A 288,358-nucleotide genomic window follows, 5' to 3' on the forward strand; every position below is an offset into this window, starting at 1 on the left:
GCATTGCCAGCGTAATTGTTTTCCAATTGATTAAAACTAACTGTTCAGAAGATTCCATTCATTTCCCTGCCCCATTTTTTACTGCGTAATCCTCGGCTATAGATGTTAAGTTTCATCGGCCAGATGGTGCATTCAAAAAACAGAACAAAACACACTACACCACACTACAAGTTATGGTTTATATACCACTGCAGAAAGGTATGTAGATAAATAAAGGCCACTGTTGTTTTATCTTCTTTTTCACAATGAAGGTTCTTATAGAATTACAAGACATTTGGCAGGCAGTGAAAAGGACCGTTTTTTTCCTGTCACATCAGCAGTTCTAGGACTTTGGTTTCAACTCAATATGCTTCTTAAGGAGGCGCATGTAGGGACCATTCTGAACATCTAAAAACCAGATTAGCAATTAGAGCTACTGTAAGGCAAATCACAGCTGTGTTCATTTAAAAGCTGGCGCTTTCCGAGAACATTTTTGAAGCGGTTAAAAATAAATCCTAGTATGGATTGCAATGCACTGTACAGTGGTACCTCTGGTTACGTACTTATTTCGTTTCGGAGGTCCGTTCTTAACCTGAAACTGTTCTTAACTGAGGTACCACTTTAGCTAATGGGGCCTCCTGTAGCCGCCGCACCACCAGAGCATGATTTCCGTTCTCATCCTGAAGCAAAGTTCTTAACCCGAGGTACTATTTCTGGGTTAGCAGAGTATGTAACCTGAAGCGTCTGTAACCCGAGGTACCACTGTACTCTGGCCTGGATATCAATTTCCCACAGACACACCATGTAAATACAGAAAACGGCACTGGGTACAAAAATCTACATCCTGACTATTTGGGGGGGGGCATTTAGTCTCTAAGGTTACACACAGAGAAAGGTTTGAAAGGTGTCTGGTCACTGCCTTGTAAAATCTCAGATGTTTGGAAGGTGGCCATTTGGTCTTTCTGTTCAGTAACTGGAACTAAGGTGTACGCCGCTGACTTTGTAAAATGGAGGAAGTAAGGTGTTTAGCAGGAAGAACCACAATGGCTTGGTTTTCAGACAAAATGAAATTTTTTTTTTTGTATATATTGGAATGTATGTGATTTTTTTTTTTTTGAAAATTTAATAAAATGTAATTGAAAAAAAAGAAAGAAAGAAAAGAAAAGCCTCAACTGTGAACTCAGCAATACAGCTGCAAACAAACATTTTAAGTGTGTTTTAAGTGCCTTAACCACAGGTCTAAACCACAGAGCCCAGGGCTTGCCGATCAGAAAGTCAGCGGTTTGAATCCACACGACGGAGTGAGCTCTTGTTGCTTGGTCCCAGCTCCTGCCAACCTAGCAGTGCGAAAGCACATCAAAGTGCAAGTAGATAAATAGGTACCGCTCTGGCTGGAAGGTAAACGGCGTTTTCATGCGCTGCTCTGGTTCGCCAGAAGCGGCTTAGTCATGCTGGCCACATGACCCGGAAGCTGTACACCGCTCCGTCAGCCAGTAACACAGATGAGCACCGCAACCCCAGAGTCATCAGCAACTGGACCTAATGGTCAGGGGTCCCTTTACCTTTACCTTTAAGTGCCGTATACAAATGTGACACTAGATGGCAATGGTAAGCTAATGGGAAATTTCATATATTTTTTTCAAAAATAAATAAATAAACAAAGCATTTTCACAGCGTTTTGTGTGTGTGTGTGTGTGTGTGTGTGTGTGTGTCTAGCTTCAGCCTGTTATTGCAGAAAACCATCAAGGGAACTTAACTTCCAATACTGCTTGTCAGTTCCTGTGGTAAACGACACCATGTTTGGGAGCACTGCTTCCCCTTTCATTTCACACAATTCTTCCCTCTTCAGAAATACACAATCCCTTAAAAAAAAAAAAAAAAGCTGCTTTGGATGGCTGCAGCCTTGCCGAATCCCTCACCGCTTCCCAGAACAGAGCTGCCATCCTAGAAGCAGCAAAAGCATTAGCTGACAGGAACCTGACACTGATTAGCACCAGCATGCCACCGGGGGGCGGGGGACATGACACATACAGCAGCTTTCAGAAAGAGAAATATATTTCAGAAAATAATAAATATTGAGAACTCTGCTCAAGCTATCCGTCCACAGTGATGCATAGCTACAGTCTTCTCACGACGTTGGTTGGCACAGAAAGCCTCTCGAGGGGCACACATCTGGGAACATGCTGATGCCTGAGCGTTGACAACTGCCGATCTCTATTTCTCCTGTGTTTGATCACTGACTGGGACCCGCCATTGCGCAGGCCCCACACTCCCGGCTGCGCTCGCTTGCATTTCTCATGCCGCACACCCTCAGCGGCCTAGATAAAAGTGTAAATAGTACGCCAGAGCTGGAGGCAAGCGGGAAGACACTAGTCACTTCTGAAACATCTAATTTCTCTGGCAGTCGTAGCTGTTTCATGCGGGGGAACATGCAGTGACAATTCTGAGGGTGAGCGTTGCTCAGTAGAAACCTGTCCACACATCATCCATCTCTCTCACACAAACACACACACTTACCTTTCTTATAATCCCATAACTTTTCATGTGCTTAAGCAACGTATCAAAGGGCAGGCCTTGTCCAAGGTATTGAAGAAAGCATTGCAAAACCAAGGCTTTTTCTCGCTGAAACTGAGTCCCTGCGCTTCTCGGGTGGGCACCATTGCCATTAAGAGAACAAGGGAGGTTCGTGGTGAGGCCCGGCACCTATTTTCCTATAAAAATAGTGCTGCACAAAACCCTGTGCTTCAGATGAGATCCTCCTTTCTAAAACATTTAAAAGGATCAGGTATTCAGAACTGATGAGGCGCTGGTAATGTGGTAAGTGAGTGGGAAGAGACAGACAGACAAAATGAGATCCCAATATTGCCTTCTAAGAATGTGACACGAAAGCAAGCAGGGGAGAAAATGTACTCTTGTCGTGGCTTGCAAATAAAACAAACTCAGCTCCGGAAGACAAGATAAAGTTTCATTTGTCACTCTAAAGTGCTCATGCATAATGGAAGGAGATATTATTAAATGGAGGCCAGGCCTAGCTTCTTACATACATTTAGGAATCTGGGCTTGAATAGGCAGAACTAGAAGTGAGTGAGTGAGTGAGATTTCAGACAGATACACAAACATGCAACACACACACATATGCAAGAGTGAGTGAACATGTGAAAAAAAGCTTCATTGACATTCCTCCCACTGGGAAAAAGAGCCAGCCCAACTATAGGGCTGGGTGAAGTGGTTGCCTGGGCAATTGTTTTTGATGGTCATGAAATGGTCACCAATTGTTACTTGTTTCCTAGGAAGGAAAAGAGAGAGACTCCTCAGGTGCCAAAATGACACCTCGACTGAGTTGGGTGCGCCATTTTGCTACCTAGGCAGGACAAGGAGCAAGACACTGTCTCGTTTTAAACTCCCCTCTCACCCAGGGCAGTCAGCATAGCATCTAAATCAGCTCGGGTTTAAGGGTTTGGTGGGACTTGGGATGAACTGTGGAATGTGTGGGGAGCAGCGGGGGTGGGAAACCTGTGGCCTCCTGATATTGTCGGATTTCCAACTCCCAGCTACTCCAGCCATCATGGTCAATTATCAGCGGTGATGGAAGCTGTAGCCCACAAGTTCCCCATCCTTGCCATAGAGGACTGGCCTTCAACTGGGAGGTCAGAACCCAGTACCAAGTCTTAGCCAGATCCAAGATGGATCTGCTACCATTCAAATTTATTTATTTTTAGAAATGGGTCTCCAAATATATGTTTGGGCTCAGTTTGTGACTGCACAGCAAACATTGCAACTTGCTTCCATGAGGAGTAAGAGAAACTGATTTGACTGCCCTGCACATTCCCTGTACTCCTCCCCAATGTCAGGAGCCAGGGAGACCATCCATTTTGAACCAAGCGTTGGGAGGCCTAGTGGGCTCTATCCATGGAAGTTTTATTTAAAGGGGTCTTTGTTGTTGTTGTTCCTCCAGCAGCATTTGCAACTGCCGAGAGATTTTAAAACTCCCAACCCACCTGAAAAGTTGCCTTTCCCCGCTAATTGCATTTTTACCGCCAGCTAGTGATCTGTTAATCGGAACTGAGAACAAAACAGATGGGGGCTGCAAACTCTTGTTGCCATGGAAACCAATTGCAGGTGTGTGGCCCAAGGAATAATAAAGCCTGGTTTGTGGCGCATATACATGTTTAAAGAGGACGGTGTGAAACAAATCTTATTGAGGGCGGAAAGCACTCCTGGCACAGAATGGTTGTTCTAAATGTGCTGTTCCGGGATGTATCAAACGGGCACAGGAAAGGAGATAAAAAAGTCTACGGCAAATCGGTGGTGGTGGTGGTGGGGAGTCTTGAGGGAACTGGAAATAGGTGGGGAACCTCACAAGAAGGAACCGAAAGAACATCTTAATGCAACCATTCTGCACCCTTAATGTTAATAATGATTAGGAGTATGGATATGGTTCAGATTTGGATTAAGATTCAGAGAGATATGGGCCTCTTCTCAAGCAAAGTTCGAGAAGCCTGTACCCAGTTGGGACACCTTTGGAGATCCCATAGACCTCAGATTTGTTCTCTCTTTAAAATGGGTACATTTCCCCAAGCCCCAAATACTCCATATATAGTGCAGGAGGAAGCAGAGGTGGGAGGAAAGGCGGTATAGTTATTTGACAGCCTTCTCTGGCTTCCAACCAGGGATAGCTGTTCTAATGTGTTTTGTATGTATTTTTGAGCAAAGCTTTTTTTTTTGCAGGGTCAGAAGAATTAATGATTTCTCCAGCTCTAGCCGTCGGTGTTGCCTATAGCAGAAAGGCCATTCATAATAGTTGTGAGCGAATGTCTACAGGCGACCAATAGCTAGGAATGCAAGCTCCTTTCACAAATTCCCTCCACCCCATAGGGAAAAATGCATAGAAGGGGAAGCAGCACTGTTCCTGGTGTCTTCAGCCCACTCCTTCGTCACCCACGCAGGATTTGCCCCCAGATCTCCTACAGAGAGATCTGAAGTCTGAAAAGGGACACCCACATTGTTATGTTCATCGGTGCGCCACAGAATTGGGAGCTGTGTGTTATTGGAGAGATCATCTATCTATGCACACAGAGAGGGCCCTCCTCAGACCTTTAGTTTTCTGCATGGTGAAAAAGGTCCAAGAAGGCCTTCAATGGAGACTTCGTGTGACTCATTCAGCTTGCGTAATCTGCAGGTTGGGCCACTGTGTTGTTGAAAAATATAGAGCAAAATAGTAATTTTCTCTGAATCCATTCACCCATTATTTCAATAGAATGCATTACCAAATGCGTATACTAAAGACTGAAGCTGTTGGTATGCTATTAATATTCTGGTCATTGATAACACATTGGAGATTCAGTGAATTCAGATAACATATTGTAGATGAAATAAATGCAGTAAAATCAGTAAAGTCAATTAGTTTTTGTTGTTTTTTTACTGACCAGCAAGGGGGTTGAAGATGTCACATTCTTTGTGACGTTAACTGTGGTTGGTCATGTTGCCAATTCCAAATTCTTTCTTTACGGTTTGGACTCAACCAGCCGCACAACAGTTTCTGCATGAAAAAGGACTTGGTTTTTTTTTTTTAAAGGGTGCTAAAACAAGACAATAAAAAACCCTTATTGTTGTGCCTGTTTTTCTCTAAAGATGTTCACCCTGCAAGGCTGTCTATCAGATACAGTTTTGCTGGGTGTGAAGTCTTTTGGCTCATTCACAGCAAGCAGATTTTAACCAGGGAGCTTGTTAAGTCTGCCCAGCAGGACTGCATTCTTGCACAGTCTTACGCAGTCAGTCGCTTCGTGAATTTTCTTTATTTTTAAAAATTGATTTTCATCATCTTTACAAAATCGCAACTGCATAGAAACAGCAATATTGGGCAATGCATACTGTCTATATAAAATAGTGTGTCACATACTTGTTATTTGCTACGGTTCTGTGTTAAATAAGGGGGGGAGCGTTATTTTGGAAGTTAATTTTGGGAAATTCTTCACCTCAGATATGACTAAAAGGATGCAGTTGACTATATTGGAATAATTTAATTGTCCACATTTAATTTTCATTATCTGCTTCTTCAAGCACAGTCTCCAACCTGCATAGTGTGCTCCGGACCTAAGAGGTTGATTTGCAGAGTCTTGCAAGGAAGTCTTGCAGAGAACACATGCCTCACAGTACATCTGCAGCCTAGAAAGAGGGTAAGATCAGATCCGAAGAGACAGATTTCCCAAAATAACACCTGCGTCTCCAACAGCTTTGACGGCTTACACATTCTTCATGGTTAATCTGAAGGGTGACCTGGCTATGAGCAGCATATCACAACAATTTCTGTGATAACACTGAAGAACTGATAACATATTTATTTATTTTGCCTGCAGAGTTGGAAGCAGCCACAGTGGGAAGTGTTGAGACATTTGCAAATTCAGTGTCCAACCCCCCCCCCAGGAGATTCCAGGTTCAAGCACCTGCTTATCTTCCATGTCATATAATCACTCCACAGTCTCTCTTATTGTGCTTTGCTTACAACAGAACCCCCATGAACCCCCCACTTTCCCCCTCCCTTGGTCCTACAGACCTGATCCTCATTTTCAGCAGGGTGGGGACAATGCAAAGTTTTGAATCAGGCAGGAAGGAGGAGAGTTTTTGGAGGACAAGTTGGTACAGGGACCAGTGCTGTTTTTTCAAACACTACAATTACATGTTTGGGTGCTTGAATGTGCCTCTAAGCTCAGTGTGTTCCTTTGTAAATTTAAAATGGAAGAAAGAAGAAGAAGAAGAAGAAGAAGAAGAAGAGAAGAAGAAGAAGAAGAAGAGGAACCTTATTTGCCCCTACGGGTTCCCATGGTTGCGCCCGGTGAGAAAAATTGGAAGCAGAAAAGACACTGAGGCTGCTGCCTTCAGAGAGAGAGAAAGATTTATTTTCTGTATGCAGAGGTACCTGCGGTGTTTTGTACAGCCAAGCAAGTACAAAACTAGTCAATTTTCAGACAGTTCTTATAGACAGTTCTCTGGCTCTCTTCCCACCCCAGAAATCTTCCTCTTGTCCATATAAGGAACATTTCCTGTTGTACATTTCCTGTTGTACATATAAGGCAAAATGACATTTAGCCCTGAGTTGGTTCATGCGCACTCCAGCAAGGCCATCCTATCTCTGACCTAGACAACAGTTCCTCTCTGTGCAAGGACAATTACTCTCTGTGCAAGGTTATCTGTTATCTCCAGACTCTTAGTCATAGCTTGCCAGAAAGAAGTGCAATGCAGATCAAAGTTCACAGCTTTACAGAAAGGTTTCATAAAGAAAAGCTTAACAGAGGCACTTTTATACTTCTGGACTAACAATACATTCAGGTAAATATACAGGTTAGCTAATTAACCCCTTTCAGAAGAAGAATGGCTAATATGTGGCCAAAATTCTCAAGCCCCAGCAAAATTTCAGTCCTCACTGAGTTCCTGATGCTTGGAGTTCTGCTTCTCTGTGATCTGTCCTTGGTCCTGAAATCTTAACTCTATCTCTAATGCTCTCAATCGCTAACCTCTGGCTGATCTGCTCAGTGCATCCGGATTTCCGTATTACATAACTAAACAATGTTAATGGCATTGGCAGATATTTGCAAATTGCCTTTAAGATGCTTTAATTTACATTTTAAAACTGCAGGTTTTTTATGGTTTAGCTCTGTTTTAACTATTTTGCTGGCATTTCTGTTTATCGTAAGACTGCCTAGAGACTAGTTGCAAGGGCAGGACAGAAACACCAAAAGTATATAAATATGGCAGTCTTTCTATTATTTTGAATTTGACTGGTATTAATTTCATGCTTCCTATGTTTCATTGGGTAGCAGCTACTCGTGGGCTTCAGTTTCAAACAGGAGACTTGCTGAGTAAAACTGGGGATGCATTTAAAATTTACTCTCCCACTTCCACCACAGTCCATCAACATTTCAGGGCATTTGCATCTAAACAGGTTTAATTCTATTACAGTAAAAAGAGCTATCATGTGCTAATGATAATTTACCTAAGAGCAATGCATTTGCACAGCATAGATTCACTGACTTGGCAACATGAGAACCAGCCAATGATTGCATGTCCAGATAGCAGTTCCTCATGCTCTTGAATTGGCATTTGCACACCAAAACAGTTTTATGGGCTTCCACTCACATTACAACAACAAAAAGCATGTAACAGAGAACCAGGTCCACAGCACACTACTGGATTCAAACAGCATTCAGTGAAGACCTTCACTTTCAAAAACAGGAACACTGTTGCAGGATGTCTGTAAATAACAATATAAATTTATTGGCAGAACTGTTTAGCCGAGGGTGCAGCAAGCAAACAAACAGGCAGCTACTTCCTACAGAGATTATAGGGGACTCCATGTCTGGTGGTGGTTGTGGAATCCTTGTCCTCTTGAGCTGCAGGCTGAAAGATAGCCGCTACTACTATGCCGTAAGATCTACTGTCTTGTTACATCACATATGAACTTGTACAACTGATGAAGCCCAGGACAGCGAAACAAGGTCAATATTCCAGAAATCCTTGTCTTAGACTCTGTGAAAGGATTCTGTGGAACTGTAACAACCCTTCATGTGGATTGTTTGGACTTTATGAACAGACACAGGTGGAATAGACACTAGTACATGTATGGACCTTATGCATGAACTGATTGGAGAATGAACTGATCTACTGGGTCTTCTGCTTTTTCCGTTGAACTTTATGAGTTATTTCCGTTGAAATCTATAATATGATACAGTGAATAGTATACTTTATTTATTCAAGAGTACAGCCAGTTACGTCTCGTGTGTTTATTGAGGCTGAAAGATGGGGACAGAACAGCAACAACATTTGCAAAAGGGCCGTTGAACTGCAAACTTGGATTCACATAACTGCAATCTGAAGTGGGGAGGGGGGGAAATTATGCATTTGAAGAAGCAGTACATATTACAGCTGCTCCAACACCAACACCATGCCTCTGGGATTGCCTTAAGCATTTTAAAATGGGGGGAAATCAATCATGTTTAAATTACATTTCTGCACATAATTTGAGTCAAGCTGTAACAATGGAAAAGGAGTTTGAAGAAATGTACACACATTGCCAATAATAATAATACAAAATAATGTTTATATGTATGATTGGAGCAATGCAGAACAGTTTCTCCTATGGACTCAGATACAAAGAAGAAGAAGAAGAAGAAGAGTTTGGATTTGGATATCCCGCTTTTCACTACCCGAAGGAGTCTCAAAGCGGCTAACATTCTCCTTTCCCTTCCTCCCCCACAACAAACACTCTGTGAGGTGAGTGGGGCTGAGAGACTTCAGAGAAGTGTGACTAGTCCAAGGTCACCCAGCAGCTGCATGTGGAGGAGTGGAGACGCGAATCCGGTTCCCCAGATAACGAGTCTACCGCTCTTAACCACTACACCACACTGTGTTCTAAAAACGCCCCCGGTGCTTGCAATAAAAGCACAATGGAAGAGCTCATTTGGACTGAAAATTAAATGCATCATGCAGATTAATAGAAATAAGTTACATAACATGTAGCAATAATTATATTGCAGAAATAATAATAAAAAACCCTCCAAACAGTAAATAAGATGTCCTATGAGTCTACAAAGGATCCTTTCCTCGTACAGAAACATGCATTAAGATGAATGCAATTTCTAATTACCAGATTTGCATTTAGATAAATTGCTCATATATCACAGGGAGGGAAAAACATATTCAAGCCAGTTCCGTAATGATTAGTACTTAAAGAGCACCAAATAATATTGTAAAACATCCAAGGTTAAGGATGAGCAGAAGGCAAAACATCACATTTACAGCATATTACCAGAGGGAGTTGCTCCCCAGGAGTTCGTGCTCAAATAGCCTCTTGACCTTTTGAGAGGTTCTCAAAAGGAGGTTCCTTCTCATTCCTGCTGTGTTTGACTCTACGGATATTACGCACCCTGTATTCTTTGATGACAAGGTCAAATCCACTCCTGCAGAGACTCAGGTGATTACATTTAATAGAATAGTCCTTAGAATTTGTTCGGCTTGATTTTGATACAGAGGATTGACACAAACCACAAGACCATGTTGAACAATGACTGGAGAAACTAGAAATTTCACTGAATGCTTCAGTGAAGCACAGAGACAGGGAGCCTGACTGTATTGATCTTTCTCTCCCACCTTGTATCTTGTCTCTTATTGAGAGACGAATTTTTGTCACATTAGGAGATAACTGATGACCGAGACTACTGGCCTTTCCAGTTCCCCAAAGAACTCTTAGTTCTTGCCCCCATCATTGCTGCTGAGTCCCAGTCCTGGGTTCTTCATGTCCCAAGTTATTGTCAGCAATAAAAAAATATTGTTTTGATATCCTCAACTTCTATGCGATTTATTTTGCTTCCAAAGAACCCCATCATTTATTCAGTCCACAATTTTACGGTAACTTGCTTGCAATAACCCAATGATCAGAAAAGCCCCATTAATAGAAGTGTTTCAGTTCCAAGAACCACCTTTTATTCTGAAGAATATATTGGCTTTTAAAGCAACCTTTTTTTTGCAGAAGGGCCTCTTGACTTTTAAAGCCGGCAGTTCAGAATCGACACGAATCACAGTCTTACCTTTTCTTTCCTCTTGCCAAGTACTCTGCAGATGGCACAATTGTATTCATTACAATCACTCTCAGGTTTCATTCTCTGGTTCGTAGTCTCTCATTTGTTCAACATTCTTGCATTTATTTCTTTGCAGTGCTGCACCTGTGCTTTTAAACAGTATACATCTGTTCCACCCATAGCAACAAATAACGTAGGTGGGCAAGAGAGACATAAAAAGGCCCACAAAATGTGGTTTGAAGACCTTCATACACTTGCCCCCTCATTGTGGTTTGTGAACAGCTCCAAGGCTATTCAAAGTATCAAAGCTGCATATGGAACTGGTCTGTTGCCTTGGGAAGAGGGGCACATCTATGCCATTAGAAAAGCGCCAGAACCATACAGAATGTAGTTTGACCATTTTAGCTGCTAGCTAGCTAGTGAGATGGAATCCTTGAGATTCCAAGTGTCTTCTGTGTTAATGAACCGTGCATAGTAATAATGCATGTTGGCACGACCTCTTGACATTTGAATGATAACGTCTTGAGCCCTTTGGATTCTGAATGCTATTGTTAGGAGTATTTTGTGGTGATTGAAATGCCATTAGGGTGGCATCTGGTTGATGATTGTGGATCACGTTGAGAATCTTGCATGAGGAATGGCGATTAATAAATTTTATAAATCTGTAAGAACGACCTGTAGGTGAACTTGTCCAAGCCTTATGAAGAATGGTTGAGGGAGTTGGGCATTTTTGGCCTGGATTAGAGGAGATATGATAGCCATGTGGAGGGTGGAGCAAGGTTGTTCTTCTGCTGCTCCAGAGGGTAGGACTCGAACCAATGGCTTCCAAGTGACAAGAAAGGAGATTCTGACTAAACATCAGGAAGACCTTTCTGACATTAAAAGCGGTTTGGCACTGGACCAGACTCCTTCAAAAAGTGGTGGGTTCTCCATCATTGGAGGTTTTTAAGCAGAGGTTGGGTGGCCATCTGTCAGGTTGCTTCAGCTGTGTGGGATATAGCTATTCATGATAAATTGACATGTGCCATTAAAGCAAGATGGAGAATATGCAGGAGAAATGATTTTGAGGAGATATGGAGGGTTGTTTGTGGAATCTGTGCTGTTAAAACGGAAACGGGTCAAACCATCGCAAGAGGTGTTGAAGTTTTGGGAGGTTGGATGGTTACAATGGAATGGTCTTGGGGGTCGGGGTGCACATTTTTATTCTTACTTATTTATTATTATTACTTTGTTTTTAAAAAAAGAAAGAAAAGAAAAAAGAAAAAGAAAATTAGGAGAATTGTTTTCAAATATAAGTAAATGGAAGTATAGAAAAATAAACATTATTTTCTATCTTACAAAAAAATGATGCTTCAGCTGAGATTCCTGCATAGCAGGTGCTTGGACTAGATGACCCTGGGCAGCCCCTTCCAATTCTACAATACTATTATCATGTTTCCCCTCCTCCTGAATTTGTGATATGCAACAGATTGTTGAAATGCTGTATTTGTGGTCAATAGTACTGACCATTCTCATCACAGCTTTTTGGGGTTGTTTATAATATAACACACATTCCAGCATAAAGCTGGTAGTATGGTCACTATTATTCCATGGCATACATTTAATTAATGATGGAGTGAGTCATAGGCACTCCACAGGGCAGGTGTTCCTATTATGTGTGCTGGCGCATTCAATAAAGGGGCTGCATATTCCTTTCTGGTGCTTACATTGGTGTGTGGATGTTACAAGCTTTTTACAGTAAAAAAGCTTTTTAAACAGTATGCATGCCACACAGACCACATATGTGGGGGGATGCTGTTGGCAGCCTCATTATGCAGTCAAATGTTTAAAGTGGCCCTCAACTTTAGAGCATTCCAATCTCCATTTATTTTTAGATCGCCTTTTTCCAAAAACGCTCAGAACACCGCAAGCGCGATGCCCACATGCACTCTGCTGCTCAGTGTGCATGAAAAACAAATGTGCAGAAAGCTGATAATCTGAAATGGCTTCCCACACAATTCCAACGATTTCCCCCAATCCATTGCAATTCCCTCCTTTTTCTCCGGGTTGTGATTGCATGCTGGAAAAAAAGATGATTTTAAAAAGGCCACTGACAGAAATGGCTTGCTAGGTGGGAGCAACCCCCAGGTTAGTTTTGGTTCCCAATTGCTTACTGCCCCGCAGAGCACTTGTGTGAATGGGCATCCCACGTCACTTTCAGTTTAAAGGTCGGTAGGTTGGGCCTGTGTATGGAGATAAAATGGATGGAGTTCCCCCTTCCGACTGTCTACAAAAGTAGGTCTATTATTGCTCTCACAACAAATGAAGAAATGCACTTCCCTCTTAAGAAAACAGAAATGCTTCAGTTACGTGCTCAATGATCACAACAGATTTGATAATACAGAGCAAGCCTTCTGAGAATGTACACAATCTAGCAGTAGAATCAATTTATCAGCAAGATGTTATATTTTCGGGAAAAGGAAGAAGCCACATAACAAAAGCAGCTCGAGTTGGTTGAAAAGAAAGCCTTTAATTAACACAATGCATTGCAATTAAATGTAGAAATTAACTTCCAAACAGCTTAAAGTGCAAACTCTTAAGATGCCCTGAACATTCTGCTCCCTTTGAAACGAGGGGATTAGTCCTATTCAACTCCTTTAATTTATATCTATATGTTTATACTGGAGGTGAAGGTGCGGAGCATCGTTGCTGTCCATTGTGGCACAAATTGGAAAACGTTTCTTTACCCAAATATAATTCTTGGGATGCACTGAATACACTCCAGCCTGCTGATGTAAGCTATAACTTAGGAAAAGCGCTACGGATAGGATGGGTAACAGTGCAAGGAAGTATGCACATTTTTAGGATTTTATGCAATGCAAAGGAGCAATGATTATTTTGAAGGATAGCCTTTCAAGCGATGTCTCTTTGGAAACACCTTTCCACCTGAAAAGTAGCATGTAGTTCAGGCACCAAATATAACTTTAAAGGCTTAGTCATTTAAATCCAGTGCTGAACAGCTGCGAGGGCTGCTCCAAAGGTCCGGAGTGCAGGATGTGTTCCTTTATAAGCCATCAGGAGGGAACCCGCCTCTGCAACAAAACCTGCTCCTTGCAGCTGCTTCGCTATTTCTTCTATATCCCAGCGTCCTTCCTCTTGCTTGGCCAGCAAGTGGTTAACCAGGTGAGGATAAAGGACAGTGGAGATGCAGTCTGCAACCAAGTTCTCATCCAGGAGCAACGAAAGAAGTTCGGAGTCACAGTTGGAATCATCAGCCTATAAGGGAGGGCAAAAGAACACAACACAAAGATAATCTTATCAAAAAGGACCAGTACAATTCTCCAGAGCTTCACCATGCAAATATGCAGTTGGCATTCATGCGTATTTACCAGTCAGCCCACCCCAAAATACAATTTTCTGCCCTTGCACAAGGGTTGTGACCCTTAAGCTCTATCCCACAAACTGTTGTGTTTGCAAGAGTGGCTCATGAGGTTGTGACCCTCAAACTACTGCTGACTTCCAGATTAGTTGGTGGCAAAACTGGCTTCCAGCAGACTAAGCTAGTTTGACTGCCAGTAGAGCAAGCTTAAGTGATTTGTGAACAGCATGCCCTGTCCCTGCAATTTATCCAAAAACCTATTAGGTAAGGTGAATTGACACTAAAGCTGGTCTCATGCTGATATGTGCATATCTGTATATCTTATTTAAAGGTTAGCTGATTTAGCAGGGTGCTGTCATAGAATGCCACACTTGTTTTAAACAGAACAAAGCACACTTTCAACCTCCAGGTAAAAACGAATGAAGAAGCCATTAGAAGATGCACATAAAAAGGCAATCCGCACTCTAAAACCTCACTCGTCCACAAGTGCAACTCCAGCAGATTAAACACTAATTATCCAACTATGTTTAGTAAGAGCAAATGCCTCTTTGTCTGCCATATGTTTTAAAAAGATATATAAACATAAATTGTTGCTACTCAGTATGTGGCCACTTTCTGTATTCTGATGACTGCCACAGCAGGAAGAAATATTCAGGTGGCAGCAGCCGAAATGTCCTGTGGTCCCCCACAGTTGCCATAAATGCTTCAATGGTCTGTGATGAATCCACAGTGAAAATTATTGAGAATTACAGCTTCTCTTATCTCAATGGTTCAGTGTATAACACAGAGTAGTCTCTAGCCCAGCAGCCAGATACCTGGGCAACACTCGCTTCGCAGGGAGGGCAGCCCCTGAATGGGAGGGAGGCAGTGCCAGTCTCCCCCTTGAGTTACTGCAAAATGGCCTGAATCCCAGCCTCTAAACCACAGTCATCACCAAATCAGTTGGACCTCAAGGGCTGTCCTATGGAAGAGGGAACAAGCTTGTTTTCTCCTGCTCTGGAGGATAGGACTCTAACCAATGGCTTCAAGTTACAAGAAATGAGTTTCCGACTAAATATCAGGAAGAACTTTCTGACAGCAAGAGCTGTTGGACAGTGGGACAGTCTCTCTCTGGAGGTTGTGGGCTCTCCTTCCTGGGAGGTGGATGGTCATCTCTCATGGATGCTTCAGCTGAGATTCTTGCAGTTCAGGGGTTGGACCAGATGACCCTGAGGATCACTTCCAACTCTACAATTCTATGATTCTACAAGTAAGTAAGGTTGGGTACTTCATTATGAATACTTTGTACAAAAGAAACAGGCTAATTCTACTTTAAGTACAGCATAGTAGCTGCATAGTTGCGCAGGTGGCGCTGTGGTCTACAACACTGAGCACCCCGGGCTTGCTGATCAGAAGATTAGTGGTTTGAATCCCCAATATGGAGTGAGCTCCCGTTGCTCTTTCCCAGCTCCTGTCAACCTAGCAGTTCAAAAGCATACCAGTGCAAGTAGATAAATAGGTACCACTGTGGCCAGAAGGCAAATGGTGTTTCTGTGTGCTCTGGCACTCGTCACGGTCCTCCATGCACCAGAAGTGGTTTAGTCATGCTGGCCACATGACCTGGAAAGCTGTCTGTGGACAAACGATGGCTCCTTTGGCCTGAAGTGAGATGAGCACTGTACCCCATAGTGGCCTTTGACTGGACTTAGCCGTCCAGGGGTCATTTACCTTTTATTTAGCTTTTTAGTAGCTGTATAATGCCTACTGGTGCCATGGTGCCTGCAAAGTTCTTCATTGGCGCCCCCAGGCAGGGTCTCACACTCTGCGATATCATTTTTTTTAAAGTCACATCAAATCAAATCTCATTTTGTCCCCACTTATTTGTTTCATTCAGACTGAATGCCAAGGTTATTCCTTTGCTTCACTGACTTTCCGTCCGTTGACAATCTGAAAGTTATGTGCTAGTGGAGGGGACGGCATTTCCCAAGTTTGCAAACTGTGCCCACAAATGCACAATCCTAACCATGTCTACTCAGAAGGAAGCCCTGTTGAATGCAGTGATGCTTACTCCCGAGTAAGTGGAGTTAGGAGTACATTCTGATCCCTGCATACTGAATTTAAAAATGAATAAATACAGACACTCTGAGAGAAGAGGTGCCAATGTATTTGCTTATTTGAAGGAATGATCCCAACAAAACCCTGCTATCACATGGAATTATAGTTTCGTTTCAGGAAGGCAAAAAAAAGCAGATGAATGCCAATGAAGTGGAATCCTGGATTCATGTGCTGTCTCGCTGCTCCCCTTTCTCTCTCTGTGACTGCAGTCCTCTCCAGCTTTCTCTGCTTTTTGTCAGCAGGGGAGCCTAAAAAATTCTCAGCAGGCAAGAGGCGGGCTGCTCTTGTCTGGCAAATGTAATGTGTAGCCTGCCTCTTAGTTGATGCAGCTACCAAAAGAAAACAAGCAAATAGCCCTTTAAGGCAAGGGAAGGGAAGCAGATCTGGCTGGAGGGCTGCAGCTGGAAAAGAGGGAACTAAGGACCCTCGGAATCTTGCTTGGCACCTGTTGAATTGGGCACCTTTTTCTGTCATTACAGAGCAACAAAAAAAGGTGTCCAATTAGAAACAAACATTGGATTCTACCAGTGGCTGGGAATGACGAATTGGGAGCAGACATGTAGTGTGCTCATAATGCTTCCTTTACCATTTGGCCCTGCAGGTTTACCAGTCCCACGCCTGATGTCGTATGACACCAGCTGATCAGCAGGTGGGTGTGGCTTGAGTCAAACCATGCTGCAGGTGAACCAGGGAGAAATGTCCAATTAAGCCCAAGAGCTAGAGGTTCCCTATTGCTGCTTTAAGGGGAAACAGGAATGCAGAGGTAGGGGAGGCATGCTGAACAGAAATGCAAAATAAGGGCCAAATATGCAAAGGTATTTTGCCTAGCAGTTTGAAAGCACGTCAAAGTGCATGTAGATAAGTAAGTACAGCTCCAGCGGGAAGGTAAATGGTGTTTCCGTGCGCTGCTCTGGTTTTTTCTGGAAAAACTGTCTGCGGACAAACGCCGGCTCCCTCGGCCAGTAAAGCGAGATGAGCGCCGCAACCCCAGAGTCGTTCGCGACTGGACTTAACTGTCAGGGGTCCTTTACCTTTACCTTTTTATGCAAAGGTCTTAAAACATTAAGAGTCACATGGTATTTCCCCCACTTCTTTTCAACAGGCGTCTTGAGGGGCAATCTTTTAATATTTAACTTTTTAGATTACTAATAGGAGAGCCGCCACTCACCTTAAGTTTGATTTTATAGACTTACACAATGCAAATGGTAAGGGCTATAACAAGCTAAACAACAACAAAACCCCATTAAGTGCTGAAAGCACACGATTGTGCCGGGGATCTGCAGTTTCGGGTGGCCTTGACCCAAGAGCACTGCACATATGGGATGCCCACTGCAACACCACGCGAGGTATGTTTCTGCACAGCAGGCAGGAAATGTTTTGGGCTATAATTGATGCTCATTTATTTAGCCAGGTGAATGTGAAAAACTCACACAGAGCTAAATCTGTTTCCGAAGCAGCGAAAAGGCGAGGCTTAAGGACAAAGGCGTTATTGAAAAATTGAAAAACTTCCCAAAGAAAGAACTGGGATAAAGCTGTTTGCTCCGAAACCACTGCCCATGCAGGAGAAAAAGAATTAAGCTGGAGAACTATGTAATTGTTATTTAGCTTATTAACATAGGATCAGTATAAAAAATCCGCAGCTAAAGCTCATTTTCATTTTCCAAATGTTCTCCTTTAGTGTTTTATATTTATAAATTTGATTGGAAAACAAGCCAACTGTGTCAGACGTAACCTTCAATACTCTGGCAATGAATATAAAATACTATGAGAAGTGGCCCATTGCCAGCAATGTTTTTTTTTTTGTTAGCTTGAGATGAAAAAGGGTGTTTAAAAGTTTTGTTTTTCTTTCAGATCTTTTGTGTAGAAATAGCACTCTGCAGAAGCTACAAAAGATGGGTGGAAGTAAGAGATAATGCTTAATAAAGATACAGGGCATGATCCAGCCTCCATTCACATCATCCCTCACATGGGCTCTGTGCACGGGGGTCTTCTGTTGCCAACCCTTCTGTGAGCTGAAAGCTCACCCCCATCTCCACCCCCATCGTTCAGCTTGGACACTGAGGTCCAGCTCCGAGGGTCTTCTGGCAGTTCCCTCACTGCAAGAAGTGAAGCTACAGGGAACGAGGCAGAGGGCCTTCTCGGTGGTGGCGCCCGCCCTGTGGAACGCCCTCCCATCAGATGTCAAGGAAATGAACAACTAGCTAACTTTTAGAAGAGGTCTGAAGGCAGTTCTGTTTAGGGAAGTTTGTAATGTTTGATCGTATTTTTAATATTCTATTGGAAGCCACCCAGAGTGGCTGGGGAAACCCAGCCAGATGGGCGGGGAATGAATGAATGAATAAAATAATAATAATTATATCTCATGAGGTAAAGTTCAAGGTTCTCATTTTATTTGGGTCCAGGATACCTTATATCCTTATATGCCTGCCCAATCCATGAGATCACTGGGGGAGTCTCTGTTAGGGGTCCCCCCATAACGCAGGAGCATTGCTGGTAACTACCAGAAGCTGAGCATTTAGTATTGTGGGCCTGATTCTGTGAAACTCGCTCCCATTTGAGATTGGATAGGCCTCCTCCCTATTAAACTGCAGGTGCTTGACGAGGTTTCTATTACAGCAGGTATTTTGGTTAAGTTGTATCATGATGTCTATTGACTGAACTTAGCACTTCTATCTGTGGTTCTTGTTTGCTTTAAACATCATATTATTTTGATTGATGGATTGCTCTATTAATCGTACTGTAAACTGCCTAGTGATCATCTATGGTGAAAATGATCTCATTTCTTATGACTATTAGAAATCAATAAATATTATTATTAGTAGCAGCAGCAGCAGTATTGGGACAAAATGAGAAAAGTAATACTTGTCTTTAAAAGGTTAAATATGTAATTAGGAAGCCACACAGCATTACTCAAAGAAATATTATCAGTCTTAAAACTTTTCCCGCTCACACATCAAAGTTCAAAAAACGAAACAAAAATGCAAAACCAGTGTGCCTTTTCCTAGAGACAAACAATTCTTAAAAGCAAACATTAGATCCTACAACCACAAACCACTTAAACAGGCAACACTAGAGTTATTTCAATTATTCATTTGCAATATTCATTGTTGGAGAAGGCCTACTTATTTCTGATGAGGGGGGAAAGATGGAATTGGCAGTTTGCAGAAGTTTAGGCAACAACGCAAGGGTTTTGCAATTTCAGAGAAGCTTGGGAAAGGAGCTGGTCCTTTTATTGCAAGCAAAAGCTGTTGAATCCCTAGCATCAGCACTTTCCAGCATCATCCTTTTAAATGTAAACATCCATAAAGCTGTCAGCATCATGCAACGAATGGCTAAATAATACATTGGATCAGCAAGCGAGCACTGCATTTCCTCTCCCATAGCCGTGTTTGTAAGATGTGCTAGCTCTGTGTCGGGGAAATCAATAGGCTCTGATTTGCCTTTCCAGATGCTACTTACGATTCTCCTGTTTGGTGTAAACAGAGGTGGAGTTTGTGAAAGAAAACCACAATCCTTTGAAACACAAAAACGAACCCAGCTCAAACAAACACGTAAATTGGCACAAGGAACGCTCCTACTTTCTTGCTCCGTGGGAAGCAGGGAGGGTTCAGCTCACCTTTCCTAACAGCTGAGCTACCATCAATTCTCTTCCTTCACTGCAGTGTTTAGAAAGCCCAGCCTGAGTGAAACAGAAAGCAATGTTCACGGGCCCTTCCCCAGCTCCCACCTTCTGGATAGGAGAAAACAATATCTTCAGGAGCACATAAAAACAAAAGCCCATCATGGGCAGAAGACCTATGGCCAACATAAAATTACTTATAGGACCCAGCACCAAAAAAGCCCTGTTAGTTTGACACATGGCACAGACCGAGAAATGTGTGATAATTTACTTCCCAGATGTCTTCAGGAATGACTTGTGTCGACGTTAAGATGCAGCGATGGACAGCAATCTGTCCAAGAGACAAACCAAGACCCTTAGTTTTATCAGGCCTCAGTGTAAGCCTGCAGCCAACCTGCTACAACAAATTAAGAGTCTCCATAGGAAGAATGTCTGATCACTGCAGTAAAATGATTTAATGTAAGCTTACTTGGTTATAGCAGTAGAACCATTTGTGTGATGAAGAAAACAGGAGACACTAATGTTTTTTTTGGGGGGGGCAGGGGGAAGGACTGAAATAAAAGTCAGGGGCATAGTGTGTTTTAATGTCTGACATTTTATTATTATTATTATTTATTTTTAAATATATATTATTATTTATTTTTTAAAAGTATAAACATTAACACAGTGTTAATAAAGATCTGATTATTTAAATCTTCAAGGGGTAACAATGCAGCAAACGGAAACTTTTTTTTTTTTTTTTAAAAAAAGCGCTGTGATATTTTGCTATCATTTCAGACAGCAGTAGTATTAACATTTGCATTAGCTGAATACTTCTGCCACATCCATAGGAAACAACTACAGACAAAATCGCTATACAGTGGCCGCTTGGGTTGCGAACGTGATCTGTGCGGGAGGCACGTTCGCAACCCACAGCGTTCGCAACACGCAGCACTGCGTCTGCACACGCACAGGTCTCCATTTTGGCACTTCTGCGCATGCGCCGAAACCTGGAAGTAACCTGTTCCGGTCATAGCTGTCAACCTTCCCTTTTTTTGCAGGAAATTCCCCTGTCAGTACTATAGTCTATAGCAGGCATGTCCAACAGGTAGATCGTGATCTACTGGTAGATCACTGGACGTCTGTGGTAGATCACTGGCTCCCCCCAAAGAAGCTCAGCAGCTTTGGTTCCCCTAAAAAAAGCTCTACATCTTTGCCCTGAAGCCCCCCAAACAGGACTTTCCCTCCTGAAAAAAAGCTCAACCTTGACCCGAACCCCCCAAAACATGGATGGCTTTCCTTCCTAAAGAAGCTCAACAACCTCGACCTGAACCCCCCAAAAGGGGGGAGATCACTGCCAGTTTTTAATTCTGTGAGTAGATCGCAGTCTCTTGGAAGTTGGCCACCCCTGGTCTATAGTATAGTACTGATAGGGGAATTTCCCGCAAAAAAGGGAAGGTTGACAGCTATGGTTCTGGTACTTCCGGGTTCGGTGCGGTGTGCAACCCGAAATTGCACAACCTGAAGCGGCTGTAACCCAAGGTGTGACTGTACTGTATATACTTCAAGATATTCATGTTTATAGAGCGTTAATGGCTTTTGCATAAAACAACCAAGCAACTGAAGCATGAAGCAGCCACAAAGGTCTTTTGTTGTTTTGCTATATAACTGGTTGGGGCAGATAACATAAAATAATAATGATGATGATGATGGTGATGATGATAAAAGATTGCTAGTTTTAATCACCTTGAGCACATAAAGAGAGCAGCCTAACCCTATGGTTCTGCAGATTGCAGACACAAAAGCTTTCGAAAGCCATAATAACGGTAACAGACTCAAGGGGCCTGGTTTCCTGCATGAAGATAAAAGAGCTAATTTATTACCTGAAACGAGGAAGGATGCTTAATTCAGCTGTTCATACCTTAGCAATAGCCATTATCTGCTCCAGTGCCACAGAGTGAAGATCTTGATCTCTGCTTTCCAGAAGCAGCTTCAGGGATGGCAGCAGAAGGGACTGGTCGAGGAGCAGCAAACAGAGAACTTTTATGCACTGAAAAAAAGCAAAGGAAATCTTGCGTAGTCAGGCATCAGGAGGGACGGGAACAAAGGGACACAATTCGAACTCGAGTTCAAGACAACCTTGCGTCAAGCGTAAAATGAAAGTCAAACATTTTAAAACAAACTTGGGGGTAGGGGAGTGGAGAGAGAAAGGAGGAACAGCCTCCAGTGGAAATTAAGCCTGAGACGTTTAAAGAATAAATTGAGTAAAAGAGATTGCTTGTTGCATTGTAGATAAAAAGCGACCTGGGGATTCCTATTATGCGATCTGCACAGAGAAGAATCAAATCACTTACGCCGCCTGTGCACATCAAGAGAGAAGGCAGCCAGACATTAAAGAGTTTCACAGTTTTACAGAAGAACTTCTTATTGACTTGAGAGCACGTTGTATATGCTACAGTCCAGGGTTGGGGAACTTTTGGCCTTCCAGATGTTGCTGAACTACAGCTCGTTTGCCCTAACAAGCATGGCCAGTGGCTAAGGATGATGGGAGTTGTAGTTCAGAAACATCCGGAGAGCCAAAATTCCCCCAAACCGTCCGCAGCAAGTGGCTGGCCATTCTTTTGCCGCCACATCCTCCTCCTGTTGGGAAGTACCCAGCAGCCTAAGATGTGAGGAGATTGTGCTGTTTCTATGCCAGGCTGCGGCATCCTCGCTTCCTCCCCTGCCCTTTCCCTCCCACTGAACGCCTCCCCTCTTTCCGCTGGGAAAGGAAAGACCCTGTGGCTTTGAGCCTCAGCAGCTCCTCCTCTGGCCATCTTGCTCTGCTTTGTCCCCCAACAGGCCAAGGGATGGGCTGTAACATATGCCAAAGTTCAATTCTTCGTTATGCCATTTGTTGTCTCACTAAGATTATCTGCAACCGCATTCACTGTACATGAATTATAGACACTTACAAGGGCAAGGGTGCTGAGTCACTGGTGGCTTCAGGCTTCAGGCCTAGATTCAAACCATGGCTTCCCAGGACTGCACAAACATGTGTGCTTCTGGAAAGCATCTCACAACCACTTTGCTCCTGGCTCTTTTCAGTCCTGTGCTGCTGGATCTCATGGTTAATCTCTCTCTCCTTGTTAAGTACAAGTCCAGGTCTTGACAACACACTAACTTAAACCTTGGCTTAGCATAACATGGTGTGTGGGGGAATAGGGAAAAAATAATAGGAAGAAGCAAAGTGGTTGTGACTCCTTCATATGGATCCCATAGATTTGTGTGGTCCTGGTAAGCCATAGTTAGTATTACTGCTTTGTATGAAAAAGGCTGTTGTTTATTGTTTGCAGAAAACTTTGTTTTTATTTCAGCAAGTTTACCTACTTACACATACTTGCTTTTAAAGTTCTGCTGCTTTTATCTGTGCTTTTACTGATAAGTATCCGATCTATATCTATCTATCTATCTATCTATCTATCTATCTATCTATCTGTCTATCTATAGACACGTTTTATGATGAAGTGGTTTCTACACTTTTCTGGATAAAATAATAAAAAAGAAGTATTCATAATGCCCACTGTGTGCTTGGCTGGCTCCCGAAATGGGCAGTGGCTCAATCATGCAAATTTAGGATAATCACATTTCTTGGGTTAGTCTGTATCACAGTTCAACAGCAGCCCAAACAATCTCAGCAGCTCAACCATGAGTAAGCAGGAGGGGACTTTGCTCTGGGAAGGATGCTCCCATGTTTGGCTCCCTGTCCGTTAGCAACTGCTAAATGGGACAGAGTATTATGCCTGCACTAGTCTGTAAGTCACCACTGTTTTAGATGCATCGGCGAAACTGTTTTGAGTGTATTTCTCATAGCTCCTTGCTAGTGTGCTTTAGTTACATATTCTCTCTCTCTCTCTCTCTCTCTCTCCCCCCCCCCAGGCTCTACGAACAAGAATGTTCTTCGGGGTTCTTTTGAAAGAAATTTTATTCAAGTCTCTTATGGTGATGCTTCTTCACTTAAGGTTTTGATGGGTTTGCAGACATAAAACGTTACTGACGCAATAAAACTGCTGCTTCACCCAGGCTTTGCATTCTAACAGCCATCAGCATTTATTTTTGCAAACATTGTGCCCATGGCAATAAATTGCACTTCCAAGACACGCAGAAACTGCACTTCCGAGACATGCATTGTGTGGAAATACACATAATGCTCAGTGTTAGAGAAATACAATATTCACTGTTTTGTCCTGTGCTCTGCAATGCTTTCGTTGTTGCTTTTCACCAGAAATAAAGTGGAAAAGAGGCAAGTTTGAAAAGACTAGAAAATTAAATTAAAATACTTTAAATTTGACTCGTGTTTTCAGTCACCCTATTCACTTATTGTTCCAGTACAGTGCTGTCCCGAGAGTACAGCTGGGGACTGAAAGATTTAGACCATGCATTTGATAAAGAAGTAACAAAACACTCATGGGACATGAACAGCCAGATCCCAGAACATTGCACCTCTGTTTTGCCTTCGCCACCTATGTTTGGCATAGGCTTGCTTAACTTGAAAATGGGTTGCTAAATACCTTCAGCATCACGGTAGGAAGTGCCATGAACAGCCCTTCCTTCTAACTGTAAACTCAAAATCCTTGTGCTGGGGAAAATAAGAGTCAAAACAGGGCCACCGAGGAACAAGGGGGAGGTATTAGCAAGCAGAAGCGGTACAAAAAGCAAATCTTAGAAAACCCAAATGACAAAAAAAAAAACTCATCAAAGGAGTGACTCCACTCTCTCAAAAAGCCCACTGAGGCTTGAGTAGGCTCAGTAGCCACCAGGAACTATGTGATACTGATTGTCAGTTGGGGTGGGGGAAACAATGGGAAGAAAATTCAGCTTATACTTTCCCAAAAGGATGTATGGCTGGCTGGCATGCACCCTCAAGGAGCACCATCTGTTAGTGAGTGGGTTGTGTAATAAGGCTTGCACGAGGAGCAAAGCCCAGTGAAAACAAAAGGGTATTAGAAAGCAAAAAATGCCTGATGAACAGAGGAAATAGTGCTTTGCCTGCACGGAAGGAGTTTGCAATTAAGGCAAACGTATTTCAGTACTTGCTTACAAATATATTCCTATGTCGAAGAAGGAAAAGAGCCCTGCTGGATCTGGTGCGCTCCCCACATTGGCCAAACAGATGCCTCTGTGACATTCGCAAGCAGAACGTTGACAGCAAATACAGCCACCAATGATTTACTACGCATGCAAACAGGCTCATCTCTTGCTAGGACTCTTTAAGAAAACAAACTCACCTCTGCGGAGAGCACGTGCTTTGTCTCATATAAAGAGCGGCAGATTTTCAAAATTTCATTCCCTGCATTCTCCTTCTGGTCCTGCGGGCACGTTGTAAGCATCATGGTTCCCAGTTTTACCCAAGGGTTATTACTAGGGCATGCTCTAAAATGCAGGGGGAAAAGACGTTTCTTGAAAGCAAACTGATCAAGCAAACATGTACTGTACATACCACAGCCATCTGCTTAGCAATATAAACCGAAGAGCACAATTTGACAACATATAACTGAGATATAGAAGAAAAAGAATCAAGATCTTTGCAAAGTGGAAAGAATCCTTGCTTTGCAGTCATCAGTAATACAGAGGTGGGGCCAGTTGCCATGAGGGGAAGTCTCTCCTTCCAATCTAGGAAGGTAGACACCCAAATGGAAGAGAAATATATCTGTTTGACCCCATAGGGTACCACCATATTTCTTTCTCTCTCTCTCTCTCTCTCTCTCTCTCTCTCTCTCTCTCTCTCTCTCTCTCTCTCTCTTTCTCACACACACACACACACACACACACACACAAACCTGCTTTACATGCAGAATGTCCCAGGTTCGACCCCTGGCATCTCCAGCAAGGGCTGGAAATGATCTCTCTCTGAAACCCTGGAGAGCTGCTGTCAGGCAGTGTAGCTTAATCACAGAATCGGAGAGTTGGATGGTACCCTGAGGATCATCTAGTCCAACCCCTTGCAATGCAGGAATATGCAGCTGTCCCTTACGGGGATCGAACCTGCAACCTTGGTGTTATCAGCACCATGCTCTCACCAACTGAGCTATGCACTTGTTCAGCAGAATGCAGCTTCCGGTGTTCCTCTTAAGGCTTAATCAAAAGCTCTGCGAGATCAGAATGAATAGCAATTACTGCTTTATTTTTCCAGCTAAAAGCAAAGTTTATAAACCGAGAACAAAGACTATGAATGAATGCGCGCACGCACAGGAAGAGGAAGATCTTTATATGCCACATAAAAAGCGGTGGCATTCATAGAGGCAGATCGCTGCATTGTGAAGACTGAATCACACACATCTGCTTTCCTTACAATGGTAAGATGTGCTGGCTTTATGTCTGCCGAGCCGCATACAGGTGAAATGGGCCCATGTGGGATCACAATTTGAAAAGTGAACAACATAGAATTTTGCCTGGAATGGAAGGAACGACTAAGGAGGTACAGAGTTCTCCATCTCCAGCATCGAATCCATCGGCATCAATAAGCAATTTTTCCACAGGCAAATTACTGGTGAGTGTACTCAACATAAAATGATTACTGAAAAGGAACACTTAAGTCCTTACAGAGATAAAACAACAGCTTTCCAGATCAGTTAGCTCTGAGTAAGGCACTTAGCACAGTGGTGTTGTACTATCTAAGATGCCAACTGCTGCAGGAATTAGTTTATTGGGCCATTTTAGTACTGTAATACATTGTATATATATCTATATTTTAAAGAGGACTAATATTTAACTCATGGAAATGTGTGTGTGCCTGAATAGCTCAGTTGGTTACAGCGGGGGTGCTGATAATGCCAAGGTTGCAGGTTTGATCCCCATATGGGACAACTGCATATTCCTGCATTGCTGGGGGCTGGAATAGAATCAGTGGTGGCAAACCTATGGCACGCGTGACAAAGTGGGCACGCAGAGACCTCTCTCTAGGCACTCGTGATCGCCCCATCAGTGCCGTTTCTGGATGACCCACAGGACCCCTTCCAATTCTGCGACTCCGTATGACTCGTGGCCTGCCGACCCGGAGACCAGCATTCTCCTACTCACGAGTAAAGCCCGGCAGCTGCGTGTCCAAGAAGGAGGGCCTGTCGGCTACCCTCCCACCCCTGCAAGAGGGCGGGAGGCTCGTTCTCACCGCGGCCCAGCCTACAAGGCGAGCAACGTCCATAACTCCTCCTCCTCCTGCCCAGCTCATGCTTCTGACCTTCCCCTCTGAGGTGAGTTTCGTAAGAAGGGAACCCAGGACTCTGTTGGGTTGGGCGGCGGGGAAAGTTGGGGGACAAAGCTGCAGCACGTTCTTTCTGCAGGGGCCTACAGCTGCCACCACCGCCACTGAGTATATCTGCTGTGCCGGGACGGGCCTAGTCAGGGATCTGCTCCAGTTTGCGCCTTCCCAGTCGCAGGTCACCCTTGTCCAACCTCAGAGGGTTGGCGGTGGGGCCTGCAAGCCGGAACCTGGGGTGGGATAAACCGAAAGTGAAGGGCTGAACACCTGGGAAGACCTGTGTTCAGGTCATGAAGCTTGCCTGGGTGACCTTGGGGTCAGCCACTGCCTCTCAGTCTCACCTACCTCGCAGGGTTGTTGTGGGGATGAAAGAAGGGAACTATTGTTATAACAAACAACTGCTCCTTTTCCCTTATGGGGTACCCAAGAGCACGTATCATTATTATCCTGTATTTAACTGACTTGTTGGCACTTTGCGATACATTAGTGGGTTTTGGGTTGCAGTTTGGGCACTTGGTCTCTAAAAGGTTCACCACCACTGGACTGGATGATCCTCAGGGTCCCTTTCCAAATCTACAATTCTAAGATTCTGTTAGCAAATACTTACACATTTGCACTTTTCATAGGTGGCCAGGCTTGCAAGAGCATGACTAAGTGCTGGAATTCTCCATGATCCTTACTAGATCCCAAAAGTTTGAGGAAAAGGCTGTACCTCTTTTCTTCATTTTCAATATCAGTTATTTCCACCTAAGGAATTGAGAGAATGGAGCATGTTAAGTGTAGGGTTTGTTGGGGTTCAGATTAATGAGCCGACTATGGTGTAATTTTTCATCCATAAATATGATAATATTCCTATATGGCACTGAAGTCACATTTGAAACAATACAGAAGCAGTCAACGGGATTTTCCTAGGAAACCTTTTATTCAGTCTCATCTGCAATTATGTATGCTGAACACACAGAAACACAGAGATAATATGAAATTACTAGGAGTTATGGTCTCCAAACAACATTAAACCCGTGCAAGCAGATTAATGGAATAGTACAAATGATTCCCCCACCTCCTTGAATTCCCTAGACAAACAAAATTTATTATACTTTACCAATGGAGATTACTGTATATGAAATGGAACATTTGTACTGTAACATTACATCTTAAAAGATCTTATGCTTTGATACTGAAGTACCTATAGTCCATCTATCAGAACCAGAAGAATCTTTACTTGCATCAGCCACTAGCCATAGCAATAAAATAAAATAACATGTACTGAAGAGAGAGGTGAAAACTTAACTATAGAAAATACATTTTGGGGGTTTAGGTCAATAATCAATTGGACAACAAAACGTTGGCGAAAAAATTGACAATCAAGCCATTTTCCCACAAGCTGTTTCTCCAAAATGTGTAGTTAAAAAGAGGAACTTTTAAGTGATTAAGATGAAATTAACAGGCATGCTAAACCTTCTAGTGGAGATAAAATCTGCCAAATTTTAGCCAAATAGATCCAGGAGATAAGATAAGATAATACTTTATTCGGCTATAAGCCCACAAGATCCAGGAGATCTTGTCATGGATAGCTCTAGAATGCAACATTTTCAAAAACTATTTCCTGCGGGAGGGTGGGACAGAATTAAATGGCATTTGTAGACAAGCTTGCTCCTTCTGAGGGCATGAACTAGTTTCATGAGGGTGGCTGCACTGTTTTCTCCACAAGGACAGCTGTCATTGTTTTGAGTGGATAGAAAAGGAGCAATTTATCCTTTCCCAGTGTTTGTGGAGAATTAGTCTGAAAACTGTGTCCCCAGGTAAGAAACCTGCCAAACTGCAGACAAATGACTCTGTCTGTGCTAAGCACTGTTAAAAGTTGATTATTTGGGTGTGTTTGGAAATATCTAAATGGGATTCAATGTCTGGGTAAAATCATGAGAATTTAAGGGCAGTATATACATATTTTAAATGAAATAAAAATCAATTAAGTCACGTAATCAATAGATTCCTACCCATTATTAAAATTCTAATGGGATGAGCTAGCAGAATCTCTTGGAAAGGGCCGGGGCATCAAAGTAAGTGGAGGGGATAATATCATTACAATGTAAATTAAATTTAAATCATAACCCAAGAGGACAAACAAATATCAAAACTAGTGAAATACAAGAAACAAGTTTGGTAATTAATTCAAATCAAGAGAAGACAGTGGGTTTTTAAAACAAATAAATAAACCATAAATCTAAATCATTCCTGTGCCAAGGCAAAACGCAACTGAAATGGTTCAACATGTCAGGTATTTTATGACTACTGCATACCAATGAATATATACAAAATACAAGCATAGTGATTATATTCTGCACCAGGCACAACGGAATAAATGCAATACAAAAATTAACATTGCAAAATATTAAATAAACAAGTGAGCTGGCAATTAACCTTCATTTGCATGCTTTCCTTCATATGAAAATACAGTGTATATTCAGCACTACAGATTTCTGAACCCAACACCGGTGGTTCAAGGTTAAAAATAAGTCAGTTTCCTTAAAATGCAGGCTTACTAGGTAATTCATATGATGTGACTAACTTCCCTGGTGATCTGAAGCTATCCTCCATGTAAGCAACTCAGTAGAAAGGAGATGATTCAGTAAAGGTTCAAGATTCCTACCCACCAAATGTAGCCTTGTTCACTAGCTCACAACAATCCATATATAAGTGGCGAAACTTTCTAAAAGGAATATTTTAATTAGAAGCCCTGGCATTCTCAGGAACAGACTGAAATGGGAGCTAAGAAATAATACTGATGTAGTCTAGGAATGGTAGGAACTGAGCATTTTCCTTTCATAGAATTACTGGATGTTTAGAGAAACTATGTTCCTTGGGTCGAATGCTCGCAAAACTACCTGCCATTACTCACCCACAAAGTCTCAAAGCAGAAGATTTACTAATGCCCTAGCAAAATCCACGTTAATACATGTGGCACTGTGTACAAGTATCTCACAAATATTCTGAGGCCCTTGACTGCAAACGTGAATGTGAATTAATATATCATTAAATGCAGAATTGCAAAGAAGGCGCCTGAGAGTAGTCCTTTATTGCGACAATACATTCTCAGTCGCGGTGAAAAGCTGCTAAAAAGCAACGCCACATTCAGATTTATTTGCAGCGGAAGGGCTTTCAAAATAAATAAAATTTGAAATGGGATATGCGCTTTACCTTAAGATGCTGTGCTGCAGTGACATGAAATAGGGACGTGAACTTGAATGCAATCTCCCACTGATTCAATTACACCTCAGTCTCCACTCGTGGCTTTATTGAGCCATGTAGGCAATTATGATGTGCATGGCAACATGAAGCTGTGTTGGAGGTTCCTTCCTCCAGGAGGTTAACTTCAAATGGAAGATGCTGATTGATAAATTATTATTCCAACTTCACTGAGAGGAAATGCGGTGTAGGTAAATTATTGGCTCGGCTCAGGTTCCTCTTTAGTATTATAGATAAGTGCTAGATTTATGGAGAGGAATTAATTATTCTGAGTACCTCAGCTAGACCACGATCACTGCCTACTCAGAGACTTCGGCTTCTGCAGCGCACACAAAGTGACAATTTTTGTTCAGTGCCCGTGGAATTACTTATACAACATTTGGTATCTATCAGTTTCAGAGCTTGCAATACATACTAATGCGATTTTTGGATAGCAGAATTTTTTAGCTGGATGTTCTGATACTATCATGGCGCTGTGTAAGTTATTCAGTTGTGGTGTCCGTCCTATCAAGTCTGCAGATGCACCCCTTCATTCTAAAAAGCATCCACTACTGGAAATTCAATCTGGAAATTAGCATGGTAAGTATTTTGATTATTTTTTTTAAGCTGGCTATTTAGTTTAGGAAACTGGTGGAGCTCCTGGGTTCATTCCAATTTCCCTAAGGCAGTCAATATTTTTATTTTTTTTATTTTTTGCAGAAACCTATAATCTGCAAACCTGAGGACAGAAGAGTTGAGGTCAAAGAATAAGAAAGTGTTCCAAAGTCACTAGGAAGTTGAACTGCCGGCTGAATTAGATGCTATATTGTTATTTCACGGTTCATCTTTGCAGCACATCTGAAAAAAACAGCAATATATATTCTCCAACACTTTACAGATGAAAATAGAGAAGTTATTCTTGTTAAGTGAAAAATCATAGCCACCTTTTCCTCTTGCTACTACAACTTCTTAAGGGTTCTATTAGAATGTGTGTTTGTTGGCAAGTTTACCATAACAAGTCTGTCTGTAGGTCCCACACATTCATAGGCATAAAAGTAAAGGTGTAATAAAATACTCTGCAGAATGCTTTACAGTCATACCTCATGTTATGGCCACTGCGGGTTATGTCTTTTCAGGTGGCAAGGTTTCTAAACTCTGTCATATCTCAAAAAAGGCGCTGTGGCCAACTACACGACCACTAATACTTTTGTTTTCTGCTCCCTGGTTGCAATTTTAAAACTTGTATTTGTGCTGTGGTTTGTTTCCCTATGACTCCAGGGTCTATGGTTTGCTGTAACTTTATGTCATATATTCCATATTTTATGTTTTTATGGGCTTATAGCCGCAATAAATTTGAATTTGAATTTTCAGGTTGCATTCTGTGCCAAACCCGGAAGTACCAGAACGGGTTACTTCCGGGTTTTGGCACTTTGTGCATAAGCGCCAAATTACGTCACACGCGTGCGCAGACGTGGCACTGCATGATACGAACGCTACGGGTTGCGGACGTGCCTCCATCACGGATTACGTCCGCAACCCGAGCATCCACTGTATCTCAGAATGGATCTGGTCCTACTTACTACAGAATGGCTACCAAGCCAGCCAATTCCAAGATTTAACCTCCAGATCAGGGCGAGGAACATGTGGCCCTCCAGATGTTGCCGAATACCATCTCCTATCAGTCCTGGCCAGCCTGGTCAATGATCAGAGGCGGTAGGTGCTGCAGACATTCAAGCGAGGAGCTGAAGCAGAACACGTGTGCACTATGTGTGTTCCCACCTTTCCCCCATTTGTATTCACTGCTATTGGTTTCCCCCCTTTCCATTGCTACCTTTCTCAGAATTGTAGAGTTGGAAGGGACCACGAGGGTCATCTAGTCCAAGCGCCTGCTATGTGGGGCTCGAACCCATGACCCTGAGATGACGAGTCTCATGCTCTACCGACTGAGCTATCCCAGCCTAGGCGGCATCACTTCTACTTAGTTCAATGCCTTCTTCGTGGATCAGTTTGTGTTTATGGATAACCCCAACTAGTCCAGTGCCACAGTGCACCATCACAGATCAATTAGATTTGGTTGCAAAACGACATTACTGGGGGTAAGTAAATCAGAGTGAAAACAATGCTTGCTGATTAGTTATGTTGCCTGGTTTTGAAAGCGTTCTCTTAAAACCTCCAGAGGAGTGGGAGGGGGTGGTTTTGCTGCTGCTGCTGCAAATGCTTGTGAGAAATGCCCCATTTTCGGATGACTCACAACCTCCTGACCTTCCTAGAATGCAAACTTTGAGCCCGAGAGTGTGCTTTAAATCATCAAGAAGTTGGCAAAGAGCAGCAGAGAAGTACCCATTGCACCCAGATATACTAAAGTAACGAAACAGCTTGGCTACATAGGTTTGTTCTGGAAAGAAAAGAGTGGAACAGGCTATTTTTCCCCCCTTTTAAGGAAAATGTCACCATTCTGAGGCACATTTTTAATGCTCCGTTTAACTAGAAAATTATAGAACCTGAAGACCTTAGATAAAATGCATCATGGGGATTACAAAGCAATGCAACTCACCCTTGGACTCCCTACTTACCCCTGTCCCCAAACACCATTTCCCCAGTGGGATGCCATTGGAATGGGCATTAAGGTCTCTCAAGCCTTTGAAAAATAGGGACATCTGGATTTTTAAAATTTTGTTAACTAATCATTAGAGAACTGGAAATAGCTGTGCTCCCAACTGTGAGATAGGTGGCTTCCTTCATAAAGCACATTTTTAATTCTGCACAAGCTGGCCTGCTTCCCAGCAGTGCACTGATTTGTGGGACCACTAACTTATAGCACCTAAAGCATAATTAAATATTAAGTCCCACTTTGATGTATGCAAAGTCTGGCTAAGAGGATTACTTAGACACACCGAGGGTGGCTTTCACACACTTTCTGGTAATTGAACATTGCAATATCATTAAAATTATCTTTACACAATAAGAATCCACATCCATCACTGGCATTATGTAGAATCCCTTTAGGTGTTGGGCAGGAAACTGGGGGGGGGGGGGAGGAGGAGGGAGTGTACTGTTAAAAAAGAATGCCAAAAGGAGGCAAAGAGAAGGATGGAATAATTATTTAGAAAAGTGTAACAGACAATGGGAATGTGTAATTATGTCACAGGCATTTCGCAAACCCAAAATACAAAGTGCTGATTATTACAACATACAAAGTTTTGTGTTCACCCTCAAACTCCAAAGAGAGGTGAAATGTTTTAATTTACATGGCAAAGGCTTCAGTATATGGATAAGTATTTCCCCCGACTCTGATATTTTATTTTATTTTATTTACCGTATATACGCGAGTATAAGCCGACGCAGATATAAGCCGAGGCACCTAATTTGACCACAAAAAACTGGGAAAACTTATTGACTTGCGCATAAGCCGAGGGTGGGAAATGCAGCAACTACTGGTAAATTTCAAAAATAAAAATAAATAAAATTACATTAATTGAGACATCAGTAGATTAAATGTTTTTGAATATTTATTTCAAAGAAAAACAGGGGCAAGGAGTTCCATAGGCTTGACTCTGCACCACAGGAATAAGCGCTTTCTTTTATTTGCCCCCTCCCCTCTTCCAACAGTTAGGCTTTCCTTTTTATTTCTTTGGTGTATTTTATGTCCAATATTTCCATCCCCCTACAACCTCTATCAATAAATGGGACTGATTCCTGAGTGTGAGGGGGTTTATTTTCAGGCCCTTTTCTTCCCTCCCCAAAGAACCCTCCCTTCCCAAACAGCCAAGCTGTGAATGGATCCAAAGGAAGATAAGAGTTGCAGAGCTCCTGTAACCTTGCCTCCTCCTGGGCTTTGCAGAGAGGAGGGGGGCAAGAGCCTCTGTTCCTTGACTTGGGGGTCCTCCCTGCACCCTCCCCTTCATCCCAGGGACCCCCCTCTTCTCCCCAATGGACCCTTTGCAAGATGAGCAGAGACTCACTGGATTCAGGAGGCGCCAGGGATGAAGCACATGCAGAAGAGAGAGACAAAGGCCCCCTCCTCCTTTTGTAGGTGGGCTTGGTATTTCCTGACCTCTCTAGGAATCCCACTCAATCCTTTTTAACCCTTGGCAAGCCAGTGCCCCCTGCTTCTCTGATCCTGTCCTGTGCCTTTTGCAGGAAAGAGCTTCTCTCCACTTCTCTCCCCCCCCCCAACTGACAGAGGGGGAAGCATTGTGCAGTGCTTCTCCGATCCTCCATTCTGTGCCTTTCTGCTGGTGAGTGGAGGCAGAGGCGTCTTTACCCTTCCAGCTTGTGTCTGGAGGCGCTAGGACCTCGCAGACAGCTGCAAACGCACGGGATGGGATCGAGAGATCGGAGAAGAGCGTCTCAGATCTCCATCCTGCGCATTTCCTGGTGGGGTGGGGGGGGGAGGGAAGCGGAGAGAAACTCTTTCTCTCCGCTTTTCCTACCCAACCACCTCGCAGACAGCTGCAAACGCACAGGACAGGATCGGAGAAGACGCGTCTCAGATCTCCATCCTGCGCATTTCCTGGTGGGGTGGGGGGGAGGGAAGCGGAGAGAAACTCTTTCTCTCCGCTTTTCCTTCCCAACCACCTCGCAGACAGCTGCAAACGCACAGGACGGGATCGGAGAAGATGCCCCCGTCCTGCACATTTCCCGGTGGGGTGGGGGGAGGAAGAGGAAAGCGGAGAGAAGCTCTTTCTCTCTGCTTTTCCTTCCCCACCGCCCACCTCACTTGCGCATAAGCCGAGGGCGACTTTTTCAGCCCAAAAAATGGGCTGAAAAAGTCGGCTTATGCGCAAGTATATACGGTATATATATACCACCCTATACACAGAGGTCTCAGGGCGGTTCACAGAATAAAATCAAAATATAAAACCACAAAATACATAATCAAAATAAAAACAACCCAATAGCCCCCCTCCCAATGTACCGTATTTTTCTGTGTATAAGACACCCCATGTATATTTTGAGGGTTCCAAATTAAGGGGGAAAAAACCAGCACTACCCATGTATAAGATGAGCCCCAATTTTAAAGCTAATTTTTTGGTAAAAGAACAACCTAGTCTTATAAACGGAAAAGTACAGTATATAGTTCTGATATCACCAGTAATAAGTTTGCCTTTCTACTGGTCATCTTTGGGGTTAAACAGATATGACATTCCAGTATTTCTGAAAGAAATGTCCTCTATAATGTATATCTTCAAAACCTCGTAATAATTCATTATTACCACAAGACAAAGCTATCTGCAGAATATCTAACTGTTGGATCTCTCAGTAGAGCAATCCTTGTGTCTATTGTCTATGCTGACAATCAGCATAGAACAATGATTATCTGGGGAGTTAAGCCATCAAATGTAAAATGAGGACATGCAAATCTCTTGGCCCATGAGGCAGACTGAGAAAACCTGCAACAGATTTTGTTAGTTTATTATTACTGCCTTTTTACTGACAGGGAGAGGGGTTTGTGAGATTTTTCTGTCTCGGGTATCAGAATAAGTTGGCTGGTGTTGACTTGAAGATTATTTGCTCCTCTGCCTCAGGTAGCAAAATGCTTTGGACTGCTCCTGAAATGACCACTCCCATAATCTTCGTAGTAGGATCAAAACAGACCCTGAAGGCAGGAGCGATACATACTTGAATATAAAGTACAAAGAAAAAGAAGCCATGAGCTACAGAACCCTATTAGATTTGAATGCTTCCAGCCCATACACCCCCAACTCCCACCAGTAATAATATGGGAGCTGCAAATGGTTTTGAATATTACATAAAGCACGGGAAGGGGATGTTCTAGTTTGGTTATTCTGAGACTTTTTGGATCTTGGGCTCTTCATCTAGACTTATTATGCACAATGCAATAGCAACGATCCACACTGTATTCACAACTTTTCATGATATATGACCCAGCTGCAGTTGTTCTTTCTAGTTTAATCCCCCCACCTCCATTTATAATGATTATGTTTCATTAAAATGCTGCTCGGGAACCCATTATCAAATGAAAAAATCGCAACATACATTGATATGAGGGATGGGGACTACACGGACAAGCCAATGTTGTGAACAGATACAATTATTATTATTTTTTAATATAATAATTTTTGATGACAAGAAAAGTATACTCATCCCCAGCATTCTGAAACTGATTCACTGACAGCCAAAGTTAGTGCTAATTTCTATACATTAAATTGTTTGTCCTCTCTTTAAAGGCAACCCAGAGTCGTTTTAAAGCATCACCATTCAAGATGGCCTACCTGTGTCTGGGGCCAACAGGCCTTGAGAACAGCTTGAGTTCTGAAGAGAATGAGCAGCTTGCTGTCTTCGTCACTAAGGTGAAAAGCTTGCTCCAAAATCTGCAGGACTTTAATGCGGGGCTTCACAGGCAAAGAATCATCTCCACAGAATGGTCTAAGCCAAGCCAAGAGATCATCTGAAGACACTAGGTTCTCACTGCAATCAGATCAATAGTCACATGTGTTAAAAATTATTTTTATCCAATTTTATAACACACACATAAGTGTTCTACAAGCAGTGCTTTTTCCCTTAAAAAATGTTTAGGGATACTCTCATTTTTCTACTCATATCGAAATACTGCCCCTCAATGAGGCCAAACTTAGATTCACAAAATGTTTAGGGGTATGCGTACCCCACCCGCAGAAAAAAGCACTGTGTACAGTAAGGACCTGATTCTTTTTATACTCCTAAGAATTAAATTTTGTTACATTGATGATGAATGTAACAGGAATATTTGTTATTAAAAATGAAGACTAGTAAAAATTAAGACATGCAAAAAAATTACATGTAAAAGGGCAGAGCTGACAATCACTGACTGCTACATTATTTTGTTCAAAGTTAATCTTCTTAGAAATAGGTCTGGATAGCAGACAATGTTTCTGACACTCAGAACATCTACAAAGATAATCCACAGTGGTTTGAAAGGACTAAACCAGAAAATTCCCAGGTATATCAAGAAATTAATCCGTAAGCTCCATCATATGTCTCCACAAAATGAGTAACCCCTCAAGGTGTGGAAGCAGATCTGTACACTCATCTGTGATAAAGGGAAGGGTTGGGTTTTTTTAAGGTTGATATGATGGTTGCACTTAGATTTCTAAGTGTAAAAAAAACCCTCAGCTTTTCCATGCAGTAAATGTACAAGTTATTGAGACTGGGTTCCAAATTAAATGTATAGGAACCTTTCTGGGCACTTCATTACAACATTGCAAAAATGATTTGAAAACGAGGAACTCTCCAAAAGCAGTATGCAATATGATATGGGGTGTGGGGTAACCAAAGTCGTGTCTCTGTACAGGTGACTCTCAACTTATGTGGGAGTTATGTTCCAGGGATGATGATGATGATGATGATACCACCTTGCAAGTATTTAAGTGTCCAAAATAATGGGATTTATGGGGGTTATGTTTAAGGGTCCTTGAAACCCACCTCTGACCCAGAATCTCCACAAAGATCTCTTTGGAGATAATCTCGCTGAGCATGTGCATCCTCCCTTAATATCTTAATTTATCTGCCCCTCGAGTGAATCTCAAAAGCTACATTTGTAGAAGTAGCATGCAGACAAGTGAAATCAATGTGCTTCACAGCACTTCAGGGTTTTTTTGTGCACAGATACACGAGGCATGTCGACAGCCACTTCTACAAAGAGACTGCAACTCAAGCTTCCACCAGCTCTCTAAAAACCAAAAAAAGCCCTTTTAAGAAAGTCGCTTGTGACCAACGAACATGCAGAGATCAAACACTCAAATATTTGATCCAAACACTCTAATCAGCAAGCAAAGATACTGATGTCTAATTTTAAATTCTTCTTATTTCATACGTTAGAAGTCACAAGATCAATAGACAAAGAAAAACACACCAAAACTTCAATGACATAATATTTCCTTGTCTAGAAACCAACTATAATGCCCAGGAGCAAAATAGTGGGGGGGGGGGAGATGATTTTTTTTAAAATAAAAACATTTCCAACATTTCCCTTTTCCCTTTACTACTAAAGGCATCTGCATAAAAGCTTCCTTGCTTCTGTGTTAGCTTTGGAAGCTCTTGCACAAATTCCTCTGTGGCAGCAAGTAATTTTGACTTTTTTTCCTTATTTGCATGAGAATGAACTACTGATGCAAAAGGTTCTCTTTGATGCGTATCTCTACTTCCCTAGAATAGGTGCACTAGGAAAAGTGTCCCACAGCAACTAATTAGCACGTAACTTATTTTTTCTTTATAGGAAATGTTATGGCAACTTATCCGTCTTAGCACAAGTCTTTGCTCAACAACGGTCAGCAAAATTAAACCCTGCTTGGCAAAGGAAGTGGATAGATTATAGGTTTTGAGTTCATGTCACAATACTTCTGCACTAAAATCAGCTACAGGTCATCTAGCAGCAAACCTATGATGATCATGAAAGGCACACTCATGGGGCATCAGAATCCTAGCTTAAGCACTCAGCTTTCTTTCTGGGTCCTACCAAAGCCTAATAAGCTGAGCATTCCACTTCCAGATGGTCAGTGACAGATCTCTGGGACATAATCAAGGCTTTAAGATCCTTCTAAGAATTCACTGATTCTTGGGTAGATACAGAGGTTCTGTTTCACAGAACCATAGAATCTTAGAGTTGGAAGGGACCCCAAGGGTCATCTGGGCCAACTCCCTGCAATGCAGGAATCTCAGCTAAAGCATCCATGACAGGTGGCCATCCGACCTCTGCTTAAAAACCTCCAAGGAAGGAGAGTCCAAAACCTCCCAGGGATACTGTTCCACTGTCAAACAGCTCTTTAACCATCATGAATTCGTTAATCCTTCTCGGTGAATATGCCCACAACTAAATAAAATAATTATCTCTTCTTCTCTGCCCTCAACAACATTATCTTTGGTTCTGTGACAGGAGAAGCTGCCTCTTCTAAACATCTTTTAATTACCCTCAGAGGTGTGTGTGTACACACACACACACACACATACATATACACCATATACATACATACATACATACATACATAGAATCATAGAGTTGGAAGAGACCACAAGGGCCATCCAGTCCAACCCCCTGCCAAGCAGGAAACACCATCTACTTAATCAGAAAATATCTCTAAGCAGTTTACACTCCAGTGTAAAATAACTTTAAAAAATAAAAAGGAATAAAAAGATTTTAAAAAGCAGACAGTAACATTTTCGATACCAGCAACTCCCCATTTACACGGGGGTTACGTCCTGAGGTACCACACATCTAAGTGAAATCGCGTATATTTACTGTTTCAAACCCACATTTACTGTTTCAAGCCTGATGTGCTCTATCACAAACTTGGTTCAAATGGACACATCCCAGAGGCTGATACAAAGCAAAGCATTGGTAGAACCACATACAGGGAAGAGAATTAGGAAGGAGGCAATTCGCCAGTTACCCAGAAGGAATCACTGGTCGTCGGACATCTTTATGTCTAATACTGTACAAAGTTTTCAACAAGCAGCAAACAGCTTCAGGTGCAACAGGAATCGTAGAGCTGGAAGGGACCATGAGGATCATCTAGTCCAATGCAGGAATCTTTCGCCTATCATGGAGCCTGAACCCACAGCCCTGAGATGAACAATCTCTTGCTCTACTGACTGAGCTAGGAGCAGTAAAGAAGAATCTCATCTTAGACACTCCCCCCTCCAACTCCCTATCCCTTTGTCCTTTTACGAGTTCCAAACGGCTATAAATAAATGCGTAAATAATGTTGTAGTATTCATTGGCGATATTTCAAACTGACACCGAGCTTTTCAAAGGAAAGAGGCTGCAGGTAGAATGTGATTTATATTGTAACTAACGGTTGCTATATTCATCCTAACAAGACAGATGGGAAAGTAATATCAGTCAGAAAACACCAATTCAACCTGTCTGGAAGTATTGAAATAATATGAGCTGACAGTTTAAGTTATCATTTTGCGAAAACTTCAAAAAAAAATATTGGCGCCTGCTATTCTCTTTATGCCCCATCTCTCGGAGAATTGGTTCTAAATTAGAAATGAGGCTTCAGAGTGAGCGGCATTCAAAACGTAAATTAAAAAGTTGAAAAATTAAAAAGGAAACTGTAGAGACCCTGGTTTCAAAAGTTACCCAGACTCATTTTTCAAATGACAGCAACATCCTGAAGGACGCAATTTATATTTGGTTCTCTACAGCGAACGAAAGGAGGCGGAGGTAAATAACGTTTCATAAAATATTGATTTTGAGCATTGTCTGTTGCTATGCTGATATATCAAGGTAGAGCTAAAAGCTGCAATAATAACAGGAAACAAAAAAACAAAAATAGGAACCTCTGAACAGGGTTACCACAGAAACAGTGGTCAATGGTAGGAGACCTTAATGCTCATTTAACCAGACTTCTGAATGAGTGAAATAAATAAATAAATAAATAAATAAATAAATAAATAAATAATAATAATAATAATACAGTGGTACCTCGGGTTACATGCGCTTCAGGTTACATACGCTTCAGGTTACATACTCCGCTAACCAAGAAATAACGCTTCAGGTTAAGAACTTTGCTTCAGGATAAGAAGAGAAATTGTGCTCTGGCGGCGCAGCGGCGGCGGGAGGTCCCATTAGCTAAAGCGGTGCTTCAGGTTAAGAACAGTTTCAGGTTAAGAACGGACCTCCAGAACAAATTAAGTACTTAACCCGAGGTACCACTGTAATAATAATAATAATAATAATAATAATAATAATAATAATAATATATTATTCACACACCCCAATCTGGCTGGGTCTCCCCAGCCACTCTACGCGGCTGCCAACAGAATATTAAAAACACAATAAAACATCAAACGTTAAAATCTTCCTGATATAGGGCTGCCTTCAGATTTCTTCTAAAAGCCAGCTAGTTGTTTATTGCCTTGACATCTGATGGGAGGGTGTTCCACAGGGCGGGCGCCACTACCTCTGCCTGGTTCCCTGTAACTTCACTTCTCGCAGTGAGGGAACTGCCAGAAAGCGCTTGGCGCTGGATCTCAGTGGGAGGGTGCCACTACTGAAAAGGCCCACTGCCTTTTAGTGGAACTCACATGCTTGGCATGACTTTGCAATTGGAGGAGTCAAGTGAAAGGTGTCAAATGCATTCGTGCATTTCAGTTTGAATATGAGTAGACCTGCAGGACTGATGGATGGGTATGGGTCTCTCTCTCTCTTTCTCTCTCTCCCTCCCTCCCTCTGTGTGTGTGTGTGTGTGAGAGAGAGAGAGAGAGAGAGAGAGAGAGAGAGAGAGAGAGAGGTGGGGTTTTCACTCATGTCCCTATCACCATCTGCATTTTGAGCATAGTGGGGAGTATACAAATTCTAGGGGGGGGGGATCAGCACCACAATGCTTCCACTCTAACATCCCGGACAAATATAGTTCACAAAGGATTAACAAGTGTACTTCTGTTTGTGATGCACCTACAAAGCTCTTACCCGTTTTCAGCACTCGTGTGGACCGCAGACACAATACTTTCTAATATCTGGAAAGGATCTTTTTTGAAAGGAGATTGGCCACCGCTTTCACTATCGAGGGAAAGAAACAAAAGCAAGGTTGTAGAAATACACGCTTCAGAAAGAAACTTTTCAGAATCCTTAATGCTTAAGAGTGTATAATTCCATGCTATTTATCTAGCAGCAAATCATGGCAAATGGCACGTTTTCCTACGTGGATGTTGCCTTTTATCACTGTCACAACAAATAAAAAAGGAAATATGAAGCCATAATGCCAGACCCCCAATTATGCCAAAGGGAGGAAGACTGGAATAATTTGTTGCCAGAGTTTTATTGTATTTGCTTGCCGTAAGTCACCATAAAACTCACCGGTGAAGTCAGACTCCCGAACCACTTTTGCTGAATGGATTGTGTGTTGAGAAACAGAATCTAGTGCTTGAACCGAGGGCTTGCAAAAGGCTCATGAATGCTTGAGCCCCCACCAGAAATTTCACTACCTTCTATTCCTTTGCCATGTTGCAAAAAACTTATCTTCAGGCAAGGACAGGATTGCCATACATCTAGGAAATCCCAGACATGTCCTCTTTTGGGGGGCCAACATGCCCATCTGGGGGGATTCTCACAATTTATAGCAATTGTCCGTGTTTTCAGGAAAAAATTGTATGTGGCTCTGGTTCAGGTTTGGTCTCAGTCTTCCTGGGCTCTGGCTTGGTCTTGGGATCAGCAGTGGCTCGGGCTCAAGAACTTTGTGTGAGGATTTTTACCTCATGAAATATGGCAACCCTAGGCTAGGGAGAAGATGGCAGCAGTGGAAATGGCAGGGGGTCCTCAAGCGTGTTTCCACGCCTGGGACAAAACTACCAGTCTCATTATCCCTGGTGGAAAAATTGTCAGCCTGCGCATTTCTCCCACATGTGGGTTTCCTTCATCAGGCTATGAAACTAGGTACTTGGATCAGGGGACGGGGTAAGCAGCGAGTGGGCATGCACTTCCAGAATCAAGGTGAGCAGCACCTTGTTCACCCTTTCCACAGCAGGCCCAGGAAACGCCTTGATACTTGAAGTAATGTTGGTTGTGGTTTAGGGGAGGTCAAGTTGGATAGCCTTCTCTGTCTTTGACCCCACAGTGTCAAACCTAGAAATGACTGCCATTCTCTGGCCAATACATGACAATTTAGGCAGGTGTTTCCTGATTAGTTTATAGGTGGGGTTTGCTTTCGTTTGTTGGACTGAATCCAGGAAATATATTTCAGAGCTTTTCATTAATGGAATGTGGGTTAGGTGGGCCTCATGTAAAAAGAAAACCTAAGCATTCAATTAAATTTAAGAATACGCTTTCAAAGGTCTGTGTATGTGCAAATTTAACTTACCTTAAAGCACCCACCACTTTATTTACCGCTGTCCTTACTATATCGCTAGGTGAGAGTCCCAGATCTCCAACAGCAACATCCAATAGTTTCTGTATCATATCCAGAGGTTGACCATCTATACACATAGTTACAGCTTGCTCATTGATTTTCTCTTTTTCTGACCGGGATAAATCATACTGGTGCCCATATTCTCTTAGTATATCCTGGAGAGAGAGGTATTTTAAATGCACATGGGGCAGTCAACTTTTCCTTCACAGGATTTATGTTCAATAGGTCAACCTTAATTAAAACTTCAGATTCCATTGCTCACTGAAGAAGACACAAGGAAAGACCTTACCAAAACACTCGAAACAGAAAGCTCTAGACTGCACACCAATAAATTACAACAGGAGTTATTACTTCCATCACTGCACAAAGCAATTTCAGGAACTAATCAGATAGGACTAGAAACTCATAATGCTGTTTTAAGAATTTCCATGCTTACATATTTCTGTGCAAGTTTCTACTGCTTTTAGTATAAGTGGGCTTTACAGCACCCTGAAACTGGATTTGATGTGATAAGCTGTGTCCAAAGGATGTTACTGCATAGTTGGCTACCATAATGTAATACAAGTATTAAGTGGCCTTGGGTTAGACTCAGAATTGTAGAGTTAAAAGGGACCCCGAGGAGCATATAGCCCAACCTCCTGTAATGCTGGAATTCTGCCCACAGCCATCCCAGCGTGGTCTCAAACCTCCAACCATCTGGTTAACAGTCAGATGTACTGACCCACAGCACCACTGGAGGGATTGTATCCAATGCTCCCAGTCCGCTAGAGCAAGGGCCTTTAAGGTAGTGGGGGTTCATTTCTCAAAGTTGCATAGCAGAGACACTACTTTTTTTACTTTCCTATCATCTACAAATTGAGCATAGAAATGCAAACTTTCCACCCGTGGAACCTCTTGCCCAAGCGGATCTCCTTGTGCAAGATGCTAGCAGTATAGCCTCGTCATCAATTCTTTATAACAGTGCTATGCTGGATACAACCCCATAAAATATTAACTCAACACTGCCAACATTATTTAATTGGAGGTCAGGTGGGTCAAAACAGAGTCAAGTAACTCCAACTGCGGCTAAGTTCTCATGAAGTTTCAGGAGGTTCTCAGCTAACTTCTTCCAGAAACATTCATGGAGAAAGGATTCCAGTTGTCCAGTTGTCTCCAATGGTGGCTTTGCCTTAGCAGAAAGTGCTTTCCCTCACATAAGTCAAGGCACCTGATTTTCACAGAACCCCACCCTCAATTCAGCCCTCTACACCATCTCCCGTTCTGTTTCAGAAGACCCCATAGCCATCAGGAACAGTGTAGGTGGTGTGCTGTTACGTGGGTAAAAGGTAAAGGGACCCCTGACCATTAGGCCCAGTCGTGTCCGACTCTGGGGTTGCGGCGCTCATCTCGTGTTACTGGACGAGGGAGCTGGCGTACAGCTTCCAGGTCATGTGGCCAGCATGACAAAACTGCTTCTGGCGAACCAGAGCAGCGCACGGAAACACCGTTTACCTTCCCGCCGGAGCGGTACCTATTTATCTACTTGCACCTTTGACATACTTTCGAACTGCTAGGTGGGCAGGAGCTGGGACCGAGCAACGGGAGCTCACCCCATCGTGGGGATTCAAACCGCTGACCTTCTGATCAGCAAGCCCTAAGCTCTGTGGTTTAACCGGAGATAGTAAATCAAATCCAGTCACCAATAGATACAACCCTGTTAACTGAAAGAGCCATGTCAAAAAATATCCATTTCAAAAATGTACAAAAATGTACCTACCATAGGTATCTCATGTATTCAAAGAATGAAACTTTAAAGGTACATTGAAAGCTAAGGTTCTCATACCTGCCCCCCCCCCCCCCGTGCTGTATTTCTGAGGAACTGTTTACAGGGGTAAGGGAATGGGGAATCAGTTTTTTGATGAAACCCACAAGTCCAGTAAAACAACATGAATGAGACAGAACAGTTGGAGGTGGGAACGAAACAGCCACTAAGTGTTAAATAAAATAAAATAATAAAAATGGGAAACGGGTAACAAGTACATATAGGCAGATGACTTATCAACCATGCAGATATGTTACCAATTTATTTGGGCCGGGGAGTAGACTGCTAAACATTAAGTAGTATCATTAAATGTTGCAAGGTGGCTCACAACAATAAACATACAATATATAAGATATCTAAAAACAGTTCTCCAAAATGATACTGCCAGTGAGCCAACCCATTCTTCTGAAATGTGCATGTGTGTTTGTGTTCAGCATCGCAAATAATTATTATGTGTAACACTGATTTGGTCAGGTTTTTTTTCCGTAACAAAATAATTTACCTGGTCACTGTTTTTTAGGGAAGAAATAAAGCTATGGCTAAGTGTTTCCAGATGTGCGAGAGATTGCTGCAGGTGACTCAAAGCATCTTCATAAGTGACGTGCCTGCCAGGCACGTCTTCTGCATGGTCTCCCTCAGAGGACCTTTTCCCAGCTTTTTCGGCGATGTGTTTCACTGACTTAATAGCCTTCCTCGTCATCTCTACCCGGGAATCAACCGACAGCTGAAAAAAGATGATGCACGTTTCATCATAAATTGTCACATGCAATGCAAGGTGTATCTGGATACAAATGAGCAGCTGAGCAATACATAAACACTGATTCAGGTAATTGTCTTTGCTTCTAAAGGACAAGAAGGTGTTAAATATAACAGAAAATGTGAAAGAGAGCGGATCTGTTACTTAAAAAAAGAGCCATTCCCTTCAAGTTCCTAATCCAATGTTAGCTCGTTCTTTTGTCACGCCTACATCTTCTTGAGCGATTCCATTATCTAACTTTAAAAGTCTTCATTTTTTTTTTAAAAAAAAGAACCAACACAAATAACTTCCTCTCCTAAAGCATTATAGTCTGTAACAATCTTGAGGCATAACTTTGTATATGCTTTAAACAGTTTCAAAAATTCATTTGAAGCTACCAGCTGGAATTTTTCCACTCTTATTGGAAGATGATTAAAAAAAAATCATGTTAAATATTCATGTCAAAAAGGGTGACTAAGCAGAGAGGCAGCAGAAGGCCTGTACAATTCAATTTTTTCTTCTTCTAATGAATCTATCTCAAAGGCGCACAGTGGTTTCCAGCCAATTACACAATGCGGCTTTCATTATACTCCTAGGATTGGATGCGCCACCTCACAAAACCACATTGTTTCAGGTGAGGTGATGGGCTGCAGTGCGCCACAGGTATGTGTCCGTCGTCTGCGAGCGATAAATTGTTGCCCCAGAAAGCCACCAACATATTAAAAAACATTTCTCAGCTATAACCTCACTCCTGAACCATAAACTATCCTCAATAGCAAAGCAAGCTACTCTTGAGTATACCTCCTACAAGGTGAGTTATTTTTAATTCATTTGCAGTGTGTCCACTGGCCTGGAGAAAGAGAAATTGAGTTTTTATCCCGCTGGCCCATTTATCCTCAGGCTTTATAGTTCTTGAATGCCCGATATGCATGCTAAATTCCAGTTCATGTACTTCATTGGGCTGTCTTCATCTTTTATGTGGCATTTTTAGCATGCAGAGTGCTGTAATGTGCTTTCCGTAAGCTAATGCATAACTATTTATTTAGCTTGCAAATAACCCTGACGCATTCCAAAGGCCAAGGCCAAGGAACAATGCTCATATAACAAAAGGTCTGCAAAACACATGGAATGTGTTTATGTTTCATTCGTTCATCGCCTCGTACCAAAACATTATCACAGTAACTTAATTCGCAGAGCAGAGAATACAGTACAAATTGAGCAGTTACATAAAAAATTAAAGCACAACTGTTACTGTATTCCTTCCGGCGTCTGCTAAAAGAATTCTTGTTTAGACAAGCTTACCCAGATGCTCCTGAAGTTGCCTTGAATTTTAATCTGTTTTAGTATTTTAAGTTTTTCTATGTTTTAATGTTCATCGTTTTATCTTTTCGTAGACAGCTTTGAGGGCTTCCCCCTTCTTATAATCAAGCGGTGTATAATTGTTATAAAGTAAACAAACAAATAAAAACGATCGTACATTAAATCTCCCAAATCAAGATCTTTCCCCTGCTCTGCAGTGTGATCTCATAAAAACCCACCAAGCAGAAGAAAGTTAAGGGAGAGGTGGGAAAATGTTACTGTCGGTTCCAGGCAAGACTCCTAAGTCGGGTTGGGGGTTGGGGCAGTACATAAAGGGGCCTCACTCTTAATTCTACTGTCTACACTTCTGCTGGAAAAGGCATGCTTACTTGGGAGCAAGTCCCCTTTAAGCTCAGTGGGGCGCGTACGTTTTGAGTAGACACGTATACAATTGTGCTGCCCATGTACAAACGCTTACAGACAAGCTCTCAAAAGTGCAGAAGCCATGGGAACGCTTCTTCAGCATGGGTAGGCAAACTAAGGCCCATGGGCTGGATCAGGCCCAATTGCCTTCTGGATCTGGCCTGCAGACTGTCAGGGAATCACCGCGTGGATTGCCAGTGTGTGCATTCTTTCCCTCTCCCTCCCACGGTGGCGGAGGCGCTTCCTCCCTCCCTCCTCCTGGCTTCTCCCCGCCCTGCCTAGAGGAGGAAGGGAGCTGGGCTTTGTTGGTGCCAGCAGCAGCAGCAGCGGTCGAGTGGCCGCCATTTTAAGCAGCCCCTCTCCGGAGCCCTTTCCTCATCGTCCCTCCGCTGCCAGTCCCTGCCACTTGCAAGACACAGGTAAGCAGCCACCGGGGCTTGTGGTGCTCTTGCATCATTTTCTTTCCTTTCAAAATATAGTCCGCCCCACCCCCAAGGTCTGAGGGACAGTGGACTGGCCCCCTGCTGAAAAAGTTTGCTGACCCCTGATCTTCAGGATAAGGCGCACAGATGTAGTCGAGAGGGCATTCTTGTTCCCTGGGTTCACACATACATATTCAACCACTTGATAAATGCATTAAGCGTCACCGCTGAAAATCAAGTTTGGGCTTAATACCACTCTACGGAAATGTACATAGGAACCAACCCCTCATCAATGCCCCAATTTGGATAGCAGGTGCTAGGTCATGTGTTGCCCTTTACAAAACCACACCAGCTGCTATTTTGTACTGAACACTGTATGTGTGGAGGGGAAAACAGTTTTCCTGGAGTTCACATGACCTGCATCAGATCATGGAGGTAATGGATAAGAGGAGCTGATTTCGAGGGGGAGTTCCCACTGGGAATGGGACAGGGCTCTTTCTTTCTTTCTTTCTTTCTTTCTTTCTTTCTTTTTTTTGCCAGTCTCCCTTTTTACCTGCAGCCCCAAAAGCAGCTCCCATGCTGTTCCAGTGGGTCAACCCATCCTCTGGAAGAGCTTTCAAGAGACACAAGGGGTAGGTGAAACTGTGGGGAGACCATATCCCCTTTCCTTTAGTGGGAGCTCTTCGGGAGCAGAGTTCTAATTATGGGAACTCTGGTTTCCAGCCCTAAAAATCCTTATTATACTTCAAGCATAAGAAAGCAGATATGGTGCTTACGTATTATGCAAATTATCTTTTTTATTAACATATCCATTATTTTTTAAGGAGAACAGTTCCCAACCCTTCCCTTGTCTTCTCTGTGCATTAAAATGCTCAGAATCTGGGTAAAGTGATACAGGCAGTCACATTATGCACACAGTTGGATTGTTTTGTTGGATGCTAAAGAATAGCGAAAGTGTTTGCCATGCTCTGAAGCCACAATGATCTTGAAAGCAGAGATTAGTCCATTTAAAAGAAGAATTCTAGGGCTTTAATTGTACATTCATTTCTGCCTGGTGATAATACATTTTGATAGTGCTACAGTTCATCATTGCCTGCATTTTGCAAAATATGTGAAAAGCAATTTCCTTTTTTGAAAAGGTTTTGATTTTTTTTTGGGGGGGAGGGGTAAAGGATATCTGCTCCCACTATGCAAAATGTATAAAAAGGATCAAATGTAGCCTTCTTTTACATGAGCAGGAGGCAACTGATTAGAAACATAAATGAAATTTCACCCCTAAGCTTTATTATCAGGGACAAGCTACCAGCTTGCACGTTCTTATCAACTGCATTCAATCGGGTTCTATACTGTAGCTGAAAATGGTGCTCTCGCACAAAGGCTATGTTTTAGATATCATACTAAACCATAGTTTAGAATGATGAGAACAAGCCACAGTGAGACTTAGGCTCATATTCTCCCCTCCCCTCCTTCAGTGTGGCCTTCTGGCAGTTCCCTCACTGCGAGAAGTTAAGTTACTGGGAACCAGGTAGAGGGCCTTCTCGGTAGTGGGGCCATGCCCTCCCATCAGATGTCAAGGAAATAAACATCTACCTGACTTTCAGAAGACATCTGAAGGTAGCCCTGTTTAGGGAAGTTTTTAATGTTTGGTGTTTTATCGTGTTTTTAATATTCTGTTGGGAGCTGCCCAGAGTGGCCGGGGAGATCTGGCCAGATGGGCAGGGTAAAAGTTATTATTATTATTATTATTATTATTATTATTATTATTATTATTATTATTATTAGTGGTAGTAGTAGTAATAATAATAATGAGAAACTCAGAAGCTTTTGCTTCCAGTTACCACCGAAACCCTAAACTGCAGCTTATCTTAACTGTGCTTTTTTCTATTATTAGCAAACCAGCTTCATAAACCATGGTTTCAAAGACACAATAGGTAGATTAATCACCATTAGTCAGTTAAAATAATTTAACAAGATGCTGTTAATCTAATCTGGAATCTTCTAAACTGCTTCTTGCTGCTGTTCTCTAGAGGAGCCACAGGAAGCACACAAGTGAGAAGTTTATTCGAATTCTTGCTTGAAAAGCAGGACAAAGCCAGCCCCCTTGGCTATTTGCATAATCAACTAACATAATGGGCTGTTAGGAATCCTCTGTGACTAATCCAAGATAGATGTTTCTATGTTATTTTGAAAGTTCAACTGAAAAATCATCTTTGCGGGGTCATGGCCACATAATGAATTGAATTCAATTATTTAGGTTTTTGGAAGGGCTCCTGATTCCTCTGCTAACATAAGGGGGATAGATTTTATCCAATCCCTCCTTCTTCCTGCATCCAATGAAACTCTGCCGCCGAGCATGAAAGTTGGTGTGGGGGATTCTTACATTCATGGATGGGTGCAACTGCATACAACCCAATATTCCAGGCATCCAGACTACATAGCATATGATAAAAAATATTTAGAACCAGCAGAAATCTGCATGAACCTGGAGTTTGGGGTGTGCCAATACATTACCTCTGTTTACCTTTTAATTATATATTACAGGGCTATATATATATATATATATATATATAGCCCTGTAATTTCTTTAAGTCATTAGCAAATATTCCAATTAAAAAGCTGAACTTCATACATATCCCAGTGCAAAGCAAAGATGTTGAACACATCAGATGAAATATCTGAATTTACACAATGCAGCTGTAAACGTGTACTTACCTTGGTGGCAGCCTTTGAGGAAAAAGTAATTTCATCTATGAAATTGATAATATCTCCAGGGTGGAGTCTATCGAAGTACTTGGCACAGATATCATATGAATGCAACCATTCAGCCATGGTTTCTGGAGCTCTTTTAATAAGATGGGGGTCCCCATCCCAGAAGAGTTTTTTGATCCAGATGGCATAGACAGAGCTTGCGGAAAGCATCCTTCCATCTTTTTCTGGGATTTTAGGAGCAAGCTTGGAAATGGATAAAATGTTTTGACTTGTGAGGACAGGATCCAAAGCTTCCAGGGGACTCTCATTGTGTTCTGTAAGCTTTTTGTAATTGAGACCTAACAGCGGAAAGAGATGAGCAGAAGTCCTTAAGTTAGATCGTTAAATAAAAGTATTGCAACTAGCAAACTCTAATAACATAAGAACCGCTATCTATGGGTGACAGAGACCTACTAGCACTGCAGGAAGATCCCTCCTTGCTAGCACTAATTCCCAGCATCTGGCAATGAAAACCTGTGTTGTGCAAGGGCCACTTAAAGAACAAAACATGCATTAAAAAGGAGGAGGCAGGAATGCCCAAAGACTCACGAGAAACAGCTTGATGCTCCCGTGATCGCATGCCATTTAGTCTGTTTTAGGGGGATCACAGCAGAAACCTACATACGTTTACACGGAAATAAGCCCCATCATGTTCAAGGGGTAAGCATGCACAGGATTGCAGCCTCAAGGTTTTGCTTTTTTTGCATATGGTTTGGTTGGAGTTTATGGGGCGGGGAGTGTAAGAGAAGGTGGGGGGAATGCTAGCAAAACCATCAATTTGATTCTAGGGCTAGTGAAGGGCAAGTAAGAAATTTAACAACTGAATGTTACTCACATCTAGGTCCCTCCCTACCCCTCCACACTTGAATATATGTAACATGTCCTCCTTTTTTTAAGGCTGAACTTTCACAAATTCAGAAAATCCCAGCAGTGGAGGAAGCTGCTCAGGTGCCTGGGGCGGCGCGCCCAAGGGCAGGGTGAGGCGTGCCACCCATGGGGCGGGGGCGCATTGCAGGGCCTCCAGAGTCTGCCTGCCTCCTCCTACTCAGTTGCCCTACAGCTGGGGGGGAGCAGTGGGCGGAATGTTTGGGCAGTGCGGAGCCTGCGCGTGCCCAAGCCACTGCGTCTCTCCCAGGAGAGTGCCGCCTGGCACTTTGTCACCCCCCTCAGTGGTGACACATGGGGCGGCCCACACCCACCACACCCCCTTCCTCCGCCCCTGGAAAATCCCCCAGGTTGTATCCATTCATGGCTTTGCCTTAGCAGAAAGTGATTTGCTTGTGCAAAGGATAGCACACAGTTTTCTCAAATGCCCCTGCACTCCTTCATGTCATGTTTCATTTTGCTCCAGAAAGTCCACAACATTCAGGAACAGATATCTGGAGGGGACACAGTAAGAGTGATTGGCAAAAACTGGGTGTCCTGATTTGAATGAGCAGAAACTCTCTCCTTTAAGGCAAAGCTGATACAGATTTAGTTTTTGTTGGTGTTATCAATTCACAGTTTCCATCCAGGCTACCAATTCACAGCTATTTTATGCGCTTCCACAAAGCATTGTTTTAGATAGGTTCAGTTTTTGTTTTGTACTAATAGTTAAGAGGAGAATCTTTGAATCCGTTTTCATATTAATTTTTTACACATATGTTGTCTAATAGCACATATATGTCACAATATAATGCCTAGTCTGACACAAACAATAGCAGCTCTTAAACATTTCTTGTTACAAAATTTAGTATTTAAAAAGGAGTCCATTCTCCAATTCCAAAATCTCACCAGATCTATTTCAAAACGGCCAACATGCAGTTAAAACATGATGTTTGCTTTCATGAGAACGTATTGATAAAGTTTCTTAGAATTTTATCAATCCACTGCACCATAAATTTGATGCACATTATAAAATATACAAAGGAGGCTGACACCTACTTACTAAGTATTAACCATAAACATCCTACACAAAAGCAAAGGAAAGCATTTTTTTTTCTGGGTAAGTTTGAAATTTATTCCTTTGTTTTATGTCGATGAAGAAAAGCAAGTCTTAATTCAAGTTTTAAGCATAATACAGATATAGCAAGTTTCAAGTGTTTGCACATTCCCGACAAATAAATGTTACAACTGCTATAAAATATCATATTCAACGTATACTAGATGCGTGAACACCCATTTTAACATCACATTTTGCTGTTGCAACAGAGCGCCCCTCCCTCTTGCAATGAGGTGAGGACCAACATCACATTTGGCGAATGAGAAAAAAGAAATGAGCCTAGCAGATACAAATGTAAAAGGCAAAATGCCAACTTTGTGTACCTGGTGCAACTGCCTTGAATTTTTTCAGCAGGCGTATGTGTGTTTCGGGCTTGATAGCTGATTTCACATGTTCAGGGCAGACACAATTCTCAAGGAGTGTGAAATAATACAGCAAACGTTGATGATCTCTGCCTTCAATAGTCGGGTATACATATTTGGCCATATGTTCATGAAAGGCTTCAGGAATTGTTTTCAAAGTCTCAAACAGGCCAAGACTTTGGGCTCGTTCTTCTATAGCAGTTGTGGATAAACTGTGTACGAAAATGGGGAAAAAATTCGTCATTGCAAAGAACAGGGCACAAGTTCTTGTGTCTCCCGACTTAAGTCAATAGCTATCATGCAAATTCCACATTCTAACTTTGTAGTAGAGGCTGAGACATCAAGATTACGCATGGAAGGATTTTCATGAAGGGTGTTACTTTGCACTGCCAGTAAAATTGCAGACTGTTGTCTACAAAGCAAGTGGTACTAAATTATGAACAGGTTTTCCAACTGACAGTTATAACAAGTATTAGTCTTAAGAGTATGTTTTTTAGTGACAAAAACTCAAGTTTAAGTTGCTTGCTCATAATTACATTGTAACAAATGTCTCATCGAGGTGGGTATTCAAGTTCTTTCCCTCTCACGATTTTTTTAGGGGGGGAAAAATCAAGCTTTCAAGCTAACTCATAATTTGCTGGTGTTTTGCAGACTTCTGAAATTATATATCACGCAAACTCATCTTTCCGCACACACCCTTTTAATAGTTACTCTGGCAAGTAAACCAATTTGGAACGAAAGCACCGGGAGAATAAGCACAAAACAGAAAGAGAAATCCAAAATGGAGCAGGAAAACATTCTTTAGAAATATGCATTACACAAAAACAGAAACAAACAACACGTTTTCTTAGGTGAATAGTTTCTTGCATCAAAGAGCTATAATTTCTCAAAATTAGCAGGGAGTTGATTCCCGCCCCCCTTAACAAATATGGGCTCAATCATTTGGATGCTTTCACGGTTCCCACTCGGTTGTACCTCCTTATTCCGCTTTCAGCTATCCTTCCTTAAGCCCTCCTCCTCCCTCTAGGCTTCATCTGCTGGCTGGCTGCTATCTGCCTCCATCCCCCAGGCCCTTGCCACCTCCATCACCATTCTGCGTGTCCCCTGCTTCCTTCTCCTCTTGTGGGGGTGACCACCTGGTACTGCTCCAGCTTCCCTTCCCTTCCTCACCAGCTGCTCCCATCTTTTGTTCCTTAGGTCGCCTGCTTTGCCCAATAGGGATTTTGTTTGTGCTACGGGCATAACAGGCTTCTGCTCCAAGGTTAAGCATTTAAATATCCATCCTGTTGTCAATACTTCTGGACAAAGTTTCTTTACTGCTGCAGAATTCACTCTAATACCTAGTAAACACGTTGGGTGGGTGGTTTGTTTGTTTGTTTGTTTGGTGTGTGTGTGTTTAATTAAGCCATGTGGTCACTGGGCATTTTGTTGACTCCGCTAACTTGCCCACGTACTGCTGAAATCTTATTTAATAGGGATAGAATTGGCTGGTGGTGTCAAAAAGGCAATGAAGCCTACATAGCCCGGTCAGTTTGTCTGTAGCTTTCTACTCTATGGTTCAAGTGGGACAAGAAGACATTTGAGGAGATTTCAGTGAGGTGTGGACCGAGGAAGGACCAATGGAACCTGTTCACTCCCCACTCCTATTAACTTTTTGATGACACCTCTTCTGCCTAGGCTAGCAAATAGGTTCCAGTGGGAAAAGGCAGACAGAGGTGCTGAAAAACTCACACATCTTGAACATTACATGGACAGGTGCTGGATGATGGTGATGAATATTTTTGCCAAAAGGCAAAGTAAAAATTAAGGTGGCTTGCAACAGAAAAATAAACTAATACAACCCCATCATCACAACCCAACACAAACTATAACACAACGTCTAACAACACATTAAAATAGATTAGAACAACAAACTAAAACAAAGGTGATATCAGAAGTTAATCCTCATTCAGGATATCGTAATTATGGACTGCCAGTTACGCTTTAGCGAAGAGGGACACAAAACACCATCAGTTACTGCTTAATACAATCAAGCCTAGCTAAACCCATGTTGATTACCACCAAACCAATATTCTAGTTCAGGGTTTCCAAAATTTGGGTCTCCAGTTGTTTTTGGACTACCATTTCCATAATCCCTGACCACTGGTCCTGCTAGCTAGGGATGATGGGAGTTGTAGTACAAAAACAGCTGGAGACCCAAGTTTGGGAAACCTTATCCTAGACTTTTAGCCAAATGCTAAATAGCATTTTAGAATTCAACACGGAGAATGCCAGCATCCACTTTTGATGCAAATACACTGTTTTTACCAGCCACTAAATAGTACCTTCTATTCAATCAATGGCTACAGGTGTTTATAATATTCATTGTCAACAACCAAATTCAATACTCCGCTGGCTCAAGAGTGTGACTTTGTATTGGCTCGAGGTAGAGAAAATTCTTTTAAAACCATGCATAGGTGGTATTTGATGCTACAAAGATGCAATAAGATTAATGCGCAGGCCTCACTGCTAGGCTGGAGGGATTGCAGATATATTGGGATTATGTGCCAGATGTGGTGGATCTCTGGTGCTGGTTGCACATTTTGGACTGCAGTACTTCAAGAAATAAGTTTGATCACGAAGCGGATTGCACAATGCACTCCACAATTAGCTTTATTAACGATCTTCAAGGATGAAATAAAGAACCTTCAACACAAATAAATGATCACATTTCTGCTGGTTGCAGCTTGACAACTGATTGCTCAAAACTGGAAAGGTTTGGATAATTTACACTTAACTGTTTGGAAACAGAAGGTTTGCACAATTATTCTTAGGGAAAAGCTCACCAAACAAAAGCACTAAGTGAACAGCGACAGAAAATGACTTTGTTGAATTCTGCCTCAGCTAAATCTCGCTTGGGCTCTCAGCAATAATGGTAAGCAAAATAGAATGAGTTGCTGCACTTACCCGCTGTCACTGAAAAGGAATTCCAGATGTGTCATGTAAACTTCCCAGAGTGGGACATTGTACCGTTGTGCCAAGGAGAGAGCTATCCTATACACATTTTCTTCAAGGGTTCTGTTAAGGAGAAACAATAAAATACATTGTGGGGAGAAAACCCTGTTTGATTAGGCTTCTAGGATATAATCAATAGGAGAACTGTTTAAGGAAGAAAACTGGTCACTTTTCGGCACGTCTTATTTCCCTAAGCAGGCCCAACAGCAATAATTTCACCACCTTTCATTTCTCCCCAAAGTATAATATATTAGAAAGTGATGAACTCACAGAGAGAGAGAGAGGTTTCAAAAACAATAAAAGGGAGAAAGCAACACTCACTTTTCATCAATTTCTTTATTAAGAGTAAAGGTGGCTGCTGCTGTTTTGAACCATAGGGCATTATTTATGTAGCTGAGCATGAAAACTTCATCAGTTTAATACAGAAGAATCATGAAATTGTAACATGAACTACTAACTGTTAGCAAAGTCCCTCCAGGGCATAAACACTCCCATTCCTTTCCCCATCTCACAATTCCTCTTATTGAGCATGTGATGTCAAGGAATACCAGGCAACATGGAAGGTATAAGGTTTGACCAAGCCCCTAGACAGCGAAGTCTTTTTCAGCAGGTTTGGTGGCCTTACCAATAAGTTTGGTGGCCTTGAGTAACTAAAGCTATAGTTCAGAACATTCCCCTGCTCAAAGCTGAAAACAACATCAGAATGGGCCTTTTCTGTAGTGGCTCCCCATTTGCGGGGTGCTCTCCCCAGGGAGGTTTGGCTGGTGTCTTCATTATACAGTGGTACCTCGGGTTAAGAACTTAATTCGTTCTGGAGGTCCGTTCTTAACCTGAAACCGTTCTTAACCTGAGGTACCACTTTCGCTAATGGGGCCTCCCGCTGCCGCCACGCCACCACTGCACGATTTCTGTTCTCATCCTGAAGCAAAATTCTTAACCCGAGGTACTATTTCTGTGTTAGTGGAGTCTGTAACCTGAAGCATCTGTAGCCTGAGGTACCACTGTACACCTTTAGGCACCAGGCAAGACTATTCCTCTTTAACCAGGCCTATGGCTGATTAATATTCTACAGTCTTTTAAATGTATCTGTGGGAAGGGGGAGTTGTTGTGTTGTTGTTTTGGTTTAATTATTTACTATGTTTCATCTTCTATTTTATTCTGTCAATTGCCCTGAGATCTTTTGATGAAGGGTGGTATACATGTTTAATAAATAATAATAACAACTATTATAATAATAAACAAGGACAACTATCTTTGGACTCTGCATTTTCCTCAGAGTCCCCTACTATCTGCAGTGGAACCTCGGTTTTCGAATGTAATCCATTCCAGAAGACCGTTTGACTTCTGAAACGTTCAAAAACCGAGGATCAATGGGCGGTTGGCAAAATCCATTGGAAAAAATAAAAAACACGAAGCGGAAGCTGTTTGACTTCTGAGGTGCATTCGAAAACGGAAGCAATTACTTCTGGGTTTTCAACGTTCGGGTTACGAATCGTTTGTCAATGGAGACGTTCGAGAACTGGGGTTCCACTGTATCAGAGTTGTGACCAGAGAAGAAGAAGAAGAAGAAGAAGAAGAAGAAGAAGAAGAAGAAGAAGAAGAAGAAGAAGAAGAGTTTGGATTTGATATCCCGCTTTTCACTACCCGAAGGAGTCTCAAAGCGGCTAACATTCTCCTTTCCCTTCCTCCCCCACAACAAACACTCTGTGAGGTGAGTGGGGCTGAGAGACTTCAGAGAAGTGTGACTAGCCCAAGGTCACCCGCAGCTTCATGTGGAGGAGTGGAGACGCGAACCCGGTTCCCCAGATAACGAGTCTACCGCTCTTAACCACTACACCAAACTAGCTACCTATCTCTGAAGGGAAAACAAAAGCTTCCTGGACATGAGACTGCAACACAAGAAAAATAGGTGAGAATAGGGGTAGCTGCCCAGATGTTGTGGACCTACAACTCCCATCATCCCTGATCATTTGCCCTAGTTGAGGGTAGTGGGAACTGCAGTCCTAAGCATCTAGAGGGCACCACTTTGACTAACACTGGATTAAAGAAACACATAAGGATTCACAAGCACTGTAGCTTCTGAAACCAGAGCTTAAGGGAGGTCAGGAGCTGATTCATCCTGAGCACCTCCACCCCCCAACTCACTCTCTGTAAAAACATGTTTTTGCACACAAAGCTCCTGGATACACATGGCAATCCATGCTAAGAAGAAGTCCCCTACAGAAGTAGTTTGTATAGCCTCTATAAAATATATTCAGCAGATGAAGACAACACTACGCAAGGCAAGGAAGCAGGAAGCCATGGAATGTGACATCTGTTTTCTCAATATTATGTGTCTTTGGGTGGTCACCAAGGTTGGGCGATATCCTGTTTTACAACACTGTAATATATCACTAGCTGAACATCGCGATATACCGATATATCATGATGTCTGAAATAAGGATGGAGCTATGTAGAGGCATTGGCTGGCTTCATGGGTTTTCTCGCATCATGACTTTTTGCTGCTGCCTGCTCTCGTGATTCTCTGCCCCTGTAGGAGGCAAGGGAGATCTGAGCCAGCAGAATTAACAGGAGCTGCAGGAATCGAGAGAAGCATTGGCTGGCTTCATGGGTTTTCCCACATTGTGATTTTTGCACAGCACGTGATTCGTGGCATATTTCCAGGTCAAAAATTATGAAACCAGTATCACTACATGGTCTTCAAACCAGTTTTGGATGATATATTGATATATCGCCCAGCCCCAGTGGCCACCCTGCAATGAGATCTGCATGGGATTCCAATTTTGACGACACAATGAGCGTGCATTTGGCTATCCAGTTACCATGAGTTAAGGAAGCCCAGTTTTCGCATACTACACATGAAACAATCTCAAGGCAACCTGATGCAAGATGGAGCCATTCACAAGCAGACCCTCAACTTAAAGTTACTGGACATTCTTAAAACCCTGGCTTAATTTGAAATGCACAGACATTTCAATTATCTATGCCTTTCAAGCTACTTGGCTTCTAGTTTAATAAAGAAGCTAAAACCCATGTAGGGAAAGGCACAGGGGGACTGAAACAAACAGGTGTAACAGAATAACCAATATATTCCTACGATATTTCTCTTGTGCCTTAAGATTTTAAGCCTCTTGGGAGTCTCTCAATCTTCGTGCTACGTGCATAAATAACAATATGTAAATAATTTAAATGATAAGAGACACTCAAGGGAATCTACATTATTAAGACACATGATACACACACATTTGAAGTGCGGGGAGGGACCATTGTGTAGTTCAAAACATGTTATTGGCCAAGGGGTCTCAAGCAATGGAAGACTGGCTACTAGAACTCATGAAAGAGGGTAAGGAGGAACAATACTCTGTATTTATTGATCCTCCCAGCTGGACAAAACATTTCCTCTGACTATTGGGGTGTGTGTGTTGAGGAATCCCATTAACAACAATCTTTCAAACCAAGCGATGGCTAATAAGGCTTTCTAAAGGTCGGAGCCGCTGAAAGTTTACTTTCCCCATTTGCAATTTAAATATGTTGTGTTAAATAAATAAATAAATGGACGAGCAGATTGTACTTACTCAGCCAGACCTAAAATGGTTTCCCTCTTGTACTGACCATCTGCTGTAAACCTCTGCACATCCACCCCTTTGCCGAGGCCTTGAAGAACCTGAGCCTGAGTGAAGTCCAAGAGCCGTTCGTTGTAATACTGCAGGTGTTTAATCAGAGTCGCTATTTCCTCGGGCCAGTCTGCATGGCTGCGCTGGGTAACGTGTTCTGTGACCATCCGAATTAACTCTCTGGGGTCAGCCTGCGGAATCGGTTGAAACAAAACACATGTTGATATTTGGAATCGTCAAACCAAGCTCATCAAATATGCTTCATCCTGTGACATTTTCCAGCGGCCTGGCGTAACAATCTGGGAAATATCACCAAGCTTTAGTTCAAGACTTAGGAATTCATACACACACCATTTCTACTCGCTAGCAAGAGGGTTTTCCATTTTTTGTTGTTGCTCCACTTTCCACTCCAGCAGGTAGAGATGAAAACCTCCCTCTCTCTATCAGGAATGGGGGAATTTCTGACTCTCCAGATGTTGCTGGGCTACAACTGCTATAGCCGCTACCCACTTGTTTGGTGGTATTTTAGGAGGTCCAAGGTCCAACATTCACATTACTCCACCGTAATGCAGGCAGAGGCGCTGAGTTTCACACACCAATGGGGGGCTCAATGAATTGCATGCTCATTGAGAGAAGAAGAAGAAGAAGAAGAAGAAGAAGAAGAAGAAGAAGGAGAAGAGTTTGGATTTGATACCCCGCTTTTCACTAGCCGAAGGAGTCTCAAAGCGGCTAACATTCTCCTTTCCCTTCCTCCCCCACAACAAACACTCTGTGAGGTGAGTGGGGCTGAGAGACTTCAGAGAAGTGTGACTAGCCCAAGGTCACTCAGCAGTTGCATGTGGAGGAGCGGAGACGCAAACCCGGTTCACCAGATTAAAAGTCTACCGCTCTTAACCACTACAACACCACCGGGAGGTCTGGTGAGGTCTAGACCCTCAAGACTGGGGGTCCACATACTTGGGGGGAATGGCGTATATGTGCTAAGGCCACATGTTCAAAGAAATGCCCCCTCTTTTTAAAGCAGTAGAACAGTAATTCCTAAACTGCATTACAGGGTACAGTACAGTGCTTAGAAAAGGGGGAAGCAACCAAAGGCTCCTGTGAAGCAAATCTCCATGGAGAGATGATGAACTACTCCTCTGCACAATTTACTGCCCTGCCCTGCCTCTTCTCCCTCCGCCAGAAGTGGCTAATCTTGGTGCATCTCTGCACTGAGCATGATTGGATTTTTCATTCATTCCCAGTGCAGGTCTGCCCAGGCAGCTCCTCTAAGGGAGAATATAGCTCTGACTTTTACTCATGCTAAAAACTGGCAAAAGGTTCTCTCCTGCTAGGGAGCTCAGTTGTAGTTGGCTGAATGGTGTGGGGCTGGTAGGTGGGTGAGATGCTTGCATACCCTCCAACATTTCTCCGATAAAAATAGGGATGTCCTACCTAATAATAATAATAATAATAATAATAATAATATAATTTTACTATTTATACCCCAACCATCTGATTGGGTTGCCCCAGCCACTCTGGGTAGCGTCCAACATGGTTAAAAACATAGTAAAACATTTTATTTTATTTTAAAAAAAACCTTCCCTATACAAAGCTGCCTTCAGATAGCTCAGGGGCTGGCTAACTCCACACTCTCCAAAATAGGGATACCCTAAGTGGGACATTTCCACGGACGCGGGTGAAGCTGTGGGTTAAACCACAGAGTCTAGGGCTTGCTGATCAGAAGGTCAGCAGTTCGAATCCCCGTGATGGGGTGAGCTCCCATTGTTCGGTCCCAGCTCCTGCCAACCTAGAAGTTTGAAAGCACGTCAAAGTGCAAGTAGATAAATAGGTACCACTCCGGCGGGAAGGTAAATGGTGTTTCTGTGCGCTGCTTTGGTTCGCCAGAAGCGGCTTAGCCATGCTGGCCATATGACCTGGCCAGTAATGTGAGATGAATGCCGCAACCCCAGAGTTGTCCACGACTGGACCTAATGGTCAGGAGTCCCTTTACCTTTACCTTTAAGTGGGACATTCCGGGATCAAATTAGAAACCAGGATGGCTTCTGTAAATCCAGGACTGTTCCTGGAACATAGGAACACATGGGGAGTCTGCACTTGTGGGCTACAACCAAGCAACAGTCTGCCTTGGGGGCTCAGTGTAGGCATGGCAGAGCCCAGGCTTCACTGTGGAAGCCAACCTACAGGCTGCTTGGTGGCCTGGGGGCTTGGCTTGGGAGTGAGAACACCTCTTCCCTTTGTTTTGCTCTTAGGCTATAAAAGAGTGTCTTAGACTGGGCTCTAGGATTCCTTTTACATGTGTTAAAAGAAGGCCCTTTTGTGTGTGTAAAAATGTTGTGTTTCCAATTTTTAAAAAGTGTGCATCAGCTAGCAGAAAGCATGGCAAGCCCTGCAGGAGGGTAAACATTTAATCACAACCGGCGTTGCAAAATAACAAGTTTATACAACAGAGGCTAATCAAATCAGGCCACCAATGCAATATCTACTTGCGCTGAAAGATATTTGTCAACATTAACAAAAGGAAACATATTTCTTCGTTATTAGCAAAAGTAGTTTAAGTGAACATTTGCCTTGCATTGCACATTTTGATAGAAAGTAAAGAGATTAACAGATCCCCAAGGTAACTGTTAAAAATGGAGAAATTGCTAATTTGTGATCAGGTATTCCCTACTTTATATTCTAAATAGATAGGTAAGGAAGAACTCAAATATTAGCACGCTTCCTCCCACTCCCTCTAAATAACGTCTGGAGGTGTCTTGTTTTTTCTCAGGGGCAACTTGTAACTTAATTGCTTTGACTTTTGAAAAAATCCATTTTAGGCAATTGAAGAAAGATAAATAGCAAGGACAAATAAGATATACATATTGCAACAAGATGGAGAAAGGAAAGTAATTACCTAGCCATGTACTAAATTAGTTCCTTTGGAAATAAGTGCTTTAAAAATTTACTTACTCTGCAACCATATACCTGTCTACTCAGAAGTAAGTTTCATTAGAACAAAATTGCTGTCCTACCCATGGTCTAAACATCCTACAGGAATAGACTGTGCAATTTTCATTTAAAAAAATTTAAGTGACTTTAAAAAAAAATAAACTTCTTTTTGGTCTTCCTAACACTTGCTTCTATTTCTAAATAAGTCTTTCCCAAAGCATTTATAGTAGTGCACCATAGTTCAACACTATGCGTCCAACTTTCCTTTCAAGGGAGACAGGGAAATGGAACACACAAACCAACACAATGACTGCATTCAGATGATCATATCTAAGCTTAATAAAGCAAGATAGGATGAAAAATGAAGCCAACTTAGACCATGGCTCGTTATCCTGGCTTCTTCCAAAAGTGGCAACCGTAGTTCCCAGGTTCAGATGAAACTGGAAACAATATCTAATGGGAGACACCTTGGTTTGTTTACTAGCTCATGCTCAGCATATGCAAGCCTACAAGGCCAAAAGGCTCATTCACATCATGATTTATTATGCCAAGACGTTATAATCTGAACTCTCCCAATCAATTTATTAAGTAATCTTGTCTTAACAACTGGGAGTGAAAATGCAATGATGATGATGATTATTATTTTTTGCAGTTGAAAGCAATCATCATCAGTACACATAGTGATGTGCAGTGATCATCTATTCCTCCTCCCATGCTATAGTCCTCCTAAAATGCAGGGGGCGTGTGTGTGATGAATCACTTGAAAGATGCTTCCCTCCCCTGTCTAGGAACAGGTGCCATCCACTAGCTGATCAACACACACTGGAGTCTATCCTGAGAGAGTCACGAACCATGGTGTGTATATTTATGGCAAATTACTGTGTTCAGTCTTCTAAAAATCTGCTGCTCCCATACATTCTAAATGGACAAGGAAAACTTTGAAAGATGCAGGATCAGTTACAAACACATTTGCAAAGCTGTGGCAACTTCATACAAAGAAGCAGGAACAGAAGGGCATCCCTGCATGCTGAAGTCTTCTAGGTTGATGCTGTTTTGCACATTACCATTACCATTGCACCCCACTATATTGAGTTTGGCATATGGGAAACTTGAGTGCTATGAAGTATTGGGAGATTTATAGGCAAATCAATGGACAATGTTCATCCCCAAGTAGCTTAGCTGAAGAGTCATGTTTAACTATAGTCAATATAGTAATGCATTAGATCACTACTCTTAATTTCCTAGCTAGAAACACATTCATATACCACAATACAGAGCAGCCGGTCCTGCTGCTGCAGAATGTTAAGAACTTCTCATCCCAGCAGTCTACCATAAGCTTTATCCTTATGACTAACAACCTCATCCCCTCATCAACCAATTGAAAAGATACGGCTGGACTCCAGGAAGCTACTGACATAAAGTCACCTATGGCAGCAGGTGAAAGTATCGCAGGCCAGTCGGGAATTATTGTCTCCACGTGCATCACTGTCTTGTTTATCAAACAAAGGTTGTAACTGGGGTTGTTTAACATTTTCGGGCCAAGGGGCGTCTCCATCCCCATTGTTCCACCCGGACACTGAGGTTCGGCTCTGAAGGCCTTCTGGCGGTTCCCTCACTGCAAGAGGTGAAGTTACAGGGAACCAGGCAGAAGGCCTTCTTGGCGGTGGCGCCCTCCCTGTGGAATGCCCTCCCATCAGATGTCGAGGAGATAAAGTACTACACAACTTTTAGAAGACATCTGAATGCAGCCCTGTATCAGGAAGTTCCATGTTCAATGTTTTATTATGTTCTTATATGAGCTGGAAGCTACTCAGAGTGGCTGGGGAAACCCAGCCAGATGGGTGAGGTATAAAGTCAAGACAAGTCACACTTACTGTTGGCCAACCCTCCAAGAGTCACATGCGAGCAGTGGGAGTGCCTAGATATTGTGCAAGCATGCACACACAGAAGTAGGCAGGCAGACAGGCAGGTATATGCACTAATTCCCCTACTTTTTTTTTTTTTTGTTGCCTTTCCTCCACATCACAGCGTTGGGCTGGGAGATGAAGCTCTCCTTCCAGCACAGTGTTGAGATGGAGAAGTATAGCACTCTCTCTGCTCTTCTCCTCTGAAGAGCAGACATGTTCCCACAGCTCTTCATGGAGTATCTTTCTCAATTGCAGCGCTGCATTAGGAAGAGAGGAACTTATCTTCCTAGGGCAGTGTGTGATGGGAAGGAACATCCACTGTTTACTTTGCAAAAGCACCTCTCTTCCTTCTTGCATCCTGCCACTGCTGGGAAGTTGGAGCAAGAATGAGGTGCTCTTTCCTCTTTCCTGAGCATTAGCACCACAACGGCAGTGTGCACGAGGGAGGAGAGGTGCCTTTGTAAGAGCAAGAGGAACTTTTGATTTTGCCAGGGACTAGAGGGCAGTTTCAGAAGGCCTGAGAGCTCGCCAGCCTTAAAGGTGATGTCAGCAGACCCACGTTTTAGAACGCAGGTCACTAGTCACTGATCAGGTATATAAAGCAGGGGCGTATTGCAAAGTCCTTCTCCTGGTCATGCTTTCTTCTCCAAACACCCACTGTAAATGTAAATGCTATATGGGCTGTACAACATATTTCTAGAGTACAACATATTTCTAGAGTAATATTTTGTTAATGTATAAGAGGGCTTGTGCATACAGAGAAAAAGGACACGAAAGGATTAATTTCGGCATGCTGTTTAATTTGGGTGTATTTTGTCCTGCACCTGCAGATAGTTAAGCATGTGAGAATGATTCAGCGAGCATGTGAGAATGACTCAGCACCATCTACAGTATAAATGCTGTTGTGTTTAAGGGAAGTTTGTTCTTGGGCCCTGCCCTTGGCCGGAGCATATTCTTAAATGCTATAAGAAGACTGCATGCCACTGCAAAGACTATATCTACAACTGAACGTAACTGAAACTGCATTATATAGTCAAGTGCAGCAACTGACTCTTCCTAGCACTGTTTTGTGTTTCTCTGTTCTTTGGGCACACTCCGCTGGGCATGAGGATGGGCACTCTGCACATGCCCCAAAGTATTTCATTCATGGGCGTATGCTTATGTTCTGCTTATACTGCAGTTCACAAAATTCCTAAGAGCTCCGTGAGCTCAGTATAGAATCAAGTGTTGAGCAAAACGCTTTTAGCCTTTCATTGGAAAGAATTTGCGCCATCCCCTTAATCCATTTTAGCTGTTCTCTTCTGTATTCTCTTGTTTTAGGGTACCATTCTGTTTTGAAATGGGGCTTTCAGAATTGCACAGAGTGGCTGCATATAAGAAACAAATGTGCTGATCCTTCGCCATCAAGGCTTCTGCTTCTATGCATGTAACAATTCCAGCTTTACTCATTCTCTTATCAATTTTCAGGAGACTGAAACTTACTATTATTTATTAGATTTCTATTCTTCCCAAAGGAGCCCAGCAGGTTGACAAGACCCCGATTTCCTGGATTGCCCCTGGTAATTTTTGAGAATAGATGCTCCGACTACATTCCAACCCACAGGTTAAGAAGCTGATTTTAAACACTGCATAGTAAAGTAATGCATCACTCATGATCATCCTTTTTTTTAAAAAAAAAAAAAATCTAACTGCTAGGTAATATTAGTTAAGAAGCACTTAACCTGTTCTGGCAAACATTGTATTAAGCAGTTCTGCCCTTATAGAACACCAGCTAAAATGGCGATAGGCAACTTGGCTGGAATAAAATAGGTCTGATCTGGGCTTGGCTTATACAACAGATTTATAGTACATCTTAAAAATATTGTATGCTAATGGGCAAAACAAATTCCTGAAAACTGACCCTGTAGAGGGGATGGCACTTGTCCATGAAACATGGTGCCAAATGAGCGTAGATCTGCAGGCTATAGTAATAACTTGCCAGCTGGAGAGATAAAGCAGAAGGAGATTGCTTTTCAAAGCACTTGTTGGCATCCACCACCTAGGAGGAGGGAAAAATGAGAGAGTTAACTTTGCTAAAACAATATCACAATGGCAAGCTCATCAAACTCTTCAGTAGTTGCTCTTCAATGCTTGGGGGTTGTGGGTTCAAGCCCCACGTTGGGCAAAAGATTCCTGCACTGCAGAGGGTTAGACTGGAGGACTCTTGTGGTCCCTTTCCAACTCTACAATTCTATGTTTTTATGAATGAAGAGATAGAGACACCAGTGTCAAAGAATGTACTCTGTGAAGAAGAGAAGGGGATGTGGAATGTCAAGTTGTTATTTTTTTAAGCATCTATTTAGAAGAATTTTCTTTCCCTTTGAAGAGCCCCAGGGGTTTCTCCTCATCTCCACCCCAACTTCTCCATGTTTGGGTAGGCTTTCCTGAACAAAGGCGTTTTTAGCGGGCGTGCAAAAGAATATAGTGAATTGAGAGCTCCCAAGCAGAACCAACCCCAGACGGCATTGCATTTGGCACCAAGGAATAACTGGGAGCACATTTTATGGCTCCTAATCATTCCTTTGCAGCTGTGTCTTCACCTGGAAAATGTTGAATGTGCAGTGGGTGGGTAGGGCTTTGGGAAAGCTGCCTCACAGGTCAAATTGGGAAACCTGCCAAATCTAACTGGGGTGGGAGTGGGGGACCAAAGGTACTTCACCACTTTCAAAGCTGTAAGAAAAAAATATTTTGCTAGACTTCCATGGCTTTGGAGAACAGCTCACAAGATAGGACCAACTGGATTTTCATGTGTGCATGCTAACTGAAATGCAAATATTGGTGTAGGGGAAATGCCGAGGAAATTATTCTCAACATAAAGTGGTGTAACATTAATGTCTCAACAAATGAAACTGATCTGTAGAAAATGTAACTTGAAAAAGGAGTCATTACACATACTTTTGTAAACCAAGAAATCTTTAATAAAAAATACGTGTGTTTTTTTTTAAAGTGGTGTTTCTTTCCTTAGCAAGCCTGCTCTAGAATGTTTGCACAAATTTGTCCAAAATGTAGCAGTACAGAAAACCAACTTCCAGACCCTCTAAGTGTACCTATTTTCCAGGGACAGTCCTGGGTTTACAGAAGCAATCCCTTTTTCTGATTTGATCCCAGAATGTCCCTTTTTTCCTTAGGACGTCCCTATTTTCATCAGAGAAACGTTGGAGGGCATGGAGTTATATGACCCCCCCCCCCCCGAGCCAAGGAGATAAGTAACTATACAAACTTTAGAAGACATCTGAAGGCAGCCCTGTATAGGGTGTTTTATAGGTTATAAATTTTATAAGGTATAAATAAAGGAATAAATAATAATAATAATAATAATAATAATAATAATAATAATAATAATAATAGAATAGGATGCCCCTAGTTTCATTGGAGAAATGTTGGAGGGTATGAACTTCTGGATTCAGACTGAAGCCAAGCAAATATGTGAAATATTAGAGCAGTCAAGTTTGACTGTAAGACTGAAGACATCTCAGCTGTGAACATACCTGAGGTAATGCAAGTAAGTATGCAAGGGATAGGGTCATGTCATTTGGCAAAGCTTCACTGGCCAGCTGCAACAGCACTGCAACAGAGGAAGATAAAAAAACAAACAAAAGCTTTCAACTACTGATCCCACTCTGCCCTTCCCACATACCAAGGTTGGAAATTTCCTCACTTGCTATATTTCTGAAGATTCTAGATTCATGCGTCCTGCATGCATTCAATTAAGTACTGATCAGTGGGGCCAAAAACAGATAATGTGTAATTAAAACTGCAAGCCCGCTTTAGCTTAACTCCCAGCCAAAGTGTTTACGCGTTATCAGAACAAGATGAAATAGCGCCGTGGCAGATGTTAAAACAGAATGGCTGGAACATCTCTCATGCTGATTTACAGCACCAAAATCGGCTGGCTGTAAAACCACAGCCACAACGTAAGTTATGAACGTTTAGGAAAACAGGCAGCAGAATAGCGTGAAATATGTTGTTTCCTACAGCCTGAACATCTGTATTTCTTATCACCTGCTTTTTATGTGCCACGAGACTCAATTATTAATCAACTTTTTATCACGAGGAAGAAAGCAGCAAGCATTTCGCCATTTTACAAATCATTACAATGGAAGAGTTATGGGTGTACCTGGAAATATATGGTTATACACAGCAGCAGGCTGGGATGCTAAATATTCCTAAACTAATGAAAGGAATTAAGTAGCATCGACAAGTATTCCTAAGCCACGCTGATCACAGGAAGCTGACTTATACTAAGCCAGATCACTGGTCCATCTAGTTCAGGGGTGGCAACGTAATGCCTTCGAGATGCTGTTGGACTACACCAATGACCTCAATTCAAATATAATATTGTATCTATTCATAACCAAGAGTGCAATCTTGCGGATCTCAATCTTAAGTCCTACTGCCTGGTAAGTGTGTTTATGATTGCAGGCTAAATTTCTCTGGTACTCAAACTAGATCCTATATTCCTGACGGTATCTGAAGGTAACAAACATCTTAAAAGCAACAAACATCTCAATTTTCTAACACCCTAAACATCTTCGGAAAGCGGTACAGAGCATTGCAAAGTGATATTCAAGACTTCCATGACAGAATTATTCTGTCATGTTTCTGTGGTTATCCAAAGGCCTCCATGGATAACATAATGGTAGGGAAATAGAGTTTCTCTCTCTTAAGGCTTTTGCAACACTTTTTCTGCAGAACTTTTCTTAAGAATAGCCATCACATTATTTCTCTTCTGTACAGTACAGAATTGATTTCTGGATTGGGCCCTTTTCTGGTGAATTATTGCACTCAATGGATCATACAATGGCATCTTATACACATAAATACACCAGTTTGCTCGCGTGCTTTGTCAATGGTGATTGATTTTCCTGGAGACCCAATGCTCTCAGAACTGCAAGTAGCATTTATCTGCACGACATCAAGTCAGTTATAAATGAGTGGCTTGTATAAACGTCTATACGGGTACAATTGTGTTTAGCAGAATTAATTGGTGTGATTTTTCTCTTTTAGTAACCATGGCTGAATAAATACCCTTTTGAAAATTGCTCGCCAGTACAATTGGAGTGAGTGTTTTTGTTTGTTTCAATTATGTCATCATATTTCCAAGTTTTATTAGGATGTTCTGGATCTTCTGAATCCTGAAGACTTTCTCCTCATACTCCTCCTAAGATCCATGGACATCTCAATCAACTTAGACAGGACCATTAAGCTGTGTTTTAAAAAGGTAGTTTTTGTGGGGTAGCGTTAATTTCTCATAATCACTTTTCACGGCAAAACTTCCCACGGCAAGTGGCATTGGAATATTTCAAATTTGGATGCACATATCTCAGCTTCTAAAGATGAAGGATGCATACCACAACTGAAGACTTCCTCGGTTAGTTGACCATAGTTTCCTTTTACAGTCAAACCAGGAAACTATGATTACCACATTGGGAATAAGCTAGGATCTAAAACCAACCTAGGACTATGATTCCCTACCCCAATTTGTTCAGCTAACAGTATTCACTGTTTCCCAGTTTGGATGTAGTGAGAAATATGGAAAATGAATCCAAGAAGAGAGGAGGAGACAGGCAATATGAAGACAAACCGGCAAACGTAATTCTTGTGCATCTTTCACCTTCTTGAAACAGTACGAGCAACCAAACTGAGGCATCCTTCTTCAACGAATACTTACAAAACGCAAATACTTTTAACAGTTTAATTTTCAACTGGGAAAGAAGGTCTCTAAGAGCCCCTCTCCACTCCCTCTCTCCCACTCAATGAAGCACAAAGGAGAACAGTGTTTGTTTTGTGAATCACCAAGTGCAATCTTTATATAAAATACTTACTCGATTGTAATGAAAAGATCTATGCATTTATTTATTTTTTTAAAAAAGTGTGAATGCGAGGAGTGAATCTGAAGTCAAGTCAATTATAATTTTGGCAAGAAAAAGAAAGGAATAGTCAATATGGGTTGTGATTGCAAAAGTGGAATGTTCTCTGCTGAGAGAGAGCAACAGCAAAATTACACATCACTGCTCATCAAGCTGAGGCTGTGTATCACATCACTTAAAAGAAAGCACCAAGAATATTCCAAGCATGACTGCATTATTAGGAATGCATCTCACTCGCTCAACTCCCTCTCACTCACACATACAAAGCTGCCAAGGCACATGTCAAGCTATCAAATTAATAACTGGAAGTAGAATTATTTGCCCATACTACCTGTATACTGAATAAGGAGGATGGTTGGATGAGCAACCTGTATCACATAGCCACAGTTCTCCGACAAGTCAGTAAAATTAATAAACATGTGTCTTCTAACAATCAGAGCAATCATCAAACATTGGGGATTCTCCCTGGGTTGCAGAACATTCTCTCCAAAAGTCCCTGATTTCTGATCTCCATTGTTAATTATTCAAAGACCACAAAGACCCATTAAAACAGACATTGCGACAAACCAGGTATTGCAATGCAAGTCACGTCGGATGAAGAAGCAAGGGGGTGGAGAGAGATGTTCAATCCGCACTGACAAGGCAAGCAATAATCTAGAAGAATTCCTCCCCCCCAAAAACGGTGCTCTGAAGAATGCTGGGGTACCATAGAAGCTTACAAGGGATTCCTCAAATGAAAAAAAAAATTCAATAATGGTGATAACCTTTGGAAGGGTCGTTTCTGTGTTCATCTACAATTCAAACAGCATGGGAGTGAAACTCAATGTGACTGCCCAATGCCCGTCATCCTATGTGACCCCCACACTGGATTTCCTTGGCAGGTATGCAAGGCTCCCTCACTGGACCAGCTCTTGCAGTTTCGAGGTAGAAATTTCAAAGACGTAAGTTAGAACAGCACACCCTGTGGCAAATATATACCATCCATCCCTCCATGAAAAAAGCAAATAAGCACACACTGTACCTTCCGTGGCAGGAAAGAGATCATGACCTTCACTTTTAGTCTCCGCGAGCTTCCCAGTTCTCAGCAACACTTCTGCAAAACTTTCCAAAGGATTGTGCTGATACGTGGTATAAGTAACTTCGTTCTACAGAACACAAATGTTAAGCACAAATTATAACCAGCGCTTGCTGCGTGTTTGATTTCTCTACTCTTGCCCATTATTGCAATTAGGTGCCGTTAACACCAACCACTCTCTCGCCCTTGATGCTAATCAGATCTGATTAACTGACTAGCCAGTAATTTTTATTTTTTATTTTTTTTTAACCACAGGGCTCAAGTCTAAACATTGAGACTCAAGTGTTCCATTGCCATTTGGTGAGGGGGCTTCGCATGCCCTCCCTCTCGAAACGCTGAAAGAAGGAGTGAAAGGGGTTGTGCATAATTTCTGCCCTCTGCCTGCCCTCTTCTGACATTTGTGCATTCAGACTCTTATCAGAAGGAGGACTTTCGTGCCAATGTATCCAAGTAGGGCTCCTCCACGCAAGGTGGGAAGCTTGCTGTAAGAGTCCTCTCTGCACCTCGTTTTAATACATGGAGGGTGGGTCGTGTGGGCAGGCATTTATTTATTTATTTGCCAACTATTTAACGGGTCGCAAACTTACACCTGCAAGGTATGGATCATCTATCAGAGATTCATAAAATGGATGGCAGCCTTGCTTTTCTACTGCTTTATTTGCTCCAGTGGCGCCTTTTAATGCATCTCCAAACTCTTGACCCTGTTTAGGGGAGGAAAAGACGGAGAAGCCCAAATATTAAGACATCGTAAACTCTTATCTGGAAAAGTCCTCACATTTCAACAAATGTTAAAAGACAAGATATCTTAACAGATGAGTGCAGATGTTTAAATAAGTGATGATAAAAGCCTATTACAGTCGTGCCTTGGATCCCGAATGCCTTTCGACTCGAACGTTTTGGCTCCCGAACGCCGCAAACCCGGAAGTGAGTGTTCCGGTTTGCGAAAGTTCTTTGGAACCCAAATGTTTAACGCGCCTTCCACGGCTTCTGATTGGCTGATTCCTGCAGCCAATCAGAAGCTGTGCCTTGGTTTCCGAATGTTTTGGAAGTCGAACGGACTTCTGGAATGGATTCCGTTTGACTTCCTAGGTACCACTGTATTTGCAACACTCAAATTAAAATGCATGTCTAGGACCAGGGCTTTTTGCAACCGGAACTCACTGGAATTCAGTTCCGGCACCTCTCAGATGGGCGCCATTGCCATTCTAAGAGAGAATGAGGGAGTTGTTCATGGTGAGTTGTGGCACCTCTTTTTCTAAAAAAAGCACAGCACTGTCTGGGGCCCACAGGAATAACATTTCTCTGTACTTCTCATTCCTCTACCCAGGACCCTTTAAGTAAATCAGTGTTAAGGGTGGCAGTAGAAAGCTCACGTGAAGAATGAAGCAACAGTAAATTGCCACGGTCAAACAGCTGAAAGAAAAGGGTTATGGTTACTTCTTACATGTAATGGCCGAAGATAGGTCAGTGACTTCTTCCACCACTGTCGATCACTGACGGCATGCAGCATAGCTTTTGTGGTCAGAGTTGTATTAGAAAGGACCTTCATGGTTTTAGCTGTGGTCCACTGCAGTAGGTCAGCAGACTGACCAGAGGAAAAGCTGGTGCCAACCTATGAGTTTATGCAACACACAATCCTTAATATAAAGCTGCCAAACAGGTTACTTTTTTATTATAACAGGTGCAAAAACATGCATCAAAAGTCTTTCAAAGGTTGTAGCTGGGGCAATTTCAACCACCACACTCCTTGTTAAGTGGCAGGATTTGATACAGGGTAACACAAGCGCAGTAAACACACAGACACTGAATTTAGTATTGGAAATACCGTATTTTTCTGTGTATAAGGCTATATTTCCCCTCATTTTTTTTTAAAAAATTTAAAATTGGGGGTCGTCTTATACACAGAATGTTGCAATTAATTATTTCTTAATCTGGGGCTCAAAAAATAGTGGTCGTCTTATACATGGGGGCGTCTTATACACAGAAAAATATGGTATTTTTAACACTGCATTTTCTACTCTTGAATAATAATAATAATAATAATAATAGCCTTGCAGTTAATAGCCATTTATGTTTCACACTGTTATGAAAGTTTGTTCAGATTGTGTACTAGCGCTAGAAGATAGCAAACCACTGATTACCACAGACGAATGAATCCAGCAACAGATGAAATTATGGGCGCTTTGCCCAATTACCAGTGATTGGGGGAAAGAGTGAGGACATAAAACAGCAGATTGCTCAAAGCAGAAATGTTTCGTTCTCAACTCCTTGAGTTTATTGCAGCTATAGCATCCAAAGCAGTAAATCAGGTGGATTGAAGTTTCACTCAAAGGTTTATAGAAAATGGCATACTTGTCCACACAAAAGGCAATACTTTCCAGCCACTTTCAAAAAGGATATTAGGGTCCGTCATGAAAGGCTGGATGCTACTCTGAAATAAGGACATTTTCCCCAACGGCAGGCTGAGTAGTACACTGAATATGTTTCTGGCTACTTAAGAATAATATATTTAGAGGAAGTAAATTAATAATAAAGAATACTACTTGTAAGTGTACATAAAGTATGCCACTTCTTTGAGAACCCTTTGTCATTCTCCTCTCAAAACACACACTTGCCAAAGTGTGCCACTACTTTTGGCAGAGAAACGCCTCAACAGCACCTCCAAAAGTATATCGGCCATATCAGTACACCCTCAGCAAATAAAGATCAAGGAAAAGGCTGTTGGCGTATTTAAACTGAGTAACTGCGCAACAAAAGGCATTCTGAGGAAACTGCAAAGTATAATTAGGAGTTGTTTTAATTAAAGAAAAATAACAGAAGTTACATTAACTACAAGAATGTTACAGAAACATGACCCACCACCACCACCCAGGGTAACTGCGCAACAAAGGCCAGTGGGGGGCTTGGCCCCTCGCCCCCCAATGGCACCCCTGACAGAGCCCATGCACCCATATTCCTCCTGCACATACTGGCCAGATTGGGATGCATATCAAGATTATGTTGAATGGAAGATCATGTGAAAAGGAGGAAGAGGAGGAGGAGGAAGGAAAGTATCTGGAAAGCACATAAATACACCTATTGGTACCAACTAAGTATGTATTAAATGACAGCTCCTGAGAAGTAAATGCATGAACATCATATCACATTTCAGCTAGCATTCTTTTTTAATTCCACTAATTTGGATGGAAAAGTTATGTGTTAAATGCTAAAATGTGTTAAATGTTTTTTTTTAAAAAAAACACACCATAATTGTGGTGATGATTTGAAAAGCTGAAAGTATAGGGTAAAAAAATATATATCGAAAGAAGTATTGTGGTGAGGTTTTTAAAGGGGGTGGGGAGAGAATAACATTTCTATATGCAACAGAATGCCTGAGTGTGAAGCTTTCCATTATTAATAGTAGTAAAAAGATATAAAGAGGAGGCCTCCTGCCAGCCACTGAATAATCAGTTCTTGCTTCTCTAACTGAAGGGACCCCATGCTGAGCAAAATATGGCCAAAAAAAATTCCACTCTGCTTAGAAAATAAATGGCAAAAGATGCAGTGAGCTGTATTTAAAGAAAAAACAAAGAAGCTACCTCTTGGAGCTAATTTTATGCACTTTTTTTTAAAAAAAGGGGGGGGGTGAGAAAAAGAACAGTTGCTAAAAAGGAAATCTATGATCTACTTGCTGGACTTTAGACTGCTTGACCACCAGTGCAAGCCAAGGCGGGGGGAGGGGGGAGGGGGGCGCAATGCAAATGTTAATATTTGCTGGGCCAAAAAAGTCCTCTTTAATTCGTCATTTGGCTTTCTATAGCCACCTTTTTTCAAATCTAGACCAAAGAACTTTCAACTTAGTCCTGAAAAGAGGAGGTAGAAAACAATTCTTACTGCGGGGGGATGCGGGGCGGGGGGCTTAAGAAGTGGTCCCTTAGGAAGAGAGCTGGGCTACAAACCACGCTTGCAACTGGTGTAATATTCAGCAGGCTGCCCTTATGAATGACCATGCTGTGTAAGTTAAGTCTCTCTGTTTTTCTAGATCAGAGCTTTTCAATCTGTGTGTCGCGTATGGGTGTGTCGTGCGAACGCTCATCACGCTCCTCCCAGGGCTGGAAAGGGGTTAGTTTAACGTCCGATTTGATAGTAAAACTGCATCACGAAATGATGCATGTCTAAAAAGTGTGCTGCCAACACGAGAAGTTTGGAAAGCTCTGTTCTAGAGTGACGCTTTCCTGATTGATAAGGAGGAGTATCCAAATTTGAGAGGAATCAAATGACTCAACTTATATATGCATGTATCCATAAACACTTCTGATGCCTGTAACACTACGGTTTGGATCCAAGACTAAGTTAGGTACACTCTGTTGTGTGTTGAGACCCCGCAAGCACCCCCCGAAGATGAATAAAGACACCAGGACACAGAATATATGGTTAATGTTATTGGGAAAATTTTGGCCACAACCTTATTGGTTACAGAATGTGAGCGGTAATTGGCTTAGGCATTGGATAGACCAAACTATATCTGACTCCTGCCCAATGCGCAGGAAGTCTGGTAAGGGTAAACCACTGGTAAGGGGAGCCCCGTTGATGCAAACCAACTCGAACTTCCCCTGGGTTCCCGAAGGGGTCGTGGCATGACCCTAGCCCTGCCTCGGGCTTCAGACGAGATCCACCCCCCCCCCGGATTCCTTTAACAGAATACCCTTAAGCTTGGAGGGACAGGCGATGGCTGGGCCTCCCCCTCCCCAACATGAGGTCACCCAATGCCTAACCGCAAACCTTACAAAGTTGTGACGATTGCTATGAAGTAGGTGAAAACCAAATGGCTAAGCCAGTCTGCCAAGCGGAAAAAATTCGTACTAGGCCCCTGACACAAGACAGGCGACCAACCGAAGTCCAAAGCAAGACAGGTGACCAACCGAAGTCCAAAGCAAGGCCAGTGAAGAAACATGAAAGTTGGGAGGGAGGGTGGGAGATTGAGGAAGCGAGCCAAGAGGAAGTCTCCTGGTTCACGCCCTCATTTAAAAGGGTCCCAGCCATGCGTCCCCCCCCCCCCCGTACAAGACCATACAAGAGAGGGGAGAGTGGTGCACAAACCGTCTACCTGCTACTTCTATGCAGGAGATGGAAGAGACGACCCCTTGAAAGACCAAGCTTGATTCAAATAGTTCTAGCTAACACAAGTAATAGACTCTTACCTAGTGATCACTGCCATGCAATGCAGTTCATGTAATGCAGTGCAGCTGGGCAAGACCACCAGAACATCCCTCTATCGACGCACTTCCAACTTCTCATCTTTCCCTCCTCCACAGCACCCATCAACACCACAGCTTCTTTCTTTTCCAACCCCTCCCTCAAATGAAAATGGCAAATTTTGGTGTTTGCATACAAAGGGGATTCTGATCTTCCCTGCAGTTGTCAGGGTCAGGGTCAACCTGTATTAATCCAATGCCAGGGAACAGTGCCATTCATTAACGAAACAGTATTTTGCATCCTGTCTCTATAAAGATGCACATGAGCCACAATAAACCCACGAGAGTACGGACCAAAACAAAACAAAAAAATCTCATGCATACTACTTCTCTATCACCAAGCCCACCCAATTATTTATCCACATATGTGAATAATCTCATTTGTAGCTCTATCATTACAGATGAATTCCTAAAGAAAGCAAGTTGCAATTTTTACAAGTATTCACAGTAAAGAATTTATAAAAAGGAAATAAAACAACATTTAAGGTCTGGAGCAATACACGGCCACTTGTAAGCACCTTCTCGTATTAATGAGACCGTGCTCAGTAATTACACTTTCATATTACCATGACATATAAATAAAATCCTTGTCTCTACAAAAAGATACATTAGTATTAAGAGGATTAAACTTAAAGTTACCCCCCATTTACTTGTCATGATTTACTGTAATTGTTACTTTAACCATTAATGACTAACACACACCATTTTACGGCTAAACACCATCTTTTAAATAATCCTGTAATGGTGGCTATAATATTCTAAAATACTTTTGACTAATCAAGGCCTTAAACTGCTTATAATGAGGGTTATTTTTGGTTTTGTCTGAGTACTTCTAAAGTAGATGAAGAAATTATTTCCATGTGTAACTGCAGCTGAAGGTAAAAGGAAGAAAAGAGGCCATTACAGAGGCGTTCTCTGTATCTCGTTGAAAGATCTCTTCAAAAAGGAGTCTTAAATACATGACAAACCACACAGCAAAGGCAGCACACCCATTTTCCCATTTTGCCAGTTGTGCATGGTCACACAGAAGGCTTATTTCTCTTAATTTTGTAACCCGAGTGTAATGAAATGGGTGATTTAGCCATCTCAGTCTAACTTCAGCAAATATTTGGGTGTATCTGAAGAAGTGTGCATGCACACGAAAGCTCATACCAAGAACAAACTCAGTTAGTCTCTAAGGTGCTACTGGAAAGAATTTTCTATTTTGTTTCGACTATGGCAGACCAACACGGCTACCCACCTGTAACTGTTTAGGGAAGTTTTTTATGTCTGGTGTTTTATTATGTTTTTCATCTGTTGGGAGCCGCCCAGCGTGGCTGGGGAAACCCAGCTGGATGGGCGGGCTATAAATAAATTATTATTATTATTATTATTATTATTATTATTATTATTATACACCCCAATTGCAGCCGTGTGACCCCAAAGACCCAAGTAGTGCTGAGGACAACATAGGTTGTGAGCCAAGGTGGGGAGACTCTACATAATCGTGATGCCCATTGGCTATAAACAATAAAATTGATTGACTGATTGACTCTGCATAAAAGGGTTTTGAAGATGGAAAAGCTAAAGGGACAGGGACTACAGAAGGTCAATGAAATGCAGATATAAAGCTGGTAATGTGCTGAGAAACAAAAAGCTGAAAAACAAGGGAAAGAGGTAAAGGCCTGATGAAAGGGGAGCAGAGGAAAGAAACCAGGAGCTTCTAAGCTCACCTTGTTTCCAACGCTAGACCAATGATCAGGCTAAAAGATCCAAATGAATTTTAAAAACCCTCAGTGCTTTAAAAAACAAACATACAAACAAACAAACAAACAATTTACCTCTACAGAAGACTCTGTTTTAATTCCACTTGCAGGTCTGGAGGTATTTATGTTTTCCCATTTTTCTGAAGGCCTGATCTGGTAGTTGACTCTGTGATAAAGAATCTAAGGCAAAACGAATAACATATCTGTTAAATTGCTTATTATAATTTGTAAGTTATAAAGTGTGGTGAGCCACTTCCCTTCTGAAGATTGCTTATTTAAAGTCCAGCCAGCTCTGTCTTATGTGCAGAGGGTGGCGTACCCAGGGGTTTTGAGTGTGTGTGTGTGTGTGTGTGTGAATGTGTGTGCATTCCAAACAAAATTTAAAAAAGAGCCAGAGTTCTGATCCCGAAGGAACCACAAACCTCATCTACCTGTTCATCTAAATCTAAGCATTGGCTGTCCTTAAACAGATGACATGTCAGATATCAAACAGCACTTACAATGATGAATAAATAAATGGAAGAACCTGGCTGGGATGGGTGAAGGTACACTGTTAAACGCATTTTATGTATTTCATGAGAATAGTGGCAAAGTATGACATCTTCATAGAAGATTGTAATCAAACTAGTAATAATATACCATGAAGGATTATGATGGATGTGATTCTTGATAGCAAGAAACTGGGGGCCCCACCTGGAGGAAACATTTAAATCGGTATCATAACCACTTTATGCAGTCATGGCTTCTCGCAAAGGATCCTGGGAACTGTAGTTTGTGAACCGTGGCGGGAGTTGTTAGCAGGCCCCTATTCCCCTCACAGAATGGCAGTTCCCATTCCTCTGGGAGAAGAGCGATGGGCTGTTAAACCACTCTGGGAATTGTCTAACCCTGTCAGGATGGCTCCAAGGGTCTAATGATATTTAAGCTGTTCCCCTGGCGCTAACCCTTTGGGTCCCGATAGGGAGATTTCTTGTAACAAATCCTGTTGTCCCAGAGAGAAAGAAATGCCTGTGAGGGCATACCTTTCACTGACACCTGACACACAGAGAGCCTAGTTACAAGGCTTGTTTAATAACAGCTATGGTATAAATTAAAAGGAGCTCGAAACTCCTGTTTTACCAGTACATTTTTCAATGGGCGCAGGCTCACTCTGACCAGCATTGTAACTCAAGGACTTGGGACTCTAGGACTAACACAAATTTTGAAAAAGAACTGTGGAAGCCACATGTTGAAAATGGAACTTCATTCAGAAACAAAACCATGTACTTAAATAACAAGGTTTCAACCCAGGTATTTGTTAAAAGCAGTACTTCAGTCCAGTAGCAACAAAGCATAGGAGATATGACTTCAGAACAGATTTATTTTTGTTTTGTTTGCATTTTAAACAAGGCTTTTAGAGAATCTAGACAGACCTCAGTTTGCAGAGCACTGCTCGCTGCCAGAAGCGGTTCAATGGCACTTGGGGGACAATGTGTCAAAGCATAGGCTATGAGCTCCTGTCGGACAGCCATGTCTTGGTAACCTTCGGCTTGTCCTAACTGGCTGCAAACCTCCCAGCTGTTAGTGTACCCTGATATGGATGAAACAAAACAAAACAATTACAAAACTGAAATTAAGATCAAAGATTGAGAAAACTCAAATTAAGGACTGAGATTACAAAAAAATATATATTTTAAAAATTGAAACTGAAATTACACCAGCATTTCAAATTTGAAGAGTACCACAATTCACTTTTCAATGGAATGGTTATGAAAGCCTGACCTCATTCCATATCAGATACACTGATTCTGTACCCTGCATATGAATTTTAACAGCTCAGAAACATGATCATGTCTGTACATTAGCTCTCAGAGACACCATCCTGCCTTCAATTTATTCTTTCTGTATAGAACCCAACTACATTTCATTACTACACAACTTCCACCACCCTACAGCAGACATCACCATGAAATGCTTCAAAAAATAAAACAAAAAGAGGGACCTCATGTATCCAACTTTGAGGCTGATGCATTCACAAAACAGTAATTTGCCAGCTTGCATAAGGATAAAGAGTTTTATTCATCCAATTTATATTTTAGAGTAAATGCGCTGAAATAGACTGTTTAAATTAATCGTTTCTCAAGTCCCTTGGATTCAGTGGTTCTACTCTGATAATGACTTCATCAGGCTCCTCTTAAAATACTTACCATTTTATACAATGTCAGAAAATCCACGAGATAATTTTTTGGGGTTGGGGGGAGGAGGGGGGAGAAGAGGAAATTCATTCCCACCTGAAGCCATAAGCTCCTGGCAATGCATATTTGCTGCTTTGTAATCCTGAAATTGAAGAGCTTGTTCAACTAACAGAATCAAAACTTGTCCTTTTCTCTCCATCTGGTCATCACCTTAAAAATTTAGAAGAATTATTGTTAAACAATTAGAAAATTAACATCGGATTAGTAATAATAGATAATAATAATAATAATAATAATAATAATAATAATAATAATAATAATAATAATAATTTATTTGTACCCCTCCCAACTGGTTGAGTTTCCCCAGCCACTCATAAGTAATGAACAATGTGACGGGCAGCCCACGCAACAGCAGGAAGAGGAAGAGGTGCCACAAAGCAAATTGACCAAAACAGTTCATCTTAAAGCTCCAAACCAGAGTCTATTCAGACCCTGAATCTCCCACTATTGTGTCTTCACAAAACCAAAGAGGTAGGTGTAAGCCTTAGGCCACACTCCAAGACTGCTATATACAAGTATAGTACAGTCTAGAGCAGAGTTTCCCAAACTTGGGTCTCCAGCTGCTTTTGGACTACAACTCCCATCATCCCTAGCTAGCAGGGCCAGTGCTCAGGGATGATGGGAACTGTAGTCCCAAAACAGTGGGAAGCTGTTCTAGAAGGTGAGGAACCTGTGGCCTTCCATGTGTTGTTGACTTGAATGCCACCATCCCTGACCATTGGCCATGCAGGCTGGAGACAGCAGTCCTAGGCTGCATTTAAAGCACATTCATCCTACAAATAATCCTGGGAACAGTAGTTTGCACCTTGCAGTGCAATTCACAGCATCCTGAACAAATCACAGCCCCCGGGATTCTTCGGGGTAGGGGGTGTGTGCTTTAAATGTATGTTGTGTACGCAGCCAAAAACACCTGGTGCACTGCGGGTTCCCTGTTCTAAAATAACGGATAACTTCAAAATTAGGAATATCTAGCAACCGTGACCTTTAAAATCAACGCAGCTGAGGTGAAATGCATGCGGCTTCCATGGGGTCCTACACTTTTCCTAATAGATTTAAAACACAACTGGGACAAGAGCCTCTCAACCGCCATGAGGGAATGGAAGGAGCCATAGCCCAATGTGAGTGCTTAATGTTAAGTTTCTTAAATTGTTCCTCAGGTATCCACTAAGAAAACAAATAAAGAATGATTTGTTTCTGTTTGAAAGGAATGTGGACGTACTTAGATGTGGGGGAGAAATTACTTTTCCTTAATTGAGCCTGAGCGGTTTGACGAAGATAAGTTAGCAGCAACAACAACAACTGTAGTCTCTTTCTTGTTCCACGTATTTTTACAAGAGTTATCAAAAACGCAGGAATTATCCTGCGACAGTCTCCTTTTCCCTGACAGTTTCTGCTCCTTGCCAGTATACTAAAAGCATCATGACTGGAGCTCCTGAAACACGCAGTTTGAATTGTTTAATTTAATTTAATGAGCTTTTCCTGCAGGCTTCACAATGGCGTCGCTTGAAGCCCATATCCTGCTGAAGATTTTTCAAGTATCTCCCTTTCATTCTTCCCATCAAACCAGCCCTGTGACAACCTCATGGAATCCTGCATTGGAAAGTGTGTGTATGTACATATTGTTAAGAACTATAAAAGCAAAATTGTTTCCTAATGACAGTTTTATGCTCGAATGCCTGACAGGTACAATTTAAAAAGTCAAACTGCCACTTCAAAAGGACGCAATGAGGCCTTAACAATCTTCTGCCTCCTGAATCGCCTTTGCTGTTTAAACACTGATCAAGTGCCATGTCTTAAGACATGTAACATCTAGAACCGGGCAGGTGGTCCTGTCTGCTGTTCTGAAGAAGACTGCATGCATCTGCTGGAAGAGTTTAAATAATTTGCAAAGGACACACAAAGACTCTGCTCATCCCCCCTGGTTTCTCAAAATGCAAACATAGGAAACACACTAAAACAGGAACAGGAGTCTAAAGGCAGAATTCCCCTCTGGACCATATATCAATGGTAGGTGGGGTGAAAGTGGATGGAGCAATGCATGAAAAATTTACCTTTTCACAGTAGGGTAGTTTGCGCGCGCGCACACACACACACACACACTATCTTCCATCCAGGAAAGAAAGAGGCATTATCAGAGCATTAGGACACATGACAGCCAGGCAAAAAAACACACACTTAAGGATAGCAAGAGGCAGGGCCAGCATGGTCAATGAAGAGGTGTGGCTGAACACACTTCCAAGGGCCGGATCGGTAAGTTTGGAGGGCCACATTCCCCTCCCCTGGGCCCGTCCATCTCTCCTTTATTAGAACTTGAACATTGCAAGACTATGCACTGGGCATCCAGAAAGACATTTTAAGCATCGTTTCCCCTCAAAAAACAACAACATTCCACATGAAGGGAAATCTGGTACAGCCAACAAATATTAAGAACATCTCCCTTCAAACAAACCGTGTGGGTTTTTGTCATTTGCATGAGTAAAAAACAATAGTGAATATTTCCTTTGTTGTTGACGTGGTGCGCCCATATGTTATAGAAAGCACATGCTAAATCATCTTAGAATACGCATGTCGCGGGCCCTTCGCCCTGTACAGCCCACCCCCGGACGTTTTACGGTCTATGAGTGCTGCACCAACGACAAACAGTCCCCAGCTGCAGCCCTTCAGACTACTAGCTGGATCCTGCTTACTTCATTCACCACAGACGAGGATATTGTGAACTAAAAAGATGTTTATTGCGTACAAAGCTTGTGGTTGCTGATGAAATAAAGGTTGTTCAATAAACTTATAACAGTTGTCCTATACCGGCCTAATACCTCTAAATGTTACCGGCCTAATACCTCTAATAGTTAACTAAATATCAATAACAACGCGTTTCACAATCTCTTTATCCTCTCTGCTGACATCCACCTAAGACTCTAAACTCCCAGCTCTATCTCTTGACTCACACTTCAACTTCAACTCTAACTCCCCGCACTTAACTCCTCCTGCCCACACTTCAACTCCAACTCTAACTCTAACTCTCTGCCCACTGGGAGGGGTGTTTTATACCCAGGCTAAGCCCGCCCCTGAGGGTTCTAACTGTCAGAACACTTAACCCCTACCTGGCATGAGGCTAGTTCTCCACATACCTCCCTCCTTTTTAGGTTTGTATCAGAGGAGTTACTAGCCAAAGTATCCCTCTGATACAAACAACATTTTTAAACATTAACATAAACAATACATTTTATAACTCTTACCTATATTACCTAACTATGGCATAATATTACATCTTCAGTAAAAGTACATATAGTTGTGAACATTATATACATTAGTTCATGCAGCATTAAGTCTTTATTGCAAGAAAAACCGTAACTGTCCATTAACCTTGGTCTTTGGGTCTTCATTATAAGGCGTCTGCGATGATGTTTAGGATCCTTTCACGCTCCTTATCGTCCTTACCCGTCGCAAGAAGTATCTTTCTCTGGGCACCAGTCTTTTCTCTGCCAAACGTGATGGGCTGTAAGCTGTCTTCCCCGGCCAGATGACACAGTCCCATTCCGATCTCTGCACTCGAGGCGTCTGTAACGATTGTGGATCCCAAGCTGGGTAGAGTCCTTGTTTCTCAGGGTCAAAAGCTCTCTTAGTTCAACCTCTCCCTCCTTCAGGTTCTCTGTTAAATGTTTAAGCTCACAGACTTGTACACACATCTCCAGGTCATCATAAGCTGCATAAACACTGGTTGTCTGGCTTTTAAATGCACTGGGAACTATTTGCAGAAGTTTGTGGATATCTTCTGTTTTAGTTAGCTTGCTGAAGCTTTCTAGGCAAGCGTGATCTCTTAATGAAAGTAGGCTAACAAGCTCTGATTGCTTATTGCTCATAGCAATCTCCCTTGTTGTCAGTTCATCTTTGGTCTGTAGTGATTTATTAGTTCCCACTTCGAGCAATTTTAAGATTACTTTTGTATGCCTTTGACGTGGTAGCCCTGTTAATGCTGTGTAACTACATTCATTTTGGACATTTATTTGTGTTGCATGAGCAGCAGGGTACCCATCTTCCCACCACACAATCTCTAGTGTAGGAAACACTTTCACTTTCATAGAAAGTCGATAGGCCCCCATGCCAGCTATAACTTCCAGTACGTCTTTCTTTCTATCTTTCCAACTGATGAATGGTTTATCGTAACTATGACTAGTTGTTTTAACTGATCTCACAGATAGGTCACGGGTCATATTGCAGGTAGACACTCCTTTACCAATATCACAGGCTTTTTCAACAACGTGACTACTGTAGTCTAGATTGGGTTCATGGTTTAGTGACTGGGTTGGGTTTATCATATTCTTATGCATGACCCGCCTCCCTTCACCATGCTGAATTATATTGTTTATATCATTCATTTTTGAAATGATCTTACAAGGACCTTCCCATGTCAGTTGTAACTTGTCACTGTTTACTGATCTGATTAATAAAATATCTTGTCCTGGCTCAAAAGATCTCTCATGTGCTTTTTTGTCATACCAAACTTTCTGTTTGTGTTGAGCAACCTTGCACTGTTCTCCTGCCAGTTCTAGTGATCGTTTAAGAGTGTTCTGCAATTTGAATAGGTAGTCAACTACATTAAATCGCGCTACAAGGCCATTGGTCTGTGGGTGGTCAAGGGTACTGGTGATTCCCAAGTGACCTCCAAAGATACTGCCATGTGCATGTTGTATTATCTTGGTTCTAAATTCAGTAGGTACTATCAGTTGCCTGTGGATTTCATTACCCCCTCTATTAGGCTTTAAAAGAATCTCTCTGTATAGCAACCCATTGTTGACTATAAACCGCTCCGGGCTTTCCGGGGTTAATACTGTATTCAAGGCTGTGGCTTGAAAATATTTCTGTAAATCTGTATCTAGTTTCTGCTTGGCTGCAAAACTAGCTGCTTGACTATTTGTAACTGGCACTAAACTTGTATCTTGTGTCAGTTCAACAATTGTATCAGGCCTTTCCTCCTGAGGTAACTGTCGCAGTTTTTGTGCCCTAGTAATCACAAATGCACTCTGTACATGGTCAAGTAGGTCCCACCCAATTAACATTGGAGCTGGGATTTCTGGTGAAACTGCTACTTGCCATTTTCCAGACCATTGTTTATATGTCAGATTAACTAATGCGACTGGCAAGATTTCTGGCTGTTTTGATATTCCTTTTAAACTGATTGTTTTGCCTTTAATAAAGTCTTCTGGCTTTAACAAATCAGGATGTACAATACTAATCTGAGACCCTGTGTCTTTTAAGCCTTTATATTGTTTACCATTCACCCAAATTTCTTCTCCTGTTTTGTGTAATAGCATGTCATCTTGTTGAATTATATAGCACCTCACAACTTGGGCCACTGGTAACTCATCAGCCTGTTCTCTAGACTGGGCCTCGGTTGCCGTGGCAACCATGTTGGCAGTTGGCTCTGTCTCCACAGTTTGGACACAATATGTCTGCTTCTGAGGGATAGTATTTGCACTCCTAGTTCTGAGTTCAGTTCTACAGTCCACCTGTCGATGGCCTTTTCTCCCACATTGCCAACAGATTAATTCAGGCCTTTTACCCTCACTATATTTATTTACTTTTCCCTCAGTCTCCCCCGTTGTCATAGTCGTGTTATGGGGAACATTTGCATTGGCGGGAAAAATTTTCTTGGCAGTTTCTGTGGTAAACTTTGTGGGTGGTTGCATTCTCTTAAACTTATTTGTTTCCCACTGTTTGTCCTTATATTTTGGGGCATCATAAGCGTGTTCACGGATTTCATTTATTTCATCTGCCAGATTAGCAGCTTCCCGGATGGTTTTAGGTCGTCTTTCTTTAATTAAATACTTCAGATGGGTATTAATCGTGTCATAAAATTGTTCTAATGCGAACACCTCTTTTATTTTCGCCACAGAATCAGCACCCTCCTGTTCTAGCCACTTGTTTAAATAATTTGTAGTTTTAGCTCCTAGTTGAGCAAATGTTTCCTCACGCACTTTTGTTATTGTTCTAAATTTTTGTCTCAGTTGTTCTGCAGTAATTCCGAATCTGACATAAACCAACCGTTTAAATGCTTCAAAATCTTTAGATTGATCAGATGGCATTTGAGAATAAATCTCTGTTAATGTTCCACTAATACGAGCTCTCAGTATTTGCATTTTCTCCTCATCTTTTACTTCAAAATCTTCGCAAGCCCTCTCAAAAGAAATGATAAACGCTTCAGGATCGTCTTTATCTCTGAAGTCAGGGAATCTTTTTAAATCCACCCTGCTAGGATTTTGTGTGGAACTATTGTTGTTGTTTCTATTTTCTACAGCTGATAATTCAAGTCTTTTCATTTCTAATAAATATTCTCTTTCCTCCCTTTCTCTTTCTCTCTCAATAGTTAAGGTCATTTCTTTCTCTTTCAGTTCTCTTGCCTCTCTCTCTCTCTCTCTCTCTCTCAATATTTAATTCTCTCTCTTTTGCTTCAGCTTGTAATTTTAATTCTCTCTCTTTTGCTTCAGCTTGTAATTTTAATTCTCTCTCTTTTGCTTCAGCTTGTAATTTTAATTCTCTCCCTTTTGCTTCAGCTTGTAATTTCGCTAGCTCGAATTTTAAATTATATTCCTTCTCAAGTTTCCATTTTTCAAATTCCTCTGAGGCTTTAAAACTAGTCCCCTCAGCAGGATTTTTGTTAACTGTTTCAGTACTGGTTTCCTCAATCTGGGAAACCCCATTTTCTTCTTCAGAGCTTTCTACTTGTGAGTCCCTAAGAGCTGTTTTAGTCTTTCTAGGTGGCATTTTCTATTTATTTGGTGGTATTATTTCTGTACTTAAATCAAGGATGTTTCAGTTAAACTATTTCTTCAGGCTCAGTTTCCACAGTTTAGGTCCAAAGTCACGCCTAAAGTTACCTCAGTGCACTTTGTCCAGCGTACTTTTCCGACCTCTCACTATAAACCTTTCTGCCTGAAATAGTTTCAAACGCAAAGTATCTTTGTAACTCTCTCACAATCTCACAGTCTTAGGCGCTATCACACCACACCCTAGGGCCAGGTAATTCCTCTCTGAATTCCCCTTCTCCCTTTCCAGGTGTATGCGATCCCCTTCCTGACTAGATTGTAGAGTCTCACTGAAGTTTGCTTAAATCCTCTTTAAGCCTCACACTTCACACAATGCGTCACCCTTAAATCCTTCTTGTACCTTGGCACTTCTTGCCAACACTTTAGATCTTTGATCTCAATGTGACCACCACTTTATGTCTATCTTTCGTCCCGACGCTGCCACCACTTTAATGTCGCGGGCCCTTCGCCCTGTACAGCCCACCCCCGGACGTTTTACGGTCTATGAGTGCTGCACCAACGACAAACAGTCCCCAGCTGCAGCCCTTCAGACTACTAGCTGGATCCTGCTTACTTCATTCACCACAGACGAGGATATTGTGAACTAAAAAGATGTTTATTGCGTACAAAGCTTGTGGTTGCTGATGAAATAAAGGTTGTTCAATAAGCTTATAACAGTTGTCCTATACCGGCCTAATACCTCTAAATGTTACCGGCCTAATACCTCTAATAGTTAACTAAATATCAATAACAACGCGTTTCACAATCTCTTTATCCTCTCTGCTGACATCCACCTAAGACTCTAAACTCCCAGCTCTATCTCTTGACTCACACTTCAACTTCAACTCTAACTCCCCGCACTTAACTCCTCCTGCCCACACTTCAACTCCAACTCTAACTCTAACTCTCTGCCCACTGGGAGGGGTGTTTTATACCCAGGCTAAGCCCGCCCCTGAGGGTTCTAACTGTCAGAACACTTAACCCCTACCTGGCATGAGGCTAGTTCTCCACAACGCATTCCTCCTTGTGTGTGAAAGAGGGATGCTTCTTAAGATGGTGATTGCCATCAGCAGGTTTTTAGTATGTAATTCTATATTTTAAAAAGACACTTTGAAAAATTGGACGCCCTGTGAGTTTACTGCCTTAAACACACACACACTTTTGATCAGCTAATTAATTAATCAATAAATCTAACTAACTGATTAAATGCTGCAGTCTGCTTGGAGTGGTTATGGGATGGGGAACTCTTGTATGGCAGGATTGCTTGCTGACCAAGAGGAGAGGCTAAGTCACACTGCAGATGATACCAAAAGGAAGGACTCCATCTCCTGCTGAGCCCAGAACTTGGAACAGCCATAAACTATGAATGCAAAAAAGAAAAAGAAAAAGAAAAGCCCATACCGCTCCATAAAGGAGACTCCAATTGGTAAAAATTACAACAGTGACCTGTTAAAGAAAAACTAGCACCATGGATGATAAGAAAATGTCGTTCGACCACACCCGGCACGTGTGGGTTCATGAGTAATATATAATCCCAATTACTGTCTGAATAGACCACCCCACCCCACCCAAACAGCTGAGAATGGAAATTTATAACAGTCCTGTTTCCCACTGGTTCTTGTGAAGGGCATTCTTAACTGATGGTATCCGGGAAAGAGGAAAAAACATCCGTAGGGCAGGATTTCTGCTAAGCTACTACCACCTGCAGAGTTCATATACCATATACCGAATCTGCAAACCAGTGCAATGGGGCCTTAGGTCCAAACAATTTTCTGTGTAGCAGCATGATTGATTTGCTCGGCTGAGGGACAGCTCTTGCTGCCTTGCATTACACATGGGCTGCAATGCCCCTCGGTGGGAACAACCTTTGCACATCTGAAATTGCTTCAGGTGGAAACACTCGCTCTGAGCTAAGCCATTCTAAAGGAGTTCGAGATTGACCTGTCTAGAATATTTTATTGCAGAAATGTAGACCTGATGCCTTTGGTGATTTTTAAAATATGAGTCTACCTGCTGCCCAACACCAGAACCACTGGAGAACAACGGGAGGTTCCTGCAGTCATATTCCCCATACTAACCACCGAAATTGTTGCAAGAAAAATAACTTTCCACACAACAACAGAAGTGCTTGGAAGGGGGGGACGGGACCTGGATGTACAATCCTTGTACCAAAACCAGAAGCCAATCATCATCTATAAAGACTTTGGAGGGAACAGATATCTGCCGGTAATAAAGGCTGCATCTTTACTTATTGCTCAGAATGTAACAATTTCTCTTCAGATTCGGGGGCAGAAAACCTCTTTTAATCACCAGTGCCAGAGCTGGCATTAGCTTGCTAAACTAATTTCATTCCCATGAATGTCACTGTCATTTTGAAGCAAAAATTAATTAGAAAAGATTTCTGAAATTAATGACTCAAATAGCAATTCCTGCAGCTTGTGGCAGCCCTGAATAACATTTGTGCCAGGTCTTTTTAACGTTATGAGGCAATAAACAAACAGTAATTAAGAATCACTGCTGAAGATTGCTTTGTCAAAAGATAAGCGGTCCTAGATTCCTTGCACCTTTGAAATTGCCCTCCAAATGTGTATATGTTACAGAATTTATCCGTTAAAAGTAGATGTTTGAGGAAAATATAGGCCCCTAGAGCAGAAGGCCTCTTTTCATTCCTGGGGGAGAATGGCATCCAGCAGAAGCTCTCAATGGAGTATGGGCAAGTGGACTTTTGCATGCTCCTCATGCTACTCCAGAGGGTTCTCCAAACCTCTGGAACAGATTTCCAAGGAGCAAAGAAACTGGGGCTAAATGCTGCCTCTGGAATGCCTTTAGCCGAACTCTGCCTATGGGATGCTCCCACCAGATAACCTTTAATCAAGATCTAAGCAAGGGTTTCCCAAACTTGGTTCTCCAGCTGTTTTGGGACTCCATTTTCCCCAAATCCCTGATCACTGGTCCAGCTACCTAGGGATGGTGGGAGCTGCAGTCCGAAAACAGCTGGAGACAGAGTGGCATGGAAGCTTTCTGTCTTTTGCAATACTCAAACATAACGATGAACAATAGTGCTCAACCAGCTCCAAAAAAAGATCTTGGGGTGGCTTTAGAAGGCCTCAATTGACGGACAGAGATAGGAAGGTACTCACAAAGATCTCAGATATGATGTCTGATATTCCTGGAGGGCAAGGAATGCTAAAGGGGCTCTTGCCAGAAGATCAACAGGATTCCTGATGTTTATGCTTAATGTTATGGGAGATAGCAATGGCGCAAGGGACTGGCAGGACACTGGTGTGTGTGAACTAGGGGAAGGGGGACTGATCTGGGAGAGGGGGGCAGTGGTCTGTGGGGACCTGTACCCACCAGGAGGCAAACATCAGGGGCAGGGGAAACTTCAGAGATGGAGGAAGAGGAGGAAGAGGCAGGGTAGGTAAGTGATGGGCTGGGTGCTTCCCCACACTAAAAGCACCACTTTCTCCTGGAACCAGAAGAGAACTAAAATGGGAAAAGCAAAATGCAGGCATAGTCTCCGGCTACGTGAGTACAGCCTGTTTGGAGAAGATACATAAACTGGTGGAGGGGTAGGGGTCCTCAGTTGCGGCAACTGCTCTATAGATGGCAGACCTGGGAATAGCTGCCTAGACGCTAGATTGGTGTGTGTACGTCTCCAGAGCTGTAGAAGCAACTGCATTATCTTTGACAACGAAACTGTTAATTCTGCTGTGTGCTTTCCTTTGGGATGGGAAGCACCCCTGGCAGATGGGCAGGGGAAGTCAAGTCATCCTGCCATCTGATTTAGTGCCCCAGCCAGATTTCCAATGGAGCAATTTCCATCAGGACTACAGGCGAAGAAACTCCTTCCTTCCCACTTTCTAAAATTCCAATAATTATCTTCTTTATAAAAATAATAATTGAATGTTAAGTGAAGAGACACACTTAACATTATGCTCTGTTTGGATATCCAGTAATGCTTGGAATCGGGGAGGGCTGCATGGGATAACTTGCCAGTGTGGTGTAGTGGTTAAGAGCGGTAGACTCGTAATCTGGGGAACCGGGTTCGCGTCCCCGCTCCTCCACATGCAGCTGCTGGGTGACCTTGGGCTAATCACACTTCTTTGAAGTCTCTCAGCCCCACTCACCTCACAGAGTGTTTGTTGTGGGGGAGGAAGGGAAAGGAGAATGTTAGCTGCTTTGAGACTCCTTAAGGGGAGTGACAAAGCGGGATATCAAATCCAAACTCTTCTTCTATCAAATGTGGGATTCCTCCCCACCTATGTTCAGTGTTACAGGTGAGATAGCAGACCTATAAACACATAAGTGTATATATGGTATATGGGACTTGCTGTCTACCATATATATGTATATATATGGTATATTGGACTTGCTGTAGTTATCATGGCCCCTTTATGTTAGTTGTTTCACTTTATATAGATGTTTCAGAGGGTATATTGCCTAACTGTTATCTGTGCCGCTCTAAAAACTGTATTTTGTACTGTATTTTTTTTTCATTTTACTTTTATTTGTGATATTTTTTAGGATGTTGCAAACCATATAGAGGTACAGTCGTACCTTGGATCCCGAATGCCTTCGTACTCAAGACATTTTGGTTCCGGTTTGGAAACTTTTTTTTGGAACCCGAACGTCTGACGGGGCTTCCGCGACTTCCAACTGGTTGCAGGAGCTTAGGTTTACTTTAACCAGAGTTTGCTTCAAAAAAACCCAAAGCAGTGTCCCAACTCCTTGAACATCCAACTTACTAGAAACAATCACACACAATGCCAGAAATGAGGTAGGGTCAGGAAACCTTGGTTTCAAGTAAGCCCAAACCGTGCTGTGATAGCTCCCTTTTGCTACTCTTATTCTTATAGCAGAGAACACTACAGGTTATATGGAACGCTCTTGGTTATATGGAACAACCCTCATATAATAAAGAACAAATAAGTGTAATCTTGATTTTTACATTTTAATTTATGGTTATGGTTTATAGGTGCCATTAAGTTTTACTGGAGGCAACATTCACATAATATAGTAAAAGCTTTGTCAGCGTTTCCATTAGAGGCCATGCACTGAAAGAGTTTATTAACCAATTTAGGGAGTTGCACTCTTGAAAGCTGAATATGGATGCTTTATATCCAGCACAAGAGGAAGAACAGTGCTAGTTGTATTGGTATGAAAAAGGAGGGAGAAAACCCTCCAGCATCAGCTTTAGTTTTTCAGGCTATTTCTTGGGAATTTTAAAATTACCCCAGTAATCTGCTTTTAAAAAAAATTAAGCTAAACCATTGTAAATCTCAAATGTTCTGTGCTGTTAGAAACAAAGTTCACATCTCATATATATAAGGATATATCCCAAGGATGTGTGTGTGTGTGTGTGTTTGTGTGTACACACACACGCTTATCCTTAGGAGTGCTTCGGATGCAATACTGCTTTACTGGACGAAATTCTTTGAAAATAAAATTCTTCAAGTTTGTCTGATAAACCAGTTTCCGACAGCAATTGTCTGAAATCGCACTGTGACAATCGCTGCTGCCACTCTTGCGATTTGTTAACACATTCTGCAGCAATTTGGCATTTTTCTTTAACCCAAAGTACGGGAGACAAAAAGATGAGGCTCACATTTCAGCTGTAAGCCTTTACAAGTTGTTTAATTCTAAAGACCCAAGACCATCGTTCATGCTTGGCTACCACAATCTGGCTGAACTGGCAATCCTGTCTTCCCTAAATCTTCTGCTGATTTAAAGCTAGGATGCTCCTTTTCCTGCCTGGGGAAGGGAAGAAGTGGTTAAAGTGAATTTGCTAGGTTACCCTTTTTGGGGTGGGGGGAGCACAATTGGAAGGGCTGTTTTTGATCTATAAAACCCTTACAGTGCAATTTTATATATGTCTACTGAGAAGCAAGCCTCATCAAGCTCAATGGGACTTTTTCATAGATGTGTGTATAGGACTGCAGCCTTAAAGGCTTGAGATGGTTGTTGTACCTAGCTATCAAGTGCCCCATCCGAGCATGTGTAAGCCACTGGGAGGGCATACAGAAAGGCATTCCTCGCAGTGAATTAGGAGAGCCAAGGTTCAAACACCTGGAGAAGGCAGATCTGGACACAGTTACACCTGCCGTGTGGTCACATCCATATTCCGTTTCTACAACGTGGTTTATGTGGGATTGCTCGTGGAAAACACCCAGAAGCTTTAGCTGGTGCAAAATGCTGGGGCTAGCTTTCGGAAGCATATTGCTCCAGCGTTACGCAGGCTGCAGAGCTTCCAGACAGAAGCAATTTGCATGTATTTGCACGTATTAACCCATGTGTGCATGCTGGTTTGCATGAATTAACCCATGAATGGCTTGCTACCTGCCATTCTGACTTTGTAGGTGTAATTTCACTCTTCCAGTTCATTGTGACCAGAATCCGACCTGCAGATGTTGTGTACATAAAGAGTAAGATAAAAAGAGCAGGTGAAAATGGCAGAATACAGTGGTACCTCTGGTTGCGTACTTAATTCGTTCCGGAGGTCCGTTCTTAACCTGAAGCACCACTTTAGCTAATGGGGCCTCCCACCGCCGCCCCGCCGCCAGAGCACAATTTCTGTTCTTATCCTGAAGCAAAATTGTTAACCTGAAGCACTATTTCTGGGTTAGCAGCATATGTAACCTGAAGCATATGTAACCTGAAGCATATGTAACTACTGTACATCCAATTGGCAATAATGAAGTGGGGAGTCAGAGGGTACTCAATGCAGAGGTGAATAAATAATGGATAGTATTTAAAGAGTATTTGGGAAACTACTATGATAGCAAAAATCTCCTGGCAGACCTTGAATGGTTCTTGTAATGTACTTTGTTTATTTAATTTTCTGAAGGAAATTAAGGAAACAAAGTACAATAACATGATACTGTGTAAAAAAACAAATGAGATTCAGTGTTTTTTTTTAAAACTGGAAGTTTATTTTATTTTATCTTTATTCTTTTTTTCTTTTCTTTTTTTCTTCTTTACTTTTCGTTGTATTTTTCTTTTTTCCATATAGTGTATGTGCATAAATTGTAACACGGTAAATTGTTGTGTAAAGATGTGTCGAATGTTTAATAAAGTTTTAAAAAATAATAATAAATGAATGGCTTGGTACCAGGACTAACTATCCCCCCCTTAGAGTCTGGTTGGCCATTAATCATTGGAGGCTTTGAACATCGTCTCTTTGCCTTCAGAGGAACCAAGACCTCCAAAGGTGCCAACATTTGAGAAGCCTGGGCTAGTTCACCTAGCCGGCTCCCTCTTTGACAGTGTTCGAAATTCCCCTTGCTCTAGGCACATTTTTGGGACAGGGAATTTCCTTAGCACGAGCAGTTTCTGAACTCTGGGCACAATACTGTGCCTAAAATCTCAGATTGAAACTGTAGAGTGGAAGGAAAGGAGGACCTTTTTCTGCCTCCCCACTTCCAGCTACTCTCCAAAGACTGGAGAAGAGACCCTCTTAAGAATCTTAGGGGGGCGGGCAGGGGAAGGACTAGACCAGGCATAGGCAAACTACGGCCCTCCAGATGTTTTGGACTACAATTTCCATCATCCCTCACCCTGGTCCTGTTAGCTAGGGGTGATGGGAATTGTAGTCCCAAACATCTGGAGGGCCGGAGTTTGCCTATACCTGGACTAGACCATGTGGAAAAATCAACATTAAGATTTTAGCTGCAATTTGTTCACTTTCGGCTTTGTATTCTTGTTGTAAAAAAAAAAAAGTGTGTCTAGACATTCTGTTGTTGCACCCGCAACCTAGGTTTAAGGCGCCATTTAGTTCCTAGCTTTCATATCTCAGTTTCTAACGCTGCTCTTTGAGGAGCTAGTTGTTTCAATCGTTCTCCTGCTGCTGCGGTTTGCTTTGCTGTTTCTCCCATTTCTTTTACCTATCTGTAATTAATTACATTTCACTTTCCCAATTTTATTGTGCACTGCCTGGGGGGAGGGAATGTTGTAAGCTGCCTTGCTGTTAAACTGCAGGGCATAATATTTCCAAAAAAGGAGAAAGAAGTCATAAATGTGTTTTGGAAATATTGTTAAGACTATTCTCTCTCTGTCTCTCTGTCTCTCTGTCTCTCTGAAGGACTGGGGGGGGGGTGGCTGAGACCCTTGGCCAAGTAGCCATCTTGTGTGTTCTCTCCCTGTCTGTCTGTCTGTCTCTCTCTCTCACACACACACAACATTGCAAACCCAGAGGGGAGAGAGAAAAGGTGCAAGGAGCGGTTGCTGTAGCTTTGTGACTAACTAGCTGGGCAGGGCTGCACGTTCCTTCCTCAAAGTAGACCTCCAGCAGCTATAAGAGAGGGTTCAAGATGTTTTCGTCTTTGATGGTTTAAGAGGATATATTTTTGCTGCTTTTATATAAAAACGCTATTATTACTTCAGGAGGAAGGCAGTCTATAATTAAAATAAATGTTCTAACAAGCCACCAAGAACAGAATGCAAGGAACACCTAGGTTTTCCTGAGTATTTGCAAGCTGCTGTGTAGACTTTAATGTGAAGGGCAAGAACATATCCAGCATAGTTTAATTTGAAGAGCAGAAGCCTAATTAAAGTCTTTGATAGTTATCTAAAGTTTGCAGCGTGTTTCAAACTAACGATCTATTACACTCTCAAGTATCCTGTGTGGGAGGTAGGAAGGTATACAAAATTACACAGAGTTATAGCTGCCCCTCAGGGAGATGCAGTCTTCTAAATGAATTTGTGTAACAAAGAAATACAGGGATTCAAAGAAACTGAGAACTGAGGCCCATTGTGGTACATTTTCTACTCATGTCAAAAGTGAACAGATTCAGACGCAGCTGTGATAAACATTAATGACAAAAATTGGGATTATTCCTACTTATATTATGAAACCAGCAAACTGATGAACAATGACTCCATGAGGATATGTTTAAAGGCAAAAACACTACCTACTATAACCCAAATAAGGTCACTAAGTGATTTTTTTTTTTAGATACAAAATTCAACCAGGATTATTATTATTTAACTCATTCAAGTGAACCCATGGCTTAAGCTTACTCCAAATGATATATTTTTTTAATTAAAAAAACTACCCCCCCCCCCGCATCCTTAAATCCAGCTCACAGATACCTGTGGTAAAAGTCACATTTTCACTGAGATTTTCGAAAAGGAAATAAACAGCAGGCGTGTCTCCTGAGCACTAGGGCTGGGCAATATCTGGTTTTCAACACTACAATATATCACCAGCTAAACATTGTGCTATACTGTACTGCAATATCACGATGTCTGAAATATGGGTGGAGCTATGTAGAGGCACTGGTGGGCTTCACGGTTTTTCCTGCATCATGATTTTTGCACACACACACGCGCACACACAGACAGACAGACATCATGATTTGCAATATATCCCAGGCTCAAAATTATGAAACTGATATTGCAATATGGACTTCAAACCAGTTTTGGGCGATGTATGGATATGCCACCCAGCCCCACTGAGCACTGAGACATACTCCCAATCAACACCCTATGTTGATTTTACTCACATGCGCAAGGCAGCACAGGCGCACACTGACAACCACTGGATTTAGAGACCTGATTTTCCAGGGCTGCGAAAGCAGAGGATGCTCCCCACTTCAGTAAACTGCCCTTTGACTCATGGAGGGTTGTAAAGATTGGCAAAGGTGATGTGCGGAAGTTTGATGGCAATCACACGGGCCAGCTTTCCCCGACTTGGTGCCCTCCAGATGTTTTGGACTACAACTCCCATACAACTTTACAGTGGTACCTCTGGTTACATGCTTAATTCGTTCTGGAGGTCCATCCTTAACCTGAAACTGTTCTTAACCTGAGGTATCACTTTAGCTAATGGGGCCTCCCGCTGCCTCTGCACCGCCACGCGATTCCTGTTCTCATCCTGAAGCAAAGTTCTTAACCTGAGGTACTACTTCCAGGTTAGCGGAGTCTGTAACCCAAAGTGTTTGTAACCCGAGGTGTTTGTAACCCGAGGTACCACTGTAATCACTGCAGAGATTTGTGCCATTTACTAGTCCAAGACAACAAACACAGTGTGAGCTCCACTGTACAGGAACTTGTGTTTTGCTTAAATTACTTGGCAAGGCTCTGTGTACGGTGATAGCAGAGTAACTACAACATTATTACATAATAAAATAACGGCTTGGCTCTGGAGTTAAGCTGGCCCAAGCTGATTTCCCTGCTCTTTATCTTCACAGCAGCCACACCCCTTTTCTCCTGAGCTTCACAAGCTGCAGTCTACCCACTTCAAAACACGGCCCTCAGCGGAACATTTTCAGGGGACCAGAAAGCTGCCATGGGAAGAAGAAGAAGAAGAAGAAGAAGAAGAAGAAGAAGAAGAGGAGGAGGAGGAGGAGGAGGAGGAGTTTGGGTTTGATATCCCGCTTTATCACTACCCGAAGGAGTCTCAAAGCGGCTAACATTCTCCTTTCCCTTCCTCCCCCACAACAAACACCCTGTGAGGTGAGTGGGGCTGAGAGACTTCAGAGAAGTGTGACTAGCCCAAGGTCACCCAGCAGCTGCATATGGAGGAGCGGAGACGCGAACCCGGTTCACCAGATTACAAGTCCACCGCTCTTAACCACTACACCACACTGGCTCTCAATTGAATGTATGGGACCGCTGCTTCCACCAGCCCTAATGCACACACTTAACTCTGGATCTGACCCATGTAATTTTTCAATTCATATTTGATATGATGATGCAAAAGAACAGGGAAGCGGAAGATATAGTCAAATCACCTACATCCGATTTCTCCAAGCGAAAGTTTGATCATATATTTACCTTTGCTAGCCAGCAAAACAAAACGAAACAAAAAAAGTAATTGTGGATTTTATCCAGCCTCAGAACCTTTGCACAGTGAAGTTGTGGGCAGGATTTGAAATATAAGCAGTGGATTGCTGAAATAACTAATGAGAGTGAAGTTTACATAATAAAAACAGATGTATTGTAAAACAGCTAAAAAACAAACATTAAGAAAGGAGGGGTGGGAAGTCAAGAAGAAATAATAAATTATTATTATTATTACGTGGGGGAAAACTGTATATGATGATAAATGTTTTGGATTTAACAACAATGATATTTTGTTGGAAGCTGCCCAGAGTGGCTGGGGAAACCCAGCCAGATGGGTGGGGTATAAATAATAATATGTTGTTGTTGTTGTTGTTGTTATATTTAAAAAGAAGCTTTACACAGTGTAGCATCAATTCACTAATACAATGCAACAGTATCAAAGAAGGACTGCAAGTAAAACCTATGGTTTTTATAGGATATAGAATACAATTTGTTTGCACAGAAAGGATATCTGTTTTTCATATTTGACAGGGGACACGGGTTAAAGTGGGATTTAATACTAACATCTGACTAGGTGGTAACTGTACTCTTGCTGGTATGTATTCTACTTGTGATGGAAGGGCTGTGTGTGAAATCCCAAATTATATCTAAATTGAAATCAATCTGTATTTAGCTATAAAGGAAGGTTGCAATTATGCAAAATATGAAGCTTCACTGAAGACAGGATCTTTGAGTAAGTCCTTGAAGAAATCCCCCATAAAGCTGGACACCTTCAACATAAAAACATGGGTAAATTTCATTACAGCTTTTATTTTACCTGCAACCTTCAGCAAATTTGCAAGTCCCAAGAGCTTGGCAGATTGCTTGTAGTTTGTTGGCAGCTGCAGTAGACATTCCTTGATAAGGCTGAGTCGATCAGAGCACAGGCGCACTAGTAAAGAAAATACATTATATTATGTAGCAATGTCACAAAAGACAGTGCATTTTTTTATGAAGGCAGGAAGTAGTTAAGTGCACACGCAAGCTACATACACAAACATTACGAACTTCATCTTTAATTTTTTTTAAAAAAACATTATTTTTTTAAAAATCAATGTATTAGGATAATAACATCGTATATATTTATATAATAATGTATGGGAGTATATTACACTGCTTTTTTGTATACTGTTTCTTTCTGCACACTTTTGTTCTTTTTCTTTTCTTTTTTTCTTTGTTACACTTTATTTTATAATTGAAATTCTTTCAATAAAATATTAGTACATTTTTAAAGTACTTTGTTTCTTATGCTGCAGATATGCCCCAAGAAATATTTTAGCAGGAAAATCTCCATTTAATCAGTTTTTATTAAGGTGTGTGTGTGTGTGTGTGTGTGTGTGTGTGTGTTACAAAGCAAAAAGAGAATCTCCATTTAGAGAGAGGAAATCATCGTTGTTGTGCAAAGGTTGATCATTTAACAAGATGGAGAACATTAAAACCTGTGAATGCCTCCACTCTGGGGTGGTACAGCCCAGACACAGGTCTACCATCCCACTGCGAAAGAGGCCCCTGCTTCTGGGAAGGAAAAGCTGGTTCCTTTACCTCCCCTTAGTTCAGATGACTAGAAATTCAAGATTGCAAGAAGCAGCACAAATTATTTTGTGCACTCTACGAAGAACAACTTGTGCTTAAAAGTGGCTTTCCAAGTTAAGAAAGAATTAGCTTAAAGCATTAGGAACCTGCAAGCAGCTTTTTCCACCCATTTTAACTTCTGCGTGGTAGTCTTTAAAGTGTCCGAAACATAATGGATGCAATTATTTGAGAATTAGACCCTGTCCCCTTTTGGGGACCCACTACAGCCGCCGTTATATAGCCATGTGCTTGTGTGCACATTCATGACATAAAAGGTACTTTTTCTGAAATAAATTGCAGCATTAGTCATTTTCAGGTGACAGAAGGATCACGAAGTAACTTGACAGTGCACTTTAATCTCTCAAGGGGGAAAAAAAACAATAGACCGCAGAAAGCAGTGCCAGCACTAAAGCATTCACAGTTGACTGGCATGGTGTGGCAAAGGCAAAATGGCAGGTTGCAGGGAATGAACTATGAAGCAGGAAAATCTTAGCTTGAAAATGGCAAAGAGGAACCAAACCTGATACATCCGCAAGCAAGCATTTAGGATAGCAGTTGTCTGTAATCCACGGACAACATCCAAAATATAATTTGGCTAATGGAAGAGTCTTGTGTTAGTTTGAAAGGGGAGGAAATTCACAGTTTTTGGATCTTATTTTATATATAGGTCACAGAATTACCACATGCCCATTAATTGAAGATTTGCTGGTACCGTATTTTTTGCTCCATAAGACGCACTTTTTTCCTCCTGAAAAGTAAGGGGAAATACCTGTGCGTCTTATGGAGCGAATGGTGGTCCCTGGAGCTGAATTGCCCAGGAGCCCAAAGCAGATTGTGCTTTTTATTTTACAAAGAGAAAAGGGAGTGTTGAAAGGACCCCGCTCAGCAGCTGATCAGAAATAGATAGGGAGAGAGATAAGAGTCCCGGCTCCCTTTCAGCCCCGCCCTCCTTTGTTGAATGTGCTGCAGAGGGAGGTTGTTTATTTCCCCAGGACATGTGACTGGCTGATTAGATTATCTGTCTGGAAACAGTAGAAATGGCTCCTTTTCCTTAAGATTTTTCAGAAATGTGAGTTAAACCCCATAAAAATGGGGCTTTTCCTCTTTGTTTTTCCCCCTTTGCAAAAGGAGCTTTGCTTTTCCCCCTTTGCAAAAAAAGCTGCAAAACCTTTAGCTGATCCTCAAAAAAACAAACAAACAAACAAACAAACAAACAAACAAACCAGGGCTTTTCCCTTTGCAAAAAAGCTGCAAAGCCTTTAGCTGATCCTTAAAAAAAGGCCTATTGCCTTTGCAAAAACAGCTGCAAAACTTTCAGCTGATCCTCAAAAAAGCCAGGGCTTTTCCCTTTGCAAAAAAGCTGCAAAACTTTTAGCTGATCCTCAAAAAAACACAACAAACAAACAGGGCTTTTAGAGGAGGAAAACCAGAAAAATGTTTTTTTCCTGGGTTTCCTCCTCTAAAAATGAGGTGCGCCCTATGGTCCAGTGCGTCCTATGGAGCGAAAAATACGGTATTCTCTTCACTCTTTCATAGAAAGAATTTCTCAGACCTGCTTAGGACCTTTGGCCTTGCTAACCTCGTGATTTAACTGTACCTCATGCTACCAAATGGAAAACACACAGAAATACTGAAGCTTTTCGGCCGAGGTAAAACCCCAGCAATGAGAGCCAAACAAGAAATGAATAAGCCATCATTTGTATGCCACTTTCCCACAAAATTGTGCCCAAAGTGGCTCACAACATCTCATGTGATCAGTTAAGTACAACGGTTCAAAAAAAAATATGCATATTAGAAACAATTAGAAAGAATAATATAAATCCATTAAAAGATTTAAACAATAATCCATGCATGTTTTATTTGAATGCGTAATTCAATTCCACACTGTCCCTGGCTGCCCTCAGTGTTCAAGAAGCTGTATATGAAACAGGGTTGCTGTGTTCTGGTGAAATATCCCAGTACCAATGGTTTGGAAATAGCACAAACTTGCAGCACGCCATCTTCTATATATTTGATTAGGGTTAAGGCTTTTTGGTAAAGGATTAATAATCATGCCTCAGGGAGAATCCAGGTTTCAAATGATCCAGGAACGCTTTTACTAAAGTGTCTTGCTGAAGGGCATCAGACCAGGGGAGAAGCTATTACATACAGATAATAGCTGTCAAATTGAGCATATTAACTCACTGGGTGGTTTTACTTACTTATTTAACTAAGTTTCACTTAGAGTAGCCCCACCGAAATTAATGCACATAACTTAGTCATGTTCATTAACTTCAATGGGTCTACTCTGTGGAAAACTAAGATGGAGACCAACCATTGTGTACTATTGCTTATTCAAGCCCGTTTACCATGTTTGCTTCCAGCGGGCAGAATTAAATATCTAAAAACAGGTTAATTTGATTGAAACAAACAGGTGCACGTTCAAAACCCAATAAGAGAAAACTCCAGACACAAAATTCAGCACCTGATTCTAGTCCTTTACTTGCATATTCTGAACATGGCTTGAACTTTTAAAGCAGGCATAGGCAAACTCAGCCCTCCAGTTGTTTTGGGACTACAGCTCCCATCTTCCCTAGCTAACAGGACCAGTGGTCAGGGATGATGGGAACTGTAGTCTCAAAACATCTGGAGGGCCGTGTTTGCCTATGCCTGTTTTAAAGGGTAGACCTAAAATACCACAAAAGCTTTATGTAATACATAACTGTGGTGTTTGGTTTTTTTGTTTTTAATGTGTGATCTATTCATCCAGTTTCTAGCAGTACAAATCCATTAACACAACAGTGAAGACAGGAAGGTCACAGGAGTTGAATGCAGGATAGCACCTGTAAAATATGTCAGTTGTCATAAGGCTGTTATGATTTATAAAATAAAAATAGAGTTTTATTGGGCACTAAAGCATGGGAATAAAAGGAATCAATAAAAGTCCAAGTTCTTGAGGCACCTTCAAACAGCAGTAAAAGCCTCCTTTCAAACATAACTAAATTGTTACTGCAAAGCCATGATGTGCAATGGACGTCTTATGGGTTATGATAACTATTTTGAGTTAATCTTCTTGGCACATGTGCTTTGACAAAATAATAAAACAGAAAGGCCCATTTGTCCACTCCCTAAACTCAAGATGGAGATCAATAAACCTCCCAACCAGGCTATTGCCAGAATGACCAAATATTTCAAAGCACTGTTGCAAATATTACTAGTAAAGAGATTATGTTAATCATAATAGCACAACAGCAGCACAAGCAGGGGATGAGTGAAGAAACTACCGTATTTTCCGGTGTATAAGACGACTGGGCATATAAGACGACCCCCAACTTTTCCAGTTAAAATATAGAGTTTGAGATATACTCTACCACAGATTCTCCACCCGGCGTATAAGACGGCCCCCGACTTTTGAGAAGATTTTCCTGGATTAAAAAGTAGTCTTATACGCCAGAATATACAGTATGTGCATGTGTGTATTTAAAAGGGAAGTAATTGTGCGTGCAAGCCAACCCAAATGATTTAAACAGGAAAATTTGGTGCATAACTCTTTAATAAAATCCAATGAGACTTTAAAATCCTTCTCTTTAACTGGATTATACCCGATGCAAGCAATTTCTTTTAAAATGCTGTAAGGAAAATTGATGATACAAGATGATGTATATGTAGAGCTTTTTATAAGCCAGAACTTTCCGGAACTCAGTTCCGGCACCTCTCAGGTGGGCACCATTGTCATTGTAAGAGAACGAAGGAGGTGTTCATGGTGAGTTCCGACACTTCTTTTTCTAGAAAAATAGCACTGTGTATATGGTGCATATAAATGTGAAGATTTGAAACTTTATAACTAGCATTCAAGACATTTCAACAAACCCTATCACACCCTACCTTGTAATGGCAAGATCTTCACACCAAATTCTTCAAGATAGCTAAGAGCACGGATGAGATCCAACTCCTCTTGAACAACAGGCGGGCAGTCTGTAATAAGCTGTAAGCAGGATCTTAGAAGAAAAATAAATAAATGTTTAAGGATTTCAAGCAGCTTTCCTAATTAGTCAAAAAGAAGCATCTTCATTATATAAGGCCAGTGTGATAAACATGCAACACTAAACTATGGTTTGTTGCTACCGTGTTTCTCCTAAAATAAGACGCCGTCTTATATTTTTTTTTGCTCAAAAAAACACAGTATGGCTTATTTTCAGGGGATGTCTTATTTTAACCGTGTCGCATCGGTACGCTGCATAGCCATGCCTCCCCAGGCTGTTTTAATGGGAGGTACCACGTCACTGTGGCTTATTTTCGGGGTATGGCTTATTTTTGGGGAACGGCTTATATTTCGCAAATGCATAGAAATCCTGCTATGGCTTATTTTATGGCTATGTCTTATTTTAGGAGAAACAGGGTATGCACAGAAACTTCAAGAGCATGCACTAGTGTGCCGTTACAAGTGGTGGTTCTCTTATAAAGGCTTAAAAATTTACCACTTTATATAATGTGATCCTTTTATAACCAACCCCGTATTTCTTTGCGGATGCATTTTTTTATTGTAAATAATGTCCATTTATCAATTGCCAAAGCTAAGCACTTTACTAAGAGTTTACATGCCAAAAGAAAGAAGCTTTGTACTTAGCAAGCAATCATTTTGCACACGAATGAAGTAGGAGGAAAAATAAATTTCATTTGGCGTAGGTTCATAATTTTTTCCCCTCCAAGTGAAACTCTAGTAGAATTGCATGACTGCACAGTTCAGCAAATGTAACTCTTCTGTTATAAAGGCAAGAAACATACTAATATTAAGAAAGTGACGGCTGCTATTAACAGTTGAACTGTAACACCTAAATTATTCAATTAAAATTGTTTAGGTGCTTTAGATATATTTCTGGGGCTGGTGTGGGGATGTGCTAACTTTTAAATTCTTAAAAATTATTCCTTTAATTTTGTACTCCCAGCTTAGATTTGATTTGATTTTTAAATACGCATTGCAATTGTGTGCCGATCTTATCAATGAGAAGAAGCCATTCTGAAATGATTTCCACTTAAATGAAATTATCACTAGAAAATTGTTAATGCTAGATAATGAAACAGAGAGATTTCATCTGAGCTAAGGTGGTGTCCATCCCCCTAACAAGAAAAAACACCAACAGTGAATAACAATTATTTCAATTAAAGCAGCTTTCTCATAGAATCTATGATGGACAGTGAAGGCACATCTTGCTCCAGGAGGTACAATTGAAACCTCTGCTAAAACAAAGGGGGGAAAACTTCATTTTAGCCAAGAAAGGTTCGCACTGACACTCCAAACAGGATTCAATACCCTGCCCATCAGCTGTTCAATCGTGCTTTCACGCATCCATGTCTCAGCCAACTGCACACCTAAAAGGTGGGTATGATTTTGAGGGGAAAGTCTGTTGAGTAAAACAAGGAGGCCGGGCAGACAAAATTTGCTGCACAAGCCAAAGGTCCCCGCTGCCTCCTTCAACAAAATAAATACAGCCGTATCTTCTTCGAAGTAGAATGGAATCCGTTCTGGAAATCCGTTTGACTTCCAAAACGTTTGGAAACCAAAGCGTGGCTTCCAATTGGCTGCAGGGAGCTCTTGCAGCCAATTGGAAGCTGCGGAAGCCCCGTCAGACGTTCGGCTTCCAAAAATAGTTCGCAAACCGGAACAGTCACTTCCGGGTTTGCGGCGTTCGGGAGCCGAAACGTTTGAGCACTAAGCTGTTCAAAAACCAATGTACGGCTTGTGTTCATTTTCGTCCCTTGAACTTATACGGGCCTTACAGCAAACATCTTGCTTTTTCATAGCTGTAATGGTTACATACGTAGAATAATAATTTCCACTTCCAAAACCATTAGCTAGTATTTGCAGATTGGTACTGGTGCCTGTATTTCATGATGAGCCAAGCATAATCTAGGCAAAAGACATATTACCTCATTCTAATTGCATCAGGGACTAATTAGTAGAACAAGTTGCCTTAGAAATGCTTGAGCATCGAAGGAAAGCACTCAAGTATGCAAAAGAGTACAAAATCATAAAAGAACTGCCTTTCTAAGCAAATACCAAAGCCTAAAAGATGGGGGGGTAAAATATACCTGGCCAGATCCATGCATGTATCAGTTAGACTGGTTGAAGAATTGAAGTATTCTCTGCTAGCAGCCAAAACCAATTCAATGCTTTTCTCATAGCAAACTCTGTACTGTGGTTTTCCTTTAGAAGCAACACTGACAGGGGGATCTATTGACCAAACGCTGCAGTGCATCATTTGCCCAGCTAAATGGATGTTCTCCAGTCGACTTGAACACAGAAGACTTTCTGTAAAGATCTTAAGAATGACAAGAGCAAATGTCATACAAGCATTTTTTTTAATTTGATTAAATACATGAGCATGGCTATCTACTTGGGGGGGGGGGAGAATATTTGGAACCGCATTCATCTAAATCTAGACCGTTATCAATTAGATTTTGACAAATCATGTGCTGAAATGGAAACGCAATCTAATTTGCTGCCCTTAAGAAACCCTTTCCATTAATTTGACTACCAAGGCAGCACTACAGAGTTGACAGTGGAATCTCTGCAGGAAACTCTAAGACATATCCGAGGAGCCACTCTTTATGCCGGGGATTATTGCGGATGATGGGGCAAATGGGATTGTGCAGTGAACGTACACACAGTTTAAAAGACCACACAAACTTCAGAACAGAAGTATCCTTCGTGAAAATTATCTGTCAGTTTTGCACAAGCCAAAAAGCAACGCCACCCAATAATGTATGTAAGTCAAAATCTTCATCCTTTAGAAGCGACACAAATGCGAGAAAGGGGGACCCATCACCGCCCCCAGATGTTGATGGCCTCCAACTTCCATCAGCCCTAGCCAACATGGTCAATTTTAGGGATGACAGATGCTGTAGTTCAGCAACATCTGGAAGGCATCAAATTCCCTACCCCTATACTAATGCATTGCCAAGGTACTCTGATAAGTTGCTAATATTAAAGTCTATTCAGCGCTCCAGTCAAATCTAGTATCTTGAAGTAAGAGCTATAATTATATCACATTTTCCCTGACATGATGTATGTACGTATTGCTATTCATTTATTTTTTTTAAAAAAATAGCACATTATTATTTTATTATTATTGCCTCGAATGCAGATTATTTTCTGCAGAAACCGAACTTTGCATTTCACTTTAAATGCAAACAGGAAAACATCTATCAAAGTTCCATATGTACCGTGAGTGACGTTATTAAAAATGAACTTTCAGCTCAGTGAACCATTTAATAAACATAACAGTGAAGCGGCGAGCCATTTGTCTTCCCAATGTTTAGTTAGCAATTTTGTGTCAAGAGTTTCTGTATATTAAGAAAGTCAAGCTTCCCATCTATACATCTCATGTCTTCTGTAATTCTGCCATAGTTCATAACAGCTCTGTTTGAATGCACAGAATTCTGAGTGTTAAAAAAAAGCATAACAGAACCAACTCTAGGAATTTGCTTCCCCCCGCTCCTTATCTTCAGTGAGCAATAGGACATGCAGAAGCTTTTCCATTGTTTCCAGCCCCACTGGCAATCCTATATCTTGGAGTTGGCGAGGGAGAGGGCCAGAGTAGGTCATCTTTGTCTTCCCTGACCAATCTTGGCTGGGAACGTTTGATTAATGTGACATATTCCCTCCCTCCCGGCAACAGCATCCCTGAGTGCGGTTGGAGGATCTATGACTCTTCCCTTCTTGACAATAGCACCCCAGTTGCAGAACACCCTTCTTCCTGGCACCTACTCTTGTTATATTTTTACATTAGTTGAATATTTTCCCTGTCCTGCCTCTCCAGGCCTTCCTAATCACATGGGACAGCTGAATAGGTTGTGTTGGTTTGCATTGGGTTAATTTTAGCGGTATATTTTCAGTCTTTGCTTTTTTCCTGAATAAGGCCAACATATAAATCTTATAAATAATGCCATTTAATGTCATTAATAATGTCATTTTAAAAAACACACAACACACCACCAAAGCAATTTACAGCAGTTATATACTTTGGGTCATATTCAACTAATCTCACAAGATGCCCTCGCAGGGATTCCCACTAGTGCTAGAGGTTTGTTTTTTTTCCCTCAGCCACCTGCGCACACCCTAAGTCATCTCGGAATCTGGCCTGGAGGGTTGAGAGGATCCCTAGAAAAGATTTAGTGTGCACGTGGGGGTAGGAGAGGGGAGAAGTTTCTTTTGTGCAAGGAAAATCCCTGAGATGATGGTACCTTAGAGTTATGCTGAATATAAGCCATAATTCTGTTTGTTTTTGAAATCACCAGTTAATAATTACAGAAATATTTCTACTTAATTGCCTGCATAGCCCTGGCACCGTAAATAAGTTTTTGGCAAACATTTTAAAATTACAACAGAAGGTACCTGTTTTCTCCTCCCCCTTCTGATATGGCCTCTACTCTCTACACTAGGAGTAACAGGAACTGGTCGTTGGTTTGGCTGCAATTTATCAGGAGGTAAGGTGGTACCCCAAAATTCCTCTTCTTTAAAGGAGTAAAGTTGGTAACCTAAGTTTGATTCTTATCTAGATGTGAGCACCAGTCCCCAAAGTATGAAGGACTAGAGAGAATTATTTCTAGGAAAACTTAGCTATGGAAATCCTTAGAATTTAGCTGTCTTGAAACAAAACCGGGCCACTCACCATCCATGGGATTTCTGGATCTCGTAGAAACTACCACTATTGTCAAGAAAGCTTGATAGCAGCATGATTTGCATGTTCACAGAAAGGAGAACTCAGCATATATTTAAACACTTAAACTAGGATTGTACATCTGCTGACACAGATTCTGAATAAAGCAAAATGCATGTATGTCTTACAGCTGGTATGAAACTGAACTACCTAGAATTCCACTCAGTGTAACTGTATTCAAAAACATAGTGAAAAGCAGCAAGATTCACCTCATAGCATGTGTCCGGTTGTATGCATGTGTAGACATTCTGCTGCATATCCAGGATATCTTGCAACAATCCCATCCAGTGTGTCTCATTAACAGGGGGCTGCCTGCAAGACGCAAAGAAGTGAACGTTTACAAGCAGGTTCCGAGAAGTGTGATTACCAGAATTAAATGTTTCCATCTTAAAACTCTTAAAATATCACCCCCAAAGGTTAAGAGTACGTTCAGGTGTGGAAAAACAACATTGGTGCTTACAACATCTAGACACACGGCAGCTCAGCAGTCCTTAAAATATTCTGGCAAGATAGAGAAGAATAATTATCCCCATTTCAAAGATGGAGAACTGAGCTTGAGAGAGTAGGTTGCTTAGTGAGTCCATGACCAAAGGGAGATTTCATCCAGGAAACAGGCTCACTGTTATGTCTCTTATCCAACAGTTTTGCACACCTTCCCCCCAGCCCCAAAGCTTTAAGACCAAACCCTCCAGTCACACATACTGGGAGGGATTCAGCTAACTTGTTGCATGCATGGAACAAGGTCCACTAACACAACAAGACTTCCCCCTCAAAAAAAAAAATCTGCCCTGCAGAGTTAGAGGAACCCCCAGAATCAGGGGCGCTGACTTGTTCCCACATTGAGGGGGCATGGTCATGTGATATGTCACGTGATGCCGCTGGCATGCGCTGGACTGGGACAAACAAGCACAGAGATTGCCCTCTGTGCTTGTCTCAGGCGCCGCCTGGCTGGGGTGCCCCCTGCCAAAAAATATTGGGGGATCTGAAGCCCTCTCCGGCCCATATACCTGTCACCATTGCCCAGAACAGGTTGAGTGGCATGAGGAAGGAAATAAAGGTCATGTTTTACAAGCAGACATTTACCCGTGCACATACTCCACTTAGCGCTACCTGGAATTCTACCAAGGCCTACATTCTGAAAGGTTTAAATGGCTTTGCTATGCCTCCATCAAGAGAGTGGTACCATTCTGCTCTGCACACTGTGGGCAATGGATCCTTGACAATGGGGAAATATTTGTGCTTTGATGAACCATGGAGCCAAAGCAGAAGACATGTGCTGGAATCTGCCACTGTCATGAGCAATTATTTTATGTTCGACGAAGGGCATCAAAGGGAATTTTACCACCACTAAACAATCTTCCTTGTGAAGCAAACAACTGAGTTGCCTCCTGAGGAGCTAATGGCATGTTTACAAAGAAATCTGTCCTAAGAATTGTTTGTCTTTCCTGCTTGAGACCACAACTTCAGCTGTTCATGTTCTGACCTGGAAAAGCCACGCAGAACCAAACAACCATGAAAGCTCATAATTCTATGTGCCACCATCCGTTACTCACTTGCGGCCTGTGTGCCTGGTCAATCGAATCATCAGCTTCCGCGCTTCTTCTGGGCTGTCCTGTGTGTCTTTTACAAAGGATACAGGCTTTTGGAGTCCATGCTTCTCCAAGATTTCTGATACGCTGAAATAATAGTAGTCATAAAAGCATCATCAGCCATTCAGCCAAATCTTAAATCCTGCCTGTGGCCATTCTTGCAAATTATTGTATATGTGTAAAATTCGAATAAATATATATGTAAGACCGAAACCAAAACCAAGAGGGAGGGTGATGTTTATCCACTGATCAATGATGACTTGAAGTTATACAAAAAATACACACACAACCACGCATACCATTTGAGAAGCCATTTTGTTCTAAATATTTAGCACCATATCATTACATTCCATAAAATAATAGGAAATTTGATCCACCCCCCTAGAACCTTATAAGGAGATACTCCGGGAGGTGGGGGTGGGTTTTTTCTTTCTTTTTTACAATGAAACAGTCTATATAGCTGAGCCTTTTAAAGAAATTAGATGGAGGGCCTTTTATTTTTCATTCTCCATGTTAACTATATTGTCACAATGCTACATTACCCTTCACAATGTTACAGGTTGCAAGAAGGGAACCCCTTTGGATATAAACATGTGTTTATGGAAAGGTCAAGGTCCAAAAAGTAATTTCCACTAAGCCTGCAGTAATATTTGACCTACAAGCCCTTCTTTTGTAATAATCCTGGCATTCTGAACTGTAAAACCTAGCGCTAGGTTAATGAAGAAAATGTACTGGAAGAGATGAATGAAGAAAGGCACGTTTCTTACCTAAGAATTTGTTCCAATTCATCAACTTTGTCGTGAAGGTTATTAGTAATGTCTGTTTCAGGTCTGAAAGGATGTAAAAAAAACACCCCACAAAAAACAAATTAGTATGTTCTGCATACTGTGAAAAAAAATGTAATACAAACCAACACTAAGTAACACTAAGCAATATCCCAAATACCGTGTTTTTTCATGTATAACACGCCCCTCGGGCGTGTCCGAAGCCTAGGGAGGTGAGGGCCTAAGGCACACCCCTAATGGTGATCACAGGGCGAGTTCCAGTCGATGTACATCACTGGGGTATGACTTATGTGGAGATCACCCATTATACCCTTCCAATCTACCCTCAGTGAAGGTGGGAGTGATCCTCAGATCGCATGCTTCCTCCTCACCCAATTCCATTAGTCCCGTTCTATGACCAGTGGATGGGGCTACAGAGACAGGCTGTGTAGCCAAGATTTCTTCTTCCCACAAGCGAAAAGTAGCCCATACCACAGAACCTAGGGCTTGCCGATCAGAAGGTCGGGAGTTCGAATCCCCGTGACGGGGTGAGCTCCTGTTGTTCAGTCCCAGCTCGTGCCCACCTAGCAGTTTGAAAGCACATCAAAGTGCAAGTAGATAAATAGGTACCGCTCCAGTGGGAAGGTAAACAGTGTTTCCATGCACTGCTCTGGTTCACCAGAAGCAGCTTAGTCATGCTGGCCACATGACCCGGAAGCTGTCTGCAGACAAACGCTGGATCCCTCGGCCTATAGAGCGAGATGAGCGCACAACCCCAGAGTCGTCCACGACTGGACCTAACGGTCAGGGGTACCTTTACCTTTACCTTTTTACAACTTGCCTAAACTTTTATGGCACCCAAAGGGAACTTGACACAAGAGCAGTTCAGCAGGATGGAGTGACCAAAGTGCCAAACTGTTTTTAAAAAAGGATGTGGCACTGCATTCCCCGTTTTCTGAACCTGGTTGAAATTTAAGTTCTTATCCGGGCTTTCTACATGTGGGGAGCATTGCAGCACATAGTAATTACAGCTGCAGACTGAAGCATGAGGGTTTGGGGGGGGTCAGCAATTACCACTAGATTGTACAGATTGTATAAATTAGTGCACATCATTCTTTGAATACTGATTGACATTTTAATAGTTTAAAAACAGCATTTGTAAAGGATTTCTATTAGTTCAACTTTTTTAATTTTTAATTTAAAAAAACAACAATGGGACGTGTCAATACTCACCCATAACCTCTCTGGGGGAGACATTCTAAGATATCATAGCACTGAGAAAGCTGGTCATCACGTTGGCAAATGTAGATGCAGTCTAACGCAATCATCATCAACAAGTCTTGATTCGAAATTATTTTTTGCTGACACTGGGAGAAAAAGAAAACACTATATTCATTGCTGTACACTAGAGTACAGTCTGTGAGTATGTGCGTGTCCCCCACCTCGAAATTTGGAGTTGTTTTCTTCCATATCTCTGTGTGACAGACAACCGGCTCTTGAACAGCACAATTACAACCATAAAGGCAATTTAGTGTTTTCTGTTAATTGCAGAGGCCTTCCTGGTTCTTTAATAATTCTCCGTTGAATATCTTTCATAATTACAGAACTGGCAATGGAAGCCCATTTGAAACCAGTGATCACAGCAGCTGGTTGGAACAGCAAGGTATTTCTAGTTTCGTTTAAAAACACGCACCCACACACAAATCACAATATTTTTCATCAGACAATTTATTAAAATAAAAATGTAATTCTAAAGCTGCTCTCCCCCCCCCAGCTGCATTATGCTATTTCCTTCATTTGCACATAAATAACTTCAATATGCACCAGAACACTAGCTTCCCATGACTCGTTGTTTATAGCCAATCTACTTCTGTACACAGCCGGAAAAGTAAAGAATTAATGAACATCCTATCAAGATGCTATTAGGATGCTGGAATGTGAATTTAGTCTGGATCTGAGGCTATAATACAATGCCCCCGAGAAGATGAAAGTTACTACAAATTTATGTAAAGACCAAGTTAATCTCCCTCAAAAAAGCTCCTTCTCCTCTGCCTTTCAACGATGACATCAAGAGCAAGTGGCTTGTGTAAAATAGCTGAGACAATCCAACTCTATACATGTCGACTCAGAAGTAAGCCCCAGTGAGCTCAACAGGGCTTACTCTAGGGTAAATGGAACGTGACTGCAGCCTGACTTTCTCAACAGATTCCATTGTGCTCTTTAAGAGTCAACCAAGAGTTCTCATTTAGCACCAACTGCTGGACCAAGACACAGACACAGGCAAAAAACAACATTCTTGGTGGGATCCCAGAACTGTGGAATCCTGTGCCCCTGGAGATCTACAAAACCCCGATGCCTTAGAGCGACCTTGGAAGCATTTTGGCTGATTTTTGATTACTTGGACTGAAAGTCAGTTGACAGTTGTCAGGAAGTTAGTTGTCAGGAAGGTGGTAGAATGAATCGCACTACTTTATCCTGCAGATCAATTTTTTGAATGTTTCACGGCATAGCAATAAAATCAACGGAACATTCCCGCAGGTAGGAAACTAGCACAGTAGGGGACAGGCTGGTGCTGAATAACTCTCCTTTTACATGCTAGGGGTTAGTTTTAGGTAACGGATTCAAAAATAGCAACCTCACACAGTTCTGTTCTGAAATAGCCCACTCTGCCACCTGAGAATCCTACTGCCTCATTCTTCACCTTGATGTGTACTCCATTTCCCAAATATGTGAAAGGGAAACCAGGTACCTTCAGCGCTTCATTCTCATTTGCGCCTCAGTTAGTTCTTCCCCCCTATTACGGGACAGGTGTGAAGTTCAGGTTTTTTTGGGGGGGGGATTTATGAATGATTTTAAAAGGGACCACAGGACACTTAGGTTGTATCCACAGAAACAATGTGTGCTGCATCTCATTTCAGTTCTCTCTCTCATTGGGTTATTATTGTTCCCCTGCTGCTCAACACAAGAGAGAGGAACAGGGGTGCACTGAGTAGCCCCAGCCAGCAGAATCCAAAGCACCAGTGAAACTATCTGCAGTGATGGCAGCCAATCACGCAGGGTTCCAGGGTGGAACGGAAGCCTCTGCATTTATGGCTGTACGTATGGTCGCATGGGCACTGGGGAGCAGGCCCACGTGGCAGGACCCCATTCCCTGCTCCTGTGTTGCACAACATGGAAGCAATAAAAAGGTAAAGGACCCCTGGACGGTTAAGTCCAGTCAAAGAAGACTATGGGGTTGGGGCGCTCATTTCGCTTTCAGGCAGAGGGAGCAGGCGTTTATCCACAGACAGCTTTCCGGATCATGTGGCCAGCATGACTAAACCGCTACTGGTGCACGGAGGACCATGACAAGTGCCAGAGTGCACAGAAACGCCGTTCACCTTCCCGCTGCAGCGGTACCTATTTATCTACTTGCACTGGCATGCTTTTGAACTGCTAGGTTGGCAGGAGCTAGGGCAGAGCAACGGGAGCTCACTCTGTCGCGAGGATTCGAACCGCCAACCTTCCAATCAGCAAGCCCAAGAGGCTCAGTGGTTTAGACCACAGCGCCACCCGTGTCCCTATGGGAGCAATAATGCCTTAAAGGGGGCTTGTGTCGCTTACTCTTCCAGTGCCAGGTTTTGCATGTGTCCTGAACAAAGGCACTTCCTTCTACAGAACGATAGGGCCAGATTCAACTAATGAATCCTGCTAGCGGAAGCCTGCACAACACGGCTGTCACCGCCCTCTCCTCAGTGCCACTCCACTGTAGAGGCAGGATCATTCCATCTAACAAGCTGCAATGCTTGAGCTGGGGGAACAATTGCCATAACGCTACACTGAATTCCTCCCACAGGCTCCCCAATAAAATTCATGGATCTCCCCCGCCACAATGCAAGAGAGGGGAAAGCTCATAGAGATGCTTTGCAGGGACTTATTAAGGGATGCAGTGCAGGATAAAACACAGAGATGCTGCATGGTTGGGCAAAGGTATGGAAGATATATTTAGATTTCACAACAAAGAAGAACAGTGGCTTTCAGTGGAGAGTCTCCCCCTACTAAAATACCCACTCTGCTGTATAAATGCAGAAATGATTAATGATTAAAGCTACATTCTGACATCCCAATACAGATTAGCCGTGTATTAGAAATTCCACTTTAACCTTGTCTGGAGAACAAATGTTAGTATCGACAAGACAAATGTTCGGTTCTACCAAGCTGTACAGTGACAGCCATCTCCCAAACTGATCAGCGAAACAAGGTGCACTATTAAGTATACTTGCAAATGCAATTCAGGTGGGATGGAGGAGAGATAAACTTTCAGGTACATGCGAATACACAACTAATCATCTGAATTTACCGCTGGCTTTGAATGTTCAAATATTTTCAGAGGAAATGTCAGGTCTTCTTTTGCCAGTGTTACCAAATACTCTTTCAAAAGCTCATTAGCGATGCCTGGAGATTCATTTTCACAGCGGTGTAGAAATGGAACCATCCACTGATAGGCATTCTTCACATACCTTTCTCCCAAAGACTGAAATGGCAAAGGTTTTAAATTAAAGAAAAATTAAGAGAAGAGCCAAATGCAAACTAAAATTGCAAAGCAGTTAAAGGAATAGCAATATTTTTTTCCTGTTCTCCCCAATGCTTTTCAAAAGGTTGATATCATAAATAGTGAGCATAAAGTTATGAACTGTGCTAACGCAAATTTCTCTATGAAAAACAAACTAACAAACAGGCTCATCAGTGTGAACCAGTTTCATTCTACTTTAACTCACTGAAATAAATTAGGATAAAGGCACTTAATGCTTTTTAACACTGTGGCACCTTGAACCAGCATCTGGGGACTTTTTTGGAGTGCAGACAAGTGCAAATCCAAGCATGATTGAGCTATTTATTGAAGACACATTGTAAACAAATTAAAAAATTAGTGGGACTGATATAAACACGTGCAGCAAGAGAAATGGGGGAGATAAGGGGAAATTTGTAAATATATTTGCATCGGATATGCGGTAATAAAAAGATATGAAATAAATAACAGCAGAAAGGAGGGGAGGGGAGTCAAGGGGAAGGTAAATTACATCTGTAAAGATTTTGTTTTTCTTGTCAAAATATTTGTAAAAGCTGGAAATGAAAAATAAAGTTATAATTTTTTAAAAGCAAAAAAGAAGAGAAAAGGCTGAGCTGAAGGACGTTGGGCAAACAGTTTCATCCTGCTCAGGATGAGATTTTATGCAGCAGAAAAGCCCCCTTCCCAATCCATTCCATCCCACTGTGACATAAAAAAGAGCACATACATTTAACATCAAGAGTCTTAGTTTCTCAATATGCTTCATCTGCTGCAGCTCTTTCAAGTTCAGAGTGATGTCACATCCAGTCTCATATACCAACGTCTCCAGTGTAACCAGATTGTCACAAAGTGAGTGCAGACCAGGAATATTCCTCTCCATGCCCAGTCGAACCAGGGACAAAGCACAATCCACCTATTATTATTTTTTTAAGAGAGAAAAGAAAAACACATAGCTTGTAACCATTAGCAATTGGTTTTATTCTGGTTAAACTTGAAAGGAGAAGAGATATGGTTTGACCATCGGTTCAGCAACTTATAACTGTTCCAAATACATTTTATACAGAATTACTAATACAAACTCTTATAACTGCAGCATAACTCCTATAAAATGAACACATTGTATTTAATTTGACAGAAATATATATATATATATATATATATATATATATATATATATATATATATATATGAATTAAGTAATGCCCCTGTCTCCAGAACCCTGTCAGCCATATATGACAAATGAATGGACAGAATTATTTTTAGACCCCAGTTATCCTTTCTACATCAACTAGCATAGCAGGAACTTAATTTTAGCTCATATTTCCATATTTTTTGTCTCTCCTCGCAGTGAACAGCAGGAAGCATGAATGCAAATATATATATAATCTGTGATGGAACCACATTCAGAGTATGGTGTAGATTTCTGGTTACCTAATAATAATAATAATAATAATAATAATAATAATAATAATTTATTATTTGTACCCCGCCCATCTGGCTGGATCTCCCCAGCCACTCTGGGCAGCTGCCAACAAATATTAAAATACATGAAAATATCACAGATTAAAAACTTCCCTAAACAGGGCTGCCTTCAGGTATTTTCTGAATGTCAGATAGTTGTTTATCTCCTTGACCTCTGTTGGGAGGGCGTTCCACAGGGCGGGCGCCACTACCGAGAAGGCCCTCTGCCTGGTTCCCTGTAGCTTTGCTTCTTGCAGTGAGGGAACCACCAGAAGGCCCTCGGCGCTGGACCTCAGTGTCCGGGCTGAACAATGGGGGTGGAGAAGCTCCTTCAGGTCCTTCAGGAGCTTCCTGCAGCCAATCGGAAGCAGCACCTTGGTTCCCGGATGTTTTGGAAGTCGAACGGACTTCTGGAACAGATTTCATTCGACTTCCAAGGTATGACTGTAATTTGAATTAGCTAATTTTGGACTGAAAAAAGTAAGTCGCTGTGGATTATATGCAACTCAAATCCCAGACCTTTATTCCTTGAAAGAAACAGTTTTGTAGGGGGTGGGGTGTAAAATAAATGCTGGAAACCAGAATGATGCCAACACCAGGACACTTTCTCATGCTTCTCCATCCTCCACTCCATTGGTTATCTGGGAAAAATATTCTCTCTAAGATTGAAGGAGATAGAAAAGAGAGCTTCTGCTTATTGAAGCATGCATTCTTATCCATTTGTGTATTTAGAGTTTGGTTCTATTTAAAGGATTAAAAAAAACCCACAGTACATGCTTCAGTAAGCAACTTGGGGGAAAACATTGGATTTCTCTCTCCCTGTCTTCCAATCTCTTCCAAGTTCTGGTTTGACTAAGCAGATTTCTCTCAACCAGCTTTTAGGTTAAGGTTCAATTTGATTTCCTGCTCGGTACCAAATGTCCATAGCACGAACATCAATTTTAGGCAGCCAACCAACTCAGTGCCTGGGATTTTCAAACCAGTAATCCACAATTTTAATGGCAGACACAACAGACAGTAGTAGCCTGTTTCATATGTAATACTATGTCGTGGCTTAGTTAATCACAGTTAATGCCTGTGACTTAACTATGGTTTATAAACCATGGTTAAAATTCATTTGTTAACCTAGTTTTGTTTGGGGGTTTATAAACCTAAGTTAACATTAACCATAGCTTAGTGTTATCTTCAAACCCGGACCTCCTCCTTCACTGTGGTTAAGGAGCCGTGGAAGAGATCTATTATTGTTCCGTGAAAAATGAGGAGAAATAATACTGTGCCTCTTCTTTTACAAAAGAAAAGAGAACATCACGTTTGCCCCACAATAATTAACAGTCAAATTAAGGCTGTCTCCTGATTAAGGAAATCTTAGTCAATTAATCACAGTTTTATTCAATTAAATTTGCATGCATCTGCATAATAAAGCAATTTCCCTTTTCTTTTCTTTTTTGCTTTAGATGGTGTGTGTGTGTGTGTGTGTGTGTGCCCTGCAGCAGGTGTCATCTTGGAAGTGGCATTTCCTCCTGTGTGAGGGCGTAGGGGGGGAATCAATTTTTAAAAAGAGGATGCTTTTACATATACACTTGAACTGAAAACATATAGTCTTTAAAATTACTGCCTAATTAATCAGGGTACCCTCTGAGCTGCTCAATTCTTTTTGATTAAAAAAAGGTTAATATAAAGGACTGCATTTTGCAGTCTTAGTGTAAATGCCTCACAAGCAGCACATTAATTTTTATCCACATGTCAAGGTTCTAAATACATTTGTGCAAGCAAACAGATGTAGGCAAATACCAATTCTGTCCTTCTCAGCTACCTCCTGGTGACAGTGCAAAGGTAGAGTGAAACAATGTGAATGAAGCTCAAAAGTAAAACCAGCGATAGCAGAGGATGCTGAAGAAAGAACAGGAAGTGTGGGATCAGAGAGGAGTATGAATATAGAGGAAAGGCAAAAACAGCAGGCCCAGTATCCGCTCTGTAGGAAACAATCTTAATAAAGTGCACTGTTTACATTAAGTCGCAAGTTGCTCCTTTGATTACACAGCGTCACATGAAACACAGAGTACCTTTATAACCAATATTATGTAGGAGTAGGAGCCCTAGCTGTGAATGAACATATTTATACAATATCATCATTGGACTGTAAAGCAAAAACACAAAACAAATAAATAAATCCTTTATAGAGCTTCTATATGCTCCCGGCAGTCTCTACACCAGAGGTTGTGAGCTCTGCCACAACTAAGAGAAGACCTTACATTGCATACTGTTCTTTTTTGTCTAAACTAGCATTAGAAGATGAAATGTCCAGTCACTTTAGTCCACTTAAGCATGATATGGCACGATACAAGATCCCCCCCAGAACTCATTTCCGACTCTCATGTTGCAACTGCATGACTTGACATTTAATGACATTCGGCGAGGCCAGCTGACAGACACATTCTGAATTCTAATCAACTCAACTTCAGAATTTTAGTTTAGGTTAGGCCTACTCAACTTGTGACACACATAACACAACCACCCATCAAGCTCAATGCACAAAATCAGTCATGTGATGTGGTGCTGGTGCCTTCATAAAGCTTGTGGAATTCTATTCTGCATCTTGCTTCAAAGGTGGCCTGCTAAGCACTGGGATGAGTTCAGTTTAGCAAGTCACAATTTTTGCACACCTCGTTTTGATGGAGATTTAGAAGAGGGAGCATGAAAAGCTGTGAAAATCTATAGAAGAAACTGCCTGTATAGACCTCTTTCTGAGGAAACATACATGTTACCAAATGCAAGGGGAGCATGACCCAACCGGTGAACTTGACATCAATATCAACAAAGATCCCAGAACAGATAATTAAGCAGTTGGTCTGTGAGCACTTAGAAAAGGATGCTGCGATTACTAAGACCCAACGTGGGTTTCTCAGAAACAAGTCATGCCAGACAAATCTCATTTCTTTTCCCTTTTTCTTTTTTGCTTGGGGGAACACAGGAATGCTGTAGACATAGAAGAGTTAAAAGATTGGTGTACAGTATCTTGATTTCAGTAAGGCTTTTGACAAAGTCCTCCATGACATTCTTGCAGAGAAGCTGGTAAAATATGGGCTGGATGAGATAACTGTTAGGTGGTTGTTAATGGCTGGTTGACAGACCAAACCCAAAGAGTGCTCACTAACTGTCCTTCATTATCCTGGAAAAAAGTGACAAGTGGGGTGTCACAGGTTTCTGTCCTGGGCACACTATTGTTCAACATTTTTATAAACGACTTGGACAAAGGAATTGATGTGATGGTCACAAAATTTGCAGATGACACCAAACTGGGAGGGGTAGCCACTGCCACTGAAGACAGAATCGGGATTCAAGATGAACTTAACAGGTTGGAGTTACAGGTAGGTAGCCGTGTTGGTCTGCCATAGTCAAAACAAAATAAAATAAAAAATTCCTTCCAGTACCACCTTAGAGACCAACTAAGTTAGTTCTTGGTATGAGCTTTCGTGTGCATGGTATCTGAAGAAGTGTGCATGCGCACGAAAGCTCATACCAAGAACTAACTTAGTTGGTCTCTAAGGTGCTACTGGAAGGAATTTTTTATTTTATTTTGTTTTAACAGGTTGGAGAACTGCGAATACTAACAAAATGAATTTCAGTTGGGACAAATGTAAGGTTCTATGCCTAGGCAGAAAGAATCAGCTTCACAAATATTAGATACCTAGCTTGCCAGTGGTGCATGTGAAAAGGATCTAGGGGTCTTTGTAGACCACAAGTTGAACATGAGTCAACAGTGTGATGCAGCAGCAAAAAAAGAAAAGAAAAAGCTAATGCTATTCTAGGCTGCATTAACAGAAGTATAGTGTCCCAATCAAGGGAAGTAATATTTCCACTCTAGTTTGCCTTAGTCAGATCACACCTGGAGTACAGTGTCCAGTTCTGGGCACCATGATTTAAAAAGGATATTGACAAGCTGGAATGTGAGCAGAGGAGGGTGACCATGATGATCAAGGGCCTGGAAACCAAGTCTTATAAGGAACGGTTGAGGGAACTGGGTACATTTAGCCTGGTAAAGAGGAGACAGAGAGGAGATATGATAGCCATCTTCTGTTTCCGCCTGCTCCAGAGGCTAGGACCCGCAACAATGGCTTCAAGTGACAAGAAAGGAGGTTCTAACTAAACATCAGGAAGCACTTTCTAACAGTAAGAGCTGTATGACAGTGGAACAGTCCCTCGGGAGGTTGTGGACTCTCCTTCAATGGAGATTTTTAAGCAGAGGTTGGGTGGCGGCCTGTCATGTTTGATCTAGCTGAGATTCCTGCATTGCAGGACTAGATGACCCTCAGGGTCCCTTTCCAGCTCTATGATTCTATGATTATATCAGCCGGGCTGTACGAATAACTGAACTTGATCTATTGCCAGCGGAAATAGAAATAGGTTTGCTGAGGCCATGGTAACAAAAACAGCTGGAGGCAGCCAGAAAAGAGTAGCTGAAAGGTAACTTCAAGCGTGGATAATGAAAAGCCAGCTCAAGAGATGCCTCATTATAGGCTTGGATTTCCAACCCTAATTATATTAGGAAGTAATTCACATAGATTTTTTTTAAAAAAAATGTTGTTGTTGTTGTTCAGTCGTTCAGTCGTGTCCGACTCTTCGTGACCCCATGGACCAGAGCACGCCAGGCACGCCTATCCTTCACTGCCTGTCGCAGTTTAGCCAAACTCATGTTAGTAGCTTCGAAACCACTGTCCAACCATAAAAAAAATGTATGCTTAAAATGAAATACAGGTCACATGACAACTACGCAATACCTTTATCATAGACCTACCAACACAGAGCAGTTTAATTATTTCAGAGAATATCAGTAAAGTAATGTCACAAAACCTCAGCAGCATATTCTATTCCTATTCCATAAGAACAACTTATCACAGTATAATATAGGATAATTAATGGAGGAGAAACTGACTGACTGTCCAAAACCAATCAAAAATTGTGTTCGTTCTTTCATAGGACAACTATGATATCATTTAACCATTGGCAATTTTCAGCGATACTATGCAGAGTAACTTGAAATAGCCAAAGTAAAGCACAACTGAGTCCTGTCCCTACATTAATTATTTTTATATTCAAGTCTGAGAGCTTCAGAATGGCCAATTCAGCTCTAAAGAAACTCTGTTATTAGGTCTTAAAAATTAATGGAGTTTGATTTCAACCATCCATTGACTCTTTATTTCTAGTCCCTTAATTTTTTTTTCTCTTTGTGTACTTCTCTGTAAAACTCAGGACTAGAATTTTACACACACACAACAAACCTAATTATTTCTGGATTTGGATATCCTGTATGGTGCCAATTTGCCTGAATTTACATGATTACAAAGCAACAAAAATGGAATCCAATCATAATCTGACATGATGCTTACTTCCAAGTTAAATGTACCTCTAATAATTACCTAAGGAATTAAAAATAGCCTGTAAATTAAGTTTACAATGATGAAAAAGCTTCGGTAAGCAGGAGTTATTTTCATATAAGATTGATCCGCCCAATTGTTAAACATAAGAATGTTGGAAATAAGTAATTAACACACCTGGCCAAATACTAGTCAACAAATATTTCAGAAAATCTTTTAATAATTCTGTTACATTAGCTGAAAGGTCATCTGGGGGGGAAATCCAATTATATTCGAAACATTTAATGGCAAGTCTATTAATGGCAGCAGAAGTTACGACAACATGCCACTGGGAAAAGTACTACAGGAAAACCAGAAGTACACATTCCCAGTTGGCTCCTAGTTTTTACCAAGCTCGGATAAGCCTAGGCATTAGTGAACGTAATTGTTTCTGTCACTCAAAGTAGCAATCCTGCTGAATCCCTGGTTAACCTCTGGAATCGGGAAATGACTAGGCAGTTGATGCAATGGCTCCTGAACGCCAGCTCCCCACATGTGGAGCAAGGCTAAGTCACTGGTGGTCCCAAGAGTTGGCAGCGCTGAAAATGAAAAGGCTGCTGACTAGAGTGATAGAGGTGGAAGACACGTGACAATACCTTCCTCTTCCTCTTACTATACCCCCAGTAATCCCCACTCACTTTTAAGGGAGCTGCGGACGAGGGGTGAGCGTTCACCCCTGTCCCCAGCTCCCTTCAAAGCAAGCGGGATGAGAACAGGGCGTGGGGTGGTGGAGAAAGCAGCATCCCCGCTGCTTTCTCCACCACCCCGCGCCCAGCCGCCGATCCCAAAAGCCTGCTTTTGGGATCGGCACACAGGGTGAGGGGTGGAGAAAGCAGCGGGGATGCTGCTTTCTCCACCCTGCACCCTGCCGCTGATCCCAAAAGCAGCAGCATCCCCGTTGCTTTCTCCACCACCCCGTGCCCGGCACCAATCAGTGGCGGGGAGGTGGTGGAGAAAATAGCGGGGATGCTGCTTTCTCCACCACTCTGTGCCCTACCGCCGATCCCAAAAGCCTGCTTTTGGGATCGGCGGGTGGCATGGAGGATGCAGCAACATCTCTGCTGCCACCCCCCACCTCCCACCAAACATGCGGGGGTGGGGGGAGGCAGCGGGAGCTAAGCCTTCGCTCCATAAGATGCACCAACATTTTCCCTTCCTTTTTAGGAAGAAAAAGGTGCGTCTTATGGAGCGAAAAATACGGTACTCCTCCCATTTCACATCCCATAATGAAATACTGTCACCGTTCACTCTTGTTTTCTCTCTGTCTCTCTTTTGAATCATAACCGCTTTTTAAAAATCTGTTTGGTACTCCATCTTCTTCTTGTTATGGTTGTATCTGAATACATGCCTATAATCATGTGATTTATTTTGTACACTTCAACAGTAGCCTGGCAAGCAGGCACCATCCCAAAACTGGAGCCATCTAGCAGCAAGAGAACATCAACTCACAAAAGAACATTAACTCAGATATAACTTGACACAGAAATGTATTCTTCTACATACAGGTATTGCATGCAAATAAAACCCAGTGCAGAATATACAATGGTATGCATGCACCAGCCTTCTCCAACCTGGTGCCCTTCGAATATTTTGGACTACAACTCCCAGCAGCCCCAGGCAGCTGTCAGGGCTGGCTCAGATGCAGGTCAGCATTCAAACGCAGAGACGAGTGAGAAGCTTAGTTCTTGATTCAAGAAAGCTGCAAACAATGCGGAGAAGCCTCAAGGCAGGACCAGCTTCCATAGCACAGTTGCCAGGACTGACAGTTCCTGCTTCCCTCTAAGACATCTCCTTCTGGAGGCTGTCCACAAAGACAAACTACGGTGGGAGGGATCTCTTGCTTGTTGTTCAGCCACATATGCATAGCTCTTCGTGTCCTTGGAGACAAGGGGGGGGGGGCGGAACTTAACACAGCAGGACAGGCAAGCTCCTGGGAAGCTGCATGGGCTGAGTCTGAACTGCTTTCTGCTCTTGGCTCTTCTCTCTCACTCACACCTGTTGCCTCCCCACCACCTTCATCTTCTGACCTGTCCTCAGTGTCCCACCACCATTCCCTGTGCTCTGAACCTTCATTCTCTGAGGCTTCCTTAGCTGGTGCCTCCCGCCACTCCTCGTCATCCAGCCAGTCCCTGACAGCAGCACAGCCAATGATCAGTGATTATGGAACCATTATGGACCCATTATGGACCCCTTAGAACTGTAGAGTTGGAAGGGACTGTGAGGGTTGTCTAGTCCAATTCCTGCAATGCAAGAATCTTTCGCTCAACATGAGACTTGAACCCACCACCCTGAGATTAAGAATCTCATGCTCTACTGACTGAGCTATCTCATCATCCAACAAAATCTAGAAGATACCAGGTAGTGGAAGGCTGGGCATACACACACTCAAATAGGTCTGCATAATCGATTCGCTTTATAGGACATATATTTGAAGTCACGGCAGTACACATATGGTACAATATTGCATTTTACCTGCATAGAGTAGTTTTCTATCTCTTCTGCTCGTTTCCAATACCAGTCCATGACCAGTTTTATGGAAAGCTCAGTGGTTCTGTACTTCAGCAACTCAGGTTGAGACTCATATAAAAATTCGCCTTCATCTTGAAGAGCTGGTTCAACCATCAGCCTGAGCATCACAAATAAACAGTCATTAAATGTAGAAACCTAGGACTTTAAAATGATGCTAACCTGGGAACTGTAGTTTGTTAAATGTGCTGAGAACTGGAGGAGACTCCTCACAGAGCTACAATTCCTAGGATTCTTAAACTACAGGTACCAGAACTCCTTGTGGGAAGCCATGGCTGTTGAAGTGATATAAGAATTACCGGGTATTTCAATGTATGGCATGGATATTAACCTATGTCTTAGGCAGACTCATTAGGATTAATTATATTTTGAAAAATCATGTAAAATAACTAGTTCTGTTCTGAGAAACTAGCGTCTATAAACAAATATATTTTTTAAAAAAAATAAAAAAAATCTAATTTTGGAGGTCACCACTGTTATTTACATAATAGGCATTTGACCTTTATGCAAAAGCCTACGCAGAGAAAACTTATTTACCCCTACTGAATTTCCAGCTATTCCTGGTAATTAACCTTATCACTACATCAACAGGTGTTTACATAATAGAGGCAATTTACTACAGTGCTCCAAGTGAGTTGACAAGCTTACCTATTTAAGCAGAAGCAATACTTAAATGTGCAAAAGCCTTTGCAGGCATGAAAACCTGTTGCCACATACAGAAAGGGCACTGTTAAGACGCTGAGCCTGTAAGTTATTACTTGGCTGTCAGGATTTTACCCAAGCAAGAACAGGGGCTACACGGTTCAGCTGTTCGCTTCTACTCACGGTGATGGGAGCAGCAGAAAGACCCTGTGTGCCTGAGGCCCAATTCTGATCTCACTCTGATTAAAATCCTGTGGGCTCAAGTGAAGAGGCTTGCTAAGTAAAGACTCGTTCAAATCACTGCAAAGGCCATAAAGGGAAGCGTGCATAACTCCACAGCGCCATGCACGTAGCAATCCTTCTGTGTTTCACCTCATACAGCATGATCAAAGCTTGGGAATGTATCACGGGACCACAGCCCAGAGCTCTGTGCATTTTGGGACTTCCTGTTTCCTCCAGAAAAAAAGGTAGGAAGTAATCCACATGAATCTTCTCCTCCAGTAAGGAAACAGGGTAGCTCCTACACTTGATTCTTCAAAGATAGTAAGGCCAGGTGGGACAGCTGCTTAATCGCAACTGACTGGTGCAAATGTAAAGATGGACTGATATACTGCGTGCGCGCGCACACACACACACACACACACACAATTTCATACACCTACTTGCATGGTGTCCTCTCGCACCAGTCTTCCTCCCTATGCTTCTGTTCATTCCAGGGAAGAATTTTCAGTGCTCCATCTCTGCGGCTGTTAGAAAACAAAACGAAAAGATCAATGGTGTGTTGAAAACCAGTCTACAAATTTAATGCACAGTAACAGGTATGGGGGAGGGGAGAGAGATAAATACTGTGAAAGGCAGAAACGGCACTTTCTGCTCCATTAATACATCCACTAGCCAATGAGCCTTACTAATCAAAAGTCATGGATGCTGCAATCCTGATCATACTAACTGGAGAATGAGAACCATTAAACCTAATGGGATTACTTCTGAGTAAAGGTGCTGAGTAAATGGTGCTGGAGGAGACTCTTGAGAGTCCCATGGACTGCAAGAAGATCAAACCTTTCCATTCTCAAGGAAATGGCCCTGAGTGCTCACTAGAAGGACAGATCCTGAAGTTGAGGCTGCAGTACTTTGGCCACCTCATGAGAAGAGAAGACTCCCTGGAAAAGACCCTGATGTTGGGAAAGGAGATGTTGGGAAAGGAGATGTTGGGAAAGGCACAAGGAGAAGGGGACGACAGAGGATGAGATGGTTGGACAGTGTTCTCGAAACTACTAACATGAGTTTGGCCAAACTGCGGGAGGCAGTGAAGGATAGGCGTGCCTGGCGTGCTCTGGTCCATGGGGTCATGAAGAGTCGGACACGACTGAACGACTGAACAACAACAAAGGTGCTTCTGATCGTGCTGTCAGTAGCTCAGCTTGAAGTGGACTAATATCAGCTTGACTCGGTTTTTAATACCCAAACTTGTTGTCTCCTGAGTTTGTTCCATGCCAACTAGATAACTGATGTACTATCAATCAATCCATCTTTACTGGCATAAGGAGGAGACAGGAAGGTACAAAGCAAAACACAGAACTGGCATCTGTTCACAGGAGGAGATGCTCCAAAACAAAACAATACAGGCCTAAAAAGGTTTAAAAGTACCACTCGAGTCTTATGGCAACATAATTTCATGGCACTGCTACTTTCTCCACAACTGATATACAGTCCATTATCTTTGGGGCAAAGCGATAGAACAATAAAATAACAGAATATCCTATACAATAGGATAACAACAACAACAATAATGATAATGACAATAATAACAATAAAGATAGTAACAATAACAACAGTTTACAGCAGGGGTCAGCAATTTTTTTCAGCAGGGGGCCAGTCCACTGTCCCTCAGACTATATTTTGGAAAAAAATAATGAACAAATTCCTAAGCCCCACAAATAACCCAGAGATGCTTTTTAAATAAAAGCACACATTCTACTCAGTTAAAAACGCCAGGCAGGCCCCACAAATAACCCAGAGATGCATTTTAAATAAAAGGACACATTCTAGTCATGTAAAAACACGCTGATTCCTGGACCATCCGTGGGCCGGATTTAGAAGATGATTGGGCTGGAGGCACCACAGGAGCGATGCCCACCGGTGTCTGTGGGGGTGGTGCTCCCCGCCCCAGGAAGCGGGGAGCGCCTAGGCAGCTGCACTCTGAAGCAGTTCTGAGCTCTGCTGGGGAGGCCGTTTGTTAGCTACACGGTGCGAGCCATGGAAAGGTAAATAGCCGCTGCCTCATCTTCCCTCATGCAGGGAAAAGAATGTTTTTGCTTGTGTGGCTCCAGCCTGACTTAGTGTGGCCAATAGCTTTTCCCTTCACCCACACATGCGCACACGCTCTCCAGGAATGGCACGCTTACCTCAGCCCTCCACCCCACCCCTTACCCTGCCTTACGATAGAAATAATAACTAACTGTCAACACATAAAACACAAATGAAGCAGCGTGGGTGTATGAGGGAACCCCCCCACCCCCCAAAAAAATCACATTTGGGCAACGTTGGGGTTGGTCCCAATAAGGATTTTTGCCAAAAATGCGGGTCATAATCATGGCAACATACAGTCCGGCCCCGCACAAGGTCTGAGGGACAGTGGATCGGCCCCCTGATGAAAAAATTGCTGACTCCTGCTGTAAACTGTTGTTATTGTTATTATCTTTATTGTTATTATTGTCATTATCATTGTTGTTGTTGTTGTTATCCTATTGCATAGGATATTCTGTTATTTTAATGTTTGATGCTTTGTTGTGTTTTTAAATATGCTGTAAGCTGCCCAGAGTGGCTGGGGAAACCCAGCCAGATTGGCGGGATATTATTATTATTATTATTATTATTATTAGCATTAAAATACAGCACACACAAAGATGGCACTGTATATGGTTTTCTCAGCTTGAAGCTCAAGCACAGGCAATTTACGCAGCCAAACCTATCTTTAAAAAGGCCAGCAGGGGCACTAAGAAATAGTTCCAATTGAACGAATGGAAAGGCAGCAGGGTTTGTGAGGACACAGAGACCGCTGTCAGTTGCCTGTCCTTGGTCTTTGCCGCAAGAGAACAGCAAATTGCATGGCTGTACCAGAGCTATTTTGACATGTGTTGCATCACATGTTTCTTACATGTATACAACCTCTTCAATTAGAAATAGATGGCTTTCTCTTGCTTCCACAGCAGGGTCTCAACCTCACTACTGCAAATCTTTTAAATTAATAGCGAGAGAGAAAATGACATCTGTGGATTCTTTGAAGTAATAGGATTTTGTACCAACTTCTGAGCAAATTATTCTCCTGAGCCAAGATATCCCTGCTGTATTGATTTTCTCAATTAAGTCAGATGTGGCTCTCTTGCTATAGGCATCTAGGGTGAAATATTTCCTGTGGTAATAAAAAGCATGTACAAACAGAATGGGTACTTGCCAGCCAAGATAAAGATTAACAACAAAAAGAGTTATTACCAGACTGATCCGTTATGGTTTTAAAAGCAACATTGCCATGGCATTTCCAGGATTCTCAAAAGCCATAAAAACAACTTGTTAACAGACAAAATGCAATGAAAAAGACAAAACATAATGAAAGGGAAACAGAAAACAAAGCTCCACCATTTTAGCAAGTCTTCGTTTGAGCAATGGCCATTCTGTTTCTCATTAGCCCAATAATTCACTATTGATTCTGCCACCTATTCCAGAAAGAAAAAAATGTGCCACACAGAAGCCATGATATATCCTACAACTTAAGCAGAGCTGGTCAGACATCAGGGCGGACTCTAAAACTTGTTCGCAATCCAGGACTTGTTTCTGGAGCAGTGGCATTGCTACCTGCAAACTATGGTGCCTACATAAGGGAAGTTGCAATGGGGTGGGGGGGGTAATGTAATCAGGGGAGGTGTGCAAAAGGATTTAACCCATTACTCCCCTTATTGCAGTCCTGAGGAAAAATCCTCAATATTTTATTTGGTTTGGAAGGAAATCCTCTATTGGAAATTCCCCCATCCACTTTGCTCTCATGCCATCAATTACCACCACAATCCAGCTAATGCAATTTGCATTTAAAAAAAAACAACAACAACTGCATGCTAAATACAAAGACACATGTAGTTTGGCTCTGACAAGAGGAACTTTTTAAAATAACTTTTTTCATTGGTTTTACAATATTTTATAAATTTTAATCATTAACATTAAAATAAAAGGTTCTATTGAACCTTCAGACCTCCATCCCTTCCTCCACGGTTTCCATATTCAAGATAAAATTTTCTGCATATTTTTCCTTTATCCATCTGTTAAATATCTATCGTTACCATGCTTAATTGACAAGAGGAACTTCCAAGTCAGCAAGTTCAGCTTCCAGGGAGATCATATCTTTACCGCTATCCCAAAAGCAGTCCAGAATGCTTGCTCCACATTTTAATCCAACAAATATAACTTGCATTTAAAATGTGTCTCATCTCCCTCTGCAGCACGGTGCACAGTTAGCTGCGACTAGACCCATTCAAATCAAAAGGGATCTAAATCTGCTCAGCTTTTTATACCCTTGATTTATACTGTTTATTCTCGGGGCTTTGGAATCCTTCTGTGCTTATTATGCACAAGATGCCTGCAGAGCTGTAGTCTGTTCTCAATTATTTATTGTTGGGCTTTTCAGACGCTCTTTCGCCAAAGCTGCTACACGCTGCTGACAGTACTTGAAAACAGAACAATTAAAAAGCACAGATATTCTCCCATTTGGAGAAGTCCGAGACAAATCTCTAGGTTGCGTATGATCTAATGATGCCTCAATGAATGTTCGTTGAATGACACAGCTATTTTAGAGCAGTGCATAAACTTCATGTTGCCAACTGAACTCGTTTCTGCAATTGATGGATTCCAACATAAATATGTAATACCATCCGCCCAGTTAATCCTAGCCATGCAGTCGTAGGAACAGTTTTAATCCCTTCTGCAAATTTGTTGTTTTGCACTTATTTTTGGACAGCTCTGCCTGACTACAAGAGATAGCAGCAGGCAGTACTTTTAATATCAGCCGGCTAAAAGAATAGTGTTAAGTGCTTGCCGAAGACTATTATAGAACTGCTCAAGCTGAACAAATCCACTTTGGCTTTTAGAAATTTAAGTTGGCACATCTTCTTTCACTCTTAATATACAAACAAATGAGCAGACCTAAGGCTGCTTTCTCAGTGTGAACCTTCACAGTAGGCATAAGAGAAATCAATCTAGTCCCAAGCATGTATCATTACAGTTTTAAAATGTCAATGGATACTTGCTGGCAAAGTTCCTTTCTTCTAGAATTGTGGGAAGTCTAACAAATCCATGCATGCCGACACACAGGCATGCTAATATGCAAGGATGCACGCTGTTTCAATACAGAAAAATCATTGTAGAGAACTCAATATTGTCACCTTGTGGCTGGATGCTGCACCACTCCCACCCCCCCACCCCCGGTGAAAAGGAAAAACAAACAAAACCAAAATTATTTTTCTGTTGCACATTGCTATCCTAAAAATGAAAGGTGGCTCATTGTAGGAAGTGTCAAGCAAAGCAAACCTACTAGAAACTAGACACCTAGACACATCACAGCTACTACAGCACAGACTGCAAAGGGGCATCAATGGGAGACACACTCAAGCATATGTCGCTACTGGCTACCATCCACTGTAGGTTAAGATCTACAGTGTTTTAGGAGTAACAGTTCTTCTTGATGTCTAATGACTAGATAGTGTTGCTGCTTCAACAGCAACAGTGCCACACAGCAGGCCTTTTGACAGGAAGGCCTTGGTTGCTTCTTAAGTTGAAAATTCAGACTGCTGCTACTTTTCAAGTGTTATTATAACACCACTCTTTAGAATAATTGATTGGTGCTTTATTCTTCTCATTGATTACTGCTTATCTACTGGTCTCATCAACCTTGGAAGGTAGCTCATCTAGAAGGAGGAAAACTCTGGTCCTGAACCTCCACTGCCTTGTGGGACATTTTCGGGAGAAGAAAAAAGGGGTAAAGGAGTAAACCCTACAAAAATCCAGAGTGGAATCCCTAAGGCAGTTGAATGGCGTCTTCAGGCAACTCCTGCAACCAAAGTGGTGCCAAACGAATTGCTCTGCTTTCCTGAGAAAGGGGTCTTGTCGACTGGGCAGCCCTGTACATATTGCCCAGGATTGCACCCCCGGGAGGTCACTTTGGTGTTTCTAATGCAACAGTTTGACTTCACTCCCAGAGGCGCACTCCACTGTCTTTCAAAGCAACAGGAACTGTATCTTTATGGTTTTGCCATCAAGCCAGCTTGAGTGTTTTATGATAGAAGGGGATGAGAGATCAATACCAGACTTTTAGAAGACATCTTAAGGCAGCCCTGTTTAGGGAAGCTTTTAATATCTGATGAATTATTGTATTTTAATATTGTGTTAGAAGCCGCCCAGAGTGGCTGGGGAGGCCCAGCCAGATGGGTGGGGTATAAATAATAAATTATTATTATTATTATTATGGCTAAATGAATGAAGTGGGATAGCAAAACCACAGGTATCGACTTGCATTCTAATTTTCCTTCCACAGTTCATAGAGGGGGAAAGATCAGTGTGGGGGGGGGTTCCCCATATCCTTTTTCCCCACTGCAGCTCCCTCTGCCCCAGAGAAGCCCAGCTCATAGGGGCTTGGGGAGGGACCTTTGGTAATGGCAATGGAGAGGTGTTCCATAGGTCTACATAGGTACTGTAGGCTTGGAGACAGCAGCTGCTCACCAGCAGCCAGTATCTTCCGGCTAGTGTTAGAAACTAAGATATATAAGTTAGGTGCCAAGTAGCTCCTTAAACCAGGGTTGTTGTCACCAAAACGGAGTGCCATGTTGCCATTTTGGGGCCAGACGGCCCAAAAGTCGTATTTTTCAATACAACTTTTTGGTTCCTGAAATTCATTCTCATTGTGCAGATAAAATATAATGGGTAGAATTCTGCAGGATGTATTGCTAGTGTGTGAAAACAAGTCAAGATCCAAGGATCCCCAGGCCTGCACCTCCAGGTGGTGGAAACACCAGACACCGTCCTGGCACCTGGGCATCTTCACTTGGTCGCAAGTGGCCAATAGTCACGAAGAAAATGCACCTGGCGAATTTCGAACACTGATCTTCCCTAAAGGGAAAGGATGGGGGAGGGGAGGGGCAAAGCCTCTCAAATTGGCTTTAAAAATGTTGCATTTTCCATATTGGAAAGCATGGGAGACAAAGCAGCTGCTGTAACCCAGGAAATCTCACCAAAAGCCCCTGCTGGGCTAGACAGGGTTCCCCTGCTGATGTGTAGATGGCACTTAAGGTCATAACAAAAGGTTTATTTTTACCAAAAAGAAATAACAGAGCAAAAACAAATAAAATTGTTTAATTGGTGTAGCCAAAAGAAATAGTTGGCTTGTACGTTTTCCTGACGTTGCAATGCCTAATTGAAAGCTGAGCAAGTCATTAGCCTTCGTAATTATAATCTCAACCTTCTGAATGTTTCAAGGAAACAAGAAAGTCTAACTCATTTTTTAGCCCACTTGAACAATGTACATTATCCCTTTTAAGTTCCTAGCTAGTTGCCCTTTCTGTGGTCTTTAGAATGAAGCTGTTAAAGAGTTAGCTTATCTTTTAATGAAGGCAAGGCACCACCAAGCCAAACTGCACCCACAACGTAACAGCATATCACATTTATAAGCCATCGAAGGCCTGGCTCTCGTCTCAACACATGTAACCCAAGTTCTTTAAAAATGAACCATTTATAACATTTCCCCCCTGTAAATAGATTGTTTTATCGTCTGTCCTTGAGGGGTTTGAAGCTTCAAATCGCCAAGGATTCATATCAGTGCTCTGCTACAAAAAGAGAAAATTATGCTGCCTAAAATTAAGCACAATATTCCAAAGTGCCAACTAGGGAGCATATCAAAGTGTAGATTAAATGCACCTCAGGCACTTGAAAGCCCAGAAAAAGTCTGTCAAACAGCAAAACATCCTTCATCATGACTATTTATTTATTGTTTCCATTAGGTGCTTTGCAAGTCAAAGAAAAATGACACTGCTGCGCTACTAAACTTGCAGGCATTGGGTGTCAAATGTTTATAAAGCTGGCTCCCAGGAACCGAAAATATTTTCACCCTGGTGTGCAGACTTCCAAGATGAAATGGTAGCACTGGGGTATGCGCAATCATTTTTGAGCCCTGAACACAACAGACAAAGCAGTTCTACTATGATTATCAGTTTATACAGAGATCTTTCTTTTTAAAAAAACAAAAAACAGGAACCACAATTTTCAAATTCGGTGTTCTGTACCTACGCACGAAATGGAAGTGCACACACGTTTTCCATACACCTCACAACAGATATAGAATGGACAATTCCTTCCACACACATTTTTTTCCTTTGTGTAACCTGGCAAGTGGCTTTGAAAACTACCGGTACCCAGTTGGAAATCAGAGAAACTCACCGCCAATAGATCTGTTCTTATTCAAACAGCAAATCAAAATGCACCCTGCCTTTCTGCAGATATTATAGTAAACAAACAAATAATTTAAATAAATAAATTACTGAGGATGGTAGCTTATGGCTCACAATTTTAATTCAAAACAACAATATATTGCAGAGGTAATGGCTTGGATCCAAACAACCTTGAGCGTTCGGAGAAAAACATGCCAATTCACTTTAGGTAGTGTCAAAAAGACAAAATGCTTCCACCTCTGTGTGTGACACACAGATAACAGCAATTGTCCACATACAAAAAAAGAGGTTTTCCACGAGAGGCAGTGAAGGACAGGCGTGCCTGGCGTGCTCTGGTCCATGGGGTCACGAAGAGTCGGACACGACTGAACGACTGAATAACAACAACAACAACTGATAGGAAAATTAAATTACAGTGCTCTGCAAAATAAATGCTGGGGTAAACTGAACCGTCGTGGCTGAGCACATCCATTTCTCCCTCTACTGCAGGCATGGCCAAACTTGGCCCTCCAGCTGTTTTGGGACTACAGTTCCCATCATCCCTGACCACTGTTCCTGTTAGCTAGGGATGATAGGAGTTGTAGTCCCAAAACAGCTGGAGGGCCAAGTTTGGCCATGCCTGCTCTACAGGCACCCCGCCACAAACACATATGTGCATCCCACTTGCGTGTGACCCTGTTTACGTGGGTCGGCATGAAATACATAAATAAATAGATTGGCCGTCCTTCGCACAGGGCTGCTGCCCGAGCGAGGAAAGGCGGACTTCAATCGACCAGCAGCATTGGGGGCACCTTCTCCCTGCCTCCACAACTCTGCCTTGTGATCACAACTCCATTCTGGCACTAGTTCTGCTGGGTGCCCTTCTCAGTCGTCACCCTCTGAGGCCAGTTTCTGCACACGCTGGTTCCCTTCAGGCAGGCAGGAAGGCTCAGGATAGGCCAGGCAGCAGCCCCAAGAGATTTCCAAGGTTTGTCTCTCTCTCTCTCTCTCTCTCCTCCCCACATGCCCTCCCTATCAAAGTGGGGTGCTCCTCACTTTATGCAATTTCACTTACGAGCACTTAAACGCTGCCCTCACGTAAGTGGAGGTGACGCCTATACTAAAACCTATAACGGGGCCAAATTAAGAGAAAGGAGCAAGTAAATATGGCATCATGGGATCAATGCTGAAATTCCACATAGACCAGATATTTCAAGATCCTACAATTTCTATGGTACGCTGCAGTAACTGAGTCACTTTAAACTGTGTTTGTTATGGAACCCTGAACATTGTAATTCTATGGAGGAGGAGGCTGGGGATTTCTATTAGAGAATTCCTGGCCTTCCCACCAAACTATAATTCCTGGCTCTGACAGAAGCCATGACCTCCCAACAATGGCCTGGTTTGCACATATATGGTATGCCATAATTTATTAAACAATGGTTTATTAAACCATAGTCTCTCTGATCAGGCATGGGGCTGGGACATAGGCAGAGCTTCTGTTTTGCATGTCTAATGTCCTAGGTTCAATCCCAAGAGTCTCTCGGCAGGGCTAGGAAGAATTCCCTTTCTGAAATCCCAGACAGCTGCTTCCAGTCAGTGTAGACAACACTGACTTAGATCAGGCTTCCTCAAACTCGGCCCTCCAGATGTTTTGAGACTACAATTCCCATCATCCCTGACCACTGGTCCTGCTAGCTAGGGATCATGGGAGTTGTAGGCAAAAACATCTGGAGGGCCAAGTTTGAGGAAGCCTGACTTAGATAGACCAATGGTATAAGGCAGATTCCTGTGATAAGCATCCCAAATCTGCCCAGTGATGAAGCTATGGGTTGCTGCTGGCTATTGACTGAAGAGCCTTGGTTTGTTTTAACCATGGCTTCATGTTACATGGAAAGCCAACACCTTTCTTTAAGCACTGCTTCGTTGGCCAGTCCACCCCAGATATCTAAAAGCATGAAACAAGAGCTGGAAAACAAACCCAGCTTTGGAGAGACAAGACATGGTTTGTTTCATCACCTGTGGGATGTGTGTAAGTCATAGCCTGTTAAACAAACCATAGCTTACCCCACCCCTGAACTAAACAGAGCCATGTCCAATGTTGTGAGTATTGCTGGAATCCCACGGTGGCGCAGGAGTTTCTAATTTTAAGTAACCTTTCTGAGGAAACCACAGCAATTTGTCTTGGTTTACACGAAGCTCAGCATACTCCTACCCACCTGTGACACAAATTGATAGCAAACTGGGGTGGTTGTGGGGGGAGGACAAGCCACAATCAATTGAACAGTGTAGGATTCTAGCCACAAAGCTTTAGAATTTCTGTTTCCTTGGACAAATATGTAAAACTAAGCAGAAGAATTCTATGTTGTGGTTAATTTCCAGCAAGCCCATTTCAAACTGTGGTTTCTGAAGCTGGCTTGCTGGATAAAGCATTAACCACAGTTCCTAGATCTGGGTGAGATGGTTAACAAAAAGAAAAAAGTCCGAACTCTCCCCAGCCACATAGGAGGAAGAGTGTGAGCCTAAAGCTTTCTGCAGCACTTCCACATTATGCTAAAAGCATGCTAAACAATGGTTTAGTGTGGCATGCAAATTCAGCACCTATCTTCCAAAACGCCTAGGTCATTTTCAAGAGAAATATCACGCGTGTGCAAGTACCTTGGCCATTCCATAACGTTTGGTTTCGGGCCTTTTTCCATCCTGCTCTAAAATCAATGCATTATTTAACTCAAATGAAAATAAAAAATTACCTATTTCCTTTCATTTTTTTAAAAAAAGCAAAGACTTGCAGCTGTCAACTTTGGCAGCTACTTTCCAAAAAGCCCCGCTGTGCAAAACTTTCAAGGCAGCCCCTTTCCGCTTTCGGGGAAAGATATATACAAAAGCAAATATACAGTCAAATATGACATTTAAAAAGAAAGGCATCTTTTAATTATAGGGCTGAAGCACTGAACACTTTAGAACACCGATGGGGCTGGGGATTAGCAAACACACTCAGCTGAACAGAATGGGATTCTGGCATTGGGATTTAGAATTTAATTTCATTTGCATAGGCCTGTAAATTTCTATACTGGCCACATTTACACACAACCCTAAGCTGTGCAAAAATGTTGGCTCCCAGGAATGAGGACTTAATTGGACTCTAATTGGACTTAACAGAACCAAGTCACTGTAAAGATAAAGAGATATGAAAATGTGAAAGAGTGGACTTCCGGCGAGGACGCCATCGTGCGCTACCGCAAAGCGGGGCTCCGTTGAGCCGCGGGTCGAGCGTCCCGCGGCTTGGGCTCTCCGGCGGGCCCGATATGGCTCCGAACCCTTCCCTCGTTCCCCCTGTAAAGGGGGAGTGGGGGTGAAGGGACAACGGAGCCGGGCTATAGGAGACATGCCCCAACCGGTCCGTCGAAGCGGCGGCCGCCGCTCGCGGTGAGCGACATCGTTCTACCTGCACAAGGAATAAAAGAACAAAACCCGGTGGCCGTGAGTACCTGAATAACGGGACTTATCTTTGACATTTGGCGCTCCGGGAGATATGACGGAGGGGGAGCCCGTTTTTCTCCCTTTGGTGGAAACAAAAAAGTAACTGCTTGAACAGTGACTGCTGTTACAGTGATGGATACAATGTTTGGATTTTTGACAAGTGAGACTGACTAGATCCCTTTCGGGGGAGTAAGTAGGTGGTGGATATTTCTCTTTTAAAATGGATGGACTGTAATCTTTTACCCCTGACTTCGGGGGAAATGGCTGCGAAAATGGCTGCGGAGATCTTTGTGTGAAACGGAAATGTGCTGTGATAAAGATGGATAAACATTGAAATTTGATACTCTATGCCCATTTCTACCATGTTAGGTTTCGTTTTTAAGTTGGTTTTGGACACTGGACTGACGCATGAACAAAGGATTATTTTTCTGAAGTTAGAATTGGCAAACCAGAAACTGACTTTGCTGAACCAGGATTTGGCAGAAAAGATATTTCCCACAGAAAAGACTGTTCAGAATATTTATGGAATGGAAGGAAACCTTGGTGGGGAGCTGAGGGGAATTATTGAAGAACAAAACAGGATGTATTTGCAACTCCAAGAAGATGAAAGATCCAGGATGAGAAAATTGTTTATATCCAATTTCTGGGGTGAGGGCCCAGAAATGATGGGGAAAAGACTTTTATATTCACAATCAGAAGAGGAATGGGATTTTGAACTGGAGATGCTGGAAGGAGAGGATTTGCGTACCCTGATGCTCCCTGCAAGGATAGTAGTAGATGACGTCTGGAACTGTGGACTTATAAGAAAAGAGGACTTCCTGGGAAATGGTATTGGTATGGGGCGGAAGAAAATGGATAGAAAAGGGATAGGGTGAATTGTATTAAGGATAAATTTGGGATGGTTTATTGGTACCTTGAAGTCGGTGTGTTTAAGATTTTAATTCTGAACTAGAGAAGAGATATCCAGAATTTTTCTTTTTATTAGCAGCAGTTTTAGAGTAAGAAGATGTTTGATATGATTTGAAACAAGAAGTAATATGTGGTGTTATGAAGTTGATTTATTAATTGTTATGAAGTTAAAATGGGATTGGATTCAATCTAAGGTATTGTGGGATAGATTATTATTGTTATGTATTAAAAATAAGAGTTTAAGAAGTATGTTAAGTTCGGATTGTTAAATGATTTTTTCAGAGATGACAAGTTACTAAAGTAAATATGGAATTGGAACTGAAGGAGAGATGGCGGGGGAAGTCATTTTACAATGATTCAAACAAGAAAAGTTTTTTTATGTAAACAAGAAAAAGAATTGTTGGTGTATTTGTATTTGTATTGTTATGGTTTGAATGTTGGGTGTGGGTTTGGGTTAGTGTTTGTGTTTGTGATATGTGGTTCTTTGTTTTGGAAAACCAATAAATTCTCTTTTTTAAAAAAAAGAAAAAAGAAAATGTGAAAGAGTGGCTTACGATATCCATCTCCATTGGGTGTTTCTTGATTTTTAGAATCTAGTTATGCTGTTGTGTTTTAAAGGGCTGGGACAAATAAGGGTGGCATGCAGCCCAATTACTGAAGTGGGCTTCACAAATACTATCATCACAAACAACAGGTTGACATCCACATCTTAGCAAGCGAAGAACTCAGAATTATCTAACAATATACAGAATGGCAACAGCCTTTTCCCCTCGAGAACACAAGACATCCAGTAGCGGGGGAAACTGTGTGCAGAACAGCTGTTCATATGACCAGTGTTGGGTTCACATCAAAATCCAACACAAAAGCAGCAGAGAAGAACAACGAATGCTGCAACTGCTCTGCAAGGAACTGGTTATGGCAGGGGTCGGTAACCTAAGGTCCATGGGCCATAAGCGGCCCATGGGGGTCATTTAACTGGCCCATGGACCCCCACCGCCTGCTCAGGGACCCCTGCCACCCGTTCGGTTGGCTCCAGTGCACTAAACCAGCCTGGAGCAGAGTGGGGACTGCCTTCCGTGATGCTGGCTGGCTTCCCATTGGCTGCAGGAAGCACCTGCAGCCGATGAGAAGCTGCACACGCCTCCTCCGCACCGGAAGGAGCGCCAGAAATAGCGTTTGCGCATTCATGTGTGTGCACTCCAGCCTATCGCGGCATCTGCGGGCCCGTGAACCGGCCCAAGCCACAAAAACTTTGCCGACCCCTGGGTTATGGTGACCCCCATGACTCTCTGAATCATCATCATCACCATCCTGAAGTCAACAGAGAGAAGGAAATATCAAGTTGGAATATGTGAGCTGCATTTAGAAAAGCCTTCAGGCACCTAAAAAACATACCCAACGAACAGCTATACCCATTGTAAGGAGGCTGTACTCTGCTGTAATAGGCAGTTTTCTCTCTTCGCCCCATAACTTAGGTGATTGGATTTCATGCAGATTTAACAAAGCAGTTACTATCAGGACTGAGATGAAGGCAGTGGAGGCTGGTCTATTTGGCGAACTAGGGCAATGCCCCACTAAGCTGCTTTGATTCCTCCAAGCCCAGCTGCCCTCTTACTCACAATCTTGGCGTGGCCTTGGCTATCCCTTGTAGAACCCAGCAGGAGGAGGGTGGGGACAATTCCAGAATTAGCTGGCCCCGCCTGTCATCTGTTTGATATCCTGCCTTCCACCCAATGGGCACAAGCCGCCACTGGACAAAACATGAAATGGTTCAGCCTAAGAGAAAAATCTGAGAAAGTTTCACTTAAGACAAAGGACCATGTGCATGGATTTCTGCTTTAAAGTAGTGTTCCCTCCTTTCTTTTCTTTTTTTACTACAGCCATAATATGCTCTTCAGCAAAGTTACAGCTGTTAAGGGAGTCATTTATTTGAATTTCCTGGCTTTGGTGATACTAATATGTTGACTATAGCACAGCAATATTGTAGTCTAATGCATTACAAAGAAAAACAGGAAATTGCAAGGCTTTGACTATGTGCATTTATAATGCTGGGGGAGGCCATTATTTTCCAGACGGATTACCTCTTAAATTCAAATGGGAATGATTCTCGCAATAAACCAAGACTTCCAACTGTCTAATTTTAAAGGAAAATTGAAAAAAGAATGTCTCTCCTATCTATGCAGCTAAACATTATACGACAATTTTGCCAGCAGATAGATAGATGATAGATAGATAGTATATCTGACTACCCACCTAACAAAACAAAGTTTAAATTCTCATAGCAAAATGTTTCAACTTCTGCTTTCATTAATTGTTCTGATAAAAATGAAGCTGTTTCCGTGGTGGTAGGTACAGAGCTTTGAGGATAGAGGCTCAAAGCTCTATACTGTATCTGCCACCTCAGAAACAGGATCATTTTTATCATAGCAACTGAAGGCAGAAGCTGAATCATTTTGCTATAATAATTTAAAATTTCAGTTTTGTTAGTCAAGGTAATAAAATTATGCTTTCAGCGATCAGCTGCATCCTACCAAGATTGAAAACAAACTTGTCTGAAGTTGATGCTTTCATTATTCTGTCTCCTCGTGTCTGTGTGCATTTATAGGAGGGAACGGAGAAGGGAGAAGAGGGAGGGGGAGATAAAGAGTTTTAGGGGGAAGGAAGGAATATCGCCATTTAGCTAGATAACAAATTCTGCCTTCTGGCAATGCCAAATAGCTCACAAATATGACTATTATCAGGATGAAAGCGAAGAGGGAGAGAAGGTGACAACAGTCTGACAGCCAAGAATAGAGCTGGACGAGATGTTGCTGGAAATATAGGCTGACCCTGAACTCACATTAAGAAGAAAATACATTTTCAAAATGTTAGTGCTTCATCCACTGTCGGCCCTTTTCCCCTGTCCTCCCACTCTCACCTTTGTGATTCTGCCGTGCTGCTCTGTATTATCAGGAAGAAACTTGTTCTCTGTCAAACCTCCTTGTAAAACACATTCTTTAAAGCTACTTTCGCCAAACTGGCGCCCTCCAGAAATTTTGGGCTACAACTCCCATCAGCCCCATCCAACAGTGGTTGGAGCTGATGAGTAGGGCTTGCTAACCTTTTTTAAACCCAGTGGACCCATTTCAAATTTTGAGAGTGCTGGGGCCACTAGTCACAAAATTGTTGGATATTCTCTCTCTGTGTGTGAGAATCATTTGTTCCAGAAACAGGGAAGAAGTTTCAAGAAGCAGTAGAAGGCTGAGATTGTGTTGTCTATGCAAGGATGTTTTCTGTGGGAACTGTTTTTTGCACATGCGCAGTGTGACAGGAAGTACCGACAAGGGTTCTGTGAAACTTCTTGTAACTTGTTGTGAGTCTCTTGCTTGAGTCTTGCTTTGAGAGAAGAGGAGAGAGTGTCTTGGACTCTTTTAGGACTCTAAGCATGCCTTGACCATGGCAGTGGTGAATGTCTGTATACATTTGCTACCAATTTGTTTTTATGCCTATCAAGTAAACTTCTATACTTGACTGAATCTTTATGGCGTCCAGGAGAGTCTATTGCCTACTTACAACCACGAAGACGCTTCCAAGGGAGGAGTTGCGTTGAGATGTAACTCTGCCAAGTATGGATACTGGCACACACGATCAGCAAAAGCGATGCCGGACCCAATCCTTCCAAATCATCCATCAGAGATTGATGGACTGATCCAGCAAACATGGCTGCAATGGCGCCTGCCATAATACAAAACGGCTGGCATGGAGAGCGCAGCCTAACATATAATTAGAGAGACAACCACCCCTAACAGCTTTATGCTTGCCATAGGAAGCCAGCAATGTTCAGCTGGTACTAACTGCAGAGATAACACAATATTGATTACACACACATGCTGATGCTATCTCATAGCAGCAGTACCAGGAAAAATATACAAATTGGCCACATCAAATTCACTCTCATTTCACGTAAATCATGCACGCTTTACTTTCTAGAAGGGCTGGAGTAGGGTGATATATCACCCCAAAGTCCATATTGTGATATCAGTTTCATAGTTTTTGAGCTGGCAATACACCACAAATCATGATGTGTGTGTGTGCTATGCAAAAATCACCATGTGGGGAAAAAAACATGAAGCCAGCCAATGCCTCTACATATCTCCATCTTTATCTCAGACATTGTGATATAGCAGTATATTGTGATGTTTAGCTAGTGATATATCACAATGTTGAAACCCAGATATCGCCCAGAATTACGCTGGAGACAGACTTTTCGTTTAACGAAAGCTTGGTGTATTGTCCAGTGGGACCAATGAAAGCCTTTGTGAATTTTATGGCGTCTGTGGGCACCAGGTTGGCGATCCATGATAGTGGGAGTTGAAGTTACAAAGTATCTTGTGGGCAACAGGTTGATGAAGGCTGCTGTATGAACCCCTGTGCTGCAGAATGTTAAATCGACCCACAGCTATCTGCATCCTTATTTATTTTTTATTTAATGCATATCTATACTGCCCTTCAGCCAGAAGAATTCCCAGGGCATATTGCAATGCTAAAAAATCACTCTCCAGCTCAGTCCCCACCCCCACCCCACCCCACCCCAAAATATTGGTTTTATTCAATGATTTGCAAGTAAAAGGCAGCTTTAAAACCTTCCCAGAGGAATGTGGCTGAAATGAGGAATTGTCTAAATTCAAACAGAGGGTTTTTGTGCTGCAAGGTCTGCAAATTCTCCTCTCCCACTGAAACCCCATAAGAGTAAGGTAGCCCACAAAGTTCTGTAGGTCACCCCGATCCTCCAGAGAGATTTTTAGGGTGAAATGCAACAGCTGTAGGTGTTGGGGGGAAGGAAGTGGAAACATGCAGCTGTGCAAGCTGCCTTCTGCTTGGGAATATTGAATATATAGCAGAAGCACTTCTCCACCACAGATCAAAGTTTGGGGGTGTCGTCATTAAAAGAAAATGCAGTAAAAGAGAGAACAAAACTGCCACCAAAGTACAAAGCCAAGCGTGTTTTATCTCCGGTGCTACTTTAAAAGCTTCTGAGGAGCGAACCACACATTCATGAGTTAGATTTTGATTAGGTTGTCTAATCGGCTTTTCACTTTTATAGGGAAAAAAGGAAATCACATTATGCGTTTCGCAAGAGTGACAAAGCCGGATGTAGCGCTGTAATCTTATTTCTCTATCCACTACGCAGCACACCAGTGCTCTCACATGCAACAATACTGTCTGCAAGATCTAAAAATACGCTGTTAAAAAGTCCCATAAACTTTCTTTAAAAGACTCCAACACAATAGAAGGAAGAAGCTATCATGGCCTGAATTAGGTAATATAAAATCTAATAAAAATCCTATAATTTAGACTAGCAAATGCCATTTTCCCCAGAAGGTTAATAATCCTTTAAAGTGTGTTACCTTTTAAAGACTTCACATTCTTTTGAGGAACTGAGCAAGAAAGTGAGATGGGGAATAAGGGTTTGGAAGTAAGGGTTTTATTTTGAGCTATCAAATGCAATAAAATTATAACACATTCTATCTATACCAGATATATCATTATGAATACATTCCTTTGGTTTAAGAGAGAAAGACTGCTTAAGACAGCATCAAAACTTAGAGCCAAGCTAAAAAATCATTTTTGTCTTTTTCATTCATTCTGAGTTTTGCTTTCAGTTACGAAAATGTGAACTGTCGTTTTCAAGGAACTTCCCGAACTAGCTTGTTAAGGCCTATTTAGAGACTCTATGGCCCCAAACAAAAAAAGTATCAAAATTTTCAAGGGAGCAAGGGGAGGAAACCAGTGGGAGTTCATAAAAAAAGAGAGAGGGGAGAAGTACATGGCAAAGAATACGGATTAAACTGTGAAAGCAGTTTTGGCTCAGCTCCTTTGTGAACAGTAGGGATGGTTGGATTTGTGCCAATTCTGGACGTGTTCATTCATAAGTCCACATGGAATGAACTAGCTTCATTCACATTAAAACGCAGAAGAAATGAAGTATTCCTCCATCCTTGCTCCCAGGTATTATCGCCTAGAGCTGTGCTCATTACCTTATTTCAACATTACAAGATAGCCAAGAATTCCTCCCTTTTTTTTTTTTTTACTTGAAGAAGCAGCAGCAGCCACAGGCCATTCAAAGTAGTGGACGACTCTCTTCTCCAGCCTATCCTCTTTCACTCCTGACCAATAGGATATCATTGCCATTAAGCCCAGAACTGAAACTGCCCTGAGACCTCCGGGTATAGGGAGGTATATAAACACAATTAAAAAAAAAAACTGGGATGAGATGGGATAGGGTGGTGAGGTCCCCTATTCCAAACAACAATCATATCTCTGCCAAGAACAACTCTTATCACACCATGTACCTCCTTGCCCCATGGGAAAACGTAAGAATACTCACTTTCCTAAATGCTTATAGGCTTTGCTCAAGATTTTTGCCCTCTGTTACAGCAAGTAGAGTGGGGTGGCGTTCCCACCTTGGCTTAGCTGAACTCTTGTTTACACTGCTGGTGGTTTCTGCAAAACCACTAAACAGTACAGTGGTACCTCAGGTTAAGAACTTAATTCATTCCGGAGGTCCGTTCTTAACCTGAAACTGTTCTTAACCTGAAGCACCACTTTAGCCAATGGGGCCTCCTGCTGCCGCTGCGCCGCCAGAGCACGATTTCTGTTCTCATCCTGAAGCAAAGTTCTTCAGTGGTACCTCGGGATACATACGCTTCAGGTTACATACGCTTCAGGTTACAGACTCCGCTAACCCAGAAATAACGCTTCAGGTTAAGAACTTTGCTTCAGGATAAGAACAGAAATCGTGCTCTGGCAGCGCAGCGGCAGCGGGAGGCCCCATTAGCTAAAGTGGTGCTTCAGGTTAAGAAGAGTTTCAGGTTAAGAACGGACCTCCGGAACGAATTAAGTACTTAACCAGAGGTACCACTGTAATATTTCTGGTTTAGCGGAGTCTGTAACCTGAAGCATCTGTAACCTGAAGCGTCTGTAACCCAAGCTACCACTGTAATGCTTTTTGGGGGGAGCAGTGTACAAAAAAGTACACAAATCAAGATTAGGACTGAGCAGTTATCATCATGCATTTGTGGGTCATAGGAATTCGTTCATTTTTATTTTTATTTTCAAGGTCTGAGGGACAGTGGACCGACCCACTACTGGAAAAGTTTGCTGACCCCTGGACTAAGGGCTTGACTCAGTAGCAAGCAGTTTCCTATGTTCCTATATCATAGCCAGTGGGGTGTCCTCGAAGTGTTATTGGACCACAAAGCCTATCGTCTCTGACCATTGACCATACTGGCTGGGGCTGACAGGAGTCACAGATGAACAGCAACTGCAGGGCAGCACCACACCGGCTATCTCATTTGTGTGTGTGTGTGTGTGTGTGTGTGTGCGTCTGTGTAAAACTAAAGATGTATGGGATGCATGAAGTGCTCCCAAACCTTAAAAAACACAGAGCAGCCCCTGCTTGTATAGAACCATGAACACACTAAGGAGTCCCATGGGCAGTGTCTCCTGCCTTTTAGTTTAGGTTCCAGGAAATGTTATCTACCCAACATGTCATTTGCTTTCAGTGGAAGACATTGTACTAGTAAAATAATTAGGCACCGCCAGGTGTTGAATTTGGGACTACTGAACCAGGTCACATTGAGAGGTGACCCTCCTCATTAGAGATATCTCCCATAGCTACTGTTGTGTAGTCTGATACTGCATTATGCTTTCGTGTCAGACATCGCAAGCATATTAGTTCTTCGCACTAATCTACAATTAGGAGTGGTCCGTGCAATAACAAGCCTTCTTTCAACCAAACTGTGCTAATGCAGCCGTAATCATCTTCTTTTTTTAAAAGAGAAAGGAAGTGGGAAGGGAATCACTTCGGGGAATCTACAAGTATCACATTAGTGTTGCACCTCCAGATCATGATGGATACCAAATTGTAACAGGTGGAACAATAAGGCCAATCAGTCCATTATTCCACCAAAAGAACCCCAAAAAGCAGACCAAAACTACCATCTCAGAAGTCTATTGAGGAAGGGCTGTAATCTAGCAGTTGAGCACATGCTCTGCAAGCAGCAAATCCCAGTTCAATCACTGGCATCTCCAGGAAAGTTCCAGAAAACCCTTGAGCCCCTCTGCCAGTCTAGTCAATGCCAAATGAGATGGGCCAATGGCCTGATTTGGTATGAATCAGAATGCTACAACCCATTTGTCTGGTTCAGACGCATACAGTGATACCATGGTTTAAGAACAGCTTAGTTTATGAACAACTTGGATTAAGAACGCTGCAAACCCGGAAGTAGGTGTTTTGGTTTGTGAACTTTGCCTTGGAAGCCAAACATGTTCCGCTTCCTGCTGAGTGTGTTCCATTTGTAAATTGGTTTACGAACGCTTTGGTTTAAGAACGGACTTCCGGAACGGATTAAGTTCGTAAACCAAGGTACCACTGTACTTGGACGGCAACAGGCTGTGCATGGTGAAGTAGGGGGCCATGCCTTGTTCCCTCATGGAAGAAGGAGATGAATGAACAAGTCATTTGGGTGGAGTTGCTATATCACACACTTCCGTGAGAAAGGGGAGGACACCATGCCTGCTCCTTCTGCCACTCCCCAGCAAAGTAGCTGAAGCAGGCCACTTTCATGAGAACATGTATTTCTTCACACGGTGCATAATTAATTTATGCAATTCTCTTCCACAAGATATAGCTTAGAGCAGTGATGGCGAACCCGTGGCACGCGTGCCACAGCTGGCACGCAGAGCTCTCTCTGCTGGCACGCCAGGGGCGGGGAAATGGCGCCGCCGCGCTGCTCTGCTCATGCGTCCTGCCAGCGCAGGCGCAGCAGCGGACAGCAGCAATTTCCCTCCTTGGCGCCTGTGGTGTTTGGCTGCTGCTGCTGCGGAGGATTCGACGCGAGGCAACGACGACGGCGAGGTAACAGCAGCGGCGGGCTGGGCCAGGGGCGGCGGGTGAGGGGGAAGCCCTCCTTTTGAGCGCTGCGAGCGGGGGTGGGGGGAGCCGCGCGGCCCCGCCGGCGATGCCATCCCTAAGTAAAACGGCAGTGCTATGTATGTTCGGGTGGAAGGAAGGATGGAAGGAGGCAAATGTGGAGCTCTTTACTTAAACATGTGCACACAGGGTTGGTGCATTGGAGGAGTAGGCGGCCACCTCCCCTTCCATCCGAGCGGTGTTTGGGATGGCGCGAAGAAAAGTCTCGCTAAGACCCAAGCCGCCAAGGGGCGCGCGCCCCCGCGCAGGGGTAGGCGGAGCTGTGCAGGAGCTGAGCGGCGTTTGCTTCCCGCCTCGCACTGCCGGGTGGGCTTTTCTTCCCAACCGCCTTCACAGTCCGGGAGGCGCCGTTGCTGTGGTGGCGGCTCTCACATGTCTTTAGCTACCTCCTCCGACTGCCCGAGCGCTCTCCGGTAAGGAGGAAGTCAAACCTCGAAGAAAGGGCAGGAGCTGCATTTGGGAAGGTTTGGGATGCAACCGCTATGGTTCCTCCCTTTGCCCAGTTTTTGCAAAACAAAAACAAAACCCCCACACATAATAAATAAAAAAACCCACTGGCCCTTTCCTGCGTTCCGTTTTCTGGGAACAGTCTGTCTCCTCCCTCTGCAAAGTTGTATGCAGATGCGGAGAGGAGGGCGTCGAATAACACCGGAGTTCATGCAGGGAGAACTAACTCTCAAAAGTCTTTCTCTCTCTTCTCTTCCCTTCCTCCCCCCCCCCTCTACTTCCTTAAAGGTAAATTACATGCATCAAGGCAGCTTTGCCTGTATCACATTCCGCGGATTGATTGCTTATGTATTTACACACACCAGCACAGTCGTGGGCGAAATTTTATTCAGTGTACCCAAAATAAAATAACTCTTTGAACCTGCTGCCCATAACCTTCTATCGATCTGGCTATGAATAATAGGTTGAGAAAGATTCAAAGAACAAATGAAGGGTTGTACTGGTATGTATATTATTTCCTCAGAGCAACCCCAGTGAAATAAGTGAACTTAAGGCCATTTAATTGCAGTGTTGGCACTTTGAAATAAAAAAGTTGGTTTTCCACTGCAGTTTGGGCACTCGGGCTCAAAAAGGTTCGCCATCACTGGCTTAGAGGTGTAGAAGTACATTATGGCTACTAGTAAGAATGGCTGCAGAGAAGCCCAAGGTGCAAAGTCACAATATGACTCTGCTTGTGGCCAGCAGCAAGGAATGTGGTTGTTGCTTTCATGGCCAGGCCTTCCTGGAAGCATGTGGTTCGCTATTTTGGGATGCTGGCATAGATGGACCTCTGATGCGATCCAGGAAGGCTCTTTTTTAAATAACTGAATGCATAGCTGAAGGTTCTACTTTAGCAACTCAGCATGGCTAAACAAAGAAGTCCCTTTTCAGTTTAGAAATCTGCTTTCTTGATAAGCTGCAACAGTGGTGCAGCAGAAACTTCAGAGACCTGGGCTGCTCCTTCACAAACCCCCTCCTTAAATTTCTAGACCACCTGCCCAACAGTCCGAGGCCATCTGTACGTTTTCATCCTTCACAGAACTCCCAATGAACCATCAAATAATTTTCATCTTCCATTTAAAGAAGGCAGAAACTCTTGTGGGGAAAATGATCTCAGAAAAAGGAAGATTTCTAAATTGTTGCTATAATATGGTTTGAAACATAGAAATAACTCTAAATAATCAGTTTGCATGGGGGGGGAGGATTGCTTGTTACCATAACTGTCTTGCCTCTGGTGGGATCTTTGCCAATATCAAGCCAACTTTAATTAGAGACGCACTCAAAGAGCTCTTGCCTTCTTTGGCTCCGTTTCAACCAATTCAAGCATGTTAAGTCTGCTCAACACTTCAAATCCTTCAGCGTAATGCATGAAAGGCTTTCACAGCACTGGATAACCTTTAAGGGCATAGCCGTCCCTTGACTGGCAGGTGTTTTAATCCACCCTTGGGTGGCTAACTCTTGAATCAGCTACTGTAGCTATTATGAAAACCTCTGCCTGGTGATTTCCACTTATGAAACCTATGCTAGCCTGCGTTTTTCGCCTAGTCAGTTGACAACCCTTACCCACTTTCCCTAGGATTGCCCCACTGGCCAAACAAAAATGCAAACACATGATAATTTAGGGCTTGTTTTGATGAAAGCCCTCATCTTAGAAGACAAGCTTCCTAGTCCATGCTCTGTCACTCTCGTGGGGGAAACCATCTGAGGCTGAGGAGTGGAAAAGGAAAGGGCAGCGTTTTTCTTTCGCATCCCTGAATGGCACCCACCTTCTGACAGGTGACTGCTGTTTCTCATTATGGCCTGGCCATAAATACTTCCAGGTCAGACCTTTGCCTGAGCTACAGCCAGAAACTGGCCTTTTTGTGTAGCTCCAAACAGGAGACATCAACCTCCCTGGGACCATCAGCGCATTTGCAAACTGGATCAATCACTGTGGGCACTACACATAAACACATCCTGCAACCAAGCGCACACCACAACCTATTCTATTAGCTACAAGAGAATGTTTCTTTCAAATCTAATTTCAGCAGGGGATGAACACAAAAAGGCCTTTGTAGACTCATAGGTAGCTGTGGCATAAAGCAGAAAGTACTATAATTCACCTTCAATACAAAAGCTACCGAGGTTGGAAGGGTGTTTTTTTATTTATTTAAGAGATGCAGAACTACGAGAGGACTTCATGTTTGCCTCATAACCATTTTTAAAAGGATAAGAATATCACATTTAGTGATAAGGCAGAAATCTTTGCAATCTATTCCGTTCTGATTCTCACACTTCCAGTAATGTGTGTCAAGTCTACTTCTATTAACTAATATGTCCAACAGGAAACAGCTTCAGATAAAAAGATAGGGTAATTATAGATCGTTTCATGGAAGGGATTCTGTAAATTCCTGAAGCTGCAATCCTGCATTGAGTTACCTGGGAGTAAGCCCCAATGAAATTATGAATACACAATAAACTTAACTTCGGGGGATAGTATTTTGCTATAAATATTGCAATGGAGTCTTTCAGACTGTAGTTCAAAAGGCGGATTTGCCAAGAGATTTATTATTTTATCTTACTGCTAAGTTAACAAGGTCTACCAGATAGCATTGGCAAGTGCCAAAGTCATTATAGCATTTCATAAGAATACATTGTCACCGAATAAAGAGGAAACAGAAATTCTCAGGAGACAAATGAGATCTGAACCTATGCACTTCAAAGATATACTGTACACAGAAGACAGATCTAAAATATACAACGTGTGGATAATGCGGAAAGGGGATATGACACAAACTACCATTCAAATGCTCACTGGAAGGACAGACCCTGAAGCTGAGGCTCCAATACTTTGGCCACCTCATGAGAAGAGAAGACTGATGTTAGGAAAGATGGAGGGCACAAGGAGAAGGGGATGACAGAGGATGAGATGGTTGGACAGTGTTCTCGAAGCTACCAACATGAGTTTGACCAAACTGCAGGAGGCAGTGGAAGACAGGAGTGCCTGGCGTGCTCTGGTCCATGGGGTCACGAAGAGTCGGACATGACTAAACAACAACAACAACAACAACAACCATTCAAATGCATTTCAGCCTTCACACAAGAGAATGGGTAAAATGTAGTTCATCAATGGCATCTGCAACCATTAAAGCTTCACAGGATTAACAAACTCTTTATTACTTAAGTGCTGGAGAGGTAGCAAGAAACAGGGTTGGCAGGCTACTACATGTCTGCTGGACTTCAGAGACAGCTGAATGCTATTGGCAACTAATTTTTGAAAGCGCCATCTAAAGCAGTCCTGTCTTACATACTCCAAAACTAAGTTTATATCATATTTTTAAGAGCAACCTATCCTGCATTCCCACAGAAATCTCCTAAGCGCTCACCATGCTAGCTGCAAGGAAGAGTCACAATATGGCAGACATCAATCAATGGTGTCAAAGGCAGTGGAAGTTAGTTTTAACAGACTACCTTACAGAACAAATTGACTGGGTAAATGAGGGCAGATAATTTCGCTGAAAACTGGTATCCATTCTAAGCTTATGTCACGAAGTAGCCAAGGTTACTATTTAATGAGGATTTGTACCCAACATTAAACAACAATTTCATGTCCTGGCTAATGCGCAATGTATCTATTAGTGGCTATTAAGGTATGGGGAGGGAAAAATATATGTTCTTAAGAGAAGGAGGGGTTGAGGGAAGGAGCATGAAGTCTTGAGACTGCCGCCCAATTCCGGGAGACAGCAACGAACAGAGCATGTTTGGCTGAAAAATATATTCATTGGGTTTCTCTCTCTCCCTTCTCAGCTGCATATGCAGCTGTTAGTGTAACTTTTAAAATAAGGAATGCTAATTGTTGTTGCTTCTTATTGAAAATAGTTTTCGATATTAAATAAATAAAGGCACAGCTTTGCATTGATATTCAGCACGTATGCACTTACCAAGCTTCAGGCAGCAAAAAGGAATATTCATGCGGAGAGGTGGTCTCTGGAAAATTAGAGAGAATTGCCAGCCGATGTGGAAGGAGGTCTGACCCATGGTATGTGAACAAAATCTCCAGGGCTCTTACATTGCTTTCCTGCACCAATAATTCAGTTTTAATATTCAAAGAGACAGCTTATGGGCCAGTCTGTTTAAACACACACACACACACACCTCAAATTATGGGAGATGGCATAATTCTCATATTTAAAAAAAAAAAAAAACAGGCCAGAATATTAGCTATCCATTCCCTTCTGCTCTGTTCATTCTTGTGCTGTTCAGAAACTAAACATATTTAATGAATGTTCTGAAAGGAAAAAAAAATATGTCATTGGTGGTTTTATTAGACCAAAGACACACCTGCCATATAGTGGCTGAGGACAGGAAATTTACCGATGTTGAGGAAGGAGGCATTGCTTTTTTGGGGAAGGGGGATGACAGGAGAAGACAGCAACCGAGTGGACTGAGTGGGAAATGAAGAGCAGCAAGAAAGAAAGAAAAAACAGCTGGGACAGGGGCAGCCAGACTGCCAGACTGAGGGGAAAGCAGGAGTGGGGTAAATACAAAAGGACGCTTGGTTTTTGTTTTGTTTTTACTTCCAAGGGCAAGATGGGATGACTGGATGAATAAAGATAAAGAAGGAGATGGAAGAAAACACCAATGAAGCGCTCAAAGAAGAAACAGGGAGCAGCTACACCAGAGCTATCCATCTTGGACAAGGACAGGAAATGGACTGCGGCCAACGGCAATGAAGCAACCGCTACTTCTTCAATTTAGGTGAATTCCCTTTCCTCAGCCACTTGATGGCCTTTCATCCAAGGAATATATCCATTACTCAAAGGCGGGGAGGGGGACTATAACAATCCCAATCCCTGCTCCAAAGTGTTGCGTTCCAAGTCAGTCCTACTGCATTGTTGATGTCACTGGGCCCAATAACTGGACACAATAACTATGCCAGTTCCATGCTAGTGTAACCTGAGCAGGCTTTTTCCGTCCCCCACCCACAGCAGCAGGGCTGTGGATGTAGGTCCACTTGGCGCCCAGCTGGGACTGGATTGCTTTTCCCATTACCTAAAGGGTCTCATATATTACCACTGGCAAAAGGAATGGGTGCAAATGGCCTCACTGACAACTTTCCCATATTTTTTCAGACACTACGTCTGTCGCCTGGGATAAAACCATGGGAAAAGTAACCTAAAGAGGCCCTATTATTCCTTCTCATCAGAGATAAACTACAAAATCATTACCTCTATTAATTACGGTCTGTCCTAAATGCAACCCATTTTTTTCTGGTTACAGGTAGGTAGCCGTGTTGGTCTGCCATAGTCAAAACAAAATAAAATAAAAAATTCCTTCCAGTAGCACCTTAGAGACCAACTAATACCAAGAACTAACTTAGTTGGTCTCTAAGGTGCTACTGGAAGGAATTTTTTATTTTATTTTGTTTTGACCATTTTTTTCTGCCAGACACGGATTGTACAAATAGAAATGCAAGTCACGTATCAAAATTTTGCTCAGTGAGAAATACTTTATGAGCAAGTCATGAAAGAATTTATACCCGAGCATATGTTCTTGCAGAAAGAACAATATTCTGATTCCGGAACTTCTTGAAGAATTCTGCGTCATATCTCTGTTCGGCAATGTGTGGCCCGCCAAGAATTTCCTGAAGGAAAAATCGGAAACATTTTGCAAGGCTGATTGGTTCCTCAAAATAACACGACACATTGAACTTCCTGAAACTTTGTTGGCACATGTGGTCCTCTGGAAAGTGAGAAAGATTTACTAGAAATGGGAGAGGAACACTGAGCTTGGATTGGAGGAGAGCTCCAGACTCCCATTATACACACCCCTGCCTTCTGCTGATTATCTGTGATTTTAACAACCCAAAGGTCGACTGTCTTGCTGCACTCTTAAGCAATGATGCAATGGTCTGCGCAACTGGGTGCACCACAGGCCGGTAAGTGGGTTGCATATTTTCACTACAGCTTTCACACACATGCAATTCACTAAAAACATAAGGACAGGTTTTAAATACCGGGGCCTTAAGTATAGTTTGCTAGGAGAAAGAAGATAGGATGGGGAGGAGAGAAAGAAAGAAAGAGACAGAAGACAGAATGTGCTGCAATGCAAATTATGCAACATAACATATGAAAAGAATATGCTGGAGTGCAATAATGGTGTTGCCCGCCTCATTATTTATAACCACTGAAAATCAGAGCTGAAAACATGAAAGCTAAACTATCAGAGTGAAAGGTCCTGAAGGCGCTACATAGTGAGTTGTATATAACAAATGCAATCCACAATTTTCCAAACCTCGTATGTTGCTAGCCGATCCAAATACGTTAGCAGTTTCAATCTGCTCCGGCAAAGTTCTTTCTGTTCCAATGTTAACCTGTTTTAAAAGGGGGAGGAGAGAGAGGGAGAGAAAGGCAATATATAAAGAAATACAGAATCAGCAGCACTCAGTATTTGGGGTTGGTTTTTTCTTGGTGGGGGGGGGAGGTGTACGGTTTTATACAAGCAAACACCTACTTGTTAAAAAAAAACTTGATCATTTACTGTGGCAGCACCTACAATTTGAAACTCCCTGCCTTTTGTTTTCGAGCAGGTGCCTCCACTGAGCTCTTTTTGATGCCTGGTAAAAACATAATTGTTTGGCCAAGTCTGTGAATTTTAATTTTAACTTTTCGTATCCTTTGATGCATTGCGCATTGTTCCTGATCTTAGTGTTTCATCTCTTTGTAAACTGCTTTGAGGTTTTTCACCATCATACAATGGATAAATTTTCTGATAAATGAATGAATGAATGAATGTACATACATAAAATGCATTCAGATTCAATTGGTTCAAAGGCATAAGCAGGAATGCACACAGAGTTGTGTATTCATATGTCAGTATCGTCTGTCTGCATTGCCATGACTTGCCAATGGATGTGAATTCCGACACTCATCTGAATCCAGATTGCAACCAGCTGCAATGAGGGCTGGATCAGGCCCCTTGCCTGCATGCAATTAGAGCTGCATAGTGGAATCTTTCTCCATATTTTAAATCTGAATGGGAAATTCAAAAAGCTGGGCTATTTTCAAAATACACTGCCAATTAAAAATTTATACCTTGATCCAATTAGAAGTGAAATGCATTTTAAAATATCCTCTCTTTGGGGGGATTTTTGCATATATAAACCTAGCAATATAGAAAGAGGACACCCAGCCTGACATTTACTTGGAGAACTTTACTGATTGAAGAAGTTCTTGACGCTTCATGGCTTCTCGCTCCTTCCTACTCTCTGCTTCTTCCTCAGGAGTTAAAAACTCTTCAAAAAGCAGTTCATCAATGTCCACATCACCTGGCAAGATAAACCTGGGAGGAGAACGAAAATCAATGAATGGGAAACTGGTTATTTGGTCAAGAAAAGTTTGGAGTTTTTAAAAGAGCTTTATATCTTCTAGATTACAATTGATTTTTTTATATATTAAAAAAAAAAATCCTGAAATAGCACCCAACTAAAAAAAGGACAGCTCTCACAAGTCAAAATGTACAGGTCTTTTCATCCCTTCAAAACAAGCAATCAACAGGAAACATCTACAAATAAGAAACATCCCCCTCAAAAAGTATGAAAGGAAATTAGAATTTGTGGTGTTTGTGAATGGGAACTTAGCTATGGCAGTCAGGCCTGCACCCCTAGCGATTCTGTTCCCAATCTTATCAGATCTAAGTAGATTTAAGAGATGCTGGGAGGGGCTTGTGTATGCACCGTAAAATAACCAGTATGACCTTCTCTCATCATTAGGACTTGACCCGTGACACATTGGTCAAGAGTAGCCAGATTTAATTTAAAAGCTCCATGAAGTCCCTGTGACATTTATTTAGGTTCCAAAGACAGTGTTCCTATGGAATTTTTTCACACTTAGAATGGTACTTCTTGGGGGGGGGATTGTTTTGCATTCATCCAACTCTTCCCCCAACCTATCAATTTACTAATTTGGAAGTTTACAGGTTTGTAAAGAGACAGACAAGACAGACAGGTACATGCCAACCTTGTTTTCACAGGAGATTCTGGCATGCAAAAAAGGGGGGAGTTTTGTTTAATATTGATCCATCACAGTTTATTGTTTAATAAAACAATAATTTAATAAACAATAAACTACCACTGTTACGCTCTTTGCTGAATCTGGTTAGCAACCCAAGTGAGCAGAGCAGACAATCTGCTTCCACAAACCTGCCGCCATCTTCTCCTTTCCCGATGGCTACAAGAGCCTCCAGGTCGGTTCCTTTTAATCCATATTGCAACAACTCTTTAGCAGCATCCACATTCTCAGGAACTCTTTCCAAGCACTCGTGAAGGACCCAAGAACGCTTATTGATTTTGCTCTGACGCCACCCAAAAAAAAAACAAAAACATAGGGGAGGGGGAGACACAAAATGATTAATTAGAGTAGACTAATAGCAAGGGTGTATACAATCATGAGAGCACATTGAATAAGGCAGCTTAACAGATATAAACTCTTCAGTCTATCTAGCTGAATATAATCTTCAATGATTGACAACAGGTCTCTAGGTTTTCAGAGAGGGGTCTCACCTAACCCTACATACTAGGGTTCAAACCTGGGATTTTCTACATTCCAAGTATTTGCTCTACCATTTATCCCTTCCTGCAGATGTCACACCAGTGTTTCCCAAACTTGGGTCTCCAGCTGTTTTCAGACTACAAGTCTTGCTAGCTAGGGATGATGGGAGCTACAGCCAAAAACAGTTGGAGACCCACATTTGGGAAGAGCTGTGTTACACCAACAATTACATTTTTTAACCTCCCACTCACCCCTAATTGTGATTTGGAGATCAAATCGACTGAACTACAGAGAACAAATCAGTTGGTATTTATAAATGATATTATTATTATTATTATTATTATTATTATTTCTTAAATTTGTATACTGCACTTCATCTGCAGATCTCACAGCGGCTCACAACATAAAATTACAGTATAAAACCCACAAAAAATAATAAAACCAAAACAATCCCCCTTCACACTACACCTTTAAAATGGATATAAGTCAGCCAAAAACCTGGTTGAATAGGAATGTTTTCATCTGGTGCCTAATGGTGTCTAAGAAGGTGCCAGGTGAACTTCCCTGGGGAGAACCTTTCACAAATGGGGAGCCACTGCAGAAAAGGCCCATTCTCGTGTTGCCACCCTCCAGACCTCTTGTAGAGGAGGCACATGAAGAAGGGCCTTAGAATCCAGCTAAGGCACATCAGGAGATTACCCAATGGGCATTCAATGGGTCTTTTCTGAGTATGACTAATGTTGCAAATTACAAATAATAATAATAAAATGCTTAACCCTGTTTATTCTGTATTGTACTAGTAAATAATTGTGGGGTTTTTTCAAATCCAGTTTTAGACCCCATAAGAGGCAACTGGAAATTTCACATGCTTTGTAAAAGCATGGTGCCCTGCAGATGTTTTGGACTGAAACTCACATCAGCCCTGAAGTCATCTGGTGGAATTCATTGTCAAGTTATTATGAACATTCCACCTACAGAAGCATTGACGCTTGTCAGACGGAACAACTGTCCCTCGCTCCCCATCCCCCCACTGTCCTGGGGGAATCTCACAACCCTTCAGAGTCAATTTTGGTGTTGCGGGTTGGGGGAGGGGGGAGTCCTGTTGCACAAGTGGACGTTTCCGCTGACAAAGGCATGTTAGGTGAATCCCACCCAATGAGCATTGTAGTGCCAAACATCTGCAGTGCAGGCCATTAGCTTCAGAAAGGCTAACATAAAAAAACTACCTTCCCCTAAGAGAACATACCAGATAATCCTGAATAGAAGCAATGCTAACAGCCGATTTCCTCCATTGCCTCTGATAAACAAGGTCAGAATCAAGGTCGTATGTCTGAGCAAGCGACAAAGCTTCTCCGTATTCTTCATTATCAATCTACAAACAAAGCATAATGAAATCAAAGCAATCACTGCGGGCTCCATTAAAAGAGAGTCAATTTTCTATAAGAAAAGCAGCATGGACAACAGGATTAGCATTATTCAGAGAATCAGGAAGATCATTTCCCAACCCAGAATACCCTTTTGCCAGTCAAAAACAATTGGGCAGTGTCTGATCCACTAGACTACGGGTTACATCACAATGCATATACAGCAGGTGCCCATGACCCTTCATTTTACACAGCAGTCTCAAATCAAAGGCTGCACAGTCTTAAGAGGAAGGGTTTCATTTCATCCAGGAACAATATAATATGCTTAAAATGCTCAGGGGAAGAAATGTGAGATCCCCATAGCAGAAATTGTATCTTGAGGAGAAAGCATTTGCAACAAACGAGTAACACCTGCACATTTATTGATTGGGAAGGAAAAATGCATGAGAAAGACCTTACGGAAACTATGCTGCTTCAGCTTCATGACTAGAAAGTACCTCCTGCTATTCACAGTACATTATAGCAAGGTTCTAATCCCCACTCAGTCATGAAGCTTGCTGGGTGTCCTTGGGTCAGTCACTGACTCTCAGCCTAGCCTGCCTCACATGGATGTTGTGGGCATTAAATGAAAAACAGGAGAATGGTGTGCACCACCTTAAGTTCCTTGGAGGAAAGGTGGAACACAAAATGCAATAAGCAAACAAACAAAGTACTCTTCGAAATAGGAGTACAATGGCAAACTAATTAAGACACATCAAAATAACTTAGAAGATAGTTCTGTTTAAACCAATGCTACCCAATCTTGGGTCTCCAGCTGTTTTCAGACTACAATTCCTATCTTCCCTGACCCTTGCTAGCCAGGGATGATGGGAGTTGTAGTCCAAAAACACCTGGAGACCCAAGTTTGGGAAACCCTGGTTTAAACCAATGCTACCGAAACATGTCCAACTGAACTAAGACCCAAGTGCCGTGTTGTAAAGAAAATTAACGACCGCGTGAGAAAAGGGAGGGCAGAATGTCTCACTCTCACCTTTCTTTGGTACAGCTCCTCAGGAGTCGTGGACCTCAGGTTTACGAGGCGGTAATTCTTTATGATAGTGCGCGGACGTTTCCGCGGAGGAGCAAAGCGCTCCATTTCGGTCACAAAGTACAAGCCTTGCTTAAGGTAGCCAAAATACCGGGCCTTGGCAGAAGTTTCATCATCCGAATCAGAGTCATCTTCTCCTTCGTCTTCATCACCAGGCCTGCTATCCAAGCGCGATCTCTTTGGAGCCAGCTTCACCTCGCACTACGAGGAAAGCAATTCTTACTAAACAGCACAATGTATCACACTTAAGTCTGTCAGGCTTCAGGACACAGAGAGGCAATAAGCCGCCACCACAATTCTCAAAGCTTCTGGGAGCAAAAAAGAAACCAGCACCAGAAAATGAATTTCCTTCTCAAGCATCCAGCAGCGACTACATACAGAGCCAAGTTATTAGCGTGGAAGGGCCATTAGCACAACCCCACTGCTAAATACATTCATAAGGACTAAGACATGCTTAATAAATACATTTTCTAAGAATTAGTAGGGTCTCCTTGGAATGCACTATGCCAGTGATGGCTAAACTTGGCTCTCCAGCTGTTTTGGGACTACAGTTCCCATCATCCCTGACCACTGGGTCCTGTTAGCTAGGGATGATGGGAGTTGTAGTCCAAAAGCAGCTGGAGGGCCAAGTAAGAACGGCGTTGTCATTGCATTATTTTTGGTACCAGGTTTTCATTTGCCCAGACCTTTTTTTGAAGAAAACAAAAGAAAGAAACCTGTATTGTCTTAGTTGGCTGAATAGTACAGTAGTTGTGTTTTCTAGTTTATTATTTCTTAGGTTATGGTTTTGTTTTGTTTTTTACTGGCTGTTTTAATAGTGTGTTTATATTTTTATGTAAACTGCCATAGAATTCGTGTTTTGGGTTAGGGTTTTGACATTTTGAAAAGAAAGAAGTTCCCTTTCTTGTTATAAATATATAGATACCACTATATTGTCTAATCGCAAGGTCACATAGGAAGCATATGATACTGAAATATCTGAAACTGAATACATGTTTTAAAACAAGATTATGAAGCGGAAAGATCTATCATTACACGTAATTTAGCTGCAGCAGTGTATCTGAATGAACAACAATGAAAAAGGCACATGAAGCTTTGCACATTTGCCTCAAACCTTGCTTCAAAACTACATTTCAACAATGCAGGTGGCCAGACGTTGCCCAGCAGTTTTACATTCTAATGGGGGAGGGAGGGCCAAAAATACACAAAAATAGGATAACACTAAAAACAACTGAGCATAGACTACCTCGGACAAATGAACCTTCGAGTGTTTGAGGGAGGGGGAGAGGGAGAGAGAGAATGAGAACAAGAACAAGAACATTTATATAGGCTGCTAAAGAGTTCATGAAGAAAAAAGCCCTGAAAAATAGGGAATAGAAGCAAGGACGAATGAGAATACAAGAATGAAATCAAATGAATAATAAGGAAAAGCTAGAGAAAGCAGGTGGGCAGCAGAAAACACGAAATAGGAGCAAGTGGCTTAGGCAGGAAAGGGATGGCTAAGAGAACATTCCTATACGTCAATTCAAAAGTAAGCCTCAGGGAGCTTAATGGTTCCTACTCCCAGGTAAGAGAGTACAAAATTGCAACAACAACAACGACAACAACAAAAACCCACAACAATAATCAAGACATTATTTAATAAGGGAATGGAGCATGGGCAGGAAAAAAAGGGAATTTACATTATCTGACAACTTGAAAACGAGACTTAGATCATCGTGGAAAGGGTGGCACCAAGGTCTTTAGTTTGAAGAGAAATAGTGGCACTGCTGATACACAAAGAAACATAAGTAACAGGAATAAAAGAACTAGAGGGGAAATAATTTTCCAAAAAAAAAACCCCAAACACCTCAGTATTTGAAAGGCCCAGTTTCAATGAATGTGCAGACAGCCTTGAGGAAATTACAAGATGACAAAAAGGTAAAGGATTAACAAAAGGAGACACATCAGAGGCATACAAACGTCACATGCAGACATGATGTTTAATACAAAGGGAACAAAAGTCTTGCTCAACAACGGCAACTATTCAGAAGACAGGCTTGCTAATTGAAGGCATTTTTAAAATATCCACTAAATCGCTGAGTGAAAGATGTGACACTACTGACTCTTGATTTAACCCTCCAATGCACAGCTGGTGCTAAAAAGGAGGATTAAAAATTACGGTATGTCGGACTTGCTCCTTAAACTGTGCTACTTTGCATTCCCAGTGTTCTCCTGATTTGAAGATTCTGTGTTCTATGGTGTTTCATAAATTTCCTATGATACATGCTTCATTTTTGATGTTCCTGAAGTATATAAATATAGGGGTGTTAGGATAGAACTCTACTGCAAGTCCAAAGATGGGGGGGGAGGGAGAGAGAGCTAAATTAAACAAATTAATTTAGTCTCATTGGCTGGGGGGGCAGGGCGGGAAGAGCTCCTAAAGATTGATACAGTAAATGAGATTTAATAACTATGGATTGCTTAGTGCTTGTTGAGTTCAACAAAAAGAACCCACATTATGCACCAGTAATCAGAATTAACTTTTTCATATAGTTTTGTGTCCCTGTACTATAGATTAAATTAATCTATTTTTTGCCAGTAAATTAAAGTCACCCAGCTACTTTAGATGTCACGATAAACCATGGTTTATCCTAACAGGAATAAGCCACAGTTAACCTTGATCTCACACACTCCCCGGCATGGCTGTGAGGAGATTGGAATATCTTGTGTCTGTTTTTTATTAAGGGCGGTTTGTCGTTTCATCAAAACCCAACAGAATGCAGTAAATCTTATATATGGCTTGTTGAGAACAAGCTAACCACAGTCAAGTTAAAGTGATCAAATGTCAGTTTAACAAGCTAACGAATGATCCTGGTAGTTTCATCACAGATGCTTCGTTTGTCCCTTTTCGTGAGCTGGATAACGCCAGGCTAACTACAGTTTCCTGTTGAGTCTTAATTGTGAAATTATGATTTACATCCTCAGAATAAGCCAGGGTGTTAAGCCAACTTCAAAGCATGGCTTGTTCCAAAGCCATTATTCAACTAAGTTTCACTCAGAGTGGAGCCACTGGAATTAACAGGCTTAATTTATCCATGTTCAATAATTCCAATGAGTTACTGAGTGAAACTTGGTTGAGTACCCACCTGGTTCAGATGTAGCTTGCTAGCTTGCTTGCTCACTCATGAAGTAAAATGGCTGTGTGTGGAGGCACATATGAAACAGAGATAGCATTATTTTAACATGGTTCACAGAAGCTGGCTTGTTTCAGACAGAGCATAGGTAAGATTAACAGGAGTTTGCCAGGTTTCGACATAAAGTGTCCAGGTCAGGAATATTCGGTGTTATGTTGGAGGGGATGCCAGAAAACAGGGCATTATGTTCACATGTAGTGGAGGTATAAATATGTACGAATTTTTTGGCAAAGGGTGTTTAAGGAGATAACAGAAATCACTGGGTTAAAGCTGACCAAAAGTCCAGAGGTAGCATAATTATCCATTGACGATGGGGTGGAAGGTTCACAGGCTATGAAGGACTTGCTCACAAATTTATTGACAGCTGCAAGAATTTTGATAGCTAGGAAGTGGAAGGGGCAAGCAGAATATAAAATGGCAGAATGGTATATAAGCGGTGTGGGATATAGCCATTAATGATAAGTTGACATGTGCCATTAAGGTAAGACGGGGAATACAGAGGAGAAATAATTTTGAGGAGATATGGAGAGTGTTTGTAGAATTTGTACTGTTAAAACGGAAAGGGGTCAAACAATCTCAAGAGGTGTCGAAGTTTTGGGAGGTTGGATAGTTAAAATGGAATGGTCTCGGGGGTGGGGGTGCACATATTTATTCTTATTTATTTACGATTATTACTTTGTCAAAATAAAATTTATTAAAAAAATAATAAAGCATCCAGGTCAACTTCCTGCAGCCACACCAGAGAAGGCTGGAGGCTCTGTGCAGCTACTTCACCTTGGAAAAAGCCATGGTTCACTGTGACATCCCAGTCAGAACTACCCCAGTCTGTATTTATATTGGATTTGAAATTGGTTTCAGATATGAAATTGTTTAAATTGTTTGTATACATGGAATTGTTTTTATTCTCGATGTTGCCACTGTGAAATTGCTTTGAGATAATAATATGGAAAGAAAATTCATAAACGCAATGAATTTTTTTTAATGCATCACACACACACACACACACACACACACTGTAGGAGACTTACACATGAAGGAGATGACATTCCATACATATAGAAATATGACATTTCTGCAAGTGTTCCCTACCTCCAAACTTAGAAATCCACCATCATGAGCAGAGGTGACCTGGGGGGAACTTTCAAACCATTCACAGGATTTGCCCAAGAGGTTTTTTAAGGTCTTCACTGATGACACTGTCAAAGCACCCGAACAGCGAGCCAGGATGACCGCATTCTCTGACCACCAGTTGATGTCTATCATTGGGTAAAAAGATTCCTTGTCTTGGGGGAAAGTGAAGGGGGGGAAGCTTTAAAACAGGAACTAGAACAGTTTCAATTATTTAATTAAAAAAATCATCTGAGAGAGTCTAACTTTAACGACAATATACTTTATCAGCATTGCGTAGAGCTTCGCTTCACTACGTTTTTACGGTAGTATTTTAATTAAAGTTATCTCTGGATTAACTAAAGCAAAACTGAATAATTAAAGATTCTGACAGACTTCTTCATGTAATATTTTAAAAATAATGCAGCTAAGTGTATTAGGCAGATCTGCTCACACAAAGCAGGGTGGAACTTTAAAAATTAATAGATAGATATGGACTTATGGCTCCTCAGGCCAACTGCGCAACAATCTCTCTGGCAAATGCTCAGAACATTATTCATGGAATCTCGATGAAGCTATATCAAGCAGAAACCATCTGGGAAAGGTGTCACAACCAAGTGAGGAAGGGAGGAGGGAGAATCTATATGGCTTCTCCCAAAGGCAATGAAATATCCATAAAGGGGCTGAGTTAAAGAGTTTTCTACTTTGTTATGCTGCATATTATGTATTTATGCTGTAGAATTACGCTGCTTGAAAAATATTTGCCAGTGTTAAGAATCACCATCTTCTGAGTCCTAAAGACTAGCTCTGATATAATATCTTAGGGTAGGTTGTGTTTTTCACATGAACCAATCTATTTTTATTTTGGTGTTGGCATTCAGATACACAGATAAGCCTGAAGGAGTGTCTCCACCCCCCATTGTCCACTGAGCTCTAGCCCCGAGGGCCTTCTGGTGATTCCCTCACTGTGAGATGTGAGGTTACAGGCAGGGGTCTTCTTAGTAGTGGTCCCCACCCTGTGGAATGTTCTCCCATCAGTCGTGAAGGAGATGCATAACTATATAACCTTTAGAAGACATCTGAAAGCAGCCCTGTAGAGGGAAGCTTTATAAAGTTTAATGTTTTATGATGTTTTTATATATGTTGGAGGTTACCCAGAGTGGCTGGGGCAACCCAGTCAGATGGGCTGGGTACAAATAATAAAATTGTTTTTTGTATGTTATTTTATTTTTATTGTTGTTGTTATTATTGTGTCTCACCTGAGGAGGCCCGGTTGTTAGTTACAAGTGTCAGTAGCTGCATTATCAAATACTTTGCCCTAGGATGAATGTACATAGCCTATCCATCTTTTGCTGGCTGGTAAAACACATTTTTATTGCAGCAGATTTTTCCCCTTCTAAGGATCTGCTTTTTTATTTCAAGGTTATATTTTATTTTGGTTTCTGCCTTTAATACATTTTGCAGTATTTATGATTACACAGGAGTTCTTAATTTATAAGATGCTAAATTTAAATTGCTATGAGCCACCCTACATAGGCAAAGGAAGAATGGGAGAGACACTTAATATCAGTTTGGAAGTGAAATGGGATCGTCCACAAAAAGGTAGCAACTTGTACACTCTTGAAGGCACCCTATGTAAGCAAAGCATTGTGAATTAAACCTGCATCGCAAATAGACGAGAACAACACACACAAAACTGCACTATTTCTGAGATTATGTACACTCCACTTTTCAAGATACAAAACCTTCCAACGCAGCCTAAAAGTAACAGTAAAGTTCATCTTAGAAATACACAAAACACAATTTCACATAATGAGAAGCTATCAAGATAGTGACAGAATGTGTATTGTGGGGTGGGGTGGGGTGGGGGTAAAATTGTCTTGTTGGGAGTTGTCCTCCGGGGATCCCTGTTGGGGGGCAAGGAGGGAAAATGCAGCTGGGGCCGAACGTAGCAAGAATGATGAAAGCTGTTGATCCTTGAGGGGAAAGTGTTGGGTGTAGAACACAAGCAGTACAGAAATCCTATTCCAGGCTGCCTGGCACCATGGACAGCTCCTCACATATTCCAAACTGGGTGAAGAATATCTTCACATTTTACACATGGCTCATGGAAATGGAAATGGAAAGAAATGGAAAGAGGATGTGCCCGTCACTCACACATTCTCAAGTACTGCTTCCTCAGAATGGACATGTAATCTTCTAGCATTTTGGAAGGCAGTATTGTAACATTAGCCCTTATAGTATCCTAAACACACAATGATGGATTAACACCCTCCTGCTCACTCAGGTATTGCTCTCTCTCTCTCTACCTCTCTCTCTCTCTCTCACACACACACATACACACACACACACACAAAACTACACTATGGCTCCAACCTTTGATTTTCTTCCGTTTCTCAAGAGAAAGTTGCCATTCTGGTTTGATATCATCATAGCCCGGCTAAAAGAAAAAGAAAATCTCCAATTAAGTTTTAAACATATTCATATGTACACTATAAGCAACACTACCAGCTAGCAGTGTCTTATGACTTCTGAACAAGTGGAGCCATCCTTCTGAAAACTTTCCTTATATTGGATTGAACATTCAGAAGGTGCCGCGGAAGCAAGTGGGGAGGTAAGCGAGCAAGACAGAACGGAGTATCACTCAAGCTGGCAAGGCAATCAGGTGCCATTTTTAAATTATTACTTCTGGACAATTAGAACACATGACAATTTCCAGGCACAATAAGCCCTAAACCAATCTCTAGCAATTCACAGTCAGAAAGATGACCAAAGTGTAACATATGAATTGGGATCCAATTTCATGGAAGTTAAAAGCCAGGATTTTTCTATTACTTTAAATAGTCAGTCCTGGATTCCACAAACTGCTTGTTCTTTTTCAAACAAAAATTATTTATGATTTTCAATTTTATACATTTCAGTAATTTTACAATCATTTTAACATTTTGAAACTCGACTTCCTTCCCCCTCTTTCTGCAGTTCCCTAAAAAAATTATATATATATTTTCTGCATATTTCACATTAACTTAACTTACTCATTTACTCATCTACTTTAAATATATACTCCTATAAAACTGCAGGTTATTACAATAATTCTGTCAATGTTCTTATCTGTTTACAGTTTGTTTGTGAATATTCAATAAACCATTTCCATTCTTTTATAAAAAGTTTGTTATCTTGATTTCTTATTTTTTCAGTAAGTTTCTGCATATTCCGTAAGTTTTTGTATCCATTCTTCTTGTGCTGGGACTTCTTCTTCATTCCATTTTTTGGCAAGTAACATTCTTGCTGCTGTAGTCGCATACATGAATAAATTTCTATACAGTTTGGGTAGCTCTGTCCCTATAATTCCCAAAACTGTTTGTTCTTGAACCACCATTTCAATCAAACAAAACATTGGTACAATGCAATAAATATATACAATGTAGGAGGCCTTTAAAAAAAAATGAAGCGTCTACCATTGCAAAAAAAAAAACTACTGTAGTCTGAATCATCTATTACAACAATGCTAGATATGAAATAGAACTTCATTTTTACGTCAGTTAGGATTCCTACCCACCCCAGTCACTTCACAAGAAGATGCCACCTAACTTTTTTTTTAGTTTCAATATGCATTCGGCAGTCTGTGTATTATTGGGAACCAATTCCAAAGCTATAATGACTGCAAGTGTCTATCTTGCTATGACAGAGATTTAAACAAAAAAACCTAACAGACACAAACACAGAGAGGGAAGCATGGCTGAGCTGAGCACAAAGGGGCAGGAATACTTCCTTCCAAACAGTGTATGTGCCCATGTTAATATTAAAACTACATCTCTATATGTCAGATTAAATATAGAGTATATGGGACACAACTGAGCATTGTTTTGGAAAAAAGCAATGAAACCTAAAGTATTGAGAAACAAAACAAGGAATGAAACATATGCTCTGGTACTCCAAGAAGTGTTTCTGGGGAAGAAATGATGAAACAAATACCGATTTGAACTTGGTCTACATTCCTGTGTGCATCTCTCTTTTGTCTTTCCAGGTATACAACAAACGGATTTGAATACAATCATCTTAAGATTAATGATGTTACCATCTTGTAAGATATACTGGGCTGCAAATTCAGCTCAGCTGCAAATATTTTTTGCCAATATTAATCTTTACGCATTGTAGCACACAGCTCAAATGACCCCACCAGCTTCATAATGTAGATAGATGATTATAAAAAAAATAGCAACTGTAGTGGGTATGTTGCCCAATTAAAGAAATTTTAGCTAATTGGTCAAGTGAGTTTTAAGCGAATCCTAGACATACTTAACTGTGAGTAATGGGTCTTATTCCAGAGTAGGCATGTGTAGGACTGTCTACAATTGATTCGATTTCCATATGGATAACCATTCCAATGGTTAAAAAGCACCATTTCTTGATAATGAACAAATATGTTGTGCATATAAAAAGGCATATATGTCTTTTAGCATTTTGGACATGCTAAAAAAAAAATACCACCATTTAAAAAGTAGAAGGAAGGAGGTGACAAGAAATGTCATACAAGTTTCATTTAAGCTATCTATAGCTACAAATACATTCCAGTATTTACAAACTGTTAATCATCACATACCTGGTCGCTCTGCTCCCATTCTCCTTGTTGTCTTAGAGAAGGGATTCCCCAGATGGTCAATTTTCCACTAAAGTGAATAGTTGCTAGGCGAGTCCCATCTGGAGAAAGGCTCATCTTGAAAACACCATCCTGCGCAAGATTTTGATCAGTGATTAAAAGCAAAGGCATTTCGAAGAAGCATTAAGCTCGTAGGCCTCACCCCCCCCCATTTTCAATGTATCTTCCTTTTGCACACCTCCTGATCTTATAAAACATGAATTGCTCCTTAAAATTTGTACAACAGATACATAGAAGCATCAAGTAAGAACCACAATTCCTGAAACTAGTAGGGTAGTTCTATGAATGGGTTTTACTTCCAGGCAAGTGTGTACAACAAGTGTGGCTAACTCCTAGTTTGAGGGCCTGATTTGACATCCCAAGATCTCACCATTTTTGACTGTGGGAGTCCTCAAAGGGTTGGCCATGGATGAATGCAGTCCTTGAGCCAAAAAGTGTTAGACTCCCCAGGTGTAAAGGCCTTGAAGATGTAGCCCTGCCTTTCCCAACCTGATGCTCTCCAGATATTTTGGACCACAAGCCATGGTCCCAGAAACCATGGTCAATGGTTTGGGGTGCTGGGAGTTGTAGTCCAAAACATTTAGAGGATGACAAATTTGGGGATCATAAACTGTGATGCAGTTAAGTGGACAACGAAGTGGCATTTGAATCCTAAACACAGTTTCTTGGAAGTTCCTTTCAATCACCCATCAGCTAGGACAGGGTAGACATGAAGTAGCAGAACACTCAGAGGAATGTCAGGTTGTTGGCTAAGAAAAAAAAAAGTCTGTGGACAACACGTCAAATCTGTGTCATGCAACCAATGGGCAAAATAGAAACCAATCAGAACTCACAGTGGCTTTTAATGATAAGTCATGTCTTCATATTGCTAGAAACTAATTTGATAAAATATTGAGGGGGAAAGATCCACATAATTTTAAAAACTAGACTATAAGACGTTTTTAAAATAATATGAAAGAATTGCAAATGCTGTCAAATTCTTACTTATTTATGAACAAGAAATGGAAAAGCAATGAGTGGATTATTCCTAAGCGTAATGGACTCCAGCCATTAATTTCTAGAATATAAAATACTAGGTTGACTCAAATGTAAGAAACCTGAGGGTGTTTTAGCTCAGTGCCAAATGTTTTCAGGCAAACATTTTCAGCACAAAGTGAAGCTATTCACCCACTATTCCCTGCCCCATTTGGCTGCCTTACCCAGCCACAAGGGGCAAAGTGTGGGATGGGGAGGCAATAGCCATTTCCATTCGCGATTCTTTTGAAAATGTGGGTCTTGTGCAAAACGGCAAAGGCAACAAAATCTTCTGTTATTACTGTCATTTACGTCCAATATATGTACTGTAATTACAACCTCCCAGGGAACCCCCTACAATTACTGTGTGGAGATCTGGAGAGAATGGGCCGTGCTTAATTAAATTTTAAGTCAGAGCAGACCCACTGGAATGAACAAAGTTCAGTTTGCCACGGCCATTCATTTCAACCGTTCTACTCTGAGTAGGACTCGGTTGGCTTCAATCCAGCAGCTCCACCAAACCAGGCGTGTGACAATCGGTGGAAACAGCTTTATTCCCTCTGCCACTGGGGGCTGCTGGGAACAGAATTATTAGGTTGTGCTCAGATATGGAACAAACAGAGGTAGAGATGCAGCTTTCAGAGGTCACCACCCCAGACAAACCACACACGCCAAAGTCGTGCACTGACAAGCTTCCACACCGGCTGTGACTGCAAAAGCATGTGGACAGGAGCAGCACCAGTTCCACAATAGTGTCTCCACTGGAAGCACCCTGAGATGGCCAGATTTTCAAACCTGTTTGCAGCCCCTCCCCCCCAAAACCTCCCCGCTGAAAGTTGTAGCCCTGATACCTGCAAACAGGGCTTCCAAATCAGGAAATCAATGAAATAAATAAATATTGGCCATTGGCCATGCTGGCTGGGAGTTGGTATTCCCAATAAAATCTTGAGTGCCACAGAACTGCCACCCCTGACACAAAAGTTGCCCTTGACACGTGTCTCTCAAAAGCATATATATGCATCCTCTGTTACCTGTTCTCTGCCTTGCCTGCTGTAAAAGTTGAGAGACCTAATCTTGAACAACGACCTTCTCTTGGCCTGTTGAAAAAGGTAACCATATCAAATTAACCTCAAGTATGTATATGTGTGTGTTTATCACACACACACACACACACACACGTGTGTGCAAGTGTTTTCTTTGTCAGAAGCTAAAGCAAACCATGGAAGCAACAAACAACACAGTAACGTTCCTCTAATATAGCGGCAAATGAGTTTTCAGCCAGAACTCAGTTCCACCAACCTCTCAGGCAGGCGCCATTGCCATTATAAGAGAACAAGGGAAGCGTTCGTGGTGAGGGGTCCAGCACCTCTTTTTCTAGAAAAGTAGCACTGGGTGCAAATATTTCAAAAAGATTCTGAATGATATAAGCCAGAACAGGGGTTCTGTGTATTTGTTGCCTAGAGCATTTTAACCAACCAGTTGTCAAGAATAAACCTGAGATCAGGAAGGCAGCAAAAACCGCAGCTTCATATTTGACCATCAGGTACACAAGGTGCACTTCATTTATGCCACATAAATGGGGGTGGGGTGATGTTTTTCCCAGCCACAGAAGGGGCAAGGTAGGCAACAGAAACAGAAATTCTCCCAGCAACACAATTCTATGCATGCCTCCTGAGAAGTAAATCCCCTTTGTGTTCAGTGGAGCTTACTCCCAGATGTGTGTGTACAAGGTTGTAGCCCAATATACAAAAGCAATAGGGCCATACAATGAAACTAATCTCTTGTGCAGGCTGTTGGTGGGTGTGGGATTTGAAGGCTAGCTCTTTCCCCTAAGTTATGTTTGGTAAAAAAAAAAAAAAAAATAGGTCAGGAGGAAGAATTCAGAAATTCAGTTCCCAGTGCAGTAACAACATCCTGTGAGCTTGCTGATGATACATTTCAGCTTTTCCAACATCTGGAAATGTTAGAATGGGGGGGGAGCATTGTGTGATCTGCCTTTATATTAAAATGGAAGACGACACATGTGAAACCTTTGCTCATGTAAAGAATAAAAATGAGATCCGCAGCTTTAGGGCCAGTAAGGCATCTGCTCAAAAGATCCTATGAGATGATAGCAGCGCTACTCACGGTCCCGATATCATCTTCGTAACTCGTAACCGGCTTGTAATAGGGGGATCCCGAAAGAACTCTCCATGCCGACAGACCACAGCTGCTTGCTTTGGACGCGCCGGATCCCTCGCCATCCATTTCGCAGCCACCTACGATCAAAAGCCTGTCGCAAGCAAGAGGAATCGAATCTTGAGTCTGGCATGCTCCAATTCTGTTCTGAGCAACGAGCAATTGCAGCAAGTTTCTTTTATTTATTTTTTAAGAGTGCCATGTCTATTGTATTACACAATATGGGCAGGTTGCAATATAGCTCCAAGGGGATTGTTTAGGGCTGCCATATTTCAAAAAGTAAAAACCAGGAAGACCCCAAAATTGTTGAGCATTTCTTAAGGAAACCACCAAAATTGTTGAGTTGGGTTTTTTTAACACCCTGCGATTTTTCGATTGACTTGTCTAAAGATTCAGGACGAAGTGGCGCCTTTCGCTAATTCACCCTGTACGTCAATTCCGCCTTTAAAATCCAGGTACTGTCTGGGACATATAACAGCCCTAGGATTGTTCAATCAGCGCAATGATTTCTCCTTGACCATAGGAGGGAATCTCCCCTCTCTTGGGCCCCCTTGGTGTTCTTGGGGTTTTCTCTACCCTCCAGGGTGGATTTGGGGAAGGCACAAGGGGGAGGGGAAGTTCCATTGCACTAGCGGGAGTCACAGGGTCACAGAATCATAGAGTTGGAAGGATCCTTCAGTATCCAAGCCCCTGCAATACAGGAATATGCAGCGGCCGCAAACAGGGACCAAACCCGAAACCTTGGTGTTATCAGCACCGTGCTCTAACCAACTAAGCCCACTGGAAAACAGCCTTATCTGTGGCTAAATTCCTCTTCCTGGCACTAAAGTGTCGGAAGCGTAAAATCGAATGCCTTGATGTGGGTTATCTGTATAAGGTTTACTAGTGCTGTCCTATTTTATTTGTGTATTCTTCTGGTATTTTTTTTTAGTTGTATAATTTTGTATTGAGAAATGTTTCTTCTGACTATCGGTCAAATAAAGGATATGTATGTATGTATGTATGTACGCTCTAACCCAGTGTTCCCCAACCTTGGGCCTCCAGCTGTTTTTGGACTACAGCTCCCATCATCCCTAGCTAGCAAGGCCAGTGGTCAGGGATGATGGGAGTTGTAGGCCAAAAACAGCTGGAGGCCCAAGGTTGGGGAACACTGCAAGTCTAACCAACTGAGCTATCTAGCCCTTGTGTTAACTTTCCACTAGCGGAGCAGGGAAGTTGTATTTGGCAAACCTATTTGTTGGGAAGCTGTTTGCCATTTCTGAAATAAATAAATAAAAACAGGCACGTGCCATCTGCGATGGCTTGACAACTGCTGAAATATTTATAGCAATAATTCCGCACTTGGGCATATCAGTTATAACGTTTACTATTTCAAACTGCTGCTTAGAGCAAGGGGAAGAAAACACATGTGGATTTTAAACTCTTTTTAAGCCTCCAAGGCCACAATCCTGTAAACACCTACCTGGGAGTAAGTCCTCGTGAACTAACACTATGGGACTTACACCATTCACAGGATTGCGCTGTGAATTCACCTAGTGGGATATATTCCAAAGTAATTGCCTGCTTTAATTTCCCCCCCCCCCCCCCGAAATCCTCTTCAGATAAAAACAAATGTGAAATGGGGTTGTATGAGCATTATTTTACCCAAGTAAAATCATTACAGGTGAAACTCGAAAAATTAGAATATCGTGGAAAGGTTCATTTCTTTCAGTAATTCAACTTAAAAGGTGGAACTAATATATGAGATAGACTCATGACATGCAAAGTGAGATATGTCAAGCCTTTATTTGTTATAATTATGATGATTATGGCGCACAGCTGATGAGAACCTCAAATTAACAATTTCAACTTTGGGGTTCTCATCAGCTGTAAGCCATAATCATCACAATTATAACAAACAAAGGCTTGACATATCTCGCTTTGCATGTCATGAGTCTATCTCATATATTAAACTCCAGAAGCTAATGAAAACAATTGCTTACATAAATGGACTTTTCCATGATATTCTAATTTTTCGAGTTTCACCTGTAAATAAGCCAGATTACTCATATTTGATTTCAGTTGGCAAAATATCACCATCTAGTGGTTAAATTATATACAGAAGTTTGTAAATATGGTAAATAGTTCCCTCCCCCCCCAAAAAAAATACTCATAACTATTATAGATCAACAACAACAAAAATGGATTCAGTAATTGCAAAGTGTCATGCTTTGTTTTAGAAGCTCAAGTTTCTGCGCCAGACACAACCATAAAAAGAAACTAAATTATTATGGGGAACAAATAACTGTTCAAGGAAAAAGCTAAGAGGTGTTAAATGAATCCTTTCGTTAGAGAAGAAATGGGCAACAAGCTGGTCTTGGGAGATTTCATTTGCCATGTGAAAGTAATACATGCATGTGATGCTAACCTGTATTTATAGTTAACTATAAAATATAGGTTAGTTTTAATGCTACATCCAAAACTTGTATCAAATCAGGTACAGAACTAGTCTGAGCTAGCAGCATATAGCATTCCATTTTGACAAGTCTTAAGTAAAGGTTACCATAGAATTATTTTTGGAGATTCCAAAATGCAGAAATTGAAGCTAATATTTAATTTTGGTGCATGCATTATCTACATCTTATTGGAAAGATGTGAGAGAAGCAATTTATAGCTGATTTTATTCTACTCTTAGATCCTTTAGTGGGTTTTTATGGTACTGAGTAAAAGTCATAACAGGTTCACAAAAACAGTAGTTAACTTAATGGCAATGGTTAAGAAGAGAAACAGTCCAAACCAAAATTGGTAGGGAAACTAATAAAGAGAAATGAATGGTGTAATATGAACATCATTTCCTACATTTAGTAGGGTTTAAAGTTTTACTCTTCTTGCTGATTATACTAGGAGATCCTGTGAACTCAACTCCTCTAATGGGCTGTTTGCACTGGTGGAAAGGGAGTGGATGCGATTTTCACTAATTCCTCTTTCCCTCTACAGTGCCCTGCTCCCAAATCCCACCTGCCCCAGTCAATATGGCCAATCATCAGGGGTGGCAGTAGTCCAGCAAGACCTAGAGGATCACCTATCCTCAATTTAAGCATGTCACCAATGGTCAAGGGCAAACTCTAGCAATAGGACAAAGTCCAACAGTTAAAGAGCCAGTGTAAACATACTCCCATTTGCAATAAATGGTGACAGCAGACCATTCAACCCTGCTGCAAGTTCTGCCTCCCTTGAGATAGCCACAAATCACCATCGCCACAAATCTTCTCCTAGACACTTAGGAACATTCAATGCATACGGTATATCAGTGGTTCCCAAACTGTAAGGCACTAGGGATTAGCACAAGGCTTTTGACGAGAGGGAGAGATCCTGCAGAGGTGTTGTCCTTCTAGCAGCAAAGATTTGACATCTGGAGGCTTTACATGGGCCGGAAACTGTAAGCAACACCTCCAACCAGTAGGAGCGCTATTCCATGCTTCCAGCACTTAGTTAGGTTTCAGTGCCGTGTCTTAGAGGAAATTCCCGAGAAAGGTCAAATCTACTTTAGAAGCCTGTGCTGTTGGTTTAACTTGCAAAGTTCCTTCTGCTAACTTGTGGCAGCAACTCGGAGATGGAAAAAGCCTTACTGACAGAGAAGAAATTGACCATGACAATGAGCATATGGGGCTTTTCCCCCTTCTGCCTTCCCTTCCCAACTGGCAGGCTTCAGCAGGGAGTCCAAGACGCTATCTCCTTGTTCTTTCCTAACCCCAAGTGTTGGTTTAGTTCTCCAATCCACACACAGGAGCCATATGGAAGCATCCTGTGCATTTGCCTGCTGCTGCTGGGTTGAGGAGCTCAGGTGGGAAAAGATTAGAAAAAGGCCCCAGCTGAATTCATTCGAGTCCATAACACTAGCAGACACCACAATATCATTTATAATTTAAGCGTCTCGTCTCAGGATGGGAGAGATTTAATGAAAGCTGGAGTAAAGCTGCCATATCAGGTTAGACAAAAACCCTGTTCCAGCAGAACAAAAGAAGACATATGTATCATTGCAGCACATGCTTAAAATTTTAAACAACTCTTCACAGAGCTGGCAAAGTGAAGCACATAGCAGACAGGAACTATATTAAGAGAACAAGACGCAGAGCTTTCAAATCAACCTTAGAGCTCCATTGAGGGCCACAAAAGGAGGTCTGAGCTCACTTATGAATTATTACCTTTTTAAAGGACTGGACAAGAGAATCAATAATACCAAAAAAAAGAATAACCAAAACAAGTTGACAGATAGCCTGAGGGCATCAAGTGTCCAGATACTTGGAGCTGGTTGAGCTTGGATTCCTGCACCATGAATGACCTATAATTTAGTAGTCAGTGGAACCGAGGGAATGAAGGGATCGTCGATGCAACACCTACTTGCTCTCTCCCACTGTCTTTTGTGGAGAGCAGGCAAGCAACTTTTACACTCAAACAGCTGTTCAAGCTCTACTTTTCCTTACTGGATTTCTAAGACAGGCTAGCCAAGTTTGTCCCTATGATACGTTTTAGGCTCCAAAAGCCTTCAGCTCCAGGCAGCATGCTCAATAGTAAGGGGTGATGGGATTTCTGGAGGGCACCATGTTGGCTACCCCCGTATTGAGAGATGAGAATAATATCAAGTTGGAGAAATAGTATTATAGACTCCGTTCAGGTGCAAGTTAATATTGTGCCCGTAAGACTAGTCAGGATCTTAAACCAACTTCGTACCTCGGTTTAAGATCCTGGTTTGTCCATTACACTCCTACCTTGGTTCTCAAACACCTTGCTACGCACACATTTTGGCTCCCAAACGCCGCAAACCCAGAAGTCAATGTTCTGGTTTGCAAACGTTCTTTGGAAGACGAACATCCAACACAGCTTCCGCAGCTTCCAACTGAGTGCAGGAAGCTCCTGCAGCCAATTGGAAGCCGTGCCTTGGTTTCTGAATGTTTTCAGAAGTCGAACGGACTTCCAGAATGGATTCCGTTTGAGAACCAAGGTACCACTGTACTGGTAAACATAGTTTTCCAGATTGGGTGTAAGAAAAATCTTGTTTGGCTAAATATTTCCTGAGTTAAACATGGCAGGCAAGGAAGGTAACTGACCAGAGAGAGGATGAAGGTGGAAGGTTCATGCACACCACATCTTATGAAGTCATGGTATCTTCATCCAAATGGGGCCATTTTAAGTTATTGAGATATATACAGTGATATCCCTCAATTCACAGAAGAGTCCTTGACCTAATGGTCAAAGTTATGGCTCTTGTGCCACAATAGTTTGAGAAAGAAGATGGAGGAGAAGTTTCATTACGGAGGTGAAATGACTTCTACTCTCACAAGGACTTTGCTGGACGCAAACCAGTGTCCTGGAGGAAAGCGAAGAATATTCCAATATTGAAATGTGACAAAAATGTCTCAGCGATAGACTCACACAGGAATACAGCACTGATGAATAACATTTATAAAATGTTAACAATTCTAGCAGGAAGATTTAATCTAACATTAGATTATTATAGTCAGGGAGAGTGTTCTCAGGTTTTTAAAGAGAAAACAATTGAAAGAGCATGAAAGGGAGTGATCCATATCAATTACAGAGCAAAAACCCCTGCAGTGCTGTTCTTTGCTGGGACCAGAAAGGCGTTTGGACGCATACAATGAACGCTCTTTTATGAAAATGGCATTAAAAGCAATGAGATTTTACGTAAATGTTTTAAGACAGTCAAATTTCTCATTTGGTTCATCAACTACAAAAAAACTCATCATCAATGGACATATCTCAAAATCTCTTGTACCATGGGGAGGGATGTACCATGGGGAGGGATGCCTTTCATCACTGATCTTCAATTTTGGGTACAAAAATGTTAGCAACTGCAATAAGGGAAGAAAATACCATAGCAAGTATTTTCCCACAAAATATAGTGGCGTAGGAGAGCTGAAAATAATGCCAATATATCTCACATCTGGCAACCAATGCACCCCTTTTCAGATAGTACATGGGTAGATGAATCTAAAAAGCCCAGGACACAAACTTTCACAGACCTCTAGCAGCTATGGTGGTTCATTTACCAGATGTAATGTATTTAGCATTGACTCTGGAAGTGTATACTTGATTCTGACCAAACTAAGCCTCCTAGAGCAAAATGTAACTCAGGAGGCTTTGTTTTGTCAGAATCGAGTACAGTCGTACCTTGGATCTCGAAGAACTTGCGAGTCGAACGTTTTGGGTCCCAAACGCCGCAAACCCAGAAGTGATTGTTCTGGTTTGCGAATGTTCTTTTGGAACCTGAATGTCTGCCACGACTTCCGCAGCTTCCAATTGGCTGCTGGAGCTTCCTGCAGCCAATCGGAAGCCGCACCTTGGTTTCCGAACAGTTTTGGAAGTCGAACAGACTTCCAGAACGGATTCCGTTCGACTTCCAAGGTACAACTGTATACACGTTCATAGTTAACGTGAAATACATCACTTCTGGAAAAGGAGCCACCATAGCCACTGGAGGGTCGTGAAAATTTGTGTCCCAGGTTTTTTAGACTCATCTACCCATGTGCTATCTGAAACCAAAGGGGGCACAGTGGTTGCCAGATGTGATTTGTTTTTCAGCTCTCCTACCCCTGCCATAATGCTGCAATCGTAAACCCCCACTTACTAGGATGTTAAGTCCAATGGAATTCAACAGGACTTTACCTCAGAGTACACATACACTATGATGGTGACATTTTACACACTTTTAACTTGAGCGATTTCAACCATACGCGCTGAAGGTGTGCTAGACTGTGACTTACCTCGGGGGTTTTTTATATTTCCTCACTCTCCATTGAGAGACTTATAAAAATGAGGCCACGAATTGCACAATGGCCTCAGACAGCATGAAAAAGAATCTGACTGCAAAATTGTGAATCACAGCTCAAATCCTCACAACTGCCGTACTCCTTTTCACACTTTACTGGGGAAGGTAGGTGTCTTCTCTGGGGGACTTCAAAGATTATTGCAACACACGAGGGAAGGGGGCGGAACACAACAATATCAATTCTGCAAGATGAAGAAATAATCTGCACTCCCTCGGAAAATAGATTAAGCTGTCAATCTGCTGTCAGCTGCCATCATCACAGATATCTACGGGGAAAGGCAGCCTTGGTGAAAAGGAACTGAATGAGGGTAATATTTGTAAGCATAAGGTAAGAAGAGCCTGCTGGATAGGCCAGCCGCCTGCTTTCACAGCGGCCAACCAGAAGCAGGGGGGGAACCCAGAAGAAGGGCCTAAGCACACGAGCAATCTGCCCTCCCAAGATTTCCAGCAACCCATGTTCAGAAGCATTACTGCCTCCAACCACAGAGGCAGAGCATAGCCACTGACGCTAGTTATGAGAAGCAGAGTTCCAAACATTCAGAAACCAGAACGGAAACAAAGGAGAACGGCGAAAGGCAGATTACGTCCCACCACTGAACAGTATAGTCATAATGAGCTTGTCTTTCATATTCGCTATCTTAGCCAGACATATTACAAAGAAAAGAAGAAGAGCAGAAAGCTCTGGTTATCAAAGTCAGGCAGCTCTGCTTGCACAATGGGGAAAATTCCAAAATCCACAACCAAGCTGGGCTGAAAAATAAATCCGTGTCGAAACCAGACAGAAACACACTGGTGATATTCAAATCCGTAAAGGTAGTTGCAAAAACTTTAAAGACCAGGCAGACACACAACCGGGGGGGAGCACATGACGATTCTGTGCTCAAGGGGGGGGGGGAAGCTATCATTTGGAGGCTGGGGGTTTCTGCCAGCAGCTCTTGTAGTATTCAAAAGTCATTTTTATCCATTTTAGCAGCATGGATTATCTTGCTAGTAAGAGATGTTTTTAGTGAGAAGGACTAATGCTTCTGGATCCGTTGGAGGCTCTTCTGTTATCTTTGCAACAACAGCCCTTCTATTTGTTTTGAGAAGGCCCATAACTTCGTGGTAGAGCATCTGCTTTGCATCCAGAAAGCCCAGTTTCAATCCCTGGCATCTCCAGGTAGGGCTTGGAGACTCCCCAGTCTGCAGCCAGACAAGTAGACGGGCCAAATGGCTTAACACGCCCAGTATCAGCAGCTTCCTATGTCCTGTATTCCAGCTTCAATTATTATACCCAGCAAGTCAGTTAACTGCGTTCTGCTACAAAGGAACCCTCACCTTGAAGGAACCAGGTAACCAAGCCTTTGTTCTCCCCCAGACTATCTGAAAAGCTCAACAGCATAGCTCTCACAAGTCACTCTTCCAAACTTGGGTCTTCAGCTGTTTTTGGACTAGACTTCCCATCACCCCTGACCACTGGTCCTGCTAGCTAGGGATGATAGGAGTTGTAGTCCAACAACAGCTGGTGACTCAAGTCCTATACCAATAATCTAGGAACTTTCACCATTTTGAAACGAAGCTAAGTTTTACTGCCTGTGCAGCGATTCTGAAGCACATGAATCTGACCTCCAGAGAGTTTGTAAGTAAACTATATTTATACTTACCAAACGTGGTCTTTTTCCTAGGGAAAACTTTGGGACTCGCTTTAAAGGGCACATTTTAAAGGGCTAACAGCCTATATTTCCACATCTATTTTGCTGTATATTTGGTGAACTTAAATCTCTGCTAGGGTTGTCTCACCAAAAAATACTTGCCCCCAACTTGGATCTTGGCACCAACCAAATAAGGCTAACATATGCCAATGACAGGGTGCAAAACAATGGATTTGAACATTAAGAGAAGAGATCCATACAGAAATGGAATAACCTGTCTTGTGGAGCATCACCTCCTTGAATGTTTTGAAATAAGCCAAACAGATCTTTCTGAAATACCTTCGTTTTTAGACTCTGCCATTTCAGAATAGCAATCAGACGTAAATGATTAACAGTGCAAGCCTCAGAAGGTAGTAACAAAATATTCAGTTATGCCTACTCTCAGGTAAGTGTGGAATGGGATTGCAGCCTAGGCTGCATTCATTTCTCCTTGATGTTTAAATAACCGTATGAACTGGAAGGCAAATCGAAAGGACACTGAAGCTATATCAGCACGCCTGATGGGACAAACAAGTACCTTCCGCTGGTCTGCCCACAAAGACCCAACAATTTCTGAAGGATCGGCTTTCTAGTCATTTCTAAGTCCCCTGGCATGCCTAGAACAAATTGCAACTATGCTAGACTTTCCACCAACCAAACCAAAAATGAAACAGAATTTCACCACTTTCTGAAAATGCCAGCAAACTCTTATCTTCCACCAGCAAACCATTTGCAATTTAAAAGATGTGGGGTGGGGGGATTTATGGCCTTTTCCAAAATGCAACCGAATCACATAAACTGCATCACAACACACACACACTCTCTCTATATATATAATAGACTAACATACTTACCGGTGTGCAGGATGATAAATGACTGCAGTTATTCCATGGACATAATGGCTGCTGAAGCTGAAACTGTGGCTTTCTTGGAAGCTCTGATTTGTTCCAACACTGGACAAAAGTAAAGGCATTTATTTACTTATTTGTTGCATTTATACATTGCCCATCCACGGTTAAGTCCTCCAGGCAGTTTGCAAAATAGTTAAAAATGAAACAAATAAAATGATTTTTTTAAAAAATGTTAAAATAACAATATTCGGTGAAAATCATCATTTAAGAAGGCCATCTTATCGACAGCATACAAGAAATCATTTCAAGACCAGCATAAAACCAGGAAGGGTAAAATAAATTGGTGCAAGAATTTTAAGAGCAAAAGTGACTGTACGTACTTGTTGGAAAATAAATGGCTGGGGGGGAGGATAGATCTTTGCCTATTTTTTGGCAGATGCAAATCAACAATGTGAGAACAAGGCATTGCATAATTGAGGGGCCACTGCCAAAAAGTCCCTCTCCCTGGTAACCACTTACCTCCCTTCATTAGGTGAATAAATAAGGACCTCTTGAGGGGGATCTCAAGGATCAAGCAGAGAGAAGATAATCCCTTTGGTCAACCTGGTCTCATTCCCAAGCCATTTAGGGCTTTAAATGTTGAAACCAGCAGTTTGAATTGGGCCCATAAACATACTGCAAGCCAGTGCAGATAGCAAAGAGCAGGCAAGATGTGATCACAATTGCAACTCCCCTGCTAAATGCCCTATTCTGGACCAGGGGGAACACGGGTGGCACTGTGGTGTAAACCACTGAGCCTCTTGGGCTTGCCGATCAGAAGCTTGGCAGTTCGAATCCCCGCGACAGGGTAAGCTCCTGCTGCTCAGTCCCAGTTCCTGCCAACCTAGCAGTTTGAAAGCACACCAGTGCAAGTAGATAAATAGGTACAGCTGCGGCGGAAAGGTAAACAGTGTTTCCATGCGCTCTGACTTCTGTCTCGGTGTCCTGTTGCGCTAGAAGCGGTTTAGTCATGCTGGCCACATGACCCGGAAAGCTGTCTGCGGGCAAACGCCGGCTCCCTTGGCCTGAAAGCGAGATGAGCGCTGCAACCCCATAGTCGCCTTTGACTGGACTTAACCGTCCAGGGGTCCTTTACCATTACCTTTACCTATTCTGGACCAGCTGAAATTCCCGGACCATTTCCAAAGGAAACCTCACACATAATTTAATTTTTTACATTCCACTTATGAATCACTTCCCTAGATGTATTCCAAAGTGATTTTAAAGCAGAAAATATAATGCACTGAAATAACGCATTAGATGCATGGTTTGTTTCACTAAAATAAGTTAATCCTAATTAATACTGTTGGCTGGTGCAGAGGCATCAACCGAGCACTTACCTGACAAGGTAGCTCTTCAGTTCGCCACGGTAATTGATGACTAGCAGTTCGGCCGACCATTGGGCACTCGCTTTGTATTCCAGAAAAATCAATCCAGCAATAGCATAGGTCAAGTCTCCCGGGAAGCTAGCACCCTGTACCAAAATAAAACATTTCTTAAAAACAAATTTCAAAAGAATTTTATTCGGCAAGGGAGTTAAAAAAAACAATTCCAGGAATGAGAAAATTGTTTCTACACTGAACCAAAAAATAAAAAATGAACGCCATTGTTGTTTTGTGGAAACACTGGGAATGCCAGGGTATAAATCCCCTCCTGGGTGACCTGGCACCAGTTGCTATCGGTCACCCTAACTACCTTACAAGGTTGTTGTGAAGATAAAATAGTGAGAGGAGAAACCATGTAGGCCACTGGCAGCTGCTTGGAGGCAAATTGGGTTATAAATATAGAAAACACAGCAGCTAGAATATTATATGCACAGAAATGGAAAGAGGAGCAGGTCCCAATGAAGGAAGAGTGGCTTTTGAAATGGCACAGAAATGGCAAAGCCAACAGTGAAATTAAGAGATCCAAATTATGAACTTTTCATAGAAGAATGGAGGCCTTTTTTGAAATATTTTTAAAAAAATACTAGTGTCAAATGAAATCGCCGGCAGGATTTGAGATAAAAGCAGCAGAAGAAAAATGATAAAGTAACTGTAATAGAGAAACTTTTTTCTAATATATAAAGATATAATGCAGTGGAAAAGGTTTGAGGAAAAATACCGCAGAAATGAGGGTGGGAAGTCAATTCATAAAACAATGTAACTATTTGATATGATGGAAGCCATTAAAATGTTTGAAAAAATTCATAAAAATATATATTACACAAAAATATATACAAAATAAAATAAATGTGCTAGCGATATTTGCACTAGAACCAAGCTTAGGACTTGTGCGATGGGATTTTGCCTCCTCTTCCCCCATTATCTGTGACCAGTGCTGCCCGCAAATCTGCTCTGGAAGGTTGTGGGGGAATGCCAAATAGGTTTAGGGGGTGTATATGGGGGCATGAAAGGGGGCCATGTTCTGTTGCGCAATGAGAAAGGTCCAAGATCATGACAGCTGCAGTCCAATAACATCTGGAAGACCACACATTTCCCAACCCATTTTAGAACATATCCCTTCTTAAAGCTTTCAAGAGGTTACAATGCTGCAATCACCTGCCTTTTAGAATCCCTAAATAGTAGGTTTAGGATTAAATAAAAGGAAAGGGTGAAAGCTGCCGCAGCAAGCAATATTTTCGACAATACAGGAAGCAGCATACTAGTTCAGATGTTAAACTGCACCCCCTTGGAACAGCTATTTTCGGAGGGTCACAACAAAAGCAATTCCACCCTAAAGCACCAGCAGCTTCGCTGTCACAAATAAAAATTAATGTACTTCTGTTTGGCTACGTGAAACACCGAATGGAAATTCACCAATAAACATGCAAAGCGACCATTCAACAAAATGAGCCATAAAGCGTTCACAATGCAAGCTCTCCGCATAAGCACGTCACATTAAAACCGTAATAGCTAAAAAGCTTCCATTTGCATGCAAATTGGACTTGTAAAATCCAGAAAAGAAAAGTAAATACCGGTGAAATGACCAAGAGTTCACTGCCGACCAAATCAAACACTCGCACGGTCCCTGTGCTTTCGCCGTAGGCGAGCAAAGTGCAATCGTGACTCCATGCTACACGTCTCCATTGTGGGTTGGGATCCTTCGGGACTATGGGGGCAGAAAGAGACACGTTAATAAATCCAGAACTAAAGGTGTATGTGGTCAGTGGTGCCACTTTTATTTGCAGTAGGCTGTGGAGGGGGCAGTCTCAGCTGCAATATGAACTGATCCACACAAAATAGGGCTGCCCACAATTTTAGGGTCTTCCTAAAGAAAGATCAACAACTTTTGGGGTGTCCTGGCTTTTACTTTTTGAAATATGACAACCCTACACACAAACACCTGGGATCCAGGTGGTGCTGTGGGTTAAACCAGAGTCTAGGGCTTGCTGATCAGAAGGTCAGCGGTTCGAATCCCCGTGACGGGGTGAGCTCCCATTGTTCGGTCCCAGCTCCTGCCTACCTAGAAGTTTGAAAGCACGTCAAAGTGCAAGTAGATAAATAGGGACCGCTCCAGCGGGAAGGTAAAAGGCGTTTTTCCGTGCGCTGCTCTGTTTCGCCAGAAGCGGCTTTGTCATGCTGGCCACGTGACCCGGAAGCTGTCTGCGGACAAACGCCGGCTCCCTCAGCCTATAGAGCGAGATGAGCGCCGCAACCCCAGAGTCGGACGCGACTGGACCTGATGGTCAGGGGTCCCTTTACCTTTTTACAAACAAACAGCACACAAAAGCTACCACAAGGCAGCCATAACATCACCATCACAAACCCTAATAAAAAAATCCGCTCACTGTGAAAGGTATAGGCAGGCTTTGGGTGACCCTGAAGTTTGCAGAAGTAAATAAATAAGATTAAACCTAATGCAATTGTGTATGTGGAAAAAAAAGCCCAATGATAGCAGGCATGTTATGTGGTCACAATATATTGGAATAAAACTGAGGATTGGGGCAAGTGTGGCTGGGGCTGGAGGGTAAGAGAACGGAATTTTGTTAAAGGTCTCACTTGTTAATTGCTACTTTTCATAGTTTATTGGGTATGAAAAGCTACATACCTTGACATTTCCCAATGACAGACCCAAACTCATCCTTCGCAGACCTGCAGGATTTTAATTCCATATATAAAACTTGATGCAATGTACATTTGTCAGGATTCGTGGCTGTGTAGCTAATTCTCTTGTCTAAAGCAGAAATGGGGCTCTTGCGACCCTCCAAAGGTTGTTGGACTCAAACTCCCATGAGCCCTGAGAGTCAAGGATGATGGGGGATGTAGTCCAACACGTTCCCCATCCCTGGCTTAAAGAAAATGAACATGCACAAACAGATTCTGGTGCATTAATAGCAAACTGAACTGTGCCAAGTATACAGGTATATGGATACTCCAGTTCCCATCGGTTCAAGGAAGTGTGCTCAACAGTCAGGGACAATAAGAGTGCTAGTCCAACAAAATTTAAAGGGCACCACATTGGCGAGCTCTGCTGTAAACACAACATGAACTTCACAATGAATCTGACATGAATAAGCTGCTTCTATAATAATAAGGTAACTTCCTTGCAATTTTAGCACATTATTTCATGTGCAGGGGATATCTAATTCAGTAACATGTACCAGATATTAAAGCTCTTTAGATTAAATAACAAAAGTAAAGGACAGAAGTTCCAGACCAGTTTTTCCCCCATTCTCTGACTTGGAATTTAACTAAATACTGGCTGTCTTCACATGATCAGACGCAGCCATTTTGTTCCTTCCTTGACACAAGCAGCAAGAGGAACCAGGAACCAACAGCGAGCTCTCTATTACTTCCGTACTGGAAAACTATGCTTAAGGCTTCCAGGCAAACCAGGATATGAAGTCACAAATTAAAGTTGGCTTCCAAGTCCTGGCTTGTTTGGAAGCCATTAACCATAGTTCCCTCTTTAGACGTAACTTGAAGCTATGATTCCCTGTGATTTCATTGCTTACACCCAGGGAAGAACAAGGGTGCACAGAGTTTGTGTGTGCCACAAGATTTGTTTACGTGAAACCTCTGGACTAGCAATATGGCTACTGTGTTATATGGCCTTGCACACTCCGACTGGCAAGACAAAATTAAGAAAAGGTATGCACATTCTGTTAGACTGTGATGCTATTCACTTGCCTGGGAGCAAGCCACACTGAACTCAATGGGGCTCACTTCTCAATAGACATCCATAGGATTGTACTGTTTTTGATCTTACCTTATTTCTATGCACTGGTCTTGAACAGCTGCTAACAATTTTCCATTGCTAAAAGAGAAAAGCTCTGAATGAAAAAAAAATCCCACATAATAATTATTGCTTTCAAAAGATCTCAGGAATAATTTCATATCCTCCAAGGGTAAGCTACTGTTCCTTTGGAACCTGAATTGGATCATATAAAGTACAGTGGTGCCTCGCTAGACAAAAATAATTCGTTCTGCGAGTGTCTTCGTCTAGCGATTTTTTCGTCTAGTGAAGCACCAATACAAAGTAGCGGTTTTCGTGACGGGGAAAAAAAAAATCGTCTTGCGAGGCAGCCCCATAGACTTTTTCGTCTTGCGGGGCAGCCTTCCACTAGCGAATGCCTTTCGTCTAGTGAGTTTTTTGTCTAGCAAGGCATTCGTCTAGCAGGGCACCACTGTAGCAGAATTCCCTAATTCCTAATGCCATCGCTCTCCAAAAACCAGCATGCATCAAATATCAGATGGTGGTCTGGTCTGCATGTCATGCTAAGCCAAACCATGGCTTAGCACAAACGCACAAGCTCTGAGAAGGGAGTTCATGGCTGCTTCACTCCTCCTCAACTGCTTTGCTGCTGCACTGCGCTGAGCTAAACCATAGATTAATGTGGCTCCCTCGGAAGACCGTGAGGGCTCCCCATAAAATAATCCCACCACCCCACTTGCTATGCCACTTTCAGTCACAGTGCATTAAGGCCCTATATAGCTTAAGTTAAATCCTTATTCCCTTTTCCCAACCAATTAACTCCTCGCAATTATCTTTTTCTGGAGTCATCCCTGTGCAGCAGGCAGGGGAACGGGGCATGAGAAAAGCTCTGAAGCAGAACACTCCCTGTGTCCCAACATTTGTCTTCAAAATTACAATGATTACAACAAACCAAGTGCCTTTTGGAAATATATTATCACACAAAATGAAAGGAAACTCGAGGCAAAACAGCCTCCTGGATATGTTTTGAGTTCTTCTCATTAAATGGTTTTTGACAAGTTTTCCGGAATATTCTTCCCTGTAGGCCTGCCCAATACCAACTGTCATTACTCCGTTTGAATCCCAAGCCTATGGGAAATAAAAGTCTCCAACATACACTCACACAGAGATTTAGTGGTGGAAACCTTTAAACCAATTCATACTCCCATTTCAGTTGCCTCAGAGGACAAACCCCCACCAAAAGTCATTTCACCGTAACTTGACTTGAATGACAAAACTTGCCTTCCGCTTCAGAGCAGTAAATTCCAATGAAATATTGTTTCGGAGGAAGCTTGTTATTTCCCTGCCAAGATGCACACAGCTACTTTGAAACTATGAAATACATCTCCAGAATATAGAATTGTGGGTGTTTATTAAAATAATGTATGCTGTGACATTTATGCAGACAAGCCTTTACAGAGTAATGTTAAGGAAAGAAGGGCCTTGAGGAAAATGTACTTCTGTACAGGATACACAATAGCAATAGATATATTATATGAGCAATAGTTTATAAATAAAACACAGAACAAAGGACTTCTGAAGAAATTAGGCCATATCCACACCATACACTAAAAGTCCTTTTATGCCACTTTAATGGTCGTCTGTTAAGGCTGCTGGGAATTGTAGTTCTGTGAGGGGTTTCCTGACAACTCCAAGCACCCTTCGCAAACTAGTAGAGATGTGAAGCAGAGTCAACACAGCAAGTCTTCTTCTTCTTTGGCGATCACTCATGGCTGAGTAAGATTGTCTTCCATGAACACGGTCTTAACAGTGAGTCCGTAAGTGACTGTGGAGGCCAATTCTGGATCCACACATCCTTCCACAGTGGAGGCATAAATTTCCAGTTGATCACGGTGTGGGTTTGCCAAATGTGCCTTCCTCTTAGGACATTTCTCACTTTCATCCTGAGTTCGAGTGTCTTCAAAGTCCATGACGCCTTTGGTAAAGGCTGTTCTCCAGTTGGAGCACTCGCAGGCCAGTGTTTCCCAGTTGTTGTTGTTTATATTACATTTTTTAAGATTGGCCTTCAGAGAGTCTTTAAACCTCTTTTGTTGACCACCAGCATTACACTTTCCATTTTTAAGTTCGGAATAGAGTAGTTGCTTTGGAAGACGATAATCAAGCATCTGAACAACATGACCAGTCCAACGAAGCTGATGTTGAAGAATCATTGCTTCGACACTAGTGACCTTTGCTTCTTCCAGAACACTGGCATTAGTTTGCCTGTCAGCAACTCTAGACACTACCCTATGCTGCCTCTCGCTAGCTTATACTGTATGGGGTCCAATGTAAAATTATTCTAACATATTTAACAAGCTCAACTACACTAGCATAAGTCACAGTGAGAATAACTGATTTTCCCCCCATTAATTAAGATATCTTAAGAATATTGAATGGTTTATATAATAGATGTGTTGCATTATATGATATGCTACAAATGTCTGTGCAGACACTTAGTTTGCATGGCAACTGTAATGTGTATTCATTAAATACAACATTTATATTTTAAAAAGCCACCGTAAGATGGGAATTGCTTCTGATATTACCTGAGTATAATCTCCCATCAGCAATTTCGAGTTACACCACACACACACACACACTTGCAAAGGAAAAGCAAAGTCACCTACCTTGCGAGCACTAAGTGCCAATTGATCTGCTTACTGACCAGACGGACAAGTCCAAGAGGGAGAGAAAATTTTGCAGGGCTGGAAGTAGATACATGCTAATGTTGGAGTGTGCAAAGCTCAAACATACAAAAACACTGCCAGCATCGTATAACTTCCCAGATCAGAGCTATATTCCCAAAGAGTTATTATATAAAACACCCTAAAACGTGGCAGCAATCCCATATCCCTGGGATACATGCACAATATACATCCATGCCCTTTCTATTCAGCAAAAGTTATTTGCAAATATTAATGCTTTGGAAAAAGATGTTCACTACAGCAACCAACTACTTTGTGCTCACCAAGTGGGCGGCACAGAACATTGCAGATGTCCTGCAGTAAGCTCACAACTTACGTGCATCTAACTTGTGCACATTCAGCTTTATGAACTTGGCAAAAAAAAATTAAAAAGGGAGTGGAAAAGGAAAAAAAGGATGACCAGAGGAAAAGACTTTGGAAAACCCACCCACCATTGCACCCAATGTGTTTTGACTATACACAATTTTGGCTTCAGGCGCTATCCCCAGAAAGTAAGCCACACGTAAATTGTGGTCTTACCCTGTGCATCCTTTTGAACTAACTTAACACAGGGTTTGGGTTAGCTTCTGTTTAATAAATGACAAAGAAACTTACCTGTACCACAAATATCGGAGCAAAAATAATGCAGGGCCTATAAAATAAAATAAAAGTTTGAATTCAGAAGGCCCTGTTCAAATCTTTGAAAGAGAGCGAGGCTGGCAAAAAAGGGCTACTTTTCTATAGCTTTTTGTATATTTCTTATACATTCTTCGAGGTCAACTCAGAAATATTGAATGGGACCTCCTTATCTCGCCATCCTTTATCTATTCCAGCCCAAGGAGGCATTGCTTACCTTCTTCCTCTTGCTCCTGAATCCCATCTCTTACTCTGCCAATCTTACCTTTCAACACTCATTCCCATTACTCATTCTCACGCTCAAGCAAATACAAGTGTTTTATCACCTTAAACAATAATATTCCTTGTTTTGATTCATTGCAGCACACGTTGCAGATGTATAACAGTTTATCCTTATCCAGTTTAACACTGGACAGCTATAGTCTTAAGGTCTGGCTCCCACAACGCAAACCCTGTGCAGATCTACTCTGAAGTAAGCCCCGCTGAATACACTGGAGCTTGGTGCCAGGTGTATTGATGACTGTATCTAAGGAGTAACCTTAAAATCCTCTTCCTCACTACTCCACTTGCAACACTGACCAGAGGTGGGTTGTCATGCTGGCAAATGCTAGAACTCCAGGCATTCTATCATAGATCCAGAGAAGTGAAAACCACAGGTGCCTCTTAATGCAACAGATACCAATAAATCACTAAATCAATGTCCACTTATATGAACTGTGGCTGGAGTTGGATACAGTAGGCAGGAGGAGGAGCTTTGACAAGAAAGATGACTTTACCTCTCCAGTACCAGGAGTCTAGAATGTCACATAGCTCTGGTGCTACAAAACACTACTTTTAGCTGCCTTGCGGACCCAATGTGCTATCAATGCAAATACAAGCATCAAAGACAATAGCATGATAAATCCAGCTATCAGTGATTAAACAGAACCAGACTATTAGTTTTTGATAATGTACACTGACCATGTTTAGGTGTCATGTCAAACCATAGTTTAGCACGAGAAAACGAAGTTCAGCAAACCTCAGGGTAGCTAGAAGGTTTTCTTCCTGATTTTCATCAAATACAGTTTAATGGGCCATCTGAATGCTAAACTGCACATAACCATAATGGCAGTTTCTTTAAACAAGGCAGCAGCATCACCCATTACTTGAAGTCAACTGTGGTTTGTCTAAAACAAGGTAAGATTAACCATGGTTTGCAAGGCTTCGCCAACATAACAGGCTGGGGCTAATCTAAACCAGAAGCAAAAGCTTCTGACCTCTCCTAGAGGAAGAGGAGGACAGAGCACATGGTTAAATGGAATATCCAAACAGGGATTAAGTGTTTGCAGAAAACCTTTTCTAAGAAATCTCAAAAGATCTGACTTATGCCTATACAGTCGTACCTTGGAAGTCGAATGGAATCCATTCTAGAAGTCCATTCGGCTTCCAAAATGTTCGGAAACCAAAGTGCGGCTTCTGATTGGCTGCAGGAAGCCGTGGAAGCCCCGACGTTTTGGGTTCCAAAGAACGTTCGCAAACTGGAACACTCACTTCTGGGTTTGCGGTGATCGGGAGCCAAAATGTTGGAGTAGCAATGCGTTCGGGATCCAAGGTATGACTGTATGTGTATAAATGAATGCCAATGAGACACAATCGTTGCAGAAAAGGCAAGCGGCAGGCAGTTGGGAGAGGGAAGAAAGAGAGAAGAGAAACGGAGGACATTAAGGGGAAGAATACTTTCCCCAATAATTGTTATGCAATACATGTTGCCCTTGGCCCCCAAAACAATAGATATACGGCAATATTAGATAACAAACTTTATAAACAAATCCAGTGAATTCACACCCCATTCATTTCCTCCACATAAGATTCACTAAACAATCCATCAGCGCAAGCCATGCATATTTACCTGTAATTGCTCTAGTGATGATAAATGATGCACCATGCTTCCGGTTGCCTCTTGGCTGAAATTACAAGAAGAGAATTAGTCTATAACAACTGAACCCTTTATTCACCAACCTACCAAGAAAATGAAGTTTATGAATTACCTGCTGGGCTGTGCAACTATTTAAAATTCTTTTTTGGCTCCAAGGGCACTTTGCTGGCAAGCCATTCAACATGCTTGTCACTCCCAAGTCACCTGACGATGCTACCAACCCCTTTGCAGATGGCCATCAGTCCAAAACAAGCGGAAGGATAGATGCAATTAGGTAATAATATAAATGTGCAGGTAATATAATGCAACCTTGCTTTAGCAATTATAACCTCTTCCTTGGGATACTGCCCCCACCCCAATTTTCAGCTACAGTCACTGGAGTCTCAATACACAGGCCAGAGACGAAGTCTTCAGTATGAAGATAAATATAAATTTAAAAAGAATTATTTGGGCTGGCCCCTGTTTAGAAAGCAGCCGCAGTGCTGGTGTACTAGATTACACTGACAAAACAGCTGCTGGAGTTTATTACAGTGACTAATATACAAATATACTTATGTGACAATCCCAGCCCGACTGCACCAGCTGCCAATTAGTTTCCAGCCCTAATTCAAAATGCTGGTTTTGACCTATCAGGACCACAATACCGCATATGAACCGACCTGGACCCTGTGATCATCACCTGAGGCCCTTCTTTGTGTGTCTCCTCCATGAGAGGTCTGGAGGTTGGCAACACAAGAATGGCTCCCTGTTTGTGGAATGCTCTCCCCAAGGGGGCTCATCTGATGCCATCATTATATATCTTTAGGTGCCAGGCGGAAATTTTCCTTTATAACCAGGCCTTTGGCCTTTAACTATCAGTGGCCTTTTAGAAGTGAGTGGGATGTTTTTAATTTGTTTCTCTTTCCTCTTGATTTTAATGTACCAGTATCTATGTGGGGTTTATTGTCTATTCGTTTGGTTATAAGTCGTTTTGTGTTATCCTGGGCAGGATAAAGCAACTAACAAATTTAATAAAAGAAAGAAAGAAAGATTATTAAAGATCCACTGGGCTATGCACTCCCTCCTACCTAAGGTTATTGCAAATAAACTCTGTTGCAATTATTGGTTTGTTTGTTTATGTGCCAAAGCCTAAGTTGTCCTGTGGAAATAGTATTTTGAACAAGGATAATAATATTTTTGAACAAGGAGGATACACCACACGTTGTTTACCACCCTATAGATTTGCTTCTACAGAATTGTTTTAGTAGACACATTTGGGGAATAACAAAATGGAAGGAAACAAAGCAGTTCTTCCTCTTTTAAGTCTTAGACCTGATCAAAGAGCAGAGGGAACCGTTCAATGGATTTGCTCCCAGATAAACGGGAATAGGGTTGAGACTTACAGTGCAATCCTATGCTACCTGGGAACAAGTCTCAATGAACACAGATGGGTCTCCTTCTGAGTAAAAATGTAGAAGACTGCATTGTAAAGCTGTAGTCCTGAGTGCCATTAAATTCATTCAACTGTCTGGTTCATACAACACACAAAGCTGAACTTTGGCTTAGTGATTCTCTGGGTGGCCCCAGAAAGAAGTGCTCCTACCCAGTCCTTTTTGCTGCTACATTTGGCTTAGTGTTGCCTGAACCGGAGCTCATGGTTCAGCTCTCGCATCACCAACTTCAAACTGTAGCTAAGGTTTGTCCTCAACCACGAGCCCCAGTTTGGTTGGAATTTGGCTTAGCTCTGCATGGTGTGGCAGCAAAAAGGACCAGGGGAGGAGCAAAGCAGCAGCATCGTAAATCTCACTATGTTCAAATTAAAGCAAACTTGCACTTTGACGTGCTTTCGAACTGCTAGGTTGGCAGGAGCAGGGACCGAGCAACAGGAGCTCACCCTGTCACGGGGATTTGAACCGCCGACCTTCTGATCGGCAAGCCCTAGGCTCAGTGGTTTAGACCACAGCGCCACCTGGGTCCCTATAAATCCTGTACAGATGCTCAATTAAACATAAAACAGAATGCACACGACCACTAACCCCAGCAACCTTTAATACATCTCTACTCTTACAGCACACTTCAGCTGGAGCCAGGAAAAGCAAAAATACACAATGAAATGTGAATATCTCCTTAGAAGCCCCAAATATCAGAATGATTCAGGAAAACAACCTATACTGTATTTCCCATTCACATCCTCACGATGCTAGCTGACCACACATCCTTTTCCAAGAGGCCGCCAGGAACAAGCAAAGCCAACACAGATGTGAGACTCACACCAGTCTTGAAAATGGAAAGCATTTTCCAGTGGTAGGTTACAACCGCAGGATGTAATAATCCCAGCAGAGGCTGGGAATTCAAAATATATTTTGGTTATATTAATATAATTAAGTTTTGCTTGGTAAGTGGAAATGCATAGAAATCATTTTTAAAAATGGCCAAGTAACTTGCGGTTATATATTATATCATATTATATTATAATTATTATTAAGCATTTCCTGCAATTTTCAGAAAGTAAAATTGAAATCCTTCAGTTTTCCTAAAGCAGTTTATGCACTTCATGTGCATACTTACCAAGCTAAATAACAATAACAGTATTTTTTTTATTTATACCCCGCCCATCTGACTGAGTTGCCCCTGCCACTCTGGGCAGCTTCCAAAGCATGTAAAAACAACATCCAATGTTAATAATAACCATCTGATCCGATATATAAAAAGTTGCCATTAACTTTAAAACAAACCACTTATATCAAATAAAGCAATATTCCACAATCCATTAGAATCTAGTAGCAATTCTAGTGAATGTTGCCCGGTCTCAAAAGCAACAACAGATGATTCGAATGCCTCACCCCCAGAAACATATGTTTAAGACCCATGGCTGAAGAAATTTGCAAAAATTAAGCTTCAATAGTAATTAATAATAATAATAAATTATTTATATCCCACCCATCTGGCTGGGTTTCCCCAGCCACTCTGGGCGGCTTACAGCATATCTAAAAACTAGTTTCTGCTAGTGGCCCCCACTAGTTCAGATGCACTGCTCATATCCAAGGTGGGGCTATGCATTTAGCATTTTGAGGCCACTTCTGTAGAACTCCCTCCCTGCTGAATTCAGATAGGGCCTGGTTATATATTTATTTTGTAAAATCTATGCACTAGTTGATTGCAAAACGAAACAAAAACAAAAACAAAAATAAGCCGCCAGTACTTTTAGCAAGCATCTTAGGTAAGCTTTTCTGTTGTTGTCTTTCATTTTATCTTTATCGTATCTTTTGTAACTTTATTGTGCACCATTTACAGATGACAGTATTAACTAGCCAGAAACATGTGTTTAATACCCATAGCTGAAGAAATTTGCAAAAAAATAAGCTTTAATAATAATAATGATAAGAAGAATTAATAAGAATAAAAGGACATGATGCCCCCAAAGGACACGTCTGCTCAGGAGTAAGCGTCCCACTGGTTTGATAGGCAGCTTGTCGCTTCCGTTCTCCTCCTACGTGGCTGGGAAACCGCCCCGCTCTGCCGGCCAGGAGCTCCGCGGAGCCCCGGGGGGCCGCCGGGCAGTGCCTGCCTGCCTGCCTGGGGGGAACAGGGAGACCCACCTGCACCTCCGTCTCCGGCGGCCACTCGGTGTTGACCAGCAAGTCGTAGAGGATGTTCTCCTCTTCGCTTTCTTCTGCTTCTATTGCCGCCTCCTCGCTGCCTCTGCCCGTCTCCGCTTCGCCTCTTCGCACAGCGGCAGCCGCCATGATTATCGGCGGCCCCGGCTGCAGCTGCTACGGCGGCTCGTAGCGGACAAAACTCTCTCTCCTTCGGTTTTTAACCCTTTACGATCCCTCAGCGAAGCGCTTCTAGGTAACGCGAGCCAGGTGTGTGTTGTGGTGGAGGCTGCAGGCGTCCTGTGCTACCTGACATATGAATAAATCCCACTGAGCGGGATCGTATCATATCACATTGTTATTATACAATATATTATATATAAATATATTGCGCGTGAATAAATCCTGCTAAACTCGTATACATAAACTGTTTTAATCTGTTATTATATCTGCACATCATATATTGTTATAATACAATATATATTAATAGATTATGTGTAAATAAATCCCACTGAGCTCATAAACATATACTATTTTTAATATATTATATTGTATTATATTATTATACAAAATGTTATATATTAACATAGTAAATAATGCGTGAATGAATCCCACTAAGCTTATATATATATATATATATATATATATATATACACACACACACACATATACATATATAGATTTTAGACTATAATGCTATATAATATTTATACACTTTTAAAATCTTAAAACAGTGCAATGATACATTTTAAATGTATCATCAAAGCACATATAATCACATATTTGATCTATGATATAGATTATCAAATATATTATTATGAAAGGTGTTTTTCAAAGAATCATATTATTGTAGAGTTGGAAAGGGCCCCGAGGGTCATCAAGTCCAACCCCCTGCAATGCAGGAATCTCAGCGAAAACATCCCTGGCAGAGGGCCATCCAATCTCTGCTTGAAAACCTCCTTCCCCGCAACTTGAATCCAAGTTACAAGTTATGTTACTGGTGGTTTGGACAGGTCAGCCTTGCGCAGCCAACACTTGCTCTCTTTCCCAAATGGGTTCTGGGCATGAAAAAGCTATCAGAAGTGTAATATTGGAATGATTTCGGCTTGTTAAGGCATTATTCTCAAGCGTCCAGTAGTCTAACACACAGCCCTGTACTCTGGGACTCAGCTGCAAACAAAACGTTTTAAATGTGTTGCAAAGTGCAATATACAAACGTGACAGCAGATGGCAGTAGGGAGCTATGCAAAACCCATTGTATTTTTCAAAACGTTAAAAAGGCAATTTCACATATGTGTGGAATCCACCCTGGGATTCATTTCATTTATAAGTCCCTAAAAGGCATACCCAGTGGGCGATGCGTTGGTTCCTTCCAAATGCCATCCGGTTTCCTCCTTGTGATTTCTTACAAGAGGAAGCAAAAGAAAGCACGCTGGCAAACAGGCCAGTTACCGAGGAAGCAGGGCAGGCAAAACGGCTTTGGCCACCTTCATCTTAAAAACAAACAGCGCCCGCTCCTCAGTAAACGGGTTTTGTAATGAAGGCGTTTGTATGCGTAGTTTCCAGGGCCTGCTTCCCCGAGCGGAACCTCGGCTGAGCGGCCAGCATTGCGGACCGGAGGACTAAAGCGGTGGGCACGGGGTTGGGGAGTGCGCAGGCGCCGTGAGCTCAGTGACGCGTCCTGCCCTTTACCGCTGCCCAGGCGTTGCCAGCAGACACGCGAACATGGCGGCCTTCTCAGGTACGTGGAGAAGCTTCGGGGGGATGGGGATGCGGGAGGAAGAACGGAAGTTTTTTGGGGGGGAGGGGCGAGTTGCCTGCCTCTGGGTTCCGCTTGGACTCCAAAGCTTTAGCCCCCCCCCGGATTCCGGGGATCCCCTTCATTCCTGTAAGAGCCAGGCCTCTTTCGACCCAGAAAGGTTGGGATCCAGCTGGATCCCAAATGGAAGGGGATAAGCTGGACGTGAGTAAAACAGTGTGATGATGATGATGCAGCAAAATAAAATAAAATATATAATTAAATTTTCTATTCTACAATTATACACATATATATATTAATTTCCCATTTAATATTATACATCCACATCATCATTATCCACCTTACTGGCTCTTTAGAACCTATCGACTTCCTTCCCTCCCGCCTCATGGCTTTCAAAATTAACCTTTATATCATTGCATTTTGTACGTTTTCCAATTCTAATTACACTCATTACAAATTAGCTCAAAATTTAAATAAAAACAGATAGATAGAAAATTTCTCATTACAAGTCTTCAGACAATCCTGCTAGTGATGTTAATTGCTTACAATAATCTTTCATATAAATTTACTCCAGTCCTTTTGGAATCTTGATCATGCTGGTTTCAGATTTTACAATTTAAAGTACTCGTTTATATATCCTTAAGATATCAGTGACTTCCCTTCTTCTCTTTCCATTGTTCATTTTACATATCATAAATCCCTGCATATTTTACAAAAACTATACTGTTCAGTATTCCATTATTACATCTATCAACACTTACTTACACTATTGAATTTATCTTAATGCTGCCAGCATGAAAACACTGAAAAGGCTAAGGCTATTCTAGGCAGCATCAACAGATGTCTAGTGCCCAGGTCGAAGGAAAGTAATAGTCCTGCTCGATTCTGCCTTGGCCAGACCACACCAGGAATACCGTGTCCAAAAGAGTACAATCCCTGCCAAGTCTGATTCAGCCCAAATATTTAAAGCACAGTTAATAAAATATGCAAACCGCATCGACAGTGTGATGCAGCAGCAAGCAAAGCTAAGGCTATTCTAGGCTGCATCAACAGAAGTCTAATGTCCAGGTCAAAGGGAAATAATAGTCCACTCCTGGAGTGCCGTGTCCAGTTCTGGGCACCACAGTTTAAGAAGGGTGTTGACAAGCTGGAATGTGTGCAGAGGAGGGCAACCAAGAGGATCAAGGGTCTGGACACCAAGCCTTATGAGGAACGGTTGAGGGAGCTGGGTATATTTAGCGTGGAAAAGAGGAGATATGATAGCCATTGTCAAGCATCTCAAGGGCTGTCACATGGAAGATGAAGCAAGCTTGTTTTTTCCTGCTCTGGAGAGTAGGACCCAAAGCAATGGATTCAAGTTACAAGGAAATAGTTCTGTCTGGTGTTTAGTCAGAATCTTTCTGGCAATAAGAGCTGTGCGACAGTGGAACAGACACCCATGGGAGATGTGGGACTCTTCTTCCTTAGAGGTTTTTAAGCAGAGGTTGGGTGACCATCTGTGATGAGTGCTTTAGTGGAGATTGCTACATTGCAGGGGGTTGGCCTAGACCAGGGGTCAGCAGACTTTTTCAGCAGGGGACCGGTCCACTGTCCCTCAGACCTTGTGGGGGGCCGGACTATATTTTGGAAAAAAAAAATGAACGAATTCCTATGCCCCACAAATAACCAAGAGATGCATTTTAAATAAAAGCACCCATTCTACTCATGTAAAAGCACCAGGCAGGCCCCACAAATAACTCAGAGATGCATTTTAAATAAAAGGACACATTCTACTCATGTAAAAACACACTGATTCCCGGACCGTCCGCTGGCCAGATTGAGAAGGCGATTGGGCCGCATCCGGCCCCCAGGCCTTAGTTTGGGGACCCCTGGCCTAGATGAGCCTCAGGGCCCCTTACAACTCTATGATTCTATGCATGTTCACATAGGAGTAAGTCTCACTGCATATAATTCTCCTTTCTTCTCAGTATACATACTTAGAATTTGCTGTGTTTCTTCTTCTTTTGGTTATAGCATTTACTGTATATAGCGTGACTTTTCCTTCAAGAAGCTCAAGGTGGCATACATGATTCTACCCATTTTCCCCCTCATAACATGGGCTGCTAACACTTTTGTTGGTTTAATTTTCTTACAGAAATGGGTGTGATGCCAGAAATTGCTCAAGCAGTAGAAGAGATGGACTGGTTGTAAGTATGACACACACACACACATTTATGTGTAGCCTTCCAGAGTTGTAATGAATAATACTGCGAATGGTGCTTCTGGAAATCTTGCCATGTTTCAATGGAAGTTACTTATGATAGTGAAGTTACCGTGCTTGTGTGGTGAATAACTTCTGCTGAAAAACTGATGTTTGAATCAAGCGCCCACTAAACAAAAAAAAAATCAGATTTAGATTGTAAAATGCATGTACAAAGCTAATTTTAGTATTGCAGACAGAATTCTTGTATTGCAGCACTGTGCAAATCAAGAGCAGGGGTTCCCCCTGCAACATGCTTGTTTTTCTTTTATAAACACCCTGATAAATGCCACATTGTTACAGCTTGGGTTTTGTTACCTTTTTCTTGTAGGCTTCCTACAGATATCCAAGCAGAGTCCATCCCGTTAATTTTAGGAGGTGGCGATGTACTTATGGTATGTATATTTGTAAACCCAGAAGAGCATTCTGGCTTGTAAGCAGTATACTGTATAAGTTAAAATATAATAGTATTGCCAAAGTCTGTCTTATAGAATAGTATTGTTCCCTATGACCCTCATTTTTTGTGCAGCACTATGATAAGCATGCTTACTCAGAAGCAATGAGCACATGAAGAAGGAAGGTCTGGCATATTTACGTTGCTAGAAGACATTACATAAAATCAAATCCTCTTTGAAATTACTGCTCTTCATTCTGTATGTATGTGACACATTATGCCTTAGGTGCTACTCTTGATGCCCACATAGAACAGACTGTATGTTTGAGTATTATTTTATTATTCAGTAAATATGGGGGCGAGTTCTCCTTCCAGTATTTTAATAATACAAAATAATTAAACTTGTGATTTAATTGCTGTACAGGTAACCATTGTACCTTAATTTTCTTATCAAATCTCATTTCTACACAGGCTGCAGAAACTGGGAGTGGAAAAACAGGTGTAAGTGAAATTTACATTCTTAACTATAAAACAATTTTTGGATATGCGTTCAGGTTGTGGACAGTTTTATCTTAAGTTTAAAGTACTCCATTAAATAGCAATAGATCCTGAAAGTTTTGTTAGCATGCTGACATAGAGTACTCAGAAACTGAACATTTGTTTTTCCTTTGTTTAATCATAAGCACTTTGAAACCAGAGTCTAGAAGAAAACAATTGGTTCAGATTGTATAATTTAAATAAGCAACTTCATATTTCAGGCATTCAGCATCCCAGTTATTCAGATTGTTTATGAAACTCTTAAGGACCAACAGGAAGGCAAAAAGGGAAAAACCACTATAAAAACTGGTGGAGGAGGTAAGCCTTTTTCTAAAACATTCACTGTCCCAATACCTGCAACCTGGTGCAAGTTGAATTTTGCAAACATCGTTTGCTTGTATATTTGAAACTGTGCCAATGGTAGGCAAGTTGAATGCATAATCTACAAAAATAGCTGTATTATCCTATCTACATGTAATTGGGCTAATTATCATTGTTGGAAACTTCTGTTACATTGATTGCTTCCTATATTCCTTCCCTGTTTTGGCTTCATGTGATAGTCACTCAGTTAAAGTGGATAACTGGCAACTTTAATTCTAAATACAAAAACTTTTGATAAATTCAATTGAAATCAGTGGAATTAACATTTTTAATTGATATCACAATTTTATTTCCATTGTGGTATCAGTAATATCTGTGTAGTATGTAAATCCCAGTGGTTTGAATCTAGGGATGTTTTATATGAGGACACCTGCCAAACATGCTGTAATTGTTCAACAAATAGAACTGTGGTGTCTTACCACTTCATAGTACTGTATGGTATAGCTGTTTTTTCTTCTTCTCAACAGTGCTCAACAAATGGCAAATGAACCCATATGACAGAGGATCTGCTTTTGGTAAGTTTGATACTAACTTTTCTAGCAATGAAACAGTAACTAGATGAAAATCAAGCCCAAAACTAAGGTATGTTTCACCACTATGGCTTGGGTCTGAGGTAAGTTGATCTGGGAATCCTCTGTGTGCCTTTCTGATCATTAGAGGAATGACAGCACATATAACCAAATCAAATTTTACCAAGTGACGTTACTAGAGAAACTCGACTGTTTATTATTATTATTATTATTATTATTATTATTCCAACTATGTATAAGCCTAGCAGATTGGACATGGGGTATATATTCCTGCAGGTCTTAGCACTTACACAAAAAAGAGGAAATCTTCATTTGAAGATGCCATTGCAGATTTTAAAACTGTTCAAAGATCATGAGAGAGTGATAGGTTGAGTCTTTGGAGTTGGAATTTGCTTATTGTCTACAAAATGTTACCATGTGAGTTGTTTGTGGTGGGTTAAAAGTGGGTGTATTTTAGTAGTAGTTGCTGTTTTTAAATTTGTTTGCTACAGTTTTTACGTCTGAGCTACTTTCAGTGGAATCAAAACATTTGATAGAACAGCTATGAAGGATGTATTTGATTCTTGTCAGGTGATGCTTTAACTTCATCAACCCAAGGACTAATTACACATATCCATAGCTTCATTGTTTTTCTTATGAGAGTTTGTACACAGCTATTTTTTGCAAGGTTTGCTGTCTTTACATAAAGCTGGTATTTTGTATTTGTGACTGTAAGAGGTCTTCAGCATTTTCAGATGTGTCCTTTCTGTTGTTCAGCTATTGGGTCTGATGGTCTTTGCTGCCAAAGCAGGGAGATAAAGGAATGGCATGGATGCCGGTCAACAAAAGGCGTGACTAAAGGTACCAAAACTACAGCAGTGGTTGTGTGCATATGTAAAGTTCATTTTTGAAATAAGAATGCCCCGAATAAACATTTACTTTCTTGTCTGCCTTCAGAATACTGACTACAGATTTAGGCAAACAGGCATTTTTACATGGTAGCCAACATCCAGTTGGCTAGTTCATTTTGTGAATAAAATAACTTTTTGTTTGTGCCAGTTGAAATGGTTATTTTTAATATTAAGTCAAATATATCTCTTTATTGAAAAGTTAGCGAAGCTGAAATTAGTTACATGTAAATGTTTCTAAAATGTTCTAGGGAAATATTATTATGAAGTATCCTGTCGTGACCAGGGTTTATGCAGAGTTGGGTGGTCCTCTATGCAAGCGTCATTAGATTTGGGTGAGTATTTACATAAGGAACTATGCTGGAATCTAGGTTACCTGCTAGCAGTCACTGATTCTTCTTGCTCATTAAGGGCATCCCTTCTTTTTGCAACGAAATAACTACAATGCTGGGGTAGGGGATTCTCTGCTCAGGCTTAGAAATCAGACTAAAGGACATAAGATTTCATTTAAAAAATGGTTCTGTTCCTTCCATAAAATAATCTAAAACTGATCATCTGCAGAGCTGCACCAAATTTTCACATTCAAATATTTAGGGGACACGGAATATGCTTTCCAATGCAGGCATACTACCTTAATAATCTTGCCTGCCATTTTTGCAGATCTGATAGGTGGGTGCTTTAGTACCATTCTCAGCCTTTGCTTTACTTATGTGACCGTCCGATCAGGGATCAGTAATAACTGTGGCAACATCACAGCAACATCAGTCAGATTTTAATACCTGATCTAACAGAGTAAGCGAAGCCCGCTCGTCGTTCTTACTCTGAATTGTGGCTTTTCTTGTCTCCCAGCACTTCATGGCAAGATTTTTGGCTTTGCATTACTTATGCATCACTAGTTGTGGCAGAATGTGGGTGTGCATCCCCATCCACACAATTCTGCAAGTAATCAACTGTGTAGCACTGGATCAGGTGACAGACTGATCTGTTCCTCGCTTCTCTTCAGCAGAAGAGGTGCAGAATATTACTGGGGAAAGAGGCTGCTTTTATGGAGGGTTCAGCTCTCCCAGTTTCAGCGTGATGCTAATCAGTAGTGTGCAGTTTAAAGAACTTTTGCTGTCCATGTCTCAAAGGGGATTTTTTCAAAGAGGAAAGCAAATTTCTATTGTGACAGCAATCCAAAAAGTATATGGTCTGCTGCATTATAGCATGATCACTGCTGTGCTATGAACCCTTGCTTATCTTCCAAAAGTATAGTTAGGAGATAGTGGAGAACTGTTTGATTCTAATATTTAAAGAAATAATTTATATTGTTTTGTGATTTGTTATTTTTAGGTACTGACAAGTTTGGCTTTGGCTATGGTGGAACTGGAAAGAAATCTCATAACAAACAGTTTGATAGTTACGGGGAGGTATGTTTTACTTTTTCAATTTCACCAAAGAATAGAATGAGTAAATGATGTAGTGAACCAGCAATGAAATACATAAATGTAGGTTAAATTCATGTAGCTCTCAAAGGGAGGAAAGAACAAATGCTTTTAACAGAAATGTGTGTGGTGAAGTTTGGTTCGATGAGCATTAATATTCTGTGGAGTATAACTGTTGGACTTAAGTTAACTTGGGCAGATATATGGGCATGTGGTAGTCATGAGAATAGTCTACCCATTGTAATTGTTAGCGACAACACCCTGAGTTGGGTTGGTTGTGTGTGTTCAGTTCTGACATTCCAGTGGAAATGTTGCACTTGGAGTGTTTGCAGTGGTATGCTGAAATGGAAATCCTTGGTTCATTGGAGAAGCCACTGAGTGTCAGCTGCAGCAGTGAGACTTTTCTGGTGGCTACCAGTTGCCCAAATAGTCATGTATGGTTTTGCTTCCCCTGAAAATCCATAATTCCCAACTAATCTACACAAACTAGAGATCTTCAGAAGTTGCATTATCCATTTTAAACCTCCTCCTTGGTGTGGGTTGGAAGCTGGTGGGTACTGGTATTCTGCGAGTTTATTTTACACCTCCAACAAAATTCAGTATTGATAATTAGAGATAATTTATTTCACTTTATATCCACCTTCTAAAATGATAAGGTGGCCAGCAATAATTAAAACAAGCATGCCTAAAGATGAAACTAATAGCTTTAGTGGCAGCAGCAGTTCTGTCTTCATTACAATATAACTGATAAAATCCATTCTATTGAGTTGATTTTTAAAAAATATTTATGTATAATACTTTTGTGTAATCCATAACTATTTACAAAAGATAGTTAAAAAGACTCTTCTTAAAAACCTAAAAACTTGTTTAAAAGAATCAAGTCTTCAAAAAAGTTATATGATCATTAAAAGAATCCTTCCAAAAGAATTTAAAAATTATTTTGAATACTTCCTTAGATCATATAACTTTTTTGAAGACTTGATTCTTTTAAGGAAGTTTTTAGGTTTTTAAGAAGAGTCTTTTTAACTATCTTTTAAAAGAAATTTTAAAATTTATTTTGACCTTTTACAAAAGGCTTGGATCCAGTGAAGTGCTGTTAGAAGGGAGTTGGTGGAAGGAGACTTTCCTGTCCCTCTTACCTGGGAGCACCCCACCCCCAACAAAAATACTTCTCCTGAGAATTGGGGACCATCCTGAATGGGACGAGCTGTGGTGATACAGAATGAGGACTGCTGAAAATAGAGCAAATGCACCTTCAGTGAGCAGAGGGGAGCCCCTGCTCACAGAATGTATGTCTCCACTCAATTTTCAGTGACCTTCACCTCTTCTGGGCACAGCCATTCTTTTCAGGATATACTTGCACGGAAGAGGCTGGCAGAGGGACCAGGAGTAGGAAAATCTCATTCAAGCATAGGCAAACTTGGCTCTCCAGATGTTTTGGGCCTACAACTCCCATCATCCCTGACCACTGGTCCTGTTAGCTAGGGATGATGGGAGTTGTAGTCCCAAAACATCTGGAGAACCGAGTTTACCTGTGCCTGATCTCCTTCTACCAATGCACTCCTGCACTTTCCAGTATCCAAGCCAAAAGTATTTAAGCCATTGTGATAAGTAATGTGCTCCATACAACTGCTGATGCTTTATATTCCTGTAAAACATAACACTTTCAATCAACCTCCTTAATTTTTTTTTTATTTCTTTTGGTAGGAATTCACTATGCATGACACAATAGGGTGTTATGTAGATGTTGATAAAGGGCAAATCACATTCTCCAAAAATGGTAAGTGGTCTACTCCACCCACCCACCCCATTTAAGTAATGCATTAAATTCATTTTTTAAAAAACAGTCAACATAATGCTTTATTTCCCCCCAGGCAAGGACCTTGGACTTGCGTTTGAAATCCCACCGCACTTAAAGAACCAAGCACTTTTTGCAGCCTGTGTCCTAAAGGTAATTTCTGACTTTTTTCCAAAGCACATGAGACTCATTCTAACTGATTTTTAAAAATGCATACTATGCTTCTATCATGCCAGACCCTCATTCCATTTTATCAAGCATTGCTTATGGAACTTCAAGAAGTTCCGCGTGGCACAGTGAGGGTGGTGCTGCTGGAAAGTTCAGGTCGTAAGCTTCCGTGCAATTAGCTGTATGGCTTTTTTTGGATCCGGGGCCTTGTGTAATGTCATTGTGCTGGCAGAAGTACCTTTTGATTTCAAGCTGGCTATCAGTTTTTAAAGATGAAATCTGCCTTACTGATGCTCTAAACAGGTGAACCGCCTCTTCTTAAAGCGCTAGCTTTAACACCTCACTTTAACTTGCAGCAAACATCGTGTGACTTTTCTATAGCCAATCTTGACACAAGCTTTTATGTTGTGTGTGTGTTCTTTTAGAACGCTGAATTGAAATTCAACTTCGGCGAAGAAGACTTTAAATTTCCACCCAAAGACGGCTTCGTTGCTCTTGATAAGGCTCCCGAGGGTAACTCTGTGAAATCCCAGCATGCAGGTATGCTTGGAGCCACCATAAGAAATATTTCATATCACATTAAGTTAAAAGCTTGGAAAGGCTATTTCAGACAGTCCCGTCTGGGGTGGGCGGGGGGGGGGGGAGATAAATATATGTCCAGACATCAACTCGGTACTAAGGCACCTTTCTCAACATTTGCCATTTCAGGAAGTGCACAAGTAGCACAAACAAAGAATCAGCCAAATGCTCCCAAAGCCTTGATTGTGGAGCCTTCCAGGGAACTGGCAGAGCAGACTCTGAACAACGTGAAACAATTCAAAAAATATGTTGATAATCCTAAATTAAGGTACAATAAAATTGGGACTGGGGGAGTCATGGGGTGCCGCCGAAATCCCCATGATTCTGTGCACAGTCATGCTCTTCTCTTACTCTGCCGGATCAGGTGATTTCACGGCACGAAATGTAATTGACGTATGTTGCTTTCAGGGAACTCCTAATTATTGGTGGAGTTGCTGCAAGAGAACAACTTTCCGTATTGGAGCAAGGGGTAAGTTTTAATTGCTCTTAGTTTGCATATCTACAAACATATCTATCTCTTTTTTTAAAAAAAAAGGTGCATAGATGAACTCGAGTGAGTGTTTTGTTTTAACAAAATAGAAAATTCTTTCCAGTAGCACCTTAGAGGCCAACTGAGTTTGTTCTTGGTATGAGCTTTCGTGTGCATGCACACTTCTTCAGATATGTTTTGTTTTATTTATTTAAAAAAAATGTATGCACGATGTCTATGGAAACACAAAAGCTTGTGTTTTGGTATTATTTTGATTGATGGATTGTTTATTGAAGTGGGAAGTGCTTAGTGACTGTGTGTGGTACAAAGCAGTCTATAAATTTGGGGAATAAATAAAAGCAACATAAAACTGCATTAAAGCAGTTAAGAGTCTGGAAGGCAGATGAGGAGCAATATAGCTGTTGGTTGAGAAATCAATAGTTTAGCTGATTGTGGCTTTTTAAGTATCATGCATAAGATAAAGAGTTGTAAAGCACTATGTACAGTTAATGCCTCTCTTGCAGTATTTGTATAGACCTTTAAAAAGACCATGAAAGTTTTATCTAAGCAATAATTTTTGTTTGTACATAATGTGTTTCAGACATAATCCAAAATGCTTGAAAGAGAAAGACTTCCTTATGGCTAGATTCCAAATGTTAGTGTTTTTGTATCATTTTGTCATAGACACGGTGTACTATTGCACTATTTACATTTCACAGGTAGACATAGTTGTGGGAACTCCTGGAAGACTAGATGATCTTGTGTCAACCGGAAAACTGACTTTATCACAAGTTAGGTTCCTGGTTCTTGATGAGGCTGTAAGTGTATAGAACTTCTTTTTTGAACAGCATGTTTTAAAAAGTTATATACAACATGCCCCATGCACTGGTGGATTACCCCTCTTTCTGGGAGCCTTCTCCTCCCAAAATATGTGAGGCCGGTTGGGCCTTCCAGGGAACAGCAGTGTTGAGGAATTGTCGAAAATTCCTTCTCTGACAGGAGGGAAGAGACATCAGTTGGATGACAACCCTCAGGCTTATGCTTGGGACTCTGGCCTACGTAACTTGTTTGGTAAATGCATGGAGCAGACAAGCACTTGAAAGTTGGGACCCTACGTGTCTTGACAACATCCCATGACTCAAAATAGCCTAGTGTGCAACTACCATTGGTTTCCTGAGCCCCTTCTAATCTGACTCTCAAAGTGCGTGCAGAACAAATAAGAGAATTGCAACTGGTCAGCGGATGACTTCCATCTGCCCCTGTTCACATTGTCATCTGTCAAAATACCTTCATGGCCTATTCCAACCAGAGGAGGAGTTGATGGGTTTAGCGAACCCCTGTAATTAGTCAGGAGGACTGTTTGTTGAATAGTTGCATCTACTACATACTTTTATTTCAGCTTTAAAATACCTTAATGAGACTGTGTAATACTATTTTTGTACAGGATGGCCTTCTCAGCCAGGGGTATTCAGATTTCATAAACAGAATTCATTCTCAGATTCCTCAGATAACTTCAGACGGGAAGAGGCTGCAGGTAAGAGGTTCGCTTTAGGGTTTCGTAGTTGACCTTTCCCCAAAACTTAGCATAGCTGTTGTATGTACCAAATGTTGTTCGCTCAAACTTCACCATCTCTAAGGAAACCTAATAACTGTGCACAATGTTTTCTGAGCCACTGTGAACTAGGAACTTGCACAATTTAGTTTCTGTTGCTCTAGCTGAAATAATATATTTCATAATAAAATAGTGTGAAGGGTAAGCAAAAAGTGAGGACACTTCCAAGTGTCTACTCACACTGATGGTGTCCTCAGGTTCCTGCTGTTTGGCAGTGCATGAAAAGCGAAAGCAAGGAAAGTAACACTAGCAAGAAATGGATCCATACTTCCGAAGGAAAAGATGATTGTTGAGAAGCCTTGCTTGCTTCTTCCTTCTGTCTCCTTTTCTTTCTGTCTCATACTCATGTGCCACAAGGCTAACCTTTATGAATGGAAGACTTTACACACACACACACACAGTATGCAATAACAGGATTTTGCATTTACTTGTTTATTTGTCTGCATTTCAGTGGAGCATAATACATCAGTGTCCCAGTGTTGTGCTTAGGCATCCATGTACCTTCCAATGACTTGCCTAGGCATTCTGCTAAATGCCTCAGTTCTTAATGTGGAGATTTCCCATACATCACCCCCAGTTCACCAGATATAAATGGCTGAGCAGCTGGTGCTTCTGCCAGTATTCGTCTCGACTAAAAGAGGTTTATTTTGTAATTTTTACAGATTGACAGATGTCGAGAACTGTAATTGCAGAGGGGCTTGTGACATTTGCAAGCAACAGTAAAGGTCTTTACCCTTTTCATCTCTGCTTGTTTGTTGTTGTTTTTAGGTGATTGTGTGTTCTGCAACTCTGCATTCGTTTGATGTGAAGAAATTATCTGAAAAGATCATGCACTTCCCCACTTGGGTAGATTTGAAAGGAGAGGATTCTGTCCCGGATACAGTGCACCATGTTGTTGTCCCTGTAAATCCCAAAAATGACAAATACTGGGAAAAGATTGGTAAAAATCACATCAGGGTAAGTAGTGCAAAATATATTGGAATAGACAGGATTTTTAAAGATTCCGGATTATGGTTTCAAGGTGCACACAAACGTTTAAGTTGGAATTGTGGAATAAAGGACAAAAGAAATGGGATTCCATAACTCAAGATTATGAATGTTAAGAACATTGTTGTGAAATGCCTGTTTCAGCTTGAAATGTATTTCAATAACTCAAAACTTGTTAGACATATTATAGGATTTGTGGTGGGCCTTGCAACCTTTTTATTTTACTGTAATGATGTCCTGTTTCCTCACTAAGGTTGGGAGGTTGAGTGTGGATTCCTCTCGCATCCAAATCTCCCTGTGGCTGATTGACATCCGATCCTCAAATAAAATGTGTTGTGGGGGAATTATTGGTTTGTTCTTGTTTTTATGTTGTGAACAGCTCTGAGACCTGGATGCCTGTGTTTGGCTGCACCATTTCAATTTCAACCTTAAGATTGGGCTATAAAGCCATGTGGCTGCAGATAACTGTTTTTAAGGATTGCTAAACAATAGATATATATAACTGTGCTTTCTGCAGCCCTGCATTCTTTTGCATTAGCTCTGAATGCCTTTGGTCACTTTTAACATTCCAAATTTTGCTTTTCAGACTGATGAGGTGCATGCAAAGGACAATACAAGACCTGGTACTAATTCTGCAGGTAACCAATCATTTGGTACACGCATAGCCCAGTTGGTTAGAGTGTGATGCTGATAACACCAAGGTTGCAGGTTCAATCCCCATAAGGGAAAGCTGCATATTCCTGCTTTGCAGGGGGTTGAACTAGATGATCATCAGGGTCCCTTCCAACTCTGATTCTTTTGTATTTGTAGAAGCCAGTGGCTTTAGCAGAGTTCTTCAGTAAAGGAGAAGCTGCATGAATCAATAAAGCAACATCACTTTATTTCAGTACTAAGATCTTGTTAGTTAACCAAGGCAGGGGGCTGAATCTTTGTGTAGTAAAATAAAAAAAATTCTCACAAGATAAGACTGGAAAATGGAAATTTTTAATACGCTTTAACTAGCATTTCTTAATTAAATTTTAGAACATAGTTGAAATCTATGGCTATCATTCTAGAAGGATGAGTTGCCTCAATTCAAAGTTGTACATGGTGTCAGAATAAGCTGCCATTTTTCAGTGTATGCATGCTTAAAACACTGTATGAATAATTTGTCTTCTTTAGAAATGTGGTCAGAAGCGATTAAGATTTTAAAAGGAGAATACACTGTCCGCGCCATTAAGGAACACAAGATGGATCAAGCAATAATCTTCTGCAGAACCAAGATAGATTGTGATAACATGGAGCAATACTTCATGCAGCAAGGAGGAGGTAGTAATTTCATGCCTGTTAGTCTTCATTTTGTCTATTTGCAAGGTGATACCAGTTTGCAGATCTTTCCTCCAGGTTTGATTGATTGGTTCCAAATGGTAGTTTTTCATCCTGGATATTTTCCATAATGGTTAGATTTCCTCCTGCTTCTGCTGTGTACATGTAATGCCTTCTCAAAGAACCTAGAGGTGGTGGTATAGCTCAGTTACAGCCCTGTAAAAGAAACTCCCTCACACCTTGAAGATGCTTTTTAAAAGTTTTCCTTAATTAAACTAACTTGCCCAGAAAATCTTCGTACATGGTTACTCTCCTCTGTTAATTTGCATGGCAGTGGAGGAAGTCTGCAATTAGAATTGTTGCATGTTCCTTTGCATGGCAGCTTAGTTTGGTCAGCATATTTATAAATTTGTTCGGTTTTCTATTTTCTGTTTTTCTATTTTATTTAATATTGCCGACTTCACACAACAGTGTGCCAAACTTTGGCTTGCATATGCGCTGCTTTTTTGATCCTTTTGGCTGCCAAGTTTGGCTTAGTGTTTGGCTTAGTGTGTCATGCAAGCCATCATGAAAACTGCCATCTAATACGAAGGTTGTATAAAGGTTTTTTTTAAGACTAAAAGAAAGAAATGCCACCTTTCCCCCAGTGTAAGCTGTTTGTTTTTAAATCAGGTGCCACATCACATTTGCTTTAAGATAAAGCTCTCTTTCATACTTTTCATAACTAGCAACGAGAGTCCTAATATACTGATTTTGTTTGGTTTTAAGGTCCAGATAGGAAAGGACATCAGTTCTCATGTGTCTGCCTGCATGGTGACAGAAAGCCTCATGAAAGAAAACAGAATTTGGAGCGCTTTAAGGTAATGGTTAGGGCTGTGGTGTTGAGTAGGCTAACCCAGAAAAGCATTATTTGTTCAAGGGGGGGATTTTAAATGCTGAGGCTATGAAATACAGCCTTCTGTTAGGGAAAAGAAAGGAAAGATATCCTTCTAAGCACGAATAGTAGTTGTGTTTCTTTCTATTAAATCGTAACTTGCACTTCTTTCAGTCTTATTATTATTATTATTCAGTCTTTTAAAATGGCGTTTACATTTAAGGGTTATTTAATATGCCAACCTATTTCAGTTCATTTGGTAAAAAGGAAGTAATCAGCTAGGAAAAGGGTGAACAGGTCTAGTAATTACATGTAACCTTAGATCATTTAGTATTCATTTTATACAGCAGTATAAGCAATACAGTCGTCGTAATTGAGAAAATACAAAAATCTCAATAATGCATGGTTCGTTTATTCTTAGTTCATTTAGCTTCAGAGCTAATGAAAAGAGAGCAAAAACAGACAGTAAATGATATGAATCTGTCATCTTTATTGGGAAAACCAAAAATCAATAATCATGCATAATTAGTTCTGGAGATCCTTAAAGAAAAAAGGCAGCCAAAAACAGAGACAGGAGATGTAAATATAAAGCAAGAGGAGAGAACAAATAGATTACAGTTCAAATTGTTCCTAGGATTACATGTGGCTGTAATTACTGTTACCTAAGATTTTATACTCTATTTTTCCTCTTTCCCTTTTGGTAAAACTGCAGCAGAGTTTTGGGCTTCATTAAAAACCCATATGCACTGACACATCCACTCAACAATACTAGTATACTTTATAATCACACATGGAAAGTGTGGTCTTGGTACTGTCAACAGGAGGCAATTTTTACTTTTTTCACTAGTTCCCCATCTCCCATCTCCCTAACCACCCAAAGAAATCTTCTCCAGGGGGCAGGGGGACACTCGGGAATTGGATTGGAAGTGATGTGTGTGTGTGTGTGAGAGAGAGAGAGAGAGAGAGAGAGCGCAACCAACCATCCAACAAACATACAAACCACCTCCCCTGTTAATTCCTTTTGGTCAAAGGTCCTTCCATTCATAAAAGCACCAAATTTGTGCACAGACGGGCACCTTTTTCTCCAACCCCATGTCTTCCATTTGAATGTGTCTTTTAGTTGTAGGTGATGCCTTGCCTTTAAACTGAAATAGTTATATGTGAATGAACCTAAAATACATGGCTGTTTAACGAACTTCTCCGTTTAGAAAGGAGATGTCAGATTCTTGATCTGCACTGACGTTGCCGCTAGAGGAATTGATATCTCTGGTGTTCCTTATGGTAAGAACTGAAAACTCACTAGCAAGTAGCTATTTGTTGATGGAAAATCTGAACACCTATTTAATCCTCTCTCTTTGATGTGTTATATATATATATATATGATGGGCTGAAACCCATTTTCAGGTAAACATTCATAAATCCCATAGAATTCAGTGGGAGAGTTGGGCACAGGTTGATTCTCTCCCGTTAAAATCAGTAAAACTTAAAAGTGCTTAACTTGGAAGAAGGGCTGTATTTCAGTGGTAGAGCATCTGCGTTTCCTGAAAAAGGTACTAGGTTTAATCACAGGATCTCTAGGTAGAGCTGGAGAAAACTTTTCTGAAGTCCTGGGGAGCTACTTCCAGTCAACATAGATGTAGATTAATTTGCTGTCTGATGCTCTTAGCCCTGCCTGGGTTACATTACACATACCTGTATAAGGAAAAAGCCAAACAGGTGGGATAGGTAATAGAAAAACGTAATATGGGAAATGTATGGAGTTTTCCGTAATTTATCATTTCACCTAAATAAATGTTTTTTAACAACTCAGTGTCTACTCTTTCTCTTTGATCAGTTATCAACGTCACACTTCCAGATGAAAAACAGAACTATGTTCATCGGATTGGCAGAGTGGGAAGAGCTGAACGGTATGTTTTGAAACCTTTCTTATCCCATTTTGTTCCTTTTATTCTTGAGTCTATTAACTAAAATATGTGTGTGTTTCAGGATGGGTCTGGCTATTTCTCTTGTGGCAACAGAAAAAGAAAAGGTAAGTTCTACTTTCCCGAGTGGGAAATAGGGAATATACAGCAAATAAGATATTTTTGTCTTTTTACTGTCTTAATTTTGTGCACCTATATGCAATGTATATATCTAACCTTTCAGATCCAAAGTTGCCCCACAGTGGCTGATAAAATCACAAAGAACACTCCACATAGCCATTAAGAATTTAGGCTTTCCATAGTACTTAACTCAAAGTCAAGTCAGAATTTTTGATACTGCTACAATTTTATTGGATGTTTTAAGGGGGGGGGGGGTTCCTTAATAATGCTTGTGGGTTTTGCCTCCTGACATGTTGTTCAAACTTCTTACCTAGGTTTGGTATCATTCATGCCCCAGTCGAGGAAAAGGTTGCTATAACACTCGACTGAAGGATGAGGGTGGTTGCACCATTTGGTACAATGAGATGCAGGTAACTTTTTCACTAGTACCGCTAAAAGCCCTTGTTTCTTACTTTGCATTTCTAAAATCAGGCCAGCTTGATGCTCAGACCCTCGAATGAGTTCATGGTAGATCTTTAAACTCCAGCCATCGGAATACTAGAGTCCCCAAGCTGTTTTAAGGTTTTAAATGCTAGTACTAACACCTTGTACAACTTTTGCTAGCCGTTGATAATTGCATGCAGTGGCAGAAGGTTGTGTTAAGACCATGTTCTTATTTGAGTGCGCATCATTAACTCCTGAAAGCTGGGGATGATCTTGCTTAAGTTTGAAATTTTTTATTATTATTTTTATTTGGTTTTACAGATGCATTCACACTCAAAATCACAAATAATAATAAAATAAAATACACAAGATTCTTTCGAATCTCTGGATTTCCCTCCTCCCCTCCATGGGTTCTTTAGTTAACCTTTTCAACTGCATACTATAAGTCCCAATTTTTCTGTTCCCCATTATGTCCAAAGTCTGTGTATTAGTCTGTCCAAAGTCTGTATATTACAAGAGTTATTTAAGACCTGCTAAAGAGTTAAAATGTTTACAGTGGTCTGTAAGATATTGTGTGACTTTCTCCCATTCTTTATTGAAGTTTTGATCCTCCTGGTTTCTGATTTTCCCAGTCATTCTCGCCATCTCTCCATAGTCCAATAGTTTAGTCTGCCAGTCCACTCAGGTAGGGACCTTAAGCTTGAATTCCCATTGGGTAGCATCCAGTTGTGTCACACAGAGAATCTTCTCCTTTCCACTGCTGTCTCCCCTTTCCCCCCACCCCTCACCCCATTCTGCTGCAGAGGGAGTGGGCAGAATTTCCTTCGTGCAGCATTATTATTATTATTATTTATTGAATTGATATACCGCCCTATACCCGGAGGACATTGGATATCGCCCATTGATTCCAGCAGAGCTTACGTTCTTAGCTTCTTGACCGGATCATGCTTGGCGTGAATAAAATGGTGTGCATTCACCCAACCATCTTAATCATATGGCCGGGTGTCTTAATGGAATTGCATTTCAATCGTATTGGTTTTAGAGGCTAACATTGGATCATTAGAGGATTTCAAATGTGCGTTTGCTGCCATGAAGAATCAAAGAACCATCTTTGTGTTTTGTTTTCCTTTGTATTCTCCTCCCTTAGCTGCTGGGTGAGGTAGAAGAGCATCTGAATTGTACCATTTCGCAGGTTGAGCCAGATATAAAAGTCCCAGTGGATGATTTTGATGGTAAAGTCACCTATGGGAAAAGGAGAGCTGCTGGAGGTAAGTGAAGAATTATTGAATAGAAATCTTGCTGCATTTTGGAATAGGGAACTGGGTTTTCTGGTCAGTTGGAATCTATTCTTCCTTTTTTATTTTTTCCATTTTCTGTGGATTATTATTCTGTGCATCCAGAATACTGCACGCCCAGTGGAGCAGCAAGCTTGTTTTGAAACTTCAGATCTCCTAATGTGATTTGATAGCAGCATGTGGGTTTACTATTTCAGAAACATTGCCAACCACCACACAACCCTAAATCAGTTCTCTAGATTACATCCATCAGGGGGCAAAGGGTCTTTTTAAACAAATAAGTATGGTGGGCGTCAGGGAACCGTCACTTCCCAGTGGGGAGGGGCAGGGGCTGTCGAGGGAACTGTCAGTTCCCAGTGGGGCGGTGCAGGGCTGTGGAGATACTGAGAGCCCCAGCGCCACGGGGACAGCAGCAACACCTCCAGTGGGGAAAGCGGGACGTACTCTAACAGGGAGGAGAGGCAGGAAGCCAATCAGGCGAGGAGGGGGCTTGAGTATGCTGCAGAGCCCCAGCGCTCACCTGGCCAGGCAGGCAAAGAGGAAAGCACAATGCTTCCATCGTCCCAGTTGCACAGAGGGGTGAAACACAGAGGGAAGGAGGAGGCGGCTTGGGGTGCCGAAGTTCTTTTGCCGGGGGCGCCCCCGAAGAGCGCCCCTTCCGGAATCTGGGACTGGCTAAGCAGGTCATGGATTTTGGAGCTCTGCACTGTACATATTTGCACTATTAAACTTGTAAATAGAAGGAACGGAGTCCTGCCTCGTTACTCACAAGAAACCACCACCCAAACCTTACAGTGGGAATAATCAATATTCTCAGCTCTTGTAGCTCAACCGTAAGTAGGCAGGGCAACCGTAATTTCGACTTCGGTTCTTTTGGCAGGTGGATCCTATAAAGGCCATGTGGATATTTTGGCACCTACAGTACAAGAGTTGGCATCCCTGGAAAAGGAGGCACAGACATCTTTCTTGCACCTTGGTTACCTTCCCAATCAACTGTTTAGAACATTTTGATTTGGCACCGAGGTGAGAGCTTCTAGCCTGGAAATGAGAAAATCCCAGTAGCTGTAGGACTCCGTTTGCATATACAAATCTTGCATGCCAAGCAGTCTCTGAAAAATGTAAACCCTGGTGAATTAGCTATTAGTATTGATCTAATAAAAACGGAACTGCTTAGAACTATATGTTTGTGTGTTAATTGTTGTTGTTTTTTCCCCTACCCTACCAAGATAGATGCTTAGAATACCTGACATAAATTGCTATTGATATATGTCAGATGTTGTTGGACTGCAACTCCCAGCATTCTTGACCATTGGTCATGCTGAAGGGAGCTGCATTCCAACCATGTCTGAAGAGCATCAGGTCCTCCATCCTGATGTGTGTGATTCTGTAAATCTTGAGATTTAAAAATGTCGACTGTAGCCCTTATTTTGTTTCCATAAATTTGCTGAAATCTTAAATCTTGCCATCTTGTAAATGAAAGGACTCCCCCCCCACCACCAGAAAAAGTGCTGTGAATTATCAGGTGCACTGATGTGGTTGCTTTACTTTAAAAATGTATCTCAAAGGATTTCATTTAAATGCCTTTGCTAGCTTAAGCTGAGAGCAGGGATGCCAAAAAGGAGGATCTTAATGGAAGCACAAACTGAAATTGAATTTTGAACAGTGCTCTTCAGATAAATAAGAGAAGTGAATGGAGAAAGTTGTGGCTACAATGAATCGATCATTTTAAGTGTTTCTCCAATGAGAACTTCAAGCAATATCTTACTTAGCTCACTGGTAACTTCTCTGAATTCCCCCTTGAACCCTCCCGAAACCACTCCAGTGGTTTGGAAGGCCCTTCAGAACTCCAGTGGTTTGGAAGGCCCTTCAGAACAGAATGGGAGGTGGTCTGGGGGCTGCAGGAGGGTGGGAGAATAACTTCCCTTCCCCTCCCTTTCAGCCACCAGGATCCTTCTGCTAGATCCTAAACTTTTGATGGACAGAAGGAGCCATTCTGTTCATGGATGATGAGTTTAAGGGGGAGACGGGGACGACAAGAATGGAAATGTCATTTAAAGAAGCATGGTCAATTGTAGAATAAGTGTACACTTCAGCTGAACTTCAGAAAGAAAGATGGCGGAGAGTCATATTAGCAAAAAGAAAATCCACGCAAAGCCCCCAGACTGCACTGCTTTAAAACAAAAAGCATAATTTCTTAGAATGCAGTTCATCTGTCATATTTTTTTTTGCTAGTTCCTTGGGTAGAATTGGACTTTATAAATATATAAAGAGATCGAAGCATTCCGGCTTGTTGGTTGGAGCCATTTTTCCAGGGCTACCTAATTAAAATTTTTCATTTCCTTCTCTTGCAATCTGTCAGCTGCCTCTTGATGGCACTGGTGTTTCATTTTTCCCCCCCTCAGAGTAAGAACACTGCCTCAGATAGTTTACTCCTACTTGGTAACAGTTCTACATTTCATGCTAACGTGTATAATAAAACCGGTAGCTTCGAGCTATTTTCTTAATTAAAGAGCTTGTATGTATGGAGCGAAGATCTGCAATGTTAAGAATAAAATTCTGACTTAATAACTGACTTGTTGAATCATGTTGTAGCTGCTTGCAATTTAATCTAGTAAGCTGTTTTATCTACCTCCCTCAAACACTGCTTAAGCTGCTAACTGAGAAAACCTGCACCTTAATTTGTTGCCTTTCTGATGTTTTCACAGATACATTTACACACTTGCACTTGCCAGCTGCTGAGAATTAGGCCTGAGCATGCTCAGGGGGTCCACAAGCCGTGGAATATTGAGGCATTTGGGGCATAGCTGTCAACCCTCCTTGCCGTTTCCCAATGCTATAATAAGGGAATTTCCCGCAAAAAAGGGAAAGGTTGAAAGCTATGATTTGGGGGGAAAGCTAAATGGGAGAAAGAACCGGCATTCTTCAGTGCCTAACTGCTTCTGGTATTCTGTTGGAAGACAGGAGTGATGGCAGGAGCCTTGAACAGCAGCACTCCTGCTGGGTGTTGCACTGCCACACGTTGTCGTGTACTGGTTTCTTTCCAACATGATCCTAAGTTTTTGCGCCAGTTATCTGTCAGTACGCCCGGTCCTGCCCACGCCTTGGGCTAGGCCAGGGGTCTGCAACCTTTAAGACACAAAGAGCCACTTGGACCCGTTTCCAAAGGAAAAAACAACAACTGGGAGCCGCAAAACCATTGCGACATTTAAAACAAATATAACACTGCATATATTGTTTCTTACCTTAATGCAATAATAATAAATAACGTATAGGAGCCAATGCAAAGTATAATTAGTAAAAACAACAAGAATAAGTTCTTACTTTTTTGCATTGACTCAGGGGCGTACCCAGGATCAAAACTGGGGGGGGGGGGCAAGCCATGGTCGTTCAGGTTGTGACATTTCAGCACGGAAAGGCGAATGAAACCAAAATTTTAGGGAAATTATATATAATCATAGCAGTGCTTTATTACAGTAGTTATTACAATTATTTGCTTGGTTTTTTAAATTTTTATTCTAGTTACATGTCTTATACCAGGGGTGGCCAACTCCCAAGAAACTGTGATCTACTTTCAGCAGTGATCTACCCCCATTTTTGGGGGTTCAGCTCAAAGTTGTTTGGGGAGGGTGTGGTGGGTGGGAGAGAGGGCTTCCCCCTCTAAGATAGGTTGGCAAGCGAACTAATAAAGAAAGAAAAAGGGGGGTGGGAATGGAAAAGTGGGGTGGAAAAATATAAATTGGGGGTGGGGTGGGGTGGGGAGGATATCTATTAAAAATATGTAGTAGTTTAAAAAATAAAAATAAAGGGGGGAAATCTCTTTCTTCTTTTTCCTTTTTTTGAAAAGAAAAACAAAAGGGAAAGAGAAAAGAAAAAGGGGGGATAGAGGGAGAAAAGGGTAATAAAAATTCAAATAGAGTGGCTGCAGCAGCTGTGGGGGGTGTTTGTTTGTTTTTCGTTTGTTTGTTTGTTTTAAAAATGGGATTTCTCCCCTTGGATTAAAAAAGGAGGGGAGGAAGAAAAAGAGAGGGGGGGGTGGGAGAGCAAGGCAAAAAGCCAAAAAGCAAAAAACAGGTTTGAGGGGGGGGAATCGCGCCAGGCACTGCAGCGCGCCGGCCTCGGGGCTCCGGGCCCTCGGGGCTCCGGGCCCCCGAGCCGCCCTTGGGGCCGTCGTTGAGCATGTACACCGCCCGCAGCGAGCGCTGGCGAAGCACTGGTTGGCGGAGGTTTCTGAAGCAGCCCGGACGTTTTTGCCGCTGCCGCCCCAAAGCAGCTCTACTTCATCCTGTCGGCGACCATCACCGCCCTCCCGTCACGGCGACGCCTGGCCCGCCTGCTCCGCCCTCCGCGTGGCTGCTTTGAAAAGGATTCCGCCCGACAGGGGCCGCTCAGAACAGGGGCCGCTCCAATCGCCGCCACCACCTCCCGCCGCCTTTATTATCCCGACTCTTTTCTCTCTCTCTCTCTCTCTCTCTCTCTCTCTCTCAATAACTCGCAAAGCCCAGCTCCTTCTTCTCCCCGCCCTAACGCCACCCTCATTGGCACGTTCCCCTCAAACAGGAACAGGCATCGCGGTGGCTCATTGGCCGGATGAAGCGTCGCTCTCCCGTGCCCGCCTCCCGCCTTCATCCTCAGTGGCTACCTCGGCGGTAAGGCCCCGGCTCCGAGCCTATGCGCCAAGGCGGGCGATCTGTCATGCCAATCGGCACGCCGAGGTGGTAAAAGCTCAGCCCTCCCCACACGCTTATTGGTGTGAAGAAGTCGCTTCCTCTCTCTGGGAGTGGTCAAGGTGGACAACAATCTTGGGTCTGTCCTCGGGAACCCCGAGAGGGCTGAGAAAGACCACCCAGCTGTTCAACGTTGATGCGGATTATTCATGGGTTTTTTGGCCCCTTTTTTTGCCGATAACCATTTAATTATTATTGAAAGGGCATTGAAAGGGGGCATGCCGGAGCCGCGGGAGACCTGTCAGAGAGCCGCATGCGGCTCCGGAGCCGCAGGTTGCTGACCCCCGGGCTAGGCGACCGGAGCACCATCGGCGACCTTCCAATCCTGGATAACTGGTCCTGGTGCACTGGACTAACAACAGCATATTGTGAGCACCAGAGGTTTGGCAGCCTTCAGCAGAATAACAGCAGAAGCTGGCTGTATTGAAGCATAACTTCTTTTATTTCTACATACAACAAACTAGAGACTTGCGTGAGTGTTATAGTTCTCCATTCACCATCTTATCTCTGCAGAGTCACAGACAAAACACACAGCAAAAGCAAAAAGCACTGCTGAGTCAGGCTGGGATGGAAGAAGATAAAGAGCAGTTCCCACCCCCTCCTTCTCATAAGATAGGTCACCAGATTCTCACAATGGGAGGGGTGAAAATACCAACATTATCTACCATAATTGTCTATTTTCTCATAGGGGTTGGTGTGCATCAGTCTGAGCTTATTCCAGAAACGGCAGCCTGTTTTGGACTATTGGAATTAGTACATTTGCAAGGGGCCTCCCTTGAGCAGAGCGGGGCAAACGTCTGAGTAAAGTTAGGAGTACAATGGTACCTTGGTTCTCGAACTTAATCCGTTCCGGGAGTCCATTCGACTCCCGAAACCGTTCAAAAACCAAGACATGGCTTCCGATTGGCTGCAGGAGATTCCTGCACGCAATCGGAAGCCACGGAAGCGGCACTGGGCATTCGGCTTCCGGAAAACATTTGCGAACCATAACACTTCTGGGTTTGCGGCATTCAGGTGCTGATTTGTTCAGGAGCCAAGCTGTTTGAGTACAATGGTACCTCAGGTTAAGAACTTAATTCGTTCTGGAGGTCTGTTGTTAACCTGAGGTACCGCTTTAGCTAATGGGTCCTCCCGCTGCTGCCACGCGATTTCTGTTCTCATCCTGAAGCAAAGTTCTTAACCTGAGGTACTATTTCTGGGTTAGCGGAGTCTGTAACCTGAAGAGTCTGTAACCTGAGGTACCACTGTATGCTGTCACTATACTTACCATTAGAACCACAGGGCTAAGAAGAAGTGGAAAGGTCCTTGTTTTTCTTTCCCAGAACAGATTCCAGCAGCCGCTATTCCACCTTGCTGCTGCCAGAAACACAGGGAAAGACTTTGGTACAATTTCCACCAGCCTCATTGGAGCAGTATCCCCTTCAGATCCCACTTAATGGTCGTACTCAGTTTACAGCTATAAAATACTTTCCATGTCAAAAACTAGGCAGCGTACGTTCTCTGGGGACGTTCTTCTGGCAAAAGGCTGCCAGAGAAACAGGACCTTAGACGGAGTGTTCTCCCCAAGTCAGCTAAACAACTTGGGAGTACTGCAGTTCAAGGTGATGGACCTCATACCTGTGGAATTCATAGCACTGCTTTTGGGTCATCCTGTGGGAATGTTGAGAAAGGTAGGAGAGGATATATTGATTAAATATCCCTCGCTCATGCTAGTGAACAAGCAGCAGAGCACATTCCCTTGCAGATTGCTGGAAGCAAGTTGATGGATTCGTTAGAATCCTTAAGCAATCTAGTCTGGATTGTTCAGTCTGGATTGTTCCTGGTAAGTTTCCCCTTTATTTCCCTCTTAGAATAATAATAATATGACGGTCTTCTTTAAAAATAAAAGTAAAGTTCACTGACATTCAGTTCACAGCAGTAATCTGAAGGCAGGCTTTGTGGTTACATTTGTAGAGAAAAGAAGTCTAAGCTAGGCCTCAGACTTTCTACCTCGTGGCTTCCATCCTCTGTAAGGATGATCCATGTGCTGGCTAAGAGCCAGAAGAGGAGATCCAAGAGAGAAGTCCGAAAAGAGAAAAAGGGGAAGATGACTGCATGGCTGGCCCCTTTGCAGGGTCTGTTGGTCACAACCATCTACCTGGTCACACACAAGGGGAGGATGCTCCAGAACAGGTATGACAGGAAGCCCTCCCTGTCTGGAGCCACGTTCCCCTGTGTGTCCACTCTAGGCAACAGGAAAATGTACTTGACTGCTTCAGTGATGATACATTCCACACATCCTAGCAACCAGAGTAGCCAATCTGGTGCCCTCCAAATGTGGACCACAGCTCCCATTCTCCCAGACCATTCGCTGATATGGGTTGGACTCCCAACACATTGGCTACCCCTGTCCTAACAGATGTGAAGAGTCTATCTTTGCCAGACTTGGAGCTTATCCACACTACTGCTTTCCCACTGCTCAGTCGGAGCAAACGGCAATTCGGGTTTCCCCCGGATTGCCATTGGTTCTGACCGATCACTAACGAATGGGTTTTCCCTTGGGAAGGAGCGGGGCAATGGGGAAACGGCATGGCGCAGGTGGACATGCGGCCGAGCCCGTAGTGTGGCTGTGAGGTAAGAAAAGTTGCTGCGCTGAGAGCAGAGAAACAGAGCAAGCGAGAACTTGTTGGAGACACCACAATTCCCCTTGCCACAGACTTCCTGGTGTGCAAGCTCCCATCCCGTATGGTAACTCCCATGGACCCCAACTAGCATGGTAAAATGATAGGTGTTTGAGGGCTACAAGTATCTATAAGAGACGCAACTCATTATATCACCTGCTGAGAGAGGAAAGGATGTGTGTGTTGCAACATGCTGTAGCAACTGGGGAATAAGCAGGGCAGCATATCACTGGTCTTTAGGAAAATTGGAGGGAGAGGCAGCAAAATTGATCAGAGAGCTTCATTTCCTCCCCCCTCCCCCTGCCCCACCTCCCATCCACTTAGATTTCCAGCATTCAAGGTTGTTAGGGAGTAAAACTTCCTAGCGTCATTAATCTTGTTTATACTGTAAGCTCCCTACCTAGGTAGAAGAGGCAGGCTCTATAAACGATTATATAAATGAACTGAAATTTCACCAATCTCCCAAATAAGAGAATATACCTGGCATATCAGAAAGGGAACAGAACAGAACACGGCCTGTGAGCTATGTGTGCGATGCCGATCACATCCTTTAAGCTGAATTTCATAGGTCTCCATACCTGTCTCAACTGTTTACCTGTCCTCATCCTGTTTCAAGTAAAATGAATGGAAAACAATACTGCGGTGTGTGTGTGGGTGGGTGTGGGTTTTTTTTTTGCTTTTTCCCTTTCCCTTTCCTTTTTATATTGTGTATTTCTTTCATATCTACAAACCATTCTGGTAAGGATGTCTGTCTGTCCGTTAAGCATCCTAAGCTGGCTTTTATTACAATTGATGGTGATTATAATGGTGATAAATGCAAGAAATAAATGTGCAGGGCTCTTTCCGCTGAAGTCAAGGGAAAGACAAAAGCAGAGAAATGAATATGGTAAAGATCTCAGCCATTAACAGCAGAACTGTTCCGATTGGTGATGAACTGCCCAGTCGGGTAGTTAGACAACTACCAGTAGCTTTTTCCTTTTTTAAGTGGAAAACAAAGGCTGCCTTTATGAACGGGAAGAGGATACAGATGGTGCTTGTGACTCAGTATCCAAAAGTGGGGGGGGGGGGTTGCTTTTAGCAACTCCCAGAGTAAGAGTTCAGTGCTCTCTTTCCCACTTTCAAGTATGGTTTGTTTTACTACTATGGGAAAAAAGAGAGAGAGAGAGAGGAGGAATTGAGGTTTTGCTTCTGGCAATACCGCACATTGCTTCGATGTTCTCATGTTCGTGGAATCTTAACATGCAAATAGATGTGCCGGCTGAACTTCAAAGTGCAATCTTAGTTCAGGCCGCTTCCCTAGTCTGTGGATTTATTTCCGGCAAAAGGCTCTCCAGCTGGTCTAACCTGTGCAATTTAAAACAGGACAGGAAATAATTCTGCGTTGACAGCCAGTGTTGCAGTGCCAGATTTATGTATAAGCTAAACAAGCTATAGCTTAGGGCCCCACTGTCTTGGGGGCCCCCAAAACAAATTAAAGGGGGGGGGGAAACTGGATGTACATTTCCAAAATGCAAGATAAAAAAACAAATAAAATAAAAGCTACATACAGCAACAGTGTTTTGTGTTGTGTAGGCTCCTGTGATGGGCCCCGCCTGCTCCCTAAAATATCACTGGTTTGCTCATTTCTATATATTCTGCATGGACTGGTTGCATGGCAACATGCAGCTGCAGACTGCACTGCAGCACAGTTGAATGTAGGTCAAGCTGTTGTACCTGTTATCTAATATCAAAGAGTCCTTGTAGACTGATGATCAGGCAGCACAGAGTAACGGTTTGAGTCTTATGCCTACTGATGGATTTCATGTAATACATAATTTATTTATTTTGATCCCATTATGGCTTTAGATACCTGTTAGGTCCATAAGTTACCATATGGCAATATATTCGACACAAAAAAACCAGCGACAATTTGTTGTTGAGAAAGGACAGCTGGACATATAAAGGGCCCCATTACCTTCAGTAGCCTAGGGCCTCATCAAACCTAAATCCGGGCCTGACTCTGTGCGGAAACAATGTACGGACTCTAAAAGAAAGACTCGCTTTTCCTTGCGCCGCCGCCCCCCTTCTTTTTTTTAAAAAAAAGAATGGATAGAAAGCGGGTGATGGTGCTGTTTGTTTTTGTTTTGAAACCCATGTTGTTTCGTGTGTGACAGCACCCCCTTAGGAATGCACGATTAGCCCTCTGCGTTCGCCAGAAAGGTCAGCACTCAAGAAAGAGGGAAGAAGCCAGGGAAGTTTTCGATGAATGATTAATAACAATTGTGTTGGCAGCACAGGCAGAGTTTTCATGCAGTGCTGCCGGGAGGATTCCATTAAGAAATAGAAATGTTGCCGCAAAGGTTAGGGAGAAGGGAAACCCCGTCAGGCAGGGACCTGGCTCATGCTACCAACGTGTGCATCACTTGGTTTCTTGTAAATTGGATGCACTGGGGCTCAGGCTATATGATATGTGGAGTTCGCGGTTTATTTATTTATTTATTGAAATCATTTTTATTTGGTTTTCACAATACGAAACGACAGCAGATTCAATTACATATCTGTATAAAGAGGTCCCTCTGAATCTCAGAACTCCACCCACCCACCCCTTCCCTGGAGTCCCGTTTTACTCATTTAAAACAGCATCTTCTCCAAACTCTAGGCATTATATCAATCCATATTTTCCATGATAATTATTACACTACAAGTGAAATCAAAATCCTGCCAGTGTTTCCATCTGCTTACAGTAGTCTCTTAGATAACTTATAAATTTTTCCCATTCTTTTGTAAAGTCTTTGTCCTCTGGGTTCCTGAGTTTCCCAGTCAGCTTTGCCATTTCAGCATAGTTCATCAGCTTGGTTTGCCATTCTTCTCTGGTAGGGACTGTATCCTCCTTCCAACTCTGGTCTAGAAGCATCCAGGCGGCTGTTGTTCCATACATGAAAAGTCTTTTCTGGTCTTTTGGAATCTCTGTACCTGTAATTCCTAATAAGAAAGCTTCTGTGGGTTTTTTTCCAATTCTTTTTCATTCCATTATATATCATCTCCCAGAACTCTTTTAAATGTGGAGTTCATGATTGATCCTTTGGCTGGTTTTTAACTCTGTGCATACTGGACAGGCTGGATGGAGGAAGAAGGCTGGATGGAGAGAAGTTACTAGACCCTTTTCCTCCTGTTCCTTTAAAACTCAAAATCACTTCTGCCCAAGTTGTTTTTCCTTTTCTTTTCCACTGGGGTTGTTTGGAATTGGGGTCCAGCACCACATCAGTCACTCCTGCTTTAAGAGAAGGAAGAAAATAACTGGGAAACTAAATATTTCCAATGCTCAGAAGTTAAATATTTTATAATGTGTACAAACTGATTTCTTGGCAAATTCAGTTGTTTCTATGTGTATCTATGTGCCCGTTGCAAAGTAGTGAATCAAACTGACACAGTTGCACTCAAATGACTGAGTCTAGCATTAGACGGTTCTGCAGGATGAGAGTGATTTGGATTTCCTCTTGGCTCTTCACCGTAAGATCCCAGGGCAGGTTACAACAATGCAATATTAAAATCTGTTAAAGCAATTTACAACCAGAGGGATATGACTAGTCCTATAAGATATATCTCGGGTGTTGGCACTTCTCTGAAGATGCCTCGAAATCTTTGGTCTATGGATTTACATTTCGAAAGAAATAATTGATAGTAACACTGTAGGATTCTGCACTCAATATCCCTGGATTCTTCACAATACACTACTTCTAACACGGCCCATCTCCACCTACATGAAAAGCTTTATAAATTGTGTGCCTAGAAAGAGAATCTCCTACAGCTGAGTTGGTCCTTTTTACTCCACTCTCACCAAGATGTATTTGCCTATCATTTCCACACATAAAGCTGACCTATGAGATTATTCATGCTTTCTTGATTACCCCCCCCCCCCCAAAAAACCCTGTCTCAAATAACTGCAGCATTTCACAGAATTGTAGAGTTGGAATTGTAGAGTTGGAAGGGACCCTGTGGATCACCTAGTCTAACCCCTTGCAATGCAGGAATAAAAAGGTAAACGTAAAGGACCCCTGGATGGTTAAATCCAGTCAAAGGCGATGTGGCGCTCATCTCCGCTTTCAGGCCAAGGGAGCTGGCATTTGTCCACAGACAGCTTTCCGGGTCATGTGGCCAGGAGGACTAAACAGCTTCTGGCACAACGGAACACCGTGACAAAAGCCAAAATACACGGAAACGCCATTTACCTTCCTGCCGCAGCAGTACCTGTTTATCTGCTTGCACTGGCATGCTTTCGAACTGCTAGGTTGGCAGGAGCTGGGACAGAGCAACGGGAGCTCACCCTGTTGTGGGGATTCAAACCACCGACCTTCTGATCACAGCTGTCCCATATGGGGATTGAACCTGCAACCTTGGCGTTATCAGCATCACACTCTAACCAACGGAGCTATCCCCTCTATCCTTGCAATTAAGCCTTCCATTTCTCTGTGGTTGTTCTCCATTTGTTTCCTGGTGCCTTTTTGTTCATCAGTCTTTAGGACAAAGATCCATCCTTTTGGGCTGTGCGTGTGAGAGAGAGACAGAGAGAGAGAAAAGTTGCCCACATTGAGCCTATAGGGTTAAGAGTGGCTGCTTTTAATGTGTAGCCCGACGAATTCCCAACACTGGAAACAATGCGCTATAAAATGTACTTTTGCGTCAGTCACAGAATATTAGCCCAGCTCCTAAAACCTATTTACAGCTCAAAAGAACAAGGTCATGAGCAACTGTGCTCCAATCCAGAGGAAAGAAACCCGATCAGTCTGAATTTTGTTCTTGAGAGCATTACAGCTTGGGTAAACCTATCCCTGCCACTTACTGGCTGCTGGTTTTCTTCTTTTCTTTTCACACTCCGTGTTGGTCCTGAGCTCAAAGCAAACAGCTGAGGGTGGAATGCACTGAGGGGCTTTTTGCTTTATGGATGAGGTGCAAGGAGAACAGTTCCCATTGGGCTGTGCTAGGGTCACGCTTCACGCCGAATAAAAACCTCCCAGACGTTTTATAAGGGGTGAAATTGAAAGAATGTTGATCTTAATTAACTCAAATGCATACTGATATGTCCTTAAAGGGCATGGGGTGGGAGGTATCTGTTTGTACGGCCACCCAGGCCCTCAGGTAGATTATGGGGTTGACTGTTACCAGATGCTCAGCTGAGGATGGCATTACAGCCTAGCCAAGCTGGGCCTGAGAAACAGGACAACAATTTGTTCTAAATAACATTGTCTGGGGAGATCATTATACAAAGAGGTGCGGTCAGAGGCAGCATGTGCTTACATGGTTTGCTAAATGAACTTTAAACGCAAAGAAAAGCCATTTTTCTTATGTGCTTCAAAAAAAAATTATCCATGAATGTTGAAAAAAAGTCAATACATTTCCTAACTGATAAATAAATAGCATTTTAGCAGCATCACTGTGGCAATCCAATATTTATGATGGACGGGCAGTTGACAGGTGTTATGTCGTGGGTGCAGTGTCTATATGATTTCAGCTCTTTGTGTAATCAGCTCTGGGTAGTGATTCAGCATGCTAGCAAAGATATGCTAGGAGTCAAGTCTAACAAGAACAATCTCCTTTATTGCAGTAGGAACTTGACTGAATGGAGGAAAAGGGCAAGCTCCTTTTATACTCTCAGGAACAGAAGTTGGGGAAAGGATACATTTAGATTTTGGCGGGACCCAATCAGAGTAAGGATCCAAACTGTGCCAACAACTTAACCAATAGCAACTGTCAACGCACCCGTTTGAATCACCCTGGAGCGGGAAAGGTAGTTACAGAACTAGCAGTGAAACTCATGTATGCATATTAAACCAATACATAACACCAGGCATGATTAAGAATGCATATCACATTGATATACAAGGTCAGTAGACAGGAAGTGAGCAACCTGTGGCCCTCCAGATGTTGATGGACTCCAACTCCCATCATTCCTGACCACTGTCCATGTTGGCAAGGGCTGATGGGAGTTGGTGTCCAGCAATGCTTAGATGGACACAGTCTCCCCAGCCCTGACATAGGCAATGCCAAGAGGATATGGATCTGATCAGCTGCAACTAATAAAGAGAAAATGTGGGATGTGTTCACCTATCTTGAACTTGCCACATTTCAGCGTGATCAGGAACCCAGGATGGGAATATCCAGAGGGCTTGATTCTTCATAGATCAGATCATCAGAAGAAAGAAGAAAGGGCAGCACCAGGTATAACACTACTTGTACATACCTCCAACATGTCTCCAATGAAAATAGGGACATCCTATTCCATTGTTGTTGTTGTTGTTGTTGTTGTTGTTGTTTCCCCAGCCACTCTGAGTGGCTTCCAACATATATATATATATGGCTGCCTTTGAATGTCTTCTAAAGGTTGTCTAGTTACTTATCTCCTTGGCTCAGGGGTTGCGTAACTCCATAACCTCCAACATTTCTCCAATTAAAATAGGGACATCCTAAGGAAAAGCAGGACATTCCGGGATCAAATCAGAAACAGGGACTGCTTCTATAACTCAGGAATTGTCCCTGGTAAATGGGGTCACTTGTAGGGTCTGGTTTAAGGATCCATGAGCTATTTTAGCATTTATTTATTTTTTTACTAGGTCCCAAATTACATGCTACTTGCAAGTCAGTGTCAACAGATACTTTGGATAATCAACAGATGCTTTGGATAAGGAAAAGTCATTCCTTGCCTGCTGTTTTCCCACTCCACAACATTATATATATCACACACACACACACACACACACACACACACTACTGGGTTTTAAATGCCAGAAATAAGCAGGTACACCCTAACTTGGGTTGAAAACTGCTTGGTGCGTATGTGTGATTTGGAGCAAGGAAATGGCAGTCAGGATGAAGGGGTTAAATGCCCTCGCCTCCCTCCCACCCCCAAATATCCCCACTCCTAATCTTGTGGCCCTTTTTACATTTAAAGTGTCTGTTACACTCATCTGCAGGGGCTGGTCTTCAGACACTCTCTTGAGTTGTGAACGAGGAAGTTCCTGATCCGAATTTTGCTTCTGGCCATGAGCCCCCACAATATCTTGGGTAAGCCAGTATCTTTCAGTCTGAGCTACCCATCTGAAATATGGGGATACAACAATCACTTAACCTTATAGAGCATTTGTTGTGAGAGTTATGGAGATCATGCACAGAAAGAGCCGTAAAAATGGCAATAATGTTAAAGGAGAGCCCAAAATGGTCCAAGTCCAAATTAAAGATGCTTGCTTTTCCCGGTTAAGCCCATATTAAATCAGCTTTAGAACGACATGAAACATAACTTCCCTAAATGACATTTAAAACAAGCTCCTTGATTTAAATAGTGCAAAGTGCACAGGTCTTTTAGCTGCTGAATGAATCACCCTTTGATGATCTTTCTCTCAACCTTTTAACAGCAAGAGGTGGCTCAAGGACCACACAGAACTCTTGTTTACTTATCAGGCTCCTGGGTTGTTGATAATGGTTGAAGTATTTTCCCTCCCTATAAATCTAGTGGATTTCTCTTCCACACCAACCCCATGCAAAATGTATGCACCCCAGAGCACTCAAGACCCTTCCAATTCATAAATATTAATCTCCTTGTATGCCTAGCGAGCTATTACTTTCATACGCCTTTAATTTTCCTCTTATTAGAAGATAATGGTTCTGTATATTTTTAATGCTGCCATCACAACTGTGTTTGAGTAAAGTTAATGCTCTGACTTAAATGCATAAGCAAAACACACACAAACTACCTTGTTAGCAAATTCTAGCATTATACTCATAGGATATAGAACACCTGTCAGGGACTGGACTGAGGAGGAATGGTGCCCCCCCCTTCTCCTGGACCTTCTCAAGAACAGGAGGAAAGTATAGATTTAGAACAGTGGTTGGCAGAAGGACATAGTTCAGAGGGGAAAAACTGGAAATGGAACAGCAGGAAGAAGAAGCACCCAAGGTCACCCAGCAGCTGCATGTGGAGGAGCGGAGACGCGAACCCGGTTCACCAGATTACGAGTCTACCGCTCTTAACCACTACACCACACTGGAGACTGCATTCCTTTCTCTCTCTCTGTGAATACTGAATAAATTACGTGGTAGGAACTCTTATTGGTTATCTGCTTTTTGACTGTCAGCAGGGGGAGGGATCAGATTCCCTGAAGCCTTGACAACCCATCAGATGTCAAACAGATAAACAGCCATGTGATTTTTAAAAGACATCTGAAGGCAGCCCTGTTCAGGGTAGTTTTTAGTGTGTGATGTTGTATGATGATGATGATGATGATGACAAGGAAAAAGGGGGGGGGGAAGGCTTGAAGAAGAAGAAGAAGAAGAAGAAGAAGAAGAAGAAGAAGAAGAAGAAGAAGAGGAGTAGTTTGGATTTGATATCCCGCTTTATCACTACCCGAAGGAGTCTCAAAGCGGCTAACACTCTCCTTTCCCTTCCTCCCCCACAACAAACACTCTGTGAGGTGAGTGGGGCTGAGAGACTTCAGAGAAGTGTGACTAGCCCAAGGTCACCCAGCGGCTGCATGTGGAGGAGCGGAGACACGAACCCGATTCCCTAGATTACGAGTCTACCGCTCTTAACCACTACACCACACTGGCTCACACCAACCTTCTTGTAAACAGCACATTCAAATGGAACTCAGAAGTTCTGGTCAAACTGGACAGGGACTGAGGCCCTTTGGGTACCCTCCTTTTTAACTGTTACATTGCAGAGCCACTGGTTTATTTAGAACAGGGGTTGTTGACCTGTGTTCTCCAGATGTTGCCTGACGGATGAGGACGATGGAAGTTGTAGTCCAGCAACATTTGGAGGGCCAAATATTAGCCACCTCTGGACAGCTGTTACAGGATAATAGCTTCTGAGTAGTGCTGAACACTTTTAAGTTAACCTGTTGACTAGAATAGTCTGAAATCCAATGGCTTAATAGACATTCAAGTACTTGAAGGATGTTTTGAAATTTATTAGTTAAAAAAAACATAATGGTTTTCATTTAGGGTTGCCACATTTTGAATTGCAAAAAAGACACTATGCAAAAAAAAAGACACTATGACGACGCTCATTTTAAATACCTCTACTATATGTAGGCTATAGAAGCTGTGATATATTGCTGAGGGGGGCAGGAGAAGAGGAGTGGAAAGCAAATCTTCAACCACCAAGTTATGTCTAGGTCACATCCAGAAAGTATAGCCAGAGACATTTTGGCAAATTTAAAAAAATCCACCCGGACAGAATTTTTTTACCCCTGTAACAGAGGACGTGTCCTGGAAAAAGAGGACACATGGCAACCCTAAATAAGACATACTCCGTGCCTTAAAAAAACCTGGAAACAAACATGCAGGAGACAAACAGCAACATATGGATGAAATAAAAAGACTGTCCACCATGGAAGTCAACGTAAGATAATCATTGCAGTAGACAAAAATACTGCTTCATCAACTTCCTAACACAGCCAAGTGAATATTACCTTGTCATTTTCTAATGTTAATATGACTTCTGAGGATGTATTTTAGATTACGTTCCCAGTGTTGGACATAATGCAGAAGTGGAATTGTTCAACAGTAAGATGCATATCGTTAGAAGGAGGGAGGCAGCAAACTCGCAGATCTAGTTGCATGCAAATGACTTAATTTGAATACATTTTGAAGAAAATTGTGGCTGTAAAACCACAGCTGGAGTTTACAACATGTATCTGCTTCTGCAATAATTGTTATTGTGCAACTGGTCAAGCCAAGCACCACACACAGAAACCCCAAGACCCATTTTCATACTTTTCTAGCATTTGAAACATCCTGAATACATGTATATGTTGTGTAACGATTTTGATATTCCACGAGCAAGTGGGCCACTGAGGCACAAGAGTCTTTTCATATATGAAGATAAACCACCATGGGCTTCACTTGCTTTTCCTAATCTTCTATCGCTTCTCCTTCACTGCATTCCTAATTATGAATTTGACCTCCTAAAAGTAATGGAAAATGCATTAATTTACACTGGTACCTTGGGTTACGTACCCAATCCGTTCCAGGGTGCCGTTCGCACCCCAAAAAGTACATAACCCGAGTGTCCATTTTGCGCATGCGCAAAGCACGATATCGCGCTTCTGTGCATGCGCGAACTGCACAGAACGCTTCTGCGCATGCGCAGACCACGCAGACATGCACAGAAGAGTCTTCACAGTGAAATTCACTTCCGGGTTTGCGGGGTTCGTAACCCGAAAAAACGAAACCCGAAGTGGATGTAATCCGAGGTACCACTGTATTTGAAAACTGATAATCTGCTCTTCCATAAAACATAACAAGGCAGATTACAACATATGGAATACAATAAAAACCAAACAATAATGTGTCAAAAAGCATCAGTAGATACTGGTTGGCTTAAAGAAAAAATCGTATTGTCAAGGTCTGTATAAAAAGTACAGTTCTCAGAAGACATCTGAAACAAGGCAAGGTGGTTTCTCCCATAGCGCTACAAGTAGGGAGTTCCACAGCAATAGTCATAATATATGTTTAGACAGATGCAGCAAAGAATTTTTTGGGAGGGGTGTGTGTTTAAGAGCATAAAGTAAGGACCATGTAGACTGTGAATCCTGGATGATCTGCTCCCTGCCTTGCAGCATAGTCTCCAACATTTCTCTGATGAAAATAGAGACGTCCAATTCTAGTAGTAGTAGTAGTAGTAGTAGTAGTAGTACTCTGCCCATCAGACTTGGTTGCCCCAGCCACCCTGGGCACCTTCCAGTGTATAAAAAAAAAACCATAATAAAATACTAAAGAAATTCCCTATACAGGGCTGCCTTCACGTGCCTTCCAAAGGTTGTGTAGTTAGGTATCTCCTTGGCTCGGGGGTTGAATAACTCTATAACATTTTTCTGATGAAAATAGGAAAAGCAAACATTCCAGGATCAAATCAGAAACTGGGACAGCTTCTGTAAATCCAGGACTGTCCCTGGAAAATAGGGATACTCAGAGGGTTTGCTTGCAGGCGTTTTTCAACCTAGTCTGGGAGGGTTGGGCCCTGACTGACTCCAGCTACAAAAGCCGAGAGACTCTTGGGCTGGGGTTTTCCTTTGGGGGTGGTTGTTGTTGGGGGGGGGGGTTGTTGCTGTTAATTTTTTATATTTTTATTTTTGATCTTACGGTTTATGTGGGAATGTGTTCGGTTTGGTTGTGTACTTTTTGATGTATTCCAATTGGCTACATCAGCAAATAGATGTGGATCCTCCCTTGGCATCTGACTCGCTTTTGTGACCCTGGGTATTCCAGCTGCCTGAAAGCAGGCAGTGTTGACAATATGAGGCAAGTTGTTAATTGCCTGAAATAGAAAAGGGATATGATCCAGGTTGGTGTGATGCATATTGCGGGTAGCCGGCCATGAAACGTGGAAGCAGCCAGTGGAAGTCTTGAAAAGTTATATAGCTCTCCTACCTACATTGGTATTTTTCCTTCAAGCACTCCTGCTCCTCTACCAAAACCTTTGGGTTCAAGGGTCATAGTCGGACACAGATTTCTCATACAAGTCAAAAGAAGCATAGAGCCAGGGCAGTGTGCTGTCCTCATTGTGGTAATCTCCTGTTGAGCAGATGTTAAACAGAGATCCATTCATTCATTCTCTGGCAGTATTTTAAAAGTGTAGTGATAACCTCAGCATCCAGCTGGTCTGCATTCCCCATCACAATAAAATGTGTTCTACCAGCCACAGCGATGCAAGACGCCAGGAGATGCTTAACTGCTGCAGAGTTGGTCTGCCGGACCCTACATGGTATCTATGGTTGAAATGAGAACGTTTAAAACAGGTTGGGGTGCCATATTTATGAACACTGGGAGGGAACACGCTCTTACTTCCAAGTTATACCCAACAAATTGAGTGAATAGCAGGGTTTCCCTTTGGGTATTGCTGGTGTATTTTGCCTGAAGTAGAAAACCGTGACACTTGTTAACATCTCTTCCCCTCTCCCCACTTTTGAAGCACACCCATTAGACATCCCCAAACAGGAGTCAAAACAGGTTAACTTGAGAGGCTGTGAAGACCCTCCCTAATGTACTCAACCCTCAAGAGATCAAACAGGAAGTTGACAGAGCAGAGCAGGTTACACTTGATGGATGTGCGTACATAAATCACTTCCTCAAAGAGAAATCGTTCCAATTCACTCATTGGCAACCAAGTGCAAAGGTTCTCACAGATATACAACACCACATTCCCCCAAAGGTTCCCCAATGAGAATCGTAGATTAAGGTCTGAGAACTGCTGAGGGGGGACGGAAGGCAATGTGTTAGTAAAAATGGGGAACAACAAGGTAAAAAGGAAGCAACTAAGCAAAATAAATCAAACATTCTCCATAGCTTCATTCCAAACAACTGTGACTAAGGCTCAGTCTATGCACACAAAAGATAAGTATTTTCTCAGGGCAAGGGTGTTCAGCCTACCAATTAGGATTCTGACTACAGGTGGAGGAGAAATTCAATTCCGTTCTCATTTAAAATTGAATTTATCACATTTGTACATTTCCAAACAATATGAAAATCATCCTTTGAAATTCACACTTGTCCAAAATTTACCATGCAGTTTTCAAAAATTGTATGTGTCAAGGGAGAGCGTGCGTAAAAAGGAATAGATGGCATAACAGACAAAAACATATTACATTAGGAGAAATTGCTTGCAAAAATGTGTTTATGAGGAGAAATTTGCACTAAAATGCCGAAGAAAGCTCATGAGGATTTTTAAAAAGGAAATTTGGAAATTTCCACAGAATTTTGGAGAACCGAATTTAAGATTGGAAGAATGAGAAACCAAAAAAACTGAAATCAGGAGGTCATTCCATCCCTATTTATGATGAGAAAATAAGTGTGCTATAGTTCTTTAATCCCATCAGGACTTCTTCCCATCCCCTCTCCCCAACTGTCCAGGTTCTGTTCCATCTCCCTTGTAACCAAACACGGCCTCTCCATTTCTACCACCCCTCATCTAGAAACTTTTCACATAGGGTTCTCTACAGGGGCACATTCAATAAATAACATTGATGGTGATACCTTTGCAGGCACTGGGTGTTAACTCTTGAGGAAGGAATAAAAGATATTTTCTTTTGCCTAGAGAGGAAAGGGAGGAAGAATCTATTTTTCTTGAGGCTAAGAGCTGGTTCATGCATTACTGCTGTGATGTAGACGTCACTTGAGCATCCTTCAGCTGCAGCTCGTATAATGTATGGGTACCTTCAAGATCAGGTGAGGAGCCCAAACCACTTTTTATTTTTTATTTTCGCTCTTCAAGTGTTTGCTAAAAGGGAGAGTGGGACTTTATGAACTGGACAAATACACCTGTGGTCAACTTTATATGTCCTATGCATTTGTGTTGCAAGCATCAGCAGCTACACTATCCAGTGAGCACTGATCCACTAGCATGATCCACACTAGTATGAATATTTCATTGATAATTATTCGGTAGAGGTAAAAGTACCCCTGGTCATTAGGTCTAGTCATGGACAACTCTGGGGTTGCGCGCTCATCTCGCTCTATAGGCCGAGGGAGCCGCCGTTTGTCCGCAGACAGCTTCCGGATCATGTGGCCAGCATGACTAAGCCGCTTCTGGTGAACCACAGCAGCACACAGAAACACCATTTACCTTCCCGCCAGAGCAATACCTATTTATCTACTTGCACTTTGATGTGCTTTCGAACTGCTAGGTGGGCAGGAGCTGGGACCGAACAATGGGAGCTCACCCCGCCACGGGGATTCGACCCGCCGACCTTCTGATCAGCAAGCCCTAAACCACAGTGCTATACCAATACCACAGTGCCTGTCTAAACCACAGAGCCACCTGCGTCCCAAATTACTCGGTATGTACCTCTTTGTATATTTTGTTCTACTGTGTAACTTACATGCAGGTTGCTCAGTTTTGTTGTCATTCATTGCTTGCAATGCCTTATATTCCATTTCCAGCTGATGAAGACTTTATTCCGAAACAGTTGAACTATTCCGGATGTACTGTCCTTTTGAGACTTCGGAGAGACGTCTTGCTTTGAGACTTTTGTGAGACGTCTTCCTTTGAGAGACGGCTTGGCGTTCCTCGCTGTTCATTGATTTGTTTGATTCTTTGTTTGACTCTGATACATATAACAACTTGTAGTTACTTGTATATTTTGTGAGATGTGTTGTATGATATATACATCATTTTGAAGTGGCTTATTCGTATATTTTGAGTGACATTATAACCAATTACCCTGTTTCTCCTAAAATAAGCCATAGCCATAAAATAAGCCATAGCAGGATTTCTATGCATTTGCGAACTATAAGCCGTTCCCCAAAAATAAGCCATACCCCGAAAATAAGCCATAGTGACTTGGTACCTCCCATTAAAACAGCCTGGAGAGGTGTGGCTATGCAGCGTACCGATGCGACATGGTTAAAATAAGACATCCCCTGAAAATAAGCCATACTGTGTTTTGTTGAGCGAAAACAAATATAAGACGGTGTCTTATTTTAGGAGAAACACGGTATATGATGACGATTTTTATTGCTATGGTTCTCAACCAGCACACACATCTATCCATAAAAACAATCCAAAATACATTCTAAAATATAAACTATAAATATAAACTTTAAACTTTAAAAATTTTAGATAAAAGAATATATCACTACTTTAAAAGGTGGGCTACAGCCAATTCGTCTTTAGCTCTGTCCTGAAGTTGTGTGGGTACTGCAAACTTGATCGGACTGAATTTTTATGGCTCTAGCACAGAACTTGGCTACCTTTGCTGTCACATTAGCATTAGCATCTGAAAGAAGCCACTCTATATAGAAATTGTCTGAGCATCCAGGTAGCTCAGACACCAAACTGATTATATATTCACTAACAGTTATTAGCCAGTGTGTTGCATTTGTATTTTTTGTAGGTCATGAAATATGAGACAGCTGTAATTACTTTACTTATTAAAAGAAAAATCGCACGGACGTAAGCCTTTCCTATTGTCACTTGCCCATTCTAACACCACAATCTGTCCCTGGATGAGATGCTCATCAGCTCAAGCATATGTGAGCACTTCCCATATTTCCTTCGGCTGCCTCCCACTCTACCTCTGCTCTTCTTAATGTTAAGTAACATACATCCCTGAAAATACTCAAACCACAGTTAGGTGTTTGTTCTACAAGAAGCATGTCCAAGCTAGCAAGCCCAACGTGAGCTCCGTTCCTTGCCACCCATATTCCATTTGGAACAGCTGCATCTCCCCCAAACACCACACACACACAACCTATAATGGAAATGCTGACAGATTCCTCCTTGCAGCAGCATTAGCAAAGGCTGTTCCAACAAATGGTACGCTTCAGTGTGGATGTACACAGTAAATTGCTATTCAAGGTCCAAGCCATGTCATTTCCTTCCCTAAACTGTAGAGAACATAAGAGTGCCTTTGTGCTCCAGACAAGCAGTGATTTGGCTCAGTTCATTGTGTGGGTAAATCCAAAATCTTTAATCAGACTCCTGCCCTAGCCTTTCTTACTTAGCATTAATGCCAACAGTTGCTGCAGCTTTGAAGATTTCATTCCAGAGGTTTAGACAAGTCAATCCAGAGTGCTACATATTTCTCACTTGATCAACTGGGGGCTTCTAGATTTTTAAGAATATATATATATATATATATATATATATATATATATATATATATATATATATAACAATTGTGCTAAATAATTGCATAAATGTGTGTGAGAGAGCACACATACGCACGCGCAAGCACAACCGTGTTTTGTTGAAATAGCTATTCCCTCGAAAGGCTACCATTGCAAAACCAGAAATACATTTAGAAGCAATGTAATGTTTAGCTGGAGGCCAGCTGGGTATGTTTCTGATTATGTGAGTGACCCTCACCCCGAAATCCTTTTGTAGAAGTGCCTTTATTCTAGACAACCTACTGACTAGCAAATGATCTAACAGATTTCACAGCACATAAATTAATAGCACATACAAGTATTCTTGAATTCAGGCTCTGTAATTAAAAAATCAGTTAAACATTCCATTCGCAGTAGTGGCTATCAAAACATTAATATACGCAATTAGAACTAGGTTGTATGGATTTTTTTATTTATTTAAAAAATTACCTCGCTGGGCAAGATTGCTTAAAATGTTGAAACTGGTGGCTATTTAAAATTTTTTATAGCTACCCTAAAATATAAGCTATGGATATTTCATTCTTGGCCTTGTTGCCTGGAAATAAGTGTAGCCAATTAACAACAACAACAACAATATTCTGGGATAAATAATATATTTCTATACCTTTTCCATTGTGTACTATCTTCACATATGCCACAACTACCAGTAACATATTCCACACAACAGCCATTAACTTGAATAGGACCATCTCTTGAGTACAAAGTTCATTAGTTGCTTCCTATATTTAACTATTTAACCAGGGGGGATCGTGTTAGGGGAAGGATTGTAAGTCCAGTGGTAAAGGATGGGCATTGCATGAAGAAGATCCCAGGTTCAATCCCCAGCATATCAATGTAAGATTGGGAGAAGCTCCCTTGAGCACCAAAATCTCATTGGACACAAGAGGAAGATTAGGGTCCATATTCAGTGTTGTCTGACAGCCAGTGCGAAGGTTGTTGTACTTGCTTAAGGGTGAGAATAATGGCTTGTGCAATGTGGAATCCAGTGCAGCAGTTGTGCCAGAGGAAGCTTCTTGTGCAGCAGGTTGTACAGCAGGTAGTGTTGAGGCTACAGCAACCAGTTGCACAACCGGCCACAGTAACCATCCCGGCTTCCTCTCCTTCTCTTGTGCAAGCAGTTTCGCCAGCACAATGTTTCCCAAAACTTTGGTCTCCAGCTGTTTTTGGTCAGGGATGATAGGAATTGTAGTTCAAGAACAGCTGGAGACCCACGTTTGAGAAACACTGCACTAGTACACCACTGAGCCACTTTAACTTAGCACAATGTTGAATTACCCCCTGATCCACTGATTTGCCAGTGGACATGCCCATTTCTTGTGTAACTCAGGGCACAACTGCCCTTTCGGTGGCAAGTATGGGATTCCCACCTTTCCCCCAGCAAACATGATTCAAAACTTGTGGCTATGGGGAAAGAGTTGAGGGTATGAGATGAAGAGGCAGATCAGGAAGGTTTATACACCCTTGGCTGCTCCTCATCTCCCCCTCTGCAGTCCCCTACCCCAATGGGGCTGGAAATCCAACTTCCTGTGAATGCAAAGTTCTTTTCTTTGCACCCTGGCACTTTAAGCAGGACTTTATATTATTTGATACCCTTGAACACCCTATGTGATACTGTCCATTAGCATTACTTGGGGCAACCGGATGTCCGGGATTCCCTGGATATATCTGGGATTCATCCTTCGGAAATAGCATCCAGGTGGAATTTATGGAAATCAGCTAAAATGTTTGGGGAAACCCGGGCGTATGGCAACCCATGTCGGAAGTGTTGAATTTTTTTTGGCCAATTTCCTTTAAAATTGCTCAAAAACTTCAGAGATTTTGGCAGGATTTTCACTTTTAGAAATACGGCAAGCCTAGCTTTACTAATTGTAAGATTGAGAGAGGGCGCCTTCTATTGATTAGGTACTGCTGCTCATCATAGATATTTTTGGTAGGCCTATACATTTCCCACACAAAATCTATACATTAGCTCAACTAATAATTATACTAAAGGTGCCAAACGGGTTGGGAAGCCGAATTCCTCATCGTTGCAGCACAAATAACCTTCCATCGGTCCTTTCTTTGGGTTCTTGTGCACAGAGCCCATTCAGTGTTTCATGTCATGCCAAGAAAGCAACTATAACTCAAAGATGAGGGCCTGGATATCATACTTAGAAGATTTGTTAGATTTCATTTGCCTAGGAATTCAATTCATTTTGCTAGATACGAGCGTAACGGCTAGCACTCCTATATGTCTGCTTTGTTTTTAACCACTGGCAATGTATCAGCAACACACGTAGATAACTAGCTTGCACAAAGAGGCAGTGTGCTCTCATGGTATCACATTCCATGTCCCTGTGGAAATGACATTTGAAGTAATGTTCTGCATCATAAAGTTGCAACATCCTAATTCCCATAAGTCTTCAGCTCATTAAATGCAGTTGCTGAATCCAGTGGTTAAAACAGATTGTTTGAGACAGACAAATGGAAGCTCTCCTGGGGCCAGCCAAAGAAGGGGGGGATTTGTGAAGTAGGTATTGGTTATCCAGTAGCCAAGAAAGCAAGGGAGGGTTCCTGGTGCTTTTATCAGAAAAGCTGTGGCGAAACAATGTTTCTCCCCTCAACATACTGGGCTGCAGTCCTAACCCCACTTACCTGGGAATAAACCCTGTTGAATTCAGTGCAGACATGGAGGGCTGTCTTAATACCGGTACATTAAAATCCTGTGAAATCCACACTGTTTCAAATTTCACAATGCACAATGCAGTTGTCCAGCAAAGTGATAAGTGCAAAAAATATGTATGCTAGCATGAAGTCTGCATAAAAATAAATACCGGTATATTAGTGAAAATAACAAACAAAAAGACTTTGCATCGGGGAAATTGACTGCCCAAATGTATACATTTGGCAAAACTGCATACAAAAAGGTGCGCATGAGGAGAAATTTGCCCGAAAATGCAAATGAATTTTCACATGACCTTTTTTTTTTTTTGAATTGCAAATGTGTGGAAATGTGGAGATCTGAAAAATGGAGAGAATTCAATAATGGCAGATTCTCTCATCCCGGAATATTGTTATCCTACCCCAGTGCTTCATAGAAAGTCAGGTGGAATAAAAACTCACATATAATTTCATCACTTTATCATTTCCTTGCTTCTATTCAAATTGAGGAAAGAATTCTACTTCAGGAGTGACCTGTGTGCATCTTTGGATAATCTCACTGATATTTGATAACCTATATTTTCTATTTATAGAAGAGGAATGTACAATTGCTTTCTGTAGAATAACAAAAGCATTCTGGTGCTGCTTAGCTCATTCCAGAAATTATTTCTATAGCTTGCACCCTCACCCCAAAGAAAGCAACTTCGGGCTAGATATTGTTGGCTGACATAGGCATTGTCAACATGTCAGTCCGGTCTGAATTTGTATAATTGAGGCTGTAGACTTCAGACCAGTGTTAATCGGACTGGAAGAGATGTCATTGATAACAATCTAGAACAGGCTAATCACTTCTTTTAAAAACCCACTGCTTTTATTTTGGGAGATTTAAGCATTATTGGTAAAGGTTCTAACCCTTCCTCACTCCACAGATTGGCCACCCAGCAAGAGCTTTCTCTTCTCTCTCTTCCATTACACATTCTGCCACTGATCGAGGCAAGTGCGAGCTTCTCCCTCCCTCTTTTTAAAAGTACTTGTGCCATGACACCCCAACACCACTAGACTTTGCAGTTTTAATGTTTGTACTGTGAGTGCTGCACTAAACTTTCCCTTGTTTCCAAATGTTTGTGTAGGTAAAAGGGATGGAACTGACTTATGGGTGAACACTGAGAAAAGTGAGATGGCTGTATCATTCCTGCTCTGGGGGGTAGGACCTGAACCAATGGTGAAGTTCAGATAAGAAATTGAAATAATAATTCTTCTTCTTCTTCTTCTTCATCATCATCATCATCAAAACCAACATCATCATCATGAGGAATGGTTGAAGGAGCTGGGTATGTTTAGCCTGGAAAAGACTGAGCAGAGATATGATAGCCATCTTCAAATATCTCAAGGGCTGTTGCATCGAAGATGGGGGCAAGCATGTTTTCTCCTGATCTGGAGGGTAGAACTTGAACCAATGCCTTCAAGTTACAAGGAAGGATGTTCCGACTAAACATCAGGAAAAACTTTATGACAGTAAGAGCTGTTCAACAGTGGAACAGCCTCCCTCTGGAGGTAGTGGATTCTCCTTCATTGGAGGTTTGTACGCAGAAGTTGGGTGGTCATCTGCCACAGATGCTTTAGTTCAGATTCCTGCATTGCAGAGGGGTTGTGCTAGATGACTCTTGGAGTACCTTCCAATTCTACAAATCATATGCTTCTATGATTTATTCAGCATATGGTCAGGGCACCCTAGTATTGTAGTGCAAAAAAGAAAATCAGAATCGTTGTGCCATTAAAAGCTATGGGATTTCAGCAGGAAGATGCAGGTTATACACAGATTACTAATGATGCCAGATGAGCACCTCAAAAGTTCTGAGGTCACAAATCATCTTGAAAGGGAGTGCATATGACACACATTTTGTGTTAAGAGTGCAAATAATCCTGAATGCTCATTAAAGCACCCTGTTTATTCCCTAATTCTATTTTGGAACAGTGACTCTAGTCAAGTGAACATATCCCCACAATAATATATTTTGTTGTAGATTCACTAGGATGAAGCAGATGGTGAAATCCAATGTTGCATGTATGGCCTTCTCCTTGTGCAATGTGGCTTCTACTTTCTCTTCTCCTCACCCCTTTTGCAGACTCACATTCCCACCTTCCACAAATGTGGATCTCCTACGGGGGCACTGCAGGGATCCACTCAGAAACCACCAAAATGAAATATCTATATGAGAGTCTATGGTTCGGTCAACTACCGTAACTGAGCGCTGTAACAACAAAAGGTTGCTTTATTTTCTCTTAGCTAAATGCTTCCTGTAGTCTTCTGTTTTCCACAACAGATTGCAAGACTCTGTGTCATGCAGAGACTGGTTTGCACACTTGCAAAAACAAAAAAACAAAAAGGGTTGCTAGACTTTACAAACATTCTGGGATTGTCCTTCAAAGTTTAGGTGACTCAGTCGAAGACTGAGGCAGCAACCAGAGTTTTCTTCAAAGACCATCTGGTATAAAATAAATGTTTTTTAAGAAGTGAAAAATACACCTCAAGCTTCCAGTTCATTGAGCTAGTGTACTTAAGGGCAGCTCTTATGGCCTATGATTAATGGGCTATGGTTAATGATCTGTGGATCTTCAGGCTGTTATTAAGCACAGTTTTTATGGTCCATAGCACACAAGCCAGAGGTGTGGCCAGCACCATATCTTACTGCTTTTTCTTTGTGTAACCATTTGGATCAAGGTACTGCTTGTAGTTGGGTCAGAATTCTTACAACCTTGATCATTGCTGGATAGCTGAACCTGTGCAGACTTAGACATATTTAAGCCCACTGATTTCAAAAGGGTCAGGGAAGCCTATACGCCGAATAGGATCAGACAGTACAATAACAATTGTTTGGGCCATTTATCTGTTATTCCACTCCTTTTGTTCAAGTAAGTGATCCAGCTAATACCACTGACATTAACAGATGACAGACGAAGCCATTTCTGTCAAGTATTACCTTTAAAAAAGCACAGTTCAGTGTTTTATTCCACATCCCTTGATGGGGAAATTGTCCTGCGAACTTACTGCAGCTCCCGTTTGATTTCCATAAAGGGTTTCCAATTCTGCTTTCCAATTCTTGGGTTTACAAAAATGTATTTTCTTTATGTCATATGTCTCAACAATGTTGGGATCTTCCTTAAAAAGCTTAGGGGTGTCCTGTTTTGTTTTTCCATTTTGAAATATGGCAACCCTACTATAACACCCACACTTTTGACACTTTCTTGCATCCCTGCTTCCAGGAACTGGTTCCAGCTCCACCATTTGTAAAGTCCGCACCATGTCCCATTCCCCATCTTACTTCCTGTTGCTCTGTTTCCATGGCAACTCACTGCCAAGCCAATCCCCAATACTTCCTGGATATTCCTAGTTCCCTCAAATATATTCCTTCCCCAAACACGCACTACTTATGCTCCCATTTTAGATGTAGCAGTTTCTAATGGGTCGGTAATAAGAAGCAGCCGCGGGGATGGGGAAACGGCTCTGATTTTATCTGTGGAAAACTGGTTCTGCAATCCCAGGTGCTCCAATACATCAGCTTGGCTGTGTATATGAAAGCATTCTGATATATCTCCCAGTGCTGGAGCCACCAGCAAATATATACCAAGGGAAGGGCAGTCTTAAATAAGTCACATAACATATGGAAGCTGCTTTTTTTTTTTTAATGTGCCGAGAAAGGGCCGAGCAAAAGTGTTTGTTTGAAGAGCCTTCCAGTTTCATAGGTTCCAAATGTTCAATTCTGACAAGTGAAAAATGTTTGTGATTTTTTTTTTAAGAGTCACACCACTAACCTTAAAAAGAGAGAGAGAGAAAGAAACACTTTCAGTATTTACTTAACCTAGTAACTAGGTTTATTGGGGAGCTCCCATTCTTTGTAGTTTAGGTAATGGATTCACCACATGTTTATGCTTTTAAAGGACTTGGATAAGATGCCTAACACCTCCTGCCTCAGAGGTTAAGACCCTGATGCATTGCCAGTTTACTGCTGTGGTCCTTTCCCTGTGTACAATTACAGTGTCCCCTAGAGTGAAGGAAATCCCTGGGTTTTTTCCTCTCTCTCTCTCTCTCTCTCTCTCTCTCTTGCACTAACTAGCTGCACTATTCCACTACCAAAATAAAATCGACTTATTTAAAAGAAGAAAAAGTAATAAAACTCCTACATTATTAACTTTCCCCCTCTTTTAATAGAAGACTGGGGAAGAAATGCCATTGTACCACATTAAAGGCCTTCTCATAAGACTCACCATAGGCTAATGAGCCTTGTTGTGCGCCCTATTACCACATGCAACTGCCTTCAAGTGCTGCTTTTAACTTAACCTTGATGTAGTGCCAGGAATGTGTAAAGGATATACTTTGATAGTAGCGGGGGGAAGCTAATTTCGCGAACATGCTTTGAAAATATGTGTGAGATTGATATTTTAATGTTAATTAATTGAATCAAGTGCCTTCCATAGGGACAAGAAGCCATATCATCTGTTCTTAATAAGGGATACATTACTCATACTTTCCCCCTTTCGCGCTGCCCCGCTTCCGTGGGCTGCATGACGGACAGTCTCAACGCAACCTCATTGAGCCAATGGCTTGGGTGGACACTGTTGGGAGGGGCTGTGATTTAGGGGCCGAGCACACGTTTATATACAGAAGGTGCTAAATTCAATGCCAGATGGGACCAGGAATCCAGGAGAGTCAATGCCACTCAATGCTCCTCCTCAATGTTCTAATGCAGTTCTTGGCTCACACATACCAAAATACCTTTCAGAGAAAATATATTTAGAGGGGGTTGTTTTTAGAGAACTCGTGCTTAGAGAATGTACATCCAGAAATACGCACCTTGAGAGCGCATGTGCTTAAAAGTGATGAATTTAAATATGTACAGAAATCCAAATGTTTGTGTAGGTAAAAGGGATGGAACAGACTTATGGGTGAACATTGAAAAAGTGAGATGAGCCAGAAATGGGTGGATTTGCCAATGGTGGCAACTGTAAAGGGAAGAGTTGTACATGGTCTCTTAAGAGCATGCTTTGCGCTACAATTAGGATCATTTCAAAGGAATGGACACATAGTGCAGCCTCAACCAGTTTACACCCTTGTCTGAAGGTATCTGTCAATGTAAGAAATAATTTCTCATGGAATGGTGGCTGTTGAATGGAAAGATGACAGTAGTGGCTCCAATGAGCACGGGTCTTCTATCAGAGAAAGACACACACATTGTGGTTTCCACATTATGGAAGACGTCTAGACTACTTGTCTAGACTAGAAAATACCACACCCCTTTTCCCTTCATAATTATTGCACTTATTTAGATATGTTACCAGCAGTTGGCCACGATCCAAGGGTCTGTGCAGCATCTACTGCACACATACGGGTTCATTTAAGCTCAGCTTCCGCCAGCAGGCTTCCCTTACTCCATGAAAAGCCACCCCTTGAAGACCTGCGAACCTTCCAGAGCAGCATTCCATCACTCTGCTAGAACAGAAATTGTTGGGGGTGAGGAAGAAGGAGGCAATATTGCATGCATATACAATGGTACCTTGGTTCTCAAACACCTTGGTACTCAAAAAACTTGGAACCCAAACACTCCAAACCTGGAAGTAAAAGTTCCAGTTTGCGAACTTTTTGTGGAAGCTGAACGTACTCCGGTTTGAGTGTTATGCTTCTGATTTGAGTGCCACTCTTCCTTTTTGAGTGTTACGCTGAGGTCTGCCTGTTTTTTCTATTTATTTTGTGTTTTTGTGGCTCTTTTTGTGACTGTGGGAACCCAGTTCAGCTACTGATTGATTGATTGATTGATTGATTGTGTGACTGCAGCACATTGTTGATTGCTTTCATTTTATGGATCTATGGTCTCGTTAGATAGTAAAATTCATGTTAAATTGCTGTTTTAGGGGTTGTTTTTAAAAGTCTGGAACAGATTAATCCATTTTGCATTACTTTCTGTGGAAAGTGTGCCTTGGTTTTGGAACACTTCGGTTTTGGAACAGATTCTGGAACGGATTAAGTTTGAGAACCAAGGTACCACTGTACCTCTTTGGATTGTTACCTTTATGCAGGAGAAGGAAGGAAGGAAGGAAGGAAGGAAGGAAGGAAGGAAGGAAGGAAGGAAGGAAGGAAGGAAGGAAGGAAGGAAGGAAGGAAGGAAGGAAAATAGATAATTCCATGTAATGGCTACATCACAAATCTTAAATAAATAGCAATGCACTTGGGAGTTTTGATACCTTTGGAGAGGGAATATCATGCTACCATCATCATTGGTGCAGCATATGCTATGGATGTAGAAGACCCCAGGTTCAATACCTGGCACTTCTAATTTTAGAAGATAGATAATAGGTGATGAGAATGTAGGAGCATAAGACACTGCCTTATGCCAAGTTAGACAGTTGGTCCAGCTGGCTCAGTATTGGTCCCTCTAGGAGTGGCTTTCCGGGGTTTCAGGTAGGAGCTTTGCTCAGCCCTACCTGGAAATGCTAGGGATTGAACTGCTGGAAGTGCTGGGATGCAACTCAGCTTGCACTGTAGGCTGATATACTTGCATGGAAAGGATAGCGAAGGAGGAACCTCCAAACTTCCTAAACCATCCTTGTGCTTAACTATTCATTTTCCTACAGTGTTAGACTGGTGTTCTCAGGGTTCCTACATGCAAAACAAATGCAGCAGTTCCCTGGTGCAAGTTCAGACCTTCTTTCTCCCCAAGATTCTGCAGAGCCATCACCAGTCACTGCAGACAATAGCCTACTGGGCTGGATAGAGAAGTATAGTCGGACCTGCTATAAGTCAAGCTTCCTATGTTACTACACTCCCACAGTCTAGGATTTGGACTCCTGTATATGTCATACCTAAAAAATAAAAGACCTGGCAAGGCAAGTGTAAGGTGTGAGAACTGTGAAGGATTCCCAAAGCAAAGAAATAATGTTGAGAAGCGGAATATCCATAATTTCCACGGATCTGCAGCTCCAAAACACTGTAATTTATAGGACTTCTTATATTGTATATTGGCTGGAATCCTGCACATAGACTTTCCCCACATGCGCCTTGCTGAGACAAGGGGTTCAGAATTGCAGTTGCTCTTTTCCTGTGTTAGCTTTCCCTCCATCTACCTTACTCATAACAACAGCTGGAATGTGAAACCTTAAAACCTTAGTTACGTGTGCCTCTCCTATTGATATCAAAAAGCACTCGCGACATGCTGTACAGCCATCCTCTCAGCTGCTCACTGAACTGTGTGTTGCTCAGTCAAATTGTATCTGTGTTGAACTATGAAGTGTTAAATAATGTACACAGGACGGGTGCAAGTGTTGAGTGCCTGGAGGCCTGGGAGAGGAGTGAATAATTAATACCACCATTTCTTCCTTTGTTAGTTGATACTCACTGAATTTCATCATGCTGAGGCTATAGAAAGGGAACTGGGACCACAATGATTCAAATAATAATAATAATAATACCACAAAAAAGCTAGTAATGATAGGATCAGTTTACAAATTCTGCCTGCTTGGTTTCTGCTCTTTTTTGTTTTGTTTTCCGTCTTAGAGTTTGAATTTGCACACTTTTAAAACGGAATTAGCGAGTATGATTTATGGAATTAGCGAGTATGATGGCCAAAATAAGGAACTGGGGTGAAAAGAAGATAAGAAGTGCATGGGATTGAAGTCTGTTCTTAAACCAAAGTATTATTAAGCCAAGGCGCGCTTTCCCATAGAAAGTAATGCAAAATGGATTAATCCGTCCCAGACTTTTAAAAACAACCCCTAAATGAGCAATTTAACATGAATTTTACTATCTAATGAGACCATTGATCCATAAAATGAAAGCAATAATCAATGTACTGTACTATAAAATACATAAAACAGTATTGTAGATGATAAAAATGAAAATTAATTTTTTTTTCTTACCTGCACTGATGATAGTCATTGTTTGGATGGGGGGGGGGGGGCTTTTATCCATTTCTGCAGTCACACAATCAATCAATCAATCAATCACTCCACACAGATCCCCCCCCCACATGCTGCTGTGGGAAATGCTCCCTAGAGCACTCTCCTCCCGCAGTGGCACGGAGAGAGTTGTGCGCCTGCAAACCAGCTGGCTGGCGGACGCACAGCTTCTCTCCCTCGTGGCTGCGGGAAATGCTCTCCTCCCGCAGCATCATGGGGGGAGTTGCGCGCCCGCAAACCAGCTGGCTGGTGGGTGCGCAGCTTCCCTCCCCTGCAGTTGCAGGAAACACCATGACGACCCCCTTCTCTGCTGCCGGACAACAGAAGTGTGGCACTCAAAACAGAAGTGCACCCTCGAATGGAGTATTTTTGGATTCCAAAAAAAAGTTCACTAACCGGAACACCTTCTTCCGGTTTTGAAGTGTTCATGTTCCAAATAGTTTGTGAACTAGGCTGTTCGTAGACCGAGGTACCACTGTATTAAGTTTAACCTGCAAGCGAGGATGAACCTGTGATCAGCAGTAGAAAAAAATAAGCAAAGGGAACGAATGAAAGAGGTTGGAGAAAACAATGGAGATGCAGCGAATTAAAAAGTATGAACTAGGATGTTGATGAAAGGTAGGTTGGGATGTCTGTATAGGAATATGATAAGATGATAAATGTATATAAAATAAAGACCGGAAAATGCATAAACATAATTTTTAAAAATGAATTTTTACACGCCTTCTCCATTTTACTCCTTTCCAAGCTTGCCACAGTAGACTGTCCAAACGTTTTTTGTGACCGGTAGAGACTGCAACGTAACTGGGAGAATCCTGCCATCATAGTCACTATGCGGAAGCTTCTCTGCAAATTCTCTTTTGTGATGGCAGCCCCAGACAGCTGCTACAAGATACAGTAGTTGCTTCCCCTACAGATAGTCCTGAGTGCATGGAATGTTTCTACCCAAGTGCTCAATCTGTGATCCATGTGGGTGGGTAGCTCTTCCATATTACGGCCACTGCATGGAGCCACTGTCACATGAAACCATGCCCAAATGTAGCTCAGTGACAGAGCCTATGCTTCAAAGGCAGAAGGCCTTAGGTTGAGCCTCCAGCCTCTCCAGACAAGGATAGGAAGGACTCGGTCAAAAACCCTGGAGAGTCACTGTAGACAATACTGAGCTTAGACCAACTGCAGGTTTGGTACAAGGCAGGTTCCTCTGTAAAGGAACATTTCATCTATAAGTGGCACATTGTTTTGGTTTGTTGCTTTTCTCACAGAGCAGCTTACATTAGGAGCAACCAAGTAAAGACCTAAAAAAACACAGCAATACAGAGAAAAAGCAGGACTTACGGACCTCGCCCCACTAAGAGAGGACACAATGCCCACCCTTCAAATTAAGGGCCAAAAGCCTGAGGAAAGAGAACGTCTTTTAGCCTCACACCTAAAATAGGAAATGATGGTGCCAGGCATGCCTCCCTAGGGAGAGCATTTCACACCAATGGGCATTTCACACCAATGAAAAGTCCCATTCTTGTGTTGCCACCCTCTGAACCTCCCATGGAAGGGGCAGATGAAGAGAGGCCTCTGATAATTATTGCAGGATCCAGATGAGTTCATGTGGGGAAAAGCGGTCCTTAGGGTCAGGGGCGTAGCGGGTGGGTGGGTGTGCTGCTGGAACAATCCCCCTGGGGCACATTTTTTTGGGGGGGGAACTCTGCTCACACCACTCTCCCTGAGTCAGCCCTGTGGTGCTTTGCGAGGCTGGGATCTGATCATGGCACATGCATGGATGCCGAGGAATTTTAAGGGGGCCTGGCCCTCTCCTGGAAAATTTGGGGGGCCATCACCCCCCCCCCAGCCATCCAGATGTCACCTCTGCATCCTATCAAGCACCTCCCACAATGGTACCTATGAAAAACACTAAATAAACAGAGTGCATAGATGATTGCAGGCCAAACATACACACAGAAAAAGAAAAGAACAGACAACTTGTGTTACTCAGTGACTAGACTAATGACACTTTCATGCACCCAGTGGAGGCTGCGGTCCATTTGGGGAAGTGGGTCACTGCCTCACCGAGATCAGTCTACCCTCAGCCAGCGCCCACCTGCCTGCCTCCTAACTCCTCGTGCCTTTCTGCTAGCCTACCTGTGGAGTTCTTTAACCTAAGCATCTCTCCCAATGACCTCCTTCCACTGGACATTCCCATCTTCAGTCTCCCAACTTGCCCACAACACGCTTCCTATGTCTCACAGCCTGTGTGAGGTTTGGTTTTTCTCCCTCAGACACCGACCTTTCCCTTCAAGTCACAAAGCTGGGATTCCATGAATGTTCAAAAGGTGACAACGTCGCTCGGCAGATGGCATATCTGTAAATATTTCATGAATCACTTGTTTTCAACCCTGTTGGCCAAGGGGCTTCATCAGAGCTTTAGGCAGAGGTTTTCATAACAGCTACCAGCAAAAGAGATTCCTTATTACACCATTGTATATATACTACACACCTTCCAGTTCCCTGGGTTGCCTAGCTGAATGTGATGGATAGCGACAGTAATAGGTTCTTTCATTCCATTAGTGTTCATACAAGCCCTACACACACACAGAGAGAGAGAGAGAGAGAGAGTGAGAGAGAGAGTGAGAGTTTAGGGGTTTTTTTTTAAAAAAAAAGTTTTATAAATTGTGTGTCTTTGTTTCTCAATATGATCCTTTTACATGGTTTTGTATGTATTGTGGTATTTCATGCATTGTGACTTGCAGTTATTTTTTTATTGATCACAGTTTAGTAATAGTTTATTGTAATTGTTAAGAATGAATTTCTGTTTAATTATTATATGCTGATGTTTTGTAAATTCATTCTGTTGTATACTATTACATTCTAATAGACTATTGAATTTGATACAAGTAGTTCTGTTTTAAAGTTACCAGTATGTTTTATTATGACTTTTTGTATTGGATCAGATTATCATAAGGTGTGTGTTCTTTACTGTATATTTTGTTGCTGTAAACCACCTTGTGCCTAGTAATGTTGAAAGGCGGTATACAAATTAAAAGTGAAATGAAAATTAAATGGAGAGAGAGAGGGAGAGAATAATTTCTGCTGTAGGGCAACGAAAATGCTAACCTACGTTTCCCATTTTAAAAAAGAAGGAACTGTGAAAAGATATGTAAATGGAGACATGTAAAAGGATACAAATTTACTTTAAATTACAAGGTGCTACAGATTATTGGTGTCCTTTTTGTGTGTTGTTTTCTCTGCTTTGAAAAAGAATTAACGGTCTTAACAAAGGATCAACGGGATACTTGCGAGGAGATGTTAATGCCTGCTAAAACTAGAGGATACAGGTATAAGTACAAATGGACTAGTGAGATTAGTTACTTTTGAAGTCCCTTCCAGGTGTATATTTAAGATTGTCCAGCAAATGAAGCTTTGCCTTTGACAAAGTTAGTTTCGAATGGGGCCAACGGACCCACCCTGTGAGGAGGTTTCCAACTCCGTGTTTCTGTGATATCTGTGATTCTTGCTTGGTACTAACAAGTGAGCTGTTAGCACCAATACCAAATCTGCATGCATGTTATAGAGACCTATAGCAGAAATCTTTGCAATTTTGCAGAACCAATTGACATCCATTCTAGTTCAAACACATCTAGGCACGGGACTGAGTAATCACGGAGACATTTCACTGGCTGGATTCAGTTCTGAAATTTGTTCATTCTCTCCACCGACAGGCAGAAGGTTTACATGGCCTCCTAAAGGAGAAGGAGAAGGAGAAGGAGAAGGAGAAGGAGAAGGAGAAGGAGAAGGAGAAGGAGAAGGAGAAGGAGAAGGAGAATGTGTATCACCAAAAAGTTTGTGTACGACCTCATCCAGTCGTTTCATGTAGATGTTGAGAAACATGGGGGGATAATGTGACCCTTCAGAGCTCCACAAGCCAAGGAGGCAGACAGCAGTCTTCCAGCATCACCTTCTGGGACCAATCCAGAGAGGCTCATTGGGCACCTTTATCACATATCTTTAGGTGTCAGGCAAAACCATCACTCTTCTCCCAGGCCTTTGGCTAATTAAACAACCTATGGCCTTTTTTAAAGGGTGTGTGTGTGTGTGTGTGTGTTGTTTTTGTTTGTTACTATGTTACATATTTTTGTGTTTTTACGGTGTGAAATAGTAGCACAGAGGATTCTGACAAGCTGGCTGTAGGAAACCAATTGCCATTATATGCTCCTTGTTACATATTATCAGATTTTGATTACTGAGTTTCTAATGCTAAAGCTGTCAAATATTGCTGGATAACGACTGTTTCCTTTTCATACACTGTCAAATGTTCACTATTTCAGCGTTCTGCTTATTAACTCACATAAAATATTAGCCACAGATAGAGAGCAAATATTGACTGCTACATGTTGGGCAATATCAGTTGCTCACCGCTGCTGAATGTCAACTTTTTTTTAGGAACTGCAAAATGATGGCTGCTATGTGTCACACACTGCCAGATACTATGTGCTATTGCATGCCAATGTTGCTAGATATGAGATACTGTCAAACATGGACTGGCAGTGCGTACTAGTTGTCAGATACTGTCAAATGCTGGTTGGATAATATTTGCTGAATATTCACTCCGCCCATGAACTTTTGAAGTGTATTCACCAGAAAAACATTCAAGGATTTTTTTAAAAAAATCTCTTTTTGAAGCCAAACTTCTTGCAGCATTCGATGCCAGAAATCCTGTGTTAAAAGGTTGTAAATACTACAGTCTGTGAAGTCCTGATCAAGAACTTTTTTTTGTGGGGAGGGGGTTAAATAGTAATTGTCCTTTTCTTTTCTCTTTTTAAATAATGTTTGCTTTTGCTGTCTGGAACTGTCATGTTCTCTTTCTGCATATGGCTGAAATGAAGAATGTAGGCTGCACAAAATCTGGCTTCATAGCTGTAGTGGGAAAGAGTTCTGTTGAAATTTTAAGTGAAGCATCTGTTGAAAATTAGATAACAGTATCATCACTAGCTGTTTGGTGAAGATAAAACAAGGCTGAAATGCAAGATGTTCTTCATTGCTCCAGTTTTTTAGACTAGTGCTTGCAACCTGGAGATTCTGTGCCCGATCCCTAGTAAATCTTATTGAAATCTAATTTGTACCAAAGAAATGTGACTGTCTAATGCAATAATGGTCTTTTTTTATCTAGTACTTTGCAATACTGATGAATTTATTATGTATGCAACTCCACTCCTATAAGAGCCATCTAGGCTGCAATCCGATACAGACATACCTGGGAGAAAGTCCCATTGAACTCAGTAGGGCTTACTTCTGAGTAGACATGCATAGGAGTACACAATTGGGGATATTAAACTGAAATTTCAGAAGCGTCTGTTGCACTAATGAAGTATTTAAGAAAAGAATAAAGGAAGGTCATTCTTAAAGCTTTCCAAGTGCCTCCTCTTCAAGAGGTTTGGAGGGTGGCAGCACTAGAACGGGCCTTTTCTGCAGTGGCTCCCCATTTGTGGAAAGCTCTCCCCAGGGAGGTTCGCCTGGTGCCTTCATTAAACACCTTTAGGCACCAGGCAAAAATGTTCCTTTTTAACCAGGCCTTTGGTTTATTTGATTGACATCCTATGCCCTTTCAAAATGTGTGTGTGTGTGTGTGTGTTTTGGAGGGGGGGTTATTGAGTTGTTGTTTTTATTGTTTTTATTTTGATTATGTACCCACCCTGAGACCTGTGGGTATAGGGCAGAATATAAATTCAATAAACAAAATAAAACAATACAGTGGTTCCTTGGTTCTCGAACTTAATCTGTTCCGGGAGTCCGTTCGACTCCCAAAACCATTCGAAAACCAAGGTGCGGCTTCCAATTGGCTGCAGGAGCTTCCTGCACTTAAGCAGAAGCCACATCAGAAGTTCGGCTTCCGAAAAATGTTCGCAAACCGGAACACATACAGTGGTGCCCCGCTAGATGAATGCCTCGCTAGACGAAAAACTCGCCAGACGAAGGCATACGTCTAGCGGAAGGCTGCCCCGCAAGACGAAAAAGTCTGTGGGGCTGCCTCGCAATATATATTTTTTTTGGCGTGAAAACCTCCGTGCTCCATTGCCGCTTTGCTAGACGAAAAATTCGCTCTACGAAAAAACTCGTAGAACGAATTATTTTCGTCTAGCGGGGCACCACTGTACTTCCAGGTTTTGGCATTCGGGAGCCAATTTGTTTGACAACTAAGCTGTTCGAGAACCAAGGTATCAGGGCAGGGGGACCTGTATCTATGGAATAGCCTCACCTTACATTGGCTTCATTGCCCCAAATAGAGTAACAAGTGCTGCTGTATGGATGGAATAAACACTTTGAAACATTTCTCACAGTAGAAATGTTGTCATGGCAGTAAATCACTGACTTTACAAATTGGAAAATCTGTGATCATTTTCAGCACAGGGCTTTCGACAGCAACATTAAAAAAAAAAAAAAAAAACTTGCAGCATTTTGAAGATCTTCGCTAGAGATATGCCAAAAAAAAATCCCTGAGCATATTCATACAAAATCTAGTTTAAGTTCAGCCTTTCAGCATCTCTACATCTTGACTTGATTTAAGACAATACCACTGTGGGTTGAAAAATATATATATACAAAACCCTCCTTTCAGATAGGGTGATGAGGGGTGATGAACAATGGTTCCATGGATATAATACCAAAATCATCATCATAATCAAAATAACATTTCTATAGGAAATCTGAAAGCATATATTGCAAATCAGGGAGCTGAGATTGAGAGGGCTGTTGCTTCCTAAGGCCACCAAGAGAGTTTATTAAAAAAAAGGGGGGGGAAGATGAGATTTGAACCAATGAGTTCCTGGCTCACTGCTCAGTCTCAGCCACTAAATTACACTCTCTATTACTTGAGACTTAGGCTGTGCACACATCATCAATTTAAAGCACATTTCCTAAATGAAAAATAAAAAAGGGAACTGTAGTTTATTAAAAATGCTGGGAATGATAGCTCTGTGAAGAGTTAAAGTAGAGTTCACTGGATTCTTTGGGGAGGTGTTTTAAATGGACAGTGTGTACAGAGTTGTTGAGAAGATAAAATGTGTTTGTGACCATGTCCAATGTATAACAGTCCTTCAGCTCTTTTCTGAGCAGAACAATCTATATTATACCTCTCTACCAAGGCGAATTATTTGCATGTGCATATGGAAGCTGGCTTCCTGTTAATTACCTTCTTGTCGGTGAGTTCAGCTTCCTCGGGAAGAAATGCCTTTTTGCCTTTAATAGAGGAACCTACGGTCCTTCCTCGGGACTTTAATTTAAAAGGAGTCATTAATTTCCATCCCACTTTCTCTTTAAACCTAATAAGCCTATAGCATTAATGCTTGGACTTCCAAATCCCTCACGCTGCCAGATGCCTAAGAAGGAGCGGAGCTACGGATTATAAGACATATGGATTTATTTACAATAGGTAACTTCTTCATTAAAACATCTTAACACAGTCATTACACGGCTTCTTTCCCAGGCCCCCGCTGTCACACATTCAGCCTTGTTCAGGTACAATCTTCACATCTGCTATTCACATCTGCATTCCAGCTCTTAGACCACCTATTACACAGGTCGCAGGAAGAGGAATACATCTTGCTACACAAACACGCATCGTGGGCGCCGCTTTGCAATGCATACTTCAGATTAACATGGTGATTTGCCATGGGAGGGCCAACAGTCACATTGGGCCACATTGGCCAAGCAATGGTACTTAGTGGCCAGACGTGGCCTGAGATATTTTGTTGGCCATGGTGGTAAAAATACCACAAGTAAGTATCTGAAAACATGCTAACCTTTAGCTGCACCTAGGGATGGAGGAGAAATCAAATGTAATAACGTACCTAGCTAGTTTGGACTTTCCAAAACAATACCCAAACTGAAACACGGCCTTCGAAATTTGTAAGCTTCCCCAATTTTGTAGTACATTTCTCCAGCCAAATCATATACTACGGTAAAGTGTGCATAAAAGTACATATATATGAGTGAAAATAACATACAACATTGCATTCAGGGAAACTGCCTTTGGAAAACAGGACTTTATTGGGCAAAATTGCATAAGGATGTTATTTATCACAGCTGTCAAGCATAGGACCTCTTGGAAGACCATGGGCGAAGCATGAAGCCAACAGCCCTCTCTTGCTACCCAGTATCTTGTAAGAACACAGGAAGCTGCCTTTTACCATGTCAGACCATGGGTCTGTCTAGCTCAATATTGCCTACCAATAATGGTTCTCAGGGTTTCAATTGACATTTCTCTCTCAAGTCTACCTGGTGGTGCCATTTTTTTTTTAATCACCAACACATCACCTTTCCCCATCTTGCATTTGGAAGCTGCTGCCTCTGATTCTGGGGCAGTAATGGGGAACCTTCTAGAAGATGTTGGACTCCTATAAACATGACCAAAGGTCAGGGATAGTCGCAATTGTAGTCTGGCAACATCTGGAGGACCGTGGATTTCCCATCTCTGTTCTTCTAGAGGGTCCATATTGCCATGATTTTTTAAAAAATCATTAATATATTTATATGCAACCTTTCTGTGAAATGCTCAAGGTGGTGGTTCTTGCCTATTATGTAGAAATGGTCAATAGCCACAGATAGGCCTATCTTCACTGTGAGAAGCGAGGTTACATGGAACCAGGCAGAGGGGCCTTCTCAGTAGTGGCGCCCACCCTGTGGAACGCCCTCCCATCAGATTCAAAGAAATAAACAACTATCTGATTTTTACAAGACATCTGATGGCAACACTGTATTGGGAAATTTTTATTGTCTAATGTTTTATAATTTTTTATGTGCTGTAAGCTGCCCAGAGTGGCTGGGGAAACCCAGCCAGATGGGCAGGGTATTAATAATAATAATAATAATAATAATAATAATAATAATAATCTTCATTATATCTTATGCCAACAAATTCTATAAAGTAATTGCTGTAGGTTTTTTTTGTTCCATCCTAAATCTACTGCTAATCTGTTTCACTGGATGAGTGTAATTGAGTTCTAATATTATTGGAACTTGTGCTCTCATATTATGAGAGGGAGGGGGAATCTCTCTATCCACTTTTCCCACACCATGAATAATATTATAAACCTCCATCATGTCAACCCCCTCCTTAGCTGTCTTTTTTCCCCCTAAGCTAAAAACCCCCTCAAACATGTCCTCCAAACACAGCTGTTACCATTAAGAATGCATAAGTTTCTGTGCATCGTGTGTTTTTACCCACAAATGGGGTGGGGACGGACTGCTGCTAAGGTTCCCAGATGAATATGCAGACCCAGCCTAAAATGAAGCCCAAAGACAAATGACTTAATTGGCTTTTCTTGTAAGGCATTCTCAATATAGTGGGGAGATGCACAGAGTGGCTCGGTCCAATGAAAATCTAATCTACAGCATTCTTTTATGGCTCAAAGCCTAAGTAAGGAAAGTGAGTCCGCCTCATTGTCCCTTCAAGCTCACTGTTGTACATCACTGCCTCAGAATCAGCTAAGCTGGTAGATTTTGCAATCTTCAGAGCATCCAGCTGTTTCCGGTGTTACGATAGTTAGCAATTTTTGCTACAGGTAAATGATGTAGGTACCAGGTCAGGGGAACAAGAGCTGTTGTTGTTCAGTTTGGCTGTAAGAGGTTCCCCACTCAGTTCAGTAGAGTGCATGTGCAGAGTTGAACTGAATGCAGTGAATGTGTTCTCACTGGAACTAGGTGAGCTCAGTGTTTGTTTGTTTGTTTGTTTGTTTGTTTGTTGTTGTTGTTGTGTGCATATACACATCTCCTGGCCTTTTTTCCAGGGGAAACTCACAGGAACTCAGTTCCGGCACCTCTCAGGTGGGCGCGATTGCCATTCTAAGAGATGAGGGAGGTGTTCGTGGCAAATTCTGGCACCTCTTTTTCTAGAAAAATAGCGCTGCACATCCCATTCATTTATTTGGCTGGAGTGGGCATCTATCAGGGATGCTGTAACAGGGGGGATATCTTGCATTGACAGAGGCTGGACCAGGTGACCTTTTGGATCACTTCCAACTCTACGGCTGCATGAAGTATTCAGATCTCACTTGGCATATACTTGTCTGTTTAGCCTCACAACTTAGAACATTCCCTTTTCAAGATATGTTAGCAATATTCTGGTCAGAATTATAACAGTTCCAGGTGTTGCTGGTCTCCAACTCCTATCATTCACCATACTGGCAGGGGCTGATGGGACTTGTAGTCCTACAACACCTGAAGAGCACCATATTGGCCTTCCCTATAGTAGTCATGTGGTCATGCTGGCCACATGATCCGGAAGCTGTCTGCGGACAAATGCCAGCTCCCTCGGCCAGTAAAGCGAGATGAGCGCTGCAACCCCAGAGTCGTCTGCGACTGGACTTAACAGTCAGGGGTCCCTTTACCTTTTTATAATAGCAGGTTATTCTGCATGTTCATCTGATCCTCAGATATAGGAACTATGTTCTTCCCTTATGACATGCAAACAATACAAGAAACATAGCTATCTACAGAGACCTCCAATATTCATTTAGATAAATTAAACAGAAATGAATGCATATAATATTAAATTTCGGCTGCAGATCTTTAAGTGCAATATATAACATTTCTGTTTTTGTTTTTTTAAAGAGTAAGATGTTTTTGTCATAGGTAGGCAAAATAAAATGTCACTCAACACATATTAAGAGTTCCCAGTGAATAATATTTTGTCCCACACATATCTATTTATTAGAATAATATTTCAGCTTTCACACTCTCCCATAACCATTTTATTGGAAATGGGAAAAAGAGCAGCCTTCAGAAATATATGTATATATATTAAAAATACATGATTTTTCATATATATATGAAAGGATTCTTTTGAAGTAATGAATGTTTAAACAATTGCCATTGTTCAGTAAAAAATGATTAAAGCTGTAGTGTACATTCATCAATGCTTTCTCTGGTTGTTTCCATTTGCGACTGCTTATGATTTTAAGCAAGCTATCGTTGCTTTAGTGCCGTGTTTCTCAAACTTGAATCTCCAGCTGTTTGGGGACTATAGGATGATGGGAACTGTAGTCCAAAAACTGCTGGAGACCCAAGTTTGGGAAACATCAGGTCCCCTTGGTGTCTATTAATTTATGGTAGTGTTGTAACTGTACTGCCTTGCTCTGCTTTCAAGAGATGTTGAACAGTGGACAGAATAAGTTAGGCTAAATAAATGACTCAGGGGGGCTTCAGGCAGCTCACACAAAGCTTCCAGAAAAGTCAAAGAGATACCGGTTTAAGGTAAATACTTCTTTTGTGGTGAAGTACCTGCTACTCCTCAACACCCTTGCATATGGCTTCTTCATATTCGTATCCACGGGGGAAGGTTTGCTTAACTAATTTTGAAATACAGCAGTAGGGACATTGTCTTAAACACTTTCCAAATGTAAACTTATGTATTCAATAGCATCGAACCTTGCATATGGCTTTAGGAATTAATTGTGCATGTTTTTATTGTTCATGCAGATGTTATTAAATATGTAAACTCGACACCAAGGCTTTTTTTTTTCTTTTTTTGCAAAATAAAGCACCGCAGATCACTTGAGTAATATTGGTAAGTTGCCAGTACTTGCCGTATCTGTATAAATAGGAGCCCGAGTGTTAGTGTCTAACACAGGCCAGATGTTTGTCTGCAAGAGGACGGGCGAGCTGCATATGGATGGTTTTCCGAACCCAATAGTAACCATTTTTCATTAACAACAAAGCGACCTGTCACTGAGCTGGTCTTGTGGTGCTAACTGATACTTCCAAATGCGAGCTTCCCTATGTGAGGTTCTGTGTGTACGTTAAGGTGGGGATTGCGGGTGTGACAGTTTTTCTAAGGCGATTAAGTCAAACAGTTTATGGTGTGCTACGTTATGTTTAGAATGTGGTCACTCAGCTGATGCTGGAAGGAAGGGTCCATGTAGGTTTGGCTGATCTCCGAGTTTAAACGAAAAGGGAGTAAAGAAAAGAAAACTGAAAACTGAGAACGTTCCCCCACCCCGTTCAATATGTAAACATATTATTTTTCTCTAATGGTCCGCTGGACAAAGGCACTGTTGTATTTTTAAAGCCTAACAACTGCCGGATCAAATCACAGTGTGAGGAAATCAGTTTGTAGGATCGTAAAAGTTTGATCTCTTATGCCCCCGTCTCTTCTGCTGAAATAGATAGCATAATGACTTTGCTGCTGAGCTCCCTATGTATGTGGAATTGTTTTGTTTTTTAAAAATTCTCCATCTCCTCTGTAGTATCACCCCCAATTCTATATTAAACAGTGGCAGAGGAACCCTCTCCGGCACCCGGGGCGGCGCAGCCCGTACAGACTGCGCATGTGCGGCATCCCGTACGGACTGCACATCCATACGGAATACCGCACATGCGCAGTCCATACGGGCTGCCGCTTGCTCGGCGACTGTATGGGCTGCTGCATGTGCGTGGCAGCGGCATCCCGTACAGACTGCGCATGTGCGGTGACCGTATGGGATGCCGCACATGCGCAGTCCGTACGGGATGCTGCACATGTGCAGTCTGTATGGGCTGCCGCTTGCACAGTGACCATACAGACGCCACACCAGCGAGAGCCCTCAGCCACTCTACAGCTGGGGGGAGGCAGGGGCCATCTTGTCACCCCTCCCAGAGTGGAACCCGGGGTCGCCCCTCTCCCTCTGCCCCTCCCTTCCTATGCCCCTGAAATTAAGATCTTCAGAGGAGAGTCTACTACTATCCCATTATCAGGTGAAGTTTGTTATGTGACAAGTGATAGAGCCTTTTCTGTGGTGGCACCCTCTCTGTGGAATGCCCACCCTATGGGGTATGATGACTGATGCCAGAGTTACAATTGTTTCAGCGCCAGCTTAAAAGACCTTTACTTGCTTAGGCATTTTAACATGCTTCTTTGTTGTTGGCTGGGTAGAGAACACAAATGAAACAGAAACAGAATAGCAGAGCAAAGGGAATTCCAAGGAATGCAGTCCAACTCAAGCCCATAACTCTAATATTTAACTCTTCAAGCTCATGCTAATAATAATAATAATAATAATAATAATAATAATAATAATAATAATAATTTTATTACTTATGCCCCACCCATCTTGGCTGGGTTTCCCCAGCCACTCTGGGCGGCTTGCAGCATATATAAAAACATGTTGCTATAGAGGTTGTTTTTTCCTCGAGGTCACTTAATTATAAGGCGATTGTGATCATGAAAAATCCACCCTCAACCTGGGAAAGTCTTAAGTGAGCAGACTTTTGGAGGCCCTTCCAGATGATGCTTTTGGAGTGAACTCACTCTGCTTTTTTCACTGATTTTTTTCCAAAGAGTCCTACTCTTAAAACGCTTCTGCTTTTCAAAGAAGCTGCCATGCTTTATAGAGACGGTCACTGACCATCTCTATAAAGAGAAAAGACCATCCCTGAAAAAAATATTCCTGGGGGGCCAAAGCAAATCTCAGGGTGGGGGGCAGGGCACCCATTGTCACACCCTGGTTACAGGCCACCACACTGGTCTTACTGCAACAGCAGCGGATTTAAGGCAGCGCCATACTGGGTGCTGCCTAGGGGCACTGCAGGTCGCCACAACTATGATATATTGAATTGAGCAGAACAGAAAGCAAGAGGTGGGAGGGGATGCCGAATTTTGGCTTTGCGCAGGGCACTACTGAAATCTGAAAGACCGATAAAGTTACTAAAGAAGATTAGAAATGAACGCAGAAGAGAGGATGTGAGGAGGTCCCAAAACAATGTTAGGAATAAGATAAGGATAGTTTAATAAGTGTTTGTTAAGATTTTTGTATTTTTGTGTTTAATTTTGTTATTTTTTGTAGTTTTGTAGTGTTATGTATTGTTTTGTTGTTTTTTGTGCTTGTTGTTTTAAATTTTTTAATAAATTCTTATATAAAAAAAGAAAAAGAAATCTGAAAGACCAAAGTCTGCCCCTGACCTGCAGTATACTAAGCCTGGTCATGTGTAACAGAAATTGGCAACTTCTATTTCCAGAGGAGTAGTTGTATTAGTCCAATTTGCAGCAGAGTCAATCTCAAAGCAGGTGTGGGGAACCTTTGGCCTTCCAGATGTTGCTGAACTACAACTCCTGTCCTCCCTGGCCTTTGGCCATGTTTGTTAGGGCTGATGGGAGTTGTAGTTTAGCAATATCAGGAGTGCCAAAGGTTCCAGCATAAGCTTTTGTGAGCTCAAGTCCACAACAACTGATACAGTGGCATCTAGTCTGCTAAACCTTACGTTGTGATAAATACCTTACCTAGTTCTAAGGTGCTATAAGATTCTTTCTTATGATTAACATTTATTTTTATTTTTAAAAAACAATACTATGTTTAGGAAAGAGCAGTTAACATTTATAGTGATGACACCACACTGTGAATATAACGGCAGCCTTCCCTTTTCAGAGGCCGACACCCTGCGAACTTTCAGGAAGACCTCGTTTAAGCTCAAATTGAACGAGCTGGGGAAAAGCTATTGTATATCACTATGAAAACAATTAGATCAGTGTTTTTCAACCACTGTTCCGCGGCACACTAGTGTGCCGCGAGATGTTGCCTGGTGTTCCGTGGGAAAACATGGGCAGGCGGTTGCGGCACTGGCGGGAGGTGGCGACGCTGCTGCTAGCGGCAGGTGGGCTGGGCGCGTCTCCCCCTCGGCCCACGGCGGCGGCGGGCGCCTTTGACTATGAGCTGCTCCTCCTGCGGCGGAGCCCGCGGAGCGCCTTCCTGCCCAGTGCTCACGTCTTCGCGGGCGGCGTGGCGGACGCGGCCGACTTCTCGTCCGACTGGCTGCAGCTGCTGGCAGGCGGGCCGCGCTGCGGACTGGGCTCAGTGCGGGGCGAGTGCCCGAGGGCGCCGCTCTTCGCTGCTGAGCGCCCGGAGCTGGGCTCGCCGCTGCCGGGAGACGTGGCCTTCCGCCTCTGCGCCATCCGCGAGGCCTTCGAAGAAGCCGGAGTCCTCTTGGTACTGCCCGGGCCGGTGGCTGATGCCGCCGCCGCCGCTACCACCGCGGGCCCGGCCCGCCTGCTGCCAGCCGAGCACCTCCCGCCGTCCTCGGGACTGGCTGAGTGGCGGCTGCGGGTGCAGCGGCAGCCCGGCAGCTTCTTGCAGCTGTGCCGACACCTGAGCTGCGTGCCCAACATCTGGGCACTGCGCGAGTGGAGCAACTGGCTGACCCCCGTGCGCCGTGCGGGGCGAGGCGGCCGCCGCTACGACACCGCCTCCTACCTCTGCTGCCTACCTAGCATTGGGGCATCTGCTGCTACCAATGCTATTTTTCTAGAAAAAGAGGTGCTGGAGCCTGGAACTCATCACGGACGCCTTCCCTCGTTCTCTTATAATGGCGAAGGCGCCCACCTGAGAGGTGCCAGAACTGAGTTCCTGTGGCTGGGGGGAGAGTCCTGACTAGTACTATAGTTGTTATTTATTATTATTAGCCTGGTGGGGCCGGGGCAAGGTGCGCCATCTTCACATGCTCAATTCAGACATGAGAAGAATTATCATTTTTATTATTACTACTACTACTATTATTGTTATCTAATGGTGGTGTGCCTCGTGATTTTTTTCATGAAACAAGTGTGCCTTTGCCCAAAAAAGGTTGAAAAACACTGAATTAGATTGCTAGAATGCTGCACTGAGCCCAACTTCCATCTGAAATTTACACTTTACATATTTTCACTTGGTTGTCATCCCTTATGAAAGAAATCCAAAGATAAGTCACAGAGGCACGATTTTAAAGAGGAAAAGAAGGAGGGGGGGCAGAGAGAACAAGGACAAAGAAGGTAAACAAAAGTACAATCTGCACATTTTGAAAGCACAGAAGCGGGCAAATACAAGAACCGGGAGCTTGGAGTCCTGCCGTACAAGAAAACATTATCAGAAAACATTAGTGGGATCCGTATAAGAGGGGAAGGTTAGAATTTATTCTTGCTCAGGGGGGAGACGAAAAACAACAACCCTGACCCAATCTTGCTCATTCATTCTTTGTTTAATTGAGTCCCCAACACAAAAGGTGTTGAAAAACAGCACTGGAAAGATACCAGAGATTCATTTGGAAAAGAAAAGAAATAGAAAAAACAGCTTCTCAATAGCTGCAGCATGTGTTCCGGCTGCTCGTGAAACAAAACCACACAGCTTCTCAGCTGCTGCCCTGGAAAGTTTGCGTGTGCCGTTTTGGCCACGGCACAAACGCAGCCTTCCCCAATTGCCGCTCCAACTCTCTAAGCTTCATTGTACATCAGGACCTTGCTCTCCCATTGGTGGAGGGACAGTTTCACTCCCAAGAAAGGGGTCTTTCTCCTTCGGTCCAGAAATGGCTCCCATTCAGTTCCTGCCTCTATTCATGACAACTCAGCTCACTTTTATATCCTGTAAGGGGCAGCAGAACTGCTTCTTAGGCCAAAGGGATGCCAGAGCTATTTGTTGAGCTAAAGGTGAAGAGAGATGATGTTTTAGAGCAGCAGAGGTGTTTGGGAAGCAACAGTCTAAAGATACTTCTCCAAGGATGAATATTTGGGCCCCAGGACAGAGGGTTGGGGGGGGGGAGGAGTGAGGAGCAGAGAAATACAGTTCTGCACATTTGCCTCAAAGGCTGGCTGTTGACAGCACTAATTGGCCGGTGCCTGTGAAGTGACAAAGAAGCTACACAGAGAAAATGTGCACATTCTGACCCATCACTGCATATTTTGTACTTCACTCAGTCAGATATGGTTACAGGGTTTTTTTTTTTTTAAAAAAAAAAATATTGATTGATTTATATATCTTATTGACGTTTTACAGCTATAACCCCAAAAATCCATATAAACACACACAATCAGCTTTTTTTATTAATAAGCCAAAAAAAATTTGAACCAATCAAACAATAAATGTACGTGTTGCGAGGTAACCTTTTAAGGTTGTTCACACACCATACATTTAAAGTTCGCTCCCCTCCAAAGAATCCAGGGAACCCTAGTTCAGTGTTTTTCAACCTTTTTTGGGCAAAGGCACACTTGTTTCATGAAAAAAATCACGAGGCACACCACCATTAGATAACAATAATAGTAGTAGTAGTAATAATAAAAATGATAATTCTTCTCATGTCTGAATTGAGCATGTGAAGATGGCGCACCTTGCCCCGGCCCCACCAGGCTAATAATAATAAATAACAACTATAGTACTAGTCAGGACTCTCCCCCCAGCCACAGGAACTCAGTTCTGGCACCTCTCAGGTGGGCGCCTTCGCCATTATAAGAGAACGAGGGAAGGCGTCCGTGATGAGTTCCAGGCTCCAGCACCTCTTTTTCTAGAAAAATAGCATTGGTAGCAGCAGATGCCCCAATGCTAGGTAGGCAGCAGAGGTAGGAGGCGGTGTCGTAGCGGCGGCCGCCTCGCCCCGCACGGCGCACGGGGGTCAGCCAGTTGCTCCACTCGCGCAGTGCCCAGATGTTGGGCACGCAGCTCAGGTGTCGGCACAGCTGCAAGAAGCTGCCGGGCTGCCGCTGCACCCGCAGCCGCCACTCAGCCAGTCCCGAGGACGGCGGGAGGTGCTCGGCTGGCAGCAGGCGGGCCGGGCCCGCGGTGGTAGCGGCGGCGGCGGCATCAGCCACCGGCCCGGGCAGTACCAAGAGGACTCCGGCTTCTTCGAAGGCCTCGCGGATGGCGCAGAGGCGGAAGGCCACGTCTCCCGGCAGCGGCGAGCCCAGCTCCGGGCGCTCAGCAGCGAAGAGCGGCGCCCTCGGGCACTCGCCCCGCACTGAGCCCAGTCCGCAGCGCGGCCCGCCTGCCAGCAGCTGCAGCCAGTCGGACGAGAAGTCGGCCGCGTCCGCCACGCCGCCCGCGAAGACGTGAGCACTGGGCAGGAAGGCGCTCCGCGGGCTCCGCCGCAGGAGGAGCAGCTCATAGTCAAAGGCGCCCGCCGCCGCCGTGGGCCGAGGGGGAGACGCGCCCAGCCCACCTGCCGCTAGCAGCAGCGTCGCCACCTCCCGCCAGTGCCGCAACCGCCTGCCCATGTTTTCCCACGGAACACCAGGCAACATCTCGCGGCACACTAGTGTGCCGCGGAACAGTGGTTGAAAAACACTGCCCTAGTTTACTCATCACAGAGCTACATTTCCAAAACCCTTAACAAATGATATCTCCCAGGATTATTTGTAAGTGCCCACCTTGTTTCCTAGTTTCATGAGGTGTGCAGTCACAGGGATGCTGAGGAGAATATCCTTAAGGAACAAGCAGGAAATGAGCAGTTTCTGATTTGATCCTGGAATGTCCTGCTTTGCCTTAGGACGTCCCTATTTTCATCAGAGAAATGTTGGAGGGTATGGATGTTATCCCACCCCTGAGCCAGTGCCAGATTTATGTATAGGCTAAATAGGCTGAAGCCTAGGGCCTGTAAATTTAGGGGGCCTCGCCAGCCTGCCCGCTCCCCAGCAGGCAACCTCCCTCTCCCAAAATTGCAAACCCAAGACTTCATGCAAACGCAGGGCAACTCAGGCCCAGCAACTATGAGACTCAGGGCTAGCCAGTGGGGCCCAATTTGAAGAAGCGGGGCCCAACATTAGTGGGTTTTTTTTTTTTTGTAGGGACCCAGTTCACAGCCAAAGTCTGCAAAATCTTATAGATTTATAAAATCCATCTAGATGGCCCTGGTGCAGGGGGGCCCTTAGGAGTGGCCCACGGAACCCAATTTGGCCAAATTGCTCCAATTGCCTTAAGGTCAGCCCTGATGAGAATATGCAGGGGTTGGACTGACAAGCCCTGCACCTTCTAGGTCCCTGGTGCCACTATTCAGAGTACAGAATCAAGGACTTGTTATGGAAACAAAGGGGGGGCACTTATTGGAAATCAGTTTTGTTACCTCTCCCCACCCCTAAACCCCAGGACAATGAGCCCAGCCACCTTTTATTCACAATCGCATAAGCACTACACTACAGCATGGCTATAAACCTGTATGTTCAACTGCTGAAATACACACCCAATATGTAGCAATGGAGATTTATGTTACTGCTTTATGAATGAACACTGTGTTTTATGAATGGGTGAATTACCTAAGAGCCACCGATAGGGAGCTCTAGAATCTGACAGCTAACCAATCGAGTACTACCAAACAGCGACCCCTATTGCTGAAAGCAGGTAACCAGCAGGAAACGCTTCAGCTCAGCCTTTGCACTGTTGACTGAACACCCCCTGCTGTGCAGATAATGGAGAAAGCTCATAAATTGTATCCCTTCTGGCATCCTGGCCAACTCTATTATGCTGGTGTAAACCCTGGTGCACCAGAAGCCCAGAATAGCAGCAAATAAAATCCGCTCATACGTCAGTGACTGATAAGACTTGTCAACCTGTTCTTCCAAAGTCTTCCTAAATGATAAAGCTCCAAAATACAGGCCAAAAGAGAGTAGGTCTAGGAAGAGTGAGGCATACAATGGGCACCACCAGTGAAAAGGCCCTGCTCCGTGTAAGTTCTGCCCTGTCATTTGATAGGGTGCCCACTTGCCCTCCTTCTTACCATGGAATGCTCTCTATTGGAGTCTCCAGGTCCAGTACAAAGACCATAAGAAGGGAGAGCAGGGATCTTGAAGTTCCCAAAAGCTGTTAACCAAGCAAGCAAGCAAGCAAGCAAGCAAGCACACAAGTCACCTTTTTCACAGTCAGGATGCCTATGTCCTGGCCAGGCCTGCACCCAATCTTGTTTTTGTACAATCTTGTTTGTCCTCAGTAACCAAAATTATATTATCAACATATACAAGCAGAAAAGTTGTTTTCCTTCATTTGCAAGGAATCGTGCAAAACAAAGTGGCACTAATAAAGAAACGTTCCAGGGTGGCTCAAGTGTGTTGCAGGTAGAAATACTGTTTGTAATGAAGTGAGAGCAGTAGTTGCTCGAATTAACAAATAAGAAAGTTTTGAGAATTTACATGCTAGATTAAAATTGAATAATTCATTGAGAAGGGGATTGTAAGAAAAACACTGGGGCCTAATTTGAATAATAGAGTATCTGGTGGGCAGTCTCCTCCTTTATTTCCACACTGTGGCTACAGACCAAATCACCTGTCAGGAGAGTTATGAGATTCAGGTGAGGGTCAGATGCCTTGTCAATCCCAGCAGGTAACAGGAAGACCCAGCCTGCTTCATTTTCCTAGGAAATAATGCTTATTCCACAAAATGTTTACAAAGTTCAGCTATTGCAAAAGCTTTTCAGTGTTAATTTCATGCATTTTTAAAAAATCACCATGGTATTTAACAATAACATCTTATGTCCTTTAGAGGAGAAATTGTGAATTGCAGAATTTTAAATACCTGTCATCATCCTTGGCTTCACTCAATTTTGTTTGCAACACTCTTCCATTTTCTTCTAGTCATGAGGATGGGGGCTGGGGAGGGGCCTCACAAATGGAGTAGCCTAGGGCCTCTCTTCATCTAAATCCAGCCCTGCCCTGAGCCATCTGAAGGCAGCCCTGGACAGGGAAGATTCTTTAAAATGTTTAATGTTTTATTATGTTTCTATATATGTTGGAAGCTGCCCAGAGTAGCGGGGGCAACCCAGTCAGATGGGTGGGGTATAAATAGCAAAACAACAACAACAACAACAACAACAATAACTTTTTATTTGTACCCCGCCCATCTGGCTGGGTCTCCCCAGCCACTCTGGGTGGCTTCCATCAAATATTAAAATACATTTACAATATCACAAATTAAAAACTTCCCTAAACAGGGCTGCCTTCAGATATTTTCTGAATGTCAGGTAGTTGTTTATTCACTTGACCTTTGATGGGAGGGCGTTCCACAGGGCGGGCGCCACTACCAAGAAGGCCCTCTGCCTGGTTCCCTGTAGCTTTGCTTCTCACAGTGAGGGAACTGACAGAAGGCCCTCGGCATATATAATAATAATAATAATAATAATAATAATAATAATAATAATAATAATTGAATAGGACACCCCTATTTTCATCAGAGAAATGTTGGAGTCACAGCTAATCCTAGGTTTCTGATCAGTTTGCCAGTATAATTAATACATGTGTATTTTTAAACACCTCTTGGTCACATTCACGATTTATATGTTAAATCATAGCAGCCTTAAAATAAAGAAAGAAACAACATGCGGAGAGTTTCTGACATGAAAAGCAAACTTCAAAAGCGCAGGATTTCCAAAGGCACAGAGTCGTCAAATCTCTGTTTTTTTCTGCTTCATTACATCACACCTCCTTTCATGCAAATTCCCACGGGGGAATCTTAGAGGGAGGGTGGTGAAAGAGAGATCATATGCCATGGGAGAAACTTGCAGCCCCTAAAGTTCTGTCAGCGTTGTGGCAGGAAAATGCCGGCGTGGTCAGGCACTGCAGAGCAAAACAGACACCAATGCTTATTATTTTCCACCTTTCCTTTAAAATAATAGTAATAATACAGCAATCATTGTATGAGCTGAGAAGGACGTGTTGACTCTTCTGTGTAATCTTTCCTACCTCAAAGAATGGCTGCTAATGGGTGACAAGGCTCGGTTCAACTGTAATATTATCGTTTTTAGGCATCAGCTGAGGGAAGAGCTGGCTGCCGGCCCGAGTGACAGGCAGTGATAGGATATCGCCCTGCCCCCCACTGTCAGCACAAACTGTCTTTGATTTCGGATCTGATGACAAGAAGACTGAAATGATGCTTGAGGAAATGAGGGCTGGCCAATTAAGAAAGCTTGGGGGGGAGGGGGGAGAAAAAGAGAGGGAATGCTATGTGATTGAAGGGGGTGTGAAGAGTTTGTAAAGTATAGCTGAGAATCTTGACAGCTTTCCTTGTCTTTCACCTCTGCTTTAAGACTAAACTGAGGGAGCATCAAGCAAGGCCATGGGGATAATAGGTTGAAGAAGAGAGTAATTGGTGTCAAGCAGAAAATAGTAAAGGATAAGCTGGTGCTTACAAACACACTGGCTGCAGGAAACATTTTATAGTTGCCTTTCCCACTGAAAGCAGAGCATTGTAGTTCTCCATTCTACTGCTTCCCCCACCCCCAAGCCCCCGTACATAAGCTCTGGCAAAGTTTTTAGCCGGTAGTTGGGGTGGCGGTGGTGGAATGGATCACTGATGTTCTATTTAGGTGTGTGCAGAGCCAGAGACTGGAATCTTAAACAGCAAAATGCAAAATGTATATTGCTCGAAATGCTTCATCATGTTTCTTTTATCCAAAGAAAAAAGGGGGGGAATAGGTGGGAGGGAGAAAGGCTTTTACAATGGAGAAAAGGGAGGGAGAAAGAGAAAGAATTCAAACCCCAAACTTTGCTCTTAGCCCGACATCTGTTTTTGATATGTGAAACTAATCCCTACTCTACTTGACAACAAACTTCTAAAACAGGGGAGATAAAAGTACTTCTGCACATGTTCTAGCAAGTATCAGGTGTCACACTGAGCCTGCGCCACAAAGGTTCGGAACTGGGGCGTATGAACAATCCTAGCAATCAAACCTGACCTACTTCCTCTCAGAACAAGGTTTTATGCAAGGATGTAAGGTTACATCTTACAGGACTCTTTGATTCAGGGGTTCCCAAACTTTTTATGTATGAAAACTTGCCCGTCGTCACAAAAACCCAGCAAGCATGCCCAGTGTCCACTTATGGTGGTAGTCATTGTCCAAAAAGTAGCCGGAAGGCCGTAGGTTTTCCATTGTATAATGACAATAAAGAAATCTTATCTTATCTTATCTTATCTTATCTTATCTTATCTTATGCATCTCCGTGAGAGAACACCAGGCAGTTTAAGGTGATATTCAGAATTGGGCTGCCCCTCCAGCAGGAATCCCATACCCTCCAAGTGTCCCAATTTTCCAGGGACAGCCCCATAATTATGAAAGCCACCCCAGCTTCTGATTTGATCCCAGAATGCCCCCATTTCCCCTGCTGGTACCACCGCTGCCAAGCTTGGAGAGGAGGATGAGCTGGCACGTGTCTCAAACAGTGGCAATGGTGGTATACATCCTTGAGAGCCAGTGTGGTGTAATGGTTAAGAGCGGTAGACTCGTAATCTGGGGAACCGGGTTCGCGTCTCCGCTCCTCCGAATGCAGCTGCTGGGTGACCTTGGGCTAGTCACACTTCTTTGAAGTCTCTCAGCCCCACTCACCTCACAGAGTGTTTGTTGTGGGGGAGGAAGGGAAAGGAGAATGTTAGCCACTTTGAGACTCCTTTGGGCAGTGATAAAGTGGGATATCAAATCCACACTCCTCCTCCTCCTCCTCCTCCTTCTTCTTCCACCTTTAGGCACCAGGCAAAAACATTCCTTTTCCACCAGGCCTTTGGTTGATTTGGTTTATATCCTATGCCCTTTTAAAATCTGTTCGGGGGGTGTTAATGGGTTCGTTGTTGTTTTTCTTTTATTTTGTGCTTCGTGGTTTTATATTCTGATTTTATTCTGTGAACCACCCTGAGACCTGCGGGTATAGGGCGGTTTATAAATTCAATTAGTAGTAGTAGTAGCAGTAATGGTGGTGGTGATGATGATGACAGCTTGAACTTGTGTTCAATGTAATGTGTGAACAAGCCTTGCCCTTTGTCACTGAAACACTACTTATAATAGTCAGGGCCATCTTTACCTGGGGGTGCAAGGGGTGAGGGGCATCCGGGCACCAAATTCTGGGGGGCGCCAAATGTATACCTACTGTATACCAGTCTCTGTCGATTGGCGGTTTGTTACTCCATAGAATCAATTATTTCTGATGTCAGGAAACAAAAGCAGTTTTTCCGCTGCGTCGTTGTCATAGGTGAGCGATTCCCCCCCCCCCAAAAAAAGCTCATCAACTTTGAGTTCACCCCCCCTAAAAAAAGGTCAGCAACTTTGGCTTGCCCCTCCCCAAAAATGCTCAATATAAGTTAATTTGGGGGCGGCTAAACTAAATTTGGGGGCGCTGGGTGGATCTTTGCATGTGCTAAAGACTGCCTTGATAATAGTAATAGAATAAAATAATTGGAAACTAGAATTTTGTCAGCCAAACTAGGCAATGTACACATACTCTTTTTGCATCGTGTAATAGTCTAAATTTGGATGTTTCTCCAGGTCAAGAATGTGGAACTGCGCTGGAGGAGCAAGCAGCTTCCTGATGGAAAAAGACATGGCATGATTGCTCCATACAGGTGTTTGCAGAAGACAACATAGCACAGCCTTCTCCTTTTCTTTGGGAAGAATCTAATATATGGCCATATGGAGTTCAGGTGTCAAATGATGAATGATGAACGTGTTGCTGGCAGGCTATTGCTCCCAATTGTCTGCCATAGGATGATGGTCTTTAGCCTATGTAAACTTCTCAACTGAGCCACCCTTGGCTATCTAATGTAGCGTTTCAACACTGACTGAATTGTCAGCCATAACATTTCCCCCAACAGCTGAAAAGCCCCCAGCAGATGCTATGTTTTCATAGGAAGAGTCTTCAGCCCACTGTCAATCCTATTCCAAGTATATAGCTTGTTGCATATGATTGTCTTCAGTCATTAGTGACAGCTAGATACTTCATACACTTCCTACAAAAGCCATGGGTGCAAGGAGAGAGAAAAATAGCTCTAAAATTCTATCACTATCACCTTGAATTTCATAGCATCTATCTGCTTTTAAGGCATATTTCAAAGCTGAGTTCGATTCCTCTGACGTTTGAAGAGGGCTCAAAAAGTCAAAGGTTGGGAGGGCAACTGAGGTGTGTTTCCCCCCCCCCCCTTACCCCATTGTTTGTTTTTATCTGGCAGTTGTTCATCAGGAAAATTAGGTGAATCGTAGGGATTCCTAGTACACTTGCGGAATAATCACTTTTTGAAATATTGGCATGTGTGCCTGGAGTGTCTGGGCAGGAGATTCCTCCTTATCTTGCCTCCTTTGTGTTTGCTGAATGAAAATAAACAAATGCAAATAAAACTGTAGCCATGGTGGCTGGTTGTGTAAAATATACAACTCTCAATGAATCTGCAGGATCCAGATTGTGCTGGTGTTTAAAGCAAGTTTCAAGATGTCTAGACAAGCAAAAAATGTATCTACACCTTTCCTTTTTCCTGCCTTAATACCCATGTTTGGAGAGGGACATCCTGAGACCTGTGTTTTTTTCCCCTCCCAAGTGAAATTTGAAAACATCATGCGGATACTTTTCCAGTGGGGAAGTGAAACAGGCTTTTTATCACTCTGAGCTCCCGAAAGAACCATTTGAGTGTACGCTTCCTGTCCAGGGAGGAAATAGCCCTGTCAGTAACTCGGATGGACCCTGATTTTCAATAACTTTCCATCCTGGCAAACCATGATTCAGTTTCCATTTATAAAGTGAAACAAGTGCTTAAATAATCAACAGCCAAAAGGCGGCAGTAGGAAATGAGCCATCCTTCGAAAACAATTCTTGTCTGTTTAGTTTGGACTTTGTTCTATTGTTAAAGGATTTCCTTATGTGCTAAGTATTGGAAATAATCTATGTGCATTGCACATTTGTTGCTTGTTTTTGCTACTTCTTCTTTACACCATGCAAGGAAATTTGGCAATTACTGTCTTAATTTTCAAGAGGGAAACGGAAGCTGGTACATACAAGCCTAGCCATTGGAGAATAAACTACTTCCTGATAGATCAATTTATTATACAGACAAGAACCACTGACTCATGGGCTCCATGTGCCCTGTGCATTTAAAGCATTTAAAGCTGCATCACATCACTTTAAACATTCATGGTTTCCCCCCAAAGAATCCTGGGAACTGTAGTTTGTTAAGGCTGCTGAGAATTGTTACAAGACCTCTATTTCCCTCACAGAGCTCTAAAATCCAGAGCTCCCTGGGGAGAGGTGTTGACTGTTACACCACTCAAGGAACTGTAGCTCTGTGAGACGAATAGGGATCTGCTAACAACTCTCAACAAACTGCAGTCCCCCCCCCCATTCTTTGGGGGAAATCCATGGCTTTTTAAAAGTGGTATAACATACCCTCCAACATTTCACGAAGGAAAATAGTGATGTCCCATTCAGCAACAACAAAAATACTTCTCCCATATGACTGCGTCGCCCCAGCCACTCTGAGCGGCTTCCAGCACTTCTAAAAACATAATGAAAGATAAAACATTAAAAAAATTCTCTCTACAGGGCTGCTTCCAAATGTCTTCTAAAGGTTGTATAGTTATTTATCTCCTTGGCTTGGGGGGGGGGGGTTTGCATAACTCCATACCCTCCAACATTTCTCTGATGAAAATAGGGACGTTCTAATGAAAAGCAAGACATTCTGGGATCAAATCAGAAGCTGGGACTGCTTCTGTAAATCCAGGACTGTCCCTGGGGAAATAGGGACACTTGGGAGGTCTGGTATAATGCTGCTTTAAATGTATATTTTAGGTAGGGTCAGAGAATCTTAGCCTAAAGAAGTAGAGATAGCCTGTTCTTTATTATTATTCTCATATAACACATTTTTGTACACTGTTTTCACAAACACACATGCATTTTTATGCATAATATCCCATAGTATACATTAATCTCTTTACACATTACTTGGTTGGAGAACTGCACTGCCCAATTTGAGAAGTGCAAATTTCAAAGCGGATTGCTTCAGAAAGTGTGAATTAGGTTGGCTTGCCTTGAAATGCAAACATAATCTCATTTCTTCCCCATCCTTCGTTACTAGGTCCCCAGTTTATATGTTACTTAAAGGACTTATCGATTCAGCCCCCCCCGAACATTTTATGTAACAATGAAAATCTGCCTGCCGTAAAGGAAGCAGGTTTGCCGGCCACATCCTCACCGTAGCTTATCACCTTCTACGCTGATGCCACAGAGACAGATGGCTTAACCATTATGCTAAGAGAATGACAAGGCAGAAGAGGGATGGGGAAGCTGTAGTCCTACAGGGGTTGCTGGACTCCAACTCCCATCAGCCCCAGCAAGCATCAAGGGCAATTCCCAGCCAAAGGAATGCACATAATAGAGAGTTAATTCTTTATTGTCAAAGCTAACACAGCCTCGAATACATGTCAGTCTAGCAGCTAGGCAGCTATTCCCGGGCCCATGCTGTATGGAGCAGTTGCAGGAACATAGGGCCACCCACCCTCCATCCGCTTATGTACCTCCTGATTTGATGGGCTGCATGCATGCAGCCAGAGACTACGCCTGCATGGAAGCTTCCTCTGCTCATCCCTCTTCAATCCCCTCCTGGTTCTGCGAGTCAGTGGTGCAGGAGAAGGAGGGGAAGCACCTGGCCCTTCACTTGCCTGACCTACTTCCTCCTCCTCTTCTTCTGACCCATCCTGTGCTCCACCCTCCAGCTCTGAAGCTCCCCCTGCCTCCAACTCTTGCCTCCTGGCTGGAACAGTTCCCCAGAAATCACTGATCCCCCTCTCCCGAGTCAGATTCCAGCCCCGCTTCCCCAAGTGCACACTTGTCAGCATCCTGCCAGTCCCTGACACAAGCATATCTCATGTCCAGGATTGATTGATTGATTGTTTGATTGATTGATTAAATTTGTTAGTCACCTGCACAAGGCAACCCAAAGTGACTCGCAACCAACCAACCAAATGAATGATGGGAATCATAGCGAACAAAAATATCTGGAAGGGCAACGATTTCCCGTCCTTGTAATAGAACGCCAGCCAGTTTTAAGCAGCTGTTCACAGCTGTGCGTATTGTTTCAGAAAGTGTGAAATGGGTAGGTTTGCCTTGAATGAAAACAGGATCAAATTTCTTCCCTATCCCAAATGGTTACAGATGCTGATTTACCCTTTGTAAATAGTCCCCCCAAAATGGGGACTATTCCCCACCCACCCAAAATGTAGCCATAATGGTGCTATGATTTAATTGGTTTTAAAGTGCATTTGGCTGGACCCGGACTTGCTGTTCTAGAAATGATGGGGCTCCTTCCCTTTGCAGAAGTGGCATGATCCAGCAAAGGCTCCTTCTGGAGGAGCCCATTTTTGCCAATTTCCCTTTCTCCCTTGTAGTGACTACCACCAACCACCATGTCCCACACTGTCCTGGAGGCTCCTCAAGCCCTGCAGAGAGAAGGCGGATATGGGACTCCAAGAGGAAGGACAAAGCGCGTTCTCCTTCATGGAGAGCATGTGTTGCGGTCGGGGCTAGCAAGTCACCCCTCTGCTGCTGGGCGGGTTTGTATGGATGGCCACTACTGCGATTGGGCTCTGGCTGTCGTTGGGGAGATTCATATGTTGCAATTTGTTGATGGACAGCCCAGAGCCTATAAATGACCCTGCACTCAGCGTCGGAGCCCTCCTGGCTTCATGCATCGGATCGCCCGCCCTCCCGCCCTGTTATTAGGCCTCTGCATTGACCTTGCTATGCCTGTCATGGGGTCGTCTGCGTTAAGCAGGGGCTTGGTAGGAATTTTTGCCACTTGGCTGATTGGCTGTTGCCATTTGGTTTTTCTCCTACTGCGTAGCAATTAGTCACAACTTGTAAGCTTGGCGGTTAGGCATTGGTTATAAATTGGTTTAGGAGGGGCAGAGTTGGCTGTGGTTGCCCCTCCTATGCTGCGAAGGGGCAGGTTGGCTGTGGTTGCCCCTTCAAGGCTGCGGCGGCGAGGGGAATTCCATTAAAGGAATCCAGGGGCTCACCATGCTTGTCTGTTTCCCCCCGGTCGGGGGACAGGGCCCACGCAAGAGCCCCTGGGAGCATTTGGGGAGAACGGGCGCACATTCTCTCCTCAAAGCGTTTTCCCCTATACTGACTCCACAGGCGGGTGGATGTCAGTTCTGTCCCCAGCGGGACAGATAGTCTTAACCAATGCCTAATCCACCACTCACTTATTTTGTATTCAATAAAGTTGTGGCCAAATTAATGCCAAAAACCTTAAACTTATATCTGGTGTGAAGTGTGTTTTACTTGAGGGGTGGATTGGGGACCTCGACACGCAAATCAATGGAAAGCATCCACTTAGAAGAGTTCTGCTCTAGCATTATGGATCCAACCCATTCCCTCTCAAGTGCACCATCTGGAAAGAAAAGAGGAGAAGACATCTATATCTGCCTGGCTGGGCTTCTTCTAGCCAGAATATAGGACTACCTTATACCCAATGGGGAATAATAGCTGTGTCAGATTTAGGGTCTAAATATGTGGCAGGAAAGTTCATCAGCTTAGAAGGAACATAGCAGGATTTAAAATTAACTGAGCTTAGACCTTAATAACAGTTTGAAATTATTATTATTATTATTATTATTATTATTAATAATATTAATTTTGTTTCTATACAGTACCGTTTTACATTTTTAAGGAAAAATCTTAAAGCGGTTTACAACCTACAGTAAAACATCAAATGAAATAACCCCAGAATACAACGTTACTCAAGAAAGTCAAATATAAGGTACACGTTCAAAGCAACATAATTAACAGGAAACTAAAACATTGCCTTTAAGATATTGTTTCTTGTTTTTTTAAAAAACAAATCCACCGATATTATGCACATAGGTAAAGGTAAAGGTACCCCTGACTGTTAGTTCCAGTCACGGACGACTCTGGGGTTGTGACGCTCAGCTTGCTCTATAGGCCGAGGGAGCCGGTGTTTGTCCGCAGACAGCTTCTGGGTCATGTGCAGTGCTGTCAAGTATCCCGTTTTCCCGGGGATTCTCCCTTATTTCAAGCAGTTTCCTGCTGCTCTCCCTTATTTTTTATTTCCCTTAAATTTCCTGTTTTTAATGGAAGCAGCTCCTCCCCTGCTGGCCAGGGACTGGGTGGGAAGACCTTGCCTACTTGGAGAGAAAAGCCTCAGCCCTCAAAGCAAGTGGGAGCCGTCTCCCACGCATACAGGGGGGTGTATTCCTCCCCCTGCATCAGCCTCTATCCGTTGCCGCCGGGCCCCTCAGCCGGCCAATAGGGTTAGCTGGCGGGCGGAGCCTGGCTGCCTTTGAGCAGCTGCTGCTTCCTGTCCTGTTTTGATGGGATCAGACAAGAAGGCGATGGGGCTCCATTGCGCGGAGCACATGGCTGCCCTCCTCTTTGCTGGCTGCCCTCCTCTTTGCTCCACTCCGAGCCCGAGCCCGCTTGCTTTTCCCGGCTGCCAACACGTTCAATGCTGCCCCGCCCACTTTTGCTTCTGGCTCCGCCCACCACTGACATGTGACTGTCCCCAGGATGGGTGAGACTGCTGATCCCTTATTTTCAAATCGGAAACTTGACAGCTATGGTCATGTGGCCAGCATGACTAAGCCGCTTCTGGCAAACCAGAGCAGCAGTACCTACTTATCTACTTGCAGTTTGACATTCTGTCAAACTTCTAGGTGGGCAGGAGCTGGGACCGAACAATGGGAGCTCACCCCGTTGCTGGGATTCGAACCGCCAACCTTCTGATCGGCAAACTTAGTGGTTTAACCTACAGCACCACCCACGTCCCTATTATGCACATAGCTTCCTGTTAAATGTTATTAAAAGACACAATTTCAGGCAATGGATGACTAATGTTCAGATCCTGGGGATTATATTATTATTATTATTATTATTATTATTATTATTATTATTATTATTATTATTATTATTTATTTATTTATGATTTATACCCCAGGCACTCTGGGTGGCTCCCAAAGAACGTTAAAAACACAGTAAAAAAATCAAACATTAAAAACTTCCAAAGGCAGGGCTGCCTTCAGATGTCTTCTAAAAGTCAGATAGTTGTTTATTTCCTTGACATCTAGTGGGAGGGCGTTCCACAGGGCAGGTGCCACTGCTGAGAGGGCCCTCTTTCTGGTTCCCTGTAGGTTCACTTCTTGCAGTGAGGGAACCGCCAGAAGGCTGTCAGAGCTGGATCTCAGTGTCTGGGCTGAACGATGGGGATGGAGACGCTCCTTCAGGCTGAGGCCGTTTAGGGCTTTAAAGGTCAGCACCAACACTTTGAATTGTGCTCGGAAACGTACTGGGAACCAAAGATTCCCAAGTAGTTTGGTGAAGGTGGATATGCCCATCACTATTAGTCTCTTGTGTTCACAGAACTGAAGTTCCTGGGTAGAGGGTGTGTTAAATCAATAACCAGTAGTGGGTATTTAATTTTTGCAATTTGATTTGCAGACTTCTTTTAAACACTGAAACACAGAAAGCACCTTAGAGGTACCGTGATCAAACGGCTTACTCTGAGCAATCTCACTGAAGCCAAGGGGGAGCTGGAGAAATTAGCAGACATATGCTATAAACTTCGTAAAAACTGCACACTCAGATCCCATTGGCATCTGCGCTTCAAGAGCCACTGGATTGTTTGCACAACGCAGCAGCTGTTGCAAATTTTCTTCCGCAGCAAAAGCCCCACGCAGCATCACGGACAGCCCACAGCGCCTGTGCTTGATTTGGGGAGCGCGGTAGAAGTGGAGCTGTAATTTCACAACAGCCGTCATTACAACTCATCACATTGGCAAGCGCAGAAATGTTGTGGACGGGGCTATAAGCCTATTAAGTCTGCATGTTCTGGGACTGATATTCATTCTCTTTTCCTTCCAGCTGTTGCAAAGGAAAAGGAAACCAAAGATTCAAAGGAGAATGTGGGGGGGGGGGGGTTGAATAAAAATAATAAAAGGAGCATTTTGAATATACGGCTCTTGTCAATGGTGGTTTCATAAGATTTCTTATCAGCATTTGACAAATCCTTTCTACAACACAATGTATGCTGTTGTATACATGGACCATGTTGCACACGGATTTTAATTTTATTGTACCTCTACTGTATTTCCTCTTTCCCCCTCCATCCCTTCCTGTTGCACAAGCCATATTCTTGGCATTAGCAACCCAGATAAAGGATGTTATTTTTGATGTATAAATCAGAATGGCGTAATTTGTCACTTCGCACTTCATTTACATCCACAGCCTAACACTACATTATATGTCCTTTTATCAGCCACAACAGAATCTGTCTGTTGACATACAAGTTATGTCATGCATTTTTAACCTAGTGCTGGCCATGGACTTCATTCCATCCATTTCCTTTCTTCTGCTTTGAGAATATTTTCAACTGCCTGCCATCCAGGCAAGGTTTGGCAACTTTAAATCCTATACAGATAGATGTCGGCTGTTGAGTATGTGTTTATCCCACTCCATTTGTTATCATTGTTGTGGCTATATATGGTGAATAGTATGCTCTCTGAGACACAATTGTCCAATCATAGGTCTGTTCTGACTCATTTTTTGGTGGGCTTGCCATAACACTGCACGAAAAGTCCGCATGTAAACTATATGCATTTGGTATACTCACCCTTCCTTCGGGGGATATGCAGCCCCCCCAAAAAAGTATGCATTTTGTATGCATTTTCAGAACAAAATGTGTATTTTTGTGTATACTTTAGGGTACTGATGCTGTATCAAAAAAATCTACTAAATAATACTATATTGCTTTATAATACTTGCTGTCCTTACCTAGTTTTCATATGCAACCGTTATATGTGACTATTCAACACGGCTGTTATATTTTTCTCTATTTTCTAGTGAACTGTGATTTGACAGGTAGCCATGTTGGTCTGACGCCGTCAAAATATATAAAAATTTTTTTAAAACAAATTGTCCAGTAGCACCTTAGAGACCAATTAAGTTTGTTCTTGTCATAAGCTTTCATGTGCATGCACACTTCTTCAGATACCAAGCTTATACCAAGAACAAACTTAGTTGGTCTCTAAGGTGCTACTGGACAATTCTATTCTATTTTTTTTTGTGATTTCACAGAGCCTTTCAACATTCCCCCATACAGAAATGGATTTATTTTTTTAAATAGTAAGATTAAACAACTTTATTTATCACACCAAGCCAAGCCAAAAGCAAAGCAGGTACCATAGATGACATCAGAAAGAAAGAATCCCACAATCTCTTGGATTGTATACATATACTAAGTAAACATTTCATGCCGGATTGAGGCAGAGAATTATGCGGGTATCATATTTGAGCCACGGACTGTGCACCAATTTCAATTATCCTTTGCAATAACCATGAATGGTTCCGTAGGTTCCCAGAGTCATTTTGTTTCAGGAAGTCTAGAAACACCAAGTCCTCAAGTATTGTTCCTTTTCTCTTTTCGCCTCCCTCGTCCATTAACCTCTTGCAGTCTGTAGGCAGAATTTGAAAGGCTCGCCAACCATTCTGCATTGCATGATTCATACTGCAATGCTATACGTGTTTTCTCAGAGGTGAGTTCCAGTGGCACTTATTCCCTAGTAAGTACGTTTAGGATTCCAGCTGTAGGCTTCCATCAAATCAAGCACATATACATGTGTCTGATTTAACAACAGAAACTTGTGCATGGATCATGTTCAAAGGCATAAAAGGATGCCGAGTGTAGGACAAAACAATGTGTTCATCAAGTACGGTGGAAGCACCACTTGCACCCCCAAACAGAAGGTTGGCGCATTCACCTTTGACACTTCACTGTTTGGTGTAGGCATTTTTTCTTAACACCTAAGGCTCTGCACATTTTAATAATCTGGGTGAGCCGCATTAGTCTGATACTGTCCCTCTGGAGGATCCAAATGAGCAAATGGCATGCTTGTCAGGGACTGGGCAGAGGAAGAATGGCGGAGACCGCCTCCCCAGCCTGACTCTTCCAGAGAAGAAGAAGGCAGTTCATAATTGCAACAGGAGGTTGACGGAGGTCACAGCTCAGAGGAAGATGAGGGGGAAAGCTGGGAAATAATAGAGAGGAGGAGGAAGAAGCACCAGAGTGGGGGACAGATGATGGGCACAGTGTCTTTAGAAAGCATCCCAAACTCCCCCTCTCCCAGAACCCGGCAAGCATTGAAAGCAGGAGAGCAGAGAGCTCAGAGGCAGAGGGCACTTTCCAGCACCTGTAGTGATGACGCATGAAAGGAGAGAGGGAGGGGGTGGAGACTCACTTGGAGCAATGCCATTACTCCAAGAGGCTGCATTTCTAAACCTCTCTCTGTGAATATTGAATAAATAGCATTGGTAAGAACTTTCCTTGTCTTATCCATTCCTGGCTACCTGCCTGGGGGGTTGGATCCTCTGATGCCTGACAATGCTTTATTTTCCCATCAGCTCTAGAGCAGTGTTTTTCAACCACTGTTCCGCGGCACACTAGTGTGCCGCGAGATGTTGCCTGGTGTGCTGTGGGAAATTACTTTATATATAGTCAATATAGGCACAGAGTTAAATTTTTTAACATTTTCTAATGGTGGTGTGCCTCGTGATTTTTTTCATGAAACAAGTGTGCCTTTGCCCAAAAAAGGTTGAAAAACACTGCTCTAGAGCATATGAACTTAAGAAGAGTTGGCATCTCTAGGAGAGAGGCCTATAGCAGAAGGGCAGAAGCGTTCAGAAAGAAGGTACTGTGAAGGGTTAGAGCAGGCTTCCTCAAACTTGGCCCTCCAGATGTTTTGAGACTACAATTCCCACAATCCCTGACCACTGGTCCTGCTAGCTAGGGAACATGGGAGTTGTAGGCCAAAAGGCAAAATCTGGAAGGCAGAGTTTGAGGAAGCCTGGGTTAGAGGGTCACAGTACAGTGGTACCTCGGGTTACATACGCTTCAGGTTACATACGCTTCAGGTTACACACTCCGCTAACCCAGAAATAACGCTTCAGGTTAAGAACTTTGCTTCAGGATAAGAACAGAAATTGTGCTCTGGCGGCACAGCGGCAGCAGGAGGTCCCATTAGTTAAAGTGGTGCTTCAGGTTAAGAACAGCTTCAGGTTAAGAACGGACCTCCGGAACGAATTAAGTACGTAACCAGAGGTACCACTGTACTTTCTTTCTGAACATTTCTGCCTATAAAGATAAATATATAAATATATAAATAAAGGACCTACCCACATGATGCTGGCACAAATCCCCACACAAACACTGCAATAGAACGGAAGAACAATACCCCCATCTTCCCCCTCCTTCTTTCCCCTTTCTTCCCTCACCCACCGTAAGACGTCCATGACATTAGTGTCTCATATCAAACATAAACGAACCGTGAAAAAGACTCTGTGAATTGAAAGTGGAGGTGCTATATGTACTTTTCCTTGTTTCTTTGTTTATTTCGGAATACAAGAAAAATCTTCAATAAAAACAGGAAGGAAGAAAGAAAGAAAGAAAGATGGAAGGAAAGAAGAAAGAAAGAAAGAAAGAAAGAAAGAAAGAAAGAAAGAAAGAAAGAAAGAAAGACTTTCCTATTCCTGCTCCTACTGGCGTGTTTCTTTTAAGTACAGTGGACCCTCTGGATACGAACTTAATTCATTCCGGGGGTCTGTACGTACTCAGAAAAGTCCGCATCTAGAGGCGTCGCTTCTGAGCACACGCGCGACACGATAGAGCACTTCTGTGCATGTGTACGCCGTAAAACCCGAAAATATACACTTCCGGGTTTGCCGCATTCACAACCCGAAAGTTACGTTACCCGAAAGTAACATAACCCGGGGGTCCACTGTACAGAGAATAAGGTTGCCTGAAAAACCCAGGATGTGTCAGAAGGAAAATGAATTGATGTTGATGTGTGTATATGGTAGTAACTTTGTACTAATGTAACCTCTTTATATGGAACTGCATGTTTTTGTAATATTTTGTTTAAGTTGGCTGTTGTTGCTTCTTTTTTTATACACTGCTTAGAGATATTTTAAATATATTAAGTGGCATAGAAATTAAATAATCAAAATCAAATCAAATCCAGGAAGATCCTCTAAGTGTTGCAGCTTTGCAAGGATACTCAAGTTTGTTAACGTGGGGAGTTTGAAAAAAATGTGTGCACCTCCCAAAGATTATCAGGCGCTCTCTCTCTCTCTCTCTCTCTCTCTCTCTCTCTGTGTGTGTGTGTGTGTGTGTTTTTTACAGGCCAGATCTCATATTGTTATAAATATCAGTTTCCAGGTTTTAATTCTCATTGTGTATCTTTTTTTAAAACAACAACAACAACAACAACAACACCATATTGCCATTTTGCTTGTCTGATTAGCGTTCCAAAAAAAAAAAGCAGCTGTGAATTGTGTTAGCACACCTTTAGAATTGCTCTTGGTGGGTAGAAAGCATTTATTACCGAATTTATCACTTAGTATAAAAATGGAAAACTGACTTGAATGGTTACAGTAAAATATTCAGGAATGGAAGATATGTAAAATGAACCATGGAAAGAGAAGAGGGGAAGTCACTGGATATCAATAAGTTTGTAAAATGTTTATCTAAAGTTGTTTTTTAAAAATGAAAATTAATATATAGAAAGCATTTATTACTACTATGTGGAGCCTGAAGGTAAAAAATCTATTTCAGGAGTGACTCTTCCAGAATGCCATCTGTTCCCTTTGGGGCACCACCTTGTCTGCCTTGCCTAACAATTAGAAAATATCAGATGAAGGCTTGGGGCACCGGGGGGGGGGGGGACAACACTCAGGGACTGGAAGCAATAGGGAGAATATGAACCGAGAAACAGAACGAAAAATGTTTCAAAGTTGAGAGAGGCACAGCCACGAACAAAAGGTCTGTTTGAAAACACTTCACAATAACACACTATTCTTGTCATCAACAGACACTGATTGACTAAGTCACTCGAGTGACATACGTTTCTGGTGATCCTGAACAAAAAAGGATAATCACCCCAAGCATAGGTTATGGGAAAAGTTCCCCTTTGAGCTGTCATACAAGTGTTTCTTTATGAACATGTGCAACTTTGATTTATCTCCTGTAGGGTTTCTTTCTTTCTGGATCCTTATTGTTCCTTTTCTAGCCTGTTGACCCTTGATACAATTATGAGGCCCTTGAAAGCCTAGGGAAGGGATACGATATAATCATAGCAAGGATCAGACTTGGAGACATTGCTTCGCTTTTATGATTACAAGGTTTGGGGTTCTCTCCTTTGACAGATGCATGCCTCACTTTTATTCCTGCAATTCTGCCAGTGGTTTGGGGTGATTACTCTGCATGTATGTGTAACAGGCATTGGTTTTATTTTATTTACCGGACAAGATTTATATGCCGCTTAATTCACAAAGCGCTTTACACGAAATATTCACTAAAGATACTGATAAAATTAAATATTAAAAACAAACAGGCCTACAGTTTATCAAAATCAACATAGATTCAGCCATTTTTTTAAAAAGCTGTGCACGATAAAATCACATATTCACATTACCAAATGCCAAAAATTACATGCCTGGGCAGTACAATAATGGCAATTTTTAAAACAGTGACTCGTATCTGTATTGTTTGACCTCCTCCTTAAAAAGGCCTGCATATTTTTTTTAAACTTTTGGAGCAGTAAAACAGGTCAGAATCTTGTAGAGAAGATGGTTAAAAGAAATACGCTTGGGACGGACTTCAGAATGAAAAGCTATTAAAATTATTTGTGTAAATGTCCCTGTGTTCACGCATGTTGCTGGTTTGTCAGTGCGGCATTACTGAACCATATAGTTGTTAGGATGATCACCATCAACAACATGGCAACCTCCTTTGATCAGATCAGTTTGTTTCCTTCTTGAAGCACCAGAAGATGCAATCACTTTTTAAAAGATAGATTTCCTGGCATTTCCGCGAAGCTAGGAGCTTAGGGGAGACCTGAGGACTGTAATTGGTTTCATAAACACAGTTGCCATAATTAGTCATAAACATTTCTGTCACCACCATTCAGTCACAAACAATTAGGCTGAAAATAAGCCAGAAAGCCTGTATTCATCCCCTCGAACATATGGGATTTGTGATGGTATACATTTATATCAGTATTTCTGAGTCCATAATAACTCTGCATTCAGGGCAAAAGAATGAATCAGGATTATTGTTATGACTATGGAAGTTTTTACAGTGGGTGTGAAGAGCTGGTTCTCCCCCCCCTTGTGTAAAAGCTTATTATTCTGTATATTTTGGAGTATCCTGGAAGTCCTTTATATATCACTAACACGGAGCAAGCCTGAGAGATTAAGAGTGAAGAAAATTTTGTGAGTTGAGCATAATCCTAGATACAATTGAACTTAGTCTTCTGGTCAAGAACTCATGGGATTTGGGGTTTTAACCCCAATGAACTCAATGAAGAAAATATGGTTCAACCATAACACCAAGCTAGGATTCCATAAAAGTGAACTAATCTCTACCTATATCTTTACATTGGTACCTCTGGTTGCGTACTTAATTCGTTCCGGAGGGCCGTTCTTAACCTGAAATCGTTCTTAACCTGAAGCACAACTTTAGCTAATGGGGCCTCCCACTGCCGCCGCACCGCCACTGCCCAATTTCTGTTCTCATCCTGAAGCAAAGTTCTTAACCCGAGGTACTATTTCTGGGTTAGTGGAGTCTGTAACCTAAAGTGTCTGTAACCTGAAGCGTCTGTAACCCGAGGTACCACTGTATATGCACAGAAACAAAATAATTCATTCTTGCTCATCAGGCAGAAGTTAAGATGAATTGCAAATGAATTTGTGACATCTTCACAATATTTCTGAGGCAGCTTCCCAGACCGACTACCATTTATCAGGTATATCATTGAGTTGAACACATAAAATAACCAGAAGGCTCTTGGTGCAGGATCTCAATGTCTGGGCTGAATGTATCTCATCGGATCAAACTAAGATCTAACAATCATTATGAAGGTTAACATCCTGTACCCGGCAATGGCCAGCTAGATGCCTCTAAGGTATTTATCCTATTATGTCTGTTATGAGAAGCAGGACTACACTCTGAGATGTCTAAGGCTTGAAGAAGTCCTCCTCTTGGCTGCATGAAGGGAAGGAGAGAGAAGAGAAGACACAGTGCTTCAGACTCATGATTTGGCAATAGATGTGGGCATGACCACTGTCTACAATTCCCCCACCACCACCACTCTGTGCTGTGATGAAAGCCATTGCTTGTGCTGATAGTGAACCATCACAACTGGAAGTATTTGAGGAAAAGGTATGGCATGGACAAAACTCGGTGTGCATTGTTTTGTAGCAAGTCCCTTCAAACGCTTGATTCTAGAAAGGCTGTGAAATGACCTGTTTGTTAAATGTTCTGTTTTATTCTCTTCCCAAGGAGCTCAGCACAGCATCCACAGAGTTTCCAGGCTGTCTCCCACCCAGATCTGAAACTACCTCAGGAACCTTCAGACCAGCGTCTGGGCAAAAAAATTCTGAAAAGAAACGGTGCAAGGTTAAACCCAAACCTGTTTTGAGGTTCACGCGTAACTAATTGGGACATAAAGTGTTATGCATGTAGCTACTTTCAGCTGTTGCGAAATCCATCTTTGAAGTAAAATTACGGTAAATGTAAAACCAGGAAAGCTGAGTTCTCAGTCGTAACTTTTATGACAAATGCGTGGAAGGAACTCGCTCTGCAGTGATACCTCTGATCTTTCAAATGAGCATGGCATTATTCAAAAATGGTTCAAATCATCTAGTAGTAAGCTTGGATTTTTATTTCGGATTTTATTTATTTATTTTATTTTTACGTCTAATTTTATGACCCCCATCAGCTGCCAGGAGTGACGCCAATACAAGTGAAGACATTATTTCTCTGTATGCGTATTTCTATGTACATTTACTCTGGTTATCCCAAATTAGTGTGTACAGCTCCTGTTAAACTGCCTCTGTTTTGCTTTCTAGGGGAAGATGGTATATTGAAAAGGCCTTTTAAAGTACAAAATCAACCCCACCCAATGGACCAGAATGTGGTCTAAACCCCCCTTTAAATCCATATCAGCGAAAAGAAGAGAACTCACCCTAAAACTAACCTACAGGTGGTATCTAACGCCAATAAAATTAGCGCTAATACGCCCAGGAACCTCACCAAAATGCTGGAGAGGGTGCACCTCCACAGGCACATACTTCCACATGTGGTGGGTGTGCCCCAAAATCCAAACATTCTGGACAACAACCACACGAGAAATATGTAAAATAACCAAGCAGGTGTTAGAAACCACTCCAGAATTGGTCTTACTAAACACCTTCCAAGACAACAATGCCCACTTACAACACAAAGAACTCATAATCCATCTACTCTCAGCAGCCAGAAACATCATGACCAGACATGGGAAAGACCTGTCAGGAGTAAACATGGACCAATGGTACCAAGCAGTATGGGAAACAGCCCTACTAGAAAAACTAACCAGTAACCTGAAACTGACACAGGCACAAACAGAAGAAGACACCTTCACCCTGGTATGGTTCCCCTTCATCACAAACACAGCCCAACAAGACAATGACAAAAATCTACCGACAGCATACAAATCAATATGGCTAACCTGATCAAAAACACCCACCCACCCCACTCACACAGGAAACCAAAGATCACCACAGCCAACCACAAATGAACAATCACACCCTACGCCGATCCCGACCTCTCTCACCGCCAAAGAAGCACAAGCGAACAACAGAGAACCTACTCAAACAACGCTGACACGAAACCCTACATATATTAAGGAAAATAGAAACATCGTCACCCCATCCCTCCCACCTTTTCTCCCTAATGTCTCAACAACCAAAACTGATTTGTAAAAATGTTACATGGGGGGGGGGGGACACGGATGAGAGAGAGACATTGCACACACTTTTGTAAATCAAGAAAATCTTTAATTTAAAATAATGGAAAAATGTACTATTAGCATGCACACATGTGTGCAGTCAAGTTCTTCCTTCCAGTGAGGACCACCATTTTTGTTTTTTGGTGGCAGCTGCCTTTTCCAATCCGCAATACCCCAAAACAACACTTGTACCCATGGCATCCTTTGGTATTCGACACAGTAAGACACAGTAAAAGCTCAGCATCAGATCTGGGTGCTTCAGACAGATCCTGCGTTGGTTCTGAGCCCAGTGTTTCTAAACCTAATACAAATCCCTAATAAAAAGAAGAAATAAATATCAGCAACCACAAAAGTCTGCTTTTACTTGCTCTTGTCATTTGAACAGTGTTCTTTGCATTTATTCCGAACATCTTGTGAAAGCAGCCGCAGTGGTTGCTCCTGCCTTCAGATGTGTTGTTGAATGTAACATTTGTTTCAGCCCATAATGTGCAACAGGCAGCACAGGACCCGTAGCCTCGGCAGTGATCAATTCTGAAAATACCCTTTCTAGTGAATTATAGCATTTGTGACCCAGGCTTCCAAAATATTATAGGGCATGCAAAGATCGCTCATCGCAAAAGAGGCGGTATCACCATGCCAACCAATGTGTGGTCAAACTAGGGTTGCCAGCATTTGGAACTTCGCTAGCTTCTCTCACACAGCTTTTGTAGCACCTTGATATTGTTTACTTCCATGGCACCACGTAATAATGTTTACTT

The 288,358-nt window shown here is 42.2% G+C and overlaps 2 protein-coding genes across 4 annotated transcripts; one reads left to right on the plus strand and one right to left on the minus strand.

Moving 5' to 3' along the window:
* Positions 1 to 13,036: 13,036 nt before the first annotated feature.
* NBAS (NBAS subunit of NRZ tethering complex) lies at positions 13,037 to 194,134 on the minus strand. Of its 3 annotated transcripts, none has more exons than XM_033143127.1 (52): positions 193,971 to 194,134; positions 190,366 to 190,420; positions 188,457 to 188,493; positions 187,785 to 187,862; positions 185,173 to 185,220; positions 184,012 to 184,055; positions 182,939 to 183,072; positions 181,323 to 181,456; positions 179,947 to 180,045; positions 170,546 to 170,690; positions 169,450 to 169,515; positions 167,348 to 167,476; positions 165,121 to 165,184; positions 162,727 to 162,920; positions 158,405 to 158,662; positions 157,257 to 157,382; positions 155,662 to 155,813; positions 154,665 to 154,802; positions 153,756 to 153,834; positions 153,001 to 153,105; positions 151,403 to 151,539; positions 125,834 to 125,917; positions 124,476 to 124,629; positions 115,856 to 116,041; positions 114,919 to 115,092; positions 111,813 to 111,946; positions 110,583 to 110,645; positions 109,780 to 109,902; positions 108,436 to 108,538; positions 105,597 to 105,826; positions 103,392 to 103,504; positions 98,734 to 98,847; positions 80,365 to 80,478; positions 79,507 to 79,664; positions 78,170 to 78,274; positions 72,560 to 72,727; positions 71,703 to 71,816; positions 71,062 to 71,185; positions 67,659 to 67,735; positions 66,032 to 66,169; positions 59,255 to 59,484; positions 55,632 to 55,742; positions 52,647 to 52,897; positions 50,307 to 50,641; positions 45,217 to 45,438; positions 42,866 to 43,068; positions 41,479 to 41,568; positions 36,299 to 36,494; positions 27,445 to 27,584; positions 24,868 to 25,012; positions 21,522 to 21,650; positions 13,037 to 13,805 (listed from the first exon to the last, which is right to left on the minus strand). In XM_033143127.1, the coding sequence occupies exons 1-52, from the start codon at positions 194,115 to 194,117 to the stop codon at positions 13,530 to 13,532; spliced, it is 7,173 nt and encodes a 2,390-aa protein (XP_032999018.1). In that variant the 5' UTR covers positions 194,118 to 194,134; the 3' UTR covers positions 13,037 to 13,529. The 3 variants fall into 3 exon arrangements, with proteins under 3 accessions (XP_032999018.1, XP_032999020.1, XP_032999019.1); XM_033143128.1 differs by lacking the exon at positions 13,037 to 13,805 and adding an exon at positions 21,306 to 21,452; XM_033143129.1 differs by lacking the exon at positions 72,560 to 72,727.
* Positions 194,135 to 195,612: 1,478 nt separating this feature from the next.
* Positions 195,613 to 214,851, plus strand: DDX1 (DEAD-box helicase 1). Its single transcript, XM_033143130.1, has 26 exons — positions 195,613 to 195,708; positions 197,861 to 197,912; positions 198,297 to 198,360; positions 198,831 to 198,860; positions 199,118 to 199,214; positions 199,745 to 199,792; positions 200,564 to 200,647; positions 200,946 to 201,029; positions 202,027 to 202,103; positions 203,826 to 203,898; positions 203,993 to 204,069; positions 204,510 to 204,624; positions 204,793 to 204,931; positions 205,072 to 205,132; positions 205,852 to 205,950; positions 206,577 to 206,666; positions 207,513 to 207,701; positions 208,318 to 208,369; positions 208,893 to 209,039; positions 209,805 to 209,896; positions 211,119 to 211,191; positions 211,745 to 211,817; positions 211,897 to 211,939; positions 212,267 to 212,362; positions 213,523 to 213,643; positions 214,551 to 214,851. The coding sequence occupies exons 1-26, from the start codon at positions 195,693 to 195,695 to the stop codon at positions 214,679 to 214,681; spliced, it is 2,223 nt and encodes a 740-aa protein (XP_032999021.1). The 5' UTR covers positions 195,613 to 195,692; the 3' UTR covers positions 214,682 to 214,851.
* Positions 214,852 to 288,358: the final 73,507 nt, after the last annotated feature.

The sequence above is a fragment of the Lacerta agilis genome, chromosome 3, assembly GCF_009819535.1.
Source record: "Lacerta agilis isolate rLacAgi1 chromosome 3, rLacAgi1.pri, whole genome shotgun sequence".
Taxonomy (NCBI): Eukaryota; Metazoa; Chordata; class Lepidosauria; order Squamata; family Lacertidae; genus Lacerta; species Lacerta agilis.

Bases quoted from the DNA above. Each gene is read 5' to 3' on its own strand.
- NBAS (XM_033143127.1), bottom strand. From the start codon at position 194,117: ATGGCGGCTGCCGCTGTGCGAAGAGGCGAAGCGGAGACGGGCAGAGGC. The intron at 187,863-188,456 runs GTAAGTTTCTTT...ATCTACTTCCAG, and splicing joins CTCCGATATTTGTGGTACAG to CCCTGCAAAATTTTCTCTCC. The intron at 66,170-67,658 runs GTATGTTCACAG...CCCTCCTCCTAG, and splicing joins ACTTACTTGCATTACCTCAG to GTGGTGGATGCCAACAAGTG.
- DDX1 (XM_033143130.1), top strand. The intron at 197,913-198,296 runs GTAAGTATGACA...TTTTTCTTGTAG, and splicing joins GTAGAAGAGATGGACTGGTT to GCTTCCTACAGATATCCAAG. The intron at 207,702-208,317 runs GTAAGTAGTGCA...TTTGCTTTTCAG, and splicing joins TTGGTAAAAATCACATCAGG to ACTGATGAGGTGCATGCAAA.